This window comes from Hemitrygon akajei, chromosome 10, assembly GCF_048418815.1.
Source record: "Hemitrygon akajei chromosome 10, sHemAka1.3, whole genome shotgun sequence".
In the NCBI taxonomy this organism is placed as follows: Eukaryota; Metazoa; Chordata; class Chondrichthyes; order Myliobatiformes; family Dasyatidae; genus Hemitrygon; species Hemitrygon akajei.
The window spans coordinates 153,842,674-154,064,248 of record NC_133133.1 but is presented as its reverse complement, the minus strand read 5'-3'; the positions used below and the strand labels follow the sequence as shown (position 1 = coordinate 154,064,248).

The 221,575-nt window shown below is 40.0% G+C and overlaps 1 protein-coding gene across 5 annotated transcripts; it reads right to left on the bottom strand.

Annotated features, from left to right (window-relative positions):
* Window positions 1-21,296: 21,296 nt before the first annotated feature.
* On the bottom strand, window positions 21,297-178,404 carry LOC140734848 (fatty acyl-CoA reductase 1). 5 transcript variants are annotated; one of them, XM_073059434.1, is made up of 13 exons: window positions 178,260-178,288; window positions 139,194-139,266; window positions 116,904-117,127; window positions 81,840-82,006; window positions 80,255-80,434; window positions 61,322-61,499; window positions 60,171-60,215; window positions 52,529-52,647; window positions 48,026-48,093; window positions 33,818-33,989; window positions 32,125-32,254; window positions 23,906-24,033; window positions 21,297-22,440 (listed from the first exon to the last, which is right to left on the bottom strand). In XM_073059434.1, exons 1-13 carry the CDS (start codon window positions 178,266-178,268, stop codon window positions 22,278-22,280), a joined length of 1,656 nt encoding a protein of 551 aa, XP_072915535.1. In that variant the 5' UTR covers window positions 178,269-178,288; the 3' UTR covers window positions 21,297-22,277. The 5 variants fall into 5 exon arrangements, with proteins under 5 accessions (XP_072915535.1, XP_072915536.1, XP_072915537.1 ...); XM_073059435.1 differs by lacking the exon at window positions 139,194-139,266 and having other exon boundaries at window positions 178,260-178,404; XM_073059436.1 differs by lacking the exon at window positions 139,194-139,266 and having other exon boundaries at window positions 178,197-178,316.
* Window positions 178,405-221,575: the final 43,171 nt, after the last annotated feature.

The window sequence follows — 221,575 nt, the reverse complement described above, 5'->3', positions numbered from 1 at the left end:
ACAGTGGAGTAATTATTTGATGGTAGAGTTTCCATGGCGTTGCAGAGTATGGATAGAGGAGTACATGCAGCTGTATTTCACTGATGAAAATAGCATTTGAAAATATTCAGCTTCAAATGATATTGATGGATAGAATGATTTTTTTCTCCCCAAAATGAAAGAACCTACAATGATGCTGCAAAGTGTAAGTTAATAGCTGATGTCTTACACCTACATTTCCTGCAACAAGGAAGCCTAGAAATGGACATCATAGCCTTGGGATAGGTCTGCTATTCAGAACAATAGCTTCTGCTCAGCATTGTGAATTTTTGGAATTCTCTATCCCGGAAAGCTGTGGATACTTGACCGCGGAGTTTACTCATAGATGAAACAAGTAGAGTTTTAGTCATTAAGAGTGTCAAATGTTAGAACAGTTGATTTGGATTAGCCTTGTATTGTTAAATGGTCAAGCAGGTTCCAGCGGCACACTCACGATCCTTTTCCCTGCTCTATTTAGAACAGTCAGGTGCAGCACCTTTATGGTCAAAAGCATGGCAGAAGAGGGGGAATCCAAGCCAGGCTGAAACGAAGAGAGATAAGGTCTCCACTACCCAGCATCTTGTTGGTGAGTGTGCAGGCGCTGGAGAGTAAACTTGAGGATCTGAGGGAAAGACTGTTGTATCAGAGGCAAATGAGAAACATCTCAATTGTTTACTGTATTGAAACTTGGTTATCTGTGGACAGCAGTCAGACCAGAAGGATTTATGGAATGGATCTAATTGTGGACTTGGGAAAGGCAAAGGAAGGAGGCGCGTGTTTTATGATAAATTCTCATTGATGGTCCAATGTGGTGGTTCTGTCGAACTTGTGTTCCCCAACTTGGAATACCTAACGATCAAATGCAAACCATTCTATTTGCCTCTGGGGTTCTCTTGTGTAATGCTGATTGCAGCAGCAAACTACAAGCAAGCACTTGCAACACTGCACGATGCTCCCTGCAGACAAGAAACAGCCCATCCCAACGCATTTCAAATTATAGTTGGAGACTTCAGGCAGGCTTGCTTGAAGAAAACCCTGTCCAATTATCACCAGCATATAACCGGTAGCATCAGAGGTCCCAACACATTAGCCCACTGCTACACTAAGGTAAGGAATGCCTCCCATTCCTTGCCTAGACTGCACTTTGGTAAATCGGATCACTTGGCTGTCCTTCTCCTACCTGCATACGTGCAGAGCATAAAAATCAAGGCTGTAGCGTTTAGGGCAACTAAGAGGTGGTAGCAGGAGGCAGAGGAACAAATACAAGATTGCTTTGAGTCAGTGGATAGGGTTGTGTTCACACATTCATCCAGCGACCTGAATGAGAACACCAGGGTTGTAACAGATATATTAAAGCAGCTGTAGATGAGTGTGGCCCCATTTCTAAATCATCCAGAGTCTTCCCCAATGAGAAGCCCTGGATGAACCATGAGATCCAAAATTTGCCGAGGGCCAGATCAGAGGCATTCAGGTCTGGAGAATGAGAAAGCCTAAAGATGTGCAGGTAGGATCTCTGGAAATCCATCTTGTGCACAAACTTGAATCAACAAGGGATGCTCAACAACTGTGGTAGGGCTTCAATTACCTCCTACAAAATTAAACCATGCAACATGGGAGACAACAGGGCTTTGCTTCCAGTTGAGCTCAATGTCTTCTATGCTCACTTTGACTGTCAGAACATGGAGGAACCATCGCGAAACCCCACACTTCACACCGATCCTTTGATCTCATTATCTGAAGCTGACACGGGGGCTGCCTTCAGGAGGGTGAATCCAAGGAAAGCATCTGGACTGGATGTACTAAAAACTTGTGCTGACCAACTGCCCTGGGTGATCGCTGAGATCTTTAATCTCACTTTGGCAGTGTGTACCCACCTGTTTCAAGCAGGCTTCAATTATACTGGTGGTGCCCAAGAAGGGTGTGGTGACCTGTCTCAAAGACTATTGCCCAGTAGCACTTATGTTCACAGTGATGAAGTGGCTTGAGAGGCTGGTGATGAAAATATCATCTCCTGCCAGAAAGGAGACTTGGATCCACTCTGATTTGCATACCGGAGCAACAGGTCTACAGCAGAAGCCATCTCATTGTCTCTTCACCCAACCCTGGAACACCTGGACAGCAAAGATGCAGACATCATGATGCTCTTTATTCACTACAGCTCAGCATTCAATACCATCATCCCTAAAACCTTGGCCTCAATGTGCAATTGGATCCTTGATTTTCTCACCTGTAGACCCTAGTCTGTTTAGATTGGCAACATCTCCTCCACAATCTTCATCAGCACAGGTGAACCACAAGGTATTTTTTGCCCTGCTCTACTCACTTTACACCTCCAGTGCCATATTCAAGTTTGCTGACGACACTGCTGTTGTGGGCGGAATCAAAGGTGGTGATGAATCAGCATACAGAATGGAGAATGAATATTTGGCTGTGTGGTGTCATAACAACAACCTCTTACTCAATGCCAGCAAGTCCGAGGACTGATTGCAGACCTCAGGAGAGGTAAACCAGAGGTCCATGAGCCAGTAATCATCCCAGGATTAGAAGTGGAGAGGGTTAGCCACTTTAAATTCCTTGGTGTTACTATTTCAGAAGATCTGTTGTGGACCCAGCTCACAAGTGCAAGGAAATCACAACAGCACATCTACTTTCTTAGGAATCTGTAGAGATTCAGCATGACATCTAAAACTTCAACGCACTTCTATTGATGTGTGGTGAGAGTGTATTGACTGGTTGCATCACACCCTGGTATGGAAACACCAATGCCTTTGAACGGAAAATCCTATAAAAGGTAGTGGATTTGGCCTAGTGCCTAATAGATAAAGCCCTCCCAATCATTGAACACATCCATATGAAATGCCGTGGTAGGAAAGCAGCATCCATCATCAGTGATCCTCACCACCCAGGCCATGCTTTTTTCTGGCTGCTGCCATGAGGTAGAAGGTACAAGAGCCTCAGGACTCGCACCACCAGGTTCAAGAACATTTACTATCCCTCAACCATCAGGCTCCTGAACAAAAGGAGATAACTACACTCACTTGCCATCCATTGCAATGTTGGCACAACCAATTATCTCACTTTAAGGATTCCATGTCTTATTATCTCATGTTCTCATTATTTATTGCTATTTATTTATATTTGCATTTGCACAGTTTGTTGTCTTCTGCACTCTGGTTGGTCTTTCATTGATCCTGTTAAAGTTACGATTCTATAGATTTTCTGAGTATGCCCACAGGAAAATGAACCTCAGGGTTGTAAATGGTGACATATATGTACTTTGATAATAAAATTTAATCTGAACATTCACCTCTTAGACTTGCCAACAGAAATATCTTACTTATACTTCATTAGGGAACTACATAATTTTAAAGGGTTAGTAGATTAACCTTTTTTTTAAAAAAGAGATTAGATCCCTATCCTCAGTCTATATTTTCCCCATTCTGGGAACATCCCTTTTTTTAAAAAGCCTGTTTGCTATAATATCTAGGCCACAACATGACATCTGTTGTATTTTTTTGTATCCCTCAAGAAGAATTCCTAAATGCTTTGTTTTATTTTATTCTATAGCCTAATTCATAATTTGCTACTTATAGTGCTTTCCATCACTACCAGATCTTTATATGTGAAGTAAGGATGAAACGACCCCACTGTGAAACCACTAAGCAGTCTCTGCTCTCTCTACCAAATCCTTTTGCTAATTACAAAACAGAGTTGCCTTGAGGTTTCCTGAGGTCTAAACTAATGGAAAATTTAGTCCAAAACTTAATTATTACATAAATGTATTTGGAGTGTATGTCAATTGGGAGTAAGAAATTTAAATTCTCTTGAACTATTTTTAATACATTGCTTAACAAGTTTACATCAAAATCCCTTGTGGACCATTTTAGCAATCATTAACCTAGTTTTTAAAAACAGATTATTGATTTTATTAAAATATTGCATGTTAATTGGACATAATTGCAAAATAATATTTCTAACAAAAACAGAAAATTTAACCTTTTTAAGATTAATTCCTAAGGGAGTGCATTAGCAAATTAAGCTTTAGGATTTACTCTCAAATGTTTCACATGATAGTTAGTGACTTAATGGACTTCCGTGCTGAAGTTTATCTGTTCATGCCTTTAAGTGAAAGGAGGACACAGTACAATACATTCAGCCATTTTCCCACTAACTTATTGAATCACAGGGGCATTGTGCAATTTGGATAAATGAAACCTTCTGTGAAAGATTCCAAAAGAGAAAAATGAAAATCCAATTACAAATGCAATTTAGCAGCAAAAAGCAGGAAATAAAGAGCACACATTAGTTGATTCTGTCGTTGAATACAATGTGATCGCTGCATAATTAAAAGAAAACATCAACAGCTTTGAGTTGAATGGTAAATAAAACCTTTACTGACCTTTGCATTTTTAACAAAGATGTGGGTTAATTATACTCAACCCACCAACCCCAGGCTTTATCCCAACTGTCTCTATCTCTGCATTTCTTCAAAAAACAAACAGAAGTCTATCACTTTCTTGTGCCAAATCCATATCTCTTGATTCCCATAATATCCAGAAATATATAGTTGTCTGCTTTATACACAATAACTACATTTTCACAATGCTCAATTAGATGAAATTCAATGTCTTCTCAGTCCTAAACGACTGATCACTTAACAGTCATAGGAAACATACAGCACAATACAGGCCCTTCGGCCCGCAATGCTGTGCTGAACATGTACTTACTTAAAAATTACCTAGGGTTACCCATAGCCCTCTATTTTTCCAAGCTCCATGTACCTATCTAGTAGTTTCTTAAAAGACCCTATCGTATTCACCTCCACCACTGTCCCCAGCAGCCCATTCCACGCACTCACCACTCTGCGTAAAAAACATATCCCTGATATCTCCTCTGCACCTACTTCCAAGCACCTTAGAACTGTGTCCTCTCGTGTTAGCAGTCATATAGGCATAGGCCGAAGGGCCATTTTCTGTGTGCATTGTTCCATCTAGTCTGTGCCAGAATATTAATCTGCCTAGTAGTCCCATCTATCTGCCCCCAATCATAGCCCTCCAAACCCCTCCCATCCATGTACCTATACAAATTTATCTTAAATATTGAACTAAAATTCTCATCTATCACTTCTACTGGTAGCTCATTCCACACTTTCACTGTCCTCAAATGAAGTTCCCTTTAAACATTTCATCTTTCACCTTTAACCCATGACCCCTAGTCCTAGGCTCACTCAACCTCGGTGGAAAAAGCCTGAATAAATCTACCCTATCTGTATCCCTTATAATTTTGTATACCTCTATCAAATCTCCCCTCATTCTCCTATGCTCTAGGGAATAAAGTACTCACCTATTCAACTTTTCCTTGTAACTTAGGTCCTCGCTTCCTGGCAACATCCTCGTAATTTTGTCTGCATTCTTTCAGAGTTCAAAGTAAATTTCATTAACGAAGTACATATATGTCATTATATGCAACCCTGAGGTTCACTTTCTTCTGGGCATACACAAATCTATAGAATAATAACGATAACAGAATCAATGAAAGACCAGCCAACAGGGGTATTCTTGCAGAGTGCAGAAGACAACAAACTATGCAAATACAAAACAAAGTCCCCATAAGTTGAGTCCATTGGTCGTGGGAGCATTAAATGATGGGGCAAGTGAACCTGTTGGGTGAGGCCTAAGGTTCCTGATGGCAGCAGCAAGAAGGGAGCACGTCCTGGCTGGATGATGGATGCTGCCTTCCTGCGACAGCGTTTCACGTAGATGTGCTCAATGGTTAGGCAGGCTTTAACTGTAATGGACTGGGCTGTATCCACCACCCCCTGCAGGATTTGCCATCCAAGGGCATTGGCACATCCACACCAGGCCATTATGCAGCCAGTCAACATACTCACAACTACACATCTATCTTTCAATCTTATTGACATTTTTCTTGTAGGTAATTAATGTCTTATACAACTTCAACCTAACATCCCAACTCTTGTACTCAGTTCTTTGATTGATGAGGGCCAGTGTGCCAAAAGCTCTCTTTACAACCCTATCTACCTATGACACCACTTTCAAAGATTATGGATCTGTATTCCCAGATCCTTCTGTTTTACCACACTCCTCAGCACCCCACCACTCACCGTGGAAGTCCTAGCCTCCTTTGTCCTGCCAAAGTTCAAGACCTCACACTTGTCTGCATTGAATTCCATCTGCCATTTTTCCAGCTGGTCCAAACTCCACTGCAGGCTTTGATATACTTCCTCACTGTCCACTAAACCCTCAATCTTGGTGCCATCCACAAATTCACATTATCATCCAAGTCATTAATATGGGTGACAAATAACCACAGATCCAGAACGGATTCCCGTGGCACACTAATAGTCACAGGCCTCCAGTCAAAAGGCAACCATTCTCTAGCTTCTCTCCACAAAGCCAATGTCTAATTTAATTTACTACCTCATCTTCAATGCCAAATGAATGGAACCTTCTTGACCAACCTCACATGTTGGAACTTGTCAAAGGCCTTGCTAAAGTTCATGTAGACAACATCCACTGCCTTGCCTTCAATTTTCTTGGTAACTTTTTCTCTAAACTCTAAATTGGTTAGACACGACCTACTATGCACAAAGGCATGCTGACTGTCCCTAATCAGTCCCTTTATATCAAAATACCTATACATCCAGTTCCTTAGAATACCTTACAAATAACTTGACACTACTGATGTCTTTGAATCTCCTGTCATGAAGAAAAATACTGCTTTTCTTTTATCAGGCTTTAATTTTTTTTCGCCCACAATATATTCCATGCGTTATGACCTTTCCTTCATTACTTACCTTGTTTAAATCCTTTAGAGGCTTCACTGCATTCTTCTTCAAGGGTTTAGGGATAAGAGACTTTGTATTCAGATTTTCTTCAATAATTTTGTGTGGTTTTTCTCGATGTCTAAAGACACCACATCCACTAGTTTCCTCTTATTCATTTTAGTAGTTCCAACCTTGAGTTGTTGAAGCTTTGAGTCACTTCCACTTTTTCTAGACCAGTGCACTGCATTCTTTGCTCATGGTGTAGCCTCATTGAGAAACCAAATGCTGATTGGGTGCCTGCTTTGCAGAGTACTGTGCAGTCTACAGAGAAAATCCTGAGCTTCCATATGACTGAAACTTTGTCTATCCCATTCAGCTCTAGCTGTCCGTGAACCTCTACACTGTTACATCGATCAATGTGAACAATGAGGTCTCATCTTTTATACAAGCAAGTCACGGCCTTTGAGTCTCAAAATCAAATTGAACAATTTGAGCCAAGTTGTTCTTTTATTCCAGTTTTTATTGAAACTGGCTGATTCTATCATTTATGAAATTAACTCAATTTTTCCTTCCTTTATAGATGATACCTGTTCTGCTGGACATTTCCATCATTCTGTTTAGTTTCAGAAACACCTCTGATTGGGGTTTCACTGCTTTAATATGTCCTTTTACTTTCTCCCCCTCTCTTCCTAGTTGTTCCCAGTAATCTATCAAACAGAGAGCTCCTTAAATAGTATGATAGCCTGGCATTATCTTATCAGATGTTTTTGTTCTACTCATCCCTTCCAACATCTGTTCAAATTAAAACCAAAATATTTTAAATTCTCCCAGTTCTGATGAAAGCTTTGACTTGAAACATTAGTACTGTTTCTCTTTCCATTGTTATGATACCAGCCCCCTCCTTTGTGAGAATTGCAAGAGCCCTAGTGAAAGGGGGGTCAATGACCCGAGAGAGAGAGCAAGAGAGAGAGAGAGAGACAGGCTGAATGGACACAGGAAATGGAAAGACAGCGACGTGCTGGATACCGCATTCCACTGGGACAAAAGCTGGTGACTGTGGCATTGTTCTCAGGAGACACCTGGGAACTGCAGACGTGCCAACTCGCAGGGACATTGTAAAGCCCTCGGGCAAAGTGGGCTGGTTGAGAGAGAGATTGCATCACCTGCAACCTGATTGACACCTGAGATCCCGTGAGGCAGTATAAAGAAGGGTCTGAAAGAGGACGACCCTCAGACGCACCAAGGAGACACCAAGAAGCACGATACCGCTTCCCGTGGGAACGGGAAGCCATTTTGAAGTAAGCCACGTGCGTTAAATTCCGAATGCGGGGTTTGTGGCTAGAACCAACGGAAGATCGCTTTTATTTAACACCAGGGAAGCCAAATCTTCTGAGGCTGAGGATTTGATTCATAAAGACAACGGCAAGTGTTCTCTTTTCCTAACAATCTCTCTTCTCTCTCTCCAACACGTGAAACCAAAAGGGAAAAGCCTGCAGACTTCAGAGTGACTCTTTATATTTCCAATTGGACTCAGTATTATACCCTAGACAACGAAAGAGCTTATTTCTGAGTGATTATTAATGTACCTGCGTTTTAGATTGAGTATTGACGCATGTTATCTGAATGTTTGTATTAACCTTAATTTTTGTGCCCCTTTATTAATAAAACTTTTGAAAATAGTACCATTGGACTTCAACTGACATATCTATCTTTGCTGGTAAGTGAAACCAGTTACCGGTTTCATAACACCATAGAAACTGTATTATCTTTGAATGTTTCTAACATTGGCTTTTACTTAAGCTGTTCTCATTAAGTCATGCTCAATGACTTTTAATATAAATATTTTATGTATGCCAAATCATTGCAACAACTGTATTAATAGTTTCAGCATGAGGAATGCCCAGAGTTATTGTCTTTGATCTCAGAGGAACAAAAATTCAGTAGAAGTGAAGGAGGGCCAGTGAAGGAGTGGAGCTTTGAGGCTTTGGTGAGAAGAGGTGGAGGATGAACTTGCTCCCAATGAGGTTTCTTTAATTAACTTAGGAGTTGGTAATGGAGGCAGTAGATAGGGCAGTCCGGGCTCCGATTGTAGGATGTGGGAATTGTCTCTGATGACTACTCCAGCAAAAGGTGCATCCAGCTGCAGCTCCTGTCAAACCGAGTTAGGAACTGGAGCTGGATGAACTTCGGATTATTCGGGAGGCAGAGGCAGTAATAGATTGGAGTTTCAGGGAGACAGTCACCCCTAAAAGTCAGGAGACAGGTAACTGGGTGACTGTCAGGAGAGGGAAGGGGAATAGTCAGAAAGAGCAAGGCACCCCTGCGGCCATTCCCATCAACAATAAGTATACTGTTTTGATACTGTTGGTGGGAACGACCTACCAGGGACAAGTTGCAGTGGTTGCATCTCTGGCACCGAGACTGGACCCTCAGCTCAGAAGGGAAGGAGGGAAAAAAGGAGAGCAATAATGATAGGGGATTCGATCGTTAGGGGGACAGATAAGAGGTTCTGTGAGAGAGATCGAGAATCCCAGATGGTCTGTTGCCCCCCTTGTGCCAGGGTCCGCGATACCTCGGATTGAGTTCTTGATATTCTCAGGAGAGGGTCAGCAGCCAGATGTCGTGGTCCATGTGGGGACCAATGACATAGATAGGAGTAGGGATGAGGTCCTGAAGAAGGAATATAGGGAGTTAGGAAAGAAGTTAAAAGGCAGGACCTCAAGGGTGGTGATCTCAGGATTGCTGCCTGTGCCACGAGACAGAGAGAGTAGGAACAGGAAGTTATGGCAGATGAATGCATGGCTGAAGAGTTGGTGCAGGGGCCAGGGGTTCAGATTTCTGGATCATTGGGATTTCTTCTGGGGCAGGTCTGACCTTTACAAAAAGGACGGGCTGCACCTGAACTGGAAAGGGACCAATATCCTGGCGAGCAGGTTTGCTAGAGCTGTTGAAGAATGTTTAAACTAGTTTGGCGGGGGATGGGAATCAGAATGGGAGTGCAGAGATTAGGGTAGAAGAACAAGAGCATGATGCTATGTGTTCTGAGTTGGTGAGGAAGGACAGGCAGGGGACAAAACATAAATGTAGCCAGTTAGAGGGGTTGAAATGTGTCTATTTCAGTGCTAGGAGTATTAGGAATAAAGGAGATGAACTTAGAGCATGGATCAGTACGTGGAACTACGATGTTGTGGCTGTTACTGAAACTTGGCTGGAGGAAGGGCAGGATTGGCTGATGCAGGTACCGGGGTTTAAGTGTTTTAAAAGGAATAGGATGGGAGGTAGAAAGGGGGGAGGGTGTAGCATTATCGGTCAGGGATGGTATCATAGCTATAGAAAGGGAGGACGCTGCAGAGGGAGTGTCCACTGAGTCGGTGTGGTGGAAGTCAGAAATAGGAAAGTATCAATCACTGTGCTGGGAGTAGTCTATAGGCCCCCAAATAGTCCTCAGGACACCGAGGAGTAGATAACCAGGCAGATTTTAGAATGGTGCAGGAAATACAGGGTTGTAGTTATGGGTGATTGCAACTTTCCTCATTGACTGCAAGGGGGATAGATGGGGCTGAATTTGTCAGGTGTGTTCAAGAAGGATTCCTGACACAGTATGTGGACCGGCTGACGAGAGAGGCCATACTGGATCTAGTTCTGGGTAATGAACCTGGCCAGGTGGCAGACCTCTTGGTGGGGGAGCATTTTGGTGACAGTGACCACAACTCCCTTAGCTTCAGCATAGGGAAAGGATAAAGGATAAAAACAGACAAAATGGGAAAGTGCTTAACTGGGGAAGGGCTAACTATGAAGGAATGAGGCAGGAACTAGCGAGATTAAATTGGAAACAGATGTTCCAAGGGTGAAAGCACAGAAGTAATGTGGAGGAAGTTTAGGGACCACTTGTGCTGGGTTCAGGATAGGTTTGTCCCACTGAGACAAGGAAAAAATGGTAGGAAAAGGGAACCGTGGCAGACAAAACACGTGAGGCAACTCATCAAGAGGAAGAAGGAAGCATATGTTAGATATAAAGAAGTAGGAAGTAGGAAGCAGGAGGGGCTCATGAGAAATATAGGGTAGCCTGTAAGGAACTTAAGAAAGGACTTAGGAGAGCTTGAAGGGGGCATGAGAAGGCCTTGGCATGTAGGATTAAGGAGAACCCAAGGCGTTCCATGTGTATGTGAAGAACAGAAGGATGACAAGAATGAAGGTGGGACCGCTAAAGGATAAAGAAGGCAACATGTGCCTGGAGGCGGAGGAGGTTGGGGAGATCCCAAATGATTACTTTGCTTCAGGATTCACAAGTGAAAAGGACCTTGATCAGGGTGAGGTCAAAATAGAAAAGGCCTGTGTGCTGGACAATGTGGAGATTAAGGAAGAAGTATTGGACCTTCTTAAAAACATTAAGATTGTTAAGTCCCCAGGGCTGGACATGATATACCCCAGGATGCTGTGGGAACTGAGAGAAGAGATTGCTGGAGCAGTAGCTATGATCTTCAAATCCTCTTTGGCTGCAGGGCAGGTGCCGGAGGATTGGAGAATGGCAAATGTAGTTACCTTGTTTAAAAAAGGTAATAGGAACTATAGACCAGTGAGTCTTACGTCAGTGGTCTGCAAACTATTGGAAAGGATTCTTAAGGATTGGATCTACGAGCATTTGGAGAAGTAGTCTACTCAAGGATAGTCAACATGGCTTTGTGAAGGGAAGGTCGTACCTCACAAGCCTAATTGAGTTTTTTTGAAGAGGTAACAAAAGAAATTGATGAGGGTAGGGCGGTAGATGTGGTCTACATGGATTTTAGCAAGGCATTTGACATGGACCCCATGAGAGACTCATCCAAAAAGTCATGAGGCATGGGATCAGTGGAAACTTGGCTGTTTGGATAAAAAAATTGGCTTACAGGAAGAAAGCAGAGGGTAGTTGTGGAAGGAAAGTATTCTGTCTGGAGGTCAGTGACTAGTGGAGTGCCGTAAGGATCTGTCCTGGGACCCCTGCTCTTTGTGATTTTTATAAATGACCTGGATGAAGAGGCGGAAGGATGGGTGATTAAGTTTGTGGATGACATGAAGATTGGAAGAATTGTGGATGGAGCTGTAGGTTGTCGAAGGTTACAAGAGGATATAGACAGGATGCAGAGTTGGGCAGAAAAGTGGTAGATGGAGTTCAATCCGGATAAGTGTGAGGTGATGCATTTTGGAAGGACAAACCAGAAGGCTGAGTACAGGGTTAATGGTTGGTTACTTAAGAGTGTGGATGAACAGAGGGACCTTGGGGTTCAAATCCATACAGCCCTCAAGGTCGCTGCACAGGTTGATAGGATAGTTAAGAAGGCCTATGGGATGCTAGGCTTCATTAATAAGGGGATTGAGTTTAAGAGTAGAGAGGTCATGTTGCAACTCTACAAATCTCTGGTGAGACCACACTTAGAGTATTGTGTTCAATTCTGGTCACCTCATTATAGGAAGGATGTGGAAGCTATGGAGAGGGTGCAGAGGAGATTTACCAGGATGTTGCCTGGATTGGAAAACGAGTCTTATGAGGCAAGGTTAGCAGAGCTGGGACTTTTCTCTTTGGAGTGTAGAAAGATGAGGGGACTTGATAAGAGGCTACAAGATTATGAGGCATAGATCATGTGGATAGCCAGTACCTGTTTCCCAGGGCACGAATACCAAACACCAGGGGGCATATGTACAAAGTTAAGGGAGGGAAGTTTTGGGGAGACATCGGGTAAGTTTTGTTTTTATATATACACAGAGGGTTGTGGGTGCCTGGAATGATTTGCTAGGGATGGTGGTGGAAACTAAAACATTTGGGATACTTTTTTTATATAATTTTTTTTATAATTTTTAAAAAAATAATAAATATAGTTATATAGTTAATTTTTTATATAACTACAGAAATAGTTACTTCTGTAACTATTTGAAAATTTAATTTATCAACCCTTCCCCCTTCCCCCTAACATATCCCTGTAGAAAGAGAAAAAAAAAGGAAGAAAGAATGAATGCCTGGATATCGGAAGTTCCCCACATGCTCCATGGAGTTCATAATAGCTTTAGTATATATATTTATTTATTTCCCCAAATAACCAATAATTTTATCTTCGGAACACCTATATATTTAATCCTATCTTTTGTAAATAAGGGCGCCAAATTTTCAGAAATATTTCATATTTATCTCTTTTTTTCAAGTGGAATGCAGCTGAAAATTTCATTCTTCCAATGATCTATACTTAAGTATGAATCCAATTTCCAAGTAACTGCAATAGCCTTTTTGGCTACTGCCAATGCAATTTTTATGAATTCTTTCTGATATTTATTCAGTTTGGATTTCGGTTTTATCCCTTCAATATCGCCTAGTAAAAATAATGTTGGATTATGTGGAAGTTGTGTTCCAATAAAACTCTTAAATTTGTCCAAAAAGGCTGAATTTTAAAACAAGACCAAGTAGAGTGTAAAAAAGTACCAATTTCTTGATTACATCGGAAACATTGATCAGATCAATTTGGGTTTAAATTATTTATTTTTTGTGGTGTAATATATAATTGATGTAAAAAATTATATTGCACTAATCTTAACTAGACATTTGTTGTATTTATCATACTGTCAAGACATAGTCTTGACCAACTTGTTTCTTCAATTTTAATATTCAGATCAGTTTCCCATTTTTGTCTTGACTTATGAATTCCTTGTTTAATTGCCTGTTTTTGAATCAAACTATACATAAAAGAAATAATTTTTTTAATTTTTCCTTTTTGAATTAAAGTTTCTATTTCATTAAGTTTTGGAAATAACATTGTTTGACCCAATTTATCTCTTAAACAAGCTCTTAATTGGAAATAACAAAAAAGAGTGTTGTTTGATATTTTGTATTTATTCTTTAATTGATCAAATGACATTAATATACCTCCTTCAAAACAATCTCCTATATATCTAATCCCTTTTTGAAACCAATTGTATAAAAGTTGGTTATCCATTGTGAAAGGAATAAATTTATTTTGAATTAAAGGTCTCTTTGCTAATAAAGATTTATTTCATCATCAACATTCATCTTATTCCATAAATCAATCAAATGTTTTAGTATAGGAGATTCTTTCTTTTCCCGTATCCATTTAGATTCCCACTTATATATAACATCTTCTGGTATATTTTCTCCTATTTTATCTAATTCTATTCTAATCCATGCTGGTTTATCTTCATCAAAAAAAGATGCAATAAATCTAAGTTGATTTGCTTTATAATAATTCTTAAAGTTTGGAAGTTGTAACCCTCCTAGGTCAAATTTCCATGTCAATTTTTCCAACGATATTCTTGACATCTTGCCTTTCCAAAGGAACTTCCTCACACATTTATTTAACTCTTGAAAAAACTATTGCAGTAATTGTATTGGTAGTGTTTGGAATAAATATTGTAATCTAGGGAATATATTCATTTTTACAGCATTTACTGTGCCTACTGTTACTGGTAATGTAATCCATTTATCAAGATCTTCTTGAATTTTTTTCAATAATGGTAAATAATTTAATTTATATAAATTCTTTATATCATTATCAACTCTTAGACCTAAATATTTTATACCATTTATCGGCCATCTAAATTGAGTTATTAGTTGACATTGACTATAATCTCCTTTAGTAAGGGGTAGAATTTCACTTTTATCCCAATTTATTTTGTAGCCTGATATTTTCCCATATTCTTCCAATCTAGAAGATAATTTACGCAGCGAATACAATGGGTTTGTTAAATAAAGCAAAACATTGTCAGCAAATAAATTAATCTTATATTCCTCCTGGTTAACTCTGAAACCCATATCTGGGTCTGTTCTAATTAATTCAGCTAATGGTTCTATCGCCAACACAAATAAAGCAGGTGATAATGGATAACCTTGTCTAGTTGACCTTGTTAACTGAAATGATGTTGAAATTTGACCATTTGTCACTACTTTAGCTTTGGGATTAGTATTTAAGGTTTTAATCCATTTTATAAAAGATACTCTTAATCCATATTTTTCCAATACCTTAAATAAAAAATCCCATTCCAATCTATCAAATGCTTTTTCTGCATCTAAGGCAACTGCCACACTCATTTCCTCCCTCTTGTGTGCCAAATGAATTATGCTAAGTAACTGAGTTACATTATCTGCCGATTGTCTATTTTTGATAAATCCTGTTTGATCCATATGTATTAATTTTGGTAAGTATTTAGATAATCTATTAGATAAAATTTTTGCTATTATTTTATAGTCGGTATTCAACAAAGAAATAGGTCTATATGATGTTGGCTTTAAAAGATCTCTCTTTTTGTGGCAATACTATTAAATTAGCTGTTGAAAAAGATTCTGGAAGTTTATGCGTTCTTTCCGCTTGGTATATTAACTCCATAAAAGGAGGAATTAGTAAATCTTTAAACTTTTTATAAAATTCGGGCGGAAAACCATCCTCTCCTGGGGATTTATTACTCTGAAGTGATCCTAAAGCTTCTTCGACCTCTTTTAATGTAAAAGGCATATCTAATCCCTTCTGTTCTTCCGAATTCAATTTTGGAAAAGTTATTTGTGATAAAAACCTTTCTATCACAACATTATCATTTTGTGATTCTGATTGATACAATTCAGAATAAAATTTCTTAAAAGTTTCATTAATTTCTAAAGGTTTATAAGTAATTTTATTTACACTTGTTCTAATTGCATTTATCGTTTTGGAAATCTGGTCTGTTTTTAACTGCCAAGCAAGAATCTTGTGTGATCATTCACCTAGTTCATAATATCTCTGTTTAGTTCTCATAATTGCTTTTTCTGTTCAGTATGTCTGAAGTGTATTATATTGTAACTTCTTGTTAACAAGTTGTCTTCGTTTTTCTTCTGTCATATATCTTTCAGATTCTTTTACTAATTTTGTAATCTCTTTTTCCAATTGATCTATTTCTATCATATATTCCTTCTTAACTTTAGAAGAATAACTTATTTGAGAGGCCAGATAATATGCCTTCATTGCTTCCCATAAATTTATCATCAACTGAGTGTAAATTTGTATCTAAAAAAAACACTGAATCTGCTTTTTCATGAAATCACAAAAATCTTGACGTTTTAATAATATTGAATTAAATCTCCATCTGTAAATCCATTCCTCTTTATCCATTATCATTGTCATTGTCAAGGGGGAATGATCTGACAAAATTCTTGCTTTATATTCCATATTTTTCACTCTGTCTTGAATATTCATTGATAATAGGAAAAAATCTATCCTTGAACAAATTTTATGTCTATTTGAATAAAATGAGTAATCTCTTTCTTTTGGATTAATTCTCCATATATCAATCAAATTTAAATCTTTCATCAATGATAAAGTTAATTTTGCTACTTTTGATTTTGTAACAACCTTTGTTGATCTATCTAAAACTGGGTCTGGACAAAAATTAAAATCTCCACCTATTAATATTTTGTCATGTGTATCAGCCAAATTCAAATTGTATAAATTTTACATCATTTTCATTTGGTGCATAAATATTCATAAGAGTCCATAGTTCTGAAAAAATGTGACAATGTATAATTACATATCTCCTCGTAGAATCAATTAATACATTTTGTATTTTAATTGGTAAAGTTTTATTAACCAAAATTGCAACTCCCCTCGCCTTTGAATTAAATGAAGCTGCAATAACATTTCCAACCCAATCTCTCTTTAATTTCTGATGTTCTATCTCTGTTAAGTTTCTTGTAAAAAAGCTATATCTATTTTCATTTTCTTAATGTATATTAAAATCCTTTTTCTTTTCACCAGTCCATTAAGCCCATTAACATTAAAACTTAAAAAATTCAGTAAATTAGTCATTATTTTTAACAGGGTTACTCCAACCTATAGTAATACCTAACTTTTCAACTTTCGTAGTACCTTGGGGAATCTTTTTAAAATTCTCCGTGTTGCTATGTGTCTCCCCCCTCCCCCGATTGTCCAGGCACAGAAAGATTAAAGAAAAATAGATTATAAAGAAAAAAAAACAAAATACCCCCCTACTAATGTTGTGAATAAAAAAAACACATTACCCCCCTCTGTTGTACGGGTCACGGCAATTGCCATGATTGCACACGTGAATCCCATAGCAATCGATCCGAACTTCCCCCAGCTCCCCCGTAACATAAAAAGGTACCGTATATAACAGAAGAAAAAATAATATCACTACTCTCGATTAATATTTCTCAAATTTTTACCTTTCTCCCCCTGTATCATATAATTAAGAATATATTTAAATATTCTTCTGTCCTTAAACATCCATCAACTCCATTCACTGTCCCTGTCTTCATCTTTAATCCATTTCACTTTTAAATCTTTGGCTGTGGTTAGCGAATATTTGGGAGTTCTTGTGCAAATTCTTCCGCATCTCGATAATCAGTAAAAAATCTTCTTTTTCCATCATCCAAAAGAATTATCAGGGTTGCCGGGTGGCGCAATATAAATTTATAACCCTTTTCCCATAAACCTTTTATCACTGGGTTAAATTCCTTCTTTCTCTTCAAAAGGTCATAACTTAAATCAGGATAGAAAAGAACTGTTTTCCCTTCTATCATCAATGGCCCGTTTCTCTTTCTGGCACGTTGGGCAGCCGCCTTCAGGATCTTTTTATCTTGATATCTTAAGCATTTTATCAAGATTGATCGTGGGTTTTGATCAACTTGAGGTCTTGATCTTAAGGCTCTGTGAGCCCTTTCAATTTCAATTAACTGGGTCCCTTCTATTTCCAAAATTTCCAGAATCCATTTTTGAAAAAAATTTATTGGTTCCTCTCCCTCAATACCTTCTTTAAGTCCAACAATCTTAATATTATTTTGTCTGCTAAAATTTTCAAGGACATCCACATTTTCCAACAACCATTTTCTTTCTGATGTCCAGGCAGAAATATTATCTTCCATTTTATTCACTCTATCAATGGTGTCTCCCATTGTTTCTTCCAAGTTTTTAATTTTCTTGACAATTTTGTCCTGTCTTTTCATCATTTTATCAAACATAATCTTCAAATTTTTAATATCTTTATTACTTTTAATGCTTTTAATTCATGCATTATTTGCACCAAAGATTTTTTTAATGTCTCCAATATCACCTCCAACCTCTTCCTGTTGCTCTTCTTTATTTGTCTCTTCATCTTCATCTGATTTATCCAGAGAATCTGATTCCACCTCATATTCACTTTCAGTTCCGATCATAGCTGGGATTTGTAGTTTGGGTTGCTCGTGTTTGCGCATGCCCCTTCCTTCACGCATGCGCAATTCCTGTTGCTCTTTTTTTTTTTTGGAGACGGTTGATGTTGCCGCAGTTTCCTGTTCTGTATCGCCGGAGGTAAAATGCACTGGAGCCCGAGGCTCTTTGATGGTGGCCAGCCTTGATTCTTTTCCAACTTGTGTTGTCTTCAAAGTAGTAGTTTTCTTCTACTTCTGTTTAGGCGACATATCTTAAGGCAATCCTGAGTAGTTTATAAGTAATTTTTAAAAAAATTTGCTAACTTTTCTTCACTTAAACATTATTTTACTGGTTTTTTTACGGGAGAGCTGGATTTCCATGTCTCGATCCTACGTCATCACGTGACGTCCCCCACATTTGGGGTACTTAAGAGCCTCTTGGACAGGCACACGGATGAAAGAAAAATAGAGGGTTATGGGGTAGTGTGGGTTTAGTACATTTTTAAGGAACATATGGGTTGGCACAACATGGAGGGCTGAAGGGCCTGTACTGTGCTGTAGTATTCTAGTGTTTTAATTTAACTCTCAATTTTAACTTAACTCTACAAGTATTTAGGAGAGAAATTAAGCTATGCGATTGTAAGGAATCTGGTGAAAAGTGGGACCACTTTCCTCTTTCAACACCCATTTTACAATGCATTTTTGCAAGCCTTTAGGTAGCTGATCAGTCTACCGCTCTAAAGTACAATGCTGGTTAAATATCCACACCAGTAGTTGCAGGACCTAATTCTATGGAAAATTAAGGCAAAATTAATCAAGTTGTGCTGTGTGTTGAATTAACTTGAGGTATTTAAAAGTTGCTGGAGATTCTGCTTAGACAAAATCTTCCCAATTTTTTTTTTCATTTAAGGCCTACAGAATGTTCCAAAATATTTAAGTTCCACCCTGGAAGCTTATCCGCATCCATATACAACTGAAGTGCAGCTGCTCTTCACTCCCTGCACTCCCTGTGTGGCAGCTATTTTTCAGTAGCAATATTGCAATAACATTCTTGTGGAAAATGCTCTACCAACCATATATACAAGTGGGGGGGGGGGGGGGAGCGGAGGTTCAGATTTTTTTCTTAACTGCTGTAACAAAACAGTTCAGAGATGTAAAATACTCACTTGTGATCTAATAATATCACCACTCAAGTTTTAAAAAATATATTGAATCGGTGTCAAATATTTCTTATTATAAGAACATAAAACAAGTAAGAAATTATACCTTTGCAGATATCTCAGATAATGGCACCTTGTATTAGGAATAAATAACCAAAAGTGTAGTTGAAACATAATCCCTCAATGTAATTTTTAATGTCACATTTAATCTTTCACAGGAAATAATGCCTTATTAAATGGTTAAGGCAAGAAAGGCCACTGATGTGCTCTCAGATCTTTAATTTTGCTATGACTGAATCCAGGCTGGCAAGATAATAAAGGACACAATTAACATTTCTGATTTTTACTTTCTCCCATTTTTGATGTAAGAATTAAGTATCCATTTTACAAATTAGATATTCACAAACCTTCTTATTTGAAGAAATCTCTTTCCAGACACTGCCAATCTACTGGTAAGTTCATGTTCTACATGCTTCCTGAGCCTGATTAGCCACTGGGTTGGTCTGTAATTTTATCTGTTTGATTTTAATTGTCATTTTCTTTGCAGTTTAAAATTTATCTGCTTGTACTTTAAGTACCCTTTATATACACAAGTTTGATATGCCTCTAGTGGTTCAAAGTATAATTCTCGAAAGCTCTGCATTAATTTTCTTCATTGCGTTATTTTACTACAGTATTAAGTATTTTCCAATTGGATTATTATCTAGGGAATTTTCTTACCTCTGCGTATAAAATTAGCTGTTTTATGCTAAGAACCAAATTTCAATCCTCTCTTCAAGGAGTAAGACCCCTTCTCACTGTTCTGTTCCCTTTGTTCTATCAACTCTTAATAAAACGATCATGAAGTAACTCGTTCCAGACTTCTAAAGGAACCTTGGATTTAAACACCAGAATCCAACACCAGTGATAAGGTTTAAGCTGCATTAGGCTAAACCTTTAAAACCCAATTACACACTGTGAGCAATAAAAACATCTGTAGACAATTGTGGTGCAAAATTACTTATTTTTTAGTAGTGCTGCTAGTATCGGGAGCTCAGATGTAAGTTATCACTGAAATTAATTATAAAATGAACGAATAGTGTCATTCAGACAAGTATCATAATAAACTCACCGCTTACTAATATCTTAAAATAAGAGAGACATAAAAATACCTGAGAGATTTGTTGGCTCCATACACTCACGGATTATTCATACAGCCAATTGCCCATTGAATAAATGCATGGCAATTAATTGAAGTGGAAGATAGTGCAAGTCACTAATGTTCATAAGAGATGCAATACAGCTGATAGACAGTGTGTATATTCCATGTCACATGTGAGCAAACAATGATGGCTATACTTCAACAATTACCTTACTAGAACAAAATTTTTCCTGTGGGAATTCACTTTGTCCAAGGTTTCCCAGTCACCATTTACCTGTGTTTTCTTCAATAAATTGAATAATATTTGCTACTTTTAACATTGGAGCCTATCTAATGATGGTGAGGATGAGGACCTACAAGTACCTGGGGGTGCACCTGGATAACAGACTTGAGTGGAGCACCAACACAGAGGCTGTGTACAAGAAGGACCAGAGTCACCTCTACTTCCTGAGGAGACTGAGGTCCTTTGGAACATGCAGGCCTCTCCTTCACATGTTCTACCAGTCTGTTGTCCCCAGTACAACCTTATATGCGGTGGTATGCTGGGGCAAGGCATCAATACAGGTGATGCCAACGGGCTCAATAAACATTAGAAAGGCTGACTCTGTTAAAGGAGTCAAATTGGATACACTTGAGGTGGTGGTAGAACAAAGGACACCTACAGAAAATCCTGGCAGTTATGGACAATGTTTCTCACCCTCTACATGTCACCTTGGCTGAACAGAAGAGACTTTTAGTGATAGACTAAGACAACTGTACTGCTCCAAAGAGCGCTGCACAAGGTCATTATTACCCTCAGCCATTAATCTCTATAATGAGTCAACCTATAGCTGGAGAAGTGATGATCCCTTCCTGTAAGACTGTGTGGCAACTTGTTTTTTATTCTTTCCACTACTCTTCTAATATTTATATCTGTGCACTTGGTATGCTACTGTGACACTGCAAATTCCTTTGGGACCAATAAAGTAGCTATCTACTTATCCAGTAGTAACACGATATTGATCTTTCACAAGAGAGAATAATCACAAGAAGCAGAAATTATTCTTACAAATATCCAAAGTAGTATTTAATTTCTCAGCATTTGTGTTGGAAGCAATAACATTATCACATCTAGTACTGATATCCACTTGCTCTACATGACATACTTTTTCTTCCCTTATAATTAGGACCAATGATAAAATCTCATCTTCTAATGATCCTTGGACAGGCATAAAACAAAACTGAATTAGGTTCACACATCAGTCCTTTTTATTCTGTTGTCATAAAAATGCACAAGGTTGCTGTCAAGGTCTCCATTTGGTAGCATGTTGACAATTTTGGAAGGGGAAAGTGGTGACTTTCTGCAAATATCAGGAATAAACTCTGAGGTTTTGGTCGTGTTAACCTTTATATACATTTTACAAGTGTAAACCACCCAGTATTGTTTAAGCTGTCATTGCCATTTTAGCACCAAGAAGAAGAATGTTACCATGTTATTGCTGGAAAAGTGAACTTCTAGTACATTAACTGTACGATGCGCTTCAAGTTGTATTTACAAAAGTTAACTGGATGTAAACCATTTTTGGACACACTGGGACTAAACAGTACAGGTTCTTTTTGTGAATAAGAGCCTTGCATCCAAAATATGGTGCAGAAGAGACAATTTTGAACTTGAGTCCATTCCAGCAATTACAAGTTAAGCCTGGGTTTGCATGACAGTGTCTAGAGATATACAGACATTGGAAAACTGTTTACACTGTCAATCTGAGCAAGTTGGTAAGATAGAAAACAAGAGAGTCACACTAGCATATGCTTGGTGAGAAAATATCATTGTTCTTTATCATAATAATGGCAGTGTGTAGTTTGATTACATTGGAATGCAAAGTCTTTTTTTTACACTGACTTGGGAAATCTTTCCAAAATATGGTCTTGGGAAGACTTTTTTTTTGGAAATTGAGATATTCTTTATTCCTAATGAATTGTTAGCCATTTGGAACAAACTGATTCTTCAAAATTGTGGTTTGTCATGCGGGTTTGGCCTCAGTGTCGAATGGTGCTGGATGCTCTGAAGTAGGACAGAAATTTGTAGCACAGGCTCACCACAAAATACCAGATGTTGCGAGCCATTTGTGACCGAGCAATAAAAACACGCCAGATGAAGATGAGGAGAATGGTGTTGAAGGCATACCGGATGTTTCGTAGCCTGCCAAAAGAGAAAAGAATCACAGATCAATGTGCGGCTATGTATTGTGCTCAATGTTTAAAAATGTCTTTATGCTCGTAGGGACACCAAACTTATCCGGGAATCTAAGAAGTCAATACTTTTAAGTGTTTCGATCAATGTAGTTTCTGGGACACACATTTCCAGTTCTACATCCTCTCCAATAAGCCATTTTATAATCTGAACTCACACAAATCCTCCTTTCAACCAGATCAGACTCTAGCCATGATTTTAAAGTACATCATGAAGATGTTATTGAAAGGTGTGGTTATATTTCTGGTGAAGTAGATGTCTTTGCTCCTCAGATCATGTGGATCTGACAGAAATATTTCTTTCAACTGGACTTGTTGATGCTCTTGACCTTGCCTCAATCTATGGCCTATATGGCTTAGAGGAATGGGGAGGAAGACAAACTGTTTCTAATGCCGAAACATTATTTTTAAACATTCTTGCAAATACGGATACTTGGCAGAATTGAAACACTATTGTCAAGCATCGTAGGGCTGTCTCAGAAAACAACTTACAAGTATACCAGTAGAAGAAGCCAGGTGAACAAATAATCATAAATCTGACTGAAAGTCCACAAATGCTGCAAATATGAAATAAAAACATAATATACAGGAAACACAACTTTTTATCTTTTTACCAAAGCTGCCTGACTTGAGTATTTCCAGCTTTTTCTATTTTTTTTTAATCAAAAGTTGATCCGTATTCTGTGACTTTATGGCTACATGCTGATTTGATAAGGCGGATCCAGTGCAATTTAACAGAGTCCATTTCTCTCCACAAATGCTTCCTGATCCAAGTTCCTCTAGTTTTTTATATGTTCCAGCATCTGTTTTATTTTCTCTCACTCCACCTCTGAAGGGTCTTTGACCTAAAACATTAACTGTTTCTCCTTCCACAGATACTGCCTGACTTCTTGAATGTCTCCAGCATTTTCTGCTTTTAATCCAGATTTCCAGCATCTGTAGTTTTTTTAAATTTTAATTTTTGGTTTTCAAGAGGGAAGCTGGGAAAGTATGGGAAACGGAAAAAATTGTGGGGTGTGAAGTACAGACATATAGAAATAACTTGATCTTCCCATGGAACAGCTCAGATGTAATAAGATAGATGACTTCCCTCTGTACTGCAACTCTGACCTGCTTTAATATAGCATTCCCAAGCTCCCTACCATCGGATGACTGTTGAGGAAAGTCATCAAGCAACAGCACTTTATCTTTCCACCAGTTCCAGTAAAACACAATACTTACTGGGTAATTTTTAAAAAAAATTTACGGGAGTAGAGCTGGATCAGCCATGCTCTGACTACCAGTTGAGGCAGACACAAGAAATTAAAGGTTGCTAAGATGCAGGGTATCTACTGGGTGCTACCGCTGACATTACCTTCTTTGGAATTTACTGTATAGAACTTTTGTAAAAATAAACACAAGGTGTTTGTACTCACTTCTTTAGGTGCTGTCTAGCTGCTGGAAGTCCAGACATATCCTCATTTAGCACGTATTTCTTGGTTCCTATGCAGTAATTTTCAATATACTCTGGCCAGTGAAGTTGGCGGACATCAAAATTGAATTTCTGTGAGAAAGCATAAAAAGTTAACTCATCTGTCCTAATTCAGTCCATCATTCACTGAACTGACCTACTGCCAAAAGCTTGTCAGTTTCCAGGTATGTGATATCATTGTCTCCAAACAAAACACCTTGGAAAATAGTAGTGCAAAGCCAAGGAGTTACCACATAATACACATGGTAACACTTAAATCAGGTCCAGGGTTCCTAGCTAACATTGCTATCACAATTGCACAAGTAATTAACCCTGGCTGTATTACCTACAATTTTCTTCCACAGACTGTATCCACGCACACCAACTGGACCCAGGGATGAATTCTCAGAATGCCGATAAATCAGAATCAAGGAAGAAATGGAAATATAGAAAACTTCACTCAGAGGAAACTAGAAGAGAAAGGATGAAACGTGATTAACTGATGAAGACTTCTATCAAAAGGAGAAGGTGAGAACAGGAAAGAACTGAATGGACAGGAGTGCATAAAGAGTGTCAACATTAATCTCTGACAGAGGAGTGAATGGTGAATAGCCTCTGATCTGGGGAAGGAACATGACAGATGTTGGTAAATTGTAGAGGACAAGAAATAGTTAATGGTTGCTGAAATAGCTTTTGAGGAAGTGAATATTTGTTGAAAATCTAAACATCTGATTTCTTCCTTTCCAGTTAAAAAGTTATCAACCAGAAAGTATCTAATACCCTTGCATTGGAGTATTATTTGGAAGCTACATACATAATTCCAAACTTGATACCTAGATCGGGCATCTAGTAACAGATAATTACTTGCTTTGAGAATATTTTAAAATACAGAGAAAAAAATCTGAGATGGCAAGTTATATGTTTTGATATGATGAGCAAATCATCTTCACTTCAGACTACAAAACCCAACAAATGAAATATCAAAACCAGTCTAAAATTAAGATACTTGCATGACTTGTCCCCTAGTAACAATGAAAGAATGAAAATCTAAAAGAAGACTGTAGATACAGGAAATAGGAAAATAAAAACAGAACATGTTAGAGACAGGGAGCATTTGTTCAATGTAGAAGTGGGACAGGGAATTAAAATTACAGACAATTGTCAGCTCAAGGGTCCCTCCTGCAGACAATGTTGCAGAGATTACGCAATTAGTGTTTAGTTTCTCCAGTGTAGAGAAGACCATACTTAAGCACAGAATACAAAACACTAGAACAGAAGCATAACTGAATCACCTGAAAAGGCTGTTTGAGCCCTTGACGCTGGGAAGGGAAAGCATAGGTGTTACATCACCTGTGGTTGCAAGGGTAACATGGTGGTTATACCTTCATTTTAAGCTACAATGCATATATCCCATGACACCTTCAGAAAAATGACTAGAGTTGGCTACAGTTCTGATCATTTTCAGGGACTGCTACTTTTCAGGTAATTTAATAAATCTAGTATCTTTAAACAATCACAAAGAACAAAGAAAAGCAGCAGCTCCCCTTGGTTTGGATGCAAGTTTATTGCCCTGACACATTTCCTTTGTTTCTCTCTCCACACCCTGATGTGTTTCCTGTATTTTTCTCTACTTATTTTGGGTTCTATTGCTGACCTGGTCAGAAATATTTTAAGCAATTACACCAAAATGGATTAACTGGTTATTTATTTTGTTTTGTTGTCATGTTTTTTACAATTTGGTTTCTGTGTTTGAAACAATTAACAACATTTCAGTTAATTGAGAACTATAATGTTTTGGATTGTCCTCATTTGTGACGTTCCAACCAAACATATTTATATGCATCTAGTTTAACTGCAATTTTTTAATGCATCCACTCCTACAAAGTTCAAAGTAAATTTATTATCCAAGTACATATATGTCACCGTATACAATCCTGAGATTCATGTTCTTGTGGCCATAATGAATAAATCCATAATGGAATAATAACCATAATAAAATCAATAAAAGAGCACAGTGACTTGGGTATTCAACTAGTGTGTGAAAGACAACAGTACATATACAAAAATAAGAATAAGAATAAATAAGCAATAAATATCGTGAATATGAAATGAAGAGTCGTTGAAAGTGAGTCCATAGGTTGTGGGAACATTTCAATGATGTTGAATGAAGTTATCTCCTTTAGTTTATCCTCGTTGTACATTTTTAACTTGGTGTTTATTTACTCCAATTCCAAAGGTTTGGTAGGTGAGAATCCAAATTTAAAAAGCTGTTTTGTTTGAACTCAGGGCATTTCTCTCTTCATCTGGTAGTGTATAGTGGTCATTATGCTGAGAACTAGTGTGACATGGTTTTTATGCAATTAATCAAGATCTTCAGATGAGGAAGAAAGTAATCCAATAATGCACAATTTTCTTTCAGGAGTCAAAACTAGACAATGAACATGCATGATTGGTTTCTAAGAAACTGGGTAGATATTTGACATTTAAATCCTATGATTCAGATCTGTGAACTTGTGCAATTACAGGATTAAACCATTGGGTGGAGCAGTTCTTAAAGTAAACCAGTCCGAAGGAATCAACAAGAAATTAACATCAATATCCATTTCTCGACTGCCACAATTGTCTCTCAAATTCTAAAAAGCTCAGTTTGAAATTCTGTGAAACACTTATTCAAGAATGGGGGTTAAATAACATTTTATGCACAAGTTAACAATTGGTGAGGCACAAACCACCAAATTTCACTGCAAAACAAATTTCTTAGAATCCTTTCTAAAACTGGAGGACTATGTGAGAGGGAAGGGTTGGATTGATCTTGAAGTAGGTTAAAAAGTTGGCACAACACCACAGTCCAAAGGGCCTGTACTGTGTTGTACTGTTATATGTTTAAAAATAAATTTCCCATGATCTCAGCTTCTAACTCAGTTATTGTCATGGACTGCTATAGCACAGAGTCAGGCCTTTCAAGACCATCAAGTCCATGCCTAACTTATTATCCTGCCTAATCCCATTGACCTGCACCTGGACCACAGATTTCCGTTCCCCTTCCATCCACGTACTTACCCAAACTTCTCTTATGTGTTGAAATCAAACCTGCTTCAACCAAATCTGCTGGCAAATCATTCCACTCTCACCACCCTCTAACTGAAGTAGTTACCTTAAATATTTCATTGGTTCACCCTTAACCAATGACCATTAGTTCCAACCTCATCAGAAAAAGCTTGTTTGCATTTACCCAACCTATATCACTCATAACTTTGTGTACCTTGATTAAATCTCCCCTCATTTTCCAGGGAATAAAGTCTTAACCTATTCAACCAACCCATATAATTCAATCCTCAAATCCCAGCAACATCCTTGTAAACTTTCCCTGTACTCTTTCTATCTTATTGATATCTTTCCTGTAGGTAGGTGACCACAACTGCACACAATACTTCAGATTAAGCCTCACTAATGTGTTGTACAACTTAAATGTAAGATCAATGTAAGGTCAATTATGGAAAACTCTGAACATCCTCTACATAGCACCATCCAGAGACAGAGAAGCAGTTTCAGCGACAGGTTACTATCGATGCAATGCTCCTCAGACAGGATGAAGCGGTCAATACTCCCCAATGCCATTAGGCTTTACAATTCAACCGCCAGGACTTAAGAACTTTTTAAAAGCTATTATTAATGCTTTTTGAGATAGTGATTTAGATGCATATCATATTTTTTACTGAGTTAAGTATTGTATGTAATTAGTTTTGCTACAACAAGTGTATGGGACATTGGAAAAAAAAAGTTGAATTTCCCCATGGGGATGAATAAAGTATCTATCTAACTCCTGTACTCAATACTTTTAATTATGAAGACCAATGTGCCAAAACACTTTTTATGACCCCAGTTCCTTGATTTCAGTCCCTATTCCTGATCATGAGTCACTTGAGGTAAAACATTTCCCCACTCCACTAATGTGACATTTTTCACTTTGTACAGCAGCGACTTTTCTAACATCCTTTCTATAACAAGGGGCCAGAACTGGATACAATATTCCCAATGTGGCCTAACCAGGGTTTTATGGAGCTGCAACATGAAAATTGCAGTTTTATCCTGGCTGAGATAAAGTCAAGCAAGACAAACCAGGATGAAACCTGCAAGAGGTACCAAGCAAACAAGTGACTGTCCCAGATGATCCATTTAGCTGTATTCAGAATAGTTAAATACTTATTAAATCTGTACATCAATTGAAACTTCCTTATCAGAAATCGCATCTGATATACAGATCAGTGAAGGATAACAACAACTGTAACCCCCCAACATCTGCTACTGTCCCAATGAGGTAGACAGGACTTTGGTTCCTTTTATAAAAAGCTCTCAAGACACTTTAGCCTGTTGGGATCAAACAAACTCAGAGATGATGAAGGATGTATCTAATTCCTCCAAATGAAACAGCTGTTGTTTGTAAAATTCTGTGGTTTGAAGCTAAATAACATTCCAGTCTTTGTCCCCTTCTAAAAGGACCCTGGCTTAAAAATCTAAGATCCATAGAAATATTAGAATATGTTTTGTATTGTTATACAATTGAAGTAATACCTGTACATTATTCAAAAGGATTATTACTCTTCGTGCTACCATCTGCTGCACTGATTTCTCTTTGATGGGTCACTCCAGAGCTGCTGAACTCTCTAATCAGGCAATAGCCCGAGCAAACCATGTCAGCCAAGAGCAGCAGTTAGTGAATAATTTACACTGTGTTGTACTAACATTATTAAGGAGTGACAGTCCCTGCTGCTTCTCTTTAAGAGTGTTTATTAAAAAAATAAACCTTGCTAATACTGTACTGTAATCCTTCATTAAACTTTTATTGAATCAATTTCATTCATAAATAATTAAAATTTACAAATAAGAGACAGCCAGTAATCCCCTCAGAGAGCAAAGGGCAATTTCCCCACACCCACCTTTTTTAACTGCTCTTATTTTTATGTTCCTCCCTCTAACTTCCAGTATTAAATGGAAGGACTTCATCTTCACATCATCCCCACTGCAAGTTGGGGCTCACCCTATTGGTAATACCCACTTTGTTCTGTCCATACCTTCCCCACCCTCACTGTAAATTGAAGAGCTCAGTTCCGAGGAAGGGCTCGACCTAAAACATTAATTTTGTTTCCCTTTCTACATACAGTTGTTCCTTCTTTTTCTGTTTTAAGAAGAATTTTGATCACCAAGCACAAGGCTGTGTGCTTAGCCCCCCTGCTCTACTCACTTTACATTTATGACTGTGTGGCTAAGCACCAATTTCATATTCCAGTTTGCTGAAGACATCACTGTTAGCCAAGTCAACGGTGGTGACAAATCAGAATACAGGAAGGAGACTGAAAATCTGGCTGAGTGGTGCCACAACAACGACCTCTCAGTCAAGTCAGCAAGACCAAAGAGATAATTATTGACTTCTGGGGGAAGAAACCAGATGTCCACGAGTCAGTACTCATCTGGGGAATCAGAGCTGGAGAGAGTCAATAATTGCTCAGTGTTATCATTTCAGGGGATTTCTCCTGGGTCCAGCATGCAAGTGCCACTATGATGAAAGCAGAGTAGAGCCTCTACTTTCTTAGAAAGATTCATCATGTCTAAAACTTTCACAAACTTCTATAGATATGTGGAGAAGAGTATATTGACTGGCTGTATCACAGTCTGGTACAGAAACATCAATGCCCTTGAACTGAAAAGATTACAAAAAGAAGTGGATACTTGTCAGTCCATCACAAGTAAAGCCCTTCTCACCATTGAACACATCTACATGGGGCACTGTCACAGGAAATCAGCATCTATCATCACAGACCCCTACTGTCCGGGCCATGCTCTCTTCTTGCTGCTGCCATTAGGAAGAAAGTACAGGAGCCTCAAGACTCACACCACCATGTTCAGGAACAATTACTACCCCTCAACCATCAGGCTCTTGAACCAAAGGAGTTAATTTCACTCAAACTGCACTTGGCCGATTACTGAACTGTTTCCACCACCTATGGTGGTCTTGTATTACTGTGATTGCCCACAAGCAAATTAATCTCAGGGTTATATATGGTGACATATGCACTACAATAATAAATTTACTTTCAACTTTGGTACTGACTGTGAAAATAAATGTGGCAGGTCAAAATGTCAAGTCAGATTTCTCCTCCAACCACCTGAAAAATGAGGCCGGAGAAATAATAATGGGAGACAAGGAAACAGCAGATGAACTCAATGAATATTTTGCATCAGTCTTCACTGTGGAAGACACTAGCAGTGTGCCAGATGTTGAAGGGTGTGAGAGGAGAGAAGTGAGTACAGTTACTACTACAAGGGAGAAGGTGTTCAAAGGGCTGAAAGACCCAAGGGTATACAAGTCACCAGACCAGATGAACTGCACCTGAGGGTTCTGAAAGAGGTAGTGGTAGAGATTGTGGAGATATTAGTAATGATCTTTCAAAAATCATTGGACTCCGGCATGGTGCCAGAGGACTGGAAAATCGCAAATATCACTCCAGTCTTTAAGAAAGGAGGAAGGCAGCAGAAAGGAAATTATAGATCAGTTAGTCTGACCTCAGTGGTTGGGAAGATGTTGGAGACCATTATAAAGGATGAGGTTATGGAGTACTACTAACACAGTCAACATGGTTTCCTTAAGGGAAAATCTTGCTTGACAAACCTGTTGGAATTCTTTGAGGAGATTACAAGTGGGATAGATAAAGGGGATGCAGTGGATGTTGTATATTTGGACTTTCAGAAGGCCTTTGACAAGGTGTCACACATGCAGCTGCTTATCAAGTTAAGAGCCCATGGTATTCCATGAACATTACTAACATGGTTAGAGCATTGGCTAATTGGTAGGAGGCAGCGAGTGGGAATAAAAGGATCCTTTTCTGGTTGGCTGCCAGTGACTGGTGATGTTCCACAGAGATCGGTGCTGGGACCATTTCTTTTTATGCTGTATATAAATGATTTAGATGATGGAATAGATGGCTTTGTTGCCAGCTTTGCAGATGATATGAAGATTGGTGGAGGGGCAGGTAGTGTTGAGGAAACAGGTAGGGTGCAGATGGACTTAGATTAGGAGAATGGTGAAGAAAGTGGCAAATGAAATACAATGTTTGAAAATGCATGGTCATGCACTTTGGTAGTAGAAATTGATGTGCAGACTATTTTCTAAAAGGGGAGAAAATCCAGGAATCCAGGAGAAAGACTTGAGAGTCCTTGTGCAGAACACCCTGAAGGTTTACTTGCAGATTGAGTCGGTGGTAAGGAAGGCACCATATTAGTATTCATTTCAAGAGGTCTAGAATACAAGAGCAAGGATGTGATGCTGAGGCTTTATAAGGCACAGATGAGGCCTCACCTTGAGTATTGTGAACAGTTCTGGGCCCCTCACCTTAGAAAAGATGTGCTGGCATTGGAGAAGGTCCAGAGGAGGTTCACAAGGATGATTCCAGGAATGAAAGGGTCATCATTCAAGAAACATTTTATGGCTCTGAGCCTGTACTTGTTGGAACTTAGAAGGATGAGGTGGGATCTCATTGAAACCTTTAGATAATTGAAAGGCCTAGACAGAGTAGATGTGGAAGGGACATTTCCCATGGTGCGAGGGTCTTGGACAAGTGGGTACAGCCTCAGGATAGAGGGGCATCCATTCAAAACAGAGATGTGAAGAAATTTCTTTGACTAGAGGGTGGTGATTTTGTTACCACAGGCAGCTGTGGAGGTTAGGTCGTGTGTGTTTAAGGCAGAGATTGATAGGTTCTTGATTGGACACAGCATCAAAGGTTAAGAGGAGATGGCTGGGGGGGGGGGGGTGGTGTAGGGCAAAGGATCAGCCATGATTGAATGGCAGAGCATACTTGATAGGCCAAATGGCTTCATTCTTCTCCTGTGTCTTAGGGTCACTTCGTGGGGAGTTCTTATGTAAATGTCACAGCTGTACGATTTCAAAGCATCATTTGAGCATATCAATTTCAACAACCACAGCTACATTAATCAAGGTGATCACAGCCATCACAAAGGCATTTTAGTGTGAATAAGAAAACTACAACATGGAGGACAAAAGGAGTAACAAAAGTGTCTGTGCTAGATGAGTGCAGAGCTCACTGCCCAGTACAGTGGTGCTACGATCCTGATTCCTACATTTCAAGAGAGCATCAGCTGCCAGGTTCAGTGTTCTCAGGTGCTTACCCTCTTATCCTCCAGGCTGAGCTGGCTCAACAGCATGTTCATATTCTCTGAAGTCCAATCCCAGGACTTGCTGCTGAAGTATTCCAGTAGCATCATGGATTTGTGAAGTCTGTTGAAGATCTTCATCATTCTGTAAGTATAAGTGCAATAAGGCAGGATCTTGCATTTATCCCATACTTATATCAATACTGTCTGACTGCAGTTATTTTGACAAAGAATTGATCCTGTTATGGCAGTCAATATATTAAGCAATTATTTTTATCAATAGGTTATTTGAAATAAGCTCATTTAGTAATTATCCACTTAATATGAACAGAGTTGAACCCCTTTCAGTGCTTTCCACCTTTAAATGTCATCAAATATTCTTATAAAAGGTGTACAATGCAACTCACTTATTTGTAATTGCCTTTGACCTACAAAATGAGTGGTGTTTTACAAAGGAACTAATCCATTCATTGATTCATAAGCTAGCAACAATTTTGTAAAACCTGAACAAACTAGTTCCTGATTTGATTTTTTTAATCTGACATCTTCCCTCAATTCTAACATCTAAATCAGAATTTAAATACTTAGAACAAAAATTCATGGAGCAATTTTTTCACTGTATATTATACTCAGCTTTTACTGAAAGCCAGAGTCTTTTTCAAAATTCTGGCCAATATTTGTAATTTCTGCTAAATTTGGAACGAACAGCTGTAGGCTGATGAGGTCTTCAGTTTCCCAACACCCACACCACGCTGTGGGAATGGTTCTCATGTGAACACAGCAGCCGCATGATTGAAAACATCTTAAGACAACATTAATCAAATTGTTAGTGAACAAGCAGCACTTCATGGAAGATAACAGAGACCGGGACCCAGGTGCACAGTTCATTCTCCTGTATAGATTTCGCTACTGGGGAAATCAGTGTGCACAGTTCTGCATAGTTCTACTACTGACTGCTCCGCGACAGCCGTTTACATAATCCAATTAGTGGCATTTGTAAGGATATTCCAGAAAATAAAATGTGAAAGCCCCAAATAAATCAGGGTTAAAAAATATTTACCTAAATGCATAAACGTTTTAGAGATATGTGAAAATACAAGAGTGGTGCATAATAAGAAACTTCAATTATCAATTATCCAAAGCAGTGCAAAAAGATGCAGGATAAAGAACTAGGCAGAAAAGTGGTTCGGCACAGCCGAGGGCCAAAAGGCCTGTTTCTGTGCCGTAATGTTCTATGGTTCTATAAAGAGAAGAGTTTCTGAAATGGGGTTCAGAACTTTTTTCTTAATGAGTACATTCAAAGCTCAATAAGGAAGAATCACTGAGCCTGTTTCTGAGAAATCAACCAGGTCAAGGGGAGCAAGTAACATTAAGGAACACCTAGAAAGCAGAGATCACACTATCACAAAGTTCACAATATTTGGGAAAATGGTGCAACACTCCAGGTTAATAATACTCAATTGGAAGATGGCTTATTTCAATCAGAAAAAACAGATACCAGAACAAAACCTTTGTATACATAAAGAAAAATGAAGTCTTTTAGTCTCAGAAAAATCTAAAATAGATTTCTATCCTTGTTATGGGGGGGGGGGGGGGGGGAAGAATAACTGGAACAACAAAGTTAAATTCTACATCGTTAAATATGAAAAGTGTCTTTTCACCGCTCAAGTCCAACCATTTCAGATCTATGGTGTAAAGATCTACTTACCTTGGTTTTTGTCCTGTTAGCCTCAGATAGAGATCATAAAGCAAAGCAGGGGCTTTATGACTGACAGCAATCCAGTACTGATTAATCAAGTAGTTTGATGTTATATTGGCATTCGGCCTTCTAAAGGCTTGATCCAGTGGATTCCTCTTAAATGTGGAAATGACGTGGTACTCTGTAACAAGGATAACAACATTCAGTTAATTTTAAATACAAATTTCTAGATGCTGAAAACCTTGAGCAGCATACACAAAATGCTTGAAGCAAACAGCAAGTCAAGCAACATCTACGGAGAGGAATAAGCTGACACTGTTTCAGATGTGTTGAAGGGGCTCGGCCTGAAGCACCTGAAATTAATTTTGCCACATTTAGGTGTTTAATGCACTAATCCGTGAGAATAGGTATGATTAACTCCATTCATGCCTTCCACTGAATTCAGTAGACCAACTTCATGCTGCCTGTTCATCTGCTTGACCTAATCGCATGCTGAGCAGCCACAACCCTCAGGATGAGTGCAAAATTGTTTTGCTTAAATTGGCCTTTACTCCACTAAATAACCTGAAAGGTAGATGCTAGTCTGGGTTGTTACTCCTTGATCAAATGGGAGTGCAGGGTCTAAGATTTTCCCACATGGCACCAGAAGTCCTGGAGAAAGTGACAGAAATTTCAGAGAGCCAAGGGAAATTTCAGGCCTGCAAGTGGGCTATGTCCTAAGCCCCTTCCTTTACTCTATGCCCACAACTGTGTTGTCACCCACAGCTCCAATCTGCTAATTAAATTTGCTGACAATACATTGATTGGCCTAATCTTAAATAATAACAAGGCAGACTACAGAGAAGTCATCACCCTGACACAGTGGTGTCAAGAAAATAACCTCTCCCTCAATGTTGCAAAAATAAAGCTGTAGACTACAGGAGGAATGGAGACAGGCTAACCTCTATTGACATCAATGGATCTGGGTTGAGAGGTGAACAGCTTTAAGTTCCTCAGCATGCACATCATCGAGGATCTCAAGTGGTCTGTACATATTGGCTGTGTGGTGAAAAAGACACAACAGCACCTCTTTCACCTCAGATGGTTGAGGAAGTTTGGTTTGGGCCCCCAAATTCTAAGAACTTTCTACAGGGGCACAATTGAGAACATCCTGACCGGCTACATTACTGGCTGGTACGGAAACTGTGCTTCTCTCAATCGCAGGACTCTGCAGAGAGTGGTGCAGAAGGCTCAGCGCACCTGAACTTCCCACTATTCAGGTCATTTATGAAGACAGGTGTGTAAAAAGGGCCCAAAGGCCCCGACCACAAACTGTTACAGTTGCTACCATCCGGGAACTGGTACAGCAACACAAAAGCCAGGGTCAACTGACTCTGGGACACCAGGCCACCAGACTGATTAATTGACACTGATAAAATTGTATTTCTATGTGATACTGACTGTTCCGTTGTACATACTATTATAAATTACTACAAACTGCACATTGAGGTGGAGAAGTAAAGATTTTTACTCCTTATGTATATGAAGGATGTAAGTAATAATGACAACTCAATTCAGAAGAAAAACTCTTCAGTCCTAATACACAAAAACAAGGAACAGCACCTTAATTTTTGCACATGGTCTTCTAAATGTAAATAATTTCAAATGATGATTGTTGCAGCCATTTACAGTTCCTCAAGATCATTTTTATTTGTTGCAATGTCATCACTTTTGTCTTGCATCATCGTCCCTTTCTTCACTTAATTACAACTTCCAACCCATCACAGATCTGCCCTTCTATTCTTTCCTCACATTTGCTAAGTATTTTGTAACTATATTCCTCAGTTCCAATGAAATAAAAACAGAAATTGGTGCAAATACTTGATAGGACAGGTAGCATCCGAGGAAAGAAAAATTATTAACATTTTGGGTCAAACATCCTTTTGCCAGGTCTGATGAAGGGCCTTGACTGAAATGTAAGCTGTTTTTCTTGCACTGATGTTTGCTTTGCCAAGTGTTTCCAACAACTTAAAATCCATAATTGGCTGTTTATTTGGTTTTCAAATTTTCCATCTCCATAGATGGTACATTATCTAAACGTTACAAAATTTCTAAGATACATTGTGTATTGGCAGACATGACAGAAACATGCTTCCATCGTCAAGGGGCATCAAAGTGTCTGATGCCAACCTTCCAAGCCATGAAAAGGGATGTAAATGGCAAAGTATAAAAACAGAATTGCAGACCAGGGTCTGATGGGTGATGTCTCAGTTTTTGTTGTGTCACAAAATTCAAGTCTTAATGTTACACATTTTGTTACCATAAGTATTCAGGCTACAGTCATCATGGATATCAGTGTTTAAAGAGGCCTAATGTGAAACTACCAAGCACGGTACTATTTGTGCTCAGAGCTCATTTTGAGTTCCGTTCATTATTTGCCTCCCACGCCAAGATTCCATGGTTTAACTTTGCAGATATCAGTCAATTTGAAGGTTAATGGTAAGTCACAAGTGCCTTGTAGATACTAATTGGCACCTCCTTAGTCCAAGAGGTATCAGGAAAGTTGAAGTCACCCATCACAACAACCCTGTAATTTTTATATGTTTCAAATTATTTTAGTCACCTTTCAGGTAACGAAAATTATCCCAGGAAAGAAAGGGTTAACATATGAAGAACGTTTGATGGCTCAGGGCCTGTACTCACTGGAATTTAAAAGAGTGAGGATTTCACCGAAACCTACCAAATATTTAAAGACCTAGAGTGGACATGGAAAGGATATTTGCAATAGCAAGAGATTCTAGGACCAGTGGGCACAGCCTCAAAATAGAAGGATGTTTCTTTAGGACAGAAATTAAGATGAGTTTCTTAAGCCAGAGAGTGGCCAATCAGTGGAATTCATTGCCAGACAGCTGTGGAGATCGGTCATCAGCTATATTCAAAATGGAGAGGGGTAGGTTCTTGATTAGCAAGGGCATCAAAGATTACAGGGAGAAGGCAAGAGAATGGGGTTCAGAGGGAAAATAAATCAGCTATGATCGAATAGCAGAGCAGACTTGTTGGGCTAATGACTTCATTCTGCTCCTATGTCTTACGCCTTATTTGGCACTGAGTATGTTGACAAGTACTTTAGTCTTGCTTTTATCATTGGTGCTGGGCTCTGTCATCATTGAGGATCAGTATTTACTAATCTAATGTAATTGGTATACAAATAGCCAGTATCAACAATGGTGACAATGAAATGACCAGATTGTCATAAAATAACAATACCAGCTTCTCATCAGGTTCAAGAATGCCCGCTATCTTTATGGTATTCGCTCAAATCAACTTCAGAGCCATTGCAGTGCTGGTCATTTGTGATTAACAATCAGAAATTAATTCAGTGATAGCCAGCAACATTCCATAAATGAATTACAAATATCTTTTCCTTCCTAAAATTCTGCATGTTCCCCTTTAAACCAACTGTCCTGGTAAAAATACGCTTCAAAATCTTTCAAAGCCACTTATTTTCATTTTGACTTTTTATTCATTTAGAGATACAATGTGGAACAGGCCCTTCCAGCCCACTGAGCCCAACAACTCAATCTGACCTAGCTTAATCACAGGAAGATTTCTTATAAACAAAATGTCAAACATGAAGAATCACATGCCCATGGGGAAGCCTATTCATCTCATACCCCCATATTTTAAATTAATGTAAATTCAATCCTCTCTTCCTTTGACCCAGGCAGTTAAGCCCTTGAAACCTACTCAAAATTAAGCAAACACAGTACAGCTTATCACAGTGATGTCAATTTATATTCTCTATTTTAAAAATTCATTCAGCTGTGAAGTAACAAATTATGTTGTGTGATGGAAAGCTGGGAGGCAGACATCATACGTAGTATCACTTTTCTCCATTCTAGATCAGTGTTTTCCAATGTGACTCTCCAGGTCAAGTAGCAGCTGTTGATAATACTAGAGCTCTGGACTAATAGGGTTGGGACCAGTCTTCAAAATGTTCACTTGTAATTAGACATGCAATTCATTCAGTTACAATATGCAGCAGAAATTTTGTCTTGAATATCTAATTTTTACTGTATTAAACCTTAGCATTCATTAATATTTATTGGACTAAACATTAGCATCCATTAAATTATCAGGTATAGGCCAAATATTGTTTCCTCTATGAACCAAACATGATGAAAGAGATTCTTAGCAACAAGTGGGGCGAGAGGGGTTTGGTTGGTTATTGCAGGGTCAATCCTAAAATAATTTTGGATGTGGATTTGGATGTGGAGGTAGAGCTGCCTTTTTTAAAAAAAAATTATCTTATTATTCTCCTCCCCTCTTTAAACTTATTCCATGAAATTTTGCCTCCATCATTCACCCCAAGTTTATTCCTAAAATCCTATATGGAAGATTTCCTGACATTAGACATCAAATTACCAAGATAATATTAAATGAGAAGAATTCATTTTGGACTTTACCTACATTGGCTGAATACCACACAAATTATCCCCTCAGTCCCTAGAAATCCCATATTTTATCGGGTTATTCTCTTGCTCTTGATATCCATTCAGAGTATGTCAGGATTCTCCTTAATACAACTAGCCAAGGATTTTTCATGGCCGCTTTTGATCTTCTCATTTCTTTCTTACATTCTTTCCTACACATCGTACATTCCTGAGGAGACTCTCTCAATGCCAGCTCCTATACCTGCCACAGTACTTCCTTTTTCCTTCCCAATCAAATGCTGTAGATCCTTTGTTTCTGTATGCCACCAAATCTGCCAAGACATCTAGTACCGTTTTAAATTTTACTTTGAGTATTTCAAGTACATTTATTATCAAAGAATGCATAGATTATACAATCTTGAGATTTGTTTGCTTACAGGTAGCCACAAAACAAGAAACCTGAAAAAACCCAATTTAAAGAAAAAAAAGACTAACACTCGATGCGCAAGAGAGGAAAAAATACAAGCCTATGCAAACAACTTAAGTGAACAACAGTATTCCAAACCAAAAATGAATCCATCGATCAGAACCCTGGAGCAGCCTGGAGTAGGCCCAAAGCCTCACTCATCATGTTAGAGGGCACAGCGCACAGCAATCATGGCATAGCCTCAGTGCCATGGAGATGACCATCGTGGAGAATGAGCGAAACTGGCTCTCGTCCCGACGCCCACCGTTTTTTCAGTCTACCTGGGCTGTCATTTAAGTTGACCCAATGACAGAACAGCGAACATCATGGAGAGTGAGCAAAATCAGCTCTCGCTTCCGATCTGGGCCAGTAATTAAATTGTCTAAACGGTGCATTGTACTTCACACTAGGACCCAAGCACCACTGCTATGAAAGGTCTTGAGTGAACCTAGACCATGCTGCCCAGTGTCTTGCTCCACACCCAGATTTCATCATCCAGCCTGGAGCCGCGCTCAAGCTCTTCAAATCAGCTCGGAGCCCGGTGTGGTCCAACCTCACATCTGACCCAGTTGTACAAGCATCAAAATTGAATCTCCACTGTCCAGACCCCAACTTCTCCTTACTGCGCCCAGAGTGATCCAACCTCACTCCCAGGCCAGTTGTACGGGCATCAGAACTCCATCTGCATTGATTCATCCCCCAAACTCCCCTTGCCATCGCTCACTGTTTGCAACAATAAATTAAGACAATTTACCCCAGAAAAGGTATTTTTAGTGATGTTTCAGTGAGATTTCTTATCAGGAAGCTGTCACACACGTTCGGTAGCATCATCTTAACCACAAGCACCATACTTAACCACATTATGTGTGCCATCGCTTCTTTCCTATATTTAAGCATGTTCTGCATCTAATTTAATCTGTGCTTTACCAATTTGTACCTTTCAAAATGCCACTGGCAGTTTCACTGCACTCCTGACAGGAACCCAGCAATTTAACCACTCTGTATTGGTTTTATGCAAATAGGAGCACATTCACCAGACAAGCTTGCAATCTTTCAAGAAAGCAGCTCACTGCTAGTTCTTTAGGACAATGTCTTTTCCAGTGATGCTTTTGTTCTGTAAACAGGCAAAAAACTGTCCGTACAAACCAAGGTTATTGCTTGAATTTTTTTGCCCTTTTTCCTAGTAAATTAAAGATAAAATCAGAGTGGCTACACTGGAATAAAGATGAAGAGTAATTTCAGTTACTACATTAGACTTCATTGATACGATCTCATGGCTTTACTGGCTGGACTTCTCATTTTCCTCTTCACATCAGTGATTGCATCGTGAAGGGATTGATAAAACTATCTATTGTACTTCAGCAGCAGTTATTTCTTTTGACTACAGTCCATAAAGAAACCTTCCATTACCAGAGGAGCGCACGGATCCCAGGTTGGGAATATAAATGAAACCTGATTAAGGATCTTGGCCCAAAATGCTGACTGTTCATTTCCATAAACGATGCCTCCCCTGCTGTTTCTCCTGCATTTTCTGTGTTGCTCTAGAAGTCTAGATTAAACTTTCAGACAACATTGTAATGTTTGCACACAAGTCAAACTGTTCTCCACATCATTTAAAAAAACACTTTGTTTTGAAGCAGCTTATTAAGCAGAGAATGGGGGAAAAAGCAGGGAAAAAAAACTATCATTTAAGCTAATGGATAATTGTATGGCTTGGATACTTTTATTAATCAAAAGACTTAAAGAAAAATCTCATGATCATCTATATTACACTGTTCCAATTGTTGATGATCAGTACATGCAATAGATAAATAAGTGATGGACAAGAAAGAAATGTTAATGACATCTATAATACCACTGATTTAGATATTGGATACACTGATATATCATTAAAACACACTGTTCTGTTTGAAATGGAAAATGCTGCTTTACGAAACAGTGCCATAATGGCAATATCAAAGACTGCTGGCTGTTTGTCCAGTTGCCAGACTGTGTGGGTTACAGCCAATATAAGGGGCTGCTCTATTATCAGCAAACGCATTAACCATGCAACACAGAAAACAAACAGACAAGGGAATATACCCTGAGGCTTTGAGAGCAACAGATATGAAAGTTCTGAAGGGCAAATGTGAAGAGATCTTCTTGGTGCAAGGGAGGGCAAGCAGCCAGATAATGCACTCCCTAGAAGGGATGGGGTGGCAAGGAAACTGCCAGTCCAATTAGAGAAATGGATGGGGTTGGTAAAGTAACTGCCTGTCCAATTAAAGTCTTTCTGTTGAGCTGTATCTTCAAAAGTTTTTGAAGAGCTTCCTGCAGAAGTTATGGCTGCCCTTTTAAATAGCAATGATTTCAAATATGGCTGGCTGGTAGTGATGAACAGGTGTCCATGGAAAACAATGAACATCAGTATCTCACACTTGGGGTATAAAGTGCTACAAAATGGAAAATAATGTCAGCAGGATGACAAGCACAAACTAAAGTTTACTGGCATGAGGACTGAGCACATTGTGGCCGAATATTCAATACACTGTTAATTACCATTAAACCACAAGACACAGGAGCAGAATTAGGCCTTTCAGCCCATCAAGTCTGCTCCTCCATTCCATCACAGCTAATTTATTATCCCTCTGAACCTCATTCTCCTGCCTTCTCCCCGTAACCTTTGACATCCTGACTAATCGAGAACCTATCAACTTCCATTTAAATATACTCAACGACTTGGCCTCCAGAGTCATCCATGGCACTGAAATCCAGATTCACTACCCTCTGGCTAAAGAAGTTCTTCCTTGTCTCTATTCCAAATCTATGTCCCTCTAATCTGAGGCTGTGCCCACTGTTCCCAGAATCACCCTGTGGAAGAAAACTTAAAAGGAAAATTAAATTATGAGCAATATTTAGCTAACCAAGCTTGACAACAAAATTTAATTCAAGACTTGGGTCGTGAGGGTGACAGGATAAGATGCAGACGCTGCCATGCATGTGCAAGCTAGCAATAGATTGTGCCAGTGATAAAGGTATTGTCAAGCTTTGTCTGAGACTGTCTAGCTAAGAGGAACTGACTGTAGACATGCAATTCTAATCTTGTGTATCGCGCTGTAACATTGGTAGAGTTGTTGATATGTAACAAGTACTTATTGAAATCACTGACCAAATATGTTTAGCTGTTGGCCACTGCCCAAAATTTACTGTATGAATTTAAGTAGTAACTTGATGTAAAATAATGGCTCCCTGTGATCACATACTAAAGGGTTATCCTTATACTAAGGTCTGTGTCTTTATTTCTGTTCCCCAACAGGTCCAGTACCTGGCTGCGCGGTGTGCCGACAACAACCTGGCCCTTAACACCTAGAAGACCAAGGAGATCATTGTGGACTTCAGACATGCTAGGAGTCGCACTCACATCCCCATCTACGTCAACGGAGCTGTAGTGGAATGTGTATCAAGCTTTAAATTCCTTGGTGTCCATATTTCCGAGGATCTCACCAGGTCCCTGAACGCCTCCATCCTGATCAAAAAGGATCCTGTGGAGCATCAAGAAAGCTCACCTCTGTCCCAGGATATTGATGGACTTTTACCTCTGTACCATTGAGAGCATACTCACCAACTGCATCTCAGTGTGGTATGGCAATTGTCCTGTATCGGACCGCAAAGTACTCCAGCGGGTGGTGAACACTGCCCAGATTATTGGCAGCCAATTGCCGACCATTGAGAACATCTACCATAAACGCTGCCTGGGCAGGGCGAAAAGCATCATCAAGGATGCATCTCACCCTAACTGTGGACTTCTTACTCTCCTCCCATCCGGTAGGTGCTACAGGAGCCTCCGCTCCCACACCAGCAGGCACAGAAAGAGCTTCTTCCCTGAGGCTGTGACCCTGCTGAACTTCACATCACAGCGCTAAGCAGTATTGCACCCATACTGTACTGTCTCAATACTTTTCTATTTGTGTGCTGTAGCACTTACTTTAAATTTGCAGTTATTTTGTAAATAACACTATTCTTTGCATTTCTGGTTAGATGCTAACTGCATTTCATTGGCTTTGTATCTGTACTCGGCACAATGACAATAAAGTTGAATCTAATCTAATCTAAAGACTCTCACAGTAAATTGATGACGGAATTTTTTACAGTAAAATACGATAAATCAGGGCAAATTCTTCTACACACACACAGACACTATAGGAAACATCCTCTCCACATCCACACTCGGTCTTTAAAGATTTGTTAGGTTTCAATGAAATATCACCCTCATTCTTATAAACTCCAGTGTTTAAAGGCCCAGAGCCATCAAATGATCCACATATATTAATTTCATTCCTGATATCATTCCCGTGAAACTCCTCGCACCTTCTCCAATGCCAGCATATCTTTTCTGTGTGACTAAGCTCCAATACCATATTCCAGTTTGCTGAAGATACCACGATTGTGGACCAAATCAAAGGTGATGATGAATCAGCATACAGGGAGATTGAATATTTTGCTGAGTGGTATCAACGCTTCTTACTCAATGTCAGCAAGATCAAGGAACCGATTGCAGACTTACGGAGAGGTCCACGAGCCAATCCTTATTGAAGGATCAGAGGTGGAGAAAGTTCACGACTTTAAATTCCTAGGTGTTACCATTTCAGAGAACCTATCCTGGATCCAGCACGCAAGTGTAATTGCACAGAAAGGATTACCTCGTCTCTACCTCCTCAGGAGTGTGCAGAGGTTTGGCATGACACCTAAAACTCCAACAAACTTCTACAGGTGTGTAGAGAAGATGCATCATTGCCTGGTATGGAAAATCTTACAAAAGGATTTTGACCCAGTATATCACGTGTAAAGCCTTCCCATCCATTGAGCACATCCTCATGAGATGCTGTCCGAGGAACGAAACATCCATCATCAGAGATCCTCACAACCCAGGCCTTGCTGTTTTTTACCCCACTGCTGCCAACAGGTAGAGGTACAAGAGCTTCAGGACTTGCACCACCAGGTTCAACAACAGTTACTACCTCACAACCACCAGGCTCTTGAACAAAAGGATTTAACTACACTCAGTTACCCATCCATTGAGGTATCCCGACGACCAATAATCTCACTGTACAGACTATCTTATTATCTCATGTTCTTATTATTTATTGCTATTTATTTATTTTTGCATTTGCAGTTTGTCGTCTTCTGCACTCTGGTTGATCTTTAATTGATCCTGTTATAGTTACTATTCTATAGATTTGCTGAGTATGCCCACAGGAAAATGTATCTTAAGGATGCATTTGGTGACATATTTGTACTTTGATAATAAAATTTACTTTGAAGTTTGATAAGGGGCCTATAACTGCTCTCAACACTCAAACTGTAGTCTAATGTCTTAAAAAAGCCTTAACATTGCATCCTTGTTATTTTCTAGTCCTCTCAAAATAAATGCCAACATTGCATTTGCTTTCCTTACCACCACCTATGCTTGCACAAGGACTCCCAAGTTACTCTGCACCTCTGATTTTGCCACTCACTGCAGTGTTTTGCTGACAGTGGAGCAGCCTGAAATGACTGATTAAATCAGAAAACATCGCAGTCCTTTATTGATCCATCTTGGATTCTGTTGCTCTGAAATAAATAGTGTGAAGTAATTCAATATCTATGCTCTTTTGCCAATTACAAGCATTAGAACAAATGACTCAACACAACACAAATTCCTGTAATAAACTTATAAACTTGCAGCTGCCAAACCTGATTTCACTGCTTCAAAGTCTACTGCAAACATAGCAAGCGTTCCAGTTGCCCAAATAATAATGACCCTGACAAACTTGAACATTCTCCCCGATTCCAAAAGCTTTCATGTCTGCAAGAGGAAATGGACATCTACAATAGCATTAAGGCCAGACCACCAATAAGAGAAAATCTGCAGATGCTGGTAATCCTAACAACACACACAAAATGCTGGAGGAACTCAGCAGCCCAGGAAGCATCTATGGAAAAGAGTAAGCAGTCGACATTTCAGGCTGAGACCCTTCATCAGGACTTAAGGCTGGACTGACTGGAAATTCTCACTCCAGGTGTTATCAAATTTTAAGAATAAAGAAACAATACTTCAATCCTTTTGGAGCCTTTTGCAGGCAATGACAAATTCCACCATGTTTCATTTTGGTCCAGAGTGCTTACTGACAGCTAGTTTGAGTATTTCTTACCATTGAGGGAAAATATGATGAACTATGTCACACTGTTATTAAGCAAAATGTGTACATCTTTTGAACTCCACTGCATATCTGCAGAGTAAAGAATAGGCATTAAGTATTTCCATCTTTTTGAAATGATTTTCCGCCCCTGAAATCAAGTGACATAGCAACAGAGCTTCACTTCCAGATGAGTTCTTATCTTTTTTTCTCCAGTCCTGCAGGAGGATCTCGGTGCAAAACATCGACTGATTACTCTTTTCCATAGATGCTGCCTGGCCTGCTGAGATCCTCCAGCATTTTGTGTGCGTGTTGCTTGGATTTCCAGCATCTGCAGATTCTCTCGTCTTCTATGCTCGTTTTAACTGTCAAAATATGGAGGAACCATCACAAACTCCCATAGCTCCCAATAACCCTGTGATTCCAGTCTGTCAGGCTGATGTGAGAGCATCCTTAATGGAGAGTGAACCATGGAAAGCATCTGGCCCATATGGGGTACCTGTCCCGAGTACTAAAGACCTGTGCTGATCAACTGCCTGCTGAGATCTTTAACCTCTTACTTCAGCAGTCTGAGGCTTCAATTGTACTGGCGTCTCAGAAGAAAATGATAAGCTGTCTCAATGACAATTGTCCAGTAGTACTTGCATCCACAGTGATGAAGTGTTTAAAAAGGTTGATGATAAATCATATCAACTCCTGCCCGAGAAGCAACTTTGATTCACTCCAATTTGCCTAATGGCATAACAGGGCCACAGTAGATGCCAGCTTAATGGAGCATCCGAACAGCAGAGATATCCTTCATCAACTACAGCATGGCATTCAATACTATAAACCCCTCAAAATTAATCAATAAGCTTCAAAACTTTGGCCTCAATACCTCCTTGTGCAATTGGATCTTCGATTTCCTCACTTGCAGACCCAGTCAGTTTAGATTGGCAACAAGATCTCCTCCATGATTTCCATCAGCACAAGTGCACACAAGGCTGTGTGCTTAGCCCCCTGCTCTACTCACTTTACACTTGTGTGTGGCTGAGCACAGCTCTAATGGTATATTTAAGTTTGCTGATGACACCATTGTCATAGGCCAAATCAAAGGTGTTGAATCAGCATATAGGAGGGAGTCTGAAAATCTGGCTGAGTGATGCCACAACAACAACCTCTTACTCAATGTTAGCAAGGCCAAAGAGCCGATTATTGACTTCAGGAGAAAGATACCAAAGGAGAAGGTCAGCAACAAAAATTCCTCAGAGAACCTGTCCCGCACATAAAAGCACATCAGTACCTCTACTTCTTTAAGAGTTTGCAGAGATTCAGCACAACATCTAATACTTTGACAAACTTCTATAGGTGTGTGGTGAAGAGTATACTGACTGGCTGCATCACAGCCTGGTATGGAAACATCAATGCCTTTGAACAGAAAATCCTTTTAAATGCAGTGAATATGTCCCAGTCCATCATGGGTAAAGCCTTCCCTGCCATTGAGCACATCAACATCGAACGATGTCGCAAGAAAGCAGTATCCATCATCAGGGATCCCCAGCGTCATGATCTCTTCTTGCTGCTGCCATCAGGAGGTTGGTACAGGAGCCTCTGAATCCATACCACCAGATTCAGGAACAAGTATCATCTCTCAACCATTAGGCTCGTGAAACAGAGGGGATAACTTCACTCATTTTCACTTGCCCCCATCAATGAACTGCTCGCACAACATACAAACTCACTTTCTTCATCTCAGGTTCTCAATATTTATTACTTATTATTTATTATCTTTTTTTCCTTTTTGTATTTGCATAGTTTGTTGTCTTTTGCACTTTGGTTGTCCACACTGTTGGTGTAGTCTTTCATTCATACTGTTATAGTTATTGGATTTACTGAGTATGCCACTAGAAAATGAATCTCAGGGTTGTATATGGTGACATAGATGTACATTGATAATAAATTTACTTTGAACTTTGATATGATTGATTTGTTGTCTAGATTCCTTAGTTTTACATTAAATTTCACAGAGGCTCCAAAAACACTGAGTTTCTACTTGTGAATGAGAATTAAACTATTAAAAATAAATTACCCTAACTATAGCAACACACACAAAATGCTGGAGGAACTCAGCTGATCAGGCAGTATCTATGGCGCTTCTTCATCAGGTCAAGCTTTTGGCCTAAAAAGTCAACTGTTCATTGATTTCCATAGATGCTCCCTTGCCTGCTGAGTTCCTCCAGCATTTTGGGTGCTAGTCTGGATTTCCAGTACCTGCAGAATTTCGTGTTTTTGATTTGCCCTAACCACGATCATTAGAGAACTTTGTTACAGACAGACAGACATACTTTACTGCTCCCGAGGGAAATTGGGTTTTGCTACAGCCGCACCAACCAAGAATAGTGAAGTAATATAGCAATATAAAACCATAAATAATTAAATAATAAGTTAATCATGCCAAGTGGAAATAAGTCCAGGACCAGCCTATTGACACAGGGTGTCTGCCACTCCGAGGGAGGAGTTGTAAAGTTTGATGGCTTGTGATACTAAGACAAATAAGCAGTCCACTAAAATAGAGTGAAAATCTTTTTCTCTTGCCTCATGTGTGGGAGGCTTTATCTGTGTTTCTGCAGGTATGAAAAATGCTATGTCATATATTGTTCATAGATCACTGCATTTAATGTGTTACAACTGCTTTGTACATTGGCTAATAAGTGTGGGCGGGGGGTTGAGGTCTGCTGTAAAAGACTACTCTGGTATTTAGACCGTCAGACACAGGAGCATAATTCAGGCCATTCAGCCTATTGAGTGCTCTGCCATTCCGTCATGGCTGATTTATTATTCCTCTCAGCCCCAGTAACCTTTGATGCCCTTATTAATCAAGAACCTCCACTTTAAATATATCCAATAATTTTGGCCACTACAGATGTCTGTAGCAATAAATTCCACAGATTCACCACCCTCTAAGCTAAATAACTTCCTCATCTCTGAACACTAATAAAAACATTTCTCTCCAGATGTTGATTTAGTAACCATACTTTATATTTGAAAATGCCTTTCAATTTGAAATATTTTGATATATTGCAGATTTAATAATAAAAGACAAGCAATTTACTTGATCTTATGTGGTTCTCAGCCACACACAAATCATATGTATCAGTATAACTCTTGAATGTAGCTTTATTACTTTTTTAAAATTCAATCTTACCAATCTCTCCCCAATGAAAAGGATTGATACCTCCTGTGGTACAATTGTAAATAAGGGTAATTTTTGGTCTGGAAAAAAAGCACAGGAAGATTAATTAAACATTTATGAGGTTTGGAATAAAAAAAAAGTGAAAACGCAAGAAATAGTTGACAGGCTAAGCAGCATCTATAGTGGAAAAGAAACAATATTTAGATTGATGAGCTTTAACATTAGATAAAGCTAGAACTGTGTAACCAATAAAGCTATTCATCTGAAAGAAGCACTGCGATCTCTGTAAACCATCTACAACACTAACTGTATAACAATAGGGGCTATAACTGCTCTGCGGTGACACCCAAATTGGATAGTCTCCATTTGGTGTTCTCAGTAAGGGAAAACAAACAAAAGTTAACTCACGACAGTGCATTTAGCTCTTCTATGTTCTTCCTTGTTCAGTACTGCAAAATGTACTTGCTACATTCAAGTTGCTCCTCTCTGCCCACTCTCCCTATGTATTCGATATTCATACAGAGTCCTCATCACATCAGAAACTATTAGTGCTATTTCCATAGTAAAATTATAGCTGGGTTGTATAACTTACGCAGAACTTGCATTGTTCATGCCAGCATTATCCACCCCTTTTCACTGAATAACAAATCAGAGAATTACGTTCAAGGTAAGGCATATCCACATTACAAAAACAGGACATCATAGGCCTAGGTAAGCTCACTCCATTTGCCTGCAGCTGAGGCAGTTTTCTGGTCTTCCATTCCTGTTCATCTCCCACTCCTTTGTTAACTCCTTCCTTTCATTCAACATTTCTTTGCCCTGCTACACTCTTATTCGTTTTCTCTCCATTCCTTATCCTTTCTCTTCTCCAGTTGCCAGTCCCCTTCTGCCCCCTTCGCTCAGATTCAATTATCATTTCCACCCTTTATCCTTCTTCAGATGGATATAGTACTTGGACATGTTCTGGAAGACCATACAACAGCAAATAAAATACCACAGCTCTGTATAAAGCAGCATACAATTCTTAAGGCAAAAAAAAGAATTCACACTTTTCCTTTACTTGCAGAGTTTGAGAAACCATCACTGATCAAAGTCCTTTCATCAATATTCTGGGTGTGACAACTGACCAGAAACCTACGATCACAGAAATGAAAACAGACTGCAAGAGCAGATTGGAGAGTAAATTATGAGCGAGTCACCCCCTACCCTGCCCCCACCAAAGCCTTCCTACCATTTAAAAGCACAAATCTAAAATGTGATTAGAACAAACAACATTGCAAGCAAAAGCAGAGATGGCCCATTGAGCTCACTGAATAAGATCACAGCTGATTGATTGCTGGTATCAAATCTACTTTCCTCCTAATCTCCTGGATAAACCCGGGCTTCCATATAATCCAAAAAAATCCCTTCTAGTTCAGATTTGAAAATATTTAATGACAACATTCAGCGTTCTCCTGAGCTGTGTATTCCAAAGATTCACAACTCTGAGGAAAGAAACTAAGCATTTATTAAAATCTTAAGTGAATTAAAATGTAACTGTAAAGTACAAATATACTTTAAAAAGTGAAATGGAAAATATAATGTTACTGGTTATGGAGACTACTTTTCAAAGGTTGGATTCCTGCCTAAAATATAATGAGCTTAATCTTGTATAGCTGAGTAACTATGATTTAGCTATGTACAACTTTTATTAGTGACTTTAATGAAGGGATGGTGGGTATTGGATGGAAGTTTGGTAACATCCAAATATGGGAAGTGATGTTAGCTCTATTAGACCAGTTATGTTGTTCATATGTCTCAAACAAACTCTATTCCAAATCCTGTTATGGGAAGAAATTACCAAAGAGACAGAAAAAAGTCATTGGTGTGCTAAATGCCAAGAAAAACAACATCCTAAAATGGTTCACCAGAAACTCCGACTCTCAACTGGTTAAAGAGAAGCAGCATTCAGCTTAGAATTGAAAGCCTCAAATCCAGACATCTGCCTTGTTAGACAGATGTGGAAAAGGTGTTGGTCTCACAATGGCCTCATCAGCTACTTTAGGAGCCACTAAAGCTTAGTCTTCCCAATCTTGAAAGACTGCCTGAAGACAAGTCTGCAAGGGACACATGTTATTTGAGGTAAAGAAGCAATATAATGCAGAGAATTGTGAGGATCCCCATATCGATACAAAGAAAAGCACATATTATTTTAAATGTCAGAATAATAATTCAAGATACAACTTTATTTATCACATGTATATCAAAATATACAGTGAAATGCATCATTTGCCAACACACCCAAGGCTATGCTGAGGGCAGCCCACAAGAGTCGCCACATATTCTGGAGCCAACATAGCATAACCACAATGCTGAACAGAACAACATAGAATAACAAAATAGAAGCTAACAAGCAACAAAATAACAAAAGCACAACAAGCCCCATTTTTGCCTCTCAACCACACACACAGTCCTCTAACCCCAAGACAGGCCACCTTCTTTGGTCTCTAGACTCCAGCAGAGTCAGATTCACTCTGACATGCAGACATTAGGCCTTCCACTACCCCAGAGGACTTGAAGAGATTTGTAGACTACAAGATGTGCCTCGACATCTGAACTTTAGATTTGACACTTGGACCTCAACAATGACCCCAGGAACTGCCAAGCATTGAACACCATGCCCTGAACTCCAGACTCACTGATGACAGGTCCATGAACTTTGGTCTTACCAATTTGTGAATGCAGGTGGCCATCGGACCTTGCTGTTCCTGCCTGCATGCAACTCCAATACCAGAACCCACCAACAACTTGCTGACCCTAAGGGGGCTTCCAGACTTTGTCTACATTGATCTGTGGTCCGACATCTGAGCAGACATCCTGGCCTGGCCCTTGTCAGATACAAATCTGCGACTTGTACCAAATTATCCTCAAAAATAAACCTCAATCTATTCTGATCGTGGTTTTTAAAAAAAAATGGTCAAACAACCTTACACATGTTAATATATTACCCCAGCACTCTCATTCCTTCTCCAATAGAGGAGCCTTTTAGGTGGCACCTCAATGAATGCCTTTTGGAAAACAACTGATACACCTACTTTTTCAGCTCAATGAGTGTTGCTACTTACATACTCAAAGTAATTCGGTAAGTATGTTAAACACGCTTTCCTTTTCATGCAGCTACGTTGATTCTGTTTAATTATTATCTTCCAATTATCCTAATACTACTCTCTTCATAAAACCTTTCAGCATTTTCCTGACAATGGATGCTAGGTTAATTGATTCCTCCTTCCTTTAGGCATGTACAGAATCCAGGAAGTTTGAAAAGCAACTAATACACCCAAAATATTCAGCAGCTATTCCTTTCAGAATCACAGGATATAGGTCATTAGATCCTGTGGATCTGTCAATGTTTGGTCTCACATGTGTGATCTTTGAACTTTCTTTTGTGATGATTGCTTTAAGTTTCTTTTTGCCTCTTGTCCTGTATGCTTCTTAGGTTGATGCTGCTCAAGTTTTCCACTCTGAAGACTGATACAAAATATTTCTTCATGTTTTACCATTTCCTTGTTTTCATTACTAATCTCGTAAGGGACTAATGTTTACTTTCACTACCTGATTTCTTTTTACGCTCTTGTACATATTCCATCACTTTATAAAACAGAAAACTCTCCAGCATTATTCAGGAGAAAGCAGGCTGTATGGATACCCCCTCCACGTCCACAGCAATGGAGTAGCATAACTAGTGTAAAACATCTCAAATGTGCCCTCCAGCAGCTCAAACCTCCTTAAAAGCTCAGCTCGCACCCACTGCCTCTACTGAGAGATGAAGGACAGTGAACGCATTGAAGCGTCGCTACCTGCCAGTTTCCTTCCAAACTGCAAGTTTCCCACCCTGACATTACTTTGCTTTCAGTATTGCTAGATCCGAATCCCAGAACTTCACAAGGAACAGCGCTTCCGTAATACGTTTGCCTGTCGTACTGCAGTAGTCTGGGAAAGGCAGTTTAGGACGGACAATGCTCTACGCTTTGGCAGGGCTACCTCTATACATGAAGGAAGATACAAAAATAATGTTTGCAGGAAAGGATGAGTGGAAATTGAACTGTACAATTTAAAAGAGCAAAGAATTAGGGAACACTTGTCACTTTTGGCATATTTTGTGTTTGTGGACCTGTTATGAAGAATATGCAATTTCAACACAAAGGGTAAAGAGAAATTTCCATTTGAACCGGTTAAAATGGCGATCTCGGTCAAGAATTTCACTGTTCTGTCTTTTTTCACTTCTATTAGTTGAGTGTGCCCTAAATAGCAAACTAGTGTCAATTGTTGCAGGCTAGAAGCCAGTTTTCTCCCAACAGACACTAAGTCAGAAAGGGGTGAGAATAATTAAACATCCTACAAAAGTGCAATTCCTGCTTTTATTTTTGAGAATATTTTGACGAGTGACGAGAGGCATAGCCTTAGCAACATTAGCCCCTGACAGAGACCACTCAGTGATGTATGTAACATACAATGCTGAGGATACAAATCTCTCACCTGTGAACTGCTGTATACCAGCCAGCTGCAAGAGTGAGGTTAACAACTACATCAACAGGAATCAAATCAGCCACGGCATTGTTGGTTGCTCTCATAGTACGAAGAATCCCTTTACCTGCCTGCGTGACAATAAAAAGAACATTGTGAGTGTTAAAGTCATTTTGAATTCATTTCATAAAGTGACCTTTACTTTCAAACCATGCCTCAATATGAAAAGGTGTTGGAGAGAGTAACTCTGGGAACCAGATCCAGCGGAATATCAGAACTAAGAATAATCTGTCACACAGGCATGTTACTGTTTGAAGATTTATTTTGCTCTTCATACTCGATAAATGGTTTAAACAGAAAGGTGGCAAAATTCCTTATTTTATTAAATAATGAACTAATTAGTTCATTAAACTAAAAGTACTGATTGAATATTTTTTTTAAAATCAAGTAAATATGCAGTGTTTGGCAGAGCTCATGTTTTGTGCCAGAACTGTTGCCAACAGGAGCTAGTAGAGTCATGTGAGATCCTTAGCAAACAAGAGTATCTGCAGAAAGTATCTGTATCCTGAGGGCACCCGCTCAAGTGCTGCTCCGTCCTTGATGTACTTACTGCAGCTTGTCTAATCAACAATTACAGGGTTGGGGAGGTCTCGAGAAAGACATTGGAAAGGCAGTAAAAACTGCAGCAGAGATTTGCCTGACTGATCACAGGAGGTGATGGTAGGGAGATGAGACCAAGGAGTAGGAACCTGTAACAGTGCAGATTAAGAAACATGAGACAAAATAAATGGCTTAATGTAGATGAGTTCACTGGTGGGGAAGGCTTTACCCATGATGGACTGGGATGTATACACTACTTGTAGGCGTTTCCATTCCAGGGCATTGATATTTCCATAAAAGGCCATGGTGCAACCATTTAATATACATGCCACCATACATCTATAGAAGTTCGTCAAATTTCAGGTGACGTGCAGAATCGTCGCAAACTTCTATAGGGGTTACTGCTGTGCTTTCCTTGTAATGGCCCTCATGCTTGGGACCCAGAGCCTTTGAAACTATAACACCCAGGAATTTGAAGTTGCTGACACTCTGCACCTCTGATTCCCCAATGAGGACTGGTTCATACACTTCCAGTTTCCTCTTCCTGAAAGTCAATAATCAGCTCCGTGGTCTTGTGGACATTGAGTGAGAGGTTGTTGTGGCACCACTCAGTCAGATTTTTAAGTTTCCTCCTTTATGCTGATTCATCACCACCTTTGATTTGGCCAAGGACAGTGCTGTCATCAGCAAACTTATTTATGGCATTGGAGCTGAGTTTTGCCTCTCAGTCATAAGTGTAAAGCAAGTAGAGCAGGGGGCTAAGCACACAGCCTTGTGGTACACCTGTGCTGATGGCAATTATGAAGCAGATGTTGCCAATCCAAAATGACTGGGGTCTGCAAGTGAGGAAATCAAGGATACAATTGAGCAAGGAGGCATTGAGACAAAGTTTTGAAGCTTATTGATTATTTTTGCAGGGATGATAGTATCGAATGCCAAGCTGTAGTCAATTAAGAGCATCCTGATATATGCATCTTCACTGTCCAGATGTTTCAGGGTTGAGAAAAGAATGAATGAATTAACAGTTTTTGTTGAACTATCGTGATGATAGGCAAATTGGAGCAGATCCAATTTATTTCTCAGGCGGGAGTTGATATGTTTTATCACCAACCTCTCAAGATACAGCAGATGTAAGTGTGACTGGACGATAGCCACAGAGGCAGGTTACCATATTCTTCTTGGGCACCAGAATAATTGAAGCCTGCTTAAAGCAGGCAGGAATCTCAGACTTCCAAAGATAGGTTAAACATGTCAGTGAACACTCCAGGCAGTTGATCAGCACGGGTCTTTAGTTCTCAGCCACGAACGCATCCTTGACAGATGCTTTCCGTGGGTTCACCCTCCTGAAGAATGTTCTCCTGTCGCAGCAGAGACTGAAATCACAGGGCTGTCAGAGATTGTGAAGGTGCCTCATACTTTGATAGTCAAAGCGAACATAAAAGGCAATGAGGTCATCTAACAGCAAAACCTTGTTTCCACCCACGTCACTTGGTTTCGCTTTGTAGGAGGTGATAGCATTCAAGTACTGCCACGGCTGTTGACTTTGATGCAGAACTTTCTGCCGTTCTGGAGGTCATACCCGGACCTCTTTTACTTTACTTGGTCACCAGACCTGTTTGCCACTAAAATGGCCCTCAGCAGATGGTAGATCTCATGGTTTATTAAAGGCTTCTGGATGGGGGAGACTCTGAATGATTTTATGAGGACACTCTTCTATGACTATTTTTTAAAATGTCCCTGACAACCGTGGTGAATTCGTTCAGATCCCTGATGAGTCCTTGAAGGTGGTCCAGTCCAATGACTCAAAGCAATCCAGTAGCTGCTCCTTTGCCTTCCCATAACCAGTCCTCTGACCTCTGGAGGTACCTCTTGTTCTTACCACTGAAGTCTTGCTCTTTGACCTCTATCTACAAGTAGGGAGGACAGCCAGTTGATCAGATTTCCAAAAATGCTGTCTGGGGATCAGACAGTAAGAATTCTTAATCGTAGTGTAACAGTGGTCGAGTGTGTTGGACCCCTTGTGCTAGATGTTGATGACAATTAGGTAAAGATTTCTTCGGCAACATACACAAAATATTGGAGGAACTCAACGGGTCAGACAGCATTCACGGAAGTGAACAAACAGTTGACGTTTCAGGCCAAGACCCTTCTTCAGCAATAGAATACAAGTCTAAGACACCAGAATAAAAAAAAGTTGGGGGGGTGGGGAGGGAGGAGGAGGATAGCTAGGTGATTGGTGAAGCCAGGTGGGTGGGAAAGGTAAAGGGTTTTTTCCCCAAACAAGTCTGATTGAAACCCCCAGCAATAATATGAAAAGTGGTCGGGGTTGGCTGTTTCTTGCTTGCTTGCTTAACGTCAGCACTTGGCTGATGCAAACTGCGTTCAGGATCACAGAGGAGAACTCTTGGAAGGTAGAACAGTCTGCACCATCATTAGCTCTCCGAGGATGGGGGAACAAGAATGCGACAAGCTGCTACATCCAAGCACCACAACACAGACCCCCATCTTATGCCTTCTCTGAACCAGCAATCTGGTCCATTGAGACGTCTTCAGGTCTTACCAACATATCTGGAGTGAGTTGCATCTCCGTGAAACAGAGAGAACACAGCAATCCCTCATTTCCCTCTGATAAAGCAATCGCCGTTAGATCCTCAATTTTGTTATCCAGCAACTGTACATTTGCTAACAAAATAATGGGTAGAGGAAGTTTCACACCCCAACATATGGCGATATACCATCATTTGCTTAAAGCTGCATTCCTGAGAATTAAGTGTGCCAAGTCCTTCACAGAATAGTAAAATCACTAGTTCCTTAAGATGGTTCAAAAGTAGGTAACTTAAAGGGAAATTACAGACTGCAGAGTGCAGTGGGAGTAGTTCAGAAGTATATTTAGGAGTTTTGTAAGAAGCCTGCAACGTGTTTGACTAGTGCCTTCTCACAATCCGTGTCAACATATGGAGCAGGTCTCATCTGACCCCAGCACTCACCTTGCCAATCATACTGCAACCCTGAGAACTGAGTACTGAATGACCAAATTGCAGCCCCAATCTCAGCACCAGCCTCTCCAAATCATGCAATGGGATGATTCACTGGTAGATTTGTGTCAGGTTCTTGCAATTAGCACATTTCTCTCTATACATAGAATGGTACAATAGTCCCTTTTAGCATTTATTCTATTAGTGTTTTTGCTCCTGGAAATGAATCCTGAGTGCTTAGCAAGATACCATTTGTGTGTGAAAAGTAGTATAGTGGATTCCGGTTAACTGGGGCAGATGCTTAATTGGGACAACAAAAGCTAATACAGAAAGTAGCAGAGATTTCCTTCATTTGTTTGGGACACAATGCCACTTAATTGCGACAGGGAACTGTTGCAGAACAGTTTTTAACTAGAGTCAGTCACATGCACTTGTGTGGCTGTTAGACACTACACTGTGCTTACAGCAAACTGTTTTTAAACAGAATCAGTTACATGTGTTTCTGTTCAAAAAGCAGCGTTCTTTGTCACTGATTGTTGGTGAGAAATACGCACAAGACAATTCAAAACTTTTTTGCTCACTGCAGTTTCAAGCATTAAGGATTGGACATGTCAGAAATACTGGGGAGTGAAAATGAAAACAATTTCACTACTTCAACAAGTTAAAAACTATGAAGAATATGAAGGTATTGACAATCATCTTGAATGTTACAATGAAAGAGTTTTGGAGGATACAACAGTTGAAGCTCTGTATGAAGGCAGTCCATTATCTGCACTAAGTGTGCTAATTTTGTTCTTTTGCAGTCAGTAGAACACAGCAGCATACGCTGGATGAAATCCTCTGTAGATAACTATTAGGAACTAATACAGTTTTAAAGTACTGTTGTAGTATTGGTAGTGTCCTGACTTGTTCTGCATTTAATTTAAATACATTATTTGTTATTCATTTTCCATGAAACTTCAGCTAATTGGGGCAGTCACGTAATTGGGTCAAACTGCATTGATCTTGATGTGTCCGATTTAACCAGCATATGAAAAATGGTAAGCCCATGGATCGAAAAAATTTTAGCTAAAACATTAACAAGGAAAGGGAACATAAGAATAAACCATAAGAAATTGAAATAAAAATTCCATATTAAAAGTAAAAGCAAAAGAGAGGGCATACAAGGAAGCCAAAGCTAGTGGGAAAATAGAGGATTGGGAAGCTTTTAAAACCTTTCAGAAGGAAACTAAGATGATCATTAGGAAGGAAAAGATGAATTATGAAAGGAAGCTGGTGACTATTATCAAAGAAAATACTAAAAACTTTTTTAAGTATATAAAGGGTAAAAGAGAGTTGTGGGTAGAAATAGGACCAATGGAAAATGACAGTGGAGATATTGTAATGCGAGGCACAGAGATGGCAGAGGAACTAAATGTGCATTTTGCATCAGTCTTCACAGTGGAAGACAGCTGCAGTATACCAGCCATTCAAGAGTGTCAGGGAAGTGAAGTACATGCAGTGAAAATTACAACTGAGAAGGTCCTCAGGAAGCTTAATGGTCTGAGGATGGATAAGTCTCCTGGACCTGATGGAATGCATCCTCAGGTTCTGAAGGAAGTAGCTGGAGAGATTGTGGAGGCATTAACAATGATCTTTCAAGAATCGATAGATTCGGGCATTGTACGAGATAACCGGTAAATTGCAAATGTGACTCTGCTATTTAAGAAGGGTGGGAGGCAGCAGAAAGGAAACTACAGACTTGTTAGCCTGACATCAGTGGTTGGGAAGTTGTTGGAAATGATTGTTCGGGATGAGATTACGGAGTACCTGAAGGCACATGACAAGACAGGCCAAAGCCAGCAAGGTTTCCTGAAAGGAAAATCCTGCCTGACGAACCTACTGCAATATTTTGAGGAAATTACAAGCAGGGTAGACAAAGGAGATGCAGTAGATCTGGTGTACTTGGATTTTCAGAAGGCCTTTGACAAGGTGCTGCACACAAAGCTTCTTAGCAAGGTAAGAGCCCATGGAATTTCATGGAAGTTACCAGCATGGGTGAAGCATTGGCTGATCGGCAGAAAACAGACAGTGGGAACAAAGAGATGCTATTCTGGCTGGCTGCCAGCTTATCAGTGGAGTTCCACAGGGGTTAGTGTTGGGACCACTGCTTTTTACGATGTATGTCACTGATTTGGACTATGGGATTAATGGATTTGTGGTTAAATTTGCCAATGATACAAAGATAGGTGGAGGAGCAGGTAGTGTTGAAGAAACAGAGAGCCTGCAGAGAGACTTAGATAGTTTAGGAGAATTGGCAAAGAAATGGCAAATGAAATAAAATGTTGGGAAGTGTATGGTCATGCACTCTGGTGGAAGAAATAAACAGGCAGACTATTATTTAGATGGGGAGAGAATTCAAAATGCAGAGATGCAAAAGGATTTGGGAGTCCTTGTGCAGGAACCCTAAAGATTAACCTCCAGATTGACTTGGTGGTGAAGAAGGCAAATGAAATGCTGGCATTCTTTTCTAGAGGTACAGAATATAAGAGCAGGATCTGATGTTGAGGCCCCATAAGGCACTCATGAGACCACATTTGGAGTATTGTGTGCAGCTTTAGGCTCCTTATTTTAGAAAGGATATACTGACATTGGAGAGGATTCAGAGAAGATTCAGGAGAGTGATTTGTGGAATGAAAGGGTTACCGTATGAAGAACGAACATCTGGCAGCTCTTGGGCTGTACTCCCTGAAGTTCAGGAGAATGAGGGGGCATCTCATAGAAATATTCCGAATGTTGAAAGGCCTGAACAGATTAGATATGGCAAAGTTATTTCCCATGGTAGGGGAGTCTAGGACAAGAGCACACAACTTCAGGATTGAAGGAAGTCCATTTAGAACAAAGGTGCGGAGTAGTTACTTCAGTCAGAGGGTGGTAAATCTGTGGAATTTGTTGCCATGAGTAGCTGTGGAGGCCAAGTCATTGGGTGCACTTAAGGCAGCGATAGATAGGTTTTTGATTAGCCAAGGGATCAAAGGGTAGGGGAGAAGGCAGGGGAGTGGGGATGACTGGAAGAATTGGATCAGCCCATGATTGAATGGTGGAGCAGATTCAATGGGCTGAATGGCCTACTTCTGCTCCAATATTTTATGGTGTTATTGTCTTATATTGGAGCAAAAAAAATTTCACAAAAGTAAACATGGGTTCCTTGAAGGGTAAAGTAGAAGAAATTATTGTAAGGAATAAGGAGTGACTTATGGGGGAAAAGAATGTTTGACGTGTTTAAAAAGTACATTTTTCTAGAAAGTCAATGTGACATTCTGCGAATGACTGCCTAGCAAACAAACATTGGGTACGAAAGGAAACCTGTAATTAACAACACACACAAAATGCTCGTGTGTGTTGTTGTTTGAATTTCCAGCATCTGCAGATTTCCTCGTGTTTGCTCTGTAATTAACAAGTTTGGTTTAATGCTCTCATTGCCTACAAATTGCAAAACACAAAATATACAAGTGCTGATTTCCCTCACCCTTCAGTCAGGAACTGTGCACTGTCAATGTGTAAAGTTGTGGATTAAAGGACTATGACCCAACTGACAGTCAATCTTTGGATATGTTGAGCTATCCTGTGGGAGTAACACTACACATGAATGTAAAACAATGTTAACAAAAAAGGAGGGGCAATTTCCATCTTGTGCTTCCCCTCCCCCCAGATGTTATGCATCTATGCAAAGGGGACTTTGGAAAAGTCAGCAATGTAATTTCCTTCTGTCATGACATCTAGAGGATCTACAGCAGTTTCAGTGGCAGATTGAGGTTCACACAGGAGAAATGTATCTTATTTCTCAGAACATGCTCAGTACTGGCAGTAGACTAGCCTATGTTATGCCTGGCCAAGCTATCTAAGTGGCTTAGAATGTGACACAGAGGTAATCCCAAAACCGAATTTGTGACGTGCACTTTGGGAATGCTGCTTCACTTTACCATATGGGTATGAAGAACCCAGGAATGTCAACGATCTTTATTTTTCTTGCTTACAAATTCATTATCTAATAAAGGTTTATGTACTGATTAAAACAGAAATAAAAAATCTTTACATACAGCAATGAAAAGCCCACTTGGTCCATTGAAATTGTCGATCCAACCCTATTCAATTAGAACAGTCAACATTAGTTTTTTAATTTAATTCATGATTTTACAGTTGCAGCTAACTATATTCAGCAAGATGTTTTTTTTCGTGTTTCTTTTTACAGACAAGCTTGCACAATCTACTACTTCAGTAATAGGATGTCAGATTATAGACATTGTAAACAAGAAACAAATATTTTGAAAATGTTATAAACTATTAAAACAAATTGATTCAGCAAATTAAAAATTAAAGGAAAAACCTAAGTATGTTGAAAGTTGAAAATAATTCAGGTTTCTAAGTATCAAATGAGTATGACAATTTATAACCATGACTTTAAAAGCATTTAACAGTGGTAATCAGACCCAGATAAATATTTATGTACTCTCTTCATTTTTAGCTACCAAGGCCATGGGAGGACAGCCAGAAAATGGACTAGGTGTATTCAGGTATTTCATGAGGCCATGTTCGGATTGGAGGAGCAACACCTTATATTCTGTCTGGGTAGTCTCCAACCTGATGGCATGAACACCAATTTCTTGAACTTCCAGTATTCCCCTTCACTATTCCTTTTTCCTGTTTCTTTCTCTCACCTTATTTCCTTACCAGTCCCCCTGATGTTCCTCCACCTTCCCTTTTTTCTATGGTCTTCTCTCCTTTTATCAGATTCCCCCTTCTCCAGCCCTTTATCTCTTTCACCAATCAATGTCTTCTCTAGTGTTTGGTTTCCACTTTAACTTGTTCTCAATGATCCTTAACTTATTATAAAGCACAAGCTCAAGGCTCACATATTCACAAAGGCTCTTTGATCGTGCATCTCACAGGTTACATTAATAGGCAGCTATCCTCTTATCTCTAGCACCCTCGTGGACTCCAAGGGAGTTCATGTGCTCCTTTGGGCATGATAGTAGGGATGAATTAAGAATGAACTCTGAACAAATAAAAATACTCATGCATATTTTGATGCATCCCTGCTCTCAGGTCCATCCAGCTGAATGGTTCCCTCCTTTGGTCTATCAAAAAGATTAAGTAGTAAGATTAAAAATATAATCTGCCCTCTTGGCTCAGAGCTAAAATAGTAGCAGGATCCTGTTAAAATATATTGGATTAAAGTAAAATTACTTACTGGAAATGGCTCCTGCCAACTTGCTCCAACAATGGAAGGTCTGATAATGGCGATATTTAAATCCTCACCCTCTTGCTGGACCACGTACTCCGCAAGTGCTTTTGTATAAGTGTATGTGTTTGGTCGGTCTCCAATCAGTTTGGGGGTGATATCCTGGATCATACTTTCATCCATCCATCTGGAATAAAAAGGATATTTTTTTTAAAAATCATGAAAAATTGCCAAGTTAAGTTTAATAATTTAAGCCAGTCACATTAATTAATGGCAGATGTTTAATTAATTTAGCATGAGGGAAGAAATAATAGTACAAGTGATCACACTGAATAAATCACTTATTTTCCTCCACTAATGGCCGAGGACACTTGCAAAACAAACAGTAGGTAAAGGAAAGAATTTAAATTGTAAAACAGAAATATGGAAAGATTGTTTATAATCTAATCATCTTAATTAAGTGGAATCTAAAGAGCAAATTAAGAGAATTACATGACCTATATTGATACTCAACTTCCATAGTTTGAAATGTTGAAAAAAATGACAAACTTCAGGAAAGCTTTAAGATTGATGCAACAAAATCCTTGAGGAGTCCAAGTGCAACATGATGAAGCAATAATTGTTTATCCTTCTACATTTCAGATAACTTTGCATGTTTAAGATGGATATTAAAATTCTATATGGAAAATTATTATATTTACCCAAATTATTAATTGTATGCATATAATTAATATGTATACATATATATGGCCCACAATATGCACACATACTTTTGTTCATTAAATACTTGTGAGACTGTGAACAACCAAGGAATAGCCAGTGCAGACAGGAAGGGAGCGTTTGACATCCTGTGAGTTTCTTATGCAAAGCTTATTGAGGCATAAACAGGATGTTTGATCGTTATCTCTCAATCCAGAGTATAGATTTAACTATAATTAACACGTCATTTCTTATTACCTTAACACATCAAATTCAGGCTCCTGATCACTGCATCAGAATTCCTGTACGCAGAGAGAAGCTATAGCAGAGGGGACTGCAGTAGGCCTGGGCACACTGTGTGCCAACTCTTCAGAAGGTCAGATTGTTCTCCAGTTCTGCTCCAGTGAACTTAGTTGGGACCACAACGGGATGGCCCACAAGAGCAGGCTGATTTGAATGTGGCTGGAAATACCTGGCCTTCTTCTTAGAAAGTCTGTGAGACCAAGCTGCAATCTTCTATCTTTAGCTAGGCTGTGCACAGAACCAGAAGACCAGTATCACCAGCTGAGAATTGGTAGCACAGATCCCACTACTGTGCAGAAGTGGTGATAGCAGGTATCTCAACTTCCAAACAGCTCAAGTGGAAATAGTGTCTCAATTTGGTTGTGGAAGCTCAGATGATCCAGGCTTTGCTTTTAAGCAAGGCATTCACTGCTGCTACCAAAGTGGTCACACATGTATGATTCATCAGGTCCAACAATCACATTCATGCGAAAGAGAGTAACCATTCTGTATTCAAGATTCACACACGATACTTCCATTCAAAAATGAACTCTTTTAATTCTGAAGAGCTTATTTTATATATATATATATCTCTATATCTCTGATGATTGGCTGGTTCGAGCTAATGTCAATAGAGGATAGACATCATGAAAGCCAGAAGTTACTTGATATTGCTAATCATCTGATGTGCAGACTTGAGAACTGTGACAAAGCAGCTGGCAGACATGAGCCTGACCCTCAAAAAGCAGCACTGGAAAGAAACAGCCTTTAACCATTTGGAACTTTCTGCAGATCCCATAGCAGCATGGAGATAAAATAATGAAGCAATTTCAACCCAAACATACAGAGTAGAAAACAACTTCCAATTTTTTTCCCCGAGCAGAGACTAAAATCACTAATTTTTTTAAAATGAAAAGCTACTGTCCAACACATCCAAACAAGAGAAAATCTGAATATTGGAAATCCATGCAACACACACAAAATGGTGGAGGAACTCAGCAGGCCAGGCAGCATCTATGTTAAAAAGTACAGTCAATACTTCAGGCTAACACCCTTTGGCAGTCTTCCCCGGTCTGCTGAGTTCCTCCAGTATTTTGTGTGCGCTGCCTAACACACCCTGTGGGTTTGTGGGAGAGTTGAGCAAGAAGCAAGGGTAGAGTCAAAAGTAGAATTTGGAATTCTTGTAATCATCAGTCATCTTATTTGCAAAGGTTGATTATCCTCACTATGAGCAAGGATCAACTAAAGAACATGTACCGGACAATCCTCACCTAGATTTGGAAAGTAGTTTGCATAAGCTACAAGCTCCATTACTTCAGTCTGGCACAAGCCCACAGAATAAAGCCAAACAAAGCATTGTGAAGAAACAAAACAAGGAACTAGCAGGTGTTGAGGCAACAAAGTAGAATCAGATCTTGAGCTACTAACTGCAGACTATTTCTTCAGCGCTAATTCACGTTACCCAATTAACTGTGACTAACCACCTTGTGCCATATGGTAATGATCAGTAGCCTATTAATATTGTAATATTGTTCGTTTTTTTTTTGGAGAGTGATTTCTGAAGCATTGCCCAGCAGAAGTGTGGCCGGGCTTTGGAAACTTCCCCCCATCATTTCCTGTTGTGTAGTCCCTACTGATGGTGTGGCCATCTTCATCTTTTCACATGGCCCATCCAAAGGGGTTGCCAGCATCAGTCAACAGACATGGATAAGCAGCTTGGGATTTTGATCTCACAGTCTTGGGCTGGATAGTTGCCATTCCAAGCTCTGATCCATTCAGACAGGGTGTTTTCCATAACGTTCTTATTAAAATTGGAAAGGGTCAATAGGGACATTCAAATTTCCTTAGCTTACCAAGTAGAGGTGGTGGTGTGCTTTCTTGGGAATAGTGTTCACATAGTTGGATCAGGACTCTCAGGATGTTGATGAGAATACCGATGCAGTACTGCATACTTTTGTCTCCATATACAAAGAAGGATGTGCTTACACTGAAGGCACAGCAGAAAAGGTTTTGTGCGTTGATTCCTGGGATGAAGTGGTATATGCATGAAGGAAGATTGAAGGCACTGCACAAAAGGTTAATACATTGAGATTCTGAGGGGAACAAGATGCTGAGGAAATGTTTCTCTTATTGAAGATATCTAGAACTCGAAGACAAGTTTCAGAATAGTTTCATTGGTCACCCATTTCAGATGAAAATGAGGAAAAACATCTCATGGAATTATAAAACATTGGAATTTTAACTCTAGGAGCTATTGCTTCTATTCAAAGAAAAGAATGACAGACATTTAACTACACAGTCTGAGAGAGAGTGGAAAATAGTGCTGAGGCCAAATGGAACAGGCCTGAGAGATTGACTGGATGACTCTTATTCTTGTTTAAAGCTACAGACAAAGCAGATTACATTATTTTTAAAACACACTAGTTCAGCAATTTTGAACAGAAAGTCAACTGTGCTGTTCACAAGGTTAATTCTGTAATATATTGAAAGACTGGAGCAACTGGGCTTGTATACACTGGAATTTAGAAGGATGAGAGTGGATCTGATTGAAACATATAAGATTATTAAGGGATTGGACACACTGGAGGCAGGAAGCATCATCCCGCTGATGGGTGAGTCCAGAACTAGAGGCCACAGTTTAAGAATAAGGGGTAGGCCATCTAGAACAGAGATGCGGAAAAACTTTTTCACCCAGAGAGTGGTGGATATGTGGAATGCTCTACCCCAGAAGGCAGTGGAGGCCAAGTCTCTGGATGCATTCAAGAGAGAGTTAGATAGAGCTCTTATAGATAGCGGGGTCAAGGGATATGGGGAGAGGGCAGGAACGGGGTACTGATTGTGTATGATCAGCCATGATCACAGTGAATGGCGGTGCTGGCTAGAAGGGCCAAATGGCCTACTCCTGCACCTACTGTCTATTGTCTGATTGTATTATATTCCAATTTGTAGACATGTGAGTCACAAGATCCTTGCAGTAAAAACAAATAAGCTTTGTTAAATTCCAAACATCACCAGAAGATCTTAATTTTAGTACAGGATTCCAGAGAATAAATGACATCATCCTTTCAGCAATGTAAAATTGACAGAAAAGGGAACATAGCAAGAGGTCATACAACTTTTCAATCTCGTTTAACTTTTTGTTGAGATTACAAATAGTCTTTTCTCTTGAACTCCACTTTCCTGCCATATCCCTTTCATACCAGAGCATTATTTATCTCATCTTTAAAAATATTTAACTAAGCATCATCAGATTTCCCATGTAGAAAATTCCAAGTATTCACAATCTTACAAGTGACGAATTTCATCCTGACATCATCCAAAATGTCTCTGACCCTTTATCTTGAGTCTCTGTTTGCTTAGTTCCAAATTCCTCAGCGAAATGAATCATCTCAACAGTCAAGCAATCACTTCAGAATCTTACATACTTAACTGAGTATTTAAAAGCCAAAACAAAATAAGTAAAAATAAACAGTTTTACTTGTACACAAAAAGTGTGGTGGGTTAAGTATTTACTTAAGGAACTACTGTTATAAACTCAGAAACCCCAAGTATTGAATCACTATTTCTAAGAACTTGCTTTTTTAATTATTAATTTCTCATGATCCGGACATCTCTGCAAAGATTACCATTTAGTTTCAGTATCCAGCAGATTGTTGAAGCTGTACACATCCTGGCAAGTGCATAATATTCCAATATACCACTGACTTGTGTCTTGCAAATGCAAGAAATTCTGTTGGATGCCATTAGTTGAGCCACTTGCTGTAAATTATCCAGACTCTGGTGACCTTGTCGTGACTGTATTTGCATGATTGGTCTGGCTGAGTTTTTGGTCAATGGTGATCTTCAGGACATTGATGGGGAGGAGGGGGGAGACTGGGGGTTGACTAGGCAATTGGAACGTATTTGATTGTTAAGGGTAGATGGTCAAGCTGCCTCTGAAGCTTGTGACATGATTATTACAGATGACTAATCAACCATTGCTAGAAAACTGTTTACGTCTTGGTGACTGCAGGCATAGATTGCTTCATGGAATGGATCATTGAATAATCAGCAGCAAACAGCTCAATTTCTGGCCACTTGATGGAAGAAAGGCTATGAGGAAACAGTTGATGATGACTGGGTTTAGGACAATGACCAAACTACTACTGCAGCAACATCCTGGGAATAAGATGAACATCTAGGTGCAAGGCATGATTGCCACTCCTTATTGTTCATTACTTTCAATTTTACAAGGGTTTCTAAAGCCACACATGAACAAATATTGCCTTTATGTTAAGGAAAGTCACTGTTATTTCACCTCAGGAGATCAGTTATTTGAGCCATGTTCAGAAGGTTGTGATAATCTCCAAATTTGAGAGTCCTGGTAAAATCCAAACAGTGCATTATTCAGCAGGACATTGGTAAGAAGATGCATTCTATACTTTAGCGTTGAATGAGAGGAGACTGATGATATGTTACTAGCTGGACTGAATTTGTCAGCATCTTCTTAATAGAACATACCCAAGTAGATACCAGTGGTATGTTTGTATGGGAACAGCATGGGTGGACACACAGATCCTGGAAAACAGATCTTCACTGCTACAGCCAGAATGCTGCTTGCGATCACAGGCTTTGTTATATCCAGTGCTTTCAGTCAGTTCTTCATATTATGCAGAGTGAAGTGAATTGGCTAAAGATTGGCTTCTGTGATGAAAGAAAATGCTGGAGGATTTCTTCAAAAAGGGCTAGCACGCTGAACTGCTCCAGAATGAAATATCCATTTTTTATTCAAAATTAGAGGAGAGGAGTTTGGGATATCACAATCTTCTTACATTTTATTACTGATTTCACCTAACTTTTCCTCAGTTTCTGCGCAAGTTGGCTTTCGCAATAAAAGAACTGGTTTCATTTTTAAACATCAGAAGATAGATGTTTGGACTATTTCAAAGATGGAATGCTAGTTGGCAGAGGCATGGTCAGATGTAAATACAAAGCTCATTAAAGCATAAATTTTCTCACGGTACATTATTTTAATCGTGAGTCAAGTTGGTAAAATACGCTAACAAAAAGATAAACAAAAAAAATTATTATTGCAATATGCTGTTTTGTATTAAACTCAATTAATGGAAATTTTCCAACTCAGCCCTATTTTTGGGGCATCCCATAGACTTTGGTGTGGTCTTATATCTCATTTCTCTTGCAATTACCAAATGATCCAATCAAACCTTTCTCTAACTTCCAGGCAATCATTCAGAAGATCACATAAGCAGTTTTTCTATGTTAGAAGCTGACTACTCCTTAGTTTGGTCAGAACTTTGCTTCAGTAAAACAGAACCTGGTTGAGACTGTGTACAAGTCCTTGCCACAGAAGAACTATGACAAACATGGGTTTGAGATTCTGAGCTTGTCAGACAAGAAAATACCAAACAGATCTGCTGCGAATTCTTGAACATAGAAAAGTACATCAAAATAACAGGTCATCAAGCCCACTATGTATCTGCTAAAAAATTATGCCAAATTAATCCCATCTGCCTGCACACAGAAACATAGAAAACATACAGCACAATACAGGCCCTTCGCCCCCAAAGTTGTGCCAAACATGTCCCTACCTCAGAAATTACTAGGCTTACCCATAGCCCTCTATTTTTCTAAGTTCCATGTACCTATCCAAAAGTCTCTTAAAAGACCCTCCACCACTGTTGCCAGCAGCCCATTACACTCACTCACTACTCCCTGCGTAAAAAACTTACCCGACAGCTCCTCTGCACCTACTCCTCAGCACCTTAAACCTGTGTCCTCTTGTGGCAACTATTGCCGCCCTGGGAAAAAACCTCTGACTATCCACATGATCATTGCCCCTCATCATCTTATATGTTCCATATCCCTCTATTCCTGTTCATGTGCCTATCTAAATGCCACTATCATTTTTCCCCACTACCTTCCCTAGCAGTACCTGCAAGGCACCTACTACGAGACTAAGTAATTAACTTCTGCTTCCTTTCCTTTATGCATCCATTTTAGATTTTTTCCTGCACAGGAAAATCTTCAATTTTCCACCATCAATTTGTTCATAAATACTGATTGCTTAAGCATTTAACTCATTCATTGGTTTATAATATTTTTAATTCAAAAGTAAACTTCAATCATAATAAAACAAACAAAAGAAAAAAGTGCAAAACATTTACATTCACGGGCAATATATTCAGTAAGGAGGCATATTGTGAGCCAGAGATTCAGAATGCAAGTGAGATGCATGGCCAGAGCTTGGAGTTGGAGTAGGACTGCTTGTGTATTTCCCACTCTCTTTAAATTTACTGTATTTACTACAAAATTTATCATACTGATTTGTAAAGTGTAAAATAGTGAGATAAAAATGCATTTGTGTACCAGTGGGAGTAACATCAAATAGCCTGAAAATCTGCTGGTTTGACACTAAAGTTCTCAGGGTGCAAGAATTGCACTGTATTATGCTTTTGTCTGCTTGTTCCAATTTGAGTGTGACTACCTTATTTTATACAGCAATTGGCTTTCAGTGGATGCACTTTGGAACAGAGGTAGTTGATACAGCAAAATAAAAACCGTTGTTTCATGATTGGAAAGGTGATTTTGCAGATTTTAACCATTCACTTGTCATAAAGTAGTTGGGTTAAAATGGGGAGTGGGTTCTAATAAATCTTTTCAGTTCTAATAGGACTAGACAGAAGGTATGCGGGGCAAATGGTTGGAATTGCCCAGGAAGTCCAGAACCTGGAATCACAGCCTTCAGATGCAAGATATGCATTTAAAACTGAAGTTAGAAATTTCTTCAGAGAGAAATGAACCACTGCATAATTCTCTAACACAGAAAGCAGGAGACCAATATATTCAGGGAGAAGTTAGATATAATTTTAAAACCAAAGCGATCAGGGGATATGGGGAGAAACATGGAAGCAGATTGACAAGACAAATTCATTGAATGGTGGAGCAAGACCAAAAGGACAAATAGCTTCCTCCATCTTCATCCATGACTTCATTATTGCTTATTTACTTAATGTACACCTTTTTTTCTCTTAATTGTTCCCTTTTGTCTATAAATTAATGCAAGTCTCTTTCCTTACCCTTAGTTTTTCCCTTGTGTCTTTATTCATTCACAGAATCTCACAAGGGGCGAGTTAGCAGTTTTATTTTGGAAGAATGCATTTTCCCTGCACTCTGGGAACCACTATTTTAAATGGTTCATTTGGTTGTCAATAATGTTACCTATTTTATCTTCACAAGTTCTATTCTTAGCTTCTCAAAATCAGCTTTTCCTAAATCTATTAATCTGGTTAAGTCACAGCCTTTGCTATCATTTTCTTAAAGATATTTTATCATCCCTAGCTCTTCATAGTTCAACTTGAGCACCATGCCCCCCCAAATAATTTACACTACGTGAACTGTTATATTACAGCTACTCTCAAAATGAGCAATTTAATTATTAAATGTACGTACAGCACAAAATAGCTTATAACGGCACACACAAAGATCCCAGCAGGACTTCTGACATAGTGTGATTTGTAATTGCGTGCAAGTCCAACAGTAATCTTTGAGCAATCAAACTGACGGCTTCAATACAGAATCACTGAATAGATGCAATCGACATATCAATGTTTCAGGACTTTGCACTTGCATCCTGCTGCTTAGATACCAGAATCAGGTTTAATATCACTGGCATATGTCGTGAATTTTTTTGATATGCGGCAGTAAATGTCAGTTCTGAAATCTGACGGCAGAAGTGAAGAAGCTATTCCTGAATTGTTTTGTGTGTGTCTTCAGGCTCCTGTACCTCCTCCCTGATGAGAAGAGGCCATGTCCTGAGTGATGTGGGTCCTTAATGATAGATGCTGCCTTTTATTGCATTGCTCTTGAAGATGTCCTACATACTGGGGATGTTTGATTTTGAGCTTCAGAACCTGCTGGAGCTCAAAGTCAATTCAGACCTCTTGTACTAGCATGCCCTAAGCCAATGGAGTAGATACACCATTTTCATTCAAGGCAGTAATCCCGCTAAAATGAAGTGGCTCCACGTCCAAGAACAAAGCAAGAAGTCAGATGTGTCCATATCTAGCATCGTGCTCTTCCTGCATTTCCACGCTACCTAAAACAAAGTGTAAGCCTGAAATACACATTGTGGCTAAACTCTGGTTTCCTACAGAACTCCTGGACAGCCATGAGCAGGATATAGCCCATAGATAATTTACAGAATGAAATGGAAGTGCAATTACAGTGAAAGTGGCAAAGACCATAAGATATAGGAGCAGAATTAGGCCCTTTGGCCCATCAAGTCTGCTCCAGCATTTTATCATGGCTGATCCAATTTTTCTCAGCCCCAGTCTCCTCCCTTCCCCCTCCCCCATATCCTTTCATGCTCTGACTAATCAAGAATCTATCAACCTCTGCCTTAAATATACCCAAAGACTTGGCCTCTATAGCTTCCTGTAGCAAAGAATTCCAATGATTGCAGAAAATACTTTGCAAAATTGTTGCAGTAATGAGGCCACCTGCACATTGGAAACAACACTACAAAAGATGGTGGCTGCAGGCATCCCAAGAAAGGTGAACACAAATAGTGGGCTAAGTCAAGCACAATCCAGCTGCTTTTGAATAGACAATATCAAAGGTAGCACTTCACAACAATATTTGTAGACAATAGCTTTCTAAATCTCCATCTGTGGTTAAAATTCTAGAATGATTTCTGATAAACAGGTTGCTTGCAGTTGCAGATAAAAACATTATAAAACAGAATATGCCCTAGAGGGAATGCATTCAAGGTGAGAGCATGCAAGTTCAAAGGAGATGTGTGGAGCAAGACTCCCAACCCGTCTCGCCGCCACACACACACACACACAGGTTGGTGAGAACCTGGAATGCTCTGTCAGGAGAGATAGGGAAACAAATACATTTTAGATGCTTTTAGATAGGAACCTGAATGTACAGATAATGGTGGGATAGGGACATAGTGTAGGCAGAAGGAATGAGTTTAGTGAGGCGTTACATTACTAGTTTAATTATTTTGGCGTAATACTGTGGGCTGAAATATCTGTTCCTGTGCTGCACTGTTCTAAGTTCAAAATTCCCCCTTTCGTCTTTTGTTAATCATAATCTCATGGATACTTATTCCAAGCAAGTGTCTGGAGAATATTTTGAGAATCAAACACCATTTCATGCTTCTATAATGAGCCCTCTGTAATCAAATTGCTCAGAATCAGATTTAATAGCACTGACATATGCCTTGAAATTTGTGTTTTGTGGCTGCATAACAAATTATTACAGTAAGAAATATGTAAAAAAAAAAAATAACTACTGTAGTGCAAATAGAGGGCAAAAATAGTGAGGTAGTGTTCATGGGTTGGTCATTGTCTGTTCAGGAATCTGACTCCAGAGGAATGGCAGAAGGAAAGGAGCTGTTCCTAAAATGTTGAGTGCATCTTCAGGATCCTGTACATCATCCGTGATGGTAGCAATGAGAAGAGGGGTCCTTTATGAAGAATGCTACCTTTTTTAAGGCTTCATCTTTTGGAGCTATCCTTAATGCTGGGAAGGATAGTGTCCATGGTGGAGCTGGGTGAGTCTCCAACCCCCTGCAGCATTTTACAATCCTGTGAGGTGGCCCGTCCATACCAGAGAGTGAAGCAACCAGTGAGAAAGCTCTCCTTGGTACATCTTAGAAATTTGCAAGAATCTTTGGTGACAGTATCAGGTCTCCTCAAACTCCTAACAAACTACGACAGCAACATGCCTTCTTTGTAATTACATTAATATTTTGGGATCAAGACAGATTTTCACAGGCTGCCAACACCCAGGAACACATAGTCAGTGTCAACTGTGGCATATTCATTTACATCTGAAGGTGAACCCCCGAATACTGCCCAGTCCACTGATTCAAAGCAGTCCTGTAAGTGTTGCTCCACCTCCTTTGACCATATCTTCATGCTCCTCACCATTGTTGCTATGGTCCTCAGTCTTTGCCTGAACACCAGGAGGAGTAGTACAGCCAGGTTATTGGACTTAACAAAGTGTGCGTGTAGGATGGCATGATAAGCATTCTTGATTGTGGTGTAATAGTGGTCAAATGTGTTGGCTCTTCTGGCTCCACAAGGGATATGATGGTGGTAGTTGGTCAGACTTAAAACTAGCCCTTTTGAAATCCCTGGCAATGATCAGGAAGGTAAGGCCTGTACAATTTCTTAACTGTTGATCATGCTACTCAGCTCCTCCAATGTCTGCCTGACATCAGTCAGGGTGGAATGTACATCGTTAATAGAATGATGACAGAAAACTCCCTTGACAAATAAAATGGATGACACACAAGATGCTCCAGGTTGGGTGAGCAGGACTGAGACAGAACTGCCATGTCTACACTACGATGTTAATGATACAAACGCCACCCCCTCTATCTTTAAAAGACTCCACTATCCTGTTCAAGCAGAGGATGAAGAATGCTGAGCTGAGCCATGTTTCCATGAAACAAGGTACCCAAACAGTCCCTGATGCCCCTTTTGTTCTGTAATCTTGTTTTGAGGACTTCAACTTCATTTTCCAGAGACTATACATTAACGAACAAGACAGACATACTTTATTGATTTACTTTATTGTAGGGAGCAAAGGCATCAGGGCCCAGCATTTCAATCTTGTTACCCAGCACGCTGTCAGTGTTTCCTTTTCTTAAAGGGAAACTGCACTCATGGCTAGAGTCTGCAGTTTTGAGTCCACTGATTTTGAGGATCAATGGATTTTTTTGTCTTAAAATAAAATTGTCTTTTGAAGTACCCATGGCTGTGACTCTGGATTTCAGCTGTATTGTCCTAAATCAGAATATTTGATGAGTCCCTTCTGAGCTACATGCAAAGAGTCACCACTTTCCAGTGTCATCTTAGAACTTGACTCGTAATGATAAACAGATTGATTTTTAAAAAATGGAAATTGACAATGACCAATCCTGATTTTGTGAGAAAATTGAATGTACTGGATTAAGAGACAAATCCAACAGGATATATGTAGTTATACCAAAAACCCAGAGTTTAGCAAAATAATTAGACATAATTGGGCAGTGTGAGTAAAAGCTTTTTTCTCCAGAGTAGTTATGATCTGGAATTCACTGTTCATAAGGGAGGTAGGAACATAATCAGTGTCGAAGAGAATTTGGTAAGGGATAATATGTACACAAAGAAAACTAGCTCCGTGAGGAGCATACCTCTCCTCATCATCGCAGATACCTTCAAGAGACAGTGCTTCCAGAAGGTAGCATCCATATTAAGTATCCTCACCTTCTGGGATATGCCCTTTCTCATTACTACCATTGACGAGAAGGTCCAGGAGCCTGAAAACCTACATTCAAATATGGCAGCTCCCTGCCTTCTGTTATATCACTGAACAAGAGAAACAGGCCTGGGGCGCCTTACATTATCAATGTCCACCAGGTTCTTTCGATCACAAGAGAAGCATCCAAGACAATTGCCCACGGTTGCACTGCAGCCAACTTTCACTCACCAACTCCACTGCCTTCCTGTAACAAGCAGCAACATGGTCTGCACCAAGGCCAGTTCCTCCGCCAACAAGCAGCTCACTGATGGCGCAGATTTACAGTCCCCAAAGTTCTCAGAGGCCAGCATTGTATTGCGATCATAAAGAAGGCATTTAAAAAAGAAACACCTTTGGTTGGCCCCAAGGCGCCGCTGTGTTGGATGGTGCCGCCATCTTTCTTTGATTTTATATTATTCATTCTTGTAGTCTATGACAATTTTAAGTCTTTGAACTGTGACACTGCTGCAAAACATCAAAGATTACTTCACTTGTTAGAGATGATATACTGTATTTGATTCGAATGGGACTGCTCCAGCACACTTACCTCCTCAGACAAATGGCCTCACCATCTTTTATAATAATTCATTTTTTCCACTATTAATGAACAATATACAAAACTTCAATTGCAGAACTATTTTCCTCATAACAACTGTAACAATTCTCCTTGACCCCAAATGTTATTCAGACATGGGAGTCTCTAAAAGGCCTACATTTTAATTTTGGTTATAGTATTTGTACAATCAACTGTGAATAACAAACATGCAGAATAACATTTAGTGTTTTGCTTCTGCACCAAGATCTTGGTGGGGGTGGGGAAAGCAAGAATGTTAAAATTTTACATTTTCAAACCTGGCTCCAATCTACTACGCCCAACTTGCAACTTTAACCGAGTCTGGAAATCTCAGTCAGTGACAGTAAAGGACTCAATTTAGCTTCATTTTAATAACATTTTTGTTATACGTGCCTTAAATTCCCAGACCTAAATGAATTAAGCAAATAAAATGAGGTGAGAGAAATAGGATCCAAGAGGTGGGGACCTTTCTGTACTATAGTTAGATCAGATGCCCACTTTCAAATAATTCAAAACTAATACATACTACTGCCACCAGTAATAGGGAACTTGTTAATCAGCTACCTACTCTATGCAGGGTTTATAACCATGCCTAATATTTACAGTCACAATTAGATTTGCTGGATGTTCAAGAGAACAGCGATTAGCAGGCATAATTTAAATTCAGATTCTTTAATAATTTGAAGCATTGCATTAATCCAGTCGTTAAGTTCACTATATGGACAGATATGGTGCTTGGTATCACAGATGTACTGCAAATTTTAAATAGACGTTGCACTCTTTAGATATCTCATTGGCAAGTGCTCAGAGACAGGCAGAGCAATTTGAAAGATGCTATGCTATTCCTTTCCTTGTTCTACAGAGTTTGGAAGTACATAAGAGTTAGAGTAATGCAGCACATATACAGGCCCTTTGGCCCATCTAGTCCATGCTGACCCATTATTCTTCCTATACCATCAACCAATAATCCTCCATACCCCTCCCATACATGTATTTATCCATATTCTCTTACATGCATCCACCACATCCAATGGCAGCTTGTTCTATGCACTCACTATCCCAAGTGAAGAAGTTTCTCCTTGTATTCCCCTTAAACATTTAACCTTTCATCCTTTAACTCATGACCTCTAGTTCCATTCTCACCCACAGTCAGTGGAAAAAGCTTGCTTGCATTTACCCTGAGCATACTCCTCAATTTTATATACATCTATAAAAATCTACCCCTCATTGTCTAACACACTAGGGAATAAAGTCCTAAATGGATTGATTGAAGCAGCTGGAATTGTTCTACTGAGAGAAGGGCAAAAAGATATCAAACAGAAGTGTTTAAACTCTGGGGAGATTTACACAGTAAGCAAAAATATACCATTGCAAGGCTAGCAATCACTAGAGAGAATAGATTTATGATTAAAAACCTGGGAACTGAGGGAAAATCCTTTTGTGCATGAAGTAATCCAATAGGATGCCAGGAAGCTTTGAATGTAGTGGCCAAGAGGGAACTGGATAAATAATTGCTAGAAAAATAATTGTAAGGATATGGAAAGAGAGCAAAGGGAATCACATTAACAGGATCACTCAACAAAAGGACAAATGTAGATTTGATGAGCCAAACAGCTTATTTCTAGACTGCTTTACTCTGTAACTGGAATGACAACCACAGGTTTAGGAACCTTATAATTTTTTAAAATCCCACTTGGCTTGTCATTCTTACCTACATCTGCCAATTAAAATGGTTTGCTTATTCCCAAGAGTGGCTACTGACCGCATTTACCCTTGTGACTAATGTAGGTCATTTGGAATGTTAATTCAGTGCCAGACTCGTACATTACAAGAAGCTTTCTGATGGTGTGAGAGCTCTGATCAATGCTGTGTCTGCACATTTAAAAATTTTTTTAAACGGCACATTTAATTTCACTGTGAGACAATCAAATCCAAGGTCAAAAATATACAAGACCTTATGTCATTTCCTTTTATGTTGGCCACTTTGTATCACTCTACTTTTACTCAAAATAAAAACTAGTGGAATAAATGCTCAAACAGTAGTATGCCTCAAACATAGTATTCCTGAAAAAATTTACATTGATGAAAAAGAAACAAGAGAAGCCGCAAGTAATCTATTTCAAGCTAGTGGAAAGAAGGGATCATGACTGACAGGACTGTGCCAAAGAAAATAATGTGGTTTTCGTTGTTCTTCATCTGTGAAGTAGACTGTAAACTGAAGAAAACTATTTGAAATTTTAAAAAGTAAACAGTTTTTAAAATAGCATAAATAAAGCCTTTTTAACATCATTTTGGAGTTGCCTGAGAACTTGAATATGAATGGTACATATGGAACTCTGGAATACATCCTAAATAAAGCTACAATCTTAACATCACCACTCAAAATGTTTCCACTGGACCAATCTATTATCAAAAACTGTGCATTTCATCATAAAATGTATATTTATGCAATTCTATTTGACCATTAGAGAGTAGATGGTGCTTGAATCAAATTTAATTCCGGCACTGGGTGCAGAGCAATAGCCTAGCTAGTTTAAAAGAAATGATAATAGTGGATTTGTTAAACACAACAGGATCAATGTGCTTTGCAAGTACCTAGTAATAGCAGATGTGATTACCAAATGATGCTCAAATTAGGCAGAAAAGTTTAGTGAGGGAATTTTAGTTTTTTAAAAATAGAGATTGGGATAAGCAAACCAGATGTATGAAGGATGGCAACATTTTCATCTATATCAAGAGTAATTTTCTGCAACAGTGACACAGAAACCCCTGCATGTGGCAAGCTACTGCTGACCAACAATCCTAACTTGTCTTCTGATATTCTGTGAAGTGCTGGACGATCAATGTCAGAGCCTTCCAATTCAGCAGGAACCTATATAGTCAATACACTGGGATGTCCTGCCCATGAAATTGTTGCAAAGCAGTCAGACAGAAGACTAAGTCATATCACCTGGTTAGGCTGTTGTTCCATAGGACAATTTAAAATAAGAAATGCAACAAGTATTTTCAAAATGATTAAAATAGACTCAAACTAAAATATTGCACTAAACAGAATTTAAATGATAAAATTAGAACAATAGTTTAGTTATCTGGCACTTCAGAGAATGGGTGAACCAACAGAGTCAGCACTGCTGGAGGGGTAGCACTAGGGAGTGGCTAGGCCAACAGCAGCAGTGCCAAAGGTATGACCAGAACAATAGTAATCTATTAACCAGACCATTGGCCAATAGCCTGATGAACAGCAACATCAACGTGGAGACAGCCACTCAGGACACTGGGTTACTTAGGCACCCATCAAATCCAGCAGGTCCACAACGAACAAGCTTTTACTTTATCTAAAATTTATCTTGGTCGATCACAGTTGTTCTGCAAATGAATGGAGATGTTGGTGCAGACTGATTTGTTGCCTGTATATCCGAGAAACAAGGAAGCAGACCATATTAGGATTCAATAGAGTTCAAAGTGGAGAAACCTGAAATAGCTCCATAATTCTAATTCAGGAAAGCCATCATTTTCTGCATCATGCAGAGTTTGTCCACATGGATTGGGAAAAACTTCAAATGGCTAAAACTACAGAACAGCAGTTTGAGCGGCTCAACAATATTTGCTGTGATTCAAACCCAAGGGCAAGGGTGCTTGCTGCCTTGAAAAACTGCAAAGCAGAACTAAGGTACGGTACATTATAAAAACTAAAAGAAGGAATCATTGTAAAAGACAAAAACACACTTTAGCAACTGAGAAAGATACAAGAGAGTTGGATACAAGTAAACTAGTTTCACATTTAGAAGCAAATCAAAAAACCTCACTGTAATCCATTGCTCCAGTGAGCACCACCAGCTAGTGAAGTAGGGATTTGATCTTAACAGGCAGTTCAATATAAAAAAAATTCTCTGCCAACAAGTATGTTTACTGTTGCCAAATGTTTTCCATAACTAAGATAGGGATGTGTTCGGCACAACTTTGTGAGCCAAAGGGCCTGTATTGTGCTGTAGGTTTTCTATGTTTCTAACTGCAGCCATCAAAGTCATAAAAAAACAAATGATCTTCACCAGCACAGAAGACAGTATCAATAGCACAAGAGATTCTGCAGATGCTGGAAATCCAGAGCAACACACAAAATGGAGGAACTCAGCTGGTCAGGCAGCATCTATGGAAGGGATTAAAAAGTTGATGTTTCAAGCAGAGATCCTTCTTGTGGACAAGATCAATAAATTTTGACACCAGAATTCATGAATGAAGGGATTATCTATAAAATATATCTGTGAATTAGAGTTAATAACGTATACAGATTTCAAATAAATCACAAATATAACATGGTTTTGCATGGAAAGATCCCAGAATCAGAATCAGAATCAGAAATCTGTTAAGAACAGAGTGGGGTGTAATCTAGCTACGCAGTTTCCAATAGAGAAGTTGTGGACAAAGCAAGACTACATACCTTATCCTGACCTCAAGGCTTTGTATCTGAAGGAGTTATTAAGCTGCACTGATTACTCTATTCATTAATCACACAAACAAAACTATTGCAGTATCAGTAACATGGGGAAAATCATTTCACAATAGTATGATTTGACTTAATTATATGTTTTAGCATTCTTATTAAGCCTTTAATCAATAGCTTTTAAAAAAATCTTGTGGCTTGATGACATCACTACAGCAGTCATTGGACAGGTGAAAATTGTTCCTACTTTCAGAATGGCAAAAACTATGTAGACAACCCCTTAGCATAATGCATGACAGTTTCTGTGCAAATATAAAAACATGTGGGGAAATTTGATATCAACAAACCTGATCTTTTGCATGGAATTTAAGGTAGTGTAAATTAATTTGATATTCATATTGTTTGTGTCTGGAAGCATCCAAACCATCAAGTCAAAAGGTAACAATTCTAGGCATGCAGAATAAATGCCAAAACTATGTACTTGGCACTTCGAACCAAGAGCAGAATACCATAAATTTTGAAAATTTGACTATTACAGTATTTTCTGTTTTATTTCAAGTGTCTTGAAAATGCTTTTCAAAACCCTAATGCAAAATTCACCATCATATAAATCCTATGCAAACAGCATGTTACGCCACAATCACACTTTACACAATAATTTAAAGCCAGACCAGACTTTATTCAGAGCATAAAGTCCTCAATTTTCATTCTGGATTCTCTTTTGTCTGTTCTGACATGGAACATACAGGTAGCATCCAATACCATGAAAGGTGATCCTGTAAGCAAACTCTACAATTTTCATTCAGGCATGTGTTGTCTGCATCGCCAAAGGTTAATCAAACATGAAAAGGTTTTCAGAGTCAGTGTAATATTTGGGGAGGAGACCTGTATGAAAGGTTGGTGACCATCACTGGAAAATCTTTACCATGTTAGGCCTTTTTATGGTGGGTAGTTAACCGGTTCTACTTTACACCCCTAATTATGGTGAGCTCTCATTTACACCCAAGCTTATGATCCTAGTCCAAAATCCCCTCCCACTGAAAATGTACTGAACCAGATCTCCACATACTGATATGTCAACCTGACTCACAAATACACCTCCTGAACATTACACTGACCCACAACCTCCAATTTACACCTCTGTATGATTATACCTCTGACTACAAGCCACATCCCGTTAACTACTGATCACACTGTTCAGATACCTATTATACCCTCCAACTACCCCATTAATGATAATGCTTCAACAACTATCAGTTACACTTTCTAAGTATGTTGTCTGTCAACTCTACTCTCTGACCACTATTATGTTCTCTGACCACCAATCTCATTCAAACACAGATTGCATTCTCTATCACTCAATTATTTTTCTTTCTCCCTTTCGGTAAATTTACTTTTAATTTGTCTTTCTCCCTTAACGTATTTCTGAGATATACCTTTTGTCGTTGATTGGGCTTTACCATCTTTTAACCAACACCACCAGCATTGTTGTCATTCAGTTTCTCCTAGGGTACAGTATATCACTGACCTTCCCTTTTGTTCTCTTCATCCCTCTCCTTTATCTACAGCTGTCAATTTTCACACAGTTGATAGGAGGGGGAAAAAAAAGGGGGGAAAATGGATTAATACAAAACTATAAAAGACTTACTCTAAAGAGTCAATGAGTTTCTTTGGCTCTACAGCTGGAGGGTAGATGACCTCATCAACATGGTTCCGGTTGCAGTTGGCATAAGCAGTGGAGATGTGGATGAAGGCATCAAGCTTCTGCATCTGTCGGGCCAGCACCAAAAGCTGCTGTGTGGCCACTACGTTCAACTGGAGGGCATGTCTGCGCAAGACGAGAGAAAGGAAAGTAGGATCATTGACTGGAATAATTGATTTTCAAATTAGGGAAATAATTGCACACCGTTAATTCAGAAAAATAGGATTTTATATTCTTGACAGTTGCAAGGACTCATAACATGCAATTTTATGGTTAATTATAAAAAATAACAGAGCTAAGTGAATTTGCCAAATTAATAGCAGCTTGGATAAACTTGACGTAGTTTTCTCAGAATGGAGGCTAAGGGAAGGGGTGGTAGTGAAAGCAGATATGATAGTGGTGTTCGAGAGTTGTTTAGACAGGCATACGAATATGCAGGAGATGAAGGGATTTGGATCATGTGCACGCAAAGTTTAATTTGGATTCATACTAGGCACAGGTTCCTTGGACTGAAGAGCCTATTTCTGTGCTGTATTGTTTTTTGTGATAAAACTCTGAAATGGCTGATCTGTTCTCAATTTAGTAAGACGGAATACAGGGTGCACAACACTGAACAATGCAAGTTTAATCTCTTCATCTCATTTCAAATACAATTTCTGTTGCACTGCTATGAAGAATCAAGGGCTTAACTTTGAAATGCTGGAGTGTGAACTATCATCACAATAAGCTTAAACAACTGGGTGAAGAGCAGTATTAGTAGAAACCTTGAAGATATAAGATGCTCATGGCCTGGTAAAACTTGAATGAAAAGAAACCACTCATTACCCTACAATAAAAGACCTGTTACACTTCTTGTGTACCAGTTTGAGGTCAGAAATGGTTGCATTTCTCATTCCATAACTGAAAGGGAAAAGCCTGCTTTAAATTCTAGACTGTGACAGTTATTTTAATCAATTTTGCTAGAGATCTTGTACTGATAAATTATGCTAATAACCATGTATTTTCTTCATTAAAATGTGAAAGTGTTGTTTTCAGTTAAAAATGCACTAATTTCCATGATTTATTAAACCTTAGAATTGCTCTGATAAACTTTATAATGTGCAAAATATCAATGTTGTACACAATATCTTCCAATTAATAAGATCAGATTTTCTCTGGTATTGCTAAATCATATCATGAAGTAAATCTATTTTAGAATGTTCTTTAGCAGGATTAATTGTTCTTCATTAATAAAATAAATAAAAATAAAATAAATAAATATTCTTCATTTTTGTGAGACTATTAGGTGAAATTATCTCAAAAGTAGACCAGAAAGATTACACTGATAAGATAACCTACACAAGAGTTAGGGGAAAAATAAAAGTAACAGGGGAAAAAAAATTAAACTCAATTATTACCAGGGTTATAAACGGCAACAACTGAAAATTGTATGCAAAGTTAATTATTGGTACCAAATAACGGTAAACAGAAAAAGCAGATATTAATAAAATATAACTCTTAAGTTTGACAGGAAAGTTATTCTGGGACATACTTCAAAGGCTCATCAAATCGTATGGTGGCTGCACAGTGGAAGATTATATTAATGCAGGAGAGCAATCGTTCGGTATCTTCTGAGCTGATTGCCAGATTAGGTTGCATCAGCTCACTGCAAATAGGAATAATCTTTTTCTGGAAGTCTTCTCTCACCCTATCAAACAGCTGCAAAGAAAAACATTAAGACAATTCATTTCAATCTCATCTCATAAGCACAATCCTGTGTACTCTAAATATCAGAAATAAAAAAGAAAATGCTGTAAGTACATAAAATCAGGCAGCATCTATAGAGAGCGAAACAGTTAATCTGTTAGACTGATGACCTTTCATCAGTTGACTGAGTTGAAAGGTTAACTTTCTTCCCATGGCCCCTAAACTCCAGATAGACTGCCAGAGTTTTCTTATTTATAGTATGTAATTACCATCTCTAGTTTTGATGTCTGTATTCTTTGATAACCTATTGAACTTCTTTTCAAGTACAAATCACCAGTGCAGTTTGTTATTGGGCACAGCTAACTAGAAACCTGGCTTTGGGATGAGTTGGACCTAACTGGTTAAAAGCACGTCAGTACTGAATGGAATTAGTGTAACAGCAAGAAAATACAGATGCTGAAAATCTGAAATAAAAATATTAAATACTGGAAAAATTCAGCAGGTCAAACAGCATTTGTGAAAAGAGAAACCAGTTTTAGGTCAGTTAATTCTGATAAATACCCCTCACATTCAGCCTGATGTGCTGAATGTATTCAACATCTTTTAATATTTATGGAGTATCATTAATTGGAGCAGCTCTTTCAGTTCTGGTTGTCAGTGTCCTTTAGACGATATTGTCATTTTTGCATTAAATATACCCAAAACCACAAGATAATGAAAATCTGGAAACTGGGTTTAATTTTCCGAAACAAATCTGCTTCACTATGTGATGAGAAAACTCAAAATTTTAATACACCAAAAACAAATCAATAAACATTCAGATAGCCTAAAAACAAACTTCTTTAGAAAAGAAACAAACTCACAGCTTCAATAGAAAATACAAGTCCTTTATTTCTTTGCCCTTTAAGTTATAAAGGACAGAATCGTGCTTGCTCTCACCCACACATTCTTCTCATCCCACAGAAGATTTTTTCTTTTTATTGTATGGTCCTAGAGATCCAAATGACTCTTTGTAACACTGTCGTGGCTGTGCCACAATGCAGAGCACTTCATGGGTAGTAATTAGGTTTCAACTACTGGATACCGAGCATTATGCTGAAATCCAAATCAAAGTAAACCAGCAAACCAGCAGGTCAAGCACGTGTGCAGAGGCAAAGGGATGGTTGGTATTTCAGGTAAAATGCAACAGGATCTAATGACTACATTTTGCTGTTCGGATTTGCAGTGCTCTATCCCTACTAGTTCCAATTTTCCTACTGTAAAAGACTGAAAACAAAAACTGAGGGATATCTGGGAAGACACAGCCCTTTCCATCTTGGGTATTTCCACAATACTGGGGCTTATTTGTTCCCATTCAAACTTTGTGGCTTCTGATATGACCAATGTTTCATCTTTTCTCTCTTTATGGATTTTTTAAGATGCTTTGTTGGTCTTTAAAAGCTTCCCAGTAATTTGTCCAATATCATGTACCCTATCTATTGTTTTCATGCTCTCTTTGGCTTCCCTTGTTAGTCACAGTTGCCTCATCCTCACTTTAGAATACTTCTGCATCTCTGGGATGGGATCTCTAAATTTTTCCCCAGCAACACTAGCCATTGTTGCTCTGCTGCCATCCCGGCTAGTGTCACCTTACAATCAAATTTGACTAGCTCCTCTCCCATACCTCTGTAATTCCCTTTACTTCACTGGAATACCAATACATTTGACAATCTTCTTCTCAAACTGCAGGGTGAACTCTATCATATTATGATTCCTGCTGCCCAAGGGTTCCTTTACCTTAAGCTTCCCAATCAAATCTGGATCTTTATACAACACTCAACATAATTGCCATTCCACTAGCTCAACCACAAGTTACTCTAGAAAGCAATCTCACTGGCATTCCACAAATTTCCTCTCTTGGGATCCAGCAGCAACCTGATTTCCCCCCAGTCTACTGCATATTGAATCCCCCATGATTATCACAATATTGCTCTTTTAACAAGCCTTTTCTATCTTACATTGTAACTTGTAGTCCAATCCTACCCACTGTTCAGAGATCTGTAAAAAAAAAACTCCAAGTCTTTTTAGTCTTGCAGTTTCTTAATTCTACCCTCAAGGATTCTACATCTTCAAACCCTATGCCACCTCTAAGGATTTGATTTCATGTTTTTTTAAACCAACAAGCCACCCCACCACCACTGCTTATCTGCCATTTCAATACAATGTGTATCCTTAGAATATTAAGCTCTCAACTATGATCTTCTTTCAGCCATGACTCACAACATCAAACCTGCCAAGCTCTAAATGCACCACATAATCACCAACCTTATATTTGAATGGACACAATATACGGAATAACATTTTCAGTCCTGTATTCATTACCATTTTTGATTTTAACTCATCCTGCTGACTGCAATTTTACCCTATCATCTGCCTGTTCTTCCTCAGTCTCACTACACATAACATCTACTTGTATACCAACTATACCAACCTCAGCTCTATCACTCCGCTCCCATCCCCCTGCCAAATTAGTTTAAACTCTCCTCTACAGCTCTAGCAAAAATACCCACAAGGATATTGGTCTCCCTCGGGTTTAGGGGTAATCCATCTTTTTGTACAGCTTATGCCTTCCCTCGAAGTGATCCCAATGATTCAGAAATCTCAAACCTTGTACCCCCATCCCCCGCACCAATTCTTCAGCCACAAATTTATCTGCCAAATCATCCTATTCATTAATTATTGGACTTTAACCAGGCCAACCTCAGAAAAGTGCTGCCAAAGTTATACCAACATGTCTCCTGCTCCACTAGCGGCACGAATATACTTGACCACTACTACACAGAAGTCAAGGATGCCTACTGTTCCGTCCCATAACCTCACTTCGGAAAATCAGACCATCAAGCCATACTCCTCCTCCCGGCTTACAAACAAAAAACTGAAGCGGGAGGTCACGGTGTCAAAAGTGGTGTCGCATTGGACAGAGGAAACGGATGAGGTCCTCCGTGACGCTTTGAATCGGTGGACTGGTTAGTATTCAAGGACTCAGCAGCTAACCTCGATGAGTATGCCTCAGCTGTCGTGGACTTTATCTGGAAATGCACAGAGGACTGTGTGTCTCACAAGATGGTCTGGGTATTCCCTAACCAGAAACCTTGGATGAATTATGAGGTCCAGTCCCTTTTGAATGCTAGAGCTGCGGCTTTTAGGTCCGGGGATACCAGTCGCTACACGGAATCCAGGCGTGCACTCAGGAAAGCCATTAGTGGTGCCAAGGGTCAATATCGAGCCAAGTTGGAAGCCCAGTCTAACCAGAGGGACGCCAGTAGACTGTGGCAGGGTCTAAATAAGATCACTGTGCGCAAAGAAAAGGCTGGGAATATCAATAACTGCAGCGCTTCTCTTCCTGACGAACTTAACGTATTCTACACAAAATTCGAACAGAAGAGGAGCGTCCTGCCCCCTCCGGATGAACCGGACCTGGTGGCATCGAGATTCATCGTCACTGAGGAAGACATTAGAAGAGCCTTCCTGAAGATAAATCCAAGGAAGGCGACGGGCCCAGATGGCGTCCTGGGACGGGGGGCCTGTGCAAGCGAGCTAGCTGGAGTGTTTGCTGACATCTTCAACTGCTCCCTGCTTCAGTCTAAGATCCCCTCATGTTTTAAGAAGGCAACTATAACCCAGGTGCCAAAGAAAAGGAAGGTAGCATGCTTGAATGACTATCGACCTGTGGCTCTGACATCAATTGCTATGAAGTGCTTCGAGCGATTGGTTATGGCACACATCAACCATAACCTACCGGTCAATCTCGACGCTTTGCAATTCGCCTACCGGAGCAACAGGTCAACGGCAGATGCCATCTCTCTGGCACTACATTCCTCCTTAGAACACCTGGAGAATAAAGACGCATATGTAAGGCTCCTTTTCATTGACTACAGTTCTGCTTTTAATACCATCATTCCAAATAAACTGATTCCTAAGCTCTGGAACCTGGGTATTAGCACTCAGATCTGCAGCTGGATCTTCAACTTCCTCACAGACAGGACCCAGGCTGTAAAAATAGGGGACAAGCTCTCCTCTACAATCACTCTGAGCACCGGTGCCCCACAAGGCTGTGTACTCAGCCCCCTGCTGTACTCACTGTACACCCATGATTGTGCAGCCATGTTTCCATCGAACTCAATATACAAGTTTGCTGATGACACCACAATTGTAGGCTGTATCTTGGGTAATGATGAGTCTGAGTACAGAGAGGAAATTAAGAACCTGGTGGTATGGTGCGAAGACAATAACCTATCCCTCAATGTCAGCAAGACAAAATAATTGGTTGTTGACTTCAGAAGGAGTAGCAGATTGCATGACCCCATCTACATCGGTGGTGCGCAGGTGGAACAGGTCAAAAGCTTTAAGTTCCTTGGGGTGAATATCACAAATGACCTGACCTGGTCTAACCAAGCAGAGTCCACTGCCAAGAAGGACCACCAGCATCTTTACTTCCTGAGAAAGCTGAAGAAATTTGGCCTGTCCCCTAAAACACTCACTAATTTTTATAGATGCACCATAGAAAGCATTCTTCTAGGGTACATCACAACCTGGTATGGAAGTTGTCCTGTCCAAGATCGGAAGAAGCTGCAGAAGATCGTGAACATAGCCCAGCACATGACACAAACCAATCTTCCATCCCTGGACTCACTTTACACTGCACGCTGTCAGAGCAGTGCTACCAGGATAATCAAGGACATGACCCACCCAGCCAAAACACTTTTTGTCCCTCTTCCCTCCGGAAGCAGGTTCAGGAGCTTGAAGATTCATACGCCCAGATTTGGGAACAGCTTCTTTCCAACTGTGATAAGACTGCTGAATGGATCCTGACCCAGATCTGGACCGTACCTTCCAAATATCCGGACCTGACTTGCACTACCTTACTTTCCCTTTTCTATTTTCTAATTATGATCTATAATTTCAATTTTTATTATATTTACTTCGATTTGTACTTCAGGGAGCATGAAGCACAGAATCAAATATCGCTGTGATGATTGTACACTCTGGTATCAATTGTTTGGTGACAATAAAGTATTCACTGGCATATGGCAACAATCCTGAGATTACCACCCTGGAAGCACTGCTTTTCAGCTTTCTGCCCATCTCCCTATATTCTCTCTTCAGGACCTCCTCCCTGTTCCTACCCATGTCTTTGGTACTAATATGCCAGCTGGTGGCATAGTGGCATCAGTGCCGGACTTCGGAGCGAAGGCTCCCAAGTTTGAATCCAGCTGGCTCCCTTGCACGCTTTCCATCCATGCTGGGTTGAGGGTCGAGCTAGCAACTCGGCCTCGTAAAAATGAGAAAGCCTGCTGAAAAAAAACGCCGTCACGACGGCGTCCCAATGACTCCACTCGGAGTTAAGGGCTTTCTTTTTCAATGTCTTTGGTACTAATGTGTACCACGACTTCCAGCTGTTCACCCTGCTCTGACCATGGAACCTGGGAGGCAACATACCATCTGGGTGATTCTTTCATGTCCACAGAATCTGTTTTCTGCTCTTCTGACTTTTGTCAAAAAGCAGTGTGGTATATTGGGACAATATAGTATAGAATCGTTGTCACACAGACAAAGATGCAAAGCTCATCTCTTCATACACTGCATTAAAAAGGTTGATAATGGCTTGGAGGTCAATATGCATTTGAGACTTGCTCAAAGGCAAACATTAAATTCATACTGCAAGTTGTCTGATGAGATACAACATCATGACTAAAGGTGAAACAGCCTTCAATTAGTTCTGAAGAAAAACTCCACACCCACAGTAATTTTGTTGAAGATGAAACTTTATGGAGAGGAAGAAGTGGAAACAATGAAGCAAGCTTGTTTCAGGTTGGCCCTGTTCGAGGTGTTTTGGTTAGGATCACTGGTGGTACACCATCAAGCAGCAAACATGGAGACTAAATTTCTGTGAGCTGGTGAATTTGTGCAGATGATCAGCAGGCTGAAAATAAAGCCACATATTGTTTGGTTTTGCTCCCTGAATTTCACATCAAAGGGGCATGTGACAAGATGAAGCAGGAGCCATTCAGCAGTTATGCACAAACAAACGGGATGCTCTCTCAATGCAGCAGATCTATCAAAAGTTTATTGGCTAGTTAGGGGCATTTTAAAACTAACATGTTTGGAGTAACATTAAAAATTGCAAAAATATAATTAATAATGAAAAACAAATTATAATACTAACAAAGAATGAAGTAATAAATCATGCTGGCCCCCCTCCTCAGTATGTCAGTAGGACTGTGTCATGTAACACCATGGTCCTGAAAAATATTGTCTCATTTTTACTATGTACTGTACCAGCAGTTATGGTCGAAATGACAATAAGAGTGACTTGACTTGAGGATGCACAAAAGTCCCAGACACGCTGAGCTGCAAATGGCTGATTGCCTGTAGTTCCCTTCAGAACTGCCAGCTATTAGCCAATGGCTCGGTCTGCTGTTCATTTTAATGCAGACAATTGTATTCTGTCCTATCACTTAATTTGGAAGATGCTACAATGATACTACTTATGAGATTAACAACAGTGAGCAGGCAATGTTTAAAATAATTAAATCAGCAATAAAGTTTTTAAATGAACTGAGATATGTAACAGATCAAATCTTCAAACATTTTTGCTGGAATAGAATGTTTCAGAAGAACTACAGATCTATGTCACAACAAACCATGATACCTTAATCACTTAAAGTACAATTATAAAAAGGACACATACAACACTGGCAGCCAGCTAGTCTACCCTTCAACATTAACAAAACAGAATGTTCTGCCAATATTTCAACATTATTTGCCATTAATAAATTTGTATCCGGGTCTGAGTCATCACAATTACTGATGGAGTTCAATTCTAGGCTAAAGAGGAATGATCTCAAAATGTTTTCAAATGAGTGGCAAGGACAATGTTGATGGAAACTGAGCACAGAGAAGCAGTAAAATTAGTTAAAATGCATGAGGCAGACAAAAAAGTAAACAATGTCCCTTCAGTGCAATTACAGCATTTGTATGTAGGGGTGGGAAAAGGGAAATAAGAATTTTTTAACTGAAGACACCTTGTTGGATACTCAAATTCCAGCCAAGTTCCTCTGGTTAAAGTAGAGGCAACAGACTTAAGCTAAGAATGTAAACTATTCCACTCTAAAGATGTTTCTTAAACTTAATTCTTAACTTAAACTTTAAAAAAATTTCTTAAATGGTCTTCGACCATCCCATGTTACTTCACTCCTGATGAAGGGTTTCGGCCCGAAAAGTCGTCACTACCTCCTCCCATAGATGCTGTCTAGCTTGTTGAGTTCTGCCAGCATTTTGTGTTTTTATTTTTTTTTAATTATGTTTCTTAAACTGAGTGTTTCCTGCATTTTCCAACATCCAGAATATTCTGCATTTCTCAATTACAGTGCATTATTCTTAAACAGGAAAGTGCAGTTACCCGTAAAAAAAAACTATTTGTTTATACAGGTAGTCCCCAAGTTACGAACGTCCGACTTATGGACAACTCATACTTACGAACCGAGGAAGGAGAACGCCGTCCACCATTTTAAGTCAGATCACGATGCCGTCCGCCATTTTAAGTCGGATCGCGATGCTGTCCGCCATTTTAAGTCATTGCCATTGACACTGTGTTGAGTGTTTAACTTTGTATTTGGCTTAAATTTTTCTTAGTAAGATTCACCCTGACCTCGCCACCCCCCCCCCCCCCCCCCACATTCCGGTCAGATGGTGACGCAGTGAGATCAGTGCTGGGCTCAAGAACGGAGGTTCGATCCAGTGACAGTCTGCTCCCGTGCCGGGTTGATGTCGATCCAGTGACTCCCGTACCATCCGTGCTGGGTTGACGTTGAGCTCGCAACTCGACCTCGTAAAAAAAACACTGCCACCTCCAGTTTAAATTCCCACACGGAATATCGTGGAGGATCAAATACCCAGACTCAGCACAGCCCCCACTTGTCCCATTTAGCCTGTCTCAGTGCAGTGGTCCTTAGGAGCCAGTGGACCTCTGGACCCGCTGCCCACAGTGTTTCTGTTCCATTGACGGTAAGTGATTGCAATTAAAAATAAAGTGGAAATAATAAAGCGTTTGGAAAGGGGTGAAATGCCATTGGTCATTGGAAAAGCGTTAGGCTACAGTCGGTCAACAATCAGAACAATTTTAAAGGATAACGGATAAAGTGAGAATAATGGAGCATGTGAAACGCCCTGCCCTGATGAAAGCTACAATTATTACTAAGCAACGCAGTGGTTTAATTATTGGAATACATACGTTTCTTAAGTGTATTATATGCATAGAAAGGTAAAATATATACTATATACTAAGCCAAACGTTTGACGAACTGACGCTAAATAATACTGGATGTACTTGGTCCGACTTACGTACAAATCTGACTTAAAGACGAGCTCAGGAACGGAACTCGTACGTAACCCGGGAACTACCTGTAATGGCAAAGTGCTGAGGAACACACAACAAGATGAAGTGCAATAAACAAAGGATGTATGATTAGCCAACATGAGAAATACAAAAGTGCAATTACTCAAAATGATGCAGGATTTATTAAATCCAGTTGATCGAATGCTATGAAACCGCTGAGAACTAACAGAACCATGAACAAAAAGCTGGAGGTATTCCTTTATTCCCACTCGTTGCCTCTTGCCAGTCAGCCAAACTTTATCCATTCTAGTATCTTTCCTGTAATATCATGAGCTTTTATCTTGTTTAGCAGACCCATGTGTGGCACCTTGCCAGAGGCCTTCTGAAAATTCAAGTAAACCACATCTACTGCCTCACCTTTGTCTATTCTGCCTGTTATTTCCTCAAAGAATACCAGTAAGATTCGTTAGGTAAGATTTCCCCTCAAGGAAGTCTTGCTGATTTTGGCCTATTTTATCTAGTGCCTCCAAGTACTCTGAATCCTAATGAACTCTAAACATCTGGCTAACCACTGAGGTCAGGCTAGCTGGTCTATAATTTCCTTACCTTTGCCTCCCTCCCTTCTTAAAAACTGGAACGACTTTTGAGGTTGTTCAGACTTCCAGAATCATTCGAGACTCTAGTGATTCTTGAAAGATCACTAATAATACCTCTACAATCTCTTCAGCTACTTCTTTCAGAACCTTGGGATGTAGTCCATCCAGAACAGGAGATTTAACCATCTTCAGACCTTTCAGCTTTCCAAATACCTTCCTAGTAATAGCAACTTACTTCTGCCATTCTTAAATTTCTGGCATACTGCTAGTGTTTTCCAGGTGTTTCTAAACTGTTTCATACTAGCAACAGTCGTGTGTACTTGCATTGCCATTAGACTCCACACCATGCTTAGGGTGAACTGTTCTTAAAATACAGTAGTGCCAGGGGTGCGTCTGTGTGTGTTCAAAAATAGTAACTTTTTTCATTGATTGCACTGGACAACAAATAAATTTGAAAATGTTGCTTCCTCAATTTTTTTTTAAACCAGTATTTATGAAAGGCCATTTGAAGCTGAACACAAATATAATTTCAGACTACTTGTATCACATAGTAATTTGGAGAAACAAGAAATTAACTTTGTTACGTATTCGGGCAACAATAATATAGATGAGTTAGGCAAGGGGTTTTATAACGAATAACACGTTTATTAAACACTGATAACAAACCCCCTTCAAAAGTAAACAAACCCAAACAATGACCCGAGCTCAGCTGCTGGCAGCTGCTCAAACAGTCCTTAATAGCGTTGCAGTCCCAAACAGTCTTTAAAGCGGTATTGAAAGGAACTCAGTTTTTTTAAAACGGTATGTCGAAAGAAAGCAGTATTTTAAAACGATATGCCGACAGTTCAAAAGCACACGGTACTTTTAAAAGGAGAGACTTTTTAAAGCGATGTAAATTCTCTTCCACGTCGATGTCCTTCGATTCCCAGCGTCGAACTCCCACGTCGAATTTTATTAAATATAACAACTTAAAGTGACTGACCTTCCTTCCATAATATTCTCAATCTCCCGCTTTTTCCAGCGGAGACTATCGTGAGAATAGTAAACGAAATCCTTCCGAATGAGGATCACACAAGGTCGAAGTCAATCCATTGAAAATCGATTTTTCTCGATCTCCATTTTCCAAACTTCTCTTCACTCTCCATCAGCAAAGAAACCGTTGGCTCTGACCTTTTAAACTTTAGGCATTATATAAAACTTCATTTTTAACTAAACTGCGTCATCACATTAAATCACACAGTGATATGAAGTCATCTTGGCAAATCCAGCCACGAACTGCCCCACCTGACAGGGTGGGTCTTCCTTTTATACCCTGTAGAAAAAACCTGTCACATGACCTCTACTGGCGGGAAAATGACATCACTCCACCATTACCTCATGTCCAGTATAACTTCAACCCCAGTCACGTGACAAGGGTACCACTGTCACGTGTCACGGGTACGTAACAACTTTTATTGAATATAATGTATTTAATTGCATAACAGTGCTGACACTTTGCAATAGTTCAACTAAGCTAAAAATGTTTATATTTTTCATTTATACTCAGTGTCTGAGGCTTCTTGCTTAAGTGTCTAACAATAATCAGCCAGCACTGATAGACTGCAGTTGCCCTGATACCATTTCTCCATGACTGGAATGAACTGGTGAAACCATTCACCGTGCTCACCATTGACAAATGCCAAAATTTGCAGGGAAGTAGTCTAAATGGGAATGCAGAAAATGAATCTTTAGTGACATGTGCACTTCATGGTTTTGTATGCTTGAAACCAGCTGCATGTAGTTTGGTGCTCTGTAGTGCCAAGAAAATTTTCAACATTCTTGAATGCCTTCCATGTGATTTTCTCCGATCCCACTAGAAGTTCTTTGAATTGCCCCCCATTGATGATCTGTTTGATTTGTGGGCCAAAACACTGCCTTGGCATCAGTTACTTTGACTCGAATTATGAATTGAAATAACAGATATAGGCAAGTTTTAAAAAATTGATGCGTGATAAGGATCAGAATCAGATTTAATATCACCAGCTTGTGTTGTGAAATTCGGTAACTTAGCAGCAGCAGTTCAATGTAATACATGATAATATAGAAAGAAAAAATACATATATAAAAAGTGAGTGCTCACGGGTTCAATGAGCATTTAGGAATGGTATGGCAGAGAGGAAGAAGTTGTTCTTGAATCATTGAATGTTTGGCTTCATGCTGCTGTACCTCCTTCCTGACACCATCAATGAGAAGAGGGCATCCCCTGGGTGATGGAGGTCCTTAATAATGGACGTTGCTTTTCTCAGGCACTGCTTACATAGAACATAGAATAGTACAGCACATTACAGGTCCTTCGGCCCACAATGTTGTGCCGACCTTCAAACCCTGCCTCCCATATAACCCTCCCCACCTTAAATTCCTCCATATACCTGTCTAGTAGTCTCTTAAACTTCACTAGCGCTTCTTGAAGATGTCTTGGGTACTACGGGAGGCTAATAGCTAAGATGAAGCTGACTAAATTTATGACTTTTTGTAGCTTCTTTCGGTCTTCTGTAGTAGCCACACGACCACCACCTACTCCTGCCCCCTCCCCACATACCAGTCAGTGATGCAGCCTGTCAGAGTGCTCTCTATGGTACATCTATTGAAGTCTCTTCAAACTCCTAATGAAATATAACTGCTATTTTTCATGATAGACCACCCATAATCCATAAGATACACCCAGAAGTATTCAGGAAGCAAAAGCTTGGTTGTCCTGTGCAGTTGACGAGAAATAAAGTAGTATGACAATTCAGAACTGTTTTGCTCACTGTGGCTTCAAGTATTCAAGCTTGGAGATGCCAGGAAAACCTTTAGACATTATGGAGCAAACAGTTTTTAAAATAGTAAGTGAGTGTGAGAGTGTGTGCACACACACGCATATATACACACACACATTCATACACACACATGCATATACATATACATTTACATTTAAACATAAATTAAAAAATCAAATCAAATAACTAATGAAAAAGAGCAAAAAAAAATACTGAGGTAGTGCACACAGGTTCATTCTCCATTCAGAAATCTGATGGTGGAGGGGAAGAAGCTGTTCCTGAAATGTTAGTGTGTTTGGCTTCAGGCTCTAACTACTCCTCTTTGATGGTAGCAATGAAAAGAGAGCATGTCCTGGGTGATGGGGGTCCTTAATAATGAATGCCAACTTTTTGAGGTATCACCTTTTGAAGGTGTCTTCGATGGTGATGAGGCTAGTGCCCAAGATGGAGCTGACTGAGTTTACAACTTTCTGCAGATTTTAACAATCCTATGCAGTGGCCCATCCATACCAGACAGTGATGCAATTAGTTATAATGTTCTCCACAGTACATCTGTAGAAATTTGTCAAGTCTCCTCAAATTCCTAATGAAATATGGCTGCTGTTGTGCCTCTTTTGTAATTGCATCCATATATTGGGTGCAGCAACTTGAAACGGCACACTCTTTCCACTGCTGATCCCTTAAGTTCCAGAGAAGGTTCATGAGAATGATTCAGGGAATGAAAGGGTTAACATATGAGGAGCTTCTGATTGCTTTGGGCCTGTACTCACTGAAGTTTAGAAGAATGGGGTGGGGGGGGGGGGAATCTCACTGAAACCTAACAAATATTGAAAAGCCTAGATAAGTGAATGTGGAGATGACGTTTCCTATAGTGGGTGAGTCTAGGACCAGAGTGCACAGCCTCAGAATAGAGGGATGTCCATTCAGAACAGAATTAAGGAGGAACTTCTTTAGCCAGAGGGCTGTGAAGGCCAAGTCATTGGATATATTGAAAGCAGAGGTTGAAAGGTTTATGATTAACTGAGACATCAAAGGTTACAGGGAGAAACTTCCAAAGAATTTCTTTAGCTTAAGCTCTGGTTCATCACCACAACACCCGATACAATACAATACAAGCCTTTCCCCTAGTGGGCTAAACCACAAGCTGCTCTAAAGAGCAACCCTTTAGGCAATCTGCAAATTCTCTCTTGGTATCTAGCACTAACCTAATTTTCCCTAATCTAATAGCATTTTGAAATCCTCCATGACTGTCATAACATTTCCTTTTTGACATGCATTTTCTATCTTCCATTGTAATTTGCAGCCCAATCCTGGCTACTGTTTAGAGGCCTGTATATACTTCCTATTGGAGTATTTTTACCCTTGCAGTTTCTTAACACCATCCACAAGAATTTTACATCTTTCGATCCTGTGTCACATCTTTCTAAGGAGTTGATTTCACTTTTTTAAAAATCAACAAAACCACCCCACATCCTCTGCCTACATGCCTGTCCTTGTTATACAATGCGTACTCTTGGATGTTAAGCTCCCAACTATGACTCAGTGATGGCAACAATGTCATACCTGCCAAATTCTAACTGCACTACAAGATCATCTACATTATTCCATATAGTGTGTGGATTCAAATATACCACCTTCAGTCCTGTATTTATCACCCTTTACAATTTTGTCTCCATGTCTTTTTGTCCTTCCTGACAGTCTCACTACACCCTGCATCCAAGTTGTATACCTGGTGCAGACGTGGTGATCCAAGAGGCACAATTAACTTTCAGGCTCTGAGTAATAGTTATTCCACAATAGGGCAAAATGGAGGGGGGGGGGGGGGAGGAAGAAAGAGGAAAGAGGGCAGCAAAATGGAGCTGGAATTTATCTTAATACAGCAATCACAAATATTTGTATAAGTACTTCCATGGATGTGCAGTGGAGAGTATACTGACTGGTTGCGTCACGGCCAGGTACGGAAACGCCAATGCTCTTGAACAGAAAAGCCTACAAAAAGTAGTGCATACCACCCAGTCCATCACCAGTAAAGCCCTCCCAAGCACTGAGCCCATCTACACGGAGAGCTGTCGCAGGAAAGTAGCATCCATTATCAAGAATGCAAACCATCTCGACCACGCTCTCTTCTCACTGCTGCCATCAAGGTGGCAGCACAGGAGCTGCAGGACTCACCCCCAGGTTCAGGTTCAACCATCAAGCTGTTGAATAAGAGGGTATAACTTCATTCGCTCCATCACTGAACTGTTCCTACAATCTATGGACCCACTTTCATGACTCATGTTCTCCATATTTATTGTTTTTTATTTTTTTTTTGTATTTTCAGTTTGTTGTCTTTTGCACATTAATTATTTGTCCATTCTGTGGGGGTGGGGGGGGTGGGGTGAGTCTTTCATTAATTCGTTTGTGTTCTTGTGTTCACTGCGAATTCATGCAAAAATGAATCCCAGGGTTGTATATGGTAACATATGTACTTTGATAATTTAAATAGAACTTTGGCAACAACAATTACTGAACAGGCAGAAGATACAGAAACTTGCTCTTTCACCTTCAGTAACACGGGCACGAGAATCAGATTTCAGCTACTTTCATCAGTTCCATGGCAACTTGCAGGCAAGAGCCACTGGGTTCTGAAACTTAAAGTAATTGTTCTGCATAAAGCAATTTCATCTCAGGCTTTCCCTAAGGATATGTGAGTCGATGTAACCTAAAACAAAGATTGCAGACATCAGCCAAAGATATGCTCACAATGTTAAACATAAAGCAAGCATAAAGCACAAAATACTTCTGGTTTGTTCTCATGTTCATCCACCACATCTAAACCAGATAGAATCCAACAAAATCTGCCAGGTGCCAATCAGACAGAGTAAACATTTTGGGTTCAAGTCAGGCTAAGCTAGGCTGGGCTATACTAAACTAGTTCAGTGATTTCACCAGGTCAGGATGATTTGTTTATCATCTATTTGTGTGCCTTTTCATTCTCAAGCAACTTCACATAACAGTCAGTTCAAATTGGACAAGGGAGGTATTGCAAGGATTCAAGCTTGGGTCAAGTTTGGGTCAGTTTTAATTTTATATCCAAGATGACCTCCACATAAGCAGAGATGAGCCATCAAATCCTTTATTGGTAAGAGCACACAGTAGACTCGTTTACAATGTAGTCAGCTCACTGAATCAGTTGGAGGGTCCCATACACCTAAAGTTTTAGTTTGATTAATTAATCAGAGGAAGAATGTTTTAGGTCATGTGGTGAACAATGATCCCTCTAATTTGTAATGACCACTGTGCACTAAAACCTTGTGCTGTGCAGTTTTTTTGCCTAGTGACAACATGTGTGCACTGAATAATTTCTTCCAATAAAAACAGTATAAATAAGCCAGTATTAAAATCTGCAGACAAACCATTGCAAACTTCATGTTGTCAATGCTGCCTGCATCAGAAACAGGAAAAGGAAATGTGATTGTGTATGATCGTGAAATACACTTAACATATCAATGAGGTAGAAGGCATTAACCTTTAGTGCGCAGTTTAAATTCTTTTGTGCGCTAGTAGCAAAAGATCTGTGCGTGTGCACACATGCACACCTTACTGGGAACATTGGTGATGGACACGCATTTTACTGAGCAGATTAATGTTCCAGCTGAGCAAAATTTTAAAAAGTAGATTTTACTCATGAGTAAAATGAGAATAGAACAAACACAGCACTACTGACCACTACCCTAAGCAGGAGAAAAACACACTGCTCCATCAATAGCAATAAAGCTCAACAAAATCACAAGAGCACAAACATTCTCAAACTAAATTGATTTTACTTCCTAACTGTTAAATGTCTCCTCAACATGTGAAATAAAAAGCAGCATCTCCTTTATCTTATGGCAAAGTGCCACACAAATTTAAAGAGACATTTAACTGTTTGTTGATCACGTTTAAAAATTATTTACATTTCCTTTCTATTATCATTCCACCACAAGACAAACCTATTTGGTAGGATATAACGCTGCTGCTTTGGTGATCATTTGAGTTTCCCCGTCCTTTGAGCCACCACTAGCAGTCAAGCATAGACATCTGTCCCATGTTCATTTTTGGCACAAGCTTCCCAACTCTCCACCCACTGAACAAAATTGCTTGTATGTGAACAGACAAAGTGAATCATGCAAATAAATACCTGGTATCCTGAAAGCTTTGATGCCTTCATTCATTACAAGCCTAGTGTGCCAGTTGCATTTAACACTCCATGGCAAAAGATAGAATTATGGCTAGCACCATCTTTTAAAGACATGGTTGATGGCTCCAGTGTAAAGTAACAAAGCATTTTAAGAGCACACTCCAGACCTAAAAGCAGTCAGATCAAACTGAGCACACACCTAGAGGCCTCAATCCTGCAAACCACACTTTATTCCCCTCCAGTAAAAATTTTATTTCCTGAAAATAATAGATTTTTAAAAAACAGACTAGAAGTTACAAATGATAATGCCAGATAATTACTTAACAATCTAATTATTTTCACATCTACCTGCCATTTGTTTTACACAAATACACCCCTCTGAAAATGAAATGTCATACAAAAATGTTAAACATTAATTTACTATTATTACCAGCAGTAATCTCTAATCTCATGTGACAGATAACATACAAAGGAAATGGGTTAATGTTTGGGTGTGACCCCTAATCACATCCCTGGCTGGCAAAAGTGAATCACTAGAGAGCTAATACCCAATGTTGATTTTGTTGCATAGCAATTATAAATAGTAAACTTGTACTCAGAACAAATCGTACAGACCAGATTCTAAGCAACTGCTCAGCAAGAGCAAAGTATTTTTAACAAACTGAGAAGATCTGGTCCTCTTTCATAAATGAAGCCAGATATGTTTATTTTTCCAGCACACCCAATTGTTTGATACTAAAACTTAAATAAAATGTGACTAAGTTGCTGGAATAATGGCCCAATACATAAAACAAATGATTGGAAAGCATGAAATTAAATTCCCCATGGCAGCTGAAGAGTTTAAACAGTTCAAAACATAGAATAAGTATCAAAATCACAACCACATAAGCATCAGATAGCTGGAAGAATCTAATAGAGATTTCGAAAGATAGGGAACTTTTCAAAAGAGTTCTTTCACAAGTATCATTTATGCTCCAGACATCTACCCTCTTCAGCCCCATCACTATTTCATGAGATGAGATCACCTCTTCATTTTTTGGACCCTGCAAGATCCATCCTGCTAAGTCTTTCCTCAGTGATGTAACAACCCACACCCACCACCAAAAGTCAAACTTACAAAATTTTTAATGATGCTGAGTCTAAAGCAAGAATTAGTTTTGATAAAGTATCCAAAAGTACATCAGCACTCCAGGTGTGACCACATTAAACTCCTGAATGATTTAGCAAGTCTTCTTTACTTTTGTAATCTATTTCCTTTGCAATAAATATCAAAACTTTTACCAGCCCTGATGAAGGGCCTCTACCCGAAAGAATGGTGAATGGTAGTGTTTGGCACTTTGACCTTCACCACTCAAAGCACTGAGTATAGGAGTTGGATATTATGCTACAGTCGTACAAAACATTGGTGATTTCACACCTGTGTACTGAGTTCTGTGTAAAGTTTTGGTTATCCTGTTACAGGAAAGACATCATTAAGCTGGAAAGAGTGCAAAGATGAGTTATGAGAATGTTGCCGGGACTCTAGGGCGTAAGTTATAAGGAAGGATTGGGAAGATAACTTTAAACATAGGACACTGAGTGTGGATTAGAGATGAAAAGAAATCATGAGGGCTGCCTTACATAGATGGAAAAAGACCACGAGGAGCATAAATGGGGTGAATGCTCACCAGTCTTCTCCCCCCCCAAAGGAAAAGGAATAGCAAACTGAAAAACATAGACTTAAGGTGAAGGGAGAAAGATTTGAAATGAACGAGGGGTCAACTTCTTATTGCCAAAGGTGTGTATATCGAATGAGCTGCCAGATGAAGTGGTTGAGGCAGGTACATTAAAAACATTAATTTAAACATTTAAAAACAATGGCCAAGAATTTCTGCACAACGATTCAAAAAAAAAAATTGATATCCACAGTTAGAGCCAAATATCCAAAATTTGTGCTCTTCAGTTTAAAGAAATCTCTCAGAATCAGTGCACACACGACTCTACAAATCTCAAACCCTTTGAATGATGCAGTGATAGGTATTGATAAGCAAACTTTGTGGGACTATTATTAGTGAAGACTTTCATTCTTCTGATTAAAGCCACTGCTAAGCCTTCAGAAATGTATGGGCTGAAGACAGTATGGGAAATATATCTTACCAGAGTTCAACTAATAAAACACAGCAAGCTTTTTGACTAAAAACATCAAGTACTAATCTAACCCAAGGTGACAACTGGACATATGCTTCACCATCAGGTGTCAATGGACAGTGATTAGGACTTGCAAACCTGGCCAATTTTCTTCACTTTAACCTGCAGGTATTAATGACAATTCCAGCATCCCACTGCCACCCAGGATTTGGTTAACTCACTTAGCAATGTAGATTAGAAATAGGAACATTCCGACTGAAAGCACAATTCAGCGTCTTGCTAGTGAAAATGGCCAGAATATCAGTTTAGTTCTTCAATTCTCTTTGCTAAATAACCCTTCTGTGTCCAAAATAAATGTCTTTATCATCTTGACACTTCAGAAACCAAAGTCTTTTCACAAAAAGTTGAGTAATGTACTGAGCATGCTATATATAGAGAAGCAGTTTCAGTGACAGGTTACTATCGATGCAATGCTCCTCAGACAGGATGAAGAGGTCAATACTCCCCAATGCCATTAGGCTTTACAATTCTACCTCCAGGACTTAAGAACTTTTTAAAAGCTATTAATGCTTTTTGAGACGGTGATTTAGATGCATATCATATTTTTTTACTGAGTTAAGTATTGTATGTAATTAGTTTTGCTACAGCAAGTGTATGGGACATTGGAAAAAAAGTTGAATTTCCCCATGGGGATGAATAAAGTATCTATCTATCTATCTATATCTTAACTCTCATAATCAGTTGGTAAACTGGTAAAAGGATAACCCAATGCTCTACATATTTGGTTCTAGAATTCAGATTTCCCTGACTGTAAAGAAAATTGGATAGAGCGATTAATATACAAAATTCCATTTCTTGTCAATGTTATAATAGAAAATTGCCCTCATGAAGTTTGGAAGTGGAGATCACTCACTTCTGAACACAATCCCATCTCCTCCATTCTTGTCACAAGTCATTCTACGTAAAGATAACAATGTTTATTAAATCTTAAACACCAAGTCCCATTATATGCTGCTAATAGAAAAACAGCATTTTATTCAATGAAAATTGTAAATTAGGGACATGAAAGAACTTGCATCAGAAGCTATTTATTGATTATGGCCTGTTACGTTCCCCAGTAACCGGGTGACTTATCAGCAAAGATAGATGGGTCTGCTGAAGCCTGATACTACTATTTTCAAACGTTTTTATTTATAAAGGGGCCCAAACGCATGGTTAATACAAAACATTCAGATCATGTACGTCGTCACAACTCAATCTAAAGCACAGGTATAGTAATAATCAATCAGAAATAAGCTCTATCGTTGTCTAGGGGTAATGTAGATATATATTGTTTACTGGATATCTAAAAGTCTTTGCGGTCACTGCAGTTCCACCAGCTGCCGTTGTCGTGGTGTCGCGTTGGTGCACTTTTGTTAGAAAGAGAGAGAGAATGAAACATTTACCCGACAGGTTTTCCAACCTGTAGGAGGTAGTCGGAAGTCTTGTTGGGGAATGGACTCTCATCTGTGGCTTCCCCTGTAGTTAGGCCGTTCTTCCGTGGTGAGGTCGCCAATCCCAGGCAAGGAAAAGACGCACACGAACCCCACCACCGGCTGTCGCTCTCCAAACGCTGTCGCAGGAATTCTCGCGTATCTTCTGGTGCGTCTGAAGGGGTCCTTCCCCCCCCCCCCCAGACCCTCCTTTATACTTCCTCACAGGACCGCCGGTGTCAATCTCTCTCAACCAGCCCACTTTGCCCGAGGGCTTTACACGTGGTCTTCATGAGACAATAATCAAATAGTTGCTTTATTCTGCTTCCCAGGGGAACGTGGTCTTCAGCACGTCTCCCTCTCTCTCTTGGGTCATTTGACCCCCCCCCCCCCTTGACTAGGGCTCTTGCGAATCTCACAAAGGAGGGGGCTGGGGTCACAACAGGCCATTTTAAAATGGTCAATGCTATTGCTGTAAATCGGTTGACCTCAATATTCCAGCAGCGAAAAAACTGCTGGAGCAACTCAGGTTGAGCAGCATCCGTGGGAAGGACAGGAATGGGGGATGAATCACCAACGTCTCAGTTTGAGATTCTGCGAACAGTTCTAGAATATTAGCCCTTAGGCAGAATCTTTTTTTAAACCTTCAACTAGAATGACAACTGATGATAGTCATGAGAGCAGATTTCATCAGCTTCTGTTTATTAGTTCTCTGGCCAATTACCAACCCAGTGTCCTCTTCCATGAATGGAGGGATAGCCTAGTCTAGAGATCAGCTATTTTGTCAGCCTGTATAAGGCTGTTTTACTGCTAGGGGACTGCAGATCCCAGTAAAACTGGAAGGTGGATGGTGGGAGGCATGAGAAATGGTTGATTGAAATAAATCTGATGCAGATATTGCCTAGGACTCTAGTCTTCAACATGCTCAAGTCCTGGGGCTTGAACAGGGCAAATGGTTGGTGGTGTAGGGGATGTTGGGCTGTTTATTGTTATCTCATTGTTGCCAACTCAATTTCAAAATGCTGCCAGTGCTTTGATCACTCAGTACTCTGACCACATTAAAACTGATCAAGTAACATTATATCACTTTAACAGCGATCTTTGCATTTTTGACCTTGTGATTGAGGGAATGTTTTCTGACGCTTGTAATGTCAGCACTACAAATGTACAGTTTTGATTGCCATGACCATTTAGTTACACAGCTCATCACAGTCTTGAGTCTAAACACAAGTCAAAGAGCTGCAGTTTAACTGAAGTTTGCAAAGAACCTGGTAAAATTGATGCCAATGGGCATAAAGGGCAAAACACTCCAGACTCGAGCCAAAACTCAGGAGGCTACTAACACCAGCCTGAAGACATCACTTCTGAAGTTCTTCAGGGTAGTTCCCTCTACCCCAACCATATTTAGTTGCTTCATCAATGACTTTCCTTGTAGCATCAAGGTAAAAAAAAAAAGAATATTTTCAAACTTCTGCACAATATTCAATTCTTTTTACAGCTCCTCTGTAAATGAAGCAGTTCATGGTTGCATGCAACAAGACCTTAGCAACAGCCAAGCACGGGCTAACAATATTCACACGATTGACAATAACCATTTCCAACTGTGAATGCCTAACCACAACCCTCGGCATTCAATGGCATTTTGAGCAGAATCTCCCAACACCACTGACCAGACACTCAATTGGACCAGCTATGTTAACACTGTGGCTGCAAGACTAGTTTAGAAGCTCATATCTTTAGTAAATGATACTTTTCCCCATCAACTCATTGCTTTTCAACCACTGCATGAACAATCCAGGTGCCTGGTGATGATTGCATCTGCAAAACCACCAAACACCCCAGCACCAACCAGGACACAAACTTATGGAGGCTCCAAAATTTCCCACAAACAAGCAACTTGTATTCCTTAGAGAAAGAAGTGCAATAGATGCCAACACCCACTTGTATCAGTGTGCTTTCATCTTTTCCAAGTCAAAATCTTGTGACTGTCTCCCAAACGACACTATAGATTAGCTTCAGCACAAAACTGCTGGCAACTTCTCATGTACAGTTTAGCATGGGAAAATAACTGCAAACTACAAACGTACATTAATAACACTCATTTCCCCCAAATAACAAAGAACAAAGTTATTCAAATACCAAACCAGACTTTCTAAACTGTATCAGGAGAAAAACACCAGCTTATGCCTGTCCCTTATACTTGTAATATTAATTTAAATGCCTATATGAAATCACAACTTATTTCACCTGGAAATAAAAAGGTGCTGTAATGATATTCAAAAATCATACACCCAGTTACATTTTCTGCCTATACCACTTAGCCATTCTGTGTTAACATTTCCTACCATTAACTGATAAGCTTCCATAGGCAAAATATGGAATTATGGGGATGAAAAACTGTAACAGTAAAATATAACAAATAAAGACAGAACATACAGCTTCACAGGAACTGAATACAACTATGTATTATGGTCCAGAAGAGATCAAACTGACGTCATCTAGTGCTAGAATAAATGTCAAATTCCCAGAAGAGCAATGGGCATTAATTAGTCTTAAGCTATTATTGTCATTGATATCATGAAATTACAATTAAAGTCAAGGAAAGAGTCATCAAACAAATGCTAGATGCTAAGACACCCAATCTGCAGCAAGAATCTGACAATGCAAATTCTTAAGATCAGCTGAGTAAGAGCACAAATCGCGAATGGAAATGGGGAGGAAAAGGTTTTACTGCCCAAAAGGAGGCAAGGAATGCAAGTTAAAAGCTGTGACAATGCACACTATAATCATCTACTGTGCCTCAAAGCATGATTAAAGGAATACACACAGATGATTAGGTTATAGGCCAGCAACCTTGAGGAGTAAAAGTAGAAAGATAATAAAATCAGTAAATATAAGGGAAAGCAAAGCATTGTCACTGAACATGTTAAAGGAAGCTATTAAAGATCAAAGTTCAATAATTTAGAATATTATCCCAAGAAATATCAAATCTAGTATTTTCTCTTCTGTAGGTTTTTCTATGTTTAAATGGAATTTCATTGTATCATTTCAGTCTTAAAATCTTCAATGCCTAATCAATTAAATTACAATTGAGTCAGTTAACACAAAAATATGGCTTTATTGAAAAACAATAGGTCCCTTTTGAAGTATGCACCAATATAAATTACAAATTGAAAATTGGGTTGACATTGCTAAGAGGCACAATTGAGCCATTCTGAGCAGGCTGCAATTTGGACAGCACGAGTGGATTAGCCCTCCTGTTTCATGAGATGACACTCTCTGCTACAGCTCCCCCAGTACTCACATCCTTGCGGAATCAATTAATCATGTCTTTGCTGAATTGCATTCTTTAATTACACCAAGTGATTCTGTGCAAAGGTAATTAAAATATACCACTACAGAAAGCAAAAGGTAGCCTCTGGCAAAAATCAGTCAACAATGAGTAATCATTCACTTCCTGTGTTTAGCTTGTGAAAATGGCAAAAAGCAGAATAATTTCAGAAGTACTGGCCAGGAAATTCAATCACTCCCATCTTCCACGGTTCAAAGGAACTTGGTCTACGATCTCTATTGAATACTAGATTCCTGTCAGCACACAAAACTGTTGTTGGAGCTTCATCACACTTTGCTCTGTGCTCCCTGTGACACCATCATTCAATTGTACATCTGTGTGAGAATGTGACAATAAAAAGAATGGGGGAGAAAAAAACTGACTTCATCTCATGGAAATGCACAGTCATAAGGGAGGCGAACCCTGGCTGCAGATGGTGAGGAACAAAGCAATGGCTGCCAAGGACAACAATAGCACCAAGATTTTGAAATGCTGCCTTGCAAATCCCTTAAGTCAGCAAAAGGGGAGATAATCCTCCTTAAAAGGGAGAAAATTAATCATATAAGGAAAAGGTTTCAGAGCTAGTAAGTGCCAACACATGGAAAAGGCTTGATGACCTCACGTATGCAATTGTAACTTGTATGTTTTCTAAACAACGTTACTGACATCATCTTTTCTTGCAGGAGAAACTAATCCAGAATTTGAGACCAGTTACTGGCAATGGATGAGGCTAAACAAGCCAACACACCCATTCATCCTTCAAAGACAAAAATTCCTCATCACAGAAACAAGGTTCACATCAATGGTGTCAGGTAATAGAGATGCAGACATAAACATAATAATCCTCTTCCACAACACATCTTTATACACCATGCAATTGAATATATCTAAAGCCTGATTCTCTTCAGCAGTTCCTTCAAGTTCTTGTTCTGGCTGTTCAATGAACACTGATTATTAAGCAGCAATAGTGAAATACTGAACAATGCACGTCATGCTACCACAAGGCACACACACTCGGATGTTACAAGATCTTTGATCAATACAGACCAATAAGCATCAAAGCAAGTCTTACCCAGGAGGGAAGACCCACATTGGTCAAGGAATGTCTATCTTAGTACAAGTTAAAATGAAAAAAAGGAGAAAGGAGGAAAATGAAAGAGAAGATTTAGGGAGAAGGATGTGTGTGAGAATGGAGGAGAGAGTGGGCAAAGTGGGAAACGAAGGAGATGATGAAAGAAAGCAAGCAATGAAGAATAGACAGACCCAATCCTCTGCCAGGGTATTCCATCATGTCCTCCAATTACTACCCACCACCATTTACCTCAGGATATTCATCTGTCTGAACTCTAACTTACCTCTCAGACACACAATGCCATCAATTTTTCCAAATTTCTGTTATGAAAGACTAACCCCTCAGACCTTCAACAATAAGACTGGCTAGGATTTATTCCTTGGAGCATAGGGGTGAATCTATACAGATGCAGAAAATTACAAGGGGATAGATAGGGTGAATACACACAGTTCTTCCCTCCCCCCCCCCTCCAGATTGGGAATCAAGAACTAGAGAGGATAGGTTTAAGGTGAAATGGAAATGATTTAATTGGAATTCAGGGGCTGCCTTCTCCCCCTCTTAGAAGGCGGAACATAAATGGAAAGAGCTACCAGAGAAAGTGGTTGAGGCAAGTTCAATAACATTTAAAGATACTTGGACAGGTACATGGGTAAGTTTAGAAAGATATGGGTCAAAAACAGGTAAATGTGAACTGCTTTGATGGGCATCATTAACCACCCAAAATTACAGTCCTAATCATCCCTCCTTCCATAATTCTGTCTGCTGTCTATTTAGTCTTGCCTTATTTTCTTTTGCCAAAGCTAAAGAAAAGCCACTTGCTCAAAGTGCAGAAGGTTTGTTCCATTTCCCCAAAAAAGTCTGAATCTTGTGTGGAAACATCTCACAATTACACAAAGCAGACCAGGACCACCCATGTAATCCCATTTCAAAATTCTTATTCAGATGCTAAGAATTTTCAGTTCACATGATTTCTTATTTCTGAACAGGATTAATAAATACATCAGCTGACAAGACCCAGGCTTAGGGAACTTGGAGAAATGTCCAAGGAGCTCCTGTATATGGCCTTATAACTGTCCTATTTATTAAGTAACAATATGCCGGAGGAACTTTACTGGTCAAGCAGCAACTGTTGAGGAAAGGAGTCAGTAATGATACAAGAATTCAATGCAAAACAACAACTCCTTTCTGCCCATAAATTTATTTGACCCGCTGAGCTCCTCCAGCAGATTGCTTGTTGCTCCATATTCCAGCATCTGCAGTCAGTGTCTTTCTCCAGTCCTTTCCGGTAGACTTCCATGTCTAATCCAAAAATTAATTGACTATTTTAATTCAACTGTGGGCACCAACTTCCCAAAGAAACCAAAAGGTGTTGTGGCTGGGAATATCTTGAACAAACCCAAATTAAAATAACATCTGCTGATAAATTCTCTATGCACAATTCTCTATGTTAGTCCTGACGAACGGTCTCGGCCCGAAACGTTGACAGTGCTTCTCCTTATAGATGCTGCCTGGCCTGCTGTGTTCCACCAGCATTTTGTGTGTGTTGTTCTCTATGCATAATGCTGTGTTAAAAGCTCCAAGGTGAGTAGAAGCAGTTCACTGCCTTCCCAGTTCACTGGAATCCATCCAATGCTGGTCAGGATCAAGAATAAGAATCCAGATATAGAACTACACGTCTATCACTGTATTAACACTGATAGACAGAGACCTACCACTACAGAGTGGGGTACAGTACTGATGAGTAAGGATCTATGGGTGTATAACAATTGCATAGGTAGAGATAAGTCTCTCTTTGGCACCATTTACTATCTCAAAGATCTATTTTAGAGAGCTGGTGGAAGCATAATAGGCTGCAAGATACAGTGGATTACCATCCCTATTGTATCCTCCTTTCCAGATTTGTTGGAATAGGGCACAGGCATATATATTGGCCCTCGAGTGAAATGTGAACATCAAGTATTTGGGGGCAGGGAGGACATAAATGTTTCCCCCTGAAATACTTGAAGTATTCTGTTCAGATATTACCTTTGATTGTAATAACAACTGAGATGATTTCAAAAATATTACCAGTTTACAGAAACAAAGGTCTTACATTTTTTCCTTACTGTTTTTAAAATAATTTCATAATTACATGAGACAGTTTCACTCAAGGCTACATTACTCAAGCATCAGGTAAAATGCAATGGCCCTTTAATTGCCTGCCCACGGTGGGCTTTATAGGGACTCCAATTTGGTGTGTTCTCAGGGCCCTGATAAAATCTTAATTTACCACTGATCTTTTCCTCATTTCCATTCCTTATTTAACTCTGCACAACAAATTGCAGCCGCTTTTTACCAAGTATCACTTTTCTTTCCCTGAACATCCAGACCTAACTGATGTTCACCATCAGAACTGCATTGACATGAGGAATCAGTAACCATGTTTCTTCATGTGATTTAATTCAATTTGACCACAGCAAACACCAGCTCTGAAGTTCCTCAGATACTATTCTCTGTGCAAAGGATGTAGAATGCATCGTCAGCCGTAAATACTCTCAACACATCAAAAAGCAAATCTTGAAACTAGAAAACAAGTCATGAAACACTGAGGTGTTCACCACAGTCTCAAATGTGAAAGCATGGCCACCTGGATCATGGACGAGTCCATTAAATTATGCTGCTCTAGGACCTTTCCCCATCCAAATCCGACTCAATTTGCATGAATTTAGTACTTAGATATATTCTTGTTACAATAACGATCCCATGACAAAGATTCTTTGTTTGATTAATAACAAACCTGGCTTGATTTTGAATATTCAAGAAGCAACTGTTGTTCACTGTGTCTGAATATTAGGTACTGTGACAACAGATTACTGGATCATTTCTTGGGAAACCAGAGCCAAATTCCTGCAGACGCCAATAAAATGCACACGCCCAGAAGTGAGCCTTGGATACCTGCCATTGCGTAAAGACTTATCTAGTTTCTATTAGAATGTATCTGTACTGACAGTTATCAGAAGGAATAATGTGCTTCAACACGCTCTTCTACGTAACAGAATAGAGATTTACGTCTTTATTCCCTGATTTGAACTCTCAGGCTATGTTTTAAGAACCAAATCAAGTAGAATCAGAGCAAGTCTGCCAAGTTTCTGTATTTTTCCCATCAGCTTATTGAAGAATGATACTTTAAATGTTTTGAAAGAAAAAGCACTGTTCCATTAAATAAGAAACTAACTACATTTGGGACAACTATCCAGCAAGATCTGATAGCATAAAGGGCATGTCAAAGGAATGTAGTAGCCTCATGCCATTTTTTTTTTAAAGTTTCTAGTTTCTAACCTTTCTCCAAGAGGAGTGATTCATGAGGGGATTCATGTTTTACACAGAAATGAAATTCACAACCTACAAGAGTGGGATTTGAACTCATGTCTCTTATTTACTAATCCAGTAACTTCTGGCTCCACTACCTCACTTTTATGGTTCCAACAAACAGTGGCCATAAAAACAATCTGGTCATTCTTAAATTACAAAAGACAATATAAAATTTCAAGTGTGTTCTTATTGCTCTGATGGCTCCACTGTTAAATACAGTTTCAAATGTTTAAGTGGTAATGTAGGTAACTGTTTTTGCTGAGTTGAATAGTTTGAGGGATGGTAATGCAAATAGCAGACTTTGCACTGTCACTCTGGTATGATTAACTTACTTACTTACTGCCCATTACCTACTGGTCCTGGAGGCAATGCAGAGGAGATTCACCAGGTTGATTCCAGAGATGATGGGGTTAGACTATGAGGAAAGATTGAGTTGCCTGGGATTGTACTCGCTGGAATTCAGAAGAATGAGAGGAGATCTTATAGCAACATATAAATTATGAAAAGGATAGATAAGATAGAGGCAGGTAAGTTGTTTCCACTGGTAGATGAGACTAGAACTAGGGGACATAGCCTCAAGATTTGGGGGAGTGTATTTAGGACGGAGATTAGGATTCACCAGAGAGTGGTGAATCTGTGGAACTCTCTGCCAACGACGCAGTGGAGGCTACCTCGGTAACCATTTAAGACAAGGTTGGATAGATTTTTGCATAGTAGGGGAATTAAGGGTTATTGGAAAAAGGCAGGTAGGTGGAGATAGGTCACTGAAGCACACAAACCTCCAAACCACAAGGCTGTGATTCTCTTAAAATGGTAGCAGAATTATAACCCAAGTCAAAACTCTCAGGAAAGGAATGGCTATGGTTGGAAAGTTTTTAAAAAACAGACAATATAAAAAAAAATTGTTAAAGTCATTGAAGGACCACCTTTCATGGATAGCACATTATATTAACAGAAATGGTGGAGAGAATGATGGATTAGAATAATGGGTTTTATTTAATGGGAGATAGGCATCAATAATACAAGATCAATATTTATTGTCCACTTTTAATTGCCCACAAAATAGTAGCCGTGAGCCATCTTCTTGGATTAGTGCTATTCGTCGAATGAAGCTACTTCCACAATATTAGATGAGTTCAGGATTTAGACCCAAGAACAATGAAGGAAACAATTTCCAAATCAACATGGAATGCAATTTTGAAGGGAAAATCCCAAGGCTGCACTTCCCCTTGCACTTTTTGTTGGCAAATATTGTGACTTTAGGAGATATTGCCCGAGTAATCTGTTGCAGTGATTCTCAAACTTTTCTGCTCATAGTCCACTTGAGACTTCCATTTACCTCTGTGGCCCCCACTCTCCATAGTCTCCATTAGTTGCTAAAGAATTTTTTTTGATCGATTGTACTAATTATTCTAACATACAATCAATATTTATGTTTTAACAGATTATAGGTATTGTTATGAAAAGTGTATATGAAAAATAAAACTACTTCAAACATTTATAACATATTTAAACTTTTATAACATATTGTATTTTTCTGACCAGCAACGAAAATGCGATTAATATGGTTACTTGGGGTATTTAGTGAGATCTTTGTGACTGATGCAAACTAGTTTTTGAATATCTGGTTGCAATTTGGTTAAAGATTATCGAAGATAGCCTCTTTTTGCAACATCAGGACGGTTACAAGCTTTTGATAGCTGGTGAAGAGCTTGACTAAAACCACATTCAACTAAATAAAGGGTGCAAATTCCAGTTAAAAACAACTTTGCTTTCTCCTAGAGCTGCAGAAACTTATTTTGAATATCACTAGTTATTAAGAAAGTTTGCTTGATCTGTTACATCTCTCTGCAGCTCAATAAGACATTCTTGCAATGTCATGACAACACTACTAACATTCACCCCCAAATGGATCCACCACCCAATCCGGACATCTGCAGCAGGTCTCGGAACCAAAATTCCAAACCAGTCTGCAGTTGTTTCAAATGATCAAAGATATACAATCAGATTATCTTGCAATTCTATTCCTGCAAGTGGCTAGTGAAGCTGAATAAACTCGCAACGTTCAATACTGCTGCAGAAAAGTTTTGAGTTTTCCAAGGGAAGTGCCAATGGCCTCTTTGCAAGACGAGATTGTAATTCTTTTTTTCCTTGCAACTGCTTAATAAATTCAGTTCCTCAAATACATCTGACGGGTAAAATGTCAGACTTAGCAGCAACAATTTGTTCTCCAAGCTACTTATCATTTAGAAATGCTACAATACTATCAAAAGCAAATTGAACTTCTTTTCAATATACAAGTATCAGGGATTAAATGGAGTTTGCAGTGGTAGATGGTGATGCAGTGGTAGACTTCATACGTTCTTGCCTCTTTGCAGTTTAGCAGTTTCTGGCAAATAACCTCACTACAGATATGGTAGCCTTCAAATCACATTTTGAGAGTTTTGGAAGCAAACAGAACCAGCCTCCTGCTGCATACTCACTGACTGACTTTGTTGCAGACAGTCCCACCCAATGCATAGGGGGCATATGGCCCACGTTGAAAACAACTGATCTATTTAGTAACTACAGTGAATTTTGTGCAGCCATGGTGGTGCTGGTGGACCAAGTAATACAAGTTTTTGAATTAAGTATAGGGGACTTAAAAAGCAGACTCCTTTCTCCTAGATTGTGTCAGTAGTTTGGTGGTATTCAGTATTGTTGGAATTACACACATCCAGGCATCCTTGATATGTACTTTGTAGTAGCTGGGGTGTACGAATAACTTTGCACAGGATACCCAGTTCTTAATTAATCTTATAGCCATTGCTTTGTGGTTGGTACTTTTCAGTTTCAAGTCATTGCTGTCCTCCAGGACATTGTCAGTGGGGAATTTGGTAATGATATGCCAATGAATATCAATGGTGGTGGTTAGATACTTGTGGAGATGAATATTGTCTGCTGGCACTTCTGTAATATTTTGTGAAAGCTGTTTACTACATAAACAGCCTATGCATGGCCACTGTTCAGATCTTGCTGTAGGCAGGAATGGACTGCCTTGTCTGCAAATGAAATTGCACATTGTGTAATCATTTGGAAACATTGCCTCTTCTGACCTTGTGATGGAAGGAAGGTTATTGATGGTGCTGATGGTTAAGCCTAGGATACTACCCTGATGAACTCCTGCAATGTCCAGAGGTTGGGATGATTGACTAATTGCCCTGAACAGGATAATTTCATTTTAATTGCACTTAATTTGATTCTGGCACTTCCCCCTCTGAAACAACTTTCTCCTCTTCAGAAGAACTGTTTCAGATCCCCTGAAATCAAGGTACAGCATAATGACTGGTTTGCCTCGATGAAACCATTGAATGCTTTGTAATGAAATTGTCAATTTTCAGGGCAATATCATTATCAAAGTAAGAGAAAACTATTGAGAAATATACCTGACATAATCACTATATATACCTGGAATATAATCACTATGTACTAGCTATTTACTATACTATGTAATCACTCCTATGTACTGAATATTACTATGTATTATTTTACTAGACACATTTTGCTATGTATTGTTTTACTAGATACCTTGTATTCTCTTAGCTACATACCATGGCAGTTAAAGAACATCTGTTTAGCATTAGCAGCACTAATTAGCTGAAATATACCCCATATATTATACCATAGAATGGCTTATGAAGAGATAACGGTGGCAGACAGGATGATATGAACAGGAAATGTAATGTGAGGGAGGTTAAGGGAGGCTGACTGAGAAACAACCGTGGCCAGAAATGAGGCCCAAGATGCGAACTGGAAAGAAATACTAGTGGCGCACCGAGAGCGAGGCAAGAGCGTTTGTTTAGTTAATGTATAGATGATATGCAACTAAAAATTGATTGGGTATGCTGAAAAAAACCGAAATGTAACTGAGATAAGAAATTACTATAAAGAATGGTGTACAGCGGAGCTCGGTGGGCTTTCAGTGACAAGTTCATTGATTGCCTCAACCTTTGTTTGCAAATAAAGGTTTAAACTTCTCGAAGAATTGTCTGCGTCTCCTGGTCATTTCAAGTAACCACGACAAAACAAGCATGTAGAATTTTGACATAATCATATTTTAATCATCACAATTAGCCCCAAGTCAACATATCCTACAGATTTTGTAACTTGAGTGTCTACACTCATTTCAATTACCTAGAAGGAAATTCTAAAAGGAAAGAACTCATTTACATTTGTGAAGGAAACATACTCATAGAACTCTGAACTGACATCTATAACACCCTTTCCATATTTATCATTTAAACAAAGACTTTAGACTTAAAAAATAACTGACAAATGTAAACATATTAACGAATATATTTGTAAGGACCAGAAATGCAAATTAGTTTAATTAACTAAGCTACCTTCAGCAGAAAGCACAAAAAAATGCCTTTGAGGGAGGACCAAGTAGTAATAGAACCTGATAACAATGTGATTAATAATGCAAAAAGAATTCTAGCATTCATAAAGCTGTATCTGGTACAAAACCAGGAAAATCAAGTTGAAATTATAATAAATTCCATTTGGGCACAACAATGTAATTGTGTGGTTATGGAACAGTGTTACCAGGGGTTTTAGCGAACAATTAGATTGGAGAAATCAGGTGCTGTGTAGAGCAAGGAAGGTTGAAAACAATTGAAAGAGAAAAGCTGGAGAAAAGATAGAATACAGATAATAAAATACAGATTTAAAGTGATGAGCAAGAAAATACAAGGGTTGCAAGGAAGATCTGAGTACACAGAGTGCTTATGATGCAAATTCACTGCTTGAAATTGTGGCACAAATATGGTCAATATAGTTTTCAAACAGAAATAGTTAACATTTGAGGAGAAATAATGTGCAAACAGAGAAAGGGGAATAGAACCCCTCATATGCCTTCAGAAAGCCGAAAGATACTTGTTCAACTCCAAAACAATTAAATAATTGCACGTAACTGAATGGTTTATCAAATATAACTAGTGATTGCTTTATATATTCCTTCACACGCCCCCCCCCCCCCCCCCCCACTGCCACCAATTCCAAATAAGGTTCATTCACTTAAAATCAGATGATTCAGAGAAGGCAGGGTTTCTTTGTGATTAAACATACTCAACTTGGAAATTCACAAATGACAAGGTAGATGTGTCCCTGATCTGAAACGTTAACGGTCTTTCCACTGAACCTAACCATTTCCTTAGCATTTCCAACATCTGATCAGGAAGTCGCTCTTTAAGCCACACTTTTAACCACTCTTTAAGCAAAGATAAGAATGCTATGAAAACCTTGGTGCCCAATGCATGCGCAAAGTATCATAGGCAATTACATTTACTGTTTTGCACCAGAAACTGGCTAAGTTGAGCTGCCTGTTTACGTACCAACTATGATCTGGAACTGCAAAGGTTCAATATTTCATGACCTGAGCAACTAAACCTAGGAATACTCTACACTAGAAAAATAACAATATACATAACATTAATAAGCTGTTATAAAATGTAGAAACAAATGGTTCAAAGCTGTTTGAATCTGTTGCCCCCTGGCAGATATTATAGTCAGCAATATACAAATCTTGAGTTGGAACTTGAGGAGGGGAGAGGGAGAGAATGGGAATAAAACTAATTATGCAGACTGGAAAACCAATGAAACTTGCACTTTCAACAGGAGCATCAGTGGGATCCAGAATAAATATTTTGCCCTGATCACCATATTCTAAAATTCTGTTTAAGAATTAAATTTTGTCCTGCAGTGCTTAGCCTTAAGTTTAATCAGGATTCATCCTTCACATTTCTCATCCTTTCTCTTTGAGAGAAATTAATAATTTTCAGATCAGAATGACAACCATGGAAAGGATTACAATAAACAGATTGTGAAATGTTCTGAATATGTACAAGTATCCAGAAGCGAGCAGAGGGTGTCATATTGTGGCTGATTGAATCTTACGATAGTACTTTACTTGAAAATATTTTTAAATACGTGAAAACTTTATACATCTCAGGCAATAAAAGTCTAAGTTATAAAACAAGGCAACAGGCCCTTTGGCCCAATGAGTATGCCCATCCAAACTAATTCCATGTGCCTGCATTAATTTCATATGCCTCTATGCCCTGCTCATTCAAGTAGCTGCCAAAATGCCTCAAAATATTCTTACTGTTCCTGCCACCACCTCCTCCTCTGGCAGCTCACTCCAGATACCAACTATCCCTTGATATTTTTATTCCAAATGAGCCTTCAATACCCTCCCTGTACTTGGACAGGCTCATAAAAATTTCTCACATTCCTGATCAAGATAAAAGAAAAATATTGCTGACAAACAAGTTATTGTCTACTCTAGTCTTTGTTTTATAACTTCTGAACTTTATGCCTTTATTTTCCTATTAAATTGCAAATTCCCCATCCTACACATCCTATAATGACATTGGGCTAAAATCAAACTACATCTTTCTCCAATTTATTTTTCTCATAGTTGCAGGACTCATCGGCCTTGAATTGCTTCCTGCCACTCAAATTTGTAATGTGGTCAGATAGTTAGAGCAGGGGATGGCAAAAACGTTATTTACATATAAGGGCAGCACTTTCAGCATAGATCTAACAAAGATACAGAGGAGAGCAGTGTAGCGTCAGAGAAAACTCACAGCCAAAGTCTTCCCATACCCGTCAGGTTTTAAAACTCACTGGCTTCACCCGATAATGCTTTCCTCCTCTTTTCAACCTTCATGACAATTTTCCTCCATTTCCCCAAGGTTGCTTAGGAAAGGGCCCAAGGTCTGAATCAGTGAATGAAAACTCATGAACAGGAAAGAAATTCCCTCATCTGCCTAGTAAACACTTCAGCCTATCAGCAACTCTTATAGGCATTTTATGGCTAAATACTATTTATTTTGGTATGCAAATAGATATCAGAGAAATTTGGTAATAATTCATTGCTCTTTTCGGCAATAAATGGAATAATGACTGAGTTCTTCCAGCAGTTTATTTTTTGCTGCAGATTCTAGTGCCTGCGGTATCATCTCCATGGAATAAAACTAATGCCTTCTGGAGTGGAAAAATTACAAATACTATAAATCAGAAGTATCCTAGAGGCACTAAGAAACATCTACTGAGTCCCAACATTTTCTCAGATGCTTTTAGAGATACTCCATGGAAGCAAACCCTTTCACCCTGGCAGCCCAGGACCATCAATCATTCCTCATCCAATGTCACATGGAGAGGGGCACCAGCAAGTGATGGCCACGTTGTGCTCAAGATTGCATTTGTCAAACCTATACACAGTTCAGAAAAAAGGACTTGTACAAATCCTTTTTTTATTCTCCTCACATGTTCATCAACTCACAGCCATGGTGTGATGCCTTTGGGAGTTTTTGGACACCCCGGTCTCTTGAAAGTCAGCTTTAACACTCTGCTTCCAAAGTGCTGATCATATAGAAAAATCAGAAAGGCAACAGTTTTCATATTTAAAAGGAACAAAATACTGCAGTGATAATGACCATTACCACACTATTATCCACACTATTAGTACATTTGTGGTGGCAGTCAGAGTAATATGGCATATGAAATCAAGAAACAGTACAAACTCTAAAATACTAATATCTAGTTGCTTTTCTGGGAGTCTTTTTTTTTGCAACACCATACCTTGCACTTCATCATATCCATGACTCTTTCCTGCATTGACTGCCCAGCCTTCGGCCTCACCAGAATGTAGATGGCATTCACCTTAGGGCAGGCTCGCAGCAGTTTCTCCACAAGTACTTTGCCCATGAACCCCGTGGCTCCTGTGACGAGCACATTTTTTCCTGTGTAATATGCAGCGATTGATGACATTGTGAATGGCCTTTCTTCCCCCTCTTGTAGTCGTCCTTGATTGGGAAAAAAAATGAGATTACTTGTATATGAACTATATACAAAGAACATTTACCTTTATTTGCCCGTCTTTAGCCCTTTTTTGTGCCATATGAACACCTGGCACGTAACCACATGTTCTTTCACCTAAATATTAATTTAATTTCTCCCTCCAAGTTATGTTAATATTCTTTAGAAAAACTGACCAGGCTTTCATAGGCAAGTCTCCTGGCTTGGAGGCTTAAATACCTCAATGACGTTGCCTGGAGTCATGGTCTTGTTATGCCTCGGCTCTTGGTAGTGTCACTCATGCCAAACACGTCAAAGGGTAGAGGTCCACCAGGATCAGGGGTTCAGCTCAGGGCTAACAACACAGACTGGTAAAACTAAAGTGTTACAGAAACAGCAGCCCTTCTACATCTGAATGGCCAAGGATAGATGTAGATGGAGGACCTCAATTGCTGCCCTAAACACCAGTGGCGTAATGGGCAGTTACTTTCACAGGCAAGACAACTAAAGATCAACTACCAGGGAGGAGATTAGTTTGAGATAAATTTGTACAAGCATCCAACTGCAGATTTTCATGTTGAATTTGTTCTGATTTGATACACAGAACTGGAATAATCAGCTCTAAATGGTCTTTCCTTTAGAACCTGCCACTGGACTTCATTCTTGGTAATCTTTAACCAATGCCTTTAAAATATATCATAAGTGACAACTATGGAATTGCCATTAAGTTTTCCCAAGATAAAGTCTTATAATCTTCATGAATCTATTGAGGAACTCAGCAGGAAATATATCATGAATAAAAATAATTCACCTATCCAAACTAACCTAGTGAGCAAGAAAATAGGTGAATTGCAGAGCTACATAGGATATCACAGACTGCTATACTCAGTACCACTGAAACTTTGACAAAGAGGCTTATTTAGTTGGAAATCATTTCTTAAGGTTTACCTTTAACTTCAGCTCTGGAGGAACAATATTATGATTTTGATTTTTAAATTAAGTTCCTGACATTTTGAAGTCTTCCCCTAAAATCTGTGACCTCCTAAAATACTCCAATTATCTATTCTTACTGTTCGTGAGGATACCAGTGCAAGTAATAACAAAGGACGCCAATCTACAATTCTAACTACATTAAAATTAGGCGGCAAGTACCTACATTTTCCCCACACTACCACAAAAAGACCAAAATCAGGAAGTGCATGCTAACATTTACAACATTTCCTTGCTATGCCAAAGAAATCATTAGAGTTCAGTTGTCAAACTTTAATCTTTAAAAGCTATTTAAGGCAGTTTTTAAAATCTGTTTATAGCTTAGTGCACTATATTGTCACTGAATAAAACTTCAGCTGTCAAGATTAAACTGTTTTATTGGGATGTTTGGGTAAAGCAGTAGAATTTCAAAAAAATTCAGAATTAAAATTAGAGGTTAGCAGTAATCACTAAGCTGGGGATTTCCACATATGAAGTAAAATACAAATTGCTATAATTAATTCTCTTACTTGATCATATGAGAAAATGAAATATACACTCAGAGGACACATTATTAAATACAGGAGTGGACCTGGCGTGTTTTCTGCTGCTGTAGCCTATCCACTTCAAGGTTCGATGTGTTCAAAGTGAAAGTAAATTTGTTATCAAAGTACATATATGTCAACCATATACTACCCTGAGATTCACTTTCTTGTGGGTATATAGAAAGAAACAATAAAATCAATGAAAAATTCCAAAGGGACAAATACCCAATATGCAAAAGACAACAGACTGTGCAAATACAAAAAAGTAAAAACAAAGCAGTAATAATAATAATTAATAAATATTGAGAACATCAGTTGTAGAGTCCTTGACAGTGAGTCCATAGGTTGTGGAATCAAGTTCAGTGTTGCGGTGAGAGAAGTTATCCTTTCTGGTTCAAGAGCCTGATGGTTGAGGGGTAATAACTGCTCTTGAACCTGGCGGTGAGGGTCTTGAGGCTCCTGTACCTCCTTCCTGATGGCAGTAGTGAGAAGCACGGTCTAGATGAAGGGGGTCCATGATGATGGATGCTACTTTCCTCAGACAGTCCTCCTTGCAGATGTGCTCAATGGTGGGAGGCCTCTACCGGTGATAGACTGGGCTATATTCCCAGGGTTATGTTGTGTACTCAATGTTTATCTGCCCACCACTGTTGTAATGTGTGGTAATCCAAGTTATTGTTACATTCCTCTCAGCTTGAACCAGTCCGGCCATTCTCCTCTGACCTCTCATTAACAAAGTAGAACTACTGCTTACAGGATGTTATTTTCCCCCTCACTATTCACTGTAAACTACAGAGATTTGTCCACGAAAATCCAAGGAGATCAGCAATTTCTGAGATAATCAAACCACCCTGCCTGGCACCAAGAAACATTTCACAGTCAAAGTCACTCAGATCACCTTTCTTCCCCATTTTGATGTTTGGTCTGAACAACAACTGAACCTCAATTATATCTGCGTACTTTTATGCTTTGAGTTGCTGCCACATGATTGGCTGATTAGATATTTACATTAATGAGTAGGTGTTCCTAATAAAGTGGTCACTAACTGTGTTCAATCTAACTTTACCCTCTGAAAGTTGTTCAAAATTCTGTTAAAATCTTCTGGCTTTGTTGTGTATGAGGATTCTTCAATGTGATTGGCTACTCAGCATGTCTGAAGATATTACTGTTGCTAAATGCCAAGCCTCCCCTAGATATAACACCTGAAATTAACCAAAGTCGGGGAAAGAAAAATATCACACCAGGCAACACTGGACAGTTCAAGGTCACTCTACCACCACAGAATCCAGGTTGCTGTGTTAGAGTAATCATGTAATACAGCCAAATCAATGAGAATGGTTCCATTTAGTATCAGAGAATGTAGACAGCATACCACCTGAAATTCTTGCTATTTGCAGACATTCATGAAACAGAAGAAAACCCCCAAATAATGTATGGAACAGAATACAAGATCATATGTCTGTAGTTTAAGATAACATTTTAAAAGTTTGAGAAACTGTCAAATGAGATTAAGAGGCACATGGTTAGAAGGAAAAAGTTCCTAAAACAGAGGCAAGAGAATCAGATTAGCTTTCTCTAGTATGTCCAGAATTTAGAAAAACATGCAACAGATGAGAAATCTTGAAGCCAACTTTAACAACTGTGTAAGAATATATACTTGACAAGCCTGTAGGAATGTCGGTAATAAAGAAACAGAGTTAGATGATGAGCTGAAAGAATCTTGATAGAAACAATGGAAGGAGAGTGGGATTGGTAAATTTTGAGTGTAAGAGAAAATACAAATTTAAGTAATTTCAAATGATACCCAACTTTAAACATGAAAGACTTATTAAATCAGTTTAAAGTGGTATGGTGCCAAATGTGGAAAAAAGCCCACTGTCTAACACTGACATAATTGGTCACATCAGTGTGCAATTCCTACACAATGTCTTACATTTTTTTGAACAGATGTATCTCTGCTGGCAGTCTCATTGACAAGACTAAAGAACAGCTAATGTGAGACCTAGCCATTTGTTTACTGATATTAATGGAATGATTGCACTGTTGGTTCCTAGGTGCAAATCCTTAATTCCACCTGTAAAACAATGATTTATTTCAAATGAGAAATACAAGGGAAACTAGATACTGTGCACTAAATCTACTAAAGAAGAGGTCTAAGTAACAGACGAGATACCCACTCAAGTAACTTCACAATAAACAGTTAGTCCCTAATATCCTTTTAAGTGAAGGAATACACCCAGTAATCAACAGGCCATTACAATTGCCCCTCATCATACAAGCTGAACACTGTTGAACAGAAATGCAACCCCATTAGTTGGTGTGAAATACGTTCTATAGCTGTAACATGTTGAACCTTGCCTCAGAAATTTATTTCAAGAACCTCAATGGACAGAATTTCAGAAAGAGAGTGTACAATGCATAACACCACAATGTAGCTCATTGAGCTACTAATGCGTATGTACGCATTACTTCAATCCCTCAGTAACACCCTGTGCAAAATGACCTTCAATGAAATGAGGCCAAACTGAAACATTTTAAACAGCCAGAACAACTTAAATTTGAGCAGGAATAAAAAAAAATATTGAACATTAGTGGATTATCTTACTTGACTTGAATTTAGTGCTTCTCATATACACCAAGCTTCTATGTCAGGATGAATGCAGACCATTTAAACCCCAAATATCAGTGTCTGTTGGCATGTTCACTTAATCTGTTTAAAGATGAGAAAATTAAGACAGGAAAGCTTTGAGAATGAGTTGGGGTGGTGGGGGGGGGGGGGGGGGAAGCATGAGGAGGGAGAGGCTGACAAATACCAGTCAATATAGCTATGCGATCAGGACGAGGGGCTTCCCAACAAATTATGAGCTATCTTTAGTAATTAATCTGAAATTCTATTGAACTGTTAATTATGTTAGACCTTGTTGTGGTAGTGGGTGGTGGTGAGTGGGGGTGTGTGTGTGTCTGCATCGGTAAAAAAGCATCGATCCCTTTGTCATCAACTTTTGGGCCTCATTTCATCTGGGTATTTATATTTTAATCATGATCCATTAAAATCTAGAACTATATTGTGCATAAAAGAGTCTTGAAAACTTAAGAACATCAAATGAAGATGAGATATTATTTAACAACCTACTAAAGCATGTTTAACAAGCATTTTCTAAACAGCAAACAGAATTGTTAAAGTAGTAACAGTAATAGTCAGGAGAACAGAAAAGAGATTCTGTGGACGTGAATGTGACACCCGAATGGTATGATGTCTCCCAGGTGCCAGGGACAGGGATGTCTCAGATTGTGTGCAAGCATTTTGGAAAGGGAAGGGAGAGCAGCCAGATGTCTTGGTAGATATTGATTGAATGCCTACAAGATGGCTTTTTAGAGCAGTTTGTCATTGAGCCTACTAGGGGATCAACTATACTGGATTGGGTGCTATGTAATGAACCAGAGATGATTAGTGAGCTTAAGGTAAAAGAACCCTTAGGAACCAGTGATCTCAATATGATTGAGTTCAACTACAAATTTGATTGGGAGAAAGTAAAGTCTGACGTAGCAGCATTTCAGTGGAGTAAAGGAAATTACAGTGGTATGAGAGAGGAGTTGGCCAAAATAAATTGGAAGGAAATGTTGGCAGGGATGACAGCAGAGCAGAATGGCGTAAGTTTCTAGAAACAATTAGGAAGGTGCAAGATAGATGTATTTCAAAAACTGAAGAAATACACAAATGGCAAAATAGTTCAACCGTGGCTGAGAAGGGAAGTCACAGCTAATGTAAAAGCAAAAGAGGGCATACAACAAAGCAAAACTTAGTGAGAAGACAGTATTGGGAAGCTTTCAAAATCCTGCCGAGAGCAACTACAATAATTAGGAGGAAAAAGATTAAATATGAAAGCAAGCTAGCAAACAATATCAAAGTGGATAGTAAAAGCTTTTTAAATTATGTAAAAAAAAAAGATGAGAGTGCATATAGGATCGCTAGAAAATGAGGCCAGAGAAATAACAACAGGGGCCAAGGTGATGGCAGATGAACTAAATGAGTATTTTGCATCAATCCTCACTATGAAAGACACCAGCAGTGTGTCAGATGTTGAAGGGTGTGAGGGAAGAGAAGTGAGTGTAGTTACTATTACAAGGGAGAAGGTGCTCAAAAAGCCAAAAGTGACAAGGGTATACAAGTCACCGGACCAGATGAACTGCACCCTAGGGTTCTGAAAGAGGTAGCAATAGAGATTGTGGAGGCATTAGTAATGATCTTTCAAAAATCATTGGGCTCCGGCATTGTGCCAGAGGACTGGAAAATCATAAATGTGACTCCACTCTTTAAGAAAGGAAGAAGGCAGCAGAAAGGAAATCGTAGACCAGTTAGTCTGACCTTAGTGGTTGGGAAGATGTTGGAGTCAATTGTTAAGGATGATGTTATGGAACACTTGCTAACACAGGACAAAGTCAGCATGGTTTCCTTAAGGGAAAAACTTGCCTGACAAACCAGTTGGAATTCTTTGAGGAGATTACATGTAGGATTGATAAAGTTGATGCAGTGTAAGTTGTATACTTGGACTTTCAGAAGGCCTTTGACAAGGTGTCACACGTGAGGCTGCTTACCAAGTTAAGAGCCCATGATATTGCAGGAAAGTTACTGGCATGGTTAGAGCATTGGCTGATTGATAGGAGGCAGTGAATGGGAATAAATTGATCCTTTTCCAGTTGGCTGCTAGTGACCAGTAGTGGTCCACAGGGGTCGGTGTTGGGACCGCTTTTTTTATGCTGTATATCAATGATTTAGATGATGGAATAGATGGCTTTGTTGCCAAGTTTGTAGATGATACACAGATTGGTGGAGGGGCAGGTAGTGTTGAGGGAACAGGTAGGCTGCAAAAGGACTAAGATTAGGAGAATGGGCAAGAGAGTGGCAAATGAAATACAATGTTGGAAAATTTGGTAGTAGAAATAACTGTGCAAACCATTTTCTAAACAGGGAGGATATCCAAAAGTTTGAGATGCAAAGGGACTTGAGAGTCTTTGTGCATTACACTCTAAAGGTTTACTTGCAGGTAGAGTCAGTGGTGAGGAAGGCAAATGCAATGTTAACATTCTTTTCAAGAGGTTGAGAATATAAGAGCAGGGATATGATGCTGTGGCTTTTGAAAACAATGGTGAGGCCTCACCTTGAGGGCTCCTCATCTAAGAAAAGATGTGCTGGTATTGGAGAGGGTTCAGAGGAGGTTCACAAGGACGATGCCAGAAATGAAAGGGCTATCATACGAGAAGCGTTTGATAGCTCTGGGTTTGTATTGGCTGGAATATAGAAGGATGGGGGGGGGGGGGGGGGGGGGGAGGGTTCTCAGTGAAACCTTTCAATTGTTGAAAGGCCTAGACAGGGTAGATGTGGAAAGGATGTTCCCCATGGTGTGGAAGTCTAGGACAAGAGGGCACAGCCTCAGGACAGAGGGGCGTCCATTTAAAATAGATGCGGTGAAATCTGTGGAATTTATTACCACAGGCAGCTGTGCAGTCCAGGTTATTCTGTGTATTTAAGGCAAAGCTTGTTAGGTCCTTGATTGGACACAGCATCAAAGGTTACGGGGAGAAGGCTGGGGTGCGGGGCTGAGGAGGGGATAAAAGGATCAGCCACGACTGAATGGCAGAGCAGACTCAATGGGCCAAATGGTCTAATTCTGCTCCAATGTCTTAAGAAAAATAAGACTTAGGGAAATTTTTTGGGAGGCTGTGAATTGATACATTATAATGATTTGCCAGAGTAATTTGTAAATGAAATCAACATGATTAGAGGGTTTTGCAGCAACTGGGTTAATTGAGAGGAGTTTTACCAGAGCATTGTTGTATTCAATGACAAAGGCAGGAAGCCTAACCTACTACACTACAGAATGGCGAGCAACAATTCAGAAAACAGTTTCGGGTTTTGTCATAATTTGCAGATATACTCAGCTTCGGAGGTTCAATCAGGATTTTTAAAAAAATAGTCACCAAGAATATTCTAGTTGGCACCAGATAATTTTCTGAACACTACTATATAACTTTATGTTTCACTTAGTAAGCAAAGTAATTAACTTTTGAAGGATCAATGCTAGGCTTTATTCCTCTCTTTGTAAAAGTTAACTACCTCAATCAATAGTTTCTGCATTTACCTCAGATTTTCAGTACTTTGGTTTTGGATAAGCTAGTGTTAAAAAGGTGAGTTGCTGGCCAGCACAGCTCTTTGTGGCTGTCAAACGCTGTATCTCCAAATAAAAATTAGCAAAAATTGACTGAAAGCACTGGAAAAGGTTTGCAATGAATACAAATTCATTATGTTCACAGTCAGTAAATTCTGAAACCTGGATATACATACCAAGTTATCTTAAGAAGAGTGATGTCAAGACCTATGAGAGTTAGCTCCTGTCACAAAGTGAATTACAGAAACTGGGGTTCTTTTCGTCTTTAATGAAGAATTCATACTTAAAAACGGTTTGATGAAATTTAAAATAGCATTTTCTGATGCAAGTATTAATAATTAAAAGGCACAAATTTCAGATCATTGCCAAATTGGAAAAAAAGGGGTTTTGAAAAAAAATGTTTTAACAGAGGGTCAGAGAAACAATGGGCAGACATTGAATTCATGTTTAACAGGGAATTAAATAAGAAATATGGAAATTAAGTGAAGAGTCATCACAGGTAACAAAGAGGAGACTTCATGCTGTGAAATTTATGGATTTTATGAAACATTATATGAAAAATCCTTCTGAGATCATGATCCATTTTATCTGGTCTGAGCATTAGTATTCTTGTTTCCATTATCACAAGATTGGGGTTTCAGTATTTCCAAGACATTAGTACTTAAACTGAGTGCTTCACTGTCAAAGAGGGACATTGACAATCAAAGGCTCCCTGTTTTCCACTTTTTCAGATGACTGGTTGAGTGCAAAAAAAATGCAATTCTGTTGTGAAGCAAACTTAAAGGTATTTTAGCACAGTTAATTATTGCAAAGATTTTGAAATAGCGATAAGCATCTGCCAAAGGGCAAAAAAAAGTGTAACCCTAATGCCTACAAATAAAATACTGTAATCATGTTTGAATACTTTCTCTCAAAAGTAATTTAAGTCTATTAACATGTTTCCAGCTACCATAAAGTTTAAGTGCACTATATTACGTACACAGAATAGGTTGTAACATCTACTTAGTACCTGTGTAGCAACTGGCCTCTTCCTTTATGATGCAATGTAACAAAGATCATCCATTTATCCAGGGAACAATTTAAAATTAAGAACAGTCAGCTTATCCTGACAGAACTTTACAGTTATTCATCTGTTACTGTAATAGATTAGTAGATGGCTGCCATTGCAGAAGGGAATTGACAAGTTTCTCCAAGCTGTTGTCCTTTGCACAATATTACTGCTCAATAACTGTATTAACTGCTTTCCTTTTGTTTTCCTCTTATACTGCAAATTAAATCATGTGCTTCCATACCCAAACAAATTTCAGAGGAGTCATCATCTGTCAGAAACTATATATCAGCTACAGACAAGTAGCTTTGATCTTCAAATATTCTCCAAATACAATACATATATTTCTTAAAATGTAACCAATAAATTTCTTTACTCATTATTCCTCATAAATGAATTCCAAACATTATTCAATCAAAGATGCTTAGCCTGTCACCTGAGTTTATGATTCCAGTGAAACCTACTTCCTGGAACAATGTGACTTAAATTAGTTTTAAATACTCCGCAGAAAGACTCTACCCCAGATCCAACGGGTATACATCCCCAAACCAGGGTTTCCTGAACATTTCTTTTTACTGAAAAGCAATCTATTACTCTATTCCAGTGGAGCTAGACAAACTAATGAAAATCTTGGTAATGTAACAGAATTTTGTGGACCAAAAATCCTGTCCCTGTGTTGTGCTGTTGTACATTCTAATTGCAACCTTCTAAATGATTCTAATAAGTACCTGCTCAATCCTTGTGAATTTGATCATTGTGACCAGTTTAATCACTTAATTATTCACTGTGGTAAAGTACAAGCTCTATATTTAGACTGCAGTTTTTCTATCTATAAGGAATAAGCCCAGCTCTGGGAAGTGGGAATCCAGGAAGAAGGAAAAAAAGAACAAAACCAGGAAATAGTTGAAGAGAAACAATTAATGTTTCAGTTTTCAACTTCTTTTTCAGAACACAGAAGTGGGATTTACTTGTTCTATGTGACCTGCTAATGAGCTGTTAAATTTCACCGTGAGATTTCAAGAGGCCAATGGAAGATTCTGCATTATATTTCTTCCCCACCCACCTTTCCTTCCCATCATTCTTTCAAATCATTTTGCTGCAGCAGGTCTCAGTCTGATATAGTATTCACTATATTGCAAAAAATATCAACCAGCTATAAATGATTTTATTATTGTTATTCATCATTTTGGTCTCCATCTTTCAGGAAATTTTGTTCGGACTTGGACTGCAAAAAACATCAAATTTCACCACCCTCTGGCTAATTATTCACAGATGATGCGAAGATTGGTGGAGGGCAGGTAGTGGTGAGGAAACAGGCTGCAAAAGGACTTTGACAGATTAGGAGAATGGGCAAGAGAGTGGCAAATGAAATACAATTTTGGAAAATGTATTGTCATGCATTTTGGTAGCAGAAATAACTGTGCAGACTATTTTCCAAACAGGGAAAATATACACAAATCTAAGATGCAAAGGGACTTGGGAGTCCTTGTGCAGAACATTCTAAAAGGTTTACCTGCACGTAGAATTGATGGTGAAGAAGGCAAATGCAATGTTAGCATTCATCGAAGAGGTCAAGAATACAAGAGCAGGGATGCGATGCTGAGGGTTTCTAAAGAAATAGTAAGGCCTCAGCTTGAGTACTGCGAACAGATTTGGGTTCCTCATCTAAGAAAATGGATTCTGGCATTACAGAGGGTTCAGGAGGTTCACACGGATGATTCCAGAAATGAAAAGGTTATAATACAAGATACATTTGATAGCCCTGGATCTGTATTCGCTGGAACTCAGAAGAATGAGGAGGGATCTCATTGAAACCTTTTGAATGTTGAACAGCCTATTAAGAGTAGATGTAGAAAGGATGTTTCCCATGGTGGGGGAGTCTAGGGCAAGAGGGCATAGCCTCAGGATAGAGGGGCATCCATTTAAAACAAAGATACAGAGAAACTTTTTTAGCCAGAGGGTGGTGAATTTGTGGAACTTATCACCACAAGTAGTGGAGGAGGCCAGGTCGTTGTGTGTATTTAAGGCAGAGCTTGATAGGTTCTTGAATGGACACAGCATCAAAGGTTATGGGGAGAAGGCCGGGGAGTGGGACTGAGGAGTGGAAAACAGGATTACCCATGATTGAATGCCGGAGCAGGCTTGATGGGCCAAATGACCTAATTCTGCACCTATGTCCTATGGTCTAATTAAAGTAAACAACAATTTTTACTGAACATTCATATTGCAGTACCATATGCAGCTCTAATGCCAATTCCATGGCCCAAACAATTAGCAACAAGTTGTTAATAATATGATTAATATTTAATTAATTGCTAATACGGGTGGGTAGAGGAGAAAATATAGTATTGAATCTTTTCCTGAAATCTGACATCGAAGCTTAAAAAGCTCATTAGCAACAACAGACTTAATTTCTTCTGAATCTCTAGTCTGACAGATAACTTTCGTAGGACGTGCCATAAAAGACAAAATACAGTGCTGTTAATCCACCTCTGATCAGCGGTTTAAAATGACACCAGTGCAATCCTGCCATTTGGAGGTTGCAAATTTAAAACACACCAGGGTAAACTAAAAATCTCAAAATGGATCTGGAAAACAAGAAAATGTGGTAAATATTCATTAGGTGGAGAGATGAATTAAGTTTAACATTTTACTTCAAGAACCTTCCATCAGAACTAAGTGAGTGGCTGCATGGACAGAGAGAAGGTACACCCAGCTTCCCAATGTAGGAGATTGTAAATGTTTGCCCTCTGAGGTAACAGGACATATAAAATCTAAGAACAGATTATTGAACACTCAGAGGAAATATAGCATGCAGACTATCATCCTGTCATGAAGACACACATTAGTGCCATTAAAGTGTCCTCAACAATGGCTTCCACTCTGCCATAGCTTACAAGGTTCTCAACCATGTTTTCTCCATTCCCTGCAATAATGAATTTAATCCATCTTCTCCTAATTATAAAATGGGTGCAGTGACCCTCATCTTCAATCTCACTAGTGTTCACATCAACCAATCATCCATGGAATTCAAAATTAGACACATCTGGATCAATCCTTCCATCAGCCCTATTTTACCTTCCAAATCCTTCACCTTCTGACAGCATTTCATATGCAACTGCAGGAGATTTAACACCTGCTTTTTAAAATCTTCCTTTCCCACCATCCAGGCACCAAAACAGTCCTTCCAGGAGAAGCAGCAATTCACTCCATTTCCTCCAATTCAACTAATAGCATTCAATCCTCAGTGCAACCTCAGATACACTGAAGAAACTATAAGCACATTGAGTGATTACTTAGAGAAACCCCCCTATTCTATAAAATAAAGGGCAACCCCGGATGTCTAGTTGTCTAATTCTCCATCCCACTCCTCCTTTCCCCTTTGACCTACACTGGGGCAACAATGCTTAAATGTATGTTTGAACAGCATTTTGCTTTCAAGCACATTATAGTCCACAGAACTTTAAATTTTGTGATTTCTGCTCACCACCCATTATTTCCATCCACTGGTACTCTCACAGTGTTTCTGAATCTACCCAAGCGCTTGGATTACCAGATGCTACCGACCAAGTGCAGGTAAATTAAATAGGTATAGATGATTATTTGATAGGTTGGCAGGGACAAGATGGCAGAAAGGCCTGTTTCTGTTTAGTATGAGCATGTGACTCTACCTTTATTTCAATTGCTTTTATTTTCGTTTCCAAATACTAGTTTTGATGTAGTTGATGTTTTGACAACTATAGTCCCCACCCTCTCGCAAACATTTCCTCTCCTCTCTGACCACACCCCTGCATCTTAAAAACACATTTTCTCACTTTTCCAGTTCTGCAATTGATCCTTACCCTGAACTGCTAACACTGTTTCTCCCCAGCTGTTACGTGACCAGCTGAGTGGTTCAATCATTTTTCATATTTGTGTTATAAATACCCAGCTTGTTCACCAACAAAAGTGCAGGGAGAACAAAATAAAACACTTCCCCCTCATCTAATGCACGGAACCACCTAAACGGGTTCTCGCCATTCACTTGTCATCACTTTGGGATTCCACCTCACAAAATTAGCCACAGGTCAGAGCTTTCCGATTCTGATTTTCCCTGATAATTAAAAAACCTTCTGTACCTAATTAAGTAGCGACTGAGTGCATGTTTGTGGACTTCTGCTGCTGTAGACCATCCACTTCAATGTTTGACATGAGTGTTCAAAAAGATACTTTTCTGCACACCACTGTTGTAACACGTGATTATTTGAGTTACTGTCACCCTCTATAAGACACAGTATCAATTAAGCCACTCGGCCCATCAAGTCTGCTCCACCATTTTATCATGGCTGATTTATTAAACCTCTCAAACCTATTCTCCTGCCTTCTCCCCGTAAACGTTGATGCCCTCTCGAACCAAGAATCTATCAACCTCCGTTTTAAATATACCCAATGACTTGGCCTCCACAGCAGTCCGTGGCAATGAATTCCACAGATTCACCATCTAGCTAAACAAATCCTTCTCACATCTGTTCTAAATGGATATCCTATCTACTCTGAGGCTGTGCCCTCTGGTGCTAGATGAACTTTTAGGAAACTCCCTCTCCACATCCATTGTCTAGGTCTTTCTATATTCAATAGGTTTCAATGAGATTCTTTCCCCCCAACCTTCCATTCATGTTAGACTCCAGCAAGTTTAGGTCCAGAGTGATCAAATGCTCCTCATATGTTAACCTTCATATTTCTGGAATCATTATTGTGAACTTCCTGTGGTCACCCTCCAATGTCAGCACATCTTTTTCTCAGATTAGGGGCCCAAAACTGCTCACAATACTCCAAGTTCAGTCTGACCAATGCCATATATGAAGCCTCAGGCATCATATCCTTGCTCTTATATTTCAGTCCTCTCAAAATGAATGCTAACATTGTATTTGCTTTTCTTACCTCCTGTCAATTAACTTCTAGGGAATCAGACATAAAGACTCCCAAGTCTCTTTACATCTCTGATTTTTGAAATTTTCCCCATTTAGAAAATAGTATATGTCTTTATTTTTCTACCAAACTGCATAATCATACACTCATCTACACTCTATTTCATCTGCCACTTCTTTGCCCATTCTCCCAATCTGTCTTTAAGTCCTTCTGCAGACTCCCCGCTTCCTCAACACTTCCTGACCCTGCACCCATCTTTGTATCATCTTTAAAACCTGGCCACAAAGCCAGCAATTTCCTCATCTAAATCAATGAAGGATAGCATGAAAAGTGATCCTAATACCGATCCCTGCAGAACACTAATAGTCACCAGCAGCCAACTAGAATAGTTTATTTCCACTCTTTGCCTCCTGCCATTCAGCCAATCTTCTATCTATGCTATGATCTTTACTGTAATATCACTGGTTCATCTTATTAAGCAGCCTCATGAGCAGCACCTTGACAAAGGCCTTCTGAAAGTCCAAAAAAACAACATCCACTGACTCTCTGTCTATCCTGCCTGATACTTCAAGATTCCAAAAGATTTGTCAGGCAAGATTTCCCCTTCAGGAAACCATGCTGAATTTGGCCTACTTTATCATGTGTCTCCAAGTATCCTCAATAATCTTTCCAACCACTAAATGGCCAAGAGTTTTCTTTCTTTTGCCTCTCTCCCTTCTTGAAGAGTGGAGTGACATTTGCAATTTTCCAGCCTCTGAAACCATTTCAGAATCCAGTGATTCTTGAAAGATCATTACCAATGCCTCCACAATCTCTTCAGCTATGTCTTTCAGAACCCTGGGGTACAGTCCAGCTGGTCCAGGTGACTTACCTACCTTCAGACCTTTCAGCTTCACAAACATATTTTCCTTAATAATAGCAACACTCACTTCTGTCCCCTGAAACCCTCACGTTTCTGGCATTCTTAAGTTTGTCCACCATTTCTTTCTCTCCTATTATTACCTCTCCAGCATCATTTTTCAACAGTCCAAAATCCATTCTCATCTTTTACTCTTCTATATCTGAAAAGCTTTTGGTATCCTTTTTGATATTACTGGCACCTACCCTCATGTCATCTTTTCTCTTACGATTTATTTTGAATTGCCTCTGTTGGTTTTTTAAAAGCTTCCCAAACCTTTAACTTCACACTAATATTTGTTACATCATATCTCCTCTTATGCTTTTATGCTGTCTTTTCTTTCAGCCACAGTTGCCTCATCCTCCTATTAGAATACTACATCTTTGCGATGTATTCATCCTGCACCTTCTGAATTTTCCCCAGGAACTTCAGCCATTGCTGTTCTGCCATCATCTGTTTGTGTCCCCTTCCAATCAACTTTGGCCAGCTCTTCTCTCATGCCTCTAATTCCCTTTACTCCACTGGTATACTGATTCGTCTGACTTTACCTTCTCACTCTCAAACTGCAGGGTGAATTCTATTGTTATGATCACTGTTTCCCAAGGGTTCTTCTACCTTCAGCTGCGATTCAAATCTGGTTCATTACACAACACTCAGTCCAGAATTGCCTTTCCCCTAGTGGGCTCAACTACAAGTTGCTCTAAGCATCCGTCCTGTAGGCATTCTAGAAATTTCCACTTGGAATCAGCGCAAACCTGATTTTCCCAATCTACCTGCATATTGAAATCCCCATGACTAACGCAGCAGCTTCCCGTCAGCCTGAATGGTCAGTGTAGCCATTCTCCTTTGACCTCTCTCCTTAACAAGGCAATTTCACCCACAGAACTGGCACTCACTAGATTTTTTTTTTGCTTTTCACACCATTCTCTGTAAACCTTGGAGACTTGTGTGAAAATCCCAGGAGATCAACAGTTTTCAGAGATAAAGCACTGTCTGGCAGCCATCATTCCACACTCAGTCAGTTAGATCACACTTCTTCCCCATTCTGATGCTTGGTCTGAATTACTGATCCTTTTGACCATGTCCTTTTGCATGAGTAACTGCCAATGATTGGTTGATAAAAATATTTGTATTAATGAGGTGTACATATACCTAATAGCAGCCACTGAGTGCATTTGAAAGACAAAAAGATCTTGTAGAATATTATTAAGAGAGTTTGAAAATATGCATACTCAAGCTAAGAATAGATCTTGTCCTCATAGAAACAGGTAGAAATCTTAACTCAGTAGAGATCTTAAAGACAAGTGAAACACAGGGTCTGAACCAGCACTTCACATAAATTGGGACTATTCAAAACATGGATTTGAACTCTACTGTGCTCAAAAACAAGAGAAAAGCAGCAGAAGCTGGAAATCCAAGCAATACACACAAAAGCTGTAGGAACTCAGCAGGCCAGGCAGCATCTATGGAACAAAGAGTAAAAAGTTGACGTTTCGGGCCGAGACCCTTCCTCAGGACTGGAGGGAAAAAAATGAGAAGTCAGAGTAAGAAGGTGGGGGAGGAGAGGAAGAAATACAAGGTAGTAGCCGATAGGTGAAACAGGGAAGGGGGAGGAGCACCAGAGGGAGGTGATGGGCAGGTATGGTGATAAGGAGAGAGAGGGAAATGGGAATGGGTTGGGGAATAGTGAAGTCGGGGGGGGGGGGGTTGGTAGGCATTACCAGAAGTTCAAGCAATCGATGTTCATACCATCAGGCCGGAGCTACCCTGGCAGAATACAAGGTGTTGTTCCTCCAGCCTGACTGTGGCCTCATTGCAGTATTAGAGGTGGTCACAGACTGACATGTTGAAATGGGAATCTGCTGTACCCAGTGCTCCAAGTGTGGCCTCCTGTATATCAGTGACCCGACTTGACTTTTCCAAGCACCTACACTCCATCCACTAGAAGCAGGATCTCCCAGTGGCCATCCATTTTAATTCCACTTCCCATTCTCATTTCAACACATCAGTCTATGACCTTCTCTATTGTTGTGAAGAGGCCACACTCAGATTGGAGGAGCAACACCTTATATTTTATCTGGGTAGCCTCCAACCTGATGGCATGAACATCAATTTCACGAACCTCTGGTAATGCCCCCCATTCCCACTTTCTTTTCTCTCTCACTTCATCTCCTTTCCTGCCCATTACCTCCCTCTGGTGCTCCTCACCCTTTCCTTTTTTCCCATGGCCTTCTACCCTCTCCCATCGGTTTCTCCCTTTTCCAGCCCTTTCATCAATCGAGTGCAGCCCTTTACTTCACTCCACCCCTTCTCCCAGTTTCACCATTACCTACTACCTTGTACTTCTTCCTCCCCTCATCCCAGTTTTACTCATCTACTACCTTGTATTTCTTCCTCCCCTCCTCCCACCTTCTTACTCTAACTTCATCTTTTTTTTTTCTCCTCAAGTCCTGATGAGAGGTCTCAGCCCGAAATGTCAAATGCTTACTCTTTTCCATAGATGCTGCCTGGTTTACTGTGCTCACCAAGCTTTGCCCCACCATTAAAAACATCCCGCACCCCCTCAGTGATCAGGAAGTGAATCAATGGCATAGTTCCGCTGCCTCCTTTGGCTATATTCATGAGTATTCATATATGGTTAAATGACAATTAAACTTGAAATGTAATCCATTGATAGTCATCAGGAAACAAATTAGAAAACAGCACAACCACACCCTTTCTCCAACTGATTCATTTTTAGCTTACCCGTGGCTGCATTTTATGCAAGCCATGTCATTAACTGTAAAATAATTTGTTTTTATGTAATTAAACATTTATACAGAGGATAACTGTAATAAATACTAATAAGGTACACTGACTAGTTGAGTGACAATGTTTCTTAATTCATTGCAAGTACCATATACATACATAAGTTACCATAACAAAACAGACTATCATGGGTAGAATGTCCAGTTATATAAATATAGTGTCTATAAGAGCACATCAGAAGTTAGATAACATAGAACATAGAACAATACAGCACAGTACAGGCCCTTCAGCCCACAATGTTGTGCCGACCCTTAAACTCTGCCTCCCATATAACCCCCCCCCCACCTTAAATTCCTCCATATACCTGTCTAGTGGTCTATTAAATTTCACTAGTTTATCTGCCTCCACCACTGACTCAGGCAGTGCATTCCACGCACCAACCACTCTCTGAGTGAAAAACCTTCCTCTAATATCCCCCTTGAACTTCCCACCCCTTACCTTAAAGCCATGTCCTCTTGTATTGAGCAGTGGTGCCCTGGGGAAGAGGCGCCGGCTGTCCACTCTATCTATTCCTCTTAATATCTTGTACACCTCTATCATGTCTCCTCTCATCCTCCATCTCTCCAGAGAATAAAGCCCTAGCTCCCTTAATCCCTGATCATAATGCATACTCTCTAAACCAGGTAGCATCCTGGTAAATTTCCTCTGTACCCTTTCCAATGCTTCCACATCCTTCCTAAAGTGAGGCGACCAGAACTGGACAGTTCTGATGTATGATGCTGAGTCGCTTCCTGACTCAAAAGCTTTCCACCATCCGGCATGAACGGAGGTGTGAACTGTTGTGGAGATGCCAAAGTAGAGATGTTAGAACTGCACTGCAAGTACTTTATAGATGGTGACATACCCCACCACCTCTGTTCAGGGATGGGTTTTCTGCTATGACAAAGATGGATACTTTGACAGAATACATCAACTCTGTGGATAATAACATCAAAATTTACACGAGAAGATACTGAGAACAGTAGACCGGCCTTTTTAGACTACGCAATACTTATCAAAGAAAATGGACATCTAGATATTGAAGTTTACAGGAAACCAACCCACACAGATCAGTATCTATGGTTTGACTCTCATCATCCATTAGAATACAAGTTGGGAGTTACCAGAACACCACATCACTGCGCTGACAATGTGCCCACCAACAACACAGCTAAAGACTAGCAGCGCAAGTACTTCGGAAGCAGAATCGGGTTAGTATCACTGGCACATGACATGAAATTTGTAAACATAGCAGCAGCAGTTCAAAGCAATACATAATCTAGCAGAGAGAAAAAATAAATAAAATAATAAACAAGTAAATCAATTGTGTATATTGAATAGATTAAAAGCATGCAATAACAGAAATACTGTATATTAAAAATAAAGTGAGGTAGTGCCCAAAGTTTCAATGTCCATTCAGGAATCTAATTTAAAAGGAAACTGAATCTTTGGAAGAATCATGTTGCAAAAGGAAAACTTGAAATATCTCCATGCTGCTTGGGCTGGAGTGTGAGGAAGGATCAGAAAGTCTCTAGTCTTATTGAAAATCACCTGGAAGATCTGCAGAACAAAATTGAACAGTTTTTTTCTCCTTTTCAACATAGGTATATGACTGGGCAAGGGACCCTTTTTCTGAATCTTCCGCTCAGCCTGAGAGCATTGACAATTATTTTTGGATTATTATATCTAGAACTTACTGATCATGCTAATGTAACATGAGCTGTCTATAAATTATTTATTTCACACACAGGGGTTCCCTGAGACATGAAAATTATTTCAGGGGTCCCTCTGGAGCAAAAGTTTGAGAAAGGCTAATCTAAACAGTGCAAAAAATCACCTTTTGTGCTCTTAAGATTGAGGTGGTGATTTATATAATTTACATGTTTCCTAGTGGCAATAAATACATATTAATAATAAATGGAAGTTAATACACAGACTTAATCTTAACAGTTAATCAGTTCAAGTAATCGTAACAATACCACAAAAATGTGTAAAAAGCAGAAACAGAAGTTATTAAAAGGGTATAAGATTTTGAGCAATCCTTTGTATTAGCAAAGGGTCTAAACAAATATCCAACATAGACAAGAAAGCACAATTCAAGAAAATACTTGAAACAGCGCTACTTGAACAGGGAGGGAACCACCAAATCTGAAACAGCAACGCTTTGTGACATTCACTAGTATCTAATTTTGACTGTGTGTAAAAGTATCTAGCACATTTATTTTTTACTGATCATATCTCCAACATTTTTACTGCTTACTATTGAGATGTCAATTTTTACTTGGAGAAATGTGCTTATGTCAAAATTGAATACCTGAGAAATATAGAAAGAAAATTCATTTTTTAAGCAGAACTAGTGTCGTAGTTCCGTTCCATGGATGCCAAAAGGAGGGGAAAAGCCTCAATGATCTATAACTCAGGAAAGGACAGTAAACTTGAGACAGATGAGATAACAATATAGTTATTATATTATAGTTCTGTTCCATAAATCTACCTGGTATTCAGAAAGTGATAAACCACACCCATTTACAATTACACTGCATAATTGTCCTTTTGTGAATCCCGCAGGACTGAGAGACTTCTAATTGCCAGTGATCAGCATCAAGCACCAGCTCTTGGCCAGGTAGACAGACTCCAGTGAATACCACAAGTGTACATGGGTGATCTAGATGTGTAATGCACAATTTCCACAGTATCCATAACAAATGATGTGGCTCCAGACCAGTAGCAAATGTTCAAATATGATGTCTTAAACAACTATTTTGGGGTGTTAGTTACTGAGCTTTCAAATAAAGTCTATAAAAGAAAGCTTATCTAAGAAAGTGGAATTGTGGCAACCTGACTAAAACTTTACATTTTTAAATGTAACTTGGAAACCTAGAAAATAAGAGCAGAGCAGGAATGGGTCATTCGGTGCTTTGTGCCTGCCCCACCATTCAATGATCAGGATCGATCATCCTCTTCAATATGATTTTGATTTTATCACTTGTTCCCTTTATCCTTATGAAATATTGACATTCCTGAATTTGTCTTCACTTCCTTCTACGGTAGCAAATTCCACAAGTTCATCATCCTCAGTGAAGAATTTGCTCCCAATATCACTTCTTGTTCTGTCTTGTTCCATCTGTTCCCTTCTATCCACTGCGCTCCTTACATCCTCAAAGAACTGTAGTAAGTTTGTTCAACAGGACCTGCCTTTATTGAATCCATGCAGATCTGCCTAAAGGATCCATTTCTTTCCAGATACCTCACGCTTTCTTCATTAATAATAGCTTCAAGCATTTTCCCAATTACAGATGTTAAACTAACTGGCCTATAGTTGCCTATGTCCTTTTTTGAACAGTGGCGTGACATTCGCTTTCTTCCAATCCGCCGGGACCTGACCAGAGTCCGGAGAATTTTGGCTACTTCTACCATTTCTTCTACCATAGACAAGTCCCCTGGAATGCATTCCATCAGGATCAGGGGATTTGTCTGTCTTCAGGCCCAAAAGTTTGCTCAACACTACCTCTTTAGTGATAGCTATTGTATCGAGGTCCTCACCTCCCATCACATCCATAACCTCTCTCCTTGGCATGTTAGGTGCATCCTCTACCATGAAGACTGACACAAAATAGTCATTCAAAGCCTCGGCCATTTCCTCATTACCCAATATCAATTCCCTTCTCATCCTCCAAGGGACCTACATTCACTTTAGCCACCCTTTTCCGCTTTATACAATTACAAAAGCTCTTACTATCCATTTTTATATTTTGTGCTAGTTTATTTTCATAATCTGGCTTCCCTTTCTTTATTGCTCACTTAGTGGCACTTTGCTGCTTTTTAAAAGTGTTCCCAATTCTCCAGTTTCCCACTACTCTTGGCGACTTTAGTTTGATGCCTTCTTTTACTTCCTTAGATATCCAAGGCTGGCTCTCCCCACCCTTACTGTCCTTGCTTTTAAATGGAATATACTTTTGTTGAGCACTGAAAAGTCTCTTTGAAAGTCCTCCACTGTTCTTCAATTGTCCCACCATATAGCCTGTCTGTACTAGCCAAATCCTCCCTCATCCCATTGTAGTCGCCATTGTTTAGGCATAATACACTGGTTTTACATTGAACTATTACACCCTCCATTTATATGAGGAATTCAATAATACTGTGATCACTCTTTCCAAAGGGGATCCCCAACTACCCTCACCAACCAACAGGAACATCCACCTTGCATTTACAATCTTACAAGGTTCCATTAGATTGTGTCTAATTTTTCACCCTCTGGTGAATATAGCCATAACCAACAGGTCCTCATACCTGGCCACAATCCGGTAAAGCTCTGTTGCACTTCCTTGCCAAGAACATCCTTCCTTAGATAACCAGACAAAACACCACACAAAACAGCAGAGGGCTCTTACCAAGGCCTTGAACATCTGAAGCTGTGCTCAATTTTTTGTTGCTATGAATCCTAACTTGTCCCTTGCCTTTCTAATGGTTTATTACACCTGAATACATACTTTCATTGACTTTCAGCACTAGAAAGCCCTTTACCAACCAGGCACTATACAGATAGGTTTTGTTTTTAGAGCACAAATGGACAATCTCACATTTAGCCACTTCAATCTTACATCTGCCACATTATTTGCTTATTCACTCAACTTGTTAAAATTCCAAAGGAACTTCTTTGCATTCTTTGCAGAGCTCACATTTCCCCTGTCCTGCCTGAGCTTTGCTAACCCTCTGCAAATTTGGAACAGTTAAAGACATTAGCTTCCTTACCTGTGATATATTGTGAATAATTGGAACCCCAAACACTGATCCCTTCTGCACCCAGCTGATTATTTCCGAACACCTGGAAAAGATATTCATTTGTTCCTTTTCTGACAATAGTAACGAAAGTTCGCAATGAAACCTTTTCTGCAATTTATAAGCAACTTTTTACTCAACTGAATTTTGAAGTTTGGAGTTAAGTTTCCTTTAAATCAGTAACATTTCACTAAACTTTAATTTTTTTGTGGGTTCTCTTCTCATACCACTGCTTGCAAAGTAATGATGCTATGAGTGTGACTAATGGAGGCTTGCTGGATATATGTGCAGTCTCCAACAGAAAACAAAACCTACAGCACCTGTAGAAATCATAGGTGGGTCTTCCACTGAATGTGTACGAATGCATGCATTGAAGATGACATGGGATAGGTTCGAGAGAGGTGTGGGGGGGGGGGGGGGAAGGTTTTTTCAAAAAAAACTGTCGTGGACGCCTGGTATAGTGGTAGAGGCAAATACATTACAGGCTTTTAAGAAACGTTTGGATAGGCACATGGACGTAAAGAAGATGGAGGGATATGGACATGCTGTAGGTAGGAGGGATTAGTACTTGGGTGTTTTTGATATGCTTTTTAGCTGGTTTGGCACAACATTTTAGGTTAAATCACCTAGCCCTGTGCTGTACTGTTGGGGAAGGGGGGGAAGAGGAGGGGGGGAAGAGGAGGGGGGGAAGAGGAGGGGGGGAAGAGGAGGGGGGGAAGAGGAGGGGGGGAAGAGGAGGGGGGGAAGAGGAGGGGGGGAAGAGGAGGGGGGGAAGAGGAGGGGGGGAAGAGGAGGGGGGGAAGAGGAGGGGGGGAAGAGGAGGGGGGGAAGAGGAGGGGGGGAAGAGGAGGGGGGGGAAGAGGAGGGGGGGAAGAGGAGGGGGGAAGAGGAGGGGGAATGTGTGCATATGATATGCACAATATAAATGTAGAACAAATCAGTGAACAGTTATTGACTGCAGACAAACTAATTGGAGCACGTAGGGCTCAGCAGAACAGGGACATGCGTGATGAATATGCAGATGTACACTGAAGGAAGAAATTTCAGTACAGCAAGGGGAGGACAACAGCTGTGCAAAACTGCTTCCCAAGACTGATAAATTGTTTACAAAGGAAAGACACAGATTTACAGGTGATACTAAAGTAGACCAAAATTTCTTTCATTTCAGCACATATTAGTTTCAATTTTTCATCATACAGACTATAAACCGGGCAAGCTGTAGACAGAAGTGAATCTGACAAAAACCTGACAATATTTCCCACAGAAAATATACAATCCACCACCAGTTAAATACAATTTCAGTTATCCTTTTCCTTTAATAAAAAAAACCACAAATCACCCACATGAAGTTCCTTTATCGGTTTATGTTAAATAATCAGGTACTGTTTCATTATGCACTGGCAAGAAACATTAGTGTAGAATGTTAAGAATCAATATGCACAAAACAAACCAATAGCTGTGTATCTAACATTTTCTATGTCTAATGATAAACAAATAGTACAGCAAATGCTGGAATCAGAAAAACAACAGAAATTCCAGAAGAACTCAGCCAGTTGAGCAATATGGAAAGAGAAACCAGTTAACATTTCAGGTCAAAGACCTTTCATCAGAATCTAGCGATCCAAAAAGTAACCAACATTCTTTCAATCACCAATGACCAAAAATCATGGTATAGCTCAGGGCATTCTGGAATTCAATTCCAGTGCCGTTCTGTTAGGAGCCTCTCTATGTCCTCCCTGTGGAATGCACGGATTTTCTATGGGTGCTCCAATTTCCTCCCACAGTCCAATGATGTGCTGGGTAGGATAAATGGGGTCACTGTAAATTATCCTGTGACTAGGTTTAGCAGGGGTTGCTGGAGCAGCACAGTTCGAAAGGCCTGAAGGGCCTACTCCACACTGTATCGCCAAAATAAAATAAGGAAACCATAAATACACTGCAATAGTGGGCCAAATGCTGGGTATCCAGAGGCAAAGCTTTTTCACCATTTATAAATCTACAAGTCAGAAGTATAATGTCATTCACTTGCAACTCCAATAGTCTTCAAATAGCTCATCTCATCCAGATAAATAGCAGCTAACTTGACTAGCACCCAATTAACTACTTTAAACCTTCCACCAGTAGTGTACAATGGCTGCAATATGCCATATCAACAAAATGCACTACAGGTGCCACCTAGCCAATTCCAACAGCATCACCGAAACCTGCTGCTATCTCTACTAAAGGGGAGAGGTGTATGGGAAGATGGCCACCTGTGGGTTCGCACACCATCCAGATTTGGAAATGTGTTGTTGTTCCTTTAAAGGATTTGTGGGTTTAAATCCTAAATCTCCTTACCAACAACATTGTGGAAACAGCCTCATCTAATGGACCAATGACAGCAGATAACTACCACCTTCTCCAGGTATTTAAAAATGCATAATTTTAAAATAACTTATTTATTAAAAATATCACACAAAATACAAGTAATGCCTGACTTTTCCTTATGCAATATTTTGCGGACTTAGCTTTGTGAAGCTAAAGGAAAAAATGGGAGCAGTTAAAATTGCTTGTTTTATTTTTAAGAAGTGTGAGGTTAAAATGGGTGAAAGCTCTTCCACATTCTTGTTAACGCTGATATCATAAGAACTTACTTATCTCACTTGGGATTTTTAATCAAGATATTAATCTTAGATCTTACTGTGCTTCAGTTACTTTACATACATTATTGCCTATGTTGTGATTTGCAAATATTCTCAGAAATACTTGATTAACAAACCTGATAAATGTGAATATATAAGACATGTCAGGAAAACTGCACTTCATTGTACTCCATGGAAAACATAAGAGAGTAAAACAAAAACTGTACTAACTACCTGTAATCACTCCTAGGTTTAAATTAATGATATTACACCCTATACTTCTTGTGTGGCAAACTGCTGCCACATTGGTGCAAGAAAGTTTGCGAACCTTTTAGAATTTTCTCTATTTCTGCATAACTATGACCCAAAATTGTGATCAGATCTTCACTCAAGTACTAAAACTAGATAAAGAGAACCCAATAACCAAAAAAACATTATACTTGTCCATTTATTGAGAAAAATGATCCAATATTACACGTATTCATTGAAAAAAGTATGTAAACCTTTGCTTTAAGTAATTGGTGTGACTCCCACCCCCCACCCCCCACCGTACAGCAAGAACTTTAACCAAACTTTTCCAAAACTGTTGATCAGTCCAGCACATCCGTTTGGAGGAATTTTATACCATTCCTCCAGACAAAATTGTTTCAGTTCATCAGTATTTCTGGGATACCTTAGATGAACAGCCCTCTTCAGGTCATGCCACAGGACCTCAATTGGGTTAAGATCTGGAATCTAACTTGGCCTTCCAAAACACAAATTTTCTTCTTTTTAAGCCATTCTGTTGTTGATTTACTCGTCTTTTGGATCACTGCCTTGTTGCATTAACTAAGTTCTATTAAGCTTCAGGTGACACACCGCTACCCTGACATTCTCCTGTAAGGTGCCTTGATAGAATTTTGAATTCACTGGTCCCTCAACAATCACAAGCTGTTCAGGGCCTAAGGCGGCAAAGCAGCCCCAAATCATGATACTCCTTCCACCAAGCTTCACAGGGTTTTGGTGTTGGTATGCAGTTCCCTTTTTCCTCCAAACAAAGCAGTGTGCCTTTCTGCCAAAAAAGTTCAACTTTTGTCTCAATATTCTCCCAGATGGGCTGTGGAACATCCAGGTGGTCTTTGCAAACTTGAGATGTGCAGCAATGTTTTGTTTTGGAGAGCAGTGGCTTCTTCCATGGTATCCTTCCATGAACACCATTCTTGTTCAGTGCTTTTCTTACAGAGAACACATGAACAGAGACTATAAGTCCTAGAGATTTCTGCAGGTATTTTGCTGTTACCCTTGGGTTCTATTTCACCTCCTTCAACATTGCACGTTGTGTTCTTGGTGTGATCTTTGCAGGACGCCCACTCCTAGGGAGAGTAGCAACAGTACTGAATTTCCTCCATTTGGAGACGATTTCTCTTTGTGGATTGATGAACACTCAGGTATCTGGAAATGCTTTTGTAGACTTTTCCAGCTTCATGCATCTCTACAATTCTTCTAAGGTCCTCTGAAAGTTTTTTGATCGCAGCATAGTGCACATAAACAGATCTATCTTGAGAAGAGCAGGCTCTGTCAATAACCTGATATTGTGTCTTTTTTTTTAGAAAGGGCAGGGCACCCACACCTCCAATCAACTCACTGATTGGAACACCTAACTCCAAATAGCTTTTGTAGAAGGCATTACCCCAGAATTTTACATACTTTTTTGAACCTAGATTGTGATTGTTTAAATGGTGTACTCAGTAATGAAGAGAAGTACAATTGTTTGTGTGTTATTATTTTCAGCAGGTTGTGTTTGTCTATTATTGTCAGACCACATTTTGAGTAATTAATGCAACAAAAAAAAACAGGCAATTGCAAAAAGTTCACAAACCTTTTCTTGCAACTGTATCTTTTACTTTGGTTAGATATTAAATTTTATTCTCCATTATATTTAAGTTCTCAAAAACATTTTCATTTCTATAGGCATACACCATGAACATCACAATTCACTGCAATAAAGAAAAACTGCTGAAAATATGTAACAGGTCCAGCCCCATATGTGGTGAGAACTGAAGAAAAGTTATGATCTAAAAAGTTCATAACATTTTTCACTCCACAGATGCCTGCTCTCATAGGTATTACAATTATTGTTTATTATTCAGATTTCCTGTCTTCACAGTCTTTCTTTGCTTAAGAGTTTTGAGCAGACATAGGATAACAGTGTCTAACGGATGGTAAGCACCATGTATTTCTATATAAAAAAAACATGTAAAATGTCCTTTCAGAATTGCATTTCACTTAGTGAATGTCAGACAAATCAAGCTTTAGGTCCCTATGCTTAAAATTGCGGTTGTCTACAGTATCATAGGACATCATCAGGAATTATTGGTTTCAGTACAAGCGAGATTTTTCCGTGGTGAATAGAAAATCCTGCTTTTTCTTGACATTGAAGTTTAAAATACCCATTTAAAAAAATAATCTAAGACATAAAAACCTAGATAAATCAGAATCACTTCCTGAGAGATTGATCAGAATAGATAATGTATCTCTTTTTTGAGAAATTACTAACAGTGTGCAATTTTCTTTCATGGCAATAATTTCTGAAACTTCTATCCATTTACATTCATGGATGTACAATTTATGGATGGTTCCTAGATAAGAATAATTAAATGCCTTTACTCATTAGATGGAAAAGTCTACTGATCTAGCAGTAGCTTGCTTCTAAGTATTTAGTGGCATAAGACAAGGAACTTGATATCATCAAAAAGGGTCATATTGATTTAGATCACATGTAAGGTGCTGATGCCTGGTCACACCATGCAGCTCTGATGTGTGATCAGAGGGGGTTGGATGCAAATTTTATGAAAATTCTAAACCTCATTGATCAAACATAGAAACATAGAAAATAGGTGCAGGAGTAGGCCATTCGGCCCTTCGAGCCTGCACCGCCATTCAGTATGATCATGGCTGATCATCCAACTCAGAACCCTGTACCTGCTTTCTCTCCATACCCCCTGATCCCTTTAGCCACAAGGGCCATATCTAACTTCCTCTTAAATATAGCCAATGAACCGGCCTCAACTGTTTCCTGTGGCAGAGAATTCCACAGATTCACCACTCTCTGTGTGAAGAAGTTTTTCCTCATCTCGGTCCTAAAAGGCTTCCCCTTTATCCTTAAACTGTGACCCCTCGTCCTGGACTTCCCCAACATCGGAAACAATCTTCCTGCATCTAGCCTGTCCAATCCCTTTAGAATTTTATACGTTTCAATAAGATTCCCCATCAATCTTCTAATCAAACCTGAGCTACCCTTTCATTTCGCAATGATTGAAGTTTTTTTGAATGATACACTGCACCATCTCAATTTGTTGTTTAAAAATGCACAGGACCAACATTATTTTTAAAATCAAAAAAAATTCCCGGTGCATCTTAACATTCTTGCACGAGCCAACATTACCAAAACAAGATGAACTGCTAGTTGTTCTTTTTGTTGGTTCTTGCTTTTTTCTTGTTATTCTTGGCTTAGCTATTGAATTTTATAGCAGTGCCAAACTTGCCAACAGATCAATTTGCAAATATGTAGTTTTTTTCTGCATCCTTTTCAAGGAATGCCAAAGCACACTACAGTCAATGAAGTACAGTACATCAGAAGAAATGCAGCAGCCAATATACAATGGATGGCCACAAACAGCCAATATGATAAAGAACAAATAATCTGTTTTTAGTCACACCACTGAGGGTCAAATGCTGACCAGGATTTCAGGGTTAACTAGTCGGCATTTCCTTCATATGCAAAGATTCAAAGTACATTTATTATCAAAAATGTATAAATTATGCACCTTGAGATTTGTTTGTTTATAGGCAGCCACAAAACAAGAAACCCGAAGCACCTAATTAAAAAATGGAAAGACCTTAATCAGGGGAAAAATAAAAGAGGAGGAGAAAAAAAACACCCACACACACCATGCAAACAATAAAAGCAAATGACAACATTCCGATCCAGATTGAGTCCTTAGATCTGCTTCCCCAGAGCAGCTGGAGTAGGCCCAAGCCTCGAGTTCAGTTCATTATATTAACGGGCCAAATAAAGGGCACAAAACACGCAGAAACGACAGGTGCCAGATCAGTTCACAGCCTCATCGCCACAGAGAAGAACGAACATTGCGGGAGAGATCAGCTCAACCCTCACATCCGGCCCCAATCCTCTGGCTTTCCAGTGTATCTGGGCCAGCATTTAAATTGTCCAAGCACGAATATTGCCTTGCTCTAGGACCTGGATCCCAACCCAGCACAGCCCAAAGCCATTATCAATCTCACCATATCAGCTCTGTTAAAATGGTATCATGGAATATTTTACATTTATCTTAAGACAACAGGCAGCATTTGACACATTACACAAAAGACCCCATCTAGAATTGTTATTGCTAGTAGCACATGACAGAAAACACTTATATTTCTAGGGCATTTTACAGCATTCCAGAAATTCTGCCTAGGATTTCCCAACAGCTGTTGACTGCCATTCCTCGTACAATGCTCCAAGGGAAAGATAGATGTCTTAGTCAATTGTTCGGCACTTCCGGGGCAAGTAGATTTTACAACAGTGGAATGCAACCATGATATTTAAATTTTACCCTTTGCCCCCACTCCCAGAAGTGACCCTACCATAATGATACATTTCTTTCCCCTTTAACACTCCCAGCTACTGTCAGCCTTGGCTCAAACTCCAAAGATTACGATGAAAGCCCCCCCCCCCCCCCAGGCCATTTAGATTGCCAAAACCACCTCTGTTCACTGGCCATTTGAGGAAGTTGGTACACCATTTCAAGCATCTGTGGAAACAGTACTTCCTCACACTGGACTGGAGCTCCATTTCAATTATACACATACAAGTGGGATCTATACTGGTTCAAATGGAAAAGTGCAAAGAAAACTAAATCTAATACTCATGCAATAATAAGATAACTGCAAGTAGTTCTAATTAAGTGATTCTAGAATTTTCCTTGGAAAAATATGACATACTATGAAAGCTTTTAATGGTTTGCTCAGTTTTTACTTTCCCCTTCTGTCAGGCAGGAAGTGAACTTAATGAGGAAAATGTGCACTTAAAAATTTAAAGAGTTCGATGCCAGGCAAACAGCAGGGCCAAGTTAAAAAAGGTGCCATATACCTCACATGGATGTAAAGCAACAGTAGTCTGGCTTTAGTAGTAAGTAGTAGTAGTAGTAATAATAATAAGTGCATTAAGTTTAGAAACTGGTTCCTTTCTTAGTAGTTATTGCAAAGTGGTTGCTAGCTCTAACTAAGGGAGTTCCTATGGCTGTTTCCCCAGCCTACAATAATGTTACAACTTCAGCACTTGCACAAATTGAATACCAGCATCTTACTCAAGGAAGCAAGAACCGGAGAACCACCTGTGCACGTTTGTTTGCCACACTTTTGACAGCTTTGAAAGAATTATCAGTGGAAATTCTGCTATCGAACCCTACAGGAAGTGTCCCTTGACCTGCTAGCTTCTAATCCATTTCAGCTTTGTGAACTGTTCTGACAAGGCTGGTAAAATTGCCCATTTTAATGCAAATACTCCGATTTTAATTCTAGAAGGGGCAGGCTACAGAAGAAAAAAAAGATATATGAATGGGAAAGATGATTAAAATGCATATTATTCGAAATTAAGAGATTAGGCAGCAGCAAGGTATGTCCAAAGACCAAAAAAATCTTGATCAGGAGTTAAAATCTCTCATTTGAATCTTTTCTTTGTAGATTCACCTGAAGGTATTACTCTACATCTATTGCTCTTTAATAGAAATAACTTCAAACAAATAAAATTAAAATATTAAGTTTAAAAATGTGCAGAAATCTGGTGAAAAATCCCTAACAATGACAATGCTCAACCAAAGAAAGCTGCATACAAAGATCTAAGGATCACTATGTACAGACTAACTTTACCAATATCAGTAGTAGTCCTGTGTCAGGACTGAAACATAAGGGGCTGCAGATGCTGGAATCTGGAACAGAAAAAAATTGTATGTAGACAGAATTCAATGAGACAATAGAGATCTGGACTGTATCCAATCTTCAATCAAGGGTTCAATCCAAAACAAGCTAAAACATCCACTGAGTTCTTCCAGCAGATCGCTGTTGCAGACTAGGGAACCCGTATCATGCATTAACAATGCCTTAATCAAGTTGGGAGGCACTGATTTTGAATGGGCAGTGAACAAGAAAAAAAATAATTAGAAATTGTTCTATGCCAATGTGCACGGAGGTAGTTTGGAGCAATCTATAAAATTACTTGTTCCATTAGTGGGTTGCCAATTAATAACTAATGGTTTGATGACCTTCTAAAAGTTCAACAAGAGTGATATGTCCATGTTATTTTACAGCAAGACGAGTTTGCCAGTATTCAAGTCTTTGTCAAGCCACTGGGCTCTTTATACCAGAAAGGTCTGAATAAAGCAGTTTTAGAATTAGCTGTCCAAACGTTTGGATTTATGCATTTTTTCCGAAGATGCAAAATCAAAGAGCATAAGAAAGGGAGACCATTCAGTCCATTGTGACATTCATGAAGCTACAAAATCCTGGAGAGAATACCACATTGTATTAACATCTTTTTTTAAAAAAAAACAAGATACCGCAGACGAATTAATCTTTATCAAGGCCCGACCACTTCTGAAGAATTTGACACCGACGTAAATGTAGCTATAAATGAAATAATTTTTTTTAAAATGAATTGGCAATCAATGCAATAAGTAAAAATGGAGAAGTCACACTGCTTTTTGACTATTGAGGGATGGTTTATATTCCTCAAACACTGCAGCCAACAGAGTTAACCCCTACTTAAATGCTTTCAGTCAGGAATTTCAAGGTAAAACTTAAAAATGGGAGCAGTGCCAATAACGAGCCCTCGTGGATCCTTGTCTAATATTTGGGAACATTCCTCTTAGCAGCGTGCACTTACCAGCGCTCGTCCTAGGACCTGAGCCACAAGTGAACGCCGTGGAATGGCGCGGCGCGGCGCGGCGCCATGGAAACCGACACGCAGAGATGGACCGGGGCAGCGGCGGGTGGCGCGAAGCCGCCGCTTCCGCTCTGCTCGGACCGGGCGGGCAGCGGGATGAGGCGGCGTAATTCCCGCTCGACGGACTCATTCTATCCCCGCACTCTCCCCTGCGGTCAGCCTGAGTGAAACTGTTCACACTCACCGTCAGACAAACCCCCTCCCCCGCCCCTGACTTCTCTCCCACTCCCTCCCCTGAATCTCCGCCACGGTGGTTTGGTTGGCAAATCTGTCACTTAACCTGGTGTAAGTAGCCTGCGCCTCCCTCGCCACAGCCTTCCCCAACACTACTGACAAAGTTTGGACGAAGTTAGCAAGCCGACACAAGGCTTGGTCTCTAATGCAGGGGATTCCCATTTCTGCAGGGCGCTGTGACTTCGATATAACTGAAATATGTTTATTATTTTCGTTGGTAGGGAATTCAGCGGCCTTAACATTCTACGCGTACATAATGTTTTAATGACTCACCCTTCCTCCCGGGAGACTCTGATCTTAAGAGATTTCCAAAGTCCCAAAATCACGGCCCCTACCCGTCTGATCGGTTCTCTGACCACTTCGCCGATCTAACCCCCCAGATTCCTTATAATTACTCTAAAACCCATGAAGAGTCTGGGTGCAGCAGGCATAATTCATTTTGCTACAGTGAGCCCACATGCAAAACTGCTACACTGTCCAACAATTGGTGCCCAAACGAATAAAGTTCAAATGAATTTAGGCCAACATTCTTTTTATTAAAAAAAATCGCATTCAGGTAAAAGTCGGCAAGATTGGTGAGAAATAAATAATTCAATTATTTTTTTATTGATATATAACAGCAATCACAACACATTGTACACTTCAAATGTAACATCAGTGGGCAGCAAAAGTGACCTTACCTAAATGGTACTTAGCATGATGTACAAAACATAATACAGTGTGGTTTGCAAAAATGTTCGTCAGATCCTCTAAACACACTTAACACTTCCTAAACCTATCTGACCTCAATTTAAACGTTTAGAGAACAAGCCTGCACAAAGTTCACTCACAGCCACAACTGCTAAAATTCCAGTTCAGCCAGCAATCTGACAAAAATACAGGTATACATGACTGTAAATGTTATTCCCCCCATAAGGGCACAAGTACTCAACTGCCACTTTTGCACGACCATGAAAACATATCAATATTGTTGCTCCAAGAGCAGAGACTAAGCGCTATTATCAGTGAGAAACTTTTAAAGTAACATCCACAGACAAAAAATTCAAAAAAATTATTCAACCATGGAATCTTACCAATGTTTAAAGACAGAAGAAAACTTAAGGTAAGAAAATTCATGCAGAGTACTCAAAAAGTGTGCAAGCCATCAGAAAAAAAATACTGGTTAAAAGTAACTATGAAATTAATTTATCAAAGTAAAATACTTTACACATTGATTTAGAAAAGTTGGGATTGAAGCAAGGTCAGTGAGAACATACAGGACCATACCAGGATAATAATGAGCAGAAATAATAGATCATTGTTTCTATATTTATTAGGAAAACACAAGTTGACATTTGATAATAAGAGCCATAAAAATAGGAAATGCATCCCCAATTAAACAAGGCCAATAACACAAAAAAGATATAGCTTTCCAACCAATTTTATAGTTTGGCGAGCTTCTCTCCCCCCCCCCCTCCTTTTTGTAATCATGTTACGTCAAGCACTTTGAGTCCATCCAGATACTCATGGGTTTAAAGAGGGTAATAATTCCAGACAAGAAAGGCACTCAGATCAAAACCACCCTGTCCATGGAGGCCATGCCTTTATCTGCTCAGATCCACTATGTCAGTCAACAGAAGGGTGAGCCTGTTACCAGTTAACCCACCCTCTGGGACTGGAATTAATGACAATGTGATGCCACATTCTTCATCAACGGTTCCGGCAATCCTTTGATCATGTCCCACAGGCCATGGTCTGCATGGAATGTCCTCAAGATCACAGAGGTAAGGGAAATTGTGGATTGTTTTCAACAGTGTCCTGGACAGATTATAAAAGATCACTTAACCACCAGAATTTTGAAACATGCACCAAGCCCTGGCTTGACAGTAGACATGAAGGATAGGTAAGATCTTATTTGAATATTGCAATTAGGTCTGAACCTCCCAAAAATAATAATTAAAATAAAAGAGTACAACAAAGATTCATCAAATTGACTTTTTGTTTGGGGCAACTATCCAATGTAGAAAGATTAAGCAGTTGAGGCCATTTCTCTAGACACAAGATCTCAATTCTCATGGGACTTAAAAGGATAGATGCAAGGATAATGTGTCTCCAGAATGGGGTGTTTAGAACCAGGTTGGCCATTTAGCAGAGAGACAAGAAGAAATTTCTATGCCCAAAAAGTATAGTGAACCTTCAGTGCTCTTTATTTCAATAATTCTGAATTATTTATTTTATATCACATCACAACAGGAAAAGCTACAACTTCATCCCTTAAACGGTGAAGTTTAGGTGCACTAAAGGCTGCTGCATGTCGAGATAATTTTGCTTCTCATAAATTACTTCAAAAGCAAAAACAAAAGTTGCATTATTCTGAGAAAGGCACTGAAATTCAGTACTTTGGTTCATTTGGTTTCTAGTGGCCCCCCCAACAGTAACGAACACCAAGGAAGAATCAAAATGTGACTTGATTTTAATTCACACCTCATCTTACAAACAGGGAATGCTACACAGTTCCTACAGTATCCAGAGTACATTTAAGATTAACCTTGGAAAAAGACATTTCTTAACAAAAGACGGTGACTGCCAATGTGGACAGAAAGAGGTCTTTTGACTCAGAGTATGTGCCAAAATTTAAGACAACGCCCTCATTTCCATTCCTACCCCAACAACTTTCCCTTCATTTTGAAATCACTGATCATCTCTATTTCCATCACCATGTCAGGAACCAAGTAGGTACTGTGTAAATTAGCTTATTATATGCCACCTGTATCTGTTGCCCATAAACTTAAATTTGTGACTCCAAGCTAAGGAAACATCTTTTTGTCCATCTTATCTAAATTTGCATTCCTTTGTCAAATCTCCCCTTTATTTCTTCTGCTTCATCAGATCAACCCAACTCTGCTGGTAAAATCCCATATTCCATGAAACATCCTTAAGCTCTCTCAAAGCTTTTGACAGCCTTCCAAAAGGATGGCAACTCAAATTGGACATAATACTTTAATTGCAGAACTGAAGTTTTAGAGAGGTCTGACATAATATTCTGCAGACCAGTAGTGTGCCTCAGGGATCTGTTCTGGGACTCCTTCTCCATGATTTTTATAAATGACCTGGATGAGGAAGTGGAGGGATGGGTTAGTAAATTTGCTGATGACACAAAGGTTGGGGGTGTTGTGGATACTGTGGAGGGCTGTCAGAGGTTACAGCGGGACATTGATAGATTGCAAAACTGGGCTGAGAAGTGGCAGATGGAGTTCAACCCAGGTAAGTGAGAGGTGGTTCATTTTGGTAGGTCAAATATGATGGCAGAATATAGTATTAATGGCAAGACTCGTGGCAGTGAGAAGGATCAGAGGGATTTTGGGGTCCGAGTCCATAGGACACTCAAAGCTGCTGCAGAGGTTGACTTTATGGTTAAGGCGGCATACAATGCATTGGCTTTCATCAACCATGGAATAGAGTTTAAGAGCCAAGAGGTAATTTTCCAGGATTCTAGGACCCTGGTCAGACACCACTTGGAGTACTGTGCTCAGTTCTGGTCACCTCACTACAGGAAGGATGTGGAAACTATAGAAAGCATACAGAGGAGATCTACAAGGATGTTGCTTGGATTGGCAAGCATGCCTTATGAGAATAGTTTGAGTGAGGAGGAGCAGAGGAGGCTGAGAGCTGACTTGATAGAGGTGTATAAGATGATGAGAGGTATTGATCATGTGGACAGTCAGAGGCTTTTCCCCCAGGGCTGAAATGGCTAACACAAGAGGGCACAGTTTTAAAGTGCTGGGGAGTAGGTACAAAGGAGATGTCAGGGGTAAGTTGTTGGTGTTGTTTGCTTTTTTTTTAAAAAAAAATTGCAGAGAGTGGTGAGTGCTTGCAACAGTGGTGGAGGCAGACACAATAGGGTCTTTTAAGAGACTCCTGGACAGGTACATAGAGCTTAGAAAAAAAGAGGGCTATGGGTAACCCTTGGTAATTTCTAAAGTATTGTAAGTACATGTATGGCACAGCATTGTGGGCTGAAGGGCCTGCATAGTGCTGTAGGTTTTCCATGTTTCTACCTTTCGACATGAAACATAAGATTTCTTATGTTTTGCCAATTACTCTCTTCGTATGCCCTGCCCCTTTCAAAAAAAAGCTATGTAAACAGGTTCCAGTCAAAACCGAGCTATTAAGCCTATTTTGTTTCTCCACATCCACACTACCATAATGTATCACCTCACACTTGTAGGAATTAATTTCTACCTACTAATTGACTGCCTATCTTTGTCCTGCTGCAGCTAATTAACACCATTGCCATTATTTGCCATTACAAGCAAGTTGAAAATAATGGGAAAAGTTATAATTTTACTTTATTCGAGCATCCATATTATTCAATACACTGGAGATTTCCACAGCAATAGATCTGTCCAGACTGCTGTAATAGGGCTTGACCAGAAAGTGATTATATGCTATAAAAGCAAAATATGGTCCAACTTCACTGGGTGCCTTTGAGACAACGTAGAATAATCACTGGAGATTACTCCTAGATCAGAATATCTTTAGGTAAATATGCAAGACACCAAGAACGCTCCAATCTGGAGCAAAAAAGATAAACTGTTATAAGAAGTCTGCAGGCCAAGCAGCATCTATGGATGCAAAGGGATGGTGGACATTTCATCAAGACAGAGTGTGCCGGGAGGACAGCAGTATAAACGCAGCAAGAGGCAGGTGTTAGCTGAAATCAGGTGAGGTACCAGATGACGGGCAGATGGAGTCAGGTGAGAGGGCAGTGAAGGGTGAGGTAGAGGTAAAGAGAATAGATGGCTTTGTTGTCAAGTTTGCAGATGGTATGAAGATTGGTGGAGGGGCAGGTAGTGTTGAGGAAACAGGCAGGCTGCAGAAGGACTTAGATAGATTAGGAGAATGGGCAAAAAGTGGCAAATGAAATACAACATTGGAACATGCATGGTCATGCACATTGGTAGTAGAAATAAATGTGCAGACTATTTTCTAAATGGGGGGAAACTCCAAAATGAGATGCAAAGGGACTTGGGAGTCTGTGCAGAATACCCCAAAGATGAACTTTCAGGTAGAGTTGGTGGTGAGGAAGGCAAATGCAACGTTAGCATTCATTTCAAGAGATCTAGAATACAAGAGCAGGGATGTGGTTTTGAGGCTTTATAAGGCACTAGTGAGACCTCTCCTTGAGTATTGTGAACAGTTTAGGGCTCTTCATCTAAGATGTGCTGGCATTGGAGAAGGTTCAGAGGAGGTTCACAAGAATGATTCCAGGAATGAAATGGTTATCATACGAGAAATGTTTGAAGGCTCTGGATCTGTACTCGCTGAAATTTAGAAGGATGGGGTGGGGGGGGGGGGGACTCATTGAAACCTTTCAAATATTGAAAGGCCTAGACAGTAGATGTGCAAAGGATGTTTCCCATCGTGGGAGAGTCTAGGACAAGAGGGCACAGCCTCAGGATAGAGGGGAGTCCATTTGAAATAGAGATGTGGCAAAATTTCTTGGGCTAGAGAGTGGCAAATTTGTGGAATTTGTTATCACAGGCAGCTGTGGAGGCCAGGTCATCGGGTGTATTTAAGGCAGAGTTTGATAGGTCCTTGATTAGACACAGCATCAAAGGTTATGGAGAGAAGGCCAAGGAGTGAGGCTGAGGAGGAAAGAGAAAAAAAAGCATCAGCCATGATCAAACGGCGGATAAGACTTGCCAAATGACCTAATACTGCTCCTTTGTCGTTTGGAGATAGAGGTTTGAAGATGCTAAGTAGACCCAGATAAGGGTGGGATGATGGACAGATAAAACCAGATAGGGGAGTAGATATGGAGAGTAAACTAAGAAAGAAGAGATGGGAAGGAGAAATAGAATCTAAGTGAACTGGTAGGTTTGGAAATACCATGATAGGTTATCTGAAATTGCAAAATTTAAAATGTTTAATTTAATATGTTCTTACCATTGGAGCATAGGATACCCACAAGGAATACGAGTCACCATTCTACTTCTTAACCTCATCACTGCAGTGGAGAAGGCAGAAGTCAAACAGTTCAGCATGGGAAAGGAAAGTGCAGCTGAACTTGCCCCGTAACAGGCAAGATAGCTATTGCAGATAGAGCACAGAAACCGTAAAACAGACACCCAGTGTTCACATGGTCTCTGATACATTGAGATACCAAGTTCAGGATTAAGCATTAAAGAGGTTTGGATAGGTACATAGATGGGAAAGTATGAATGGCTATGGTCCAGGTCAATAGGACTAGGCAGAATAATAGTTCTGCAGAGACTAGATGGGCTGAAGGGCCTGTTTCTGTGCTGTAGTACTCTGTGACTATGACTCTATAATAAACAAGGTTGTAAGAGGTGCTCGAGAGACTCTGCTTCACCTGGAAAAATTTAGGTCCCCGGATGGTATAGGGGCAAGTGCTGCACCTCTTAAACAGTTGGGTTTTAATTTATAACACAACGTACCATGGATTCTGGTTAATTGGGACACATCGGGACCAGTTCATTTTGGCCCAATTAAACAACTGCCCCTATCAACCGAAGTTTCATGGAAATGGTAACAAAGATCAAAAAAGACAAACGGTGAGGAACAAATTACGTATTTAAGTGAAATACAGAACAAATTAGAATATGACCAAAAGCACAACAGTACTAGAAAATGGTCTATTCAGCCCCTCTAGTCTGTGCCAAACTGTCAAGTCCCACTGACTCAGATTGGACCGTAGCCCTCCATACTCCTCCCCATCCATGTACCTATAGAAACTTCTAAATGTTGAAATCGAACCTGCATCCACCAATTCCGTTAGCAACTTGTTCCACACTCACCACCACCCTCTGAGTGGAGAGGCACCCCCTCAGGTTCCCAATAAATATTTCACTTTTAACCCTATATCTACTACCTCTAATTTCTACATCTGATTTGTAGAAAGTGAAAGGAATTGAAAGGGAAGTTGTTATGGATGAAATAATGTTCTTTCATGTGGATGGCAACAATAGTGGAAGGAAAATGGTTGGGTCCTTGTTCGAGAAAGATGATATGGTGTGCTGCATGACCTGAGGTCACTCCTAATTAATATGCACATTTTTCAGTCTTACGAAGAAGAAACAAGCTGCAAACTTTGCAAATTGTTACCTGGATAAGGAATAAGTACAGAGAAATATTAAAACTGTTCAATTAAAGGAATTATAATCAGACATCCGGCATACCTTTCAACCCACTATCCATTCTAACCGTCAAACAGCCATTTACTCTAGTCCTCCATTAAGCAATTTTTTTTCAATTCTTCCCACATTCTCATCAGATTCTACCTTTCACCTATACTCCACAGGCATCTCCAGTGGCCAATTAACCTTAACGATCCACAAACCTTTGAGATACAGAAGAAATCTGGAACACCTGGAGGAAGTCCATAAAGTCACAGGGAGAATGTGCAAACTACACACACGACTGAAGCCAGGTCTCTGGCAATAAGGCAGGTGTGTGTGTGTGTGTGTGTGTGTGTGTGTGTGTGTGTGTGTGTGTGTGTGTGTGTGTGTGTGTGTGTGTGTGTGTGTGTGTGTGTGTGTGTGTGTGTGTGTGTGTGTGTGTGTGTGTGTGTGTGTGTGTGTGTGTGTGTGTGTAAATAAATAAAAATAATGCTATTCCAGCCAAAGTTTAAACAATGACATACTTTTGAAGTATTCAACACTTCCAGTGTCGTGGGGTGCACAGTTCTTGTTACAGTCTTATTACTTTAATTCGACTATTTGTCAATTGAAACATATCCTATATTTTAAAAAATAGGTTATACTTTATAACAATGTATCATCAGCACTACTGACGCAATTTCTTGAATGACCAACCAAAGGAGCTCCAAGTGTAATGATTCGCAAGTATTTTGTTCCCTGTTTAGAGAATTGTTAATCAGATTTATTGGACACCTCAAGAGAACCACAACCTTGTTGTGGTTTAGAGGCTCGAGTGCCTCAACAACCCAGAGAGTCATGATGGCTGGAGTCAGGGGTTTATGCTTTTGTCCCTCGGTAGGGTCACCCATGCCAAACAGGTCAAAGAGTAGATGCCAGACTAAGAGTAGTATCACCAGTCCTCCAGGTTCAGCTCAAGGCCGACAACCCTGACTGGTAAATGAAACAGAAGCAGAATCTTTCAACATCTGAGTGCAATGGTTTTCCTGAGTCTCCACCTGGGACCTGCCTGACTGACAGGAGTGAAAACCAAGCTGCCAACACGATGAAGGATGCCTGAACACTGCCAGAGATGGAGGGCCTTCATTGCTGCCCTAAATGCTAGCAGCACAACAGTCAGTACAGAGTTATATTACTCATTCCTTTTACCACGTACATGAGCACCAGTGCTCATTCTGCTAGTTATCATTTGGCCATTTACCAATGCATTAGACATTTGGAATGATGGGATGATCGGTTCAAAAGCTGTGGAATTTTGACAGTGGTGAGAAATGAACCAGAAATTTGGCCACGTCAAATTGGAGGTTCAATTTTTCCAGGACCAAAACTGAAGATTTCACACATTTGAGGTGGCTCATCTACTATGGTTTAAGCAGTGGGTGGAAAAGCTGAAGTGTTGGAGTTTCAGGATTTCCAGAAGAGTAAAGAAAAACTCTGGCTCAGAAGCACTGCACATCTTTTTTTCATTTCCACATTGGGATGAAACCACAAAACTAAGCCTTGGATTGAAAAGCGACCCATTTTACTTTATCCCTGTGTTTGCATTATTGAATAAGAAGAGAGAATAAAGATGTCTCTGGTGTCCCCAGCCAAGAGAAGATGGGGCACAATTTGTTAAGTGTGACCAGGAAGGATTCCTCACACAGTATGTAGACAGGCTGACTACAGAAAAGGCTGTCCTGGATCCAGTGCTAGGCAGTAAACCTGGTCAGGTGACAGATCAGTCGGTGGGTGAGCATTTCGGAGACAGTAACCACAACTCCCTGGCCTTCACAGTAGCCTTGGACAGGGACGGTCTGACCGTATTTAATTGCGGGAAGGGGAATTATGATGCTATCAGGCTGGAACTTGAAAGCATAAAATTAGAAGATGTTCTCAGGGAAATGTTCTCTTGGGGCAGCACAACACATTACAGTACCAGTGACCCAGGTTCAATTCCTGCCACTGTCTGTAAGGAGCTTTCCCAATGACTGCGTGGGTTTCCCCCTGCGAAGGGGGGATAATGGAAATGCTGTTCAGGGAGTACTTGCATGGAGTCCTGGATAGGTCTGTCCCATTGAGGATAGGAAAGAATGGCGGGGTTTACTATGGTTTACAAGCAGCAGCAGCAACCAAGGTCTGAAAGGGCTCTGCAGAGTTACAAGGTAGCCAGGAAGGAACTAAAGAATGAATTATGGAGAACTTGAAGAGGCCATAAGGCTCTCTGTGAGTAAGATCAAGGAAAGCCCCAAAGCGTTTTACACAAACGTGAAGAGGAGGATGACTAGTGTGAGGGTAGGAATGATCGCGGATAAAAGAGGAAGCACATGCCTGAAGTCAGAGGTGGCAGGGGATGTCCGTAATGAATACTTTGCTTCAGTATTCCCCAGACCTTGACTGATATGAGGACAGTGTAAAATAGGCAGATATGCTGGTACATGTCGAGGTTAAGAAAGAGGACGTGCTGGATCTCTTGAAAGTTCATCAGAATAGTTAAGTCCCTGGAGCCAGATGGGATATACCTGAGGTTACTATGAGAGGAGCGGGAAGAGATTGCTTGGCAGTGATCTACTCTAGTGATCCTCACTGGTCACTAGAGTAGACTGCAGGGTGGCAAATGTTATTCCTTTGCTGAAGGATTATCAAACAGTAAGTCCACATCAGCAGTAGGAAACTATTGGAGAGGATTCTTCGACACAGGATTTACAAGCACTGGAAAAAACACCATCTGATTAGGAATAGTCAGCATAACTTTGGAGGACAGATTGTGCCTCACAAGCCTAATGAAATTGTTCAAGGAAGTGACAAACAAATTGCTGAAGGTAGAACAATGCATCTATATGAACTTGAGTAAGGTATTTGACAAGTTTCTCCGGGATAGGCTTATTTAGAAAGTCAAGAGGCATGGGATCCAGGGAAACTTGACTGACTGGGTTCAGAACTGGCTTGCTCACAGAAGACAGCATGTAGCAGTGGGTGAAATGTTTTCTGCCTGGAGGTCAGTCACTAGCGGTGTTCCACAGGGATCCATCTGAGACCCCTGCTCTTGATAAAACTCTGGTTAAACCAAACTGGAATATTGTGTTCAGTTCAAGTCCCCTCACAAGATGTGGAAGCCTTAAAGAGGGTGCAGAAAAGATTTACCAGGATTCTGTCTGGATTAGCGAGCAGGTCTTAGGATAGGTTGAGCAAGCTAGGGTTTCTCTCTTTGGAGTGAGGAGGATGAGAGGTGATTTGACAAAAGGTATACGAGAGAAGAGTGATAGATAGATGGACAGACAGCACCTTTTGCCCAGGTTGGAAAACAAGCCATAATTTAAGGCGATTCGAGGAAGTATTTGGGGGAGGGGGGGGGGGGAAGAGAGAAAGATGGAAAGAATGTCAGAGTTACCTTTTTCTTAAAAAAAATAAACAGAGTGGTGGGTGCCTGGAATGTGCTGCTAGAGTCAGTTACATTAGGGATGGTTACGAGGCTCTTAGAAAGAAAAGGTGGAGGTTATGTGGGAGGGAAGGGTTAGATTGATCTCACAGCAAGTTAAAAAGTTGGCACAACATTGTGGACTGAAGGGCCTGCACTGTTCTGAATGCTCCAGCCATGCTGCAATCACTTGCTGCTTTCAATTTGAGTCAATTCTAGACTTGGTTGATACAAATGAAATTCTCTGGCTAGCAGGATGGAAGATTTGAGATGGCAATTTACCTCTTAATTCCCTGGAAGCACACTGAGTGGCCACTTTATTAGGTACACCCATACACCTGCCTGTTAATGCAATTATCTAATTAGACAATCCCGTGGCAGCAACTCAGTGCATAAAAACATGCAGACACGGTCAAGCGGTTCAGTTGCTGTTCAGACCAAACAACAGAATGAGGAAGAAATGTGATCTGTGACTTGAACCGTGGAATGATTGTTGGAGCTGGATGGAGTGGTTTGAGTATCTCAGAAACTGCTGATCTCCTGGGATTTTCTAGGAGTTTTACAGATAACAGTGCAAGAAACAAAAAGAAAACATCCAGCAGTACTGTGGGTGAAGATACCTTGTTAATGAGAGAGGTCAGAAGAGAATGGCCAGACTGGTTCAAGCTGACAATAGCTCCTACTACACCATTACAACAACGATGTGCAGATCAGCATCTCTGAATGCAGAATGTGTTGAATGCTGAAGCGGATGGGCTACTGCAGAAGACAACACCAAGTTCCACTCCCATATACCCAATAAAGTGACCACTAAGTGCAAGTCATGGTGGGTCCAAAGCACTGCAGAGCACATCAATCTGGAGTTTAAAAAAATCAGAAAGAAACCATCGTCCAGAATAAACACCTTAACCTCACATCCAGAAGTACGTCCTTCTAGAGTGACACAAAGCACAAAAGACACTAAACTGGATCCAGTGAGATCACTCATTGCACGTTAGGAACTCTGCAGTGTATGAATATGATAATCTGGTTAAACTGTAGATTGCATAACAACATTAAGCTTTGTGTAAATTTGACTGTGACATTATAAAATTAATTCACTTCTCAGCAGCATTATACTCATGAAATAGCAAACTGAAATTACATTCGTGAAACAACTCACTCTGCTTCAAGTCATGTAAAAAAACTGCATTGGTTTGAGATCTTTGGGATTATTTCAAAATGTAACTACTATTACAGCCTAATAGTAGACTGTTGGAATCAAAACTGCTGAAATATTAACAACCTCAGATATGCAGATGATACCACTCTAATGGCTAAGGATCTGAGGAAGCTTCTAATCAAAGTGAAAGAAGAAAGTGCAAAAGCTGGCTTGTTGCTCAATATTAAGAAAACCAAGATTACGTCAATAGCCCTATTAACTCCGTGGTAATTAATGGAAAGGAAGTGGAAGCAGTGATGGATTTTGCCTTCCTTGGTTCAAAGATTTCAATAGATGGTAACTGCAGCCACAAAATTAAATAGCAGCTTACTTCTGGGGAGGAGCGCAATGGCAAATTTAGATAAAATATTGAAGAGTAGAGACATAACATTGTCTACAAAGACCCGTATAGTCAAGGCTATGGCATCTCCAGTTGCGATGTATGGCTGTGAGAGCTGGACTATTAGTAAGGCTGAATACAAAAGAATCAACGCCTCTGAACTTGGATGCTTTAGGTAAGTGTTAAGGGTTCAATGGACAGCAAGAAGATCCAACAAGTCAATACTTGAAGAAATACAGCCAGACTGCTCACTAGGAGGCTTGATTTTGAGACAAAAGCTCAAATATTTTAGCCACATCATGAGAAGACAGGATTCCTTGGAGAAGACTCATGTTGGGTAAAAGGAGGAGAGGACGACAGAGGCTACGATGAATAGATAATATCACTCAGACAATGTGCATGACCTTGGGGGATCTTAGAGAGGCAGTTTCCAACAAGAAGGCTTGATGTGCATGAGGTCATGGAGAGTCGGACTCCACTTAACGACTGAACCACAACAAATTAGACAGAGCAATATTATACAATACACTCTGCTGAATTTATACTTGCCCAGTGAAAGTCAGTTTGAGATTAATGCAATGATTTTATGCATGTCATTTTGCCAGAGATACAGAAGTCACTGCCTTATCGCTCTGGGGCCCCATATCTGATAATGATGTCAAGTACTGTATTGTCTGTGAGAAATCTGAAAGTACTCAATGTGCCTGCATAGATTTCTGCTGGAGGCTCTAATTTTCTCCCATATCCCAAAGACAAGACCGCAGGTTAATTGGCTTATTGCAGGTGAATGGCAAAGTAATCAAAGCGGAGTTTATTTTATTTAGAGATACAGCACAGAACAGGCCCTTCCAGTCCACTGAGTCATGCCACCCAGAAACTTAAACCTAGCCTAATCACGGGACAATTTATGACTAATGAACCTATGACCTGCTATGTCTTTGCACTATAGGAGGAAACCAGAGCAACCAGAGGAAATCCACGTGCATCATGGGAAGGACATCAAACCTTCTATCAGAGGACACCAGAATTGATCTCCCATGCGCTGAGCTGTATTAGTGTCGTGCCAACCGCTATGCTAATATAGCGCCCGGGAGTTGAAAGCCATGGGTGAGTGATGGGGAATGGAACTGATGATATTGTGCTGCTGGTAGCCAGCATGGATTCCAAAAGGGCAGAATGTGTCTCTACTGTGTTGTATAAGACTTTCATTCACTTGCCCAAGCACATGGCTTTATACTTGCATTTTAAAATTTAGTGATCAAAGATACAGTGATGTTAAACACTCAAATTATAAAGCCACTGTTAGATAAAAATAATTTTCATTGCTAACAGCAATATGATATTGAAGTAGAAACAGGCAAGTTATATTCCTTTAACAATAATGTGACAAAGAATCCTTTCTCAGACTAATCAAATACATTAATGGGACAATTTCATTTTGTAATTATGGCAACATACTCTCATGTTAGATTTCCCTAGCTGATCTTTTACCATACTTGCTGAATAACATGATGGAAATAAGCATAAATACTGTATCAAACTACCAATCCGTAATTTGAATATAGAACTACTTTTGTTTTCCCTACACAAATACCATGGTTACATTGTAATATATCGTAGTCAAACACTCCAATGACTGGAATTCTATCTCACACAAGATGAAAATGCTGTGGTTATCAAAGGTCAATCAACCATGGGGGCAACATAGTAGCGTTGCTTTACAGCTCAAATGATTGGGTTTCAATTCCCGCTGCTATTTGTAAGGCGTTTGTGCCATAATCACATGGGTTTCTTCCACGTGCCCAGTTTCCTTCCACATTCCACAGACCACAAGTTTAAGGTTAGTGATTACGGCAATGCCGGAATGTGGCAACACTTGTGAGGTGATTTGTTTCCACACATTTCACTAGGTTTCCATGTACATGTGACAAATAGAGCTAATCTTTAACCTTTAAAACAAAACCCAACACCAGGACATCAACACAGGAGTTCAAAGTAGTACTCTAGGCATAATTGTTTCATCATCAGGTCAGTATTAGGGACACTCACTGATGATTACACAGCAGTTAATTCAATGTATAACACTTCAGCAAATGAAACAGCCCACAACACCTGCTACAGCAAATCAGGCAACATTCAGCCAATGGCTGATAAGTGGCAAGTATCATTTGTGCAACTACTAAGCAATCATCATTTCCAATAAAAGAGGAAGTCTCCAACCATTTGTTCTTGAAATTCAATGGCATCATCATTGAGCACCTCCCAACACCCTCAAATCTATATCCAGGGTAGGGGGCCGCAGCTAGTAGGGGGAGGGGAAGGTCCACTATTCACCAATAAATCAATTAAATCAGCTACAAAAGCAGTAATTACATGAATAAGCCAGAATCTGGATATCTGTAGAGAGCGACTCATTTCCTGGCATTCAAACGCTTTTATTCCATCTACTAAACAGCTCATGACGCTGAAAGAGAAGCAAACAAATTCTGTTCCTTTAACAAACAGAATGATCTCAGGTTATTCGAGATGCAACCTGGAATTCCCTACCCAGGAGTACAGTGAAAACAGTTCAAGGTTAACAGCGTCCAGGCTGAACAAGCCCATTTGACTGGCACTCTAACCACCACAAAACATCCATTCCCCTGTCACTAGGTACAAAAGGCTACTGTGACAGCATCTCCCAAAGTCTTTGTTTGTGAACAGCTCAACAATGGTTTCTTAGCAGGTATTAATGATAGACAGGCACGTACAGATCCATAAAAAAATCAATTGTAGGATAAAATCGCAACCAGCATGACTGCCTTGTCCAACTTTCTAGATATGAACCAGTCATTTGACTGGAAAATGTAAACACATCCATCCACTATAACTTTAAGGTTTTAACAGGAAGGATGGGGAGATCATGCATTCACATAGAGTCATACTTGTGCCATCTCCTGTACTGTACCAATTTATAGTTATTCAAATAAAATGTCATAAATTATTTACCTCAATACTTCAGAAAGGGCGATATGGTTTTGCAAGATACTTATGGAAAACTGCACTACTATGGCCAGGCAAACTGCTGGGGTGAAGCCAACAACCAATGTACACTGCTCTCACTGTCATCATCCCTTAGTTATAGTAAACAATCAAACGATACATTCACAGAACAGCTCAAAGTTCTTTTTAAACTGGCAAAACAGAAAGGAATTAGCCATGCATTAGATTTATATCTGTTGCAAAGAATGGTTATAAATGATCCCTAATACAACTTGATTATTGACAAAACTGAAGGCAATAGCTCCAACTATTAAACATTACAGTACAAATTGTGGTCATACTGTTACTGTGAAGCAAATTACTTTGAGCATTTACTTTGTTTGTGGGCATCAAGATTGGAATCATGTGTGAATGAATGCAAGTTAATGAGGTACACACCCAAATGCGTTGGTTTTGAAATTTTAAGAGCTATTGCTATAATTTTTTTTAAATTGAGAAAAGACAAATTATCTAGTCTGGCACAGTTACAGAGTTATACTAACATCAAGGCACCAAGAGGTATTAAACCAGAGACAAGTTGAAAACAAACATTTCCACTTGAGTTTGGAAATTCAACTTGCATCTGTCAGACTCAGTAAGTCCTCCAACAAAATCTCCCAGGCAAGTTATAACAGTCGCTGCTAAAAAAAAAAGTTAACATGGTATTTTATGTATGAATAAGGAAACTAGCTGAAGGAGCTCTCAGATAAGATAGATCCATCATCAGGACAATGTTGTGGCTTGATGCCAGTGACAGTTACATATAGTTATTTCTCTTGTTCTCTTAAATGGAAGAGACTTTGAGCTTGAGAGATGCTGTTGAAGTCCTCTTGGTAAGTTGCAGCGCTACAATTTGTGGTTGCATACACATCTTTGTTGGTAAACAGCTTAGAGGGAATGGCAGAATGCAAGAAGCAGCTTTGTCCAGAATAACATTAAGCTTTGATTATTTTTGAAGCAACATTCATCCAGGTGAACAAAGAATGCTCCATTACTCCCCTGCATATAGAAAGCAGAAAGGACATACAATGTCAATGCTCATCAAGGAATGGCAAATTGATTTACCGTAGATTCCGGATTTTAAGCCGCTACTTTTTTCCCAAATTTTGAACAGCTTTGAACTCTGCGGCCTTTAATCCAGAGCGGCTAATACATGATTTTTTTTCATGCCGCCTTGTAAACATTTTGCCTCGTAACAGTAGACCAATAAAATTGATGAGTAGTTCACAGAGGTCCAATGAAATTGTACGATAAATCAAGCGCACTTTCACAATTAAATTATTGTAAATCAGTCATTTGTACTCACCCTCATCAACATGGAAAACACTCGAAGAAAAGCATTGTGCTGCCTTTATGGCAGTTATTTAGTTTATAATATTTTCGCTTAGTAATTCATTTTCTAGTTAAAGTTAGAAGAGTTTTAACTATATTTGTTTTCTGTACTACATCGCGGGATGCTATGATGTCACACCCGGTTTCGCCGCGTCTTGTGGGATACCAGTTTGCGATAAACGGGAAGGAGGGGGCGAGCGGCGGAGCGAAAACGCTGCTTTTAAGTTAAAGGCGATCAATAACTTTTCCTGGTAGGCTGCAGTATATATATTTTTTACCAGTCGTTAGGAGATATTGGAATGTTGTTCAGTAAAGAAGTATACGCAACGTATATTTAAAAGTAGCCGCGTTACGGGCACGGTTCGAAAAAAAGCATTTGCAATATGTATTTGTTTTTGTTACCATATGGATTTAATTAAAAGTTAAAAAATCCTCACGTGTAATATCTTTCTGTGTAAATATCTCATATTACAACGTGGGACACCTGCGGCCGAAAATCCGGTGCGGCCTTTACAAGTAAAAAATTGATTTTATTTCTAAAATTAGAGCTAGCGGCTTTTAATCAGGTGCGCTCTGTAGTCCGGAATCTACGGTACTTGCTGAGTATTGTCAGTGCTGGCGTATGGCATGAACGTTACTTGCTATTTATCAGTGTAAACCTGATTGTTATCCATGTTGCATTGCATATCATGCCCAACAGGAACAAGATTAGTGAACAGAGGTCATTGATAAAACTGAAAGTGGTCAATTGTTCCTAAAACAGCTTCACAGAGCTCCTGGAATGATGTCTTGAAGCCAAGATAATTGGCTCTCCATAGCTGCAAATATTATTTTTGTGCTCCACAGCTTTCCAATCAAAAAGTGTGCTCCTCTAGATTGAGAATAACTTCAACTTTAGCATAAGTACTTAACGCTGTTTTACTATTCTATTATTAAATTTTTCATTTTAAACCTTTTTTATTAATTATTATTGAAGATTAACAAAAAAAGATACATTGTCAATATGTCATTATGTACAATAAAGAAATTAGCAAATAATTAACAAAGCTAAGCAATATATCAATAATAATAATAAGAAAAAATAAAGTGTTAAGAATTTTTTTTTTAAATAAAAAGGGGAAAGAAAACCTCTAACTTAAAAAAAACAAAAACAAAAAAACCCATTGGGAGCACAACCCCGGAGCTATACATCATACAAGCTTCCAAAAAAAAAACATCAATCCGCCAACTCAAATCCACTTAAAGAAAAATCGGAAGGAAACCATATTAATTAACTCAAATCAGATGATAGTAGAGGGCGAATGAACCCCATTCCTATTATTAAATTAGAGCAGTAGGAGCTGCAAGGCCCTTCAAATCTGCCCCATCAATTAATATAATAACTGATTTATCAGGTCCTCAACCCCTCTTCGGTACCATTTCTTCATACCCTTTATTCCTTGACCTGTCAACTATTTATCTACCTCCACTTTAAATATTTCTAAATATCCAGCTTCCACCAATAACCAGGCAAATAACTCCAGAGATACACCAACCTCTGCAAGAATTATATACTCGTTTAAAATGATCAGTGCATTACCTTTTAGACATTCCCTTTTGTACAAGGCTCTCCCACTAGTGAAAACACCCCCAGATTAACCCCTTAGGCTCTTACATGTTTAAAATAACATCATCCTGTCCTTCTTAGCTCCAAGGAATACACTATGTAGCCTTTCTTAGATAACCCTCTCATCCCAAATGAGTCTCCTTTGTACTGCTTCCATTGTTACTACATCTTTCCTTAAGGGTGAGACCTCACCAACCTCAGTACAATTGCAACCAAGTATTTTTAAAACTCCAACTGCTATGCAAAAGCCAAAATGCCATTTGTGTTTGCAGGACAGGCAACATCTATCGAAAGAGAAACAGAGTTAATGTTTCAGGTGAAGACCACAGATACTGCCCAACTTACTGAGCACCTTCAGCTTTTGTTTCTTAATTCACAAACTCAACTTGGGAGTTAGTTCTGGAACGCAGAACTTCTGTACTAAAACCAGAATGTTGGCATCACCCATGAGATTTAATGCATCTCATGCACTTAACATTTCTTGACATCATGTTGAAAGAAATTAATTGGTTGAAAATTTTGATTATGGTAGGAATCTCAAGAGCAAGAGAAGATGAATTATCCATTGTCACTTTTTGTTTCAAACTGGATACACACATTTTAGCCTTGCCTTTTCTGCTTATATGTTAGCCTCCCTCATTACAGGAAAATTCTGTTAATCATTTCCTGCCTGTTCATACGCCTGTCTCAATGCCCATGAACATTGCTATCATATCTGCTTACACATCTCGCACTGCAGCCCAGTTTAAGCGGAAACACCTAACAAAATTATCCAACTCATTTAAATCCCCCCCCCAGTCAAACCTACACTTCCTAGCATTTGACATTTTCACTCAGGGAAAGGGACTTACTGCCCAAATCTATATAAAATATAAAACGATATCAATATCAAGTTGCTGCTCAGCTTCCAACACTCTAGAGAAAACATTCCAAGTTTTTCCAATCTCTCCTTATAGCTAATATACTTCAAATCCAGGCACCATCCAGATGAACCTCTAATGCACAGTCGACAAAGCTTCCACATCCTTTCAGTAATGTTGCAACCTGAACAGTGCACAGAAACTTCAGCTATGCCAGATTTCCCAGACCATTGGATTTTTCCAAATATAAATACACCAAACACATTTTTCATTCACTCGTTTCATAAATACCTAGAAAGATAAATGTTCCAATAAATCAAGTTTAAAGGATGCATGGGAAACAGAAAAGTGGAAAAGGAGTGCAGGAACTAATGAACTAGAGGTTTAGAGTTTCACTGTATTGAGGACTGAGACAGTCATGAAGTTCAGTTCATTGTTATTAACAGGCCCCAACTTTAATGATTACATTAAACAGCTTAGCTGTGGTTTGATCACTCTGGATTGCTGTTGTCGACATGCTTTTCCACCAAACCAAGACTGAGTCCTTGGCTTGAACTATTCCATCACCCTCAATGACCAGCACAGAACATGAGATGTGTTAGGTGAAAGATGACCTACTGTGTCCACCAATGGCCTGACAATGTGAAAACAAGAGTTTAAACTGGTACAATTCATTCACACAACCCTATCGGGTAATCGACTGTCACTGCAGCTGAGCATCTCCAGATGCAATTACTTTTCATCACTCTCTCTCACACCTTACTTAACCTCCACGCGGGGAGGACTGTTTGGCTGGTCCAACTCAGAACATCAGATGATTCAAAAAACTGCCTTCATGGCAAATCATAATGCTGGTAGTTGAGTCCAAGCTTAAGCTTGTTTTCCTCAACTACTCCCATAGTTACCACTTGACAAGAGCCTTTCAAACATTGCCAATCCACAAAAATACACAAGCATGTCCTATATTCTTTCAAAACCTTACCTTCAGACAAGTATTTCAAATCCACCTAAAAGAGTCTCAACACAGTGCTGTTCCCCACAACTACAACCAGCTAGAAACAGGAGTTAGGGCAAAAGTTGAAAATGAGTAAGAATAAAGAAAAGGGACAGATATGACCAAAGCATAAAAATACAGATAGGAAAGTAGAGGTAAGAGTTAAGAGATGAGGAAGTTAAAAGATGTATACAGAACTGAAAACTGAACTTAACACACTTTGAGGCGCCACGGTAGGGTAGTAGCTAGCACAAAGCTTTACAGTACCAGCAGCCCAAGTTCAATTCCAGCTGCTGCCTGTAAGCAATTTGTAGATTCACCCCAGTTTCTTCCAGGTGCTCTGGTTTCCTCCTAGTTATGTACTGGTTGGCAGGTTATTGGTCATTGTAACTTGTCTTGTGATTGGGCTCAGCTTAAATCGGTGAGGACTGCCTGGTGTCGAAGCTCAAAGAGCCTATTCTGCACTGTATCTCAAAAAAAGTGTTGGCCTGTGGCCTAGTGAATAAGGCATCAGACTAGTAATCTGAAGGTCATTGGTTCGAGCCTCAGCTGAGGCAGCGTGTTTGTGTCCTTGAACAAGGCATTAACAACACATTGTTCTGCGACGACACCAGTGCCAAGCTGCTTGGGTCCTACTGCCCTTCCCTTGGACAACATTGGTGGCGTGGAGAGAGGAAGGCTTGCAGCTTGGGCAACTGCCAGTCTCCCATACAACCCTGCCCAGGCCTGCGCCCTGGAAACCTTCGAAGGCGCAAATCCATGGTCTCACGAGACTAACGGATGCCTATATAATCTCAAAAAAATTAATAAAGGGTACAGCAACACATGCAAACAATCAGGAATGGAAGGGTAACAAGATTGATTGCAAGGATCAAATGTACTGGATTATTGCATTAAAGCTAATAGAAATCAAAAGCATTGCTTTACAAATAGTGGTGGAAGATCGGGAAAGAAGGTTAGCCACCATTTTCCAGCAATGCCAAAATTGGAAGCTCTGGAAAAATGCTGATCTAACTTTTCAACATAAAATAATAGTAAAAATCGTTCCCTATTCACCACCCCTCTCAATTTAAAATTTCCTTCCATTTCGAAACAAGTTCAAAGTAGTTGCTAAAAGATAAGACAGATAATTTTTTCTTTCTAAAAATAAAGCATTTATTGCTGCACTTTAATTGCCCCAAAGAAGGTGGGGAGGGGTGAAGCTACTTTCTGAACCCCCAAAGTGTTGCTGGGCAAGGTCAGTCCAGGATTTAGACTCAGCAATGAAGAACCTTAAATACATTTCCAAGTCACTTGAATAAAGACATGTTGGTGTGTGCCCTCATACCCTACTCCCCATGTTTTTCTTGACATTAGAAGTCACAGTTTTAGGAGGTGGAGTATCCCAAGTAAATGCATTTTGTAGATAGCAAACACTGCACACCTGACACCAGTGGTGGACAAAAGGAATGCTTAGGATGGTTGATAGGGTATCAAACAAGCAGGCTGCTTTATTGTGGATGGTATCAAGCTTCACAAGGGTACCAGGTGACAAGTGTCTCACCTCAGCATCCAAATCTGTGATATAGTCTTGTAATCATGATATAGCTGATTGAATTTTGGACTAATGATAAACTCCTCCTCTACCCACCCCCTCCCAGACATCGTGGGTGGGGACTAGGTCATGGCAAGAGCACTGGTGTCTGAAAAGAGGATGCTGTCCAAGTTGCATGCCATCTTGGACAATGACTCCCATCCACTCCATAATGTATTGGTTAGGCACAGGAGTACATTCAGCCAGAGACTCATTCCACCAAGATGTAACACTGAGTGTCATAGGAAGTCAATCCTACCTGTGGCCATCAAACTTTACAACTCCTCCCTCGGAGTGTCAGACACCCTGAGCCAATAGACTGGTCCTGGACTTATTTCCACTTGGCACGATTAAATTATTATTTAATTATTTATGGTTTTATATTGCTATTTTTCTTCACTATTCTTGGTTGGTGCGGCTGTAACGAAACCCAATTTCTCTCGGGATCAATAAAGTATGTCTGTCTGTCTGTCTGAAATACCAGCAGCAGGTGATCTGACACTCATTGTGGATATGGCGACTGACTGTCTGGCACCTGGACACTAAAAGTCAGCAAATGCATTTTCCAGCTAAGCCAGTAAAATGATGTTGGCATGTGGTATCAGCAAAGCAAATAAGCTGAGCTTCCTCAATTAATCAAATTGAAGAATTTTTAAAGCTAAGCAGAGCCACAACAGTTAAAAATGGAAATCTAAATCATATACAGCAAGAGAAACAAAGACAGAATTAAGGGCAAGAAGTAATAAACAAATACTCAAGATAATTTTCACTCTCCAACATTCTTTCCTTCTGGGAGAATAAAACTTCACATTTGTAAAGTTAATTTATGAAACTAAGGGTGTTTAGTTATTGTTAATTATTATGCTGTTATAAAATGATTCCTCCCTAAATGTACTATTCCTAACTTTCAGTTGCTTTTAACTATCAGGCTGAACACTAAGATTAACAATGAAAAAATATATCCAATAGAAATGCAGTGCCTTCAGGAATTTCAGAAATTCCCATCAGACTTCAAATGAAAAATTGCCTGCTGTTATCGCCAATGGAAAAATCTGGGCAATGTAACAATTCAAATGTTTTACATCATTTGCACTAACACTCTGAATTGAAAGCAAGAAGAAAGTTATCACTAACGTCAATTTAAAATTTTATGGATAGGAGATGAGGAAGGAATGTAAAATAGTTGTAGATTTGAGTTCTGAAACTGCAGTACTGCCACACCCATAATGACTTCAGAGTACGGTAATTAAAGTTAAAGATATTTCCTCTTTCTGTTAGAAGAAACAATTCACACACACAATTAATACCATTGGTTAATTATAAAATACAGTCCCATTTAGAAGAAAAATGCAACCAAACAGCCTATAAATAATTTGTGAAATGGAAATGCAGCTTTAGGTTTGCCAATGTAACCAACAAGACCAATTTCTTAATAACTCACTAACTTTTTCACAAATCACTTGAGCACAGGGACGGCGGGGGGGGGGGGGGAATTCTTGCCACAAGTACAAATTTTCCATTTGGGTTGATGGAAACTGTTAGACTTTCTCCATAATTGCAGGGTAAAATTGATAATACGCCAGGGCCTGATGGGATATACCCCAGGTTATTGAGAGAGACAAAAGAAGAGATTGCTGGGGCCTTGACCAATATCTTTGTGTCCTCTCTAGCCACAGCCAAGGTTCTGGAGGACTGGCAAGAGTTAATGTTGTTCCATTATTCAATGAGCACCAAAGGTAATCATGGAAAATATAGACCAGTGAGTCTCAGGTCAGTGGTAGAGAAGTTACTAGAGAAAGTTCTTAGGGATAGGATTTATGAGTATTTGAAAAGCCATGGCCTCATTAGGGAGAGCCAGCATGGCTTTGTGTAGGGCTAACTTGATAGGATTTTTTGACAAGATGATGAGGATGACTGATGAAGATCTATGGATCTTCATCTGTAGAGCTGTGGATATGTTTACATCGATTTTAGTAAGGCTTTTGACAAGGTAGGAAGCTCATCCAGAAGTTTAAAATGCATGGGATCCATGGTGAATTGGCCATTTGGATTCAGAACTGGCTCATTTGCTCATAGAAGATGGTGATCCACGAGACTTATCTAGCCCGATGTCTGTGATTAGTGGTGTTCTGCAGGGATCTGTGCTGGGACCTCTGCTATTTTGACATATATAATTGATGTGGATGAAAACGTAGATGGGTGGGTTAGTAAACTTGCCAATGATACAAGGACTAGTGGCGTTGTGGATAGTGTAGAAGACTGGCAAAGAATACAGCAGGATAGAGATCAGTTGCAAATATGGGCAAAGAAATGGTAGATGGAAGTTAACCCAGACAGATGTGAAGTGTTGCACCTTAGTAGGTCAAATGTAAACAGATAGTACACTGTTGATGGTAAGACCCTGAACAGCGTTGATAAGCAGAGGGTCCTTGGTGTCCACATTCATAACTTCCTGAAAGTGACTATACAGGTTGATAGGGTGGTTCAAAAGGCATACGGCATGCTTGCCTGTAATTAGTCAAGGCTTTCAGTTCAAAAGTCAGGAAGTTATATTGCAGCTTTTTAAAACTCTAGTTGGGCTGCACTGGAGTATTCCATACAGTTCAGGTCACTCTTATAGGAAAGATGTCAAGGCTTTGGAGAGGGTGCACAAAAGGTTTACCAGGGTGAGAGGGTGAGAAGTTGTTGTTTTCTCTGGGGTGGCGGAGGCTCAGGGGAGATCTGTTAGAGGTTTATAAGATTATGAGAGGCATAGGTGAAGTAGACAGCATCTTTTTCCCCAGTGTTGGTCTAATACCACACTTTTAAGGCGAGAGGGGGCAATTTCAAAGGAGATGAGAAGGGCAAGCTTTTGTTTTAAAACAAAGAATGGTAGGTGCCTGGAATGTGCTGCCTGGGGTGGTGGTAGAGACAGATAGATTGGAGGCTTTTAAGGGACATTTAGAATGGAAGGAAAATGGAAGGATATGGACATGTGTCGACATAGAGGATCTATTTAGGTGACTTTTTAAATACTAATTTAATTGGTTCAGCACAAAATTGTGAGCTGAAGGGCATGTTCCTGTGTTATACTCTTCTATGGTCTACAGTATATTGATTACATCGTCCTCATTATTCAGAACAGAAAGGGACTCCCCATGGATTGAACTAAAACTACAGTGACAAACAGCAGTGAACTGCTCATGGATATAAGATATTCTACACAAGTTTCAGCTTGTCAGAATAAGCCGAAGCACACAAGTACTTCAGCCCATGACTCTAACCTATGGCATTCCTAACCCCAGTCCCAACAGCAAACCCAGTACTTTAAATGTAGGTACAGATGGCCACGTAATCAGAAATGAAATGCTTGTTCCAAATCAGAAAGCTCTTTCTCTCAAAATGTAATTTTGGGTGTTTGGTTCAATATCAGAGGGACATTAAACTGAGGCCTACTCTGTTATCAGGTGCCAAGGAAGGGTTTTTTTTGTAGTAAAAGGAGTTTTAAAATCATAATCTTGGTTGTTTTCACAAAAAAATTAATTTACACAACATTTCACAGGTCAGGAGCCAATAAAGTACTTTCACAATATCAATCATTGGACCAACCGCAATAAGAGAAATGGGTAAAATACATGACTTGGTCAGTTCTGTTGAGTGATATATTGATTGAACAAAATATCATGGTTTAAAAAAAAATGAACACAATATCCTTATTCTATAAAAACACATTTTCCAGTCACCTGATTCTAGAGTAGGACTCAGTTTAATGTCCCTCCAATACGGAACCAAGTGCTCAAAAACTTATTTATAAATCATAGGGTGGAATGCACAAGCTCTGAAGTGAGGCTCCATCTTCCACCCTCCAAGAATGTTGCCCATGCCCCAAGGTGCACATCTGAAGGTCTCATGATTAAATTTCAATTATTTTTCCATTAAATTTCTCCACTACTTTTCCTTCTCTATCCCTATAACTTTTGATAAGAGATTACAAAATTACATTTCAATGTCAAAGGACTTACATGGAATTAAGCCTCATCATAATCTTGAAAGGCACAGTTTGAAATGGACAATGCTCACCTTCCTTAGGCAAGTTTAGTCTGCATCTAGCATGCTTCACAACCAAATTTCACTCTTCACATTTAAGAAACGAAATTCACTAAGTTTCCACAAATAAAACTTTTAAATGAACCTCCAATTAATGTATAAATAATGGTAAGTAATATAGCATTATATTACTTTTCACTTAAAATCTGTTCTGTCATGCAAGAAAACCAAGTGTGGAGAAATTGCCAAGATTCTAATGATGAGATTTTGCAATGGCTAAAACAGAAAGCCCACAGTTTTCCTCAAACACTACAGTGAGCCAACTAGGTTAGAACTGAGACAATCTTGAAGTCTGGCAAAAAAGTGCCATAGTGGAGAATAACCACTAACTCAATGTCAGCAAGACCAAGCAGCTGATTATTGGCTTCAAGAGGAGGAAACCAGAGGTCCATCAGCCAATCCACATCAGAGGATCAGAGGTGAAGAGGGTCATCAACTTTAAATTCCCTTGGTGCTATTATTTCAGAGAACCTGTCCCGGGCCCAGCAAGCAATGCAATTCTGAAGAAAGAAGCACAGTGCCTCTATTTCTTTAGGAGTTTTTCGCATGACATCTAAAACTTTGACAAACTTCTATGGATGTGTAATGGCAAGTATATTGACTAGCTGAATCACAGCCTGGAAATGCCAACACCCTTGAACAGAAAATCCTACAAAATAGTGAATACAGCCCATTCCACCACAGATAAAGCCACCCTCACTATTGAGCACATCTATACAGTGTCGTTGCAGAAACAACATCCATCATCAAGGACTCTACCACCTTGCTCTCCTCTTACTGCCCCCTTCAGGAAGGTGGTACAGAAGCCTCAGGACTCACACTACCAGTTTCAAGAACAATTACCCCTCCACCATCAGGCTCTTGACCCAACAGGGATAAGTTCACTCAACTTCATTTGCCCCATCACTGAAATGTTCCCACAAACTATGGACTCACTTTCAAGGGCTCTTTATCTCATGTTCTTGATATTTATTGCTTCTTTGCAATTATTTTCTTTCTTTCTGTATTTGCAGTTTGTCCTTTGCGCACCCAAATTGGTGCGGTCTCTCATTGAGTCTATTATGGTCATTACTCCATTGTGGATTTATTGAGTATACCAACAAGAAAATGAATCTCAGGGTTGTATAAGGTGGCATATATGTACTTTGATAATAAATTTACTTTGAACTTTGAAAGGAAATGTTACCTATATAGCAACTGGGCACATATTTGCCAACAATAGAGCATAAGCATCCCAAAGATAAAAGTGTTCGTTTGTAGAGGACTTCCATTTCATCTTTTTCTGTGCCACCCCAATGAACGTAACAAAAACACAAGGAACAGGAGAAGCAGGCTAACCAACACCTCAAGCAAACTTTGCCATTAAGAACAATCTTGTCGCCATCATTTGCCCATTCTCTCTCTGTTTCCCTCAACTCACTGCAGCTCAACTGTCCGTCAATCTCTACCATGACTCTACGACCACCAGAGCTCCAAAATAAAAACAATCTCCAAGTGAAGTCCCTCCCCATCCCCATGTGAAATGAGCAATTTCTTTTCAGAAACTACGCCCTTCAGATCCAGGTACACCACCAGGAAATCATTCTCGATATCCACATTCTTGTAATTTTATCAACTTCCATTTTTCAAACACAGGCCCAATCTACTCAACTTCCCCCCCCCCCAACCCCCATTCAAACATCAACACTTTTAACCCTGTAAACCACCTAGTACAACTTCACTGCACTGCGTCCAAAATAAATATATCCTTCATTAAGTAGGGAGACTAAAGCTGCAGAGAGTACTTCAAGTACTACCTCAGCAGTTCCTTTTCAAACTTCTATATGTGCCACCTGAGGCAATTAAAGCTAAAATTCTATTTGCCTTCTTAATAACCTGTGTACAATCTTCATGCTTAGTGAACCTGGCCTACTATCCTAAAAACATTCCACAGTCTCATCTGCTATTAATAATATAGTTTTTAGTCTTAAGTGCTGAACGTCAGTTTCCTGCATCATGCTCCATTTAACTAGCTTCTTGCCTCATCTACATCTGTAACAGGCTATTTGTGTGCTACTCACGATGTGATAAAACTTATCCCTGCATCAACAATAAATTAGCCACAGTACATTTGACCACCTCCCTTACTTACGTCACGAACGTAGATTGCAAATAGAAGAGGTCCTACATTAATTCCCAGTAGCTATCTGCTAGTCACTGATTTCTCATCCAAACAGAACTCATTTATTCCGACTGTTCTCTGCCAGTCAGCCACTCCCTTCTCATACCAAAATATTAGCATTTTACGTAGCATCTGGCTGAATGCCTTCCGGAAATCTGAAACACATCTTCTGGTTCCCCTTTCTCCCCACTGTACAGCGTTCCGTTTATGAATCCTTGAGAAGAGCGCTGCTTGCAAACATAAATCTGCAGTGTCAGTTTGCACGCTGTATACACCAACAGTCACCGAATTGCGGGGCACAACATCGAAAGACACCGCCCCACGACACAGACACAACGCACGCCATCCCCAACAACACATTCTCAACAAATACATTATTTTTTATTATATCGCAATCCCCAAATAAAATTAACTCTTCTTTCCCCAAACCAAGTCTTTCCAGAATCTAACACTTCTAGATTAAAGCAGTGCTAAGTAGAGGATAATAATTAAAAAAAAACTTGAACGCGTCACTGCCTGTCACAAGGCTCCTTTCAAACACCAAAAACGTGCCAACAGCCCCATAAACATTAAAATTGCCCGGTGACCACAAACTATCTGACACTGGGCAAATCTGTTCGCTGAATCCTGATACCGCTAAGTGTTCTAGCTTACCTTTCTTTTATTATATCTATCCTTTAATTCATTCTAAGGAAAGCATTCATTAAAGTAACTTCACTTGGGTCGAACACAATAACTGAAGGCGACAAATTAAAATAGCACAAGGGCAGCATCGAGTTCTCATACCGACATTGAACCAGCAACCAGGTGAGACGAGTTAACTAAGGGAATCAGGTTTTCATGCTGAAACAGGGTGAATAAGATGGGCCGAACAGGCCTCTTCTCCGTTACCAATTTGTTTATAGTGACATCTTATTTCCTTATCACCTCCGCGAAAGGATGGGAGCATGCTTATCACGTGGATGCAGGGGAGCTACTATGAAATTGGTGTTAGCTTTGTGGGTGGGGACTCAAAGTGGAAGTAACAATACAGTATTTATTCGTATTGTTAAATATAGCACGTGGAATACGAAAGGAAATGGGAAATGGCAGAGCTTTCAGCAGTCCACACCGTCCAGCCATCTACAGCAGGTCCACACCCGGTCTGGAGTCTTCCCAGCGATTTCCCCTGAAATATCATTACGGGTGCCTGTTCTCTTGCTACATCTCTCAGTTTTATACCCAGTTGCTCCTCCGAATTGCGAAACGTGCTTTTAAAAAAACATTTTAAACTGCATAAGACAATCACGAAAATAGTGAACAACGAAATGACAGTCTGCATCAAATTGTACATCCCAAGACACGCTATCTGCATTCACTGATAACATTGCAGGATTTTGCGAAGGATACAAGAGACAGCTCCAACCTTAAAGGGACTGATGAGTTCCACGTCGAGAAAGGGAATAACGCCAGGCTTTTTTGTCCTTACCGTGTACATGGGTCGTTATATGCGGTACTGCTGTGATCTCGCCCTGAAACCAAAAGAGTGACGGTCGCAGCCAGGGCGGCTGCTACCGCCCTGGTTCCTCCTCCCGCAGCGCAGGCGCCGTTTCCACAGCCTCTCGCACCAACCAGTCTTCGCTGAGCAGCATTCAAATAAATCTCACACACGGGAGGAAAGCACGCCGACAACCGTTTGCTCTGGGGGTTGTAGTCCATGCCGACCATTTCTAACGGCATCCTCCAGTGCGCCCGGAATGCTCCCTACCGAGTTTAATCTATTTCACTGCAATTAATCTAGATGATTGAAATGTCTTAAAAAATATTTGCCAATAGTTTTAAGAGCAAAATGAACCTTCATTATACCGAACCGAATCCAGCTAGAGGTATAACTCACAAGACATTTTATGAAATATTTTTGACCCACGATAAATTTGATGAAACACTTGAACTTTAAAATAAGTCTCACAATTCATGGAACTATTGTTTTTTTGTGTGTGATAATAACAGCTCATCGACTTGAGGGACAGCTGCCGGTTCCGCTTGTAAGCTCTGCTTTCAGGGGCTCGGATCGGCTTGGACTTCCGCGCATGCTCGGCTAAACGCGGAGTCCAAGGTGAATGGGGTGGAGTGGGGGGGGGGGGGGGGATCAAGAACTGAGGACCAGACCCCGCGTCCGCGTCTGCACTGTGCACAAACTACACCTAGAGAGAGCGTCCGGATGCATTGGTCCTAGCTCTCAAGCTTTATGCCATGGATAGTTGGTGTAAGAATGGCCATCCTAGTTCTTTGAATGGACTCTCAGACCCTGTGGGAAAAAGTTCGTGCTTCTGCATTTCCCATGACTTTTAAAGTATTATGTTATTTGAACGTACAATAATTGCTTTGAATACTTAAACCACTTCGAATAATTTGTAATTATAAATTTCTGACAATCAGGTTTTTCAGATCTTTTCAAAGATCTTTGGTAGCTGTCAAAGACTGCAGAGGCAGCGCCTCAGTAGTACTCGGCTTAAGCCAAATTGCTGTGCAGAGGGAGCTTCCTATCTGGGAAATGGAGAATCATGTCAGGCAGCCCTCCACATCCAGAACAGGTTAAGTTCAAGTGATTTGTCATTGTGGCTGGTAAGACTAGACAACAGGCCAGGTCCTCTAGCATGATTTGGTCCAATAACACAGCCACATTTTATAAAACTGAATGAATTTTTCCCCAAAACCAAGTGCTGGTGTTATTTTAGAAAACCAGCTGAGAGAATACCCAAAGGTACCTTTGGGCCCCACTGGACACTCAGCTCTCACCTGTGGCCCCCAGTAGTTGTTTGCATGTGATACCAGCTACACCTTGGTACACCGTTTCGACAGGCAGGCTAAACCAGGTGAGGGTAGGTGGCAGGCTTCATACCCCGGTGAGACAGGGACATGCCTGTCCCAGTATGTAAAGTCAGCTCAAGCAGATTGTGTGGATGAGGTCAACAGTGAGATCCAATGGCCATGAAGGCAGTTCTGCAATGGTTTGAGGACAGCAAAGGACATGACAAGGCACAGAAGTAGTCATGGCCACCTTCTACAACCAAGGAAGGCCCCAGTTTGTGACAATCACTCGTACTTCTGGACCCAGATTCCTGAGCTTGAGAGAGTGGAATGGTCCCAGTGTAACTGCTTTGCCACTTTAAAAACTCTCCCGCACGGGTCTCCTGTCATTGTTGGATATGACGGACAATCAATCACATGATCACATACTCCTCCCAAAGCTCCATTGCATTCTAACCCACACCCCTAATTCACAGAAGAATTTCTACCCTGATTCACATTTACACTGTTCCCACCAATTTCCAAAGATCAAAAGTGGATTAAATAATGTAAAGGTCAGTAACCATTAGTACTTGTCCCAATGTGGACAATGACCCAAGGCATGCCAGTACCTAGATCAAGGCTGTTGCCATGAGATCTTGCACTGGTCTCACTGATGAACTGGCTGCTGCTAGCAAGAAGACAGTGTTCCAAGAATCTAGGCAGAAAGAGGATTCTGTTAGAGCTAGCTTTCCCAAGTTTCTCTCCCTGTGCCAGACCATAATAGATAGGAAATGAGCCGTCTTTTGAGAATGTTGAGGAAACAATCATCATTCAGTAATAATGTGCACAAAATATGGATTGCTTTTACACCAGTGTGTAGGAGAACATGACTAACCAAAGTAGTACATGTTTTCTGCATGATTAGAGAATTGAGGTTTTTGTATTATTCCATAGCTCTCAACAACTAGAAGAGCCTCCAGTGGAATTCCTAAAGACTTCAGGCTCCAAGTACTGTAGATGAAACTTACGGTATTCAATAAGTTTCATAGTTCAAAAATTCAAAGTACATTTATTATCAAAGAATGTATAAATTACACATCCTTGAGATTTGTCTGCTTACAGGCAGCCACAAAACGAGAAACCCAAAAGAACCCAATTTTAAAAAATGAAGACCAACCCCATTCACAGAGAAAGAGAGAAAAAACACAAATCACGCAAAGAACAGGAGTGAGCAACAGCACCCCTGACCAACTTGACTCCTTAGATCTGAATCCCCGGAGCTGCCTGGAGCAGGCCCAAGGCTCAGTGGGGCAAATCACCGTGAAGATCACAGACACGAAACACAGCAGCTGGGACAGTCTCACAGCCTCAGCGTCATGAAGAGAGGAGTGAACGTCACAGGAGAGCAAGCAAAGTCAGTCCGGCCCTCGCCTCCTACCTTTCCAGTCTATCTGGGCCAGCATTTAAACTGTCCAAACAGCAAATCATGCCTTGCATTAGGTCCTAGGCCCACTACAGCGAAACACTGAGTTTCATATATTTCTGTAAAAGTGCTGTTATTACTTAACATTATAACAAAGATTCTCAATATTCCTGGATTTCAGTGCTTTAAAAGGGATGGGTGGGGGGAAGGGAGAAGGGGTGGCATTACTGGTCAGGGATACTTTTACAGCTGCAGAAAGGGTGGGTAATGTAGCAGGATCCTCTTTTGAGTCAGTATGGGTGGAAGTCAGGAACAGGAAGGGAGCAGTTACTCTACTGGGGGTATTCTATAGGCCCCCTGGTAGCAGCAGAGATACAAAGGAGCAGATTGGGAGGCAGATTTTGGAAAGGTGCAAAAATAACAGGGTTGTTATCATGGGTGACTTTAACTTCCCTAATATTGATTGGCACTTGATTAGTTCCAAGGGTTTAGATGGGGCAGAGTTTGTTAAGTGTGTCCAGGATGGATTCCTGTCACAGTATGTTGACAGGCCGACTAGGGGGAATGCCATACTAGATCTAGTATTAGGTAACAAACCGGGTCAGGTCACAGATCTGTCAGTGGGTGAGCATCTGGGGGACAGTGATCACCGTTCCCTGACCTTTAGCATTATCATGGAAAAAGATAGAATCAGAGAGGACAGGAAATTTTTTAATTGGGGAAGGGCAAATTATGAGGCTATAAGGCTAGAACTTGCGGGTGTGAATTGGGATGATGTTTTTGCAGGGAAATGTTCTATGGACATGTGGTCGCAGTTTAAGGATCTCTTGCAGGATGTTAGGGATAAATTTGTCCCGGTGAGGAAGATAAAGAATGGTAGGGTGAAGGAACCATGGGTGACAAGTGAAGTGGAAAATCTAGTCAGGTGGAAGAAGGCAGCATACATGAGGTTTAGGAAGCAAGGATCAGATGGGTCTATTGAGGAATATAGGGTAGCAAGAAAGGAGCTTAAGAAGGGGCTGAGAAGAGCAAGAAGGGGGCATTAGAAGGCCTTGGTGAGTAAGGTAAAGAAAAACCCCAAGGCATTCTTTAATTAAGTGAAGAACAAAAAGATGACAGGAGTGAAGGTAGGACCGATTAGAGATAAAAGTGGGAAGATGTGCCTGGAGGCTGTGGAAGTGAGCGAGGTCCTCAATGAATACTTCTCTTCGGTATTCACCACTGAGAGGGAACTTGATGACGATGAGGACAATATGTTGATATGACAGGTTGATGTTCTGGAGCTTGTTGATATTAAGAGAGAGAGGTGTTGGAGTTGTTAAAATACATTAGGACAGATAAGACGCCGGGGCCTGATGGAATATTCCCCAGGCTGCTCCACAAGGCAAGGGAAGAGATTGCTGAACCTCTGGCTAGGATCTTTATGTCCTCGTTGTCCACAGGAATGGTACTGGAGGATTGGAGGGAGGCGAATGTTGTCCCCTTGTTCAAAAAAGGTAGTAGGGATAGTCCAGGTAATTATAGACCAGTGAGCCTTACGTCTGTGGTGGGAAACCTGTTGGAAAAGATTCTTAGAGATAGGATCTATGAGTATTTAGAGAATCATGGTCTGATCAGGAACAGTCAGCATGGCTTTGTGAAGGAAAGATCGTGCCTAACAAGCCTGATAGGGTTCTTTGAGGAGGTGACCAGGCATATAGATGAGGGTAGTGCAGTGGATGTGATCTACATGGATTTTAGTAAGGCATTTGACAAGGTTCCACACGGTAGGCTTATTCAGAAAGTCAGAAGGCATGGGATCCAGGGACGTTTGGCCAGGTGGAGTCAGAATTGGCTTGCCTGCAGAAGGCAGAGGGTAGTGGTGGAGGGAGTACATTCAGATTGGAGTGTTGTGACTAGTGGTGTCCCATAAGGATCTGTTCTGGGACCTCTACTTTTTGTGATTTTTATTAACGACCTGGATGTGGGGGTAGAAGAGTGGCTTGGCAAGTTTGCAGACGACACAAAGGTTGGTGGTGTTGTAGATAGTGTAGAGGATTGTCAAAGATTGCAGAGAGACATTGATAGGATGCAGAAGTGGGCTGAGAAGTGGCAGATGGAGTTCAACCCGGAGAAGTGTGAAGTGGTACACTTTGGAAGGACAAACTCCAAGGCAGAGTACAAAGTAAATGGCAGGATACTTGGTAGTGTGGAGGAGCAGAGGGATCTGGGGGTACTGTTACGAATGTGCCACAACTCTGAGGGGCCGAAGGGTACAAAGTCGCCCCCTCCTTTTTGAGAATCGCAAGATCGCTATTAATTCGGGTCTGGGACCCAGGAAATGAGAGAGAATCCACAAAGTTTGGAATGTGTCCTGGCCTCAGCGAAACAAAGCCACTGATAACGGCCATTGTCTCTTGGAGACGGAATTGTGTATTGAATACTGTACAATTCATTGAAGCCCCTCAGGGGACGACCAGAGGGGGTTGGTTGAGGGATTGCATCATCCCAACCTGATTGACATCTGAGACCCTGTGAGTAAGGATAAAAGAGGGTCTGGGGAACAACCCCTTTGAGACGCACCAGGAGAAACGCTAGAAATCCCGTGACAGCGTTTAATAGCGACAGCCGGTGGGGGGCTCGTGTGCGTCCTTCCCTTGCCTGGGATTGGCGGCCTCACCACGGAAGAACGGCTTTAGCTAAAGGAGAGGCCACAAGTGAACGGCCACACCAACAGGACTCCCGACGGATCGAAATCATAAAAGGAAAGCCGGCAAGTTTCTCAAAATCCCTCTCTCTCTCCAACCAAAAGGCTGCAGCCTGCATGAACTGAGTGACTTTTATATTTCCATCGGACAATACATTTATCCCCTAGACAACGATAGAGCTTATTTCTTATTGATTATTATTATACCCGCACTTTTAGATTTAGTATTGACGACGTATATTATCTGTACATTTGCATTGATATTATTTTTGTGTATTTTTACCAATAAATACTGATAAAAATAGTACCATCAGACTTCAACAGACCTCTCTATCTTTGCTGGTAAGTGACCCAGTTACGGGGTTCGTAACAGTACATGTCCACAGATCCCTGAAAGTTGCCTCACAGGTAGATAGGGTAGTTAAGAAAGCTCATGGGGTGTTAGCTTTCATAAGTCGAGGGATAGAGTTTAAGAGATGCGATGTAATGATGCAGCTCTATAAAACTCTAGTTAGGCCACACTTGGAGTACTGTGTCCAGTTCTGGTCACCTCAGTATAGGATGGATGTGGAAGCATTGGAAAGGGTACAGAGGAGATTTACCAGGATGCTGCCTGGTTTACAGAGTATCCATTATGATCAGAGATTAAGGGAGCTAGGGCTTTACTCTTTGGAGAGAAGGAGGATGAGAGGAGACATGATAGAGGTGTACAAGATATTGAGAGGAATAGACAGAGTGGACAGCCAGTGCCTCTTCCCCAGGGCACCACTGCTCAGTACAAGAAGACAAGGCTTTAAGGTGTGGGGAGGGAAGTTCAAGGGGTATATTAGAGGAAGGTTTTTCACTCAGAGAGTGGTTGGTGCGTGGAATGCACTGCCTGAGTCAGTGGTGGAAGCAGATACACTAGTGAAGCTTAAGAGACTACTAGACAGGTATATGGAGGAATTTAAGGTGGGGGGGGGTTATATGGGAAGCAGGGTTTGAGGGTCGGCACAACATTGTGGGCCGAAGGACCTGTAATGTGCTGTACTATTCTAAGTTCTATGTTCTATTACATACTTGATCACTTGAGTCTGCACCACATTGATTAGTAATCAAACCCTCACTAAACAAGGTGTGGGAGCAGCTGCAAAGATGCACATTTCCAACTTGGTAATTCTCTAAACTACAGCTACATTCAGCCAGAGACTCATTCCACCTAGATACAACACTGAGTGTCATAGGAAGTCATTCCTGCCTGTGGCCATCAAACTTTACAACTCCTCCCTCGGAGTGTCAGACACCCTGAGCCAATAGGCTGGTCCTGGGCTAATTTCCACTTGGCATTATTTACTTGTTATTATTTAATTATTTATGGTTTTATGTTGCTATATTTCTACACTATTCTTGGTTGGTGCGACTGTAACGAAACCCAATTTCCCTCGGGATCAATAAAGTACGTCTGTCTGTCTAGTTTTTGATTGTGTATTGAAGGCATTTGTGCATCCTCTACAAATCATTTGACATTCCTGGCATCACAGAAGATCCATGGTGGGCTAGCCAACTGGATAGAAAATTGATGGTCATATGAGCCAGAAGGTGGTGGAGGATTGTTTCTCATACTGGAGGCCTTTCATCAGCGATACATCACAGGAGTTGGTGTTGGGTCCAATTTAACAATTTGGATGAGTGTTGGCAAAGTAATTACATTTGCAGATGACACATAGTAGACAGTGAAGAAGGCTATTACAACTTATGAAAGAATCCAGATCAACTGGAAAAGTGAGCCAAGAAAAGGCAGATGGAATATAATTGGACCTGGATGAAATGCTGCATTTTGCAAAGTGAAACTAGGGCAGGACTTAGTAAATGGCTGTGTCCTGAAGAATGTTGCACAACAGAGAGACCTTGGGGTGCAAGTGCATGATTCCCTGAAAATGGCAACACAGGTAGAAGGTTACACTTGCTTTCATCTGACAGGGCATTGAGTACAATAGTTCATACATCATGTTACAAGATGTTGGTGAGACCACACTTGGTATTTAAGAGCCAAGAACTGATCCTGGCATGAATCTTTAAAGTACAACATCCTACAATCTTACAGTTAGAAAGAAAAACAGTAAATCATAATTAACAGTTCCATCCCTGAGTCCCAATCTGTCATTTATGCTGTTATTGAAGCCTTATTTCCATGGTTCGTAATTTTGTTAATCAATCTTTTATGTTGGACTTTACTTAGAAACACAACTCCTCATAATGCAGGGGTCACCTGACCCTCAATACAACTGGAATACAACTCTTCAAAGCAAAAATAAGACAACACAAATGTTTTCTTGTTAATGTGAACTGTGAAATGTAACATGGCAGATGACAGGTTTACACAAACCTAAATTCCAGAAGAAAATGTACCAAACAAAGCAGTGTCCTGACAGAGCAGAACCGTAAAGGAAAAGAAATATTTTCAATATCTACGTTACAATATTTCTAAGGAAAGATCAACAGTATTATGTATAGAACAGTGCAGCAAATGAATGACTGCAAGTAGGTGTGTGGTACATTATTGGTAAGATATTCCAGTGAGTTGTGCAACTAGATATTATGGTATTTGGACACATTTAGAATTAGAAGATTGATTATTGTTACTACTGAGTACCATATGTTTCCATTGTTTTTTTTTTTGTGTTGAACAACAGCTACCTTATTTTGTGTGGTTGAATAAAGTTCAAAGTAAATGTATTATCAAAATATATACATGTCACCATATACAACCCCAAGATTCATTTTCTTGCTGGCATACTCAATAAATCCATAATAGAACAATAACCATAACAGAGTCAATGGAAGTCCCCACCAACTTGGGCATTCAACGAGTGTGCAAAAGCAAACAAACTGTGCAAATATAAAAAGAAAAATAATAATATAAATAAATAAGCAATAGATGTTGAGAACATGAGATGACGAGTCCTTGAAAGTGAGTCCATTGGTTGTAGGAATGTTTCTTTTTCTTTTTTTTTTAAATCTTTTCAATCTTTTTATTAGTATTAATAATATTATGAACAAAATACAATTAATATATTAATAAAGGGATTACAAACATACAAATTCCCATTACACATGAAAGAATACATAAGCAATGAATACAGTATAAATAAGTTTTCCCGAAACATGAACCATATAGTATATATATGAACAAGGTAAATCTAGATATTTCATAATATATAATATTAAAAAAAGAAGAAAAAATATATGCAAAGTTGACTAACCTACTAATCTAGTATCTAAGGAAAAAAAAGGAAGCAAAAAAAGAAAAAAAAAGAAAATAAGCTTGGCACAGGGTTGTATTACATCATATGAAAATATTGAATAAATGGTCTCCATATCTTTTCAAATTTAATAGAAGTATCGAATACACCACTTCTAATTTTTTTCTAAATTTAAACATAACATAGTTTGAGAAAGCCAATGAAATACCGTGGGAGGATTAATTTCCTTCCAATTCAACAAAATAGATCTTCTAGCCATCAAAGTGAGAAAAGCAATCATTCGACAGGCGGAAGGAGATAGGAACGTTTCAGTGATGGGGCAAGTGAAGTTGAGTGAGGCTATCCCCTTTGGTTCAAGAGCCTGATGGTTGAGGGGTAGTAACTGTCCTTGAATCTGGTGGTGTGAGTCCTGAGGCTCCTGTATCACCTTCCTGATGGCAGGAGGAAGAAGAGAACATGACCTGGGTGATGGGAGACCCTGACGATGATGAATAGAATAGTTAATTGCAAAATATTTGAAATAATTATTTAATTAACCTTTACAGCCCTGCATCTGTAACTGCAAGCATGTAAGATAATATATTTTCTCACTTGATTGCATCTTGTGTATAGTTAACCCACTCAGTGATGGTAATTGATGTGCTTTACTATTACGTATTTCACAAACTGAAGGTATAGGACAGGTAAAAGGCTGCACAGCCAACTGAGATGGACTAATATTAATTAATTTGCCAAGATGTTATGATGGAGATAATGTGAAAATATGGCTGTTGAAGTTTTCCCTATAACCTTCTAATTACATGTACAGAAAGGAAAGATTTCATCATAAATACTTCTAAATGTACGGCTTAGGTGTGCATCCCATTACTAAACAAGGACAGAAGATTTTGGTCCTTCAGCATGAAGCAACTTGTTCCTTACTAACTTTTCCTTCACCATTATTCCTTTTTCCATTTTAAGGTTTTAAATTCAGATCATTCTCAGGATGTAGGACAAGGAAAACAAATGTCTTACAGACTAACTGTTAGTAGAAAAGGACCAACAAATTAGAGACATTAATAGAAAAACATTGAATATTCATAGGGAAGTATTAATTATCCTGATATTAATTAAACCAAAGGGGTAGGTGAAGGAATAGAATAAATATAACACCTAAAGAATTCTTAAGTCAATATGTAAAAAAAATGATCTGCCATTTGATCTAATAACCTGGTATGAACAAGAACAGGTAAAAGAATTAAATCTGGAAAACATCTAGACAATAATGACCATAATATGGTACAATTTTAGATGATAATATAAAAGGACAGAACTAAGATTGAAATCTTTTAATAACTTAAAGAAAAGATTTTGAGAGACAGAATATAATTTGCGAAGATAAAATGGGCAACAATGTCAATAAACAAATGTAGAATAACTATGATCAGCATTTAAAACAATATTCAACAGAGTGCAGGAAAAAGATAGTCTAGTACCATGCAAGAGCAAACTACATTTTAATGAGATCGATAAATGGACAAAGGCATAGAGGAATAATTGAAGCTAAGGAAAATGGCATGTGTTAAGTATTTAGACAACAGAGGAGTTAATGATGAGAGTGAATATAAAGCAATTAGAGTACTTGAATAGACAATTAGGAAGGCAAATAGGAGCTATACATTTAAATTATCAAGGGACCTAAAATAAACATTGAAATATTTAACAGACACATCAATTAAAAACAGAAGGTTGGTATGGGAATAGGGGCACTGAGGGATAGATGAGACAATATAATGGGTGACAATAGGGAAATGACAGAAATACGTTGTTTTGATTCCATATTTAGAAGGGAAAGAATAGACGCATTGGAAAATCTGAAGAATTATGAAATTAATACATTTGAAATGAAGAAAAGTACGTTAATCATGAAGAATAAAACCCCATGCCAAGTCAGACTGAACTATGCATTTTAACAGAAACTAATAAATAGATGGTATAGGCATTACAGTACATATTTAGTGCAGACATCTGGTGGATAGCTAACACTTATCTGCACCTCTCATAATTTTAGACATTTTGCTTAAGGTCAAATCTCATTCTCCTAAATTGCAAGGAATAAAGGCCTGGCCTGGTCAACCTCTCCACCAATCCAGGAGGGAGTTTAGGCTTTATAAAGCATTGTTCAGAGTGCATTTAAAATGGTTTTGGGCCACTTATCTAAGAAGGAATATGTTGTTATTGGAGAGAGTCCAGAGGAGGTTTACAAGAATAATCCCAGGAATAAGGGGGTTAAAGGGGGAATATTCTATGGCTTCAGACATGTATTCACAGGAATTCAGAAGAATGAGGGGGATGTCACTGAAACCTATGGAATGTTGAAAGACCTAAACAGAGTGGATCTGGAGAGGATGTTTCCAGTAATGGGAGAGTTTAGAACCAAAGGACCCAGCCTCAGAATACAAGAGCACTCCTTTAGAACAGAGATGAGGAGGAATTTCTTTAGGCAGGTGAATCTGTGGAATTCAGGTGGCTATGAAGACCATGTCATTGGGTATATTTAAAGCAGAACAAACGTGTCATAGGTTATGGGGAGAAGCAGGACAACGATGTTGAGAAGGATAATAAATTAGCCATGATCGAACTGCGGAGCAGACCTGATGGGCTGAATGGCCTAATTCTACTCAAGTGTCTGATAGCCTTATCAGTGCTAGGAAAAATAATGGAATCCCTTTGAAAGTATTGAAGAACATGAAGGTATAAAAGTATAACATGTATAGTCAGTAATGGATAACAAAATGGAAAATTTTACTTGATCAAAGTCATTGTAATTTTTGATGACATTAAAGGTAGAATAGACAACAGTTAATGCTGTAAGTAATCTATTGCTAAATTGTTCTTGTTACACTATTTTACAATAGACTAAAAATAAGATGAAATCATACAAAATCAGGAGACAGGTAAGATTGCTAATAAAAGTAACTGATGGAAATACTTATGAAGTTGGGCAGCATATGTGAAAAGAGAAACAGTGAAATTTTAAGGTAAAAGATATTTCATCAGAAATTCTGCTGAAATATTTTTGAAGAAAGATCAACAAACTAAATACTTTCTGCAATTTCTGTTCGCTTTAAGATTTCCGGCATCTGCAGTTTCATGTTTTTTGAGAATATATTGTTATCTGGACAGTCAAAAGAAAGCAGGAGTAAGAGGAAATTACTTGAGGATTAAGAAGTAGGATGCTTCATTAAGAATCATCGGTAGGGAAAGGGGAGGGAGAGACCATCACTGTTCACAATTTAAATTAATGATTTAGACTCTGAAATCAAAAGTATTTTTAAAAAATTTGCCTTGGGTAAAAGAGTAGTCAAAACTGAAAAGTGACATAAAAGTTATAGAAGGACATTAATATGAATTTCAATACAGTACTAATAAATAGTGTACATTTGTCTGGAAAGATAGGGAGATAACATGTAACTTGGGAGGTACAAGCCTAGTTTTAGAAAAGGAACAAAGGGATTGTGGAACCCAAATGTCTCTTTTTACCCATCTTATGCTTTTTATGTTCAGTAATTTCATTCCTTTTGCCATCATCATTATAGGTCCCTGGTAAATCTCAAACCAAAATTTGAGAGCTTAAACTCTCCCCCACATCTCTAACAAACCTGCCTGCAAGGATATCGGTCCCTCTTGAGTTCAGGTGTAGCCCGTCCTTTCTGGACAGATTATACCTTCTCCAGAAGAGATCCCAATGATCCAGAAATCTGAAACCCTGCTCCCGGCATTACTTCCTCAGCCACTCATTCATCTGTACTATCATCCTATTCCTGTGCAGACGAGCATGTGGCACCAGAAGTAATCCAGAGATTACTACCTTGGAGGACCTGCTCTTCAGCCCCCTCCCTAACTCTCAATACTCACTCAGAAGGACCTCCTTGCCCCCACCCCTCCTATGTCATTGGTGCCAATGAGCACCACGGCCCCTGGCTGCTCACTCTCCCTCTAGACAATCTTCTGAAGCCAGTCTCAGACACTCTGGATCCTAGCACCTGGGAGGCAACGCACTTTCCTGGCTTCTCTTTCACGGCCACAGAACCTCCTGTCCTTCCCTGTAATGTCGAATCAAGTTCTCGGGTCTAGCAAGTGAGACAGAAAGCACTGAGGGCGAATGAGTATATTAACTATTTATTTACAAACAGTAAAAATTCGACCAAACATTCATGTTCCCCAAGTTACAGAAAGTACAAAGCTGAATTTTCAACAGATATACTTAGCTAAAAGCACGCACAGAGCATACCTTCCCAATGGTCAGGTGCACTGCCTGTCTTAAATGAAAGGAAGAGAAAAAGAACTTCCCACACGTGCTCCCTATATACCCAGGATATTTGAAACTGGACACCAGGCAGCTAACCAATGGAAAAAGCAGCTGCGGTGTCTAAACTACCCAAACACAACAAAAGTGACTTTTGACAATCATACCCCCCACAGGACACTCCACCCCTCAAAGGTCAAAAACGTTACGATCCAACCTTCAGACTAGTATGAATCTCGTGAACTCTCAACTAAGCTACATACAAAACTCAAAAGTACAATACCCAGTACTGTAAACCCAATAGTCACCCCAGTACACTACAGTAGTCCACCAACTTCCCTGTGCCCCAAAAGGCCACCAGCATCACCTCGGAGTGTAATAGCTAATGAGCTGGTCCCCCCACTAACCTAATACACTGACTCTCAGATGTAATCAACCAGGTGAATGATGTTCCCTGACCCATCAGGAATATAGGTGCAGCATTCTTGACCAACAACAGTACGTGCCACCTTGTTTGTGAGCAGGTAATCTAAGATCATCAAAATCAGTTCCCAGGACAGCCTGGCACTGCCATGCTGAGAAAGGCTATAACTCAAAACCTTCCTTCCTTTGTAATAGCCCTCTTACCAACCAGCATGGAGAAAGTGCTCATCCAGGGCACTGGGATGGCATACATATGGTGCCACATATCAAACACACCACCCTGTAGGAACCACAGATAGGTCTAGCAACTGCATATCCAGTAAGTGCCATATAGCATCCAACAAGTGCCCACCTTCACAAAACCAATTGGCATAGGTACAGCCATTCCAGGATACTGTTCCTGCTCACACTTGCCATGCACCATGCACCTGTATTCAACACACCACATACGCCAACTCTATCAGGTGGGGAAATCACTTTATGAATCAGGACTTTACAATTATACAAATGGTACATAGGGAAATACCAGCCCTTAAAGCATTTACTCCACAGGGCTATTAAGGCTCAAGGCTCAACCCCAAACAGTAGCATGGATATTGGGTGCAAGTTGAATAGGGAGTTAACATTGGCATGTGGCAAAGGTAATGTCACAGTAGTTACGGGGGATTTCAACATGCAGGTGAACTGGGAGAATCAGGCTGGTGCTGGACCCCAGGATAGGGAGTTTGTAGAGTGCCTACGGGATGCATTCTTGGAACAGCTTGTATGAGAGCCGACCAGGGACAAGGCTATTCTGGATTTAGTGTTGTGTAATGAACAGGATTTGATAAGCAATCTTGAAGTAAAGGAGCTATTAGGAGGTAGTCACCATAATATGATAAGTTTTTATCTGCAATTTGAGAAGGATAAGGGCAGATCAGAGGTGTCAGTGTTGCAGTTGAACAAAGGAGACTATGGAGCCATGAGGGAGGAGCTGGCCAAAGTTAAATGGATGGATATCCTAGCAGAAAAGACAGTGGAACATCAATGGCAGGTATTCTTGGGAATAATGCACAAGGGGCAAAATCAGTTCATCCCCCGGAGAAGGAAGGATTCAAAGGGGGGAAAGGGGCCACAGTGGTTGACAAAGGAAGTCAGACATTGCATAGCATTAAAAAAAAAGAAGTATGACAGAGCTAAGGTGAGTGGGAAGACAGATGATTGGGAAATTTTTAAGGAACAACAGAACTTAACTAAAAAGGCAATACAGGGAGAAAAAATGAGGTACGAACGCAAGCTAGCCAGGAATATAAAGGAGGATAGCAAAAGCTTTTTTAGGTATGTGAAGAGAAAGAAGATAGTTAAGAACAATGTTGGGCCCTTGAAGAGTGAATTGGGTGAAATTGTTATGGGAAACAGAGAAATGGCAGAAGAATTTAATAAGTACTTTAGATCTGTCTTCACTAGGGAAGACACAAGCAATCTCCCAGATGTATGGATGGGCCAAGGACATAGGGTAACAGAGGAAATGAAACAGATTGACATTAGGAAGGAAACGGTGATGAGTAGACTGATGGGACTGAAGGCTGACAAATCCCCAGGTCCAGATGGTCTGCATCCTAGGGTACTAAAGGAGGTGGCTCTGGAAATTGCAGATGCATTGGTAATCATTTTCCAATGTTCCTTAGATTCAGGATCAGTTCCTGAGGATTGGAGAATGGCTAATGTTATCCCACTTTTTAAGAAAGGAGGGAGGGAGAAAACAGAGAACTATCGTCCTGTCAGCCTAACATCAGTAGTGGGGAAGATGCTAGAGTCCATTACTAAAGATGAAATAGTGGCATATCTAGATAGCAGTGATAGGACTGGGCTGAGCCAGCATGGATTTACCAGGGGCAAATCATGCTTGACTAATCTATTGGAGTTTTTTGAGGATGTAACCAGGAAGTTAGACAAGGGAGATCCAGTGGATGTAGTGTACCTCGATTTTCAGAAGGCATTTGATAAGGTCCCACATAGGAGATTGGTGGGTAAAATCAAAGCTCATGGCATTGGGGGGAAGATATTGACATGGATAGAAAACTGGTTGGCAGATAGAAAGCAAAGGGTAGCGGTGAATGGGTGTTTCTCGGAATGGCAGGTGGTGACTAGTGGGGTGTGTTATGACCCCAGCCCCCTCCTTTGTGAGAATCGCAAGAGCCCTAGTGAAGGGGGGGTCAATGACCTAAGAGAAGAGAAAGATACGTGCAGTGTCCTTCGTTTCATGGCGAGGCAAAAGCTGGCGACTGTGGTCATTGTCTCGTGGAGACACCTTTGTGAATTGGGAACTGTACTACGTGTATACCCTCAGGGCAATGTGGGTGGAGAGACGGAGAGAGATTGCATCATCCCAACCTGATTGACATCTGCGACCCCGTGAGTTCAGATAAAAGAGGGGTTGTAAAGACGGCCCCCCAGATGCACCAGAAGACACGCTAAAAATCCTGTGACAGTGTTTAATAGCGACAGCCGGTGGTGGGGTTCGTGTGCGTCTTTTCCTTGCCTGGGATTGGCGACCTCACCACGGAAGAACAGCTTAGCTACAGGGGAGGCCACAAGTGAGCGTCCATTCCCCAACGAGACTCCGATGGATCGAACTCATAAAGGTTGGAAAAACCCGCCGGGTAACTGTTCCATTCTATCTCTATTTCTCTCTCTCTAACAAAAGTGCACCACCGCGACACCACAGAAGACGGCAGCTGGTGCAACTGCAGTGACCGCAAGAGACTTTCAGATATACAGCGGACAATATATACATTACCCCTAGACAACGATAGAGCTTATTTCTTATTGATTATTACTATACCTGCGCTTTAGATCGAGTATTGACGACATATGTTATCTGAATGTTTGTATTAACCTTACTTTTGTGCCCCTTTATAAAATAAAACGTTTAAAAATGGTACCATCAGACTTCAGCGGACCTCTCTATCTTTGCTGGTAAGTGATCCAGTTACGGGATACGTAACAGGTGCCACAGGGCTCAGTATTGGGACCACAGCTGTTTACGATTTACATCAACAATTTAGATGAAGGCATTGAGAATAACATCAGCAAGTTTGCTGATGATACTAAGCTGGGTGGCAGTGTGACATGTGATGAGGATGTTAGGAGAATTCAGGGTGACTTGGATAGGCTGGGTGAGTGGGCAGATACTTGGCAGATGACGTTTAATGTGAATAAGTGTGAGGTTATCCACTTTGGGAGTAAGAACAGGAAGGCAGATTATTATCTGAACGGTGTAGAGTTAGGTAAGGGAGAAATACAAAGAGATCTAGGAGTCCTTGTTCATCAGTCACTGAAGGTGAATGAGCAAGTGCAGCAGGCAGTGAAGAAGGCTAATGGAATGTTGGCCTTTATTACAAAGGGAATTGAGTACAAGAGCAAGGAAATCCTTTTGCATTTGTACAGGGCCCTGGTGAGACCACACCTGGAGTATTGTGTACAGTTTTGGTCTCCAGGGTTAAGGAAGGACATCCTGGCTGTAGAGGAAGTGCAGCATAGATTCACAAGGTTAATTCCTGGGATGTCCGGACTGTCTTACGCAGAGAGGTTAGAGAGACTGGGCTTGTACACGCTGGAATTAAGGAGATTGAGAGGGGATCTGATTGCAACATATAAGATTATTAAGGGATTGGACAAGATAGAGGCAGGAAATATGTTCCAGATGCTGGGAGAGTCCAGTACCAGAGGGCATGGTTTAAGAATAAGGGGTGGGTCATTTAGGACAGAGTTAAGGAAAAACTTCTTCTCCTAGAGAGTTGTGGGGGTGTGGAATGCACTGCCTCAGAAGCCAATTCTCTGGATGCTTTCAAGCAGGAGCTAGGTAGGTATCTTATGGATAGCGGAATCAAGGGATTTGAGGACAAGGCAGGAACCGGGTATCGACAGTAGATGATCAGCCATGATCTCAGAATGGCGGTGCAGGCTTGAAGGGCCGAATGGTCTACTTCTGCACCTATTGTCTATTGATTAGTCACTGGGTCCTTAGACAACATAAAAACAACAGAACTACTAGAATTGCTTCCCAAGTGCTCAATTCCCTCTGAAATGTGAGCATCTCATATCCAGAATAAAGTTGCCAAAATTTCTATCCCTTCAACTCGAATTTCATATGGCCAATATGAAATGAGACATCCCTAAAACCAATTGCATGGGGAAACAAGTGACAAATTAACAGGTTAAGACAATAAACATGTAACAGATTTAAAAAAAACAAGAAACAAAGTAACAGATTAAAACACAACTCCCCCCCCCCCCACAAGCCCAGGCTGCACCCCCTTCATTAAAATTCCATATGGAACCGCAAAAACTTAAAACAGACAGTTAATTTCTCACAAAGAAACAGCACACTTATCAGAGAAAAACTGATAAGGAAAAAGTAACAGGGCGGGGCCCAACATAAACATCAAGTCCCTTGAAGGCAAAGTCCGCACACAAGCAAACATGCAAACTGATGCATGTGACCACACCTCACATTTTTCCCTATTCAAATCATTCACACTCTATTTACAGGAAAGGGGGATACAGGTGGAATGACCCCTTCCCTTCAACAATGAGGCATGAATGTGTCAGCCACCGCCCCTTCCTCTCCAGTCCCACTGCTGATGAATATTGGATTCCCTTCATAGGGAATCGTAGACGGAATGTAAGGAATCTGGCAGAGGACAAAGAGGAACTGTTATCTGCGGAGGGCTTGAAGAATAACCCTTCCTCCACAATAGCCTCCACTCTCTTGCTTCCCTGGACTGTACTTGCTCCACGTTGCGTCGAGGGTGGGGTTGGGATCCCCATTTACCTGCTCTAACCCTCGTAATAATTGAATTGCTGCACTTACAGGATGATCAACGGCTGGTGCTATTAAAAACAGCACTAGCCCTTTTACTGGAGTTACGTACCCGTGGGTATCTTGGGCCTATCACATGACCATGATGTAATTGATGCTATGCTGGGCATGATGTAATGGTCTTGTGATGGTGGAGTGACGTAATTTTCCCGCCAGTGAGAGGTCATGTGATAGTTTTTTCTCAACAGGGTATAAAAGGAGAACCCCTCCCTCTGACGCAGGGCAGTTTGTGGTTGAATTCACCAGTGACTCTGTTTTGCTGCATATTCGATGTTATGACGCAGTTTTGTTTGAAAGTGGAGTTTTACTTTCTGCCTTAAGTCTCAAAGGTTATTGCCGGCAGTTTTGCTACAATACTGCCAGTTCAGTCCAGTTGGAGAGTGAAGATTTATCAAAGTTCAGGAAGCTGGAAGAATCAAGGGAAGTTGGTGTTGTCGGCTGTAAAGCAGGTTTGACCTTATTTAATCTTCGTACAAGGAATTAGTAATTTGTATCCAAGATAACTCCTGCTCTGCCAAAAGAGCAGAAAGAGTTGGATGCAGAGTTTCACCAAGGAAAGGTCAGTGCCTTTAAGCCGTTTTATTTCCTCCAACCGTAAATCCCTTGGCAAAGCATACTTCAGCTGGGATCAGCAGTAACGTCACGAAAAAAGATTTAATTACTTCAAGGGAAAGTCTCTCCTAACTGACTCTGTAAATCATTCTGGATTTTTTTTTGCAATACTACTTTAAAGAACTGAGTTCGCATTTCTCACTTTAAGAACCGTTCGAGCTGCCGTATCACAGCCAACTTCTGGTTAAGTTAGTTGTTTGTTTACTTTTGGGTTTTTTTTAGCAGTGGTTAATAAATGCTTTATTTGTTATAAAAAACCTGTCTCAATTATATATTCATTGTTGTTGGATCATAACAATTGGGGGCTCGTGGGATGAACCATTTTTGAGTTTAAATGCTTGTTTAATTTTCGATTGGTGTTTTGGAAAAGGGGAATACTCGGATTCTTTTGTTTGATTGGCTTGTGAGTGGTATTCGGCAGCAATGAATATTGATGACTTCCTGGCATCGCCAGACGCGGAGTTATTAGCGAAGGCGAAATAGAGTGATGTATCTGAGATTGCTAGTAGGTTGGAACTTAAAGGTATTTTGAGAACTACAACGAAGCCTGTAATTCAGAGAAAAATCACATTACACTATGTAGATTCAGGTGATTTTGATGAGTCGATTTTAGATATGTTTCCAATAAGTACTCTAGAGATACAGTTACAAATCGAACAAATGAAGTTAGAACAAAGTAAAGAGGACTTGGAGCATTGTAGGTTAGAAGCTGAAAATAAAAAGAGGGAATTTGAATTTGCGATGGCGGAATTAAGGTCCACCAATCAGTCTCCTGGTTCTAGAAAGACATTTGTTGTTAGTCAGGGAATTAAATTGGTCCCTCCATTTAGTGAAACAGAAGTAGAGAAATATTTTCAACACTTTGAAACTATTGCTCTGATTTCAGAGTGGCCGAAAGAGAAATGGTCAGTGTTGTTAGAGTGTAATTAAGATCAAAGCACAACAGGTTTATACAACTTTAACTGCTGAGCAAGCACTTGATTATGATACTGTGAAACTACACATATTGAAGGCGTATGAGTTAGTTCTGGAGGCATATAGAGAAAGATTCAGAAATTTGAAGAAATCTGTGGAGAAAACATGTGGAATTTGCCTACGATAAAGCTGTGTGTTTTGAGAGATGGGTTTCCTCTAAAAATGTAAGTGGGGACTATAATAAATTGAAAGAGTTGATTTTAATGGAGGAATTTAAAAAGAGCATCCCTGTTGAAGTAAGAACATACTTAAATGAGAGAGACACTGCTACGTTGCAGGACTCTGCTAAATTAGCTGATGTGTATGCTTTAATCCATAAGAATAAATTTTCTCACGGCAGAACTTTTAAAAGGAAAAATAACACAGAGACTCAAGGTAAACCAGAAATTAAATCAAAAGTTAGTGAAAAAGGTAAGGAGGAAGAAAAACCTGTGAAGGAAAGACAGTTTGGTCCCATTTTGTAATTATTGTAAGAAACCTGGTCACATAATAGCTAACTGTTTCCGATTGAAAAAGAAAGAGAAGGAAGCAGTCCCAGATGCTTGTGTGTAACATACTGAAACACCTGTAAATTCACAGGGTTTGATAAGCACAAATGAAGCTTTGTTAGAGTCTGACCAAGTTAAGAAGGGATATGATCATTTTATAACTGAAGGGTTTGTATCCTTGAAAGAAGGATCTTCTCTAGTGCCAATAAAAATCCTTAGGGATACTGGAGCTTCTCAATCACTGATATTAGACAGTGTGTTAAAGTTTAATGATGAGTCCGATACTGGTGAGGTAAATTATATACGAGGTGTTGGGAGTGCCCTTATGTCTGTACATTTACATAAAGTAAATTTAAAGTCAGGGTTAGTTACAGGACTTATTAAAGTAGGACTACAATCCAGCTTACCTGTGAAGGATATTTCTTTATTGTTTGGAAATGATTTAGCAGGTGGAAAAGATTTTCCTGAGAGGCATTTGACAAAAGAGTCAGAGGAACCACAGATGGATTCTAACACAGATTCCTCCTGTGTTGTAACTCGAGCTATGGCTAAAAAGATTGATGCGCAGAATGAGGTTGTTACCCATGACTGTTCAACTCAGAATTTGTGTTTTGAGGATGTGTCAGAAACTTTCTTACCTTCATTGTTTGAACAAGATTCTTGGAGTAAGTCTGACAAAGAAGATTTGTCTCTGTCTCGGAAGGAGATGATAGCAGAGCAGAGTAGAGACCCTGTGATTATCAAATTAAAAGAACAAGCTCTTCCAGATAGTGAAATTGATAAGGTGCCAGTAGGATATTATTTTGAGAAAGGAGTATTGATGAGGAAGTGAAGATTGCCTACAATTCCTGCAAGTGATGAATGGAATATTGTTCACCAGGTAGTTGTTCCTAAAGTTTATCGAAATGAGATTTTAACTTTAGCCCATAGTGTGCCCTTAGGTGGACATCAAGGGGTAAGGAAAACTGTGGACAAGATTTTACAACATTTTTGCTGGCCTGGTTTGAGAAAAGATGTGGTGACGTTTTGCAGAACGTGTCATACTTGCCAAATTGTGGGTAAACCTAATCAAGTTACTCCAGTGGCCCCACCGCAATCTATTCCAGCATTTGGTGAACCGTTTTCTAAAATTATTATAGATTGTGTAGGTCCATTACCAAAAACAAAAACTGGCTATCAGTACTTTCTGACTATCATATGCACTGCGTCTAGGTTTCCAGAGGCAGTACCACTTAGGAATATAACAACTAAAACTGTAACAAAGGCTCTTATAAAATTCTTTACTTATTTTGGGCTGCCTAAGGAAATACAATCTGATCAAGGCAGTAACTTTATGTCTGGATTGTTTCAACAAATAGTTTATAAATTGGGAGCTAAGCAAATCACTTCATCTGCATACCATCCAGAAATGCAAGGAGCTTTGGAGAGGTTTCATTCTACCGTCAAGACTATGATTAGGACGTATTGTGTGGAAAATGAAAATGATTGGGATGAGGGTATATACTTACTTCTATTTGCAGTAAGGGAGTTGATACAGGAATCATTAGGTTTCAGTCTATTTGAACTTGTATTTGGGCATAGTGTTAGAGGACCTTTGGCTTTATTAAAAGAACAATGGATTAATAAAGAGGTACACACTAATTTGTTGGACTATGTTTTAAAATTTAAGGACAGATTACATAAAGCTTGTAGCTTAGCCAGGGAAAATTTAAAATTGGCTCAGGAGAAATGAAAACCTGGTACGATGAAGAAGCTAGGACGAGGACATTTAAGCCTGGAGATGAGGTGCTGGTTCTTTTCCCAGTGCAAACGAATCCTTTACAAGCTAAATTTCATGGTCCTTATGAAATTGGGTCTAAAATCAATGATGTGGATTATGTGATAAAAATTCCAGATTGTAGAAGGCCAACACAACTTTGCCATATAAATATGATAAAACCATATTATGAGAAACAGTCTACTACTGTTGTGGTCAATAATAATGAATCTGATCTCACTAGAAACATAATGGATAATTCATCTGAAACTCATTCTAAACCCGACATTGTTTCTGTCAGATTACCAAACTCAACCATTCTGGAAAATATTGATGAAAAATTAGCACATTTACAGCCAGAGCAGAAGTAGCAGATGAAGCAATTAATTTTTAACTGTAAGGATTTATTTCCAGACGTTCCTAGAAGAACCACAGTAGCTTCACATGATGTAGATGTTGGAGATGCCAAACCCATTAAACAACATCCATATAGGATGAACATGGAAAAATGTGAACTTGCTGAGAAAGAAATTGAATATATTTTAGAGAATAATATTATTAGACCTTCTAACTCGAATTGGAGTTCACCTTGTGTTATGGTGCCTAAGTCAGACGGTAGTATTAGGTTTTGTACGGACTACAGGAAGGTGAATACTGTAACGAAAACAGATGCATATCCAATTCCGAGAGTAGAGACTGTGTAGATAAAGTTGGAAAAGCAAAATTCCTTACGAAGATTGATTTATTGAGAGGGTATTGGTGTGTTCCATTAACGGATAGAGGTAGAGAGAATTCTGCATTCGTAACTCCATCTGGGTTATATGAATATAATGTTCTTTCATTTGGAATGAAGAATGCTCTAGGTACTTTCCAGCAGATGATTAACTCTGTGATTCAGGGATTGAAAGATACAGATGCTTATATTGACGATTTAGTTACAGGAAATTATACTTGGGGAGCACACACTACTGCGGTGGAGAAATTATTTGAAAGGCTTTCAAAAGCTAACTTAACTATTTATTTAGCTAAGAGTGAATTCGGACATGCCACTGTGACTTACCTTGGTTATGTTGTGGGTCAAGGTAAGGTAGCTCCTTTTCAGGCAAAAATTCGGGCAATTTTAGAGGTTCCCACTCCAACTGGGAAAAAAACTCTCAGAAGATTCCTGGGAATGGTAGGATATTATCAAAAATTTTGTAAGGATTTTGCTAATGTTGCCCTTCCATTAACTAACCTCTTGAAGAAGAATGAGAAGTTTGTGTGGACAGTGCCTTGTCAAGAAGCATTTGAAAAATTGAAAATTATGATATGTCAACAACCTGTGCTCAAGGCACCTGACTTTGGAAAACCTTTTTCATTAGCTGTAGATGCTAGTGATGAGGCTGCAGGAGCAGTATTAATGCAAAGGGATGAGGGTGATGAGGTTGATCATCCAGTAGCTTACTTTTCTAAGAAATTTAATAAGCATCAAAGAAACTATTCGACAATAGAAAAGGAATTGTTATCTCTTGTTTTGGCCTTAGAACATTTTGATGTGTATGTTGGTACAACTCAAAAGCCACTCATAGTCTACACCGACCATAATCCGTTAGTGTTTCTGAGTAAGATGAAAAACAAAAATAGAAGATTGTTAAATTGGAGTTTAATGTTGCAGGAGTACAGTATTTTGATAACTCATATTAAAGGTAAAGATAATGTGATTGCTGATTGTCTATCTCGATGTTGAATGTACAATGTAATTTTTTTTATGGAGTGATATTTTAACATTTGTAACACTCCTGTGTAATAATTTGGAAGGTGCTGTATGATAATACCATGTATACTGTGTATGCTGTAAATTTTATACATTTGTTTTTTTTGTAAGTAGTTAGTTGTTAAAATTTTGTTCATGACAGACCAAATTTTTTTTGGAGGGAGGTGTTACGTACTCGTGGATATCTTGGGCCTGTCACGTGACCATGATGTAATCGAGGCTATGCTGGGCATGATGTAATGGTCTTGTGATGGTGGAGTGATGTAATTTTCCTGCCAGTGAGAGGTCATGTGATAGTTTTTTCTCAACAGGGTATAAAAGGAGAACCCCTCCCTCTGACACAGGACAGTTCGTGGTTGAATTCGCCAGTGACTCCGTTTTGCTGCGTATTCGATGTTATGACGCAGTTTTGTTTGAATGTGGAGTTTTACTTTCTGCCTTAAGTCTCAAAGGTTATTGCTGGCAGTTTTGCTACAATACTGACAGTTCAGTCCAGTCGGAGAGTGAAGATTTATTGAAGCTTGGGAAGCTGGAAGAATTGAGGAAAGTTGGTGTTGCCGGCTGTAAAGCAGGTTTGACCTTATTTAATCTTCCTACAAGGAATTAGTAACTTGTATCCAAGATAACTCCTGCTTTGCCAAAAGAGCAGAAAGAGTTGATTGCAGAGTTTCGCCAAGGAAGTTCAGTGCCTTTAAGCCATTTTATTTCCTCCAACCATAAATCCCTTGGCAAAACATACTTCAGCTGGGATCAGCAGTAACGTCACGAAGAAAGATTTAATTACTTCAAGGGAAAGTCTCTCCTAACTGACTCTGTAAATCATTTTGGACTTTTTTTTTGCAATACTACTTTAAGGAACTGAGTTTGCATTTCTCACTTTAAGAACTGTTCGAGCTGCCGTATCGCAGCCGACTTCCGGTTAAGTTAGTCATTTGTTTACTCTTGGGTTTTTTTTAAGCAGTGTTTAATAAATGTTTTATTTGTTATAAAAAACCTGTTTCAATTATATATTCATTGTTGCTGGATCATAACACTGGAAAAACTGCCAGCGTAACTACATGTTCTACCATTCCAGAAGTTAATTCAGTATTCAATATCCTCCGGCGGGCTACTACTGTTGTCGTATAATTCTGTGATAAGAACCCACTGACATAGAACTTTAGTACCCTCCTCTACTGTGCTCCATTTCGCTTGGGGTTTTAAATTCTATTCAGTAAGAGTAGAATACCTAAGTTTAACTGCAGCCATTGCTCAAAACCATATTGATGCATTATACTCATCGGAAGCAAGCAATGTTCTCAGAGCATTATTGTGTTTTGAGATGATAGGCTCCCTAAAGCACCCACTTCTCTGTTAGATGGGATCTCTTCAGTACTCCCCTCATCTCATATCCTCAATAACCATGTGGCAAAAGACTCCCCAGCCTTTTATCTGTACCTATCCCTAAACTCTCTAATTCCTTAGCAGAGAATTCTCTGACCTCTGTAGTCTTGAAGATGCCCGTTACACCATTCCTCCGCACATTCCCGATCCACCTCCTCCTCCCCCTCCTGAGAGGAAGAAGCCACGGGCTGATGCCCTCCATGGCAGATATGGGAATGCATGATCACTGGCCTGGCCTGTTCTGTTCCAGACATGCAAAGGAGAAGGTGATCATTTCAAAGATTAAACCTAGAGGTCCACATAACCCACTCTCCCTTGTTTTCATCATCCTGCTAAACATCCCCATTCTCCAGCCCCATAGTAGGATCATTGTCCTGCCTCATCATGGCTCAAACCTTAACAGGGTTGGGCTGCCAACCAGCTCGGCACACAGTATACAAATGATGTAGCTTCATTAGCTGACAAGCTATCTCTATATTCATATCCTTTAACTTTGTAGCCCTACTCTGAGCCATCAACAGTGATTCTCTCAGAATGATAGATGTCTTCCAATTCATTCTTAAGACTCACTGTCATTTTATATTGATGTCTTACAATCACTGCAAGCAGCCAGAAAGCATCCCACCAATTATCCAATGATTTAAGTATAGAAACAATGTGATATCCAATTTCAACCCCGGAGGAATCTAACAGGTCTGACCAATCTAACGACATTGCATAAGTTATCAGTAGGTTGGCGAGACTTCCAAAGCCTGTACTATTATCTGTCCAACTTGGGACTCTGCATCTCTCATAAGGAGAGTCTACACTTTTAAATAACCTCTTAAAGAAATGCATTTCTGCTCATAAAGCCATACCTCGCTCACAGTGCCAAAATGTAACATTCAAGTAGGTTTGCGGATCTGACAAGTGAGACAGAAAGCTCTGACTGGGAATAAGTATATCTATCATTTATTTACAAACAGTAAAAATATGACTAAACATTCATGTTCCCCAAGTTACAGAAACTACAAAGCTAAATATTCAACAAACATACTTAGCTAAAAGCGCATGCCGAGCATACCTTCCCGATGGTCATGTGCACTGCTTGCCTTAAACAAAGGAAGAGAAAAGGAACCTTCAGATGTGTCTCTATATCCCAGGATATTTGAAACTGGACACTGGGCAGTTAACCAATGGGAAAAGAAGCTGCAGTGTATAATATATAATAACTCTATAATAACCAATCATGACAGAAGTGACTTTTGACAATCAGAATAAGCCAAGCCCTCCTCCCTGCCCCCCCAGGACAGTACACCTAACTTTCGAGTCTCCTATCACTATTGCTCTGCATGATTTTAGCTTTCCCTGCTGACCCTCAGAGCCGACCACAGTGCCACTAGCCTGGCTGCTGCTGCTGTGTCCTGCTAGGTCACCCCCACCCCCCAGCAATATCTAAAGGGGTATTCTTGTTGATGAGGGAAATGGCCATAGTGGAACCCTGCACTGACTGCTTACTCTATTTATTTCCCCTGGTGATAAAACCTACTATCTGAAGCCTGCACTCTGGGTGCAGCCTCTTCAGTGAAATACTCATCTATGACATTTTCAGCCTCCTGGAGGGTACTGAGTATAATAATCTCCAGCTCCAGTTCCTTGGCCTTGTCAGTCAATAGCTGAAGTTGGGTGCACTTCCTGCAGATGTAGTCATACAGAAGACTTCACAGCAGGAGCATTCAGAAACCTGAACCATCTGCACTTGACTTATCTCCAACTTCTCAAACTTAAGTTCTAGCCTTTGTCAGTCCTCACTGAAGCCCGTTGAGCCAAAGCCTGACCACTCCAACACTGTACACTTCAACCATGTCAGCTCCAACAATAGACATTCCACTTAAACTTCGCTTCTTTATATTTGCCCTTGATAAGTTACTATTAACCCAAGAAACTCCTGCTCCACAGACATCCCAACAGGCTCCATTCACCTTTTAAAACTGGCATGTAGAGTCCACAAGGAACTCTGTCTAATCCAATTAATGTCCACCTTGAGTCAGTGATGTCAGTGCATTTAATAATATGCTTTATTACTCTTCCTTCCAAAGTTACATTTTCCCATGTGGTGTGTCATCTGCCAACTTCCTTTCTAATCACTCTTTGCAGATCCATTTATTCTGCTCACGATTTGCGAATACATCCATCTTTGCATCATAAGTAAAATTGGTTACAGTATATTTTCCCGTTCATAAAAGCACATTGGTTGTCCTATGATTTTCCAAATAGACAATAGACAGTAGGTGCAGGAGTAGGCCATTCGGCCCTTCTAGCCAGCACCGCCATTCACTGTGATCATGGCTGATCATACACAATCAGTACCCCGTTCCTGCCCTCTCCCCATATCCCTTGACCCCGCTATCTATAAGAGCTCTATCTAACTCTCTCTTGAATGCAAAGAGACTTGGCCTCCACTGCCTTCTGGGGCAGAGCATTCCACATATCTACCACTCTCTGGGTGAAAGAGTTTTTCCGCATCTCTGTTCTAAATGGCCTACCCCTTATTCTTAAACTGTGGCCTCTAGTTCTGGACTCACCCATCAGCTGGAACATGCTTCCTGCCTCCAGTGTGTCCAATCCCTTTATAATCTCATATGTTTCAATCAATATCCTTCTATTTTCTGCTTAAATTCCAGCATTTTCTCAATTACAGATGTTGAGCTAAAAAAAGGGATCTCAGGAAATTCCATGGTATACTGGAAGACACTGAGTACAGCTCAGATTAAATAAGCCAAACTGAAAGGAGGATAAGTGCAAGGATAGAAAATGTTATACAGGATCTTCCATTTACCTTTTCTTGAAATCTAACATTGACATTCTCCAGATCATTCAAAACAAACTTGAACACCCTTTTTTTTTACAAATGGTTATCAGTACGCAGATTGTAGAATAAGTGAATCCAAATCCCCAGTTCTGATCAAAGGTTTCCAACTTGAAACATTTACTTTGTTTCTCTTTCCACCTACTTAACTTGATGGGTATTACCAGCATTTTCTGTTTTAATAATAATTTATATGATGTGTCCCATGACATGCCTGAATCGAGGCTTTCAAAACACTTGCTCTAATCAAAGCTCCATCACAGGAAGATGGTGCCAGATGAAAGAGGAAAAGACTCAAGATCTTAGAATAGATATAAATATAATAAAGCTTAATCTAGATTCATCTCAGAGAGAGTGAAAAATTATGGAATCAGATATATTATCACTGACTTATATTATGTGTTATTTGTTTTGAAACTAGGAGCGGAACCCTTCTTTCTCAATGGAGACTAACTGAGAGTTGTTGGTGTTCTCCATCCAGTTTTTAATAAGTATTACATTTCCTGTATTCTTTTGAAAATAGTACCTATACACAAATTGATTTTTTTTTTGGCAAGGAAAACTATTGTATATACAGTGCTCTTAGAAATAAGGTGTAATGTAGTACATTATTAAGAGAGAATTTCATGCATTATAGAAGAAAATAACTTCATCATGTAATCTTTATGATATCTAACATGAGACTCGAAGGACTGTAATGAAGCGAGGCTGAACACGTTGGGACTTTTTCCAGTGGCGTATAGAAAAGTAAGGGGTGATCTTATAGAGGTGTATAAAATCATAAGGGGCATAAATGGGATGAATGTACTTGGACTTTTTCCCAAGGTTAGGGATTCATTAATTAGGGGGCATAGATTTAAGGTGAGAGGGGGAAAATTTAATAAGAACCCAAAAGGCAACCTTTTCTGTCAGGGGTGGTCAGTATACAGAATGAGCTGCCAGAGGAGGTGGTTGAGGTGAATACATTAACAATCTTTGAAAAGGTGCATGGACAGGTACATAGATAGGAAAGGTTCAGAAGATATGGGACAAACACGGGCAAAAGGGACTAATTTAGATGAGAATCTTGGCTGGCATGGACCATTTGGGCCGAATGGCTTTCTATGTCCTATGATAATGTGACAATGGAATGCCAAGTTTATAGAATCATTTGCTGGTTGTGTGAAAATGGTATCAATTATTGACCTTAACATTTGCATTATCTGAGATCTAATCCACTATGTTTAGTAAACTGCTGGAAATTCAAGGTTTTAGAGCTGGAAGCAGAGGTCAGGAAAGCTAAAGTCTTCCTCAATGGGAAAGAAAATTAAGGAACAATATTTGTCATGGCATAGGAGGCTGTTCAGTTCATGAATCTATGTCAGATCACAGTAGCAATCCCACTCTCCAATTATTTCCTTGTATCAAGTTCTCTCTTGCATGTATATCAACTCCCCCTGAATTTCCTACCACTCACCTATACCAAGGGCAAAATGATGAGTCTCTGTCCAGGAAGGAGATCGAGATTTTATTGATATGCTGCTATTACAGCAATCTTTTCTTCAATGCCAGCAAAACAAAAGAGCTGGTCATTGACTTCAAGAAGTTCGAGGGCAGGTGTGGGGTGGGTTGGGATAATACACATGTGCCTGATTACATTATCGGTTATGTGCTTCAGGTTCCTAGGAGTGAACATCACCCCCAACTTCTCATGGTCCAACCATGTAGAAGCCATGGCCATGAAAGTTCACCATTATCTCTGCTTCCTTGGGAAGCTAAAAAAGTTTGGCACATCCCCATCGGCCCTGACCAATTTTTATCAATTCCTCCCTCAATGTATTAATGGGTTGGTATGGCAACTGCTCTGCATATGCCCAAATGAAACCACAGAGAGTTGTGGACACAGCTTCCACACCATGGACTCTGTCTGTACTTCTCACTGGCTCAGTAAAGTAGCCAGCATAATCAAAGACCCCAGTCACCCCGGACATTCTCTTTGCTTCTCTCTTCTATCGGGCAGAAGCTACAAAAGCCTGAAAGCACCATGTAATGATTTGATCTGGTCAAACAGTATGCAAGGCAGCTTTTTACTATCTTGGTATATATGACAATAATAATAATACATCTATTTCAACCAGGAAAATATTTGCAATATACGAGGAAAACACAGCGTCAAGCCTATATAATCTAAATCTGAACCGCATTCCTAATGTGGATGCAATGTTAGCTTATGCACAGCAGATATAATTAAAATGTGAATATTTGTGACCAAGTTTAACAAATAACTTCTTCACATTGTTGAGCTATGGAGCACACTGCCACCTAGTGCAGTCAATAATGTCTCAACTGAAACCTTAAAAAGGAATACTGAATGGATGGTTTCAGTACAGGGTCATTGAATTCTGAGTTTAGACAAGGAAATGAAAAAGAGAAATTATTGTACAAGGTCCTGAAGTAGAATTGTTACATAAATTTGTTGAAATTGCCTTTTCTTCCTATACTTAATTTTCTTCAGAATATGTTACTCTAAACGTTCCAGGCAGGATTCTGTTGTGGAAGCTGCAGGAAGATAATGGTTAAAGATAATGATAGCCTGGGGCAGTTGCAGACAAATGAGACCTTTGAAGTGAGACTTCAGGACACATCTCTGTTTACTGCAGATGAGATAGGCTGGGGTGACAGTGGCAGAGCATACTCAAGCAGAAGGGTGAAGCCTAAGTAGTTCTTAAAGTGATTTTTGGGTTTAGCACATATTGCAAATAAATTCAGCCATCAATCTTCAAATCTGAATACTGACTGTAGATTAAATTTAAAATGCAGCTCTGAACAAGAGGTTCCTAAAAGCCTTGAATCACAGAGCAGACAATGCTGATTAAAATTTACTTAGATGTCTATGGTGTGAGTGTGAATCAGGAGGTGTGAAGCTAGTGTGTAGTTTCAAAGAAAGCATTGTGGATGCATTGTAAATATGGAATTGCTCTTTGGTGCTTAGCACATAAAATGTCAGGTAGTTTAGGGTCAGCCAGATCGTTCCACCAAAAGGGTCTCGATATGATGCCTGCTGGATCTTGTTTTGTCAAATAAAGACGATACTTCATACATACCAGTAATTTTTTCCGGTGACTTAATTCAGGCAACTAGATCTTCTGTCAGGAATGTGATACCTTTATGCGACAAATTGTGTGGCCAGTGATCTTAGTAGGTCAGTATTGGGTGAGTATTTTTAAAATTAGCACTCACGCTCGGATCTATCCTGGTCAGTGGTACACGGGAATGAGAGGTGTCACGGACATGGAGAGCTGAGTGGGACCGTAGATATAAAACTAGTGTGTGCACATGCATGTGTGTCTATGTAAGAGACGAAACTTTGTGTGTTAATTTGGTGAGGTCGTGCCACCAACTGCGAAGTGTAGTTATTGAAAGTTCGGGATACCAGTGTATACTTGTTCTCAGAGCTGTATTTGAACTTACGCATTTTGTAAGTGTGATGCAAAGGAATACAGTAGGCATCATGAATTCAGGTGCACAAAAATGGCATATTGCAAAGTATATCCCATGTGGTTTTAAGTATGTACTGTTTAATTGGTACCCAGTTGGATTTGAAGAAGACACTTGATAAGGTGCCACAAATAAGACTGCTTAACATGATAAAATCCTATAGTGTTATAGGAAAGAACCTGGCATGGGTAGTGGAACAACTGATATGCAGGAGGCAGCGAGTGAGAATAAAAGGGGCCTTTTCTGGTTGGCTGCCAGTGACCAGTGGTGTTCCTCAGGGGTCAGTATTGGGACCACTACTTTTCATTTTGTTTGTCAATGATTTAGATAACGGAATTGATGGCTTTGTTGCAAAGTTTGCAGATGATACAAACATAGGTGGAGGGGTAGGTAGTGCTGAGGAAGCAATGCGATTGCAGTAGGACTTAGACAAATTGGAAGAAAGGGTAAAAAGTAGCAGATGGAATACAGTGTTGGGAAATGTATGATAATGCATTTTGGTAAAAGGAACAATAGTGCGGACTATTACCCAAATGGGGAGAAATTCAAACATCAGAGATGCGAAGGGATTTAGGAGTCCTCATGCAAGACTCCCAGAATGTTAAATTACAGGTTGAGTCTTTGGTGAAGAAGGCAAATGCAATGTTGGCATTTATTTCAAGGGGAATAGAATATAAAAGCAAGGAGACAATGCTGAGGCTTTATAAGACACTAGTCAGGCCAGATTTGGAGTATTGTCAACAGTTTTGGGACCCATATCTCAGAAAGGATGTGTTGTCATTGGAGAGAGTCCAGAGGAGGTTCACGAGGATGATTCTGGGAATGAAGGGTTTAACATATGAGAAGTGTTTGGCATCTTTAGACCTGTACTCACTGAAATTTAGAAGAATGCGTGGGGATCTCATTGAAACCTACCGAATGTTGAAAGATGTAGATAGGATGGATGTGGAGAGGAATATTCCTGTGTTGGGGGTATCCAGATCTAGAAGGCACAGCCTCAAAATTGAGGGATGGCCCTTTACAACAGAGGTAAGGAGGATTTTATTTTAGCTAAAGAGTTGTCTGTGGAATTCTCTGCCACAGACTGCAGCGGAGGCCAGGTCCGTGGGTATAGTTAAGGTGGACGTTGATTGTTTACTGATCGATCAGGGCATCAAACAAATGGTGAGAAGGCAGGTGAATGGGGTTGAGTGGGATCCAGGATCGGCCATGATGGAATAGTGGAGCAGACTCGATGGGCTGAATGGCCTAATTCTGCTCCTATGTCCTATGGTCTTATGGACTTACCCATCATTCATATTTTGTGTCAGAATTAGTGTGGAGATATTTCATGGAGAGGTTTCACCCAGACATATCTGTCAGGATGGCACCTACTGAGGTCAGAAAAAGTCAGGTTGAGAATCCTGATGATCCGAGCCAGTCCGTAACTCTGATTACGACCATTCAAAGTACCTTCACCTCCTGAGGAGAAACAGAGCATTTTGTCACAGTTGCCCTCAGTTAAAGTCACATGTGGGTATTTGGAATTCTGCTGTAAGCTCGAGGAAATGGTTGAAATTCAGCAAATGCACCCTAAAGGTATACACGTGTTGGTAAAAGCGAAGTGCCCGAGAAATATGTGGGACAGGATGGCCCAGGGGGTGTGGGATGGGTACATGGGCAACTACCGGGAATGCCAGCAATGAAGAAAGATATCACTTTTTTAAAGGGGAAGTGAGGCAGTGACTTGGGGGGAGGTGAGAGTAACTGGGGAACGATAACGGCAGTGATTCAAAGAGCTGACAAGACAGCCATGGATTATGCAGAACGTAAATAATGAGTGTATGAGGAGTATGCCAGGTTCGATAATCCAGAGAAGGATGGCCCAGTCTTTCTGAAAATGGCCTGAGCTCAGCCCACCAGGAAGTTTGAGATTTAGGGATAATGGCGGGGTTGACCTCCTTTGCAATAGTTTCATAGGCCAGTGAGAAAGATCAAAGGAAGTACAAAAGCAATCCCAAGTGGCTATGGAGAATGCATCAGCTGTGATGTCACAGGGGGTTTGCTTTGTGTACCAGCAGCTGGGGCACGGAGCAAGGAACTGCTGCAATAGATGTGGGAGGGTGATATGCTATAGCCATGGCCTATAGGTCCACAAATGAGGAAAGAAAAACAGGTGAAAGTCACCGGAGACTCGCAGTCTCGCATCCCAGCAGTGTCCAGTCTGACTGTCAATCATATATTATACCTGGGGAAGACGGCTTCTAGGTCAGAAAAAAATGTGGTGGCAGCCCCCACTGCCAGCACTGGTGATCCACGGATGTACACAACAGCATTGTTGGGTGGGGGGGGGGGGGGTGCACGGCATTGCCATATGTCTGCGGACGCAGGGACATCAGGATCAATAACTGACCTACCCTTGCCAACAACCAGACAGCTATTTACATTACAGGTGGAGGAGGAAAAACAGTGAAAGCAGAAAGAAGTGAGTCACAGATACTCGAAATCGGCAGGGTGCAGCTTTCCAGTGTATTTCTGGGTCTGTCCGAGTAATGAGGGCACTATCTTTGCAATGGATATCCCGAGGGAAGCAGGGGCTGTTGTAGATTCATGAAAGGGAGATATAATATGGACAAGCCAGGGCAGTGAACACGTACAGCCAACTGAGTAAATAACAGCATACCTGCAGGTGCTCTGATTACCAGAGACTGGAGCCAGGTTGGTTTCTGTGGGTTACTTTGTTAGCAGTTCCCAGCAGTGTGGGCGAGACATAAGCAAGATTGCAATCAAGTAAAGATAAGCCCAGTTAAAATAGAGGGGGGCCTGCATAGATCCCATAAGCAGTATGCTATAAAAAAACTGTTGCACCGGTAGTTCACAAGTTAGTGATGATAGTTTGGGGCACTGGGATGAGTCCCGCAAGCACCCTCCTAACAGAGGGGGAGGCACACAAGTGCCAAATGGAAATAGAGCAGGAAGAGGATATCGGTGTGAGGAAAACACCTCTGGAAGGGGAAGCAGAGGAGATTTTTATAGATGGGTCTCGGAGGTACATAGAGGGGAAGCCATGGACTGGGTGGGCAATGGTGAAGGGAACAGGTGGAGAATTAGCTTCAGGAGCTCAGCTCAGGTGGGGGAACTGGATACCCTGATAGAAGCACTGTGCTACAGTAAAGGCAGACGAGCAAGTATCTATACAGACAGCCGGTACGCCTTCGGGGTGCTGCAAGATCATCTGATGGCACAGGGACAGGGACAGGTATTCAGCACGGGCACCTAATGCAACTACTGCTGGAAGCAGTGAGTCTGGCAGCAGAGGTGGCAGTGATGAAAGAAAAAGGTCACCCGAAAGGGGAGGGCAAGGAGCAGAAGGGAAATGAGTGGGCAGACATCGGTGCAAAGAAGGCAGCTGAGCAACAAGAAGCAATTGAAACTGCAAGTGTGCAGGAAGAAACAAATTATATGAAGAGGCGGAGGGAGAAGAGAAGGAGAAATGAAGGAGAAGGGGAGCAAAGAAGGGACCAGATGGGATCGGGGCTCATGGGGAGGAAGGAATTATGGTGGCATCACCATGCATTAGGCAGATACTGGTGAAGTTGTATCACGGGGCGATGTATCAGGGAAGGCAGAGCATGATCTTGACCCTCTGGCAGGGTTGGTGGTGGCCAGGGATGTTGAGGAATTCTGCCGCCATTGTATCAATTGTGCCCAGCATAACCCTGGTAAGGGCATAAAGCTACAGTTGGCAAACCAGCCAAAGCCGAGGGGACCCTGGGCAAACATCCAGATGGACTTCACGGGGCTCCGACCAAAAAGGAGGAGGGAAAAGCCACTGCGAAGTAATTATGGATCATTGAGCCCAGTGGGTAGAGGCTTTCCCAGCAAAGGACTGCACCGTCAGCACTGCTGCACGGATTCTAGTTCAGGGATTCCTCCCAAGTTGGGAACCACAGTTCAGGTGGACTCGGATCAGGGAGCACGTTTCACAGGGAAAGTGATGAGGGAACGTGCTGACTGTCAGGGGTTCCACAAGGGTTGCACGTACCCTACCACCCTCAGAGTTCTGCGATGGTAGAAAGGATGAACCAAACAATCAGTAATGCCTTAGTCAAAGCTATAGCTGAGACAGGAAAGACATGGGTTGATGTATTACCAGGAATCCTGATGAGATTACAAGCAACTCCACACTACATCCTGGGTCTCAGCCCCTGCGAACTAATGATGGGGCAAGCAATGCGACTCCCTTATGGGGCAATTACAGGTTGTGGTGAACCTGCAGCTTACAGGGATAGAATGACAGTATGGGAAAGGCCTTTGTAACCAACTTAAAGTGTTGATGGACAGAGCAAAACAACAGCAGCACATTGTCGATCAGAGAGAGCCAGAGGGAAAGGTGATAGTCCTCCCACAGCCCGGTGACCAAGTCGTGGTGAGGATGCCGCCTGAGAGGGCAAGGTTTGCTCCCGGGTGGATAGGACCACAGATGGTACTTTTAACAAGTGGCACTTGTGTCTATGTGCAGACTCAGAAATCAGCCAGTGACTCAGGTTAAACTGTACAACTCACCTTTTGGCTGCCCCACAAACAGAGCAGTACGATCAAGTATACCCACTAAATGGGTCTCAATATGAAGCCTGCTGTACCTTGTTTGTTGAATAAAGAGGCAGCTTTATTTCTACCTGTACTTTCCTCAGGTGTCTTCATTCATACAACAACAATAGTAACTCCATAAGACCATAGGAGCAGAATTAGGCCATTTGGCCCATCAGTCTGCTCCATCATTTTATCATGACTGATCCATTTTCCCTCTCAACCCTATTCTCCTGCCTTCTCCTTGTAACCTTTCATGTCCTCACTAATCAAGAAGCTATCACCCCCACTTTAAATACACCACCCATCATTGGCAGCCAACCAGAAAAGGCTCCCTTTATTCCCACTTTTTGCCTCCTGCCAATCAGCCAATCTTCTATTCATGCCCGTATCCTTCTGGCAATACAATGGGCTCTTATCTTGTTAAGCAACCTCATGTGCAGCACACTATCAAATGCCATCTGAAAATCCAAGTACACAACATCCACCAATTCTCCTTTGTCTAAATGCTTGTTATTTCTTCAAAGAATTCCAACAGATTTGTCAGGCAAGATTTTCTCTTGAGGAAACCCATTTTGTCATGTGCCTCCAGATGACCGAAACCATATCCTTAACAATCGACTCCAGCATCTTCCCAACACTGAGGTCAGTCTAAGTGGCTTTTAATTCCTTTCTTCTGCCTCCCTCCCTTCTTAAAGAGCAGAGTGATATTTGTAATTTTCCAGTCCTCCGGACCCATACCAGAATCTCGAAAGGTCATTACCAATGCTTCCATAATCCCTACAGCCACCTCCTTCAGAGCCCTGGGCTGGAGACTATCAGGTCCTGGTGACTTATCTACCTTAAGACCTTACAGCTTGCTAAGCACCTTCTCTTAAGTAATAGCAATTGCACTCCGCTCTGCCCTTGACACTCTCGAACTTCTAGCATTCTGCTAATGTCTTCCACAAGTGAAGACTGATGCAAAATACGTATTTAGTTCATCCACCATTTCCTTGTCCCCATTATTACCTGTTCAGCATCATTTCCCAGCAGTCCAATATCTACCTTCTTTTTTACTCTTTACTTATCTGAAAAATCTTTTGATATCCTCTTTGATTTTATCAGCTAGCGTAACTTCCTGTTTAATCTTTTCCTTCTCTATGGCTTTTTTAGTTGCTTTCTGTTGGTTTTTAAAAGCTTCCCAAACATCTGACTTCTCACAAATTTTTGCTTTATTATATTCTCTTTCGCTTTTATGCTTTTTTTGACCTTTCTTGTCAGCCACGATTGCATCATCCTGCCTTTAGAATACTTCCTTTAGAATTGTCCTGCCCTAGGGTTTCAGCCTGAAATGTCAACTGTACTTTTTTTCCATAGATGCTACCTGGCCTGTTGAATTCCTCCAGCATTTTGCGTGTGTTGTTTAGAATATTTCTTCTTCTTTGGGATCTATTTATGCTGCACATTCTTAATTTTCTCCCAAAAACTCCAGCCATTACTGTTCTGCCATCAGCCCTGCCAGTTTCCCCTTTCAATCAACCTCGGCTAGCTCCGCTCTCATGCCTCTGTAATTCCCTTTATGCCACTGCAATACTGTTACATCTGACATTAGCTTCTCTATCTCAAATTGCAGGGTAATAGTTGTGATCATAATCATAACTATCATATTATGATCACTGCTTCCTAAGGGTTTCTTTACCTTAAGCTCTCAAATCAAATCCTATTCATTACACAGCACCCAGTCCAAAATAGTCTAGTATGCTCAACCACAAACTGCTCTAAAAAGCCATCTTGTGTGCACTTCACAAATTCTCTCTCTTGGGATCCGGCACCAACCTCATTTTCCCAACTCGCTGCATACTGAAATCCCCCATGAGTATTGTAACATTGTCCTTTTGACATTCATTTTCTATCTCCCGCTGTTATTTGTAGCCCATGTCTGGCTACAGTTCAGAGGCCTGTATACAACTCCCATCAAGCTCTTTTTACTTTTGCAGTTTCTTAACTCTACCCACAAGGGTTCTACATCTTCCAATCCTATGTCACCTCTTTCTACAGATTTGATTTCATTTTTTTTTACCAACAGAACCACCCCACACTCTCTGCCTATCTAGCTTTTCAATACAGAGTGTATATTTGGATGTTAAGCTCTCAACTATGATCTTCTTTCGAACCTACCAATCTCTAACTGCACTACAAGCTCATCTGCCTTATTCCATATGCTGTGTGCATTCAAATATAACACCTTCTATCCTGTTTGATTCCCCCTCCCCCACATGTTTCACTGCAACTCATCCCACTGACTTTCATTTTGCCCAATCATCTCCCTGGCCTTCCTGACAATTTTACTTCACACTGTAACTTGGATCCACTCCAATTTGCGTCCTAGTGCAACAGGTCCACACCTGGTGCCGTATCATTGTCTCTTCCCTCAACCCTGGAAGACCTGGACAGCAAAGATGCATACATCAGGATGCTCTTTATCCATTACAGCTCAGCATTCAATATCATTGTCCCCTCAAAACTAATCAATAAGCTTGGTCTCAATACCTCCTTGTGCAACTGGACCCTCAATTTCCTCACTGGCAGACCCCTGTCAGTTCTGATTGGCAACATCTCCTCCACAATCTCCATCAGCACAGGTGCACCACATGTTTGTGTGCTTTGTCCCCTGATCTACTCGTGACTGTGACTGTGTGGCTAAGCACAGCATCAATGCCATATACAAGTTTGTTGATGCCGCCACTGTCGTAGGCCAAATCAAAGATGGTGGTGAATCAGCATATAGGAGGGAGTCTGAAAATCTGGCTGAGTGGTGCCATAACAACAATCTCTCACTCAATGTCAGCAAGACCAAGGAGATTATTGTTGAGGAAACCAGAGGTCCATGAGTCAGTCCTCATCAAAGAATCAGAGGTGGAGAGAGTCAGCAACTATAAATTACCAGTGTTGTTATTTTGGAGGATCTGTCCTGCGCCCAGCACGTAACTGCAATTATGCAGAAAGCACGGCAGCACCTCTACTTCCTTAGGAGTTTGCATATATTTGGCATGACATCTAAGACTTTGACAAACTTCCATAGATATGTAGTGGAGAGTATATTGGCTGGCTGCATTACAGCCTGGTATTAAATAACATTGCCCTTGAATGGAAAATCCTACAAAGTACAGTAGATGAGACCCAATTGATCATGGATAATGTCCTCCGCACCAGTCAGCACAACTACTTGAAGTGCTGTCACAGGAAAGCAGCATCCTTCATCAGGGACTCTCACCACCAAGGACATGCTCTCTTCTCACTGTTACCATCAGGTAGAAGGTACAGAAGTCTCAGGACTCACACCTCCAGGTTCAGAAACAGTTATTACCCTTCAAACATCAGGCTCTTGAACCAAAGGGGATAACTTCACTTGCCTCATCATTGAAATGTTCCCACAATCTATGGACTCACTTTCAAAGACTCTTCATCACGTTTTCTGTATTTATTGTTTATTTACTTATTTATTACTATTTCTTTCTTTTTTGTACTGTTGTTGACTTTTGCACACTGGCTGAATAGCCAAGTTGATACGGTCTTTTTTGATTCCATTATGGTTATTATTCTAATATGGATTATTGAGAATGCCCACAAGAAAATGAATTTCAGAGATGTATATAGTGACATACACAGTATGTACTTTGATAATAAATTTACTTTGAACTTTGATCTAGTTGTATATCAATTGCCTCATCCTCAGCCCTGTCTCCTGCATTAGCTCCTCAACCACACATTCATCTGCCAAATTATCCTATTCTTACCCTCACTGGTGCAAGGCAGAGAAAGCAATCCAGTGATGACTACCTTGGGGGTCCTGCTTTTCAGCTTTCTCTCTTCAGGACCCTTTTTCTACACAGGTGCCAAGGTGTACCAAGACTTCTGGCTGCTCACCCTCCCCGTTCAGAATGCCGTGGACCCTTTCTGAGATGTCCCTGACCGTGGCACCTAGGAGACAACATACCATCCGGGCAACACACACAAAATTCCGGAGGAACTCAGTAGGCCAGGCAGCATCTAGGAAAAGAGTACAGTCGACATTTCGGGCCGAAACTCTCCGGGTGTCTCATTCATGTCCCCAGGAACCTGTGTCTTCTCCACCTATGGTATCCCCTATCACTAGTGCAGCCCATTTCCTCTTCCTCTTCTCCCCACTCCGTTTCTGAGCCACAGCACCAGATGCAGTACCAGAGCCCTGGCCTCTGCAGCTCCCCCAGGTAGGTCATCCCCCTCAATAGTATCCAAAGCAGTGTACTTATCAGTGAGGTGAATGGCCATTGGGGTACTCTGAAATGGCCTCCATTTCCCTTCCCTCCCCATACAATCACTCAGGTACCTACCTCTTGCGATTTAAGGGTGACTATCTCCCTGTAGATCTAATCAATGAGTTTCCCCTATGAGCCGAAGGCTGCTGCTCCATTTCCTTAACACGTTCTCCGAGGAGCTGCAACTCAGTGCACCTATTGCAGATAAGGCCACAAGACATAGGAGCTGAATTAGGCCATTCAGCCCATCGAGTCTGTTTCACCATTCCATCATGGTTGATCCCGGATCCCTCTCAACCCCATACACCTGCTCTCTTGTTATATTCTTTGATGCCCTGACCGATCAGGAAATGATAAACTTCCACCTTAAATATACCCATGGACTTGGCCTCCACCACAGTCTATGGCAGAGCATTTCACAGATTTACTGTGAAATGCACAAATACTATTTCACAGATTTTACTCTGGCTAAAAATATTCCTCCTTACCGCTGTTCTAAAGGGTCGCCCCTGAATTTTGAGGCTGTACCCTTTAGTTCTAGATACCCCCACCATCCTCTCCACATCCACCCTATCTAGTCCTTTCAACATTCAGTAGATTTCAATGAGATCCACCCCGCTTTCTTCTGAATTCCAGTGAGTACAGGCCCAAAGCCTCCAAATGCTACTCGTATGTTAACCCCTTCATTCCCGGAATCATCCAGGTGAACTTCCTCTGAACTCTCTCCAATGTCAACACATCTTTTCTGAGATATGGGGCCCAAAACTGTTGACAATACTCCAAGTGCAGCCTGACTAGTGTCTATAAAACTGCAGCATTATCTCCTTGCTTTTATATTCTATTCCCCTTGAAATAAATACTAATATTGCATTTGCCTTCTTCACCAGAGACTCAACCTGTAAATTAACACTCTGGGAGACTTGCATGAGGACTCCTAAGTCCCTCTGCACCTCTGAAGTTTGAACCTTCTCCTCATTTAGATAATAGTCCACACTATTGTTCCTTTTGTGGGTTATCCAGGAGGATAGTGAGATTTTTCCAAAAAGATCTTCTTAAATTATAGTGTCCCTTTACACAGTCGGGTGTGCCAGAAACAGACAGGATAAGAATAACGGAAGGATGTGAAACATACTCAACAACTAAGGCTCTATTGTCTTTACTAACATCAAAATATCATTGTCTCTCTAGTTAAAGTTATGATTGACTTTACACCTCTATTGTGAATGGCAATTGATCTCGCGAGTAAGGAATTCAAATGTACAATTTACAATAATCAGTATCCAGAACTGATTGGCAGGTGGCAAAGAGTGGAAATAAAGGGAGCCTTTTCTGGCTGTCGGCCGTTGACTAATGGTGTTCCACAGGCATCTGTGTTGGGACCACTTATTTTTAAGTTATACTGTATGCCAATGAATTGGATGACAGAATTGATAGCTTTGATGCAAAGTTTGCAGATGATATGAAGATAGGTGGAGAAGCAGGTAGCTTTGAGAAAGTAGAGAGGCTACAGAGGGACTTAGCCAGGTTAGGAGAATGGGCAAAGAAATAGCAGATGGAATAATGTGTTGGGAAGTGTATGGTCATGCACTTTAGTAAAATAAATGAAAGGGTTAACTATTTTCTAAATGAAGAGAAAATACAAAAGAAAACTGAGGTGCAAAGGAACTTAGGAGTCCTTGTGCAGGATTCCCTAAAGATTAATTTTCCGGTTGAGTCTGTGGTAAAGAGACAAATGCGAAGTTCGCATTCATTTCAAGAGGACTAGAATATAAAGCCAGGATGTAATGTTGAGATTTTATAAAGCACTGGTGAGTTTTGGGCCCCTTGTCTTAGAAAGGACGTGCTGAAATTGGAGAGGGTTCAAAGGAGGTTCACAAAAATGATTCCAGGATTGAACGGCTTGTCATATGAAGAACGTTTGATGGCTCTGGAACTGTATTCACTGGAATTCCGAAGACTGCGGGGTGATCTCATTGAAACATTGAATGGTGAAAGGCCTTGATATAATGGATGTGGAGAGGATTTCCTATGGTGGGAGAGTCTAAGACTAGAGGACACAGCCCCAGAATAGTGGGGCGCCTTTTAGAATGGAGATGAGGAGAAATTTCTTTAAATAGAGAGTGGTGAATCTATGGAATTTGTTGCCACAGGCAGCTGTGCAGGTCAAGTCTTTATGTATATTTATGATAGATTCTTGATTGGTCAGGGAATAAAGGGATACAAGGAGGAGGCAGGAGGTTGGGGCTGAGAGGGGCTCAGGGAACAGCAATTGATCTGCATTCCTTGGCCTTTAACAACCTCAGGTAACCATCGATCTACACAGATATGATCGTGTATTTCTTTCAATTTCTTATTTCTTTTTCTCTTCTATCTCTATGTGCTATTTTTGAAAGGATTATTACCTTGACAACTCTGGTCAGTGCCAACATTATTTCTGTTCTCTTCACCCCACACACCTTCCCAATTTTGCAAGTTAAGACACCAAGTTACTTACTTTTCTAGTTCTCATGAAGGCTAAAATATTGACTTGTTTTTTTTCTCTCCCACTGCTTGCTTTACTGAGTGCTTATAGCATTTTCCATTTTATATCTCCTGAGATTGTGGTTTTGGAATTCCTTTGTGGAACTCTAGAATATAGCAACAAGAGTATTAAAGCATAGAATATCTGGGTCTTGAAATAGAACTGCATATAATGTTATAGAAGTCAAACTAGAATATGCGCAATAGTTCAACTTAACAGAAATGATTAGGAAGGACCTTATTACCCATATGAAGGAGTTGGCTAGGTTTAAGCTGAAATGTAAAAGAATTAGAGAGGAGTTAAGATAATATCTTTTACTCAAAGAAGAAGAGTGCAGGTCTGAAATATTTCTTGACAGGACAGGTGCAGCAGATACACTCAACACGTTAAAAAATGTGACTTGGTGGATCTTAATCTGAAGGAA

Coding starts and splice junctions, on each gene's coding strand:
- LOC140734848 (XM_073059434.1), bottom strand. Junction 82,007..116,903: donor TGGATATGATGAAGTGCAAG/GTATGGTGTTGC, acceptor TTTTCTTTGCAG/CTGTTTGATAGGGTGAGAGA. Junction 48,094..52,528: donor TGGTATACAGCAGTTCACAG/GTGAGAGATTTG, acceptor CTTTTTTTCCAG/ACCAAAAATTACCCTTATTT.